Below are 288,358 nucleotides of genomic sequence, written 5' to 3'. Positions count from 1 at the left end.
TCCCTCAACAGAGTTCCAGGGGGGCTAGTGGTGAAGTCCGTTTGTTCCTGGGACTTCTTAACAGGGAGCCAGCTCTTCTCAGGCCCTTGGAGATCAGAATCAAAAGAAGGGGACACAGCAAAGTCCTTCCCCTCTCCTTGGCAGCAAAGCAAAACAGCAAGCAGGCAGTCTTCTCCTCTTCAGTTCTTTTCAGCTTTCTCCTTGGCAGAGGTTCCTTCTTAGTTCCAAAGTGATCTAAAGTTTAGGTGTCTGGGGTCCTCTTCTTATACCCCTCCAAGTCTTTGTCTCTCTTTGGTTCAGTGGGGGGATTCCCCTGCTCAAACCGGTTCCTGGGTGTGCTCTGCCCTGGAGCACCTGGTTCCTTTCAGAGTGAGGGGCAGGGTCGTTAGACGCTCAGCAGGAGGTGGAGCCTTATTTGTGCTGGCAGAGGCAGAGTCCTCAGCCTGGCCAGCAGGGGGTGGAACCAGCATTGTGCTGGCAGAGGCAGCCCTACTCAAACCCAGGGGCTACTCCTCCCACCCATCTAAAGCAGATCTCCCTATTCACCCTGCTGCTGACTCATCCAGACTCCTGGAGCCACCTAGCCCATCACATGACACCAGTCAGCCAATCTGCACACAGGCACACAGGAAGGTTAAACAGGAGAATAGCTACTTTCTAAAAAGTGCTATTCTCACACAGTGAATTTAAAAACCATCTTGCTAAAAAGATGTATAATTAAATTCTGAACACAAAGATACAAAACTTGGATTTTCTATCTTACCTTCGGGGGAAGATAGGCATGTAAACAGCCTCCCCCATTCTGTCCTATAGGCAAGATAGCCTATCAGCAGTGAAAAACTAAAATGGCTGTAATTCACTACCAGGGCATGTTACACACCTCAGTACATGCCCTACCTTTCAGATACACTACACCCAGCTCAGGGGGGTACCTAGGGCCACCATAGTGATGCCTGACATGTACAGAAAGGGAAGGATAAGGCCTAGTCAGTGGTTGCACTGGCCAGGTCGACATGGCAGTCCTGGACTGCACATAGGCACTGCAAGCAGGCCTAAGACATCATTTTAGGGCTACTCCTGTGGGTGGCACAATCAGTGCTGCAGCCCCCTAGTAGCATTTGAATCACCAGCCCTGGCACACTCAGTGCACTTTACTAGGGGCTGACAGGTGAAACAAATATACCAATCATGGATAACCAATCAATATAACAATTTACCTAGGGAGCACTTGCACTTTGACACTGATCAGCAGTGGCAAAGTGCCCAAAGCATCTAAACCAGCAAAAACGAAATCCAGCATAGCATCAAAAATACAGGCAGTAGAGGCAAAAAAGTCAGGGGTAGCCACGCCAAAGATGCCAGGTCTAACACGTGTCCCCTCCAGCTGAAAGTGGGGAGAACTACCCACCCTCTTGGGAGTTCTCATCGCTAAGGCAGAAAAACCTGGACAGACCATAAGCGTTGGCGTGTTCTGCACCGGGACGGTGTTCCACCGTAAAGTCCATTCCCAGTAGGGAGATGGACCACCTGCACAGTTTTGGGTTTTCACCCCTCATTTGCATTAACCATCTGAGGGGCCTGTGGTCCGTCTGAACCCGGAAGTGAGTCCCAAACAAGTAGGGTCTCAGCTTCTTCAGAGCCCAGACCACAGCAAAAGCTTCCCTCTCAATCGCACTCCACCTCTCTTCCCTGGGAAGTAGCCTCCTACCAATGAAAGCTACAGGTTGGTCCAAGTCCTCATCATTTAGTTGTGAGAGCACTGCTCCCACTCCATGCTCAGAAGCGTCTGTCTGCACTATGAATTCCTTGGAGAAGTCAGGCGCCTTGAGTACAGGTGCTGTACACATGGCCTCCTTCAGGGCATCAAAAGCTTCTTGGCAGGCACTGGTCCAAATCACTCTCTTCGGTAACTTCTTGGAAGTTAGTTCTGTCAAGGGAACAACAATGGTGCCACACCCCTTGACAAAACGGCGATAGTACCCGGTGAGTCCTAAGAAGGCTCTCACCTCTGTCTGGGTCTTGGGGGGTTCCCAAGCCTGGATGGTATCTATCTTGGCTTGTAGGGGCACCACCTGGCCGCTTCCTACCTGGTGTCCCAAGTACACCACCAAACCCTGCCCTATCTGGCACTTACTGGCCTTGATAGTGAGGCCTGCACTGTGCAGAGCCTTCAACACTGTGCAGAGGTGTTGCAAGTGTTCTTCCCAAGTGGAGCTGAACACAGCAATGTCATCCAGATATGCGGCGCTGAATTGCTCCAGCCCGGACAGCACCTGGTTGACCAGTCTCTGGAATGTGGCAGGGGCGTTCTTCAACCCAAAGGGCATGACACGGAACTGGAAGTGCCCCTCTGGCGTTGAAAACGCAGACCTCTCCTTGGCCCCATCGGTTAAGGCAATCTGCCAGTACCCAGAAGTTAAATCAAACGTACTGAGGTAGTTGGCAGCTCCCAACCGATCCACAAGCACATCAGCTCTGGGGATGGGGTGTGCATCAGTCTTCGTGACCGCATTGAGCCCACGGTAGTCCACACAAAACCTAAGTTCTGGAGTGGCACCTGGTGCAGCAGCTTTTGGTACAAGTACCACTGGGCTAGCCCAGGGGCTGCTGGAGGGATCAATCACCCCTTGTTCCAACATCTTAGATACCTCCTTCTTGATGCTGGCCCTGACCTTGTCAGCCACCCGGTAAAACTTTTGTTTCACAGGCATGCTGTCTCCCGTGTCCACATCATGGATGCACCAGTTGGTGATACCGGGGGTCAGGGAGAACAGAGATGCAAACTGACCCAACACATGGCGACAGTCCCTCTGCTGTTCTGGGGTCAGGGTGGGCGAGAGGACCACTCCATCCACTGACCCATCTTGCTCCTTAGCTTCCAGGAGGTCAGGAAGAGGATCGCTATCCTCCTCCATCCCTGCATCTGTAGCAAGTAGCATTGTTATTTCAGACCTCTCAAAATGGGGTTTGAGGCGGTTCACATGTAGGAACCTCATGGGGTTCCTGGGAGACCGCAAGTTGACCAGGTAGGTCACTTCACTCTTGCGCTCCACCACCTCATATGGCCCAGTCCACTTGTCTTGGAGCGCGCAAGGCTCCACTGGCACCATCACCCACACCATCTGCCCAGGTTGAAATTCCACCAGAGTGGTATGCTGGTCATACCATCTCTTCATCTCCTCCTGGCTGGCTTCCAGGTTCGCCTGAGCGAGGGCCCTGAAGCGCTGTGTCTGGTTGCGGATGGACAGCACATAGCTGAACACATCCTGGGGGGTTTTCCCAGGGGATTTCTCCCAACCCTCTTTCACCAGACTGAGAGGTCCTCTAACAGGGTGCCCGTACAAAAGCTCAAAGGGACTGAACCCTAGAGACGTTTGTGGTACCTCCCTGTAGGCAAATAGTAGGCATGGCAAAAAGACATCCCACTTCTGTCTCATGGGCTCTGTCAGCCCCATGATCATGCCCTTCAGGGTCCGGTTGAACCTTTCAACCAACCCATTTCCTTGAGGGTGGTAAGGAGTGGTGAACTTATAAGTTAACCCACACTCCTCCCACAGAGACTTCATATACCTGGAGATGAAGTTGGTACCCCGGTCAGATACCACCTCTCTGGGGAAACCCACACGGGAAAAGATCCCCATCAACGCACGGCCCACCACCGGGGCTGTGGTTGTCCTGAGAGGGATAGCCTCCGGGTACCGGGTGGCATGATCCACCAGGACCAGGATGAACCTGTTGCCCAAGGCTGTCCTGGGATCCAGTGGCCCCACAATATCTATCCCCACCCGCTCGAAAGGGGTGCTCACTACAGGAAAAGGCTGGAGAGGGCCTTTGCACTTCCCTCCTGCCTTGCCACTTGCCTGGCAAGTCTGGCATGATCTACAAAAGGAAGCGACGTCCGTCTTCATACCGGGCCAGTTAAAGTGGGTGGCAAGCCTTTGTCGGGTCTTGTCCTGCCCGAGATGTCCTGCAGGAGGCACGTCATGAGCCAGACCCAGTAGGAAGTTTCTGAACCCTGCGGGCTCCACCAGGGTACATGATCCACTGGGCTCAGCAAACCTAGGCTCACTGTACAACAAGTCATTCTCCCAGTAGAGAAAGAAGTTCTTTGGATCAGCACCTGCTGCCTGGTCTGCAGCCTGGTGCCGCAGACCTTCAAGAGTAGGGCATGCCTTCTGCACTCGGCAGAACTCCTCTCTGGAGGGACCACCCTCTTGCTGCCAATGGGTCAGCTCTGGTATGTCTCCCAGCTCAGCTACCTGTTCCCATGTAGGCTCCAGGGCATCCCCCGCAGGGTCTGCTCCTTCCTGGACCGTGGGAACAGCAGGGGTGGACGCACCACGCCCCTTGCCCTTCCCCTTTCTGGCAGGGACCTGGGCCATTGTTTCAGGCTCCAGGTCTGTTTCACAACCCTGTCTGGCTGCCATGGACCGAGTGGTCACACAGACCCACTCAGGCAAACCCAACATCTCCAAATGAGCCTGGTGTTCCACCTCCTTCCATGGGGAACTCTCCAGGTCATTACCTAGCAGACAGTCTACTGGCATGGATTGACTCACAACGACTCTGTGAGGACCTGAGACCCCCCCACTCAAAGGGAACATGTGCTACCTTGCAAAGGCGCACGGAGTTGTCAGCTGACACTACAGGGTGAAATACATCTGGAATGATCAGCTCCTCAGGGATCCACTGACACCTGACCGTAGTCACACTGGCTCCAGTGTCCCGGAGAGCCTCCACCCTCTTCCCATTGATGGTCACCCACTGCCTGTATTTCTTAGTGTTATCAGGGACAGGGGTTTCCTGGACCATCTCTGTGTCTCCTAAAGAGACAAGGGCCATAACTGCTAATCCCTCCAAATCAGTAGAAATTAAATCCCCCCCAAAAGCTACACTAGCTATACCCAGTGTTGGAGCACCAGAGGGTGCCTGGGATTTCTTGGGACACACAGGGGATTTGTGACCCAACTCCTGACAGTTATAACACTTAATGGGACCCCTGTTATCCGACCTGCCCTTAGGGGGCCAGGTTGGTTTGGGTTTTGACTTGGGGGGCTGGGACTGGTTACCCTGGGAACTGTTTTGGGGCCCTTGTGAGAACTCCTTTTGGTTACCCTTGTCCCCCCCACTCTTCTGCTGGGGACCCTGCCCACCTTTGGCCATGGTACCCACAATTCCTCTGTGGACCCTGGTACTGGTCCAGTGGTCCGCCTCCTTAGCAAGCTCAATGGGGTCCTTCAGCTTGCTGTCTAAAAGATGCTGGCGCAGCTATGGAACACATAAACTACTCAAGTGCTCCCAACTAATTAAATGTAACAACCCCTTATAATCAGTTACTTTGCTGCCCTTCATCCAACCTTCCAGTGCCCGCGAGTACAGATTCACACACTCCATCCAAGTCTCAGACTCTTTCTTCTTGGAGTTCATAAACTGCAGTCTATACAGTTCTGGAGTAAGTCCATACCTGAGACATACGGCCTCCTTCATATTGGGATAGGTCATGGTACCTGCTAATTCCAAGGGCTCTAGAGCACTCCTCCCAGAAGCCTCAAAATGTTTCCACAGGCCCGCCCCCCAATGCTGTTAAGGCACACCATTCATCCTCAACGTAATTTCATACGAGGTAAACCGGGCATAGATATCCTCACTCCTATTATAATTCTGTACCAAATCCTTGGGGATATATACTTTACCCCCCTGCACTGGCTGTGCGCTGCCACCATTGGAACTGGACTCCGCCTGCTTGGCCTTGATGTCCAGTTCTCTCATGCTCACTTCATGAGCCAGAAGAAATTTCTTCTCCTCCACCGCCTTTTCTACTTCCAATTGCTTCATTTTCATTTTCATTATTTCTAATTCATGATTTCTCACCCTTTGATTCTCCTCCAACTCCTCTGGGGTGAGACCCCTACTGGAATGGGAGCTGCCAGCCCTTGAGACTGGTCTGCCCACGGGCAGATCTTGGAGAACAAAACCATTCTCTTCATCTGCATCATCTTCCTCTTGGGCCTCCCACCAGGCCTTCAAGACTCTTTGTAGCACATCCTTTCTAGATCCGCTTTTCACAGGGCAATCAAGGTCTTTGCAGAATTGCTTGAGCTCCTCAACTTTGCACGAATACAGATCCTCAATGGAAAACACCATTTCTGCCCTCTCACTTGTTGCCACATGAGACATGATGCTCTTGAAGAGTTACTCAAAAATAGAATCAAAAATACAGTATGTGGTTGTGTATTGGTCTGCACTCAAACTAGTGATGTACACCAATTACTGTGGGTCAAGTACAAATACAAGTTCAATCCTCACCGCTGATCACCAATGTTAGATCTGGGGGTCTCTAGTTGGCAGGGTAGGTACCACTGTCCAAGTAGGGACCCTTGCTTCTAGTTAGGGAAAGGGGGATACGCTGTTAAGATAACCCTGCTCACCCTCTAGGTAGCTTGGCCTGAGCAGTCTAGGCTATCAAAGGCAATGTGTAAAGTATTTGTACCAACACTCACAGTAACACAGTGAAAACACCACAGATTTACTCCACACCAGTTTTAGAAAAATAAGGTATCTTTACTAAAAACTTCACAAGACCAAATACTACAGAAAAACCAACATACAATTAAAAAGGTTACTTTAAAGATAGTTCAAGAGTTTGCAGAAAGTACTCCAAGTCAGTGTCCTGCACAATGCGACTCTCAATGCACAAAATGTGACACTTTCGTGCCCAACAGTACCTGTAGTTGCGATAAAGTTCCCAAAAGCTATAACAAGGAAGATGGCAAAGGCGATGCGATACTCCTGAGATCTTGGGGAGGCTTTGCAGCAGCTCTGCTTCACGCAGCAGAGGTGGACGCACCGGCTCCGATCTGTAGTGGGAGGATACGAAGACTTTGGCTTTCGTCGCGTAGGTTTCTTAGGGGGAAGCTTCACGCACAGGTACGATGCGACGATCTTCGATGCGGCGCGATGCGCGTCGCAGCGCTGACTTTTGGCGCTGCAACCCTCGATGCGTTGCTGTGCGCGGCGCGGCGTTGACTTCTGGCGCCGCAACCCTCGATGCGTCACGGGACGGGACTCTGCGTCGACACACGCAGCAACTGGATACTTTCACGCACCGGCAGTGGTGCGGCCTGCAAACTGGTTCTGCGACGACCCTCGCAGCGTCGGGAATCTTCACGCACCGGGACGATGCTCGATGCACTCGGCGATGCGGGGACTCCGGGTGCTGCGATGACGCCGCGATGAAATTCTCCTCGCACTCTTGTTCTTGCGACTCACAATCGGATGATGCGTTGGGTACCAGTTACTCTTTTTCACGCTTCTGCTTCCCAGCTCCCAAACACAGCAAAACGACCTCCTGAGGCCCCAAGACTAGGCAAGCACTCCAAGGCAGGTCAAAACTCCCTCAGCAGAGTTCCAGGGGAGCTGGTGGTGAAGTCCTTTTGTTCCTGGGACTTCTTAACTGGGAGCCAGCTCTTCTCAGGCCCTTGGAGATCAGAATCAAAAGAAGGGGACACAGCAAAGTCCTTCCCCTCTCCTTGGCAGCAAAGCAAAACAGCAAGCAGGCAGTCTTCTCCTCTTCAGTTCTTTTCAGCTTTCTCCTTGGCAGAGGTTCCTTCTTAGTTCCAAAGTGATCTAACGTTTAGGTGTCTGGGGTCCTCTTCTTATACCCCTCCAAGTCTTTGTCTCTCTTTGTTTCAGTGGGGGGATTCCCCTGCTCAAACCGGTTCCTTGGTGTGCTCTGCCCTGGAGCACCTGGTTCCTTTCAGAGTGAGGGGCAGGGTCGTTAGAAGCTCAGCAGGGGATGGAGCCTTATTTGTGCTGGCAGAGGCAGAGTCCTCAGCCTGGCCAGCAGGGGGTGGAGCCAGCATTGTGCTGGCAGAGGCAGCCCTACTCAAACCCAGGGGCTACTCCTCCCACCCATCTAAAGCAGATCTCCCTATTCACCCTGCTGCTGACTCATCCAGACTCCTGGAGCCGCCTAGCCCATCACATGACACCAGTCAGCCAATCTGCACACAGGAAGGTTAAACGGGAGAATAGCTACTTTCTAAAAAGTGCTATTCTCACACAGTGAATTTAAAAACCATCTTGCTAAAAAGATGTATAATTAAATTATGAACACAAAGATACCAAACTTGGATTTTCTATCTTGCCTTCAGGGGAAGATAGGCATGTAAACAGCCTCCCCCATTCTGTCCTATGGGCAAGATTGCCTCTCAGCAGTGAAAAACGAAAATGGCTGTAATTCACTACCGGGGCATGTTACACACCTCAGTACATGCCCTACCTTTCAGATACACTGCACCCAGCCCAGGGGGGTACCTAGGGCCACCATAGGGATGCCTGACATGTACAGAAAGGGAAGGATAAGGCCTGGTCAGTGGTTGCACTGGCCAGGTCGACATGGCAGTCCTGGACTGCACATAGGCACTGCAAGCAGGCCTAAGACATCATTTTAGGGCTGCTCCTGTGGGTGGCACAATCAGTGCTGCAGCCCACTAGTAGCATTTGAATCACCAGCCCTGGCACACTCAGTGCCCTTTACTAGGGGCTGACAGGTGAAACAAATATACCAATCATGGATAACCAATCAATATAACAATTTACCTAGGGAGCACTTGCACTTTGACACTGATCAGCAGTGGCAAAGTGCCCAAAGCATCTAAACCAGCAAAAACGAAATCCAGCATAGCATCAAAAATACAGGAGGTAGAGGCAAAAAAGTCAGGGGTAGCCACGCCAAAGATGCCAGGTCTAACAGTTCTCAAAAGCCCATCTCCATCCTATGGTGAGGGGCACAACAGGATCAGGTTAACTCCAGGCTCTCCACGGATGGAGCATTTCTTTGGAAGGCTGTAGACCTGCATGGTACCCAAAGGAGGTACCATGGCAGAAAGGCATATCAACAGGACTTTGACTTAGTCTCAGCCACCAGGAAGTGTTAGCATGTCCACACCACATTTTAGATAGGGTTCAGTAACAAACAGTCTGTGCATGGCCAACTCCCGGAAGATTTTAGTGAGTTGCAACCTATAGAGAAGTGCCTGCCTATAATATTGAACAGCTGAGTAGTTCACAGAGTACCAATGCCCAAAGACAGTTATTGTGGGATGGCATTGCACTCTGTGAACATCACTTAATCTCTGTTACACAAACACCATTTTAACATTAAAATGAAAATGTTCAGAAACAGTTATGAGTAAGTCTAAAAGCAGGTGAACCAGCAAGGCTTATGAAACATTTGGTGAGATTTCATACACGTTAATTATTGTGAAGGGTTCCGCCAGAGATGATCATGCACAACGTTCTTCAAACTTTATGTCATAAAATAACATATACTGTAAGAGACACCCATCAGCTCGAGTCTCAGGACTTCATTCTACACATAGAGGTCATAACACAACTCCACTGGGTGCACCTAGGCTCTTTGGAAACTGCCTGCCAGTTGCCACAAGTCAGAGCTTGGAAGATGGAGACTAAGAGGGGTGACTCCTTAAGACTAGGGGTAGGGAGACCAATGGGGATCTCCAGATTCTGGGCTCACCCTATGAGTATCCCAAAAAAGTCACTTCTTGCAGTTTGGTAAGTCCTAATTGATTAGGAGTCTCACAAACTATTGCATAAAAAGAGGGTGAACTCGAGCAGACAAAGTAAAAACTGATGGGATGCAAATTGTGTAGGTTAGTAGGAACTCTTGTTCCTACAGGCACTTCGTATATGTAAATTAACACCCTGAAGCTTGTAGGTTTGTGGTTACTTAGATGTATTTTGCTGGGATCCATGCATGTAAATTCACGTCTGTCAATTCCATGAGCAAGTGAGTTTCCAGTTGGAAATGTGAAATGAGCACCCACTTTTTTAATACAAGTCTAGACAAAGAGGTTTCTACAGAAGGCTTTTGCATGGGTAAAACATGTTTCCTCATCTAAAAAACATGTTACATATAAAAATGTAAATCTGCTTCACATTTATACCTGGAGAATTTTCCACCTTTTTGTAACTAGTATTCATTTTCACGAGCACTCCTGGGATTGTTTATAACTCCGATTAAAGTTTTAAATTTGTTCCAAACACAGGAAAAATACAGTGGGAGAAATTGGCTCACTTACTGCACAAGCGCTTTGTTACTGGAGATTTCCTTGTGGAGAAAGTCTTTTTTTTTTTCATTTTGCAATCTGTCAAGCCGGACAGGATTTACTTTTCCGCTGACTGCTATCTGCCACTATGTGAAATGAAAGATTGATTTTAGCATTAGGTATCCTTCACATAGAAAAAAACAAATTATGATAAAAATGACCTAGCTTGTTGTTGCCCTGAACCTTCACTCACTCCTTCTCGTCCTCTAGCTCACTTCACCTCTTTCTTTTAAGTTCTCTCTTTTTTATTTACTCTATCTCAATTACTCCCTTTCCGTAATTGTGTCAATCTCTCTTTCCAAGTCCCATTTTGAGAAACATTTCATAAGAATATTGCGTCATATTGTCAAGGACAGCGTTAAAATTATCACCGGTTCACACCAGAACATGTACTTCTATTGGAATTCTCCAGGGCATATTATCAAGCCCATTATCGCCGCATTAGCGGCAGTTTTCTGCCGCCAAAGCAGCGATAATTTTTAACGCAATCCTTGATAATATGCCCCGGGGTTACGTTTATGTACGTTAATTCATATTTATATTAATATTGCTGTAAAATCAAACTACCAAAGCATTTGTAAGAAATTATATTGGTACTGCTGGCTTTTCTGCTTTCATGAGAAAACTCAAATCTAACAGTATGACAAATTGCAGTATGTCATTCCTAATTTCAGTCACTCATGTAATCTACACTGACCCGGTAATTTACAACTGCTATAAAAATATCTGTTCACCTAGATCAAGTAATTACAAGCAGGACGAAGATTACCGCTATCAATAATTACCGGGTGTAAGAAAGGACACACCCCTTGGATGAATTTTATCAGGACAAACCTGCCTAAGTTTAACAAGGGAACATGTCCGATAAATACTGGGAGATTTGTATTTGCGAAAAGCATCAGAATCCACACATTATTCTTGATTTGATTGGGGTGAACTTTTAATAGGCAATATTTACTGTAGTCATTATATTCCGAACAGCGTTGGATTGGATTTCATTGGGGTCTCATAAAGATCACGGGGCAGATTTACAAGCCCCTTGCGTCACTTTTGCACCGTTGTTGCGTCACTTTTTTTGACGCAGCGTAAAAGTTGCAGACCATTTACAACGTGACGCATCTAGGGAGATGCGTCACGTTGTAACGCCCTGCACCACATTAAACCTGCATCAGGTTTAATGTATGCATGGTGGGCGTTCCGTCGCAGGAAGCCCCGTAAAAGTGACGCAGTGAAATCTACAAGATTTCACTGAGTCACTTTTACGTCCATGTTGCTTCAAAACCCTGCGCCTGCTTGAAGCAGGCATAAGGAGTGACGCAGCATGTTAGGCATAGGGCGCCCATGAGCATTGCTGGAGTTGCATCGTGCTTGCGACACGACTCCAGCAATGCGTGACTTTTCCGTCAAAATATGCGTCAGAATTTCTGACGCATCTGTCAATCATTGCACCATGGTGCGCCGTATTGTAAATACGGCGCATCCACAGTGACGCAAGGATTTGGCATGTTGGCGCAGGGAAAGTGACGCATATCTACAGATGCGTCACTTTCTTGTAAATCTGCCCCCACATTTCCAAACCGTAAATTCATATGGAGCATCATGTAGCAGTAGTGCACAAGTGTGTCATGGTCTCTAGTGAAAGAGAGGAACTGGGCCTTACCTGACTGATCTTTGAACTATAAAATACGGAAACAATTGGGGTTCAGTGGGCCCCTCAGAACTCTGGGACCTGGTACCATAGCACCCGATGCACCAATAGAAACTACAACTCTGTTATGTGGACAAGTAGAGAGGGCATCCTCATACCAACAACCGGTCTTCTGCTTCAAAAGACGGATCTTTCTTTAAAAGGCTTTCTTGATTCACTTTTCAATCCAAATAACAGACTAAAATGTCCACTGCTCCAAATTAATTTCATAGTTCCCCAGACTAATTCACCACTATTTCTAAATTTGGCTCCAGAGGAGCGTGCTACTCGCCTGAAAGCGCTTCAACACCTTATCAGAGGTAGCAAGCGCTATATAGATGCAACGTTGTCTCTGTTCTATCCCTCCACTATCCTTCTCAATGCAAATAACAGACTAACATATTCACCACTCAAATTAATTTCATATTTCACCATACTAATTCACCACTAAGCCTTTATGGGTTCTGGAGTAGCGTGCTACTTGCTGAAAAAGTGCTCCGACACCTCATCAGGGATAGTAAGCGCTATATAACTGCAATTACAATCAGGCGCGCAACACCCCCCCATGTGTGTCAGCCCAGCTGAGACGGTTTCCCAGGCACTTGCACAGCCCCACCCGAGTACTTCACAGGTCTTTAAAAGACCAATTACTTGCTAACGAGGCTTTGTTGTGTTTTCACCCCTTCTTAGAGCCCCTGCATCTCCACTCTGCATACAGCTGGAAGAATCCGCCCCCCCTCCCCCGAAATTTTTAGTAGCTCCCTCCCCCCCGAAATTTGGCTCTAGTTGCACCGCGGATTACAATACAATATTTGACTCTGCAACCAAGCCATCAATATGCTCAAATTCTGTTTGTTCAGTTAAATGCGAGTAAAATTTTACTCTCTATATTTTTGGAAATTCAGAATCAAGGTACATTCAGAAGCAGCGGCATAACATAAAATGAAGGTGCGTTCTGATCTAAAGTCGCACAAAAAACATTTTTGTGTGAACTGAATGATTCTGCTGAAAAGGCGCATCCTTCAATGCTGCCTTGTTGGACAGAGCTTCGAGTTGAGACAGGTGAGCCGCCCATTGATGTGCTAATCAGCTGTGACCTACTTGTTATTGCCACATAGATTTTGTGAAAGCAAGCAGAAATAATGATCCACTGAACTTTGCCTCAGTGAGCCGGAGATCGCGAAGAGCGATTTGGAAATACAATGACCAGATCCTGTCTCCTCGGCCGGGCTGATTGCCAGCCCGCCTCGGACACTCAGCTTCTATCTCGCCCCAACAGACCGAGCAGGCCGCTGGCACCCGGGCTGTGCCCATATTCTGTTTTACGACTGATAAGTTAAGCTAATGACAAATTGTCTGACATGCTAAAAGAAGTTCCGAAATTGCGATGAAGGTTGTAGATTAGCAACATACAAAATTCATTAAAGCAATTTATTTTCTGTTATCACCCTTGCACACAAACAGGAGCAGAGGCTCCATGCAACGCATGACAAAATAAGCCGGAGTGAAAGTGCTGCTGAAAACGGTTGTGTCAGTTTCGCTCAACAGGATGTTTAAGTTTCTTAAGTTTTAGAAGCATCATAAAGAAGAATGAGCAAATTTGACGATAAATCGTACAGCGTATGCCAATTTCTGCTTGTAAAGTTCCCCTTATCTTTTAGGAAACACTCGAAATACAAAATTAAACTGGAAAACTACTGAGGGGAAAAATGAAAATCGAAGCCCTTTAGGAGCTAAGCCACAAATCTGTGGTATCGATTACAACTTGCGTCCGTCCCCCCCCCCCCCCCCCCCCCCCGTGGCGTAGGGATCGTAAGTTGTGGGGAGTTTACTTCATCGGGATAATTGGCGGATGTTGTGAAAACTGCACCCCCGCCTTCCGGATTTATTATAATGGCAGGTCAAACCTGTCGGAATTTAAAGAGAGGCGAGGCCTGATAAAAAACTGGAAATGCAGATTTTGGTGCAGAAAGCCCAAAATATGCAGGTTATGCCCCAGTTTTAGGAAAAACCTGTGACAGGTGCTATTTAGCACACCTGGTAAATCCCAAACCCCAGGAATCTGATTTTGACGGATGTGATAAATATTATATCATCCTATGGGCACTGGTAATAGAGGCGTTTCCTTCCATACCCACCAATTTAGCAGCTGATTACTAATTCTAAAATGCTGACAAACGTCTGCTAACTAAAAATGTATGGTGTCAGGGTATTCTAGAGCTAGAAAACGAATCTGGCTAGCTCAAACTGAAGCCCAGCAATTTTTCTGCTCTTTGACCCAAGATAGTGATGCACCAAAGTTTCTGCCCAGCATCAAGAGAGAGACACAAAATGTACCATATCTGCTAAGATATGGTGCATTTTTCTCTCCCTCGGCATTGCCACACTTTTGGCAGCCATGTTCCAATGTACAAAGACTTGCACCACAGTGCACTACACTTGCAAAAATGGAAAAATGGGGGAAATGAAAACATGTCCCTCATTACACCTGCCTTGAGGATGCACAGGATTATGGCACTAATCCCTTCCTACTAATGTTTGTAAATAGGGATTGTTCTAAAGATCATGGGTGGTTGTTTGGGAGCACCCATGCACCACCTGTGGAACGGCCCCTTGATTCAAAGCAATGCGAAGCAGCACACAACGCAACTCTGCATTACTTTGGGATACTATCCAACTCAAATCTTAATTGGCGTTGGGTAGTAAATCTCATGGCAACACTTTGTATTGGGTTTCTGTCACAAAAATGACACAAACCCATGAAAGGCGTTAGTAAATCTAAGCCTAAATGATTAAAGCTCACATTGTAAGTTTGCTTTTATTGGGTCCTCATGCAGTGCTCCCAAATTGCAGACATATCCCAGCCCACCTTAGTTCTTGAATCAATTTTAGGATGTAACAGTAGTGCTCCACGAATCCTATACATAATTATGTAGCCCCTATAAGCATAACTTCAGATTCCCATTACCAACTGTTCTTTTAAGGTATCCACCGCTGCAGTACCAACATAGGCAATTTCTTTCCCCAGTGGAAAGAGAAAAAAGACTGCCTCTGACATCTACATGTTCTATTTGAAATCTGAAATATTTATGTCACCTTTTGTATTACCCCACCAAATGTTAATGATGCCATGTATACGTGTCCATATGCCCATATTCCATGCTGCTTTTAACAGAGAAAATATTGATACCAAGCTTCCAAGGCTTTTATGTGACCCTCCTTGCTGTTTCACAGTATCATTTTGTTGACAGCATTGGTCGACTAGTTCTATTTGCCCAATAGATCAGTAAATAGAGCTCTTAGGGATAGATGCACTAAAGCATTTTGTGGCTGCAAACACTATCATATGGAAACCATGGGGTTTGGGACCATAACATGGTTCTGGGTCATGCCCTAAACCCCTTTGGTGTAGCATAAATGTCTTTCCAAATCGAAAATGGGGTTTTGTGAATCATTACGAATCAAATTCAGAAGTGGAATGAAAGAGGATTTCCCTCCAAATTAAAACCTTTAATGGCATGTATCTATCATAGGTTTGTGATCAAAAAGGCATTTTTCAAACTATTGAAAATTTACCAAAAGCTCAAATGGAGTGGTAACTGATTTGCAAAGAGGAATCTGTCCCTGGTGGACAACTTCTCCTCAGGTAATCATGTCAGGCAACCTTGGTGAGAAAGTTCAATAATTTAGGCCACTACTACATGCTCCCCAGTTGTGTTCCTAAGTGGCAATCTTTTTTAAAGCTGCACCTATCCTTTTAATGGACACAGGCTGTTTAAAAAAAAAAAATCTTCCCTCTTCGGGTAAGCAAATGCAAGAATGGTGGTCTGCTGTCTCTTGCAGACCACCAGTGCTGAATTTGCATTCACTTGCCAGGAGTTGCAAATTGCGAGCTGCCAAATTACTATTTATAGGCAAAAATTTTATGAAGCAATCTCCCTCCTCCCACCCCAAATCTGCAAATTGCAAATCGACTTACTTTTACAAAGGGCTGGTTACAGATGGCATACTCATTCACTAACCAGTTGGTGTGCAAATTGAAAAATCTGGCATGCGATCAAGACATAGTACATTATGCCCTGAGGGACAAATCTACAAATATATACTTACACTTCAAAGTAAGTTTATGGCTGTTTTTGTATTTACAAACTATGAGTGTAATTGTACTGCAATTAATTTTATGGCTACAGAGAATGCACTTGTGGCAGAGACTTTGCAGCCGTAAAACCACTAGAAGTAAAATTACACTTGTTGATTATGAATACTAAAACAGTAGTAGACTTACTACAAAGCGAAAGTTTAATTTTGTGAATCAGGCACTTAATTTTTTGTTGTGAAATCGCTATGTTTGATGCATTGTTACAACAAGTGTGTTGGTCTAATAATTTGTTAGGCAAGATGGCTTAGCTAGTTAAATGGTAGTTGCCACCATCAGGTCAAGAGATTAGACTCATGCTAGCTCAGACTTCCATCCTGATAGCAAGATAGGTACGCTGAGGTCCGCCACATCAGATAAAAGTGACATCTCCTATTTACAGGCTTTAGAGATGGCGAGTCCTACAGTATGAGGTGCTATATGAAAAGAAATGTATTATTATTATCATCACTTAAAAAAAGCCTGGCTGAAATTTTATATGGAAAAATGCACAAATGCCCACTGTATGAGCATAACAAGTAAAAGGGCCAGGCCCATAAGTTCTAGAACTATTCTAGAGTCACAATCCGATGGTTCTTTTTCACAGCATGAAAGTGTAAAGGTGAGAAAAGTCAGTAGGAGGCCAATCAATTTGTCAATAATTCTCTTAGACACATAATAACCACAGACCACTACTTAGGGTTAGTTGGCTTATTACAAATATATAGGCAAAAAGATTCCCTTTGACCTTTATTGATAAACTTCACTTAGATCGCCAACTCTACACCATTCAGTCAAATGTATCATTCAGTCAGATATATCACACACTAGGAACAACTCCAAATGATATATGAGTTAGCTTACTCTAAATTAGATTGAGTTTATTGACACATTAATAATTTGATTCACAGCAATAAGTAATTGTATAAAAAGACATAATATGACAAATAAGTTTAAAAAAAAAAACCAACATATAAATGTTTATTCAAAGAGTACATAATTAAAACAATTCAATTAATACAATATCTCATAGGAAGACAACAACCAAGCATCATATGGAAGGAGAATATAGTTGATTTTGGTGCTCTGTCCCTTTGGACCTATATGAGCCCCTCTCCTTGTTTTCAAGGTATACAGTACAACCAACAGGTTGGAGAGTTCTTATTTGTGACCGTTTATTAACGGCATATTGTATTGAATTTTTATAAGTGTATTATGGATCCATTTAAAACATTTGGCTTTTCGGAAGACCAATATAATAAGATCATTGGCACCGCTTTAAAAACAGGTAATAAATTTACTGTCGTGACGGGCAATAATGACAAATGGGGGAAAGCACTTAATTTAAAAAAAGAAATTAATACGTACTGAACTACAAGCCGTATTCCTCATTGAATATTTGAAAGCCTGGATAATCCCTATTGGACTACAAGTTAGAAATGAACCCGGTTTGTTGATAGAGAATAAAAGATTCTTAGAGATCTGGACGCATATTGCGAACAGATGCAGTCGCGATTGGATCATCCTTATTATCGAGACTGCACAAGAGATGATTATCATCGAGAAAAAAGAGTTTGAGGAATTAGAAAAAACTCTTTCGAAAGTACAGCGCTAGAAGATGCCAAAAAAAGATTGGATGAACTCAATTTAGAGGTTAATTGCTATAGGGATTACCTGATTAATAAAAAGACCATAAAATTAAAAAAAGATATTAACAAATTCAGTTTGGAATTAGTTTACCCGTATACAGCAAAAGATTATTTTTCACAAAGTAGGGAACAAAGAGGAGCTAGACAATATGAACCAAGACCAATTTATTCTAGAGGGGGCAGAAAGGGAGTTACCTTTTCAGACAACTCGGGCTCAAGTAGTGAAGAGGAAGGACCCTCCAATGCAGACCAAGGTGGTCATGCTCCATATAATAATGATGGCGATTTTTTAGAGCATCGCCCAAGGAGAGGAACAAGGACCAATCCGGGACAGGGGAGGGGCCAGTACCAGCGGAATCCCTCCCAGGAATATCTCACAACTCGCAACCAAAGATATTGGCGTTAGATAATGAGGCAAAAAATCAAATTCCCATTATCAACCTATCAGACAGGGTATTAACTAGTGAGAAAATTGAAGTTTTAGGTAGAGGGTTTACCTTTGCCCCCACGTCCAATGTTAATAAATTCATTCTGGAAAAAGACTTGAGGGCATTCTTCAGAAAAATCAGGTTGACCAGATTTTTTGAAAATAGGGACTATGTGGTCCCAGAAAATATTTCTGGTCTAAAAGGTAAATCCACCTTTACGCCACCACTTAATTCAGTATGTAAGAATGTAGAAATATTCGAACATACTGTGGATGTAAAAATTAAAGGCATACTTAAGGATGCCTTCCCTGAAAATAACAATATGGCTAAGGCTTTGAGAACAGCCCTAAAAGGTCTGAAAGAAGATTTAAATCTTACAATCAAACCAGCAGATAAGGGTGGGGGGTGGTGGGCTTTAATACGAATGATTATGACCACAGAATGCTAACCCTATCAGAAGTAGCGGATCATTACACAAAAGTCCTCCACTCTAAACTGGAGGCCTTGAACAAATATGTAAATGACACACTTCAGGAAGCAGAGCTCAATAATTGGGTGTGTGATGCAGAGTTAAAATTTCTTAAAAATGATAATGCCTTAACTCCTGCGATTTACGGAATACCAAAGATCCATAAAAGCGAAATAGATCCTCCCATGCGACCTATAGTCAGTGGTATTGGTTCTCTTTTACAACCTTTTAGTCAATATGCAGACTCATTTTTAAAACCCTTAGTGACTAAACAAAAATCATATGTTAGAGATTCAGCCCACATAATTTCTATGCTCGAGGGCACCAGCTTTGATGAAAATAAACAATGGCTAGTGACCTTCGACATAGAAGCTCTATACACTAACATTCCTCAAGAAGATACTATTGGAGTTATTAGTAAACTCTTAACACCTGAGGCAGTCAGAGGTGCCAATAAGGATTTTGTAATTAAGTGTATCACCTTAGTGCTTAAGAACAATATGTTTCTATTCAAGGATGATTTATTTCTCCAGCATGGGGGCTACCTGTGCGCCGAGCCTGGCTTGCCTCTATGTAGGCAGCTTTGAGGACAGACATATTCACAATAAGGCGGCGCCCTTTTATGAAAATATCTCTATGTGGTGCCGCTTCATTGATGATATCTTTTTCATCTGGGAAGGGGAAGAGACATCTTTGGTGGAATTCCTAGAATGGCTCAACTTGGGTGATACTAATCTCTAGTTCACAGCCCAATATCATAATGCTTCAGTCAACTTTTTAGATATCACTATTAAAAACACTTTAGGCACTCTTACAGTTGAATTGTTCACAAAATCCACAGACAAAAACACATTGCTACATTATAAAAGTTATCATCTCCGTGCCCAGAGAGACAATATACCATTTGGTCAGTTTCTCCGTTTGCGGAGAAATTATACCTCTCTGGATGATTTCTATAAACACTCTGAAATTCTTAAAAGTAAACTTTTAGATCGTGGATACCCTAAGAAACTCATTAAACAAGCATTTAAACGTGGCAGGTTTTATAACCGTGAGAGCATGTTTGAACAGAATCATTTGGGAAAAAAGAAAATTGTTGAGGCGCCAGATAAACGTTTGGTCTTTGTTACACAATTTTCTAACATTAGTAATAGATTGAAAAATGTGGTGAACTCCAATTGGAAGATCTTAAACGAAGGAATGGAAATTAAACTTCCTAAACCGCTTTTTGCGTTTAAGCGCAATGATAAATATCCGGAAAAATTTGGTCACCACTTATAGAGCTAGCAAACCCCAAATACAAGCCTCACTACATATGCATAAAGTTCTAGGAAACTTTCCATGCGGTACGTGTAGCATTTGTGAACATTGTCTGGTCACGACATCTGTCACCCATAATGGATTCACAATGTCATCCAAGAGTATGAGCAATTGTAGAAGTTGTAATGTCGTCTACTTTTTGCGCTGCCCCTGTGGACTAGCATATGTGGGCGAAACAGGCAGGGAACTTAGATTACGTCTAGTGGAACATTGGTCAGCGCTGAAAACCAATAAACATAATGCCCCCCTTGTAGAACATTATAATTTAGTGAAACACAAACACACAGATTTCAAGTGGTTTGTGATAGAAAAAAAATCACAGGCAACATCAGAGGTGGTAATATGGAAATTAAAAGAAAAAACAGGGAACAATGGTACATTCCCATCCTTAATACTATAAAAAGAGGTCTTAATACCAAAGAGGACTGGATGAAACTTGTTGTATAGAAGTCCTCGTCTGGCCTTATTCGGAATATCTGTGGAAAAGTGATATTATTGCTTTATCACCTTTTAAGACTATATAGGGAATGTTAGGATAGATTTTCTTCCCTCTTTATTAGATTAATATTTGTGAGTAGAGGATGTTCGTTCGCAATATACCTCCGGAGTAGGACCTTTATGTAGATAAATATTAGCGTTTTTTATGACCAGAGAGCCATCTACCTTACTGGCAATTATATCTGTTTTTGACTCTTTTTGCTATTATTTATATATATGCACTCTCTATCTATAATGTATTAAACATTTGGACTTTTTGCTCTAACCAGATGAAATGGTGCTCTGTGTCTATCACTATCTAAACACTTTGAACTCCTGGCTGTAGCAGATAATCAAGAACATGGTACTTTAATTTTAACATTAGTTCTTGTATTTATATTGAGAGCTGCATATTAATGACACAAGCCCTGAAGAACGTGTGTGAAGATATGACAGTTTAAACATGGCGGCATTTTTAAGAGAACTACGCAGTCCCATTTATTAGTTTTTTGTTTATGACTTTATGTTATCCATATTATTTATAAACATACCTTTCATTCACAATGTATAATACCATAATGGACTTAATAGGTTGCCTTACTGACTTAACCAGACGAGATGCTATGTTGTGTTTTTAAACTTCAATACCGTCTTTAGGCAGTTGGTAATTAGGAACACCCTATTTTTATTTTGAGATTAGTTCTGTTATTTCTGACCTTATCTTGCTTTCATTCCAAGGGATGTCAATCAATCAATCAATCAATCAATAATGACATTTGTAAAGCGCGCTACTCACCCGGAAGGGTCTCAAGGCGCTGGGGGGGTGGGGTACGTTACTGCTCAAACAGCCAGGTCTTGAGCTGCTTCCAGAAGGAGAGATGGTCTTGGGTTCGCCGAAGGTGGATGGGGAGGGAGTTCCAAGTCTTGGCTGCCAGGTAGGAGAAGGATCTACCTCCGGCGGTGGCTCTGCGGATGCGTAGTACGGTGGTGAGGGCGTGGCTGGTAGATCGTAGCTGGCGGGTGGGCGTGTAGAAGGTCATGCGGTCGTTGAGGTACTTGGGGCCCAGGTCGTGGAGAGCCTTGTGTGCGTGGGTGAGGAGTCTGAACGTGATTCTCTTGCTGACGGGGAGCCAGTGCAGGTCTCTCAGGTGTCCGGTGATGTGGTTTTGTCGGGGGATGTCCAGGATGAGTCGTGCGGAGGCGTTCTGGATGCGTTGGAGTCTTTTTTGAAGTTTGGCTGTGGTTCCGGCGTAGAGGGTGTTCCCGTAGTCCAGTCGGCTGGTGACGAGTGCCTGGGTAACGGTCTTCCTGGTTTCTGTGGGATCAATCTGAAGATCTTGCGGAGCATGCGCAGGGTGTTGAAGCATGATGAGGAGACGGCGTTGACTTGTCTGGTCATCGAGAGGGAGGAGTCCAGGATGAAGCCCAGGTTGCGCGCGTGGTCCGTTGGTTTGGGAGTGGTGCCCAGGGCAGGGGGCCACCAGGAATCGTCCCAGGTGGAGGGGGATGATCCCAGGATGAGGACTTCCGTCTTGTCTGAGTTCAGTTTCAGGCGGCTGTTCTTCATCCACTCGGCGACGTCTTTTATCCCTTCGTGTAGGCTGGCTCTGGCGGTAGCGGGGTTGTTGGTGAGGGAGAGGATCAGTTAGTTGTCATCGGCGTAGAAGATGATGTTGAGGTTGTGTTGGCGTGCGATGGCTGTGAGGGGGCTCATGTAGACGTTGAAGAGGGTTGGGCTGAGTGATGATCCTTGTGGTACGCCGCAGATGACTTCGGTGGCCTCGGATATGAACGGGGGGAGGCGGACTCTCTGGGTTCTTTCGGCGAGGAACGAGATGATCTATTCCAGTGCCTTCTCTTGGATTCCGATGTTGCTGAGGCGCTGCACTAGGGTGCGGTGGCAGAAAGTGTCGAACGCAGCAGAGAGGTCCAGGAGGATGAGGGCCGCTGTTTCCCCGTTGTCGATCAGGGATCTGATGTCATCGGTTGCTGCGATCAGGGCGGTCTCGGTGCTGTGGTTGGCCCGGAACCCGGACTGCGAGGGGTCGAGGGATCCGTTCGTCTCGAGGAAGGCGGCGAGCTGTCTGTTGACGGTCTTCTCGATGACTTTGGCAGGAAAAGGAAGGAGCGAGATGGGATGTAGTTCTTGAGGTCAGTGGGGTCCGCCGTTGGTTTCTTCAGGAGGGCGCTAAGCTCGGCGTGCTTCCAGCTTTCCGGGAAGGTGGCGGTGTGGAAGGAGGTGTTGATGTTGTCCCGGAGGTGGGGTGCGATGATGGCGTCGGCCTTGTTGAAGGCGTGGTGGGGGAAGGGGTCGTTGGGGGATCCGGAGTGGATGGTGTTCATCGTGTGGGTGGTGTCTTTGGTGCTGATCGGGGCCAGTTGCCGAGGATGGTGGCAGCGGGCGTTGGTTCGGTGATATGATGCGTGGTCTGTGCGTTGAAGCCGTTGTGTATGTCGGCGATCTTGCGGTAGAAGAACGAGGCGAGTGAGTTGCAGAGGTCTTGCGAGGGAGTGATGTTGTTGTTTCCGGCGCTGGGGTTGGAGATCTCTTTGATGATGCTGAAGAGTTCCTTGCTGTCGTGGGCGTTGTTGTCCAGTCGTTCTTTGAGTGCTGTTTTCTTGGTGGCACGGATCAGCTGATGGTGTTTGCGGGTGGTGTGCTTGAGGGCGGTCCTCTTGTCTGTGGTCTGGTCGAGCCGCCATGCTTTCTCGAGGGTGCGGCAGTTCTTCTTGGAGTCCTTGAGTTCGTCGGTGAACCAGGGGTTTTTCTTGCTGCCGTGTCTGCTGGGAGGGTTCTTTAGTGGTGCGAGAATGTCGGCGCAGGCGGTCAGCCACTTGGTGAGGTTGCTGGCGGCTTCGTTGGGGTCCATTGTTCTGGTGGGAGGGTTCTGTCTGAGGGAGGTGGTGAGATGCTCGGCGGTGATCTTGCTCCTGCTCCGGCGAGGAACCTGTTGCGGGTGGTGGTGGTTCGTGGTTCTTCTGAAGCTGAAGTGGACGCAGCTGTTGTCAGTCCAGTGGAGTCCGGTGGAGTGGCTGAAGGATATGTGCTTGCTGGATGAGAAGACGGGGTCAAGCGTGTGGCCGGCGTAGTGGGTGGGGGTGTTCACCAGTTGCTTGAGTCCGAGGTTGGCGAGGTTGTCCAGAAGGGTGGTGGTGTTTCTGTCATTGTTGTTTTCCAGGTGGAAGTTGAGGTCCCCTAGGAGGATGTAGTCAGCGGAGGGAAGGGCGTGCGGGCTGATGAAGTCTGCGAAGTCTTCGCTGAATTGTGTGCGTGGTCCAGGGGGTCTGTAGATGAGGGTGCCTCTGAGGGTGGTCTTGGGGTCGGTGTGTATCTGGAAGTGGAGGTGTTCGGCGGCGGTGAAGGTTTCGTCGGAGTTGGTCGAGATGTGGATGGTGTTCTTGTGTACGATGGCAATGCCTCCTCCCGTCTGGTTGATGCGGTCCCTCCGGGTGATCTTGTATCCGTCCGGGATGGCTATGGCGATGTCGGGCGCTGAGGAGGCGTTCATTCTGGTTTCAGTGAGGAAGGCGACGTCTGGTGCTGTTGCGTCGAGCAGGTTCCAGAGTTTGACGGCGTGCCTGTGGACGGAGCGGGTGTTGAGCAGGATGCACTTGAGGTGGTTGTTGCTGGTGCTCGGCTTGGCGGGTGTGGTGCAGGTCCGGAGGCAGGTTAATTTGCAGGCTTGGCAGGTGAAGGGTCCGTGGGTGCGTCTCGGGGTGGCTCGGTAGCAGGCAGGGTTCCGGCCGGTATTGAGTGCGTTGAGGGTGGTGGGGTCGTAAGTCCGTTGTGTTGGCTGGCGTTCTTGGGGGCCAGGGGTCCTGGCGCTGGGCGCGGTCCAGGCGTGGACGGGCACAGACGGGCTTGCCTTAGGCGCGCCTTCGCGCTGCGCACGTCTGCTGCGCGGCCGCTGCGCGGCCTCCATATGAGTGGGAGAGGGAGGGAGGAGCAGCTGGGAGGCGGGAGCGGGGCGGCCAATGGGATTCAAGGGGGTGGGGCCGCAGGGACGCAGCGGCGGGAAAGGAGTGGCGGGGGCAACGGTACAGAAGGAAAGGCTGCAAGTGAAATTAACGGGCGAGGGTACAGAAGGCAAAAGTTAGTGCAGGCAGTGGATATAGAATAAAAATAGGGGTACAATGCAGAGTGACGGGCAGGGGTACAGAAATCAAAACTTGTATGTGTAGGATATGAACTTGAAGGTATTCTTGTTACGTATGACCGTTTAGATATGGCGGCATTCTTTTCCAAGAATCGTGCAATCTAATTAACTAACTCTTTTGGTACGGCTTCATACTATTCACTCTACGCACCCTACGTACGCGGTGACGTGTATATAATGCGTCTCCTTGGTTGTGAAAGCGTTTGTTTGCTCTTTACAGAGATGCACTAAACGGTACTCGAGAACCCTGATGTGTAGAGCTATAGAGGTAAGAACCAGTTGCGATCTATCGGCACTCTCTGGCCTGCCGGAATAAATGGGTCTGATACCTTGGCATTTTCGGCAGCGGCGTATACATTTTTTAGATTTTGCATTTATACCATATTTAAAGCACAATCTGCCATCATTGTGAGATATGTGGAGACAGAATGGAGTCTCTTTTACTCTCGGTCTTTATAAGCTTTATGACAAGGAGTCATGAGAGGCCATTTAATGATCCTCATTTTTTAATAAATGGCAGGAGGAACGTCTAACCTGGTCTCCACTCATCCACTGCACTCGGGGTTAGTGTTCCCCCGTTGTGAATTACTAGAGGGTAGATTAGCATAGGCCATGTACTATGCCAATTTATTATAATATCGCTTAAATCATCACCCCCACGTTTTTACTGAGTAACCTAACATGAGGTGGCTTAGTGGACTTGTGATTAACATCACAGTACTCTCACTGGGTCAAATCCTTTTTCTTTATAGCCTACCCAGATCAAATTTGGAAACAGAGAACCTTCCCAATAAAATATCTCTACAAGACGACAAATGGTTGTACCTTTCTGTCTACATAAATTTGAGATAGTGTTTTTAAACTTTTGGTAAGTTGCAGTTATTTTAACATACATTAAAAGTAGTGGAGTAATAAATATTTACATTTTGATTATTAGATATAATGGATCTATTCTTATTTATAGATTGTGATAAAAACCAGGTCCATTATTATATAAAGGCAACTGTGTGAAACGAGGCTATTTCGAACATATTAAGGTGAGAACCCAATAGTAGCTCAGTTTCTAAAATGGATTTATCGTGTTAAATTATACATGGTTTCTCAACGAAATAACAAACAGCTATATTTTTTTATTTATTGATAGACATATATCATTATAGTGATACCTGTCGCTAGAAGCCCAGATGTTCACTGCCAGTTATGAAATCACGACATGGTCTTCATATATAATCTACCCTTTGGGGGATACATGTCTGAAGTCTGATTGCGGAATGAGGTAGTAAGACATAGTGCTATACTGGTCTCCTCTTATCAATGGGAGCTTGACAATTTCTTATTAAGATTGCACAGTATAAGTCATCTAGTATTTCTAGATCAGTACATGAATGTCAAGATGTGTGAGTTGTAGATTTGCAAGAAATTAGTTGTATGACATGGAACACTCCTAGGGGGATGTGTAGAAACTTATAATTTCCCATGTTGGGTAATAGGGATCAAATCCATATATTATTTACACTGTTTAAGTGTGTGGTCCTTCACATTGATTCTGTTATAGCAATGATTTTTAATCTTGGAGTACCTAGAAAATATTTTTAATCATTATAAGAAAGATTCTTAATGTTTCTGAAGAATATGAATGTTTTCAATGTTTTTAATTTATTTTGTATTATGCTTTGTGTTAGGTATGCTCATTTACATTTACTAAAGGAAGGAATATTATTGCCAGTCCTGAAGAAGGTGGTTTTATCTCTCTACTCCACTGAAACGCATTGACGCAGAGTGCTTGGTTTAATTTAACTTGGGACAAGAATTATAGAAATTAGGGTGAATTGCTCCCGGTTATTTCTGGTCCACATAGGTTGCAAATTAACACTGTCAAGGCACAATTTTAGTGCCTATGTATATTTTCCTTCCATATGATGCTTGGTTGTTGTCTTCCTATGAGATATTGTATTAATTGAATTGTTTTAATTATGTACTCTTTGAATTAACATTTATATGTGTTTTAAAAAAAAGAACTTATTAGTGATATTATGTCTTTTTATATGATTACTTATTGCTGTGAATCAGATTATTAATGTGTCAATAAACTCAATCTAATTTAGCGTGTGCTCTCTCACATCTCATTTGGAGTTGTTCCTAGTGTGTGATATATCTGACTGAATGATACATTTGACTGAATGGTGTAGAGTTGGCAATCTAAGTGAAGTTTGTCAATAAAGTTCAAAGGGAATCTTTTTAATTATATAGTTGATTTTGGTGCTTTGTCCCTTGGACCTATAAGAGCCCCTCTCCTTATTTTCAAGGCTTATTACAAAGCCAAAAATAACTGAATGTAAAGACACCTCAAGACCAGAGAGTAAAAATACATCGGAATTACCATGAAGCCAAATCTGCATTACCAATTTAGACGATGCAACATAAGCAATATAATTAGTTCAAGGACTAAAATGCTAAAGATCAGAAAGCATGAGTCCAAGTTTCCCTGCATCGAGGGTTGATGAGTAAAAAGCATTGAATCTATCCCTACTCTAACACTAAGGTGACATCCCTACTTAAGCATTTTTCAGATGAAAGAATCAAAGGTGTCAGCATGTGGAGTCTTCCTAAGAAGTCTCTCCACGAACAATGGGTCATGTCGCATGAAGCCGCCAAGACAGAGCTCGTTTAAAATGCTCCCTTTCTGAACGCAAGAAAGGAGTGGGCACTTTCCCTACTACCAACAATACATTATTCATAAGTAACATTCCCAGAATCCAGTGCGAGTCACGCCATCTGCTCTGGGTACAGTTGTGAAGGTGATTTTCCACAGGACAATGGTGTTCTTTCCTTGATACAATTTGTCCTTGGTTCCCAGGCCTCATCCTGTGTGAAGCGCAACAACATTCCTTTATCGCCTCAAGCCACACGATTATAACGTCTTTTCTCCATGCCTGACAAGTAAAACAAAGACATTATTCTATCTAACGAGAGTGCTTCTTCACCTGCAACACAAAAACATGAGAAAAAACAGATTACACAGCATACATGAAATTCAAATGGTTAATTCTAAATTGAGAGTTTTCAGGAAACTGCATTTGAGTAGTATAAGATTCAGCTAACATAAGAAAGCATCATATGGGTTTCACGAGTTTGCAAAACATTAAGGCACTTACAACTAATATATTTACCTACATATAAAATGACACTATTAATATGCGCATTGTATACATAAACAGTAGTCAGTTGCACAACACTAGTCCTTCATGTTGAGCTTTTCTGCTAGTTGCATTCACTTTCTACATTAATTCTCCATGCTATTTTTCAATGGCCTAAAATACATCATGTTTTCATGTTAATACATTTCACAATTCTAACACTTTACGTTAATACAACAAAGTATTATATGCGGGTGTGATCTACGTGTGATTATAATGCATCCCTATGTCTCCACTGTATCACTAAACACATGTTAATATCTCACACATTGCTAAGAGGTAAAACCACTGAAAAACGATATTTCCATTGTGAGGTTTAATATTTCCAAATGCGTTATCTTACTCAGGTTAATAATAAATAACTGATTCATATAGAATAAGGGGATGTTGGGGTATTTTGCTTTTTCTATTATACATTAAAATAGTACTTCGACAGTGAAAACTCGTAAAAGAAATGAAAGACCTGACTATAGCGTTTCCTTCGCGCCTTTAGATACAGAATTAAACCCAACAAACAAATGGACACAGCTGCGCATTTGACTCACACAAATCATGAAGTAATTAGTGTCTCTCCTTATTACAACAGTTAAGTGCAGCACACGTGGTTCTAATGCTCGTTCAGGCAGACTCTTATCGGTGTTATAATGATCTGTTGTTTCCTTAGAAGAAAAAAAGATGGCGGCGAAAAGCAAAAACACAAGACAGGCTTTTCAAAGAGAGGAGAACAGTTGAGCAGGCGTTTGCTTCAGTGCTAATAGCCATATTCCAGCACAACCCATTTTGCAGCGTACACTATGATCCCCTGAAATAGCCTACTCAGTCAGAAAGCGGTGCCTTTGCTTTGTGAGTTTCAATCCTCTACACCTATCCATCAGCAAGTGTTTTCTTTGAGCACATCAAGTGCTGCTCCAGATATAGCAGCTCTATTGCTAGGTGAATAATCCCACTGAAAGGAATTGCAGGAGCCACTCAGTGCCTCACTTTTCTCAAAATGAACCCGTGACATGATTCTGATTATATGTTTTCTGTCTAATTTTGTAGCTGCCAATGGTGCTGAAAGTGGAAGTACATCACCTGGGCACTGCAGACCTTGATTAAATGGACGTTGCTCGAACCATCAGGAAAAGCAGTAATCAGTGTTCCCACTGCTTGCTTTGACGGTGCATTTCTGAGAAGCAAAGGGGCTTTTTAATTTGTTTATTGATCATTTTTCCAGTTTCAGAGCACCGCATTTGCTCTAAGTATATACTCCTTTTTGTTAGAAGCATATTTGCAACCGTAATTCGTTTGCAAAACATTATTATTTTGCCACCAACTTGAAAGAGGTGGATAAGCCATATACCATGGGGACCCCTTCCCCTTTGAGAATGTTGACTTAGGGGCAGATTTACAAGAAAGTGACGTGTCTATAGAGATGCGTCACTTTCCTTGCGCCACACTAAAAAATACTTGCGCCACCATGGATGCGCTGTATTTACAATACGGCGCACCATGGCGGAAGGATTGACAGATGCGTCAGAAATTCTGACGCAGCTGTTGGGGCAAAAGTCACGCATTGCTGGAGTCATGTCGCAAACAGGGCACAACTCCAGCAATGCATTTTGTGGCCTATTCCCACTACACTGCGTCACTCCTTTGCTTTGCTTCAAGCAGGCGTAAGGTTTTGACGCAGTGGCGTCCTAAAAGGGACGCACTGAATTCTTGTAGATTTCACTGCGTCACTTTTACGAGGCTTTCCTGCGTAGGAACGCCCCCCTGCATACATTATGCCTGACGCAGGTATAATGTGACGCAGGGCTTTACAACGTGACGCATCTCCCTAGATGCGTCACGTTGTAAATAGGGCGCATTGTTTGCGCTGCCGTTGCGTCAAAAAAGTGACGCAATGGCAGTGCAAAGAGGCGCAAGGGGCTTGTAAATTTGTCCCAAAATGTTTTAGATGAGTAGGCAGTGTTCCATGGGGCCACTCCCTATCCTAGAAAATATTTGTGTAGCGTTTCATTAGTTTTCAACCCAGCCAATTTTTATTTAAGGAAACCAGGATGCACTTTAAAGATGTTTTTTTTTTTTTTTTAAGATTGTTTTAATTAAAAGCAATTACGGACATGGAATCTTTATTCATGTGACCCCCATTTATTTGCTGGTGATTCATAAGAACTATAGGCCTCCAAGAGGCTGCGTCATGCGGTAAAATTGAGCAGGAAGAAGTGGGTGAGGGAGAAAGAGAAGAAGGACTGAGACGTTTGCACCATCCAGGGAAAGCATTCCTGTTCCAGTGAAGGTTGATTCTCTTCAAATATTATACATTTATTTCATTTCGGATTGCCAATACAGGCAAAGAACAACGACTCTGCTCATAATTACTAGACAACTATGGAGGCACGGGACTTCGTTTCTTATAGCCAAATTGCCAAGTGATTCAGATGCGAGCTGTCAGAACAGAATGGCCCTCACTTTATTAAGAATTTCAGATGGTCGTTTAGTCTAAATGCAGGTGTCAGGTCAGTCCAAACATTTTGTCCGCACATGCTTAGAGTTCTTCCCCTGACGCACTGTTTGCTAAAGTGAGCCTGGCTGATTAGCTTGTCAAATGCCGATCACAGGAGGTGAATGAGTTTATATTTATCGATTTGTTTACATAGCTGAAACATTTTAGAAAGGTGTGGCAAAATGTGCGTCCTTAAATAGCTTTAACTAGAGTCTAGCTGGATTTCCAGCCCTGCCTCTTTGTGAGAGAATTATATAATGCATTGCATTTTCACATAATCTTTCGGGATTCATTTTATTTGATAACACTAACTTACAAAGATCAGTGGCTTGCTAGGCGCAGATATGGTTGGTTACTTAGGAAAGGCACGGTGCACCGCCTGATGCATTGCTCTACTCTGTGGCTGCTGCTCTGTGCTGTACGACTCCATCAGAAGAGATGAGACAATTTGCTGAGGTCACACTAAAGGTGACTTCATCAAACTACAACTACCTTGGCTGGAGGACTTTGGGGATCTGCTGGACGGTGTAGAATGACTATGTTTGTCGTAACTGTTTTCTTTTGACATCCCTCTACATGGTAGTACATGCTTTGTAATTGTGTTGCTGACCCCGGATGCGCTAACACTTGTAGTTAGTGGATGGGGTTAGCTGGAGCTGGCTCATGTGCCACCTGTGCTAAGCAAGTTAGTTAATTCGATTTAGAGGATTGGTGGGTACTTCAATGATGGCTGGGGTAGTCAGTGGGGGAGGGAAGGGATAATTATGTTTCTGCTTTTTTCTGGCATCTGTCTGTTTCGATCCTACATTTCGGTAGCGCACAGGGCTCGAACTATCAACATATGCATTTAGTAACACGGGTATTTCCACAATTAAGGGGCATATTCACAAGGAGCTATCGCTGAATTAATGGCACTTTATCGCAGCAAAAGTCGTGATGAATTTACCTCCCCATTCACAAGCTGATGCTAACAGCCCACAGCACCAGTTTACCCGCAATAGCAGATGCAAAAAACATCACCACAGAGGCCCCCCCGCAACTATCGCTAATGAGATGCACAGTGGGCGTTCCAGTGCCAAAAGCCGTGACAACATCACACCTCAACATTCTCAACGACCAGCCAGATCGGCGATAAAAAACACAAAACAGTCGATAAAGCGCGTAAGCACCAGCAAATTTACACCTGCCCTGACCTGGTGTAAAGTCAGACGGCAGCCTGCACCATAAAACAAAGCACAGCCCAGGGCCACATAGGAAGGGCAACAGATGCCATGGAGCAACCCATCATGCAGTCCAGACACCCAAGAGGGCCGAAACACCCACCGCCACCTACCCCAGGACCACCCCTCCCTGGCACCCCCCGACCAAAGACATGCCACATCAGCTACACCTAAACATGTACAAAATAATCCGCCTGACGTCGCACAATCACAACTGGTGACATTAATGTGTCTCAAAAACAAAGAGAGGGTGAGGGACTATCACTCTTGTTCCCCCTGATTAAATCAATTAAACAACAAAAGAGTGACAAGGGGATAGGGAGCAAAAAAGAGGCACGGGCAAGAACCAAAAATATTTGTTAAAAGAACCCTCACTCACCAACCTGGTTGGTGACATGCTTCATCATCGGGTTCCCACCAGAGAGGCCGAATGCCTCTCTGGTGTGCTGCGACGCCTGTGTTACAGCGGAGTGGGTTTCTGATTGTGAAGGGAAGTGAGATTAAAAGGTAATTGATTTTAACCAATGACAAGTTTATTCTTGGCAAATCAAAAACCAATAAAAACGTGAATTGGGCAAGGTCTGGCCAGTGATGTTGACCAGGGCTTGACCAATTTTTAGGTCGACATGTTTCTGCTTATGGTGCCTAATCGGCTAAGCTTTCATCAGGACCAAGGGTGTCTCCACGGCGGTATGCACACTCTAAGGCGCACCCTAACCTGTGGAGATCAAGTGGTAAAACTCACGGTTTTACCCAGGAGCCTCCTAATTATCCGGGGCTCAGAATGTCTGAAATAGAAATAAGACAGACAAACCACATATAAAGAAACATACAAAGACAAAACATTGTTTGATTGCAGTTTAGTTAAAAAGTGCTTGAGTGAACAAACATTTTATGGAACCGTGCTGTAAAGCGAGAGTGGGTGTCTTGGTAGCAATATTAGCTAACAAGATCGCAGTACGAGTGATTATTCGTTGTCTCAAACTTGTGAAAATGTGGACTGATATTCACAAGACAAAAAACACTATTTGTGTCTTATTACGATTACTTCAAGTGATGTCAGCACTATTGACAAGGTGCAATCGTAGTGGCTGATTGGCCGGAGTGAATGTCAAACATATAGCGAACTCGTGAAGTGGCAGGCATGCTAAAAACAAGCGTCTGTGGTGTTTGCCAGGCGCCGTTGCTCCAAAGCATGTCTAACATTAAAAATAGCTGCATGAAAAAACCAAATAGCCCTCTTACTTATGCTGTTGTTGTTACTAACATCATGGGTCCGGGAGGGGGGTAGTGAGCTATAGTATCTGGCGAGATAAAAAAGCAGATCGTAACTGTTATCATCTGCTTTTGGAATGGAATTTGGAAGGAACCTGATGCGGTGTCTTAGCGGTTCGTCAACTTACTTCCATGCTCGCACACTCCCGCGATCAACCTCGATCTGTCCTCCTCGGCCCGGATCTTGGTAAGTGTGCGGGGAACACGGAAGTAAATACTTCCTGGTTCTGATCACGTGATGGGTTCTACGTACGTGTAACCCAATTGGGCGGATGAATCCGAATGTGGAAAATGCCTTCCCATTGGTTGTGTCCTCGTGATTAGTACAGATGGAGGGGCGGGTATGCATTGGAATCCTATTGGCTCTCCCCAAGAATAGGAGGTTTTTTAGGGGTGGTGCGTTTTGTCTGTCACATGCTACCATTGGAAGCATATAATTTTGATGTCTGATCCCCGGTTGTGAATTCTAATGTGTATATGCGTACGATGCAGTTAAACACTTTATTTGATTTTAATATACCCGGGTTGGTATATATCGCATCGTGAGGAAAAACTATCGCATCGTGAGCAAAAACTATGGGCAGCATAAACGGAGGAGTTGGTGTCAATATAGTATTTCATGCTGGCACAACACACAGGATGCATTGTGTGGTTAAAAGAAGAACTACACGGAGGCTACTAAGGAGTTGATGTCATGTATGATGGAATCAGTTTTTCAAAATGGAACCCCATGGAATATTATCATTCAGTCCTTGGATATGAGTAGATAAACGGTGAACCCAACGTTGTTCTTTTTCAAATAGCAGTTGTTGGTTATTTGCTCCAGGCCTGAGTTTTTCGATGATCGTCCATCTCATGTCATTTGTGGTATGGTTCAACTGTAGATAATGTTCAGCCAATTTAGTGCTCAGTTTGCGACATCGGATGGTGCTGCGATGTTCGCAAATTCGCTGTTTTATCTTTCTACTCGTCATTCCGACGTATCTCAGTCCACATGGGCAAGTGATCATGTAAACCACATCGGTGGAATTGCAATTGGTGTGCATTCTCTGTATCCATTGTTTGCCTTGTTCCAGTAGTAGGTACTTAGAAGGGGAAGTCAAATGGCAAACACTGCATGACCCGCAGGGGTAGTGGCCCACAATGGGCGAAAGGCCCCACGTACTGGTAATGGACTGATCTTGGTTTCTTTCTTGAACTTTCGGACGGGTATGTACAAGGGAGTCCTTAATACTTCTTGCTCTCTTATAAGAGAATAATGGTTTCTCCCAATCATGTTTATTGCTTGTCAGTATATGCCAATTTTTCTTTATGGACATGCTCACTGCGTTGGAGGCTGCGTTATAAGTTGTGACGCAGGTGAGAGGTGTGGTGTCCTGATCACCTTTCTCATACACTTCCAGAAGAGCTTCTCTGTTCTGGTTGCGAGCTCGTTTGTTACTTTTTGCCAGTATTTTGGTAGGGTATCCCCGATCTTTCAATTTGGCAGTAAGATCATTGGCTTGTTTTTTGTACATTGAGACCTCGCTACAGTTACGACGGAGCCGTAGGTATTGTCCAAACGGCAGGTTTTCCCTCAATGGACGAGGGTGGTAGCTGGTAAAATGCAGTAAATTGTTTTTTGCCGTTGGTTTGTGGTGGGTTTTAGTTTGAAGGATATCGCCTACCCTGGTAATTACCACATCCAAGAAGATCATTTCGTCTTTATTGTGAGAATGTGTAAAATTGAGGTGAGGATCGCATTCATTCGCCCAGTTGTAGAAATCCAGGAGGGAATCCTCAGCTCCCTGCCAGATGATCAAGACGTCATCAATATATCTTTTCCAAAAGAAAATATTGGGCGAAAAAGGGTTTTGTGGCGTAAGGATGAATTTACTCTCAAAATCAAATACATACAGCCCTGCTACCGAAGGCGCAAAAGTGCTGCCCATCGATGTGCCGGATGATTGTAAAAACAGATTGCCCTTGTATTCGAAGAAATTTCTTTTTAATGCAAGTGTGGCACATGCGATCACAAAATCGCGCGGAGTTGTATGGTTCCAAGGGCTGGAATCAAGGGTGCTCTTGATTACATTGATGGTGTCATCCTGGGGAATACAGGTGTATAGGCTTTCAATGTCCATGGTCACCAGAAAAATTACTCCATCCGGAAGAGTGATCTCTTGGAGGAGAGCCAGTAGACTTTTTGTGTCTTTCAGGTAGGTGCTAGTAGTCTGTATCAATGGTTTCAGGAAGAAATCACAATAACGTGACAAGGGTTCCAAAAGAGAGCCAATCCCAGATACTATGGGACGTCCAGGAGGAGGTATCCTGTTCTTGTGAGTTTTAGGGAGAGTGTAAAAGTAAGGGATGATTCCCTCACTGGTAGTGAGGTAAGTTGCTTCTTGTTTGGTGATAAAACCCTGGGTTTCCGCGTTTTCTACCAGTTGGTGAATTGTACCGCGGAGTTCATCGGTTGGATCAGTAGCAAGAGGAGTATAGCTGATAGGGTCATTAAGGAGGCGTCTGCACTCCGAGTCATAGGCAGTAGTGTCTTGTATTACTACTCCGCCACCTTTATCAGCCGATTTTATCACGATGTTTGGGTTGGCTTGTAAAGAATGTAAAGCTTGGAATTCGCCAGTTTTCATGTTCCTGAAGCGATTCGGTTCTACAAAGGCATCAATATCGTTGGATACCGCCTGTTCAAACGCTGTAATCTCCGGTGGAGTAGCATAAGGAGGCGGGGTGAAGGTGGATTTTACCTTGAACCCTGTATCACTTTGTAGCGGCTGGGTGTTATCCAGAGGCTGTTTTTCAAAGAAACTCTTCAGTTTCAGTTTCCTGAAGAAACTTGAAAGTTCGCATTTGAGTTTAAATTTGTCGAAGCGGGCCGTAGGTACAAAGCCTAGTCCCTTTTCCAAGACTGATGTCTCATCAGGTGTCAGTACCACTGAGGAGAGATTCGTAATCAAACTCTTTGGTTGCTGGGGCCTGCTCGTGGTGCCTTGCTCCGCGTGTTGTCCCCCACTGTTTCGTCCTGTTGCCATTGGACTTGGGTTTGTCCTCTTCTCCGTCCGCGGCCTCTTCTGCCCCTCTCTAAAAAAGGGGGGCGGTACTGGTTCTGTTGGTATTGGGGATGCGGTAAAAAACCAGGGTTCCAACCCATCATAGGGTGGAATGGTGGGGGTTGGAAAGGTGATTGCTGGAAGGGATGCCAGGTCTGGTTGTTATATTGTCGCCTATTCCTTCCTCTTCCCCGTTGGCGTGCTTTGTAGCTATCACCACTGGAATCACTAGCTGTCGAACCATCAAAAGAACTATCCGTATTGTAGTCATTTCTTGAAGGTGGGGTGTAGTCTGGGCTGGTGTATGGATATGCCTTTGTATAGGACCATCTTGTTAAATCCTTCTGGAATTTTTGTGCTTTAGATTGCGTGAGGGAATCCTTGTACTCATTAATCTCTTTGTTCAGTTCGTCCAGTCGTTTTTTGTAGCCAGTTAAGGTAGTTCTGAAGTGGGTTTCCGTAAGTTGGATCTCTACCATAATAGCCTCCGAAAGCCTTAGTGCTGTTTTTATTATAAGCACTAACCAATCCCTGGTACAGTGCCAGGCGATCTGTGCCCATTCTTTTCTGAATTGTGCATCATCCAAAAAAATGCGAGGGGCGTTGGTAACTAGCAGACCTTTGGGTGCTATGTTGTTTCTTAAGTACTCAGTGAGAATTGTGCCATGGAGAATGGTACGTATTCACCCTCTTTTTTGTTCGCTCAATTTATCCCACTCTGTGGTTTGTGAGATTGTTTGGGCGATCGAGGGGTCAGAAAAAAGTGAGGGGTCTGCCAAAAGAGCATCCACCTCTTCATTCGAGTAAGAGAGGCCAAGGTTATCCATGCTGCTATAAGTAGAGTCGCTAAAGTAAGGCAAAAGGAAAGGGAGTTAACCCTCGCAGCTGTGCGCTGCAAAATATCTCAAAAACAAAGAGAGGGTGAGGGACTATCACTCTTGTTGCCCCTGATTAAATCAATTAAACAACAAAAGAGTGACAAGGGGATAGGGAGCAAAAAAGAGGCACGGGCAAGAACCAAAAATATTTGTTAAAAGAACCCTCACTCACCAACCTGGTTGGTGACATGCTTCATCATTGGGTTCCCACCAGAGAGGCCGAATGCCTCTCTGGTGTGCTGCGACGCCTGTGTTACAGCGGAGCGGGTTTCTGATTGTGAAGGGAAGTGAGATTAAAAGGTAATTGATTTTAACCAATGACAAGTTTATTCTTGGCAAATCAAAAACCAATAAAAACGTGAATTGGGCAAGGTCTGGCCAGTGATGTTGACCAGGGCTTGACCAATTTTTAGGTCGACATGTTTCTGCTTATGGTGCCTAATCGGCTAAGCTTTCATCAGGACCAAGGGTGTCTCCACGGCGGTATGCACACTCTAAGGCGCACCCTAACCTGTGGAGATCAAGTGGTAAAACTCACGGTTTTACCCAGGAGCCTCCTAATTATCCGGGGCTCAGAATGTCTGAAATAGAAATAAGACAGACAAACCACATATAAAGAAACATACAAAGACAAAACATTGTTTGATTGCAGTTTAGTTAAAAAGTGCTTCAGTGAACAAACATTTTATGGAACCGTGCTGTAAAGCGAGAGTGGGTGTCTTGGTAGCAATATTAGCTAACAAGACCGCAGTACGAGTGATTATTCGTTGTCTCAAACTTGTGAAAATGTGGACTGATATTCACAAGACAAAAAACACTATTTGTGTCTTATTACGATTACTTCAAGTGATGTCAGCACTATTGACAAGGTGCAATCGTAGTGGCTGATTGGCCGGAGTGAATGTCAAACATATAGCGAACTCGTGAAGTGGCAGGCATGCTAAAAACAAGCGTCTGTGGTGTTTGCCAGGCGCCGTTGCTCCAAAGCATGTCTAACATTAAAAATAGCTGCATGAAAAAACCAAATAGCCCTCTTACTTATGCTGTTGTTGTTACTAACATCATGGGTCCGGGAGGGGGGTAGTGAGCTATAGTATCTGGCGAGATAAAAAAGCAGATCGTAACTGTTATCATCTGCTTTTGGAATGGAATTTGGAAGGAACCTGATGCGGTGTCTTAGCGGTTCGTCAACTTACTTCCATGCTCGCACACTCCCGCGATCAACCTCGATCTGTCCTCCTCGGCCCGGATCTTGGTAAGTGTGCGGGGAACACGGAAGTAAATACTTCCTGGTTCTGATCACGTGATGGGTTCTACGTACGTGTAACCCAATTGGGCGGATGAATCCGAATGTGGAAAATGCCTTCCCATTGGTTGTGTCCTCGTGATTAGTACAGATGGAGGGGCGGGTATGCATTGGAATCCTATTGGCTCTCCCCAAGAATAGGAGGTTTTTTAGGGGTGGTGCGTTTTGTCTGTCACATGCTACCATTGGAAGCATATAATTTCGATGTCTGATCCCCGGTTGTGAATTCTAATGTGTATATGCGTATGATGCAGTTAAACACTTTATTTGATTTTAATATACCCGGGTTCTTGCCCGTGCCTCTTTTTTGCTCCCTATCCCCTTGTCACTCTTTTGTTGTTTAATTGACATTAATGTGTCGACACAGAAATGAGCAGCACTCATTCACTTTCAAAGCAACAAATGAAACTTTATTAAAAGTAACACTGAAATGAAATGAAGACACATGGCCGCTCCCCTTGGGACAATCCGTAGGTCCAAGCCTGCAAGACAAAAAACATGATGAGAAGGTGTGTGCTGTGCACATCAAAGGACAGAGAGTTGGAAGGAGAGACAGAGAAGAATAGAGGGAGAGAGAGAGCGAGAAGAAGAGAGGGAGAGAGAGAGAAAAGAAGAGAGAGAGAGAGAGAAGAAGAAGTGAGGGAGAGAGCGAGAGAGAGAGAAGAAGAGAGGGAGAGAGAGAGAGAGAGAGAAGAAGAGAGGGCGAGAGAAAGAGAGAGAAGAAGAGAGGGAGAGAGAGAGAGAGAGAAGAAGAGAGGGAGAGAGAGAGAAGAAGAGATGGAGAGAGAGAGAGAGAGAAGAAGAGAGGGAGAGAGAGAGAGAGTGAGAAGAAGAGAGGGAGAGACCGAGTACCGCCCCTCTGCACCCAGGCCACACTGCTCACCTGTTGCCACCGATGTGTCTCCAACCACGTGCCGGTATGTATAGCAGGACACCAGGTCACACATCTGAGTCAGAGCCATCAGCTGAAACAGAGTCCAGATACATGACTGGCACAGTACACACACTTGCACAAGACAACGTCGCATGCCCGCCCATGCACACACAGGCAGAGGCACCCCCAACCCCTCCAACCCCTCCCGCCGCCCATCGGAGCATGCCTGCCCATGCACACCCAGGCCGCAATGCTCACCTTCCGAATGACCAAATGAAAGGACAACCACACCAGGTATATAAAATATATGTATTTAAGATAAAACACGCCCCTCTAGTCTCTTTATGAGGGTGGAGTTCGAAGTACTTAAGATACAAGTCAGTATTCAACAGTAAAAGCACAAATACACGTTTTGGGCCTAGGGGCGTACCAAACCAGATACCAATAAAGTGGTATAAGAACCACGACTGAGCTAGACACAAGGCCTAGAGCCTGTAGAAGTGCTTGGACCACAAGGAACCACCCAAGATAGGGACACAGGGGACCCACCGGGGGACGCGTGCAGTGTGAGAACACAGCCGCGAATCGCCGTTAACTTCTATTGGGAATGTCGCGCTTGGAAATTAAGAGTTTAAGGACACTTAGAGGACAGGTCTCTTTTTAGCAACTAAGCTTCTTCCTGAAACTATTGTGGGAAATACTGGGGGATTTGCTTTTTATTGAAACTTGTGGGAAGAACTGGGGTAGTCGTTCTCACGTTTTTAATCTCTTTGCTGCTAACGTTTTTAGTATTACCTGCTCTGCGCCAGGCGGCCATTTTGCCTGGGCCACGCACTGGTTGCAGTCAGCGCTCTTGTCCCTGCACGCCATCCGCCCGCTACACTACTTAATGGGCTGAGATCGGACGCGCAGCGCTGGACAGGTCTCTTTTTAGCAGCTAAGCTTCTTCCTGAAACTATTGTGGGAAATACTGGGGGATTTGCTTTTTATTGAAACTTGTGGGAAACACTGGGGGAATCGTTCTTACGATTTTAATCTCTTTGCTGCTAACGTTTTTAGTATTATCTGCTCAGCGCCAGGTGGCCATTTTGCCTGGGCCACGCGCTGGTTGCAGTCAGCGCTCTAGTCCCCGCACGCCGTCCGCCTGCTACACTACTTATTGGGCTGAGATCGGACGTGCAGCGCTGGACAGGTCTCTTTTTAGCAACTAAGCTTCTTCCTGAAAGTATTGTGGGAAATACTGGGGGATTTGCTTTTTATTGAAACTTGTGGGAAACACTGGGGGAATCGTTCTCACGTTTTTAATCTCTTTGTTGCTAACGATTTTAGTATTACCTGCTCGGCGCCAGGCGCCCATTTTGGCTAGGCCACACGCTGCTTGCAGTCAGCGCTCTAGTCCCTGCACGCTGTCCACCTGCTACACTACTTAATGGCTTCAGATCGGACGTGCAGCAGATGCACGCAGCGGGCGCACCTAAGGCAAGCCCGTCTGCGCCCGTCCGCACCTGTTCGGGTCTAGGGGCGAAGAGTTCTGCCCAAACGAGTAAATCTATTATCAAATACTCACGTGATCAATTGCTAGTTTTACGCCCTTTTCAACCGACCGAATGTATGCTATTTTATCCCGAACTTATAGGTTTTAGTTGCACTTATTGTGAGTATACTTTAAACATGCGAATAGAAAGCACTAAGGTTGTCTCATCTACTTTACCCGTTTCTAAGACACAAACCACGCCTTCCGGTATAGTCAACAAAGTAGGTGTTCATACGTTTACTTTTTTAAACATTAATTGCCGCTTGCTTCCTAAGCTCAAAAAGGATATTTTTGATTTATTGTTTAATGAGCGGCCGGATGTCATGTTCCTTACAGAAACCTGGCTACATGATAGCTCCAGCCCTGATGTAGCTACTGCTTTGCCTGCCAATTATATAATAATGAGGAAGGATAGGAAAGAGAAATTAGGTGGTGGCATTGCGATTATTTATAAAAAAAATTATACTTGTAAATTTGAAGATTTAATCTTCACAGGTTGCGAAGCTGCTTTATTTAGATTGACCCTAAATCCCCAGTTTACTTTTTTCAGAGCTCTTGATTTATTGTCCCCCTGGGCCTGCTGGCCCGTGGGCTGCTGCCCTCCCCGACCTAATTGCTCCTTACCTTTTACATACTGCCAATCTTACCATCTTGGGCAATTTAAATTTTCATTTGGATGACCCTACCTGTGGGATTTGTACTACTCTGATTTCAGATTTAGCGGCTATGAATATTTTACTTCACATGTCTGGTGCCACCCACTTGGCTGGGCATCTACTTGATCCTATTTTTTCCAATCTTTTAAAGAGTGATTGTTCCCCAGCTCTTCCTGTGACGTGGTCAGACCACTATCTAACTAGCTTTAGCATTAAGCAAGCTTTGTCTAATCCACCCACGTCTACTGTGGGTGGTAAAATTAAATGTAGAAATTGGGGGAAGTTGAATTTTGAAGTTTTTAACCAGACTTTAGCTACACATGCTCCTGATACTAACTAGGTCTCTTTAGCTGACCTAGAAAACATTCACAGTTGGTTTGAAAAATCTATTGATATATGTCTCCCTCTTTCTACGAAGAAATTAAATAATCATCGCCCCCCTGCCCCCTGGTACTCGGAGAAGCTAAAGCAAGAAAAAAGTAAATGTAAAGCGCTCGAAAGACGCTGGAGTAAGGATTATTCAATTAAATCTAAACTTGCCTATAAAACGGCAATAAGAGCCTATCGCTCTTCGTGCACCACTGCAAAAAGCTGAATACGTGAATATCACCATAAATAATGCACAGAATAGTCCTAAGACTCATTTCGAAGTAGTGAAAAATTTGCCTGGTACAGATAATTATCCCAGCCCTCCTACTCTTACCGAAATACAATGTGAGGATTTGGCTGAATTCTTCCTCGATAAAATAGAAAAAATTTACGCTGCTTTGAATGTTAAACAGGTCAATAATCCACAGACTATCAACCAAACTTTTATAACATCTAATATAGCTGAACAGCTGGACGGTAAACATGTGGAATCTGGTTCTTTACTTGAAAACTGGGAACTTTTAGATGCTACCTGTTAGAAATCGGGGTCTCTAGTTGGCAATGGCTGGCCACTGTCCAAGTAGGGACCCTTCTTCCTAAGTCAGAGTAATCAGCCTACACCCTTTGACAACCCCTGCTCAACCCTGTGGTAACGTAGCACGAGCAGCTAGGCTTATCTCAGAGGCAGTGTGTGAAGCATTTATGACCATACACAGTAATATAATGAGGAACACTACAAATGGACACCACTCAAGTAGTTATCAAAAATAGGTGTATTTATATAGACTTAATCACAAGACCAATAACAGTGAAAATCCACAATATTGAAAAATAGGGTTACTTTAAAAATGCTGCAAAAATAGTTCAAGGTGCACAAAATGATGTTCAGTTCAATGCAGTGGTCTCTGCGACCCTTTTACTCACAAAGTATCTGGTTCCTGTAGCAAAGCAACAAAAATGTCGCTAAGGAGTTGTAGCGATAAATTTCCTCACGCTAACCAGCGATGCGTTGAATCCTTACCGCAAGGGAGGATGATGCGCTGGGTTGCTGGCAGGAGACAGTGACAAACTTCTTCACATTAAGCCGGTGATACGATAAAATCCTTGCAGCTAAGGGAGGATGATGCACCGAGCCTGTTGCGTGTGCGATCTTGCTGCGATGAAAGAAAATGGCGCTCCGCGAGGGAGCGACGATCCTGATGCGATGCGGGAAAAATGGCAAACGCTCGGCGTCCGCGCTGCGATGAGCTTGATGCGATGATTTGGGGTTAGCGAGCGCTTTGGGGCCCGCTAACAAGCAATGCGACGATCTTCGGGATAGCGGCCGTTTTCAGGCCCGCAAACAGGTGCTGCGACGAACTTCGGGATAGCGGGCGTTTTCAGGCCCGCTGACGGGTGATGCGACGATCTTCGGGATGGCGGGCGTTTTCAGGCCCGCTGACGGGTGATGCGATAATCTTTGGGGTTAGCGAGCGCTCGGCGACAGCAGAGCGACGATTTTCCTCACACTCACCAACTGCAGCGGCCCGCTAACGGGGGTTAGCGACGATTTTCAGCACTCTTTTCTCAGCAGTAGAACTAGAGGCCCTGGAACTCACAGGAGCCTCACCTGCAGATAGGAATCCTCGCTGGGAAGACACAGGAGGCTGATGGCGGATCTGATGTGCCTTAGACTCCTTGCAGGAGGCTAGCTCTCTTCTAGCCCTTGGGTGATTGCTGTAGCCACAAAATAAAAGTTCCTTCAAAGTCCTTTTCCTCTTCTTCCAAGTCCAGTAGTAACCACTGCAGGCCAGTCCCAGAAACAGCACACAAGCACAAGGATAGTCCTTCTCCTGCAGATTCCTGTAGTCACACGGACAGAGGTTCTTCTTGTTGTCCAGGAGCAATACAAATTGTAGGGGCTTGGGCACAAATATTTATACCCCCAAAGTCTTTGTTCTTAGGGGTCACAAGTCTCTGAACCCAGCCAGAACCAGTTCTGCCCAGCCCTGGAGCACTTTTTTTTACCAGGCTGCATCCTTCCTTTCAGAAAGAAGGTGTCTGCCTTCAGACGCACAGTGGGAGGTGGAGCCAGCATTCACCTTGCCAGGCACAGCCCTATTCAAGTGCAAGAGCTACCCCTCCCCTCACTCCCAGGTCTGACTCAGCCTGCCCTGTCCCTCCAAAACCAGTCAGCCAATACACATAATAGCAGAGCAAACTGGAAGGCTTAGGCAAGAAAGTACCTATACTCTAAAAGTGGTAGTTTCAAACACAGAATATAAAAATAACCTTGACTAAAAGATGTATTTTAATATTCTGAGCTCAGGCATACTAAATTCGTTTTTCTACCATGTTCTGTGGGTCAGTTAGGACTATAGAATGTAATAGCCCAGACCTCCCATTCTGGCCTATGGAGAACAGGTAGCCTTACAGTAGTGAAAAACGATATTGGGTGTAATTTACTACTAGGACATGCTACACACATCAGGGCATGTCCTACCTTACACATACAATGCACCCTATCATAAGGGGGGCTTACAGGATGCCAAGGGAAGGTTTAGGGGCTGGGAAGTGGGTGCACTTCACAGCCAAGATGGCAGTTCTGGACTGCACGCAGACACTGCAATGGCAGGTCTGAGACACACTTTACAAGCTGCTTCTGTGGGTGGCACAAACTAGTGCTGCAGGCCCACCAGCAGCATTCGGTTTACCAGCCCTGGGCACACACGGGCCACGCTACTAGGGACTAACAGGTAAACCAAATAAGCCAATCATGGATGTACCAATTCACATGTCATCTTTACAAAGGGAGCATTCGCGCTGTGGCACTGAATGGCAGTGGCACAGCGCCCAGAGCATATATAACCAGCAAAAACAGAGGAGACACAGCGAAAAATGGAAGGGAGACTCACGCCAATGGTGCCAGGTCTAACACTACCACTTTCAAGCAAATCTTAGGTAGCCTTAAATCAGGTTCACCAGGAGATCAACTTCCTGTTATGGTAATGCAGAAACTGGATTCAGCAGCCTTGAAAGTGATTATAGAGTTACTTAATGCTACCATTCGTGAATCCACTATACCTGCGGAGTGGAAGCATGCTATGGTCCTCCCGCTCTTAAAAAAAGTAAATGCTGATCCGGGGCAATTGTCCAACTTCCGTCCAATTTCCTTGCTCCCAGTGTATTCCAAAATTTTGGGAAAAACATATTAATATTCAACTAACTAAATTTGTTGCCACCCATATTTTTTTACATCCATCGCAGTCAGGCTTCCAGGAAGGCTTCTCGACTGAAATTGTGCTCTTGGGGGTCACAGAGAAGTTACGCGGTCATCTGGATGCCAGGGATACGTCGGCGCTTATATTGCTTGATTTAAGCGCCACCTTTAACACGGTGTCTCATTTAATGTTACTGACAGCTCTGCGTTCGCTAGGCGTTGTTGGCCCAGCCCTTAATTGGCTTAGCGATTTTCTGACCAATCGCACATTTTTTCTTCTGAGGCAGCATCTAAAACTCATTTGTCTCCTTATGGTGTTTCTCAAGGCTCCATTTGAGCCCTTTATTATTTAACATGTATGCTAAGCCACTGGCAAGTATTGCAGAAGAAGCTGGATTGTCTATCTTTTCCTACGCCGATGATACTCAAATAATGTTTTCCTTGTCGGAGAATAGGACTTCTAAGACATCTTCTCTTCAGACAGGACTAAGGAAAATTGCTGGATGGATGGAAGCCAATTCACTGAAACTCAATGGCGATAAAACGGAGGTCCTTATTCTGGAAAAGAATCGAGACCTCTGAGGCCCTCAGCACTGGCCGCCCGAAATGGGAACTCTCCCTCAACCCACCGCTCAAGTTCGCAATCTGGGTATTATCATTGACAACCAAATTTCAATGAAGCAGCAAGCAGTAAAGGTGGCTTCTACCTGCTTCACAATCCTAAAATGGCTCAGAAAGATCATTTGGATGTTGCCTAGTTCCACTCAAATAAGGGTAGTCCAAGCTCTTAATACATCTAGACTGGACTACAGCAACATCCTATACTTGGGAGCCAATAAGGATGTGATACGCAGATTGTAAGTGGTGCAGAACGTGGCGGCCAGGCTGCTTTGTCAGATCCCGAGAATGGCCTCTGTTTCAAGCTCCTTTCATGAACTTCATTGGCTCAGTGTTGAGAATCGTGTAAAGTTTAAGACCCTGAGCTATATGTTTAAAGTGAAGTCTGGTAGTGCCCCTCAATATAGGGCCCTCGTCCATCCTTATATACCTTTGCGTTCTCTCTGTTCTTCTACCCAGGCAAAGTTTTTAGTTCCTAAGATTAAATGGTCTCGCATGGGAGGTCGGCCGTTTGCTTACCTAGGCCCTCATTTGTGGAATTCCCTTCCCCTATTTCTTAGGAAGGAAACTGTTTTCAGCAATTTTAGTAAACACTTAAAAGCGTGGTTATTTAATCAATAAATTGCTGATAATTTAGGTTGCTTTTCTCCTTTTTCCTGTTTAGCGGCGCAGCGAAACCTTTTATGGTAGCTGTGCACCTTATAAGATTAATAAATAAATAAAATACCTACAAGCGAACCCTTTTGGACTTAGAGATGTCTAGGGCAAACACCCACGGGAGCACCGGAGTACTCGAGTTAACTTACCCAGGGAAGCCGGGTGCATAGGTGTCTTTTGGTGTTGGGTCGCGTCGCTGTTTTCAATGGAAGCTGGCAAAGAAGTGCTGCTGCCGGGAAGAGGAGAAGTGTCCGAAGAGATCCAAGCCTGGATCAAGGATGGAAGGAACCTGAAAGCAGAGGGGACAGAGTCTGGGTCACTTACCAGTGACCAGGGGCACGATCGTCCAGTGCCCACAGATGTCGGGTGCTTCAGGTGAGTTGACGGATGTCTTGACTCTTCAGCCACGAGGTCCAGGAGGTGTCAAAGACAACCAGGAGCTGGATTTGAGCTGTCCCATGAAGTCTGTCGAGTGCTGCGGTGTCGGCGACCAGAATCGACCCAACAAGCCTTGGCAACGGCAAGTCAAGTGGAAATAGAAGAAGGACGTTGGTGCATACCAGCAAGGTATGGGGGACTCATCCAGCAAGGGTAAGTCAGGGCACATCTGGAGCAACCAAGAAAGCTCAATCAGAAGAGGAGTTGCCTTCATGGGGACCCACTAGCCAACGGGCTAGCGATCGCGAAGGATCCTTGAGCAGTCGCACTGAAAACTGGCCCACGGGTCACTCGTGGAGTGGAGGCCAGAGATCTTTGGTGCAGGAGGTGCTCAAGGTTGGAGCTACTCGAAGACCAAAGCACATCTTTGAGGAAGACCAGGAAGATGATGGACCGGCAAAAGATCACGGTGTCCAGGGGTCACGGTTTCACGTTACCCACGATAGCCACAGGCCTCAGCTTTGCTGTGGACTCAGGGTAGCCTCGGGGAAGTCTGGAAATCTACCTCTGGTGATGCAAAGACTTCGGCATCCGGCAGGAGCTTCAGAGTTACAGACCGGACAGTTGCTTCTTTGGTGCCTGCCAAGCAGGGGAGTCACTCCTTGACCCCAAGGGAGATTTCTTCAGTCTTCAGTTGAAATAGAACATCGAGGGTCCAGGATATATGTTGCAGAGTTTCGTCCAGGGTAATCCAAAGTCTCAACGGCTGGGTTCCCATACTTATACTAAGTTTGGGGGTTGTACATACTCTAGGGACCCACCTATGAGAGGGTTTGGAAAGAGGGGTGGTTACACCCATTTCCTTTGTCCAGTTTTGCGCCAGAGCAGGGGCAGGTAGCTCCTGCAACCGGTTTGAACTGGGCTATGCACAGGGACACCAAGTGTGTCCCCAGTGCAGGAACTCAAAGCACCAGAGAGTGCTCCCACCCAGCCCCAATACACATCTGCCTGTCTGGGGAGGTGGCTACCCCGCCCTGGGAAAGGAAACCTATTGTCCAGGCCTCCCCTGCTGGAGTTTCGGTCAGCAGCAGGAGGCCAGACCCGTGTCTGTGGCAGTGGCATCCATTTTGTGATGCCAGGGCTGTAGAAAGTCTTTACCGGGTAGACCAGTGTGAACATGTCTCTCCCTCTAGAAGGGTGGAAGGCTACCCCTGCCTCCAGAACTGGCGGGGGGGGGGGTAGTATTCCAAAGTGTTTGACACCAAACACGACATGTTTCCGTGCAGCCAGTCCAAAGTTAGCATTTACCGCGAGGTTATAATGCACTTAAGAGTATATGGTCATGCTGCACCACAACCAGCATCAGAGGAGGTACTCCGAATGCTGCAGAGGTGCTCTGCTCATGCAGGGGCACCCTCTCACATAAAAACCAAGCACTCTGCCTTCAGGATTATTAAGGCATGTCATAGGAGTGACTTATAGGTTTTATATGTGTGTGCAATGGCAGTGATATAAGTAGCCTATACCACAGTAAAGGGTGTATGCACCACCTTACCCAGGCTGCAGTAGCAGACCTGTGGTGTCATTTTGGAGTGCTTCCCAGGGGTGGCATAATACATGCTTCAGCCCCCGGTAGGCCTCTGAGGTACTTATGCCCTAGGTACATAGTATACCATATACTAGGGACTGATAAGGCACTCCAGAATCCAATTAGAGATGTACCTAAAGTACATGGAAACAGCTAGGCTGTGGTCCTGATTAGCAGGGCCACAGCCAGACTGAGGTAAAAAAACAGTGAAACACCAGCAAAAAGTGGGGGTACCCATGTGAAGCAGATCCTACTCTCCTACACACCCGCTCAGCCCAATGGGTGCCACTAACTCTGGGATCCCAGAAGCGACGCCAAGGGGCGGTAGACCCGCGCTGCCCGCTGGCTCTGGCCTACACTGCGGTCCAGCAGGGCACACAAAACCTGAGCTGACCGGACCGGCGGGACGGGGCATCATTGTAGGCTGCCCATCCGCTTAGCAGCTTAAGGTGCCACTGACTCAGTGCACCCAAAGTCACCGTCCCATGGGGGGATGCCTTGGATGCCACTAACCCTGTGCAACCCCAGTCTGCGCCACGTGGCAGTAGGCCCATGCTATCCGCCCGGCCTCGGATGCCACCAACCCTGTGCGCAACAACTCATTGGCCCTTTATGAATGAGAAGCTTGTAGCGGCGGTCATCCAGTCACCACCGGAAAAGGGGAATGTGAAGTCGTCGGCCCCTTAGGTTGGAGGAGTCACATGGCCTGTGACGCCTGTGCCGGATGGGTGTGGTGTGTGTGCAAACCTGCCCTCAGTGAGTGGCTGTGACATGCTGACAACAAGACCAGTGACCTGCACACCACCAGCGAGTACGCCGGCGATGGGTAGCAATGAGGCTCCCCCTTGGAGCATTAGCGGAGTGGTTTGGCCTGCTGTGCGCCGGACCAGCACAGGGCCTGCAACAATGACTCGTGAGCTCTGGCCGTGCTCCAGTCAATGTCCGGACAAGGAGTTGACTGATGCGTGTGTCCCTGTTGTAGTGTCCACGGGACCCGGTACACAAAATGCAATGTCACACCCTCTGACTGGCATCCCACAGGATGAATGTCATTGAGGCAAGGGAAGGCACTGTCCCCACATTCAACCACACATCCTTATCTGAATGATGTCAGAGATGACACAGCAGCGTGTCACTGGATGTTTATTTGCACATCCAGTGCAGTTATGCAGCTGGAGCGGTACAGGACAATGCCGAGCACACTACACAATATGGGCCCATGGAGGGCCAGCCAGAGTCCATCCGGGGATAACATGTACTGCGGATGAGGAAGGGTACAGTCCGCAGTCTGTCCGCCGTTTCATTGGTCATAAAACAGGATGTGGCAGTCCATGTTGCTGTCCAAGGTGAGTGCATCGGAGTGTATCTGGGGTCAGTGGAAGCTCATGAGGCCATGTGCGGGAACAAGCACAAACAGGCCAGGTGGCAGAAATGAATGCTATTGCCTCCTTTGGATCACAAACCCATCCAAGTCCTCGTCCCCGGATGTGTGCCCTGCCCCACCTGTGGGTGTTGCAGTATTGGCTGCGGCACTGTGTGCCACTGACACATCAGGTGCCTGAGTGGATATGTCTGCCGCACTGGGAGGCACTGACACACCAGGGGGCGGAGATGTGGATGGTGCGGGGGCAGCAGCATTTATCAGCGCCACGCCTTGTGGCAGCAATGCCATGATGGAGATCTGCAGGGCATGATAGATCCTAGCTACATTTCGATGATGTTGAGCGGTGGCACATGATTTTGCAATGTGGCATGTACCAGGAGGGCGGGCCTGCAGGTACGGGGACATGTAGGACACTTGCGGTCTTGACACATGCATGCCAGGTGTGATGTGTATCAGTCTTGCGGATGCATGAGTCGGCTGCCTGGCCTCATTTGCTGCGCAATCCTAGCCAGCCATGGGCTGGACACCTGTGTCCGCCCTGTCCGGACCAGTGGCCTATACCCAGGTGGGCGCACACCTTCGCAGGCCAGAGTCACGGTGTTGTTGGCATGGAGCTGGACATGTGCAGACAGGCATTAGAATGGTGTCCCGTAAGAGTGTACATGAAGCAACTGTGCAGCGCACGCAAGTGCGGGTGTCCGTGCCAAGGAGGCGTAGCTGTGTGTAGACGTGACACACAGTGAGTCTGCCCATGTGCATCGTGCTGGGCATGTCATCCATGATTCCCTGGGTCACAGACGTACCACCACATCCACGACCTTTATGCATGCAGCTGGTGAAGTTACTGTAGGGATGAAAGGTCCTTTAACTGTACTACCAGGCGGTAGCACATCTGCAGCTCCGAGCAGGAACTTGCATGTGCCCAGCACCCCCTGACAGGTACGATAGCAAATGCTTGCCACTCCATCACTACGCACTGCCCGGCGTGAGACCAATGTGTACACATCCCACACCCAGTAGTCCATGGTCGTAGTTTGCGTGCGTGATATGGCCTTCACACATACTCCCAGCCCACACAGGCCTGCACCCGTTGCACACAGACACTGCTCATTGCAGCAAGCTGTGCCATTTCAGGGCAGGCCAGTGCTGCTTCAAGCTGAGCCACTGACGCAATGGCAGACCTTCCCGGACACATGGTCTACTCCAGTCACGTGGAGCTGTACCGTGCACGTCTGCTGCATGTACTGGGGGGACTGCCGTTGGCAGTGCTGCGGATCAGTTACCGGCTGAGCTTCCGCCTTGCGCACGTCACCTGCGTGCAGCCTGTGTTGCGTTGTCGCTCGTGCAAATACGAGTGTTTCAATGATGTATGCCTCTCCAATGTAGCGGTAGGTGACCTGGATTTTGATGTGTGTGTGCACCCCCTATTGTCACCAGGATGCCCGCTTATGGCATGCATGGATGTTTGGAATGCAGGCTGGAAACTGGACCTGGGAGATTGCACAAGTCTTCGTGTGCAGTGAGCACATTGAGCCACTACCAGATTGGGCTTTGCTGCACATTGGGTCCAGTGGTACATCTGTCCGGGTCAGCTTTACGTCAACAACATGTCAGATGTGGTGGACGACGATCGCTCATTGGAGATGTTGGCCTACGCAGCTGCACTAGTGTTCATGGACGAGTGACAAGGTACCTGCAGCCACGACTGGATGTGACCCATTGCACATGTCCCAACGCCTGTTTGCATGTTGGGAATCTGGTCACATGTCCCAAAACACCAGCGGAAATGGCTGCATTGGCCTGGACTCATGATCCAGAGGCTGACAACCAATGCTGGTTGGCACTGACTTGTGTTGGTGATGGACTCCCCCAAGGTGGACATGGGCGCTTTCCTACGTTCCTCCTTCAGACATTCTGCTGCATTGATCTGCATATCGTGGCACTTCTCTTGGCCGTACTGACTCGCACTTGTTGATAAAATTTCCTCACTTTCACTTGCCTCCAACTGTGTTGTGTCTTGATTTGTTTACCAATCTGTGTGTCACAGACTCTCTGGCTCCCTGCCATCTGTGCATTGCTACCCCGTCAGGACTGTGTGCTTGTACTTGTGCATTATCATGTCCCTGTTTCGTGCTTTGCCAGATGCGTATGGCCGTTTACTGGCCACAGGCGGGTGCACTTGTGTCCTGTGTTTGGTTGTGCACAGGTTGGTGTTTGTACCACATTGTTTTGAATTTTGGTGTGCTCTGCTTCCTATGTGTGTGTGCTGCATTGTGTATGAGATGTCCCTTCAGCTCTTATTTGGCTAATCCTTCTCAATATCAGTCGGTGTTGTGTTTACTTCTGGGCTTGTTCTGTGGTGTGACATTGCTGGGTTGTGTGACTTGTGCTCCTGGTTGGTGTTGTTACTCTTGGGCTTGGTTTGTCTGTATTTGTGCTTTGCTTAGTTGTGCATATGTGCCATTGTGCCCATATCCCCCCGTCCCTGCTGGTTCCTCTCCCTGTTGCTGTTGTGTCTGTTGTTTGGTGCAGTTTCCGGTCCCCGAGTCCTGCTACCGTCTCTAGACTGATGTGGCGGAGACCATATCCTCCATGTCATCCAGCTCCTCGTGTGGTGCTGGACTCCCACCTCCGATGTGCATTGCTGCCTTCTTGTTGTTGACATATTTATGCTTGTTTGTGCCTTTCGCATCATTGCTGGTGTTCTGGTTTTCTGCCATTGTCCTCCTCCACTCTCAGGCTGCATTTATCTTGTCCAAGTTGGCCTACCATGTACAACATATTGTTGCCAATGGGTTTGGTGGGGTAGTCTGCTGGCTTGCCTCCATTGTGGTTGGCTGTTGTTTTCTGTCTGGTCTGTCTTACTTTTTCCGGCTTTTGTTGTGCTTATTCCTGCCTGCGTGTGTTTCGCAGTACTGGCGGGGCTTATCCCTGCTTTCCTCATCACGGATGGCCTCATCACAGGTTTTCTGGTGTTGTGGTTTGTGTTTTTATCTCCGTTAGGGTGGTTGTATCACAGACATTCTCCGCGGTGTCGGCAGACTATCGCATGGTACCGCCTTGTTGTGAATTCCACGTTGACATAGAGTTATTTTCCCGCAATGGGCTGCGATATTAAAAGTTGCGTTACGCTACTCTTGCGGTAGTTATCACACGTTCTTGTGAATATACTCCTCAGTGCATTATTTAGAATGTCAGAGGACTCCACTGTCTTAAAAAATTGAGACTGATATTTGCTCATTTACAGAGACATGGGAGACGTGGCATTACTTCAGGAAACTCATATGGTGCCAGGGATAAGACCAGCTTTGCAAATCGATAAAGGACTACAAACTATTTTGCATCCTATAGTTCGTATGCGGCTGGAGTCACTATCTTAATTCAATAGGTATTATTCTTTAGCACCAACTATTCGTACTTGATCCCCCCGGCAGATGCATACATTTCTGGCCTATTGCAGAACTCACCCATAACATTCAATAACTCCTATGCTCCCAATTATGACTCACTGTAGTTTTTTGACAAATGTGCACAACATTACTACAGGCACATTGACACCAACATTATTTGTGGAGAGATTTTAGCTTAGTACTTGAATCAAGGCTTGCTATTACAACTCAGCGTAGGGCCGGCCACCCCAGTGCTGTACATGTCTTTTCGCTGATACTTCAGTCTGCCTGGTAGATATGAAGCACGTCCTGAAAAACAACACCCCTGCCCACTCCTTGTATCACTCAGTTCATGACACACATTTGAGAATAGATTTCTGGCTTCAGTCATCAGAGGCGGACCCTTGAAACTAATCACTTGAAACATGCATGGGCTCACACGTGCTGGGAGGAAGAGCACGGCACCCGAATTGTGGCCTGGCTACTGAGATGAGCACTAATTAGGACAGTGGTGCAATCCCTGAGACCAGCAGATAGGAAGCCTGTTCTGGGGCACAGGTTCATCCTGATGAGTATTCAGAGCTACTATCAGTTGTTGTATGCCTCTAGGTTGCCCCTTCCTCCAGAAGAACTTGAGGATTTTCTAGAAGAAAGTGGCTTTGGCATGAGTGGAGTGGGGTAGATGCAAATTCCTACTGACCCTAGTCACCCTGCAAGAAATACTTGGGGCCATAGATAGCTTTGCACGTGTCAAAGCCCCCAGTTACAACTGGTTAACAATGGAGTTTAAGGATATTCTTGCACCTAGATTACTGGTGCTTTACCAGGACACCTATGAGACGGGATCCATACCCTCCACAATGATGGAAGCTCTTATCTCAGTTTTCCTCAACAAGGGAAGAACTTAAAAGACATGGGGGCATATTATCAAGAAACAGAGTTAAAATTATTGCTGCTTTAGCGGCAGAAAACTGCCGCTAAAGCGGCGATAATGGGTTTGATAATATGCCCTTGAGAATTCCAATAGAAGCCCATGTTTTGGTGACAATATGGGCTTCTATTGGAATTCTCAAGTGCATATTATCAAGCCTATTATCGCCGCTTTAGCGGCAGTTTTCTGCCGCTAAAGCGGCGATAATTTTAACTCCATGCTTGATAATCTGCCCCATGGAGTCCTATAGACTCTTATCACCATTACATGGGGTTAATAATATCCTAAAGAGAGTGCTGCCAAGCAGACAGAACCCCACTGATGCCGGAGAAGGTTTTGCTGGATCAGTCAAGCTTCATCTCTGGTAAAGATCCTTTAGAGAACATGCAAACATGGATGGCCAGGTTCCAATCAGATTAGACTTGCCTAGGGACTTCCCTTGTGATCCCAATAAGTATCCACCTCTGACACAGTGAAGAACCAGAACCTTTTGGGCCTGGCGGCGCAGGGTACGCTTTTATCTCCTGGGTTTCTCCTGCTCAGCTACACAGAGACACGGGACACTCTGTCGGTGTTAGAAGATCAGATTTATTTAGCTGCAGCTAGTACAGTTATCCTAGAAGTACACAAAGTAGGTTCTCAGGAGACTGCCACTTCACTCTGTGGCGCACAGGGTTTTATACTACATAAGGTTCATATACATTAACAAAAAGCCCTCCCAGAACACACAAGAAAGAGCCAATAAGGAAAGTTGGAAAACAGGATAGAACCAATAGGAGAGATTGGAAAACAAAAGTGTCAGATGACTCAAAGAAACCTCTCCTCCAACTATGTTTGTCACCCCTCCCCCAAGCTAATTCATTAACAGACTTATAACTAACTTGCAGGTGGCGAGATACGTTTGTGTGTGTTGGAGGACAGTTGTGAAACGAGAGAATGCTAGCAGAAGGCAGTGAAGGCCAGAGGATAAGATAAAGTCAGGAAAGAATGGTGTGAATCAACAGATAGTTGAGACGGGGATTAGGAAAGCCAGACAGGGATTAGTGTACTCGGTCAGTCCTAACACCAGCTTTGTAAATAGAGGCAGAAAGCGTATTTCGACACCAGGTTGCCCAAAAAGCAGAATAGACTTTGCTCGCCATACTGCCTGAGTGATGGCAACACAAAATGGCGGCGGAGTACAAAATGGCGAGTCGATTCGATCGCGATCAGAAATCAAAGTTCCTCAGACCCTCCTTTTGCCAGAACTCAGGCAAGATAGACTCATGCTAATCTGAGTCAATGTCGATAGTCATGAGGTCATCGAGTTGTTGCTGTAACATCATTGTTATGTTTTCTGTTACTTGTGGTTTGGGTTTTGGGATGCACATAGTAGCACAAAGGTCACAGATAGCGGGACCACAGTGCATACAAAGGCAACAGGAGAAAATAATGGTCAGAATTATACCAAGAAATGTCAATGCTTTCCAACCCCATTTGGACAGTAGTCCCCAAAACCACTCCGTAAAAGACAAATCTCCTTCGTTCTGGTGAATAGACTCAGAGATTATGTGCAACTTGGAGATAGCTTGGTATACTGTCGGAGCGTCATTAGGTATGAAAATACAGCAACTTGACCCGATCAATTTGCAAACTCCACCACGATCTGCGAGAACAAAATCTAAGGCAACTCGATTTTGTAATGTCATAAGACGGTCCGCCTGTAGTTCTGCCGTGATGTTACTTAAGGCACCTACAGTGATGTCTATTGTGGTCTCTACGACACAAACTAGTTGCCTTATATTTCTGCTGTTGGCCATTGGACCCCAAAAAGGGAGAAATCCTTTGAGGAAATCTCCTCCCTCTTGTCCTGCTGTGTCCTTCGAATCAATAATCTCTCTGCCGTATCTGTTTCGATGATAGTTTGCGGAAGCAGTGTATGTAGGGGGAAGAAGAAAGGCTATATAACAAGTACCAGAAAAACCCGTGGGTATCGATGTGTAAGCTCTATTATAGCAAATGAAATAGGGGCCTGGAGATGGCACTAGAGGAGGCGAGTTCTGAGAGGATAAATGTACGTGTAGGAGCAGTTATTCCTTTGTATTGTATCAGAAGAGCAATCGTTTATCTGAAAGCAGAAGTTGCCCTGATGTGGTATAGTCCAAATCGGTGAATACTTTTCTTTCTTAACTTTATCACTAAGACTAGACATATATTGGGTGACATTCCAGTTAGTGTACGCCTTTCTTTCGTCAATGGAGATTTTACTATTTTCCATGATTTTAGCCATAGCTACCATTCCCTTAATCAAAGAACTATGACTAAAATCCGGATCGCTAACATGTGAACTAACAGATCGTCTGAATTTGCTTTGATAAGCATTGGAGAAGATGACAAAATAAGCCCAAGCAGAACCCTCATAAGAAAACGGGAGAACTAAATATGGCATTCCTTTCTCTGTGGTGTGTGGCATAAGTCCACACACCCAACAGTTAGTTGTATTGACCACTAACTGATGCTGATGTAAGAACTGGACAAAGGAATTGTTATAATATTCAGTTCTTCTAATGAGTTCATGTTGAGGAAGAGTATGAAAGAGATGTGGAGAGACAGTTGAAGAAGGCGAAAAAGAAGAAGGAGAGACAACTTTTGGCTGCAGAGCATAAATAATCCAACCTATAAATGCCAAAACAATACACAATAATATAATAACACATAGAGTTATACTGAAACAACTGTACATTATTTTACAGGATTCTTTCTTTATTTCTTCCTTTCTCTCTCTTTTGCTTAGTGTAGTTTCCATCTTGCTAATGGATGCTCACGGCAATCTTCCTCGATCGCTCAATCACGATTGTCTACCGTCCTATGATACTGTAAGTCCTGCAGGCCTATTGCCACTACTCAGGTCGTGATTCAGACTCCTACCGTGACCCTGCAACCGGGACAGAATACTACACAAGAGAGAAAATTCTTAAGTGTTCTTTGGTCTAGGTCTTAAATTGTATCGTTCCCTCCCAGGAACCTTTTGATCTTGGAACAATGTTTGTGGATTGGTTGTATCCAAGCGACGATGCGGTGGTATTGCTTCCTGCAAAACGTCGTCGTCCTCTTTCTCAGACAGAGTCCCATTCAGGTGTGCATCACTAAAAGGCACGAATCGTGGAATCTTTTCACTTTCACAGTCACCAACACCCTTGCGTACCCATTGATCATAGGGCAAAGGCAAAGGCACTTTCTTACAATGCACACCGTGAATCCAATTCTTCTTTCCTTCGACTTTAACTGCGGTTCTCATAGTGAGCAAGACCATTCAGGGCTCCCTCCATCTGGGCTCCAAATTCCTTTTCCTCTGGAAGTTTTTAATACAGACCCAGTCACCTGGTCGGATGGAATGACCTGGGTCTGTGGAAGCCTTCGGCAGAGCACTCTGAACCTGTTGATGGAGAACACACAATTTAGTTGTGAGATCATGCAAGTAATCAATCAACATTGGATATGGCAAGTCTGAGTATTTCTTAGGGCGAGGGGCTCCCCATATATTAGCCGGGCGTCCAAAAACCACTTCGTAAGGGCTAAGTCCCAAACGAGAGTGTACTGCAGTTCTGGTGGATAGCAAGGCTAATGGCAAAGCATGGGGCCAATTGAGTCCTGTACTCGCTTGAACCTTTGCTAGTTTCAACTTCAAGGTTCCGTTGTAACATTCTACTAAACCCGCTGACTGGGGATGATTTGCCGCATGGAACTTTTGCTTGATACCAAGACCTGCACAAACTTTCTGCATAACTTGGCCAACAAATTCGCTCCCGTTGTCACTCCAGACAATGCGTGGCAAACCAAACCTGGGGAAAAATTCTTTCAATAGATTTTTGGCTGTGGATAAGGCTGTGTTGTCTTTTAGAGGGTATGCTTCTATCCATCTGGAAAAGGCGCATACTACCACCAGAACATATTTGAGGTTGTTGCATCGCTCCATATGAATATAGTCGATCTGCAATACCTCAAATGGATATGTCGGAGGAGCAAAGTGACCTGCTGGAGTTGGGGTTCCCTTTCCCGGATTGTACATTAAACAAACAATACAATGTTTCACTACATTGTCTGCACATTTTGGGATTCTGTCATTTTGCCATACTGGAGCCAGACGCTTGCATATACCTTTCACACTTAAGTGGGCTGGACCATGCGCCATAGTGACCACTGGAAGCACGTAGGCATCTGGTAACAGCCAACGTTGGTGTTCAGATAATTCCACCCAACAACCTATCTCATCTAACATTCCTGTACTTTCTTTCCACTTGCTCAACTCTTTCTCTGAAGCCTCCTTCTGAATCGTTTTTACACTTTCTACTGTATCCTCATACATTCCTCTCTCTCTAACCCAATTCGCAGGACCTGCGACATACATTCGACTTGTTGCATCTCTTGATGTCTTTTTCGCTACCTCGTCTGCAAATGCATTTCCTCGACCAACATCATCTGTAATCTTTTTGTGTTCACTACACTTCACGATTGCTATTTGGGTGGGTAAGGCAAGTGATTTGAGGAGATCAGTCACTAACTGATCATGTTGTATTTTGGTGCCATGTGAGGTGAGAAAACCCCTTTCCTTCCAGAGACGCCCAAAGTTGAACACTACACCAAAAGCATATTGGCTGTCAGTGTACACGTTCACTCTTTTCCCTTTTGACAATACACATGCTCTTGTTTAAAGCTATCAATTCAGCTGCTTGCGCTGAATTATGCCTAATTCGTGCAGTTTCCACAACTATATGTAAAGTAGTTACAGCATAGGCTGAAACTGTATCTCCGTTAGGCATTTTAAAACAAGAACCGTCTACCCATAGAGTTCCATCCGGATTCTCTAGTGGTGTGTCTTTCAAGTCAATTCTTCCTTTTGTCTCTTCCTCAGTACGGAAGAAACAATCATGTTGCTCCTCAACACTTTCCTCATCTGGAAGAGGCAACAGAGTGGCTGGATTTAGGGTATTACATCGTTTGATGTGTACGTGGCTAGCCAACAGCGTCAGCTCGTATCCAGTTAGACGAGCGCTCGTAAGATGCTGTGTTTTCGTTCTATTTAGTAAGGTATCCACTGCATGTGGTACCATGACAATGAGAGTGTTATCCAATACTACTCCAGCAGACTGTCGAATAGAAATTGCTGCTGCTGCTGTCGCTTTGAGACAACTGGGCAATGCTTTAGCTACAGGATCTAACGTAGCTGAAAAATAGGCACATGGCCGCCGTTTGTCTTCAAATCTCTGTGTTAAAACTGACAACGCACAACCTTCTCTCTCGTGAACATAGAGCGTAAAAGGCTTACTGTAATCAGGGGTACCCAATACAGGAGCGGAACACAGAGCGGTGCGTAAATCAGCAAAACTCTTTTGGCACTCATCAGTCCAAGGAAGGGGCTGAGGCGTAACTTTTAAAGTGAGTGCCAACAAAGGTTTGGCTATTAGAGAGAAGTTAGGGATCCACTGTCTACAATAAGAAGTAATACCTAGAAAGGCACGTACCTCCCTTTGTGTGGATGGTACAGACATTCGTGCAATCGCCTGTATACGTTCTGGTGTTAGTCGCCGTCCCTCCTTTGATAGGAGATGACCCAAGTAGGTAACCTCTCTACGAACGTATTGTAGTTTGGAGGGTGAAACCTTATGATCCAGATTAAACAAATGGCGTAACAATGCAACAGTGACATCTTTGCAGATATCTTCTGAATCAGCAGCTATTAACAAGTCATCCATATACTGGATAAGAGCAGCACCAGACGGCAAATGAAAAGTATCAAGATGACTTTTTAAAGCTTGACTGTAAATAGAGGGACTTTCACAATAGCCTTGAGGTGCGCGCTTAAACCGGAAGCTTCGGCCTCCAAGAGAGAAACCAAAAATGTCCCTACTCTCTTCTGCAATGGGAATACTAAAGAAGGCGTTCTTCAGATCAATAACAGAAAACCAGGTCGCTGTAGAAGGTATCATTGTCAACAAAGTAGTAATATCTGATACTACGGTAAACTGTGGTACAACAATTTTGTTTACCTCCCGGAGATCAATCACAAAACGATATACAGGTGGTTGAGAAGGATCAGTGCGTTTGAGAACAGGAAGAATAGGACTATTGCATGTGTTACCTCTCGTTTCTTCAACCACACCCTTCTGGATCAAATCATGAATAATTTCCAAAAGCACTTTTTCACCTTCAGTGGAAATTCTGTACTGCGGAATGCGTGGTAATTCAACATTAGGCTTAAGAGTGACAACATAAGGTGGAATCTCAAGACAACCCACATCGTTCGGACCCGTGGCCCAAAGCGTTGCTGGAAGAGAAAGCAATTCAGGTGGAAACTGATCTTTAGACAAATACATTGGGGAGATCAATTTCTGTCCTAAAGTAAGATGTACACCAGAAGGAGAACAATATATCGTAGCATGCATTCTTTTCAATAGATCTAAGCCCAACAGATTCTCCGCAACCATTCGTCAACAGAAGTGGAGCTTCCAAGTCATAAGGGCCAACTGGAATAGGCAAAGGGCAAGAAACTGGGTTGCGAACAGGGGCGCCAGAGAATCCTACAGAAACATTTGTTAAGCCGGACAAAGGTGACCCAGGGAGTTTGGAATGAATGATAGAACTTCTCATTGCCCCAGTATCTAGAAGAAATGGCTCTGAAACACCCATTGTAGTGACGTTAACATAAGGTCCATTCTGATCTACTGGAATCGGCACAACTCCCTTACTTTGTCTATGGCTGTCCTAGTTGGCATGAAAACCCTCATTCTCATCTTCAATGTAATGGTCTTCATTGTAATACTGAGCAGACCTGACATTTTGCTGATCAAAGTAGTTCATGGAATTAGGAGAAGGAAGTGCACGCTGTTCTTGAGTCAACACACCCCGACCTCTGCCTCTGTTTGCTGACTGGAGGCCAGCACGACCTCGTGGAGCAGATAACGCTCCATTGCGCTGTAATAAAACTGGACAACTATTCTTAAAATGACCTTCCTCTCTACAATAGGCACATTGATTAGGTCCCAACAAAGGTCGCGGAATGAATGGCTCAGGTTTTTGATACAACCTCTGAAACTGTGGAGGCTGTTGAAATTGAGGCTGAACATAACGTGGAGGATAGGCTTGTTGCAAGAGAACCTTTGTTTTTAATTCTTTCGTCTTTTTCTCTTGCTTTTCTTTTTCCTCCTTATCTCTGTTTTCATAATATTGCGCAGTAGCCAATATCTGGGCAGAAGAAGAAACAGCCCATGAACTTTCAGAATCTTTCAATTTGTGTGACAGCTCGGGAAGCAAATTGAATACGAATTTGTCCACAAATAATCGCTGTCCACCCTCTGTAGCCATATCTTGACCACTGTGATCAATAAAGGTCTCTTTGAAACGAGTGAAGAAATCAGAGACACTTTCATCTTTCTTTTGTTTGCATGCTGCTAGTTTATCCCAGTTAACTCTCAATGCAGGCATCATAGTTTTCATTAATGTAATAATCCTACCAGGGAGTTCCGAAATCAAAGCTTCAGGTTTTGCACCACCCACTTGATCTCTATCTGTAGTAGTTATAACATCCCAAGTAGCAACTAGTTCCTGCGCGTGATCCTCTCTACGAATCTTAGCCCATATTGTCTGTGGGACTACATTTCCCATTAGCATATCAATATCTGTTAAGTTCATGATGCAAGCATCAACTGTCTGTGATAATTCCTTATAATAACCTGCAGGGTTTTTACGAGGATCTGGTAAAGTCTGCTTAAGGGCCAAGACTTCAGATCTCTTCCAAGGGACATGCACCCATATACGTTGGAAATGAGCAGGAATAGCTGGATTAGCACCTACTCCCGCAACCTCTTCCTTCCATACTGGAGGAACCTCTCTCATAGGATAATTTTTTGACGTCAGTTTAACCGACGGATCAGAATCAGGGGAAGCCTGAGAGGACAATAAGGATCTATAAGAAATAAGTGTCCTGACAGCTTTCTCAACCTTAGGGCCCACAACAAGTCCTTTATCAAAATCGGCCTGAACATCTAACAGGTCTTGTGAGATTGGACTCGAACTCACATCTTCCCATTCTTTAATGAGAGTGTCGCACATTACATTAAAAACATATCTTTGCGTAGGCGCATTCCATTGCGAGAAGGTAGGCATAATATCAAGCACACTGTATTGTGGACCCCTCTTGATCCATTTTCGTGCAAGAGAGTCCAACTTCTCTCGTTCTTCAAAATCTGGGAACTGACTACGAGACTGTCTTCGAGCAAAAGCCGGAGACACATTTAAAGCTTCAAAGAAAGGAGATAGAATACCAGTAACAGTGTCTGTGAGACGCTTACGCACAGACGGAGAATTAGACATGAGAATTGGAGACAAAGTATTAGGAGAACTGACAGAAGAAGAACTAATAATTGCAGGAGGAGCAGAAGGCAAAGGAGATCTAAGATCAGGAGATGAGGGCAGAGAAGTCAAAGTTAATGGTAAAACCGGCAAGGGCGGTAATACTGGAGGAGTCAAATGCGGAAGAGACGGAACTGGCGGAGGTACCGCTGGCGGCTGGACAGGCTGTAAAGGCTGAGGTGCATTGGCACCTTGTGCATAGGGCGGAGACAACCTTAATAAGTGGGACATTAGGGGATCTTCTTCTATATCTTTCTTATTATCAGAAGGAGAAACAGGCAACACGGGGTAGCATTTATCTATCGCGATGCTGTCTTTCTGAAATTTCAGTCGCATTGTCAATTTCATCGTCTTTAAACTGTTGGGCAGCCTGTATAATTGTCATACCCTGTGCATTCCTATCTCGTTTTGCTTGCTTAATTTCTTTCTATTTGGCTTCTTTTCGCCAAAGGCGGAGAGAGTCAAACATTGCCGGCCGTGCTTTTCTTTTGAATAAAACTGCTTCCAAATTATCTAACACATCAGGATCAAAGCTACCATTTTCTGGCCATTTTAGAACACCATCTTTCTTTGTGTATCGGGTCCATGTCTCGTTAAAGGCAATGGGGCCAATACCATGTTTTGAATAGAGCTCATATGTGGGAGTTTCAACCGAAGGAATCGGACAAGAGTCCTCAAGTCGGGAATCCCTATTACAACCAAGACAACAAATTCTTCCAGACTTAGTCAGACCAGGCATCTCGCGATTTTTCCTGTCTGTTCACAAACTTCAAGGGAGTAAAACTCAGTTTACGCAGCACAAATGCACTTACCCTCGGCTTTGTTTATTGCAATAGACAAATCTAAGAACCAAAGAAAAACAAAGAACCAAAATTGTGGGCGCGACCCACAAAGATACTTAACTAAGGACATCTTCTCCCACCAACAGAGGCCCGTCTATCGTCTCGCCCTACCATACATCATCAAAGGAAGGGCCAAAGCAGGGCGGCAGTCAGGGCAGCGGTCGGCAGTAGCCGTCAGGAAGGAGTAACCGCGCTGCAAAAGACCTTCGGACCACTTTCGACATACAGGGGTCGCCTAATGTAGCTCGCGAACCCTCCGGAATTTTCTTGTGGGGTTCCTCACGACCTTCAGGCAGAACCGGTACCACTGAAGCCGCCCCACGTTGGGCGCCAGTTGAAGAACCAGAACTTTTTGGGCCTGGCGGCGCAGGGTACGCCTTAATCTCCTGGGTTTCTCCTGCTCAGCTACACAGAGACACGGGACACTCTGTCGGTGTTAGAAGATCAGATTTATTTAGCTGCAGCTAGTACAGTTATCCTAGAAGTACACAAAGTAGGTTCTCAGGAGACTGCCACTTCACTCTGTGGTGCACAGGGTTTTATACTATATAAGGTTCATATACATTAACAAAATACCCTCCCAGAACACAGAAGAAAGAGCCAATAAGGAAAGTTGGAAAACAGGATAGAACCAATAGGAGAGATTGGAAAACAAAAGTGCCAGATGACTCGAAGAAACCTCTCCTCCAACTATGTTTGTCACCCCTCCCCCAAGCTAATTCATTAACAGACTTATAACTAACTTGCAGGTGGCGAGATACGTTTGTGTGTGTTGGAGGACAGTTGTGAAACGAGAGAATGCTAGCAGAAGGCAGTGAAGGCCAGAGGATAAGATAAAGTCAGGAAAGAATGGTGTGAATCAACAGATAGTTGAGACGGGGATTAGGAAAGCCAGACAGGGATTAGTGTACTCGGTCAGTCCTAACACCAGCTTTGTAAATAGGGGCAGAAAGCGTATTTCGACACCATTTTGCAGAAAAAGCAGAATAGACTTTTCTCGCCGTGCTGCCTGAGTGATGGCAACACAAAATGGCGGCGGAGCACAAAATGGCAGGTCGATTCGATCGCGATCGGAAATCGAAGTTCCTCAACAGATGGACCTTACTGCTGCCACAAAATGGGTGGTGGCCCGACAATACCACCTACCAGATGAAGCAATACCAGTGACTGATAACGAGCTCAAAGAAAGATGGAAAGGGATTTGGGGATGACACTCCGTCTAAAAACCTGATGATATTACTGTGAGCAAACTGGATTGGTCTCTACTAATTAGAGACGTAAGTTTATACACTAGAAATTCCTCAGGCCTATTACACCCTCGGGCGGTTACTACTGATTGGATAGCACCTGCTTCTCAGAGTGTCTCCACTGACCCCTCAGAGTTTATGCATATTTTGCTTGCCATCCCCCTTCCTTTTGGGCCTTTTGGTCTGAATTGGTCTCTTTAATCAATAAGATAGCTGGTACCTTTTTGTTCTGCACACCGCCCTCTTTAATATTGGGCTTTGTGGAGGACCTCCCCCAAGGTAGATGAAGGCTGGTTTTCCTACTGTGGGTGCTTGCCAGGTGCCATATAGCTAGGGCCTGAATCAGTGGCCCTAAATCGAAAACCTGTGACAGGCTGCAGGACTTTATGTTCTGCAAAGAAAATGCAGAAACGTATACAACACTGCAGGCCTGGAGAGCACAGCAGAAGGCTATATGAGGCCCTTTCAGAGATTATATGGCAGGAAAGAAGAGACCAATGCTAAACCTACGTCACGGTACGGGCTCAATTTGCTAATTATAATATCTGAATGAACTACATAGAAACTCAACTGTTAGTTCCAGTTGGCAAGTTTTGGGATGAGCGTGATAAACTAGCTTTGCTCCCTCAAGATGACTGCATAACCTTTGCTTAACCCTCTGGTTACTTGGCACAAAAGCACTCAGATTTAGCTAAGAGGCAACGTGTAAAGTATTTATGCAGCACACAAACAGCAATGAAGTGAAAACACCACACAAGAAAAAACACACACCAATTTAGTAAAGCTTAACAAATTATTTGAAACCAGAATGACAAAAATCTAATCAGTAGAACCAAAAATATGCAACTTCAAAGATTTAAGGTAGGTACAGTGCCTAAAAATACAAAGTGCCACCTACCGTTATCAGGTTGTGCAAGACCGGTTGAAAGTCAGAAGCTCAGGCTGACTGCAATGGAGCACATGCTAGATACAGGAACAACATTAATCCCACTGAAGAAGATCCCTTCTAAAGTCCAGTGCGAAGAGTTTAGTTTGCAGTGGCGGTGGCGGCAAGGTGCAGGGAGAGAGTTGCGGATGGTCGTTGCTGTAATGCGAAGAGCAGGCTGAACGTCAAGGACGGTCAATGTTGTAGCGCAAAGGTCCTGTAGGGTGTCGCTTTTGGTCCTCCCTGGAGCTTTACGTTGGCAGTCACTGTGAGCTGTCAAAGCTGTAACATTAAGTGCCGATCTTGCATTGCCAGCCATTGCTGGCAATGGCCGTAGCGCGAAGATTCATGTTCACCAGAGCTTCACGTTGGCGGTGGTGCAGGTGGCAAGATCTTGGATCAAACTGGTCCATTCACAGCTATAAGGAGCCTAAGTCTTAAGGTTTTCTCCTTTTTGAGTCAGAGTAGTGCATTGTAATGCCAGCCAAGGGATCAGGACCTGGGGAGGCACATCTTAGGGATCAGGAATTCACTCTTGCAGAAGTCAGCAGGGTTCAGGCTGTATCAGTTGCAGGTCCAGACAGCAGATCAGCTGGGCAGATGCAGGAAAGCCTCTGGAGCTTGTTATGCCCCTGTAGCTCAGAACATGAGGTCAGTAAGTTACCGTAGAAGTCCCTTCATACTCGGATGAAGTCCAGTCTTTCTTATCAGCAGGCAGGACAGGCCTCAAGCAGCAGGGTATCAGGGAGTCCTTTTACTGTAGTATCTACAGGTCAAGGGGTAAACTGAAGAGTAGGTCGAAGGGTCCCGTGTTCAAACCTGGTGCTCCCTTTGAAGTGGGAGAAACATCAGGAGTTTTCCTCCTACAGAGGTGTCTGGAATTTCCTGCCTCCATACTCTGATCCAGTCTGTCTGGGGCGCAATAGGCTAGTGTGATGTCATTTGTGAGTGTGCTGAGGTAGCCCAGTTGAAGTGTGGTAGGTGACAGCTCTGCCTCCTTATTTTGCCAGAGATGGCCCACCCTGCCTGTACATAGTCCCCTCTTGTGATATTGTTCGGGAGGAAAATGCAAGGACCAACCACCAACAACACCAAGTTATGTGACACAGGAACAGGCCACAGGCACCAAAGAGCAGTTACAGGGATCCAATTCAATTTGACCTGGTGGAAGTGATGACTCTCACCCTCAGGGATTACCAGCTCAACCTCTGAGTCTATCTCCCAACTAAGGAAGACTACAACCTGCCCCTCAGGATGACTTCCCCATACGGCCACACTTGCCACTCCTATAGAGCTGCCATCAGTGGGTGGTTTCCTGGTACAGACCAGGTCTCCTTGCTTGTGCCCCAAGTTGGAGCAATCAAAGCACTGAGGATGGGATTAGGGTACCCTGGGCTCCCGCCACCATAACCTCTCCTCCCATTCTGGTAAGGGGTATGGAAACCTGTTCCTCTCCTACTATTACTAGGCCTGTTTAGGTCCTCCTCCTAACTCTGCTGGATGGAAGCTGAAGCATCCCCCACAGGATCACTCCCAGGCATCTTCTCAGATACTCTGGTACCAATACAGAGGCCTGCCTCCTTTGCAAGCTCCCTGGGGGTCCCTGAGTTTGCAGTCAATCAGGTGTTAACTCTGGTAAACAAAGACTGCACATGCACTCTCTTGCAACTAAACTTTACAGCCACTCATAATTGTTTACCTCACAATCAAGGCACCAAACATGATATTTCCTCCATCTCTCTCACAAAAGTTGTCACTAATTAACTGTAATAAGGTAACCCAATGGTATACTATGGGAGAGGTAGGTCATGCAGTAGTGAAGAATGAATTTAGGACTTTTTCGCTACCAGGACATGTAAAACATAGAAGTATGTGTCCAACATTTTAAATTCAATGCACACTGCCCTATGGGCTGTTTAAGGTGTACTCTAGGGGTGACTTATATGTATTAAAAAGGAAAGTGTAGATCTGGCAAAAGGATTATTTTGCCAGATTAAAATGGCAGTTTAAAGTTGCACACAAAGGCTGCAGTGACAAGCCTGGGAAATATTTAAAAAGGCTACTTAAGTACGTGGCATGATCAGTGCTGCAGACCCACTGGTAGCATTTTATTTACAGGCCTAGGGTACATTTAGTACCACTTTACTAGGGACTTATAAGTATGTAGAATTGGGTGTAAGCCAATTTCACCATCTTTAGAGGAGAGAGCACACACACCTTAGCACTGGTTATCAGTGGTAAAGAGCATTGAATGCTAAAAGCCAATTGAAACAGGTTCAGAAAACAGGAGGGGAGAATGTACAATGTTTGTGGGGGACCCTGTAGAGAGGGCCAAGTTCAACAACCTGCTGCAGTTGTATTCCTTTCTCTTTACGGTATTGATATTGTGTGTACTACATTTGATTTTATTCTTTCATTGCTAGCCCAGAACTTTTCCTTTATGTGATCCATCAATATTTACCATCTGCTAAGTATGTTTGTTTTTCCTTTTTATTCTTTTCTTGCTTTGTTTTACAATCAATACATAGTTTTTTTAAAGACAGTAATGGGCCAAGGGGGGAAGGGAATTCATCTTAATATTATCTACAAGAACCACTTCTTCAAATTGTGCGTCCAGGTATGGCAATGTTTCTATGTGAGCTATTTTTAATAGTGGATCTCTGCCGTTCACCAGTTCTGCTTTGGCAAGCTTTTAATTTTGTTAATTTCATGGTGTATTACTGACTCCAGGCAAGAGCCAGCAGTACATACCACGGCACTGCAAGGGGTGAAGGGGTGCTTCCCTTACAAAATCTGAACAGGACACTAAGAGGTGAAGGTGGGATCGTGTCATAGGTCTTGGATTTTAGGCCTTATGTTCTGTTAAATCCACCACAGCAACCTGATAGTAGCTGCTGTGCCGGCTCAAGTTGACCATTTTGAAGTTCAGCAGTCAATTGGATTAGCTAAAAAATGGCAAGATGCACTTAAATTGCTATGATTAATGTTATCAAGGGGTTTAGGCAAGTAAGTATTTTTATTGTTTGATTATTTAAAATCTTAGGATATTATAAAAATACAAGAATTAATATTATAGTATACATTTTGTGATACAAATCTAACTTTAGGATAAAAAGACACATTATTTAATTAATCAAAATCATCCATATTATGAAATATAACGACAATTATAATGAAAACTTTGTAATACAGATTAATAATTAATTAGCAACCCATGTTATATTTTCCGATCAGTCTAATGGGTCTAATTTCTTTGTTATCGTTAATATAAACTTTGCAAAAGCAAAATTTAAAGCCATACTTTAAAATTTTGATCATATGACCATATCGTCTGGATGCTTATTTAAGTGTCTCTGTAGCCTTTTGTGAGTTTTTTTAGGATATGAGTTGCGTATGATAACTTGATTTTGTTCCTCGCTTCGGGGCATATTATCAAGGGGCCGCAATAAAATTATCGCCACTTTAGCGTCCGTTTTCGGGCAAAAAGCGGTGACAATTTTATCGCATTATCATCAAGGACATGCTAGCGCGTGATTCCTTGACTTAGCACCCTTTTTTCACACGCCTCACCTCGCATCGATAATGAGATGCAAAGGAGGCGTGGCTGTGAAAACAACATGGGACAATATCGCAAAGGCAGCTTCGCGATATTATCAGCGAGGGGTAGCGATATTTGAAAACGTGTTAAGTATGCCTTAACGCAGGAATTTAACGTCTGTTAAATTCCTGACTAAGGCATACCTAACATGGGGGTGGATTGTGTGGCTAAGACCACAGGGCCTATCATCAAGGATATCGCTGTTTTCCATGGAACATCGCTGGAAAACCAGCGATGTTCCATGGAAAACACCTCTATTGCTGGAATAATTATCGCCACTGCGCTATGCGTTGTTAATACAGCGCTAGCATGGCGATAATTTCCAGCGATAGCCGGCAATATAAATCCTCACGCTAAGAGCAGCCAGCGATAATTATCAATGCTGCTTAATAATATGCCCCTTCATCTTGATTCCTTAATTGTTGTTTATGGTAAGGTTTTGAGGCATATAAGGCGGCAATTTTTTTTATAAAGTAATCCCAATTTTGAATTGCAGTCAAAGATTCCTCTTCAAAGATTTCCTTAACCAATTTTAGAGCTAGTGAGTTGGTAGATACCTTGGAATCTTCTTTTCAGTACAGTCTCCTATAATTAACTGTTTTCATCATTCCGGGTACTGTTGGAAGTTTTTTATGGTGTGTACATTGCAGTTTCATGACCAATATTTTCTGGCAATGGTCAATACCATTTGTTTTGTCAATTGATAGAGTGATATCTTGTTGAATAAATTCAAAGATGCAATTGTGTAATCAATTCTTGATTTGTTGCTGTGTGATTGATATGTCCATGCTGGTGGTGTATCTTGTGGAAACCTCCCATTTAAAATTCTCAATCCCAGCGATTCTATATCCTTTAAAAAATGTATTCTCAGTTTGCCTCCTTGAATACTTCTTACCCTAGGAGATGACTGTTGAGGTATTGCCCATGGATGATTCTGTTGTTCAATTGAGTCATCTCTTGGATAGGACAATAGCAGATTTAGATTAAAATCCCCGAGGTAATATATTCAGTATATGGGTCGTTAATCATTTGCTGTAGTGCAAAGTTAGTGAGATTGGTAGCCATGATTGTCCTCGATCTTAAATTTGGATGGATATATAAATTTACAAGTAATAATGTTTTTACTCTGGCATTTTCCATGTACCATAACTTTACTATTAAAATGTTATTGTCATTGAAGACTACTTGTTTGTGCTTCAGTTTCAAATCTATGGCTATAAATGTTGCTAAGCCCTCCAATAGGGCACCCATATTTGCTATGTTTAATTGCTGACTCAAAATACCCTTTAAAACCTTCCAGCATTACTGATTTGGTCGGCCAGGTTTCTTGGAGAAGGATAATCTCAAAGTTGTTAGGCATGGAAGCTAGGTATTCCTTTCGTATTTTAGAGAGTACCCCATTTATATTCCAAAAGCATAATCTTATAGTTTCTCTGCGATTATGTATTTCTTCCTTGTATCTCTTTAACTTATTCTGTCACGGTTGAGTTACCCCATTAAGGGCTGCTGTAATCAGTCCTTCATTCAATATTATCGGCGTTTCTTCTTCAATTTGATTCATTGTTGTTGATGGGTTTTCCATTTTTCCAATGGGGTTCTTCCAAGTTGAGAGTACCTTCTGCTTTATATTTTGCTGATAATCTGCTCTCTCATGTAATATAAATGGGCTTGGGTATACTGATTGGGGTGGCCTTCTAATTTTTATTCCCAATTTAAAAAAAGTTTTGTTTTCATTGATGATTAATTCGTATAAGTATACAGATTTCCGAGTTACTAATGTTATTTCATGAGTATCTTCTTTATTTGGGAGAAATTCAATGGCTTCTATATTTTCACATGTGATTTGTTTCTAAAGAGGGAATTGCTTTAAAGAGTCGTAAAATATTTCCTCGATTTAGCATATCTTGTCTACCCCTGGACTTGAATTCTGGTTTAAAGATTAGTTGGATGTTACCATCCTTTGTTGTTTTCTTGCTTCTGTCGACTACAATGGTTATATGTTCTTTCTTTGATGAACTCATTTGTCTGTTTGTGTTGTCAATCAAGCCCTTTGGAGCCTGCTGTGCATTCTTTTTCAATCTATTATGAAGCTGCTTTAAACTTTGTTGGATCTTGATTGTTCTTTGTATTGCAAGTGTAGAATATCCGTCTCTTTCATAATTTTTTTCCAGATCATATGATCTTTTTTGTTTGTCTATTTTTTTCAGTGATACATGGGTCTAGGAACAGTCATCTCCGGTATTGGTTTACAAACTTAATGCAACAGAATTTCTCTCTTCATTTAATTCATATTTATCCCTTCTATGTCTGTGTCATAGGAATGTGTTCAACTTTTTTCCCTTTCCAGAAATAGATAATTTTGTTGTTCGCATATCACACTATTTACTTTGCGTTGATCTTTAGAATTGTTTCTCTCTGGTCTTTATAGCTTAGAGGGAAATATATTTTTTTCTTTAGTTTTACTGTTCTGTTTACCAGAAAATTCCAAAGCTTGTTTCCCAAGCATCTTATTATGCTTTTTAAAACTGTCTACACTATTATCCTTTTGTCCTATTGTTTGGTTTTGTGTATTAACTATACTTTTGGTCCTGATTCTTGCTTTTTGTAGTTTTTTCCTCTGTTTTCTTGTCATACTGAAGGACGGAGAGGTTGTTTGCTTCACTCCTTAGTCTACTGTTTTTTCTTCTATTAGTGAAGTCATACTTTTTTGGTTAGTGTTTGAAATGTCCTTTTCTTGCTGCACATCCAGACATATTTCCATTATTTCCTTTTGTATGATTGACATTCCACACTTTAAGATTAATGGGTGTGGTTGATCCATATTAGTTTGTGATTTTATAACGTTGGTTGGTTCAATATCCCCTATATTTCCCTTTTCCAGTTGTTTATTAGACCTTACATTTTGTAGATTCAATTTTAGGTCCTCGAGGATAGTGCTAATTACATTCGGTAATGTGGCCAGTTCATTGATTAATGTTGCACATGTACAATCTAAACGCGAGGCTGTAGCTTTTGTTTGTGCTCACAATATCAAGCTATTTAGTGTTGCCAATTTCTGATCTATACCGGCCACTGAATTTACCATGACATTAAGGAGATCAATTTTTACTCCCATTTTATTCGATTGACACTTGAGATGTGAAGTTCTATGGAATATATCCAATATGGCTCCTAGGTCTTGCTTTCTAGAAGTTGGTAGGTTTTGGTTTTACAAATGTTGTGAATTACATTGTGATGCGTCTATAAAACCAGTTGGAGAGTTTAATTGTTCTTCATCTTTCTTTTTTCCACGTTTGAATAGTTGATGTTGTGATTGTTACATGGGGTACTCCAATGCTGTAAGTTATCCATGTTTATTTTAGGTTTGCTTTCTCATTCCTGATGTTCCTTGAGTTCCTCGAAGATCTCTAAAGAGTGTAAGCTGTTCTCCATATCCAAACTTTTCCCTGATTTTGAACCACTCATTGCCTTGTAGTTTGATTCCTTAACACCTGATGGTGATGGATTGTGATTGATCTGATTTACTTCAGAGGAGGAGGGCATTAAGTCTGTCTCAATTTTGTACTTTTTAATTTCTACAATAACTTCAAAAGTGAGTGGTAGCCCCAATAACAGGACTTTCTGAGGATTATTTACAGGTATTTCGGGTAGGTCTGAATATTTTTGTACCATTTGTATTGTTGATGCTATTGTTAGCATTTCCATATCGGTAATGTGCCCCCCTTGATCAACTTCATTTTCCTCTGTCACCTGTTGAAATTGGGTAGTCATGATTTGTAGATCTTGTCTCTGACATGCCGTATGCATCTTAAATTCTGGTTTAATGGGAGATTGAAGATTAGTTGTCATTCCTCGTGATTCTATTGTTAACACAGCTCCAATAGTATCTTTCATAAAATTGAATTTGTGATGAATTTTCATTGATTTTTCAAACATGCAAGTTATCGGCAAAATTAAAATTGATTTTCCCCTGTGACTTTTGCTCTAACTTTTTTGACATTGTTCAAACTTGGAGATTCCTTTTTCTTCTTGTGGGGGAAAAAGTGGTCTTTCTTTGCCGGAGCCCATGATTCTTTATAGCAAATTAGTTGATCTACTATTCCTAGGATTATCCCCTACCAGTGATCGTAATAATAGTAATATCGCAGAAGTCATCAACATCAGTCAAAATCCAGCAGTTGCTAAAAGTTTTTATGCCTGTTGAGGTTTAATAGGAAGCCAGAAAGGGACTGCTGGGACTGCCCGGACTGTGGACTGTGGACTTACCCAGGTGTTAGTGCTTCGCGGGCCCACCAGCTAACGTTGGCTGTAATTGAACCTTGTTAGATCTCTGGGGCATACACTTCGCAGTCACCAAACATTGGCAATTGCACCCACAACACCCGTCTAGACTCTGCTGCAATGCAACACCGTGACACTCCGTGAGGTGAAGGTCAAAAGCTACTAAGCAGACCTAACTGGCATACGGGAGAATAGTGCACCTGGAGCCTAAATGATGCAATGCTAAAGGAGCGCTGATACAGATTTCTTGAGGAGATCAAAGGTGCCCCAGGTAGATGTCTTTGGCTATCTCCACTTTTAATATTTTGTTATTAATGCCCTGTAGTGTTATGAGGTTCACAACTCACTGCGCTCAACTTCCGTCACTCTTCCACGTTGCATCCAGCGTGTTTACATTTGCCCAGGCCACACTCAAATATGCGGCAAAAGGAGTAATATTGGAGCTGCTAATGCCCAACAATTGTAATTCGGCTATCTGTCTATGGATCGTAGCCTATTATAAACATATACAAGGTGTGGGGCCGAATGGTGAAGAAAGAGGAGGGTAAGGTAGGCAGAAGGTCAGTTCCTCTCAGTGCTTCTCAGTACTTTTCAGTGCTTCTCAGCATTTCTTGTGGCCCCCACTGTTCAAGCCTGCCTCTTTACCTCAGTGCCTCCCCCAATCTAGTGCAGCACAGAGAAACAGGCAGAGAGCACCGGTGGAAGACGGCTGGGGCCAACTGCGCCCAACGGACACTCTCCACTAAGAGAGGCAAGTCGGGCGGGCTGGGCCAGAAGGGGTTTAGGTAGAAAACCACAAAGTGCCTCAAAAACATCAGTCACAGCGGTTACAAGAAATGAAGCAGCATATAGAAGTACAGCGCACAGTCATATTATTTCCTTTGCTTCCTAGTGGAGTAGTAAGATTACCTTTATTTTCATGCCCCCACTTGGTTTTCATTGGCTCAAATCAAAGTCTTCCTCTGCATCGTTAGTCAAGCGCATCTCTCATCCTGTGCACGCAGCCATTGTTCTTGAACAGTGGTATTCTCCTAGATTCCAGCCTGTTGTCTGCACTGCTTGGCCCTCATCCGTGGGACCTCAAGACGGACCGGAGGTTGTGGGATTGCTCTGGGCTCGCATACTCACTATATTTCTCATACCAGTGCTCAGGTTTGCTATCAAGTAGCATCCACAAATCAGCTTTGCACTGGGCAGGTGTATGCTAGTCAAGAGGCAGCTAAACAGGGCTTGCTGGAGGACTCAATGAGGCAGGAGTTTGCCCAACTGTTTCCACAGTCGACTCACAAACTGAGGTCAAATGCTCCTAATTGTGACTCTGCGCAATTATTCAAATACTGTTGTGCTCCTGCAGAGGGGATTTGGTCACATTTTGTAACCTCGGATCTCAGATCCTGATCTTTCCAGGGATCTTAACCCCTTCTGTGCCACGCCCTTTCCCCCTCCTGTGCCGGGCGTTTTATTAGTGGGTGGGGTTCATGACGAGATAGTCTCGTCATGGGCACAGCGCGACCGTGCTCCAAGACGAGACTATCTCGTCCTGGGCACTGAAGAGGTTAAAAAAAGGAGTTAGATTTCATTTTGAATTCTCAAACATAGTGCAACCCATTTGGATACACAGTTAAGCTCTGAGTCGGGAAGTTAGGTTAAACATAGATTTATTACAAATTCAAAGCCAGCAAAATATAAATCTGTCTGAGAAACATTGCATAGACATACAGAATTATTAAAGGACGTCCAGCTTTGTGAACAATTCTAAATAGTAAATAACCAATAAGAACCTCAGTAGCGATGGTACAAAATAACAGAAGCACAGCAGAAAGAGAAGGTTGAAATGTCTGTTCGTCCTATCTATTTCCCAATTAAGCTAGCCTAAGAATGCTAAAATAAGCTTTAATTAGATCCATTAAATAAAAAAAAGGTTTCAGCGTGAAAATTCAGTAGAAGTTTCCAAATTGATTGTCTGCTTACCATGAAGCCATACAATGAGAATAAAGGACAAATTGTAAGGCACAGAGGTCTAAACATTTCCTATCCTAAATAAGTCTCAATGTAGTGTATGTTCAAAGACACAGAACATTGCTTTGTTATACTGTCAAAGATCCTCCTAAATTATTCTCATGAGCCAAATTAAGGACCACCTTAAAAAAATACTCGATTTGGCAAAAACACTCATAACTCCTTCTTCTTTGATGTAAGTTTCAACAATATGTCAATAACTCTTTATCCTTTGATCCACATATCTCAAGATGACCTTGAATTTATGCCTTCATTCCACAAAGACAGTAACCTCCTCTGTGGCCATGACAGGCAAGGGTCCAAAACGTAGTGCGCCTCAACAGGCAAGGGTCCTAAACAGTGTGCCTCACTACGTTTTGGGCCCTTGCCCGTGGCTGGTCCTTAGGCCTCCCACACGAGTGAGGCACCGTTTTTATCAGGAGACCCAGGGGGACGCTGGGTGGTAGGAAATTTGTGTCAGCCCGGTGATGCCACAACTTTCCCACACAAAAATGTGTGAAAAAGGTGATTTTTTCAGCTAAATTTGAGGTTTGCAGGGCATTCTGGGTAAGGAAACGTTGGGGGATCTATGCAAGCCATACCTCCCTGGAATCCCCCGGGTGTCTAGTTTTCAGAAATGTGTGGGTTTGGTAGGTTCCCCTAGGTGGCTATCGAGCACCAGGCCAAAAACCCAGGTGACCCCCCTTGCAAAACCAGGTCGTTTTGAGGTAGGCAATTTTCATGTCGCCTCAATAAGTTTTGGACCCTTGCCTGTCGCGGGTACTTGGGCCTTCCACACGAGTGAGGCACTGTTTTTATCGGGAGACCCGGGGGAACGCTGGGTGGTAGGAAATTTGTATCTGCCCGGTGATGCCACAACTTTCACACACAAAAATGTGTGAAAAATGTGATTTTTTTCAGCTAAATTTGAGGTTTGCAGGGCATTCTGGTTAAGGAAACGTTGGGGGATCCACGCAAACCATACCTCCCTGGAATCCCCCGGGTGTCTAGTTTTCAGAAATGTGTGGGTTTGGTAGGTTACCCTAGGTGCCGGCAGAGCTAGGGTTAAAAAACTACAGCTAGGCACTTTGCCAAAAAAGGTTCATTTTTCACTGCGAAATTGAGGTGTGTCCACGATGCGTTTTGCGCCGTTTCCTGTCGCGGGCACTAGGCCGACCCACACAAGTGAGCGCCATTTTTATCGGAAGACTTTGGGGAACACGGGGTGGGTGGAAATTTGTGGATCCACGCAGATTCCAGAACTTTCCACCACAGAAATGTGGGGAAAATGTGGTTTTTTGGGCAATTTTTTAGGTTTGCAAGGGATTCTGGGTAGCAGAACCTGGGGGGAGGCAGTCATGTCACCCCATCCTGGATTCCCCTGGGTGTCTAGTTTTCAAAAATGTATAGGTTTGCTAGGTTTCCCTAGGTGACGGCAGAGCTATGGTTCAAAAACTACAGCTAGGCACTTTGCCAAAAAAGGGTCATTTTTCGCTGTGAAATTGAGGTGTGTCCACGTTACGTTTTGCGCCGTATCCTGTCACGGGCACTAGGCCGACCCACACAAGTGAGGTACCATTTTTCTCGGAAGACTTTGGGGAATGCGGGGTGGGTGAAAATTTGTGGATCCACGCATATTCCAGAACTTTCCACCAGAGAAATGTGGGGAAAATGTTTTTTTTTGGCAATGTTTTAGGTTTGCAAGGGATTCTGGGTAACAGAACCTGGTGGGAGGCAGTCAAGTCACCCCATCCTGGATTCCCCTGGGTATCTAGTTTTCAAAAATGTATAGGTTTGCTAGGTTTCCCTAGGTGCCGGCAGGGCTAGCGTTCAAAAACTACAGCTAGTCACTTTGCCAAAAAAGGGTCATTTTTCACTGCAAAATTGAGTGTGACCACGTTGCGTTTTGCGTCATTTCCTGTCGCGGGCACTAGGCCGACCCGCACAAGTGAGGTACCATTTTTCTCGTAGGAATCCCAGAAATGTGGGGAACATGTGTTTTTTTTGTCATTTTTTTACGTTTGCAAGGGATTCTGGGTAACAGACCATGGTGGGAGGCAGTCATGTCACCCCATCCTGGATTCCCCTGGGTGTCTAGTTTTCAAAAATGTATAGGTTTGCTAGGTTTCCCTAGGTGCCGGCAGAGCTATGGTTCAAAAACTACAGCTAGGCACTCTGCTAAAAAAGGGTCATTTTTCGCTACGAAATTGAGGTGTGTCCACCTTACGTTTTGCGCCGTTTCCTGTCGCGGGCACTAGGCCGACCCACACAAGTGAGGTACCATTTTTCTTGGAAGACTTTGGGGAACGCGGGGTGGGTGGAAATTTGTGGATCCACGCAGATTCTAGAACTTTCCACCAGAGAAATGTGGAGAAAATTTGTTTTTTTGGCAATGTTTTAGGTTTACAAGGGATTCTGGGTAACAGAACCTGGTGGGAGGCAGTCAAGTCACCCCATCCTGGATTCCCCTGGGAATCTAGTTTTCAAAAATGTATAGGTTTGCTAGGTTTCCCTAGGTGACGGCAGAGCTATGGTTCAAAAACTACAGCTAGGCACTTTGCCAAACAAGGGTCATTTTTCGCTACAAAATTGAGGTGTGTTCACGTTACGTTTTGCACCGTTTCCTGTCGCGGGCACTAGGCCGATGCACACAAGTGAGGTACCATTTTTCTCGGAAGACTTTGGGGAACACGGTGTGCGTAGAAATTTGTGGATCCACGCAGGTTCCAGAACTTCCCACCAGAGAAATGTGGGGAAAATGTGTTTTTTTTGGCAATGTTTTAGGTTTGCAAGGGATTCTGGGTAACAGAACCTGCTGGGAGGCAGTCAATTCACCCCATCCTGGATTCCCCTGGGTATCTAGTTTTCAAAAATGTATATGTTTTCTAGGCTTCCCTAGGAGCCGGCAGAGCTATGGTTCAAAAACGACAGCTAGGCACTTTGCCTAAAAAGGGTAATTTTTCGCTACAAAATTGAGGTGTGTTCACGTTACGTTTTGTGCCGTTTCCTGTTGCGGGCACTAGGCTGACCCACACAAGTGAGGTATCATTTTTCTCGGAAGACTTTGGGGAACGCGGGGTGGGTGGAAATTTGTGGATCCACGCAGATTCCAGAACTTTCCACCAGAGAAATGTGGAGAAAAGATGTTTTTTTTGGCAATTTGTTAGGTTTGCAAGGGATTCTGGGTAACAGAACCTGGTGGGAGGCAGTCAAGTCACCCCATCCTGGATTCCCCTGGGTGTCTAGTTTTCACAAATGTATAGGTTTGCTAGGTTTCCCTAGGTGCCGGCAGAGCTAGGCACTTTGCTAAAAAAGGGTAATTTTGCAATGTGAAAATGTGGTGTGTTCACTATTCACGTTGGGTTTTGAGCCATTTCCTGTCATAGGCACTATGCCTACCCCTACAAGTGAGGTGCCATTTTTATCGGGAGACTTAGGGTAATTCATATTTGTAAAGGAACTGTTATTACCTATTGACTTTCGATGCATTTCTGCCTTCCAAATGAAAGACATTGTGTAAAAAATAAGTAATTCTAAAAAATGACTGATAATTCTCATGCTAGTATGAGTATCCCAATTTCGGAAATATCTACTGTTTCTAAACTCTATATTTTGTTCCCATTTCAGAAACACATAGGTGTCTTTCATACCGATTTTTCCATGTACACATTTTTACAGAATAATTACTATATACCCGGTACATAATAAAAAACCATTGCAAGTTGCTGCTCAGTTTGGTTGTTGGGTTCTCGGTGAACCTACAAGTCCTATATATCCCCACAACCAGTAATGTCCAGCGGATGTAACGGTATATTGCTTTCAAAGAGCTGGCAAAATTAGAAGAAGTTACAGGTGAAAACGTTGACACATAAGGCGCTTTTTTCAACAAATTTTCAATTTATCCTATATTTAACTGTTAGTTTCTATAAAGAAATTTTGATGGATCTACACAAATGACCCCTTGCTGAATTTAGAATTTTGTCTACTTCTCTAAAATGTATAGCTTTCCAGGATCCATTATTGCTTTTGTACCCATTTCTACCATTAACTGGAAGGAGTTTGAAAGCACAAAAAATAGCAAAAATAGGCTATGTCCCAGAAAAATGCCAAAATTGTGTAAAACATTTTGGTTTTCTGACAAAAGTCTGGTATCCCCTAAAAGCTGGGAAAATGGTGATTTCAGCCCCACAAACCCTTTTTTGATAACATTTGCAGGGAAAAACCCAGATGCTTTCATTTGCAGCCCGTTTTTCCCATTTTCCCCCCAAAAAACTAAATTTTGCTGCATTTTGGCTCATTTCTGTGGCCCCTCCAGGGGAATCCACAAACCCTGAGTACCTTCAGAATCCCCATGATGTTGGAAGAAAAGGACGCAAATTTGGCGTGGATACCTTATGTGGTCAAAAAGTTACAGGGGCCTCAGCGCGCACTAGCCCAAATAGCCAAAAAAGGGTGTGGCACAGGAGGGGAAAAGGCCTGGCAGCGAAGGGGTTAAGAGCGCTGAAGGCCGAGCTGGTGATGCATCGTACGCATGGTAAATTATTTAACTTAATTAATTACTTTACTCCTGTCCGTCATATGCCAGACTCTACTACCCCCCTCCCTTCCCCTCCTGTACCTTAAACACAACACCATGTAACCTTTGAAACATCACACACTATACTCGTATACCACTCAAACCAATTGCAACATTCTCTGCTCTGCACAGATGCCACCAACAAGCCAATCAACATCTAGGCAAACCGTTAAAGAGCGGGAGCAAAGATGGGAGGGGAGGGGGTCAACAGATGTATCATTACCAAACTCTTGATCTACCGGACCTCTAATATAAACAGATTCAGCACAGGGGGAGACCCTGACAATTCCCTCCATTTATATTTACTTGTACTTCACCAGTGTGAACAAATTTATACATAGAATATGCTAGGAACATTTCCATTTCTTTTATATCTCTCACACATTCATAAAACATATCTCTAGTAAAGAAACGCCCCCCTTCCTCCCACCACCTGTATTTTCCGACATGCACAATGTACAAACATTCCTATTTCTCTTACATTCACCGGGCCCATTTTCAATATTAATTCAACCCTGTACCTAACTCGCAACTCCATGCAGACCTTTCAACATAAGAAACTGCATTCCACATTTCCTGAAAATACTTAAATATATACGGCGCACTTCAACAATACCTTTCCAAACACTCATATGAAGTACCATAATCACTAATCCCTTTACCACCATGTATTTCACGGGGAACAACCTTTACAACGCAACTTTTTCAACGCACTACACTTACAACGCATTTTTTAAAACGCAACATCCACTACAACGCATTCCATTACAACGCAGGACACTACAACGCATTTTTAAAAACTACCTTTACAACGCATTCCATTACAACGCATACTACCTTTACAACGCATACTATTACAACGCATAATATTACATTAAAACCCCTACACTATCCAACACTTGCCCTACTGTTGCACCCCCTGGAGTTAGAATAGTAATTTTTACCCCTATACTATCCAACACTTACCCTACTGTTGCACCCCCTGGAGTTAGAATAGTAATTTTTACCCCTATACTATCCAACACTTGCCCTACTGTTGCATCCCCTGGAGTTAGAATAGTAATTTTTACCCCTATACTATCCAACACTTACCCTACTGTTGCACCCCCTGGAGTTAGAATAGTAATTTTTACCCCTATACTATCCAACACTTGCCCTACTGTTGCACCCCCTGGAGTTAGAATAGTAATTTTTACCCCTATACTATCCAACACTTGCCCTACTGTTGCACCCCCTGGAGTTAGAATAGTAATTTTTACCCCTATACTATCCAACACTTGCCCTACTGTTGCACCCCCTGGAGTTAGAATAGTAATTGTTACCCCTATACTATCCAACACTTGCCCTACTGTTGCACCCCCTGGTGTTAGAATAGTAATTGTTACCCCTATACTATCCAACACTTACCCTACTGTTGCACCCCCTGGAGTTAGAATAGTAATTTTTACCCCTATACTATCCAACACTTACCCTACTGTTGCACCCCCTGGAGTTAGAATAGTAATTTTTACCCCTATACTATCCAACACTTGCCCTACTGTTGCACCCCCTGGAGTTAGAAATAGTAATTTTTACCCCTATACTATCCAACACTTGCCCTACTGTTGCACCCCCTGGAGTTAGAATAGTAATTTTTACCCCTATACTATCCAACACTTGCCCTACTGTTGCACCCCCTGGAGTTAGAATAGTAATTTTTACCCCTATACTATCCACCACTTACCCTACTGTTGCACCCATTGGAGTAAGAATAGTAATTTTTACCCCTATACTATCCAATACTTACCTTAAATCCAATGTAATATTATGCGTTGTAATGGTATGCGTTGTAAAGGTAGTATGCGCTGTAATGGAATGCGTTGTAAAGGTAGTTTAAAAAAATGCATTGTAGTGTCCTGCGTTGTAATGGAATGCGTTGTAGTGGATGTTGCGTTGTAAAAAATGTGTTGTAAGTGCATGCGTTGTAAAAGTGTGCGTTGTAACGACATACATCCGTATTTCACCTCATCTGTCTTTACATTCTTCACTACTCACCAACTACTAACAGTCTTCACTCTATCCAAATGCAAAGAACAAACACTTTTCATATCACAGTTGACAGTGTTACCATATCAATGAAAGTATGCGTATATGGAGCTGTATCTTTTCCTAGCAGCACATACTTAAAAAAAAACTACAAATAGATGTATACTACTGTTATATAGTTACATAATCTTCCGATGCATAACACTGTAAAAATACATATAGAAAGGAATGTATCATTCGTAATCTCGCGATCTACTGGCCTTCTAATATCTGCATAATCTGCACGGCCAGGGACTCTCACAGTTGCCTACACTTATATACAACTATAGCTCACCCGTGTGAAAAGTCCGAGACCAACCTCTGCATGCAACATTTCTTTTTTTTTAATTTCCCTCAAGTGAATAAAACATGCCTTTTCTAACCCATCCCTCCCCACTTTTTTGTCACAAGTAACAATGTGCAAACGTACTACAATTTCTTTATATTGCCCAAATTCATTTTCGAACGCAAATTAAACCTGTACCTCACTTTCAAAACCATATACTCCTTTAAACATTACAAAGTACACTTCTTTGTGTAAAACTCCTAAATACATATGGGTACTTGCTCAGCAACTACTCACACTCTCTGCACATTATGGAAAAAATGTAAACACCACACTTCACTAATACTATGTTACTTACCCCTATTTTTTTTTCAAACTTATAAATATCGTCTCTAACACACAACCACCACTACACAATATATTACACACCTTATTAATTTGTAACTCACCTCTGTAGTTGGTATGCAGTTTTTGAAATTCACAAACACATGCAATATTTTCTGTCTCAGATAATAAATGTAATTCTAGACTCCCGTCAAGAATAGAACCAATAATGGCAAAAATTCCCTCTCTTTTCACACATAAATACCTGTACGTAACAAATCACATTCCTTCCTTCATTATTTCAAATTGCAAAACACATTCCTATTGGTTATTCATATTAACACTGTATAACTTTGTTCAAAAATGCCCCCAACACGTTCTCTTATTTTGTGTATTGGACTCTCCCCCACACTGCTGCATCGCCATGCAGCCCGAAACACTACAAATTAGAAGCATATTTCTAATAATACTACTGCAAATTTAAAAGAACAGACTTCTTTTAGATATACTACTTATTTTCAAAAATGAACTTTAATAGCTTACCAGCTATACATAATTTTCCATTTAATATTTTAATACCTCACTTAGTTCTACTCCTCCCCCAATCACCTTTTCACCAATTTCCATACCAACGTTTCTGCAACATCGATCGGAAGACTACAGGTCAGAAGTTCACCAAATTTCATCCCAACAGTTTCTGCGACATTCAACGCCACGTGCAGGTCATAAGTTCACCATACTTCATCCTAACAGTTTCTGGAACATTCAACACCAAGTGCAGGTCATAAGTTCAACATACTTCATCCTAACAGTTTCTGGAACGTTCAACAGCACGTGCAGGTCAGAAGTTCACCATTTTTTAAAGTTCAGAACAGTACCTTCCAAATGCAAGTAGCAGGTGTGGTTGCACTCTGCACCTCTCATCGTATGCCATAAAGTGTACGTTTCAAACATTTTTTAGTAACAATCAGAAACATACTTTCTCATGAAACTAACATGCACCCTCGTTTTCACCACAAAATGTTCTTCACCACCCAATAAGTTGCAGTTTTCTCCATAAAAAAGCTTCTTCTCCACCTTTTAACATATCTCTCATTCTACCAACAGACTACAAGAGCTACAGACATCTTTTGATTCCTTCCAGCCATACCTTCAAAATGCTAGTATGGATCGTAGGACACAACTATGTTTTCAGGAGCAAAAGGTATGCTGAACACAGACGTATTGACAAAGACCTAGGTTTACAAAATGCGAACATTAAATGGTTTGCCCAGAGAGGATTAAAGTGGCACCAATTGTTACCTCTGGTTAAAACCTCTTTGCATCTCCAACCCCCTGCCCTTAAATAAATAAAACGAATTTCGTAGCGCGCGCTGCATCGCAAAATGCAATGCAAAATGCGATGCAGCGCGCGCTACGAAATTCGTTTTATTTATTTAATTGTTTACTTACCTGTAATTATCCATATTCCGGTTTTTAGAAACCCCCACCCTGCCCCTCCCCCGCCCCGCCTTACCACCCCACGGAACTCCCTCCACGGGCCGCGGCTGGCATATCCAGAAGTGATGGAGTACACTTCACAGACCATGGAAAAAGTGTTTTTTCAACAACCTGAAGCTGTGCATCCGCACTTACATGTAGCTCCAACAAACTCACAATTAACACAATGGCTCTTTTTAGAGCCACCTTATAAATCTGTAACACAGGCCCCTGCGGTGCGGGGTGGCCTAGTTTCCAGGGGCCCCCTCAGCACAGTGCTCCGGCCAGAGAGCTCCTGATTTAATCAGGAGACGCCCCTCCACATACCTTACAGGAGGGCCACCTCAAGTTTCATTACACCACCTCACCTGGACCATTTTAGGCCAAAAGAACCGCAACCCCCGGAACCTTGCCAAAATGTTTCAGAAACGGTCAAAGAGCCCCAATTCCCCAAACTCCCTGCCACCACCCCGCCTCCTGCAGCAACCGGCACCCCTTTTCAACAAAGCCAGCTGCTCCATGCAAGCTCCCTTTCACCAAAAGCAAATCTCCTTCGCTTCATAAAACCGAGACCAAATTTTCTCCTCTCGCTTCCATCAACTGAAGCAAAAGTTTTCTATCACAGAGCGGGAACTCTGCATACATACCGCCTTGCCATAGCAAGCCACAATGTCCATTCGTTACGTTCCACGGGTCATTATTGAAATCGGACCTCCGACATGGTGATACCCACAGCCACAGAAAGCTCCTCAAGGGAAATTGGGCAATGCTCCTCCATCCAATTTAAAGCCTGCAACATCCTACTCCCCAGGGCAGCGAGTCTGCAACAGACCCCGCATTTTAATTTATAAATGCCCGAAGAAGTAGTGCCTCCAAAGACAGTGTAGGGACAGTGTGGAGAAGCTTCACCACTCCACACTTACACCCCCACATCATTATATTTGCTCAAAACAAGTGGTGCTACCCATGACAGAAGTAAACCCACATCATAACTAGACATTGCTCCTGGGAATTAGCCCACCCGGTGGCTTAATTAAACGAAGCACTACACACCGCGCTTCGTTTTGCTTTTTTCCACCATCATTTCCAGTCCCTACCCAAATCCCGCAGACAGCATACAAAAATGTTTATTTACGTTCCGACTCCCTGTGACACCCCCTCAGCACCCTAGAAAGGTCACAGTGTTCCTACCCTACACTCTTCTACTTTTTTTCTTCATTTTCCCCCTACTCATTTAAACGGAGTCACAAAATGGCCGCCAAGACTTCCTGGTCTGAAGTATTGCCAGCCAATCAGAGGCAACCTCGTGCTTGGGAGGGCTCAGCCAATCAGATCTCACAATTTTTAAATATCGATATCTGTAAATCTTTATATATCTCAAAAACTACTGAATGCATTTACACCTTTCGAAAAAAAAGCGTGCTTTCTGAACCAACAGCTACCTTTTTGCCAAATTTGGTGTAATTCCATTAAGCAGTTCAGGCTGTAGCCGCGTCTAAAGTTTCCAATGGAAATTAACATAGAGAAAACGCGTTTTGGGGCTCCCCTTTTTTCTCGACCTCTTCCTTCACCAATCACCCCCAAACGTTCATGACAGGAGCTGACCTCAATGACTCACTGACAAAATGTTTTGGGGACATTATAGCTAGGATTAACTCAAAGAAACCAGTGAAATTCAGCAGTTATAGTTATCTGAGCTAACTACAACTTATGCCCCCGCAATGCACTGCTTATGACCTCACATATTACTTCACTCATGACATGGTCAGTGACATCACTCATGGCATCTCAATTGACATCACTGATTCAGTCATCCAGTGATTGTGAATGTTTTCTAAATATGTTTGGGTGTTAAATGTATATTTTAAAGCACCACAAAAGTAAAATTTGTATATTGTGTGCACCACTAATGAGTGATTCCTTTTATTAACATAGCTTATGTAAGTCTCTGTATGACTGTGTGTATCTATGTGTGAGTGGGTTACTGAGTGGCTGTACAGGTGTTTGACTGGATGTGTGAGTAGCTGCATGGGTATATAAGTGTGTGTCTGATAACTGTGCAGGTGACTTAGTGGCTGTGTGAGTGGATTTATTAGTGAGTGAGCGGGTATCTCAGTGGCTGTATGGGTAAGTGAGTGGCTGTACGGGTGCCTGAGTGGGTGAGTTAATGCCTGTATGGAGGAGTGAGTGGGTGTCTAAATGAGTGTGTAACTGGCTGTATGGGTTACTGAGTGGCTGTTTGAGTGAGTGAGTGTTTGCTTAAATGAATTGGTGTGTGAGTGCCTGTACGAAAGAGAGAGTGTCTGTGGGATTGACTGTATAGGTGAGTGAGTGGCTATTTGAGTGGTTGTATAGATGTGTGAATGCATATGTAAGTGATTGTGTGGATTTGTGAGTGTGTGAGTGGTTGTGCAGCTGAGTGAGTGGCTCTGTTGAGAGGCTGTATGAGTGACTGAGTGGGGATGTGATTGGCTGTATACCCTAATAACTGAATGTTTCAGTAGCCGTATGGGTGAATGTGTTGCTGTGTGAGTGGTTGTATGGGTGAATGACTGTCTGTATGATCAGGCTTTATGAGTGAGTGAGTGGGTGTGAGTGGCTTTATGGATCAGTGAGTGGTTGTATAAGTAATTGTATGGGTCTGTGAATGGGTATGTGAGTGTTTGTGTGGCTGTGTGAGTGGGTGTATGAGAGGTTATATGGGATGTGAATGGGTGTGTGAGTGGGTCTATGGATGATATAATCACTGATGTCATCAGAGATATCATTTGAAATGTCATTAGTGATATCATCAGTGATGTCACTTCCAATGTCATGAGTGATGTAATATGTGAGGTCATAAGCAGTTCATCGCGGGGGCATAAATCATAGTTAGCTCAGGTAAATATAATTGCTGAACTTCACTGGTTTTGTAGAGTGAAATCTCAGCCTAACTATAATATACCTGTAACCTTTGTTTTTTTGTGAATTCCTAAGGATTTAAAAAATATATATTTCTTAAATATAAAGTCCCTGTAACCTTTGTTTTTTTCCAGTGAATGTCTAAGTTTTTAAAATTCAATATCCTAACTATAACATCCCTGTAACCTTTGGTTCTTTCAGTGAATTTCCATGTTTTTTAAATTTTATTTTCTAACTATAACGCCCCCGTAACCTTTGCTTTTTAAGAGAATTTGTAAGTTGTATTTACATTTTATTTCCTATCCGGAACCACCAACCTTTGACACTAAGGGTGTGCCTGAGTGCATGAGTGTCTCAGTGGGTGCATGAGTGTCTGTGAGTATGAGTGGGCTGTAAATGGGTATTTGAGTGTCTGAGTGAGTGGGTGTGTGAGTCTCTGATAGGGGTGGGTAATAAACGTTGCTCCACCTTGTGGTGTTTGCAGAGATTTGCGACTCTGTGCTCTGCTTGGAAAGAAGAGTTCAGCAAAATATCTGCCAATCAGTGGTGGAGTAGAGTTTACCGGTGCACTCACCCTTAGATTTCATCCCCCAATCTGTAGTGCACCAGGAGGTGCTTTTACAGAGTGGTTAAGAAAGGGGGCAGTCCTCCAATGAGGTCTCAACAATCACGCTGTGGGGGACTTGCTTGTGGCAACAATAGGGGTTCTTGGCCCAAACAACCCTCAGCAGCCAAGGGGACTTCATCCCCCAATCAGTAGTGTACCAGGAGCCCCTTTGTAAAGTGATTGAGAAAAGGGGCAAGCCTCAGAAGACATCTCAGCAATCGTGCTGTGGGGGACTTACTTTTGGCAACAATAGGGCTTCTTGGCCCCCAGCGACCCTCAGCAGCCAAGGGGACTTCATCCCGCAAACAGTAGAGTACCAGGGGGCCCCGTAGTAGAGTGGTTGAGAAAGGGGGCAGGGCCTCCAACAATGTCTCTGCAATCCCGCTGCGGGGGGCATAATTGTGGCAACAATAGGGGTTCTTGGCTCCCAATGACCCTCAGCAGTCAAGGGGATTTCATTCTCCAACCAGTATCATGTCAGGAGGCTCCTTTGCAAAGTTGTTGAGAAAGGGGGCAGGCCTCCGAGGTCTTAGCCATCCCACTGTGGGGGACTTACTTGTGGATTTTATTTAGCCATGGAGAGGTGGTGGTTCCCAGGACTCAATAAACCTTAAGAGGAGGAGCCCTGGCGCTCCCTCCTTTTTAAAGAAATGCCTCCAGAACCTAGCTCAACCTGGGGCTGTATTCAAAACAAGCGCAGAAGCCTGTGCTTGTTTTATTTTTACCACAGGTTTGCGCCTCCATCGCATTTTCTCTGCAAACATATTTTTTGAACGTGCTTCTTGGCCCTGTCAGGATTCTCTCGGACCCCATGAGCAGAACTAAGGGGTCATGGTATTCCAAACCTGCCCCCCTTTCTTTTCTTTAAATGTTTTTTTAGGCCTGGGCTAAAAATCCGTTCCGCTCGCGGAAATTGCGATAATTTTACATTTTCGCGATCCGCGGAGAGCGCGAAAATGTAAAAATTTCCGCAATCCGCATTTTACCGGAAATTTTTTGCCTGCTCGCGCTGTAAAATAATACATTCTTGCGTGCGCGCGATCGCCTTACCTGAATCCCCGCGTTCGCCGACAAGTTTTCCCGATCCGGTCGCGTTCTCCACGAGATGTTGGGATTGTTGGTAGCCATTTGCGCTGTCTCGCGACAGTTCGCGCCCGCAGTAACATCATTCGTCGCGCGATCACGTCTTTCTTCTCGCGATCATGCACCGCGAGACAAGCGAAAACAAGATGGCCGCGCCCGCGAGCAACCGCATGGGTAAGTTGGCGAGCCGCGACCATGCAGAACATACGGCGAACGGGCGGGAAAAAAACTTCTGCATCTTCGTGATATTTCCGCATGTTGGCGGAGATTTTTAACATTTTCGCGATAATTTGCGCAAATTCCGCCCACCCCTATGTTTTTTATGGGACTCACTGAAGCTGAGTCCCAAGATGGCTGTCAACTCTTCGTGGTTGAAGTGTTGGCAGCCAATCAGATCTCAGCACGAGATCAGGCAGGTTCAAGGAGCCCTCGCATCCCAATATACACCTGATGCACTATTTACAGCATGTCCTGAAAAAATGTTCAGTGAGCCCCACAGGACATAAACGCCACTGGTGCTCAGTTTAATTAAAGAAATGGGTTAGTTTAATGTGCAAAGGTGTTTTCCCTTAAACCTGGGATAGATATCGCTTGCTTTTTTAACTTGTGCTCAGCAGAAAACTTTGACAAATTTTCTGCATTAAACCAACACATCACATTTTAAGTATGCCTGAATCTCACATCCTGGGTCAGAAAGAAGAGTTAGACCAATATTTATCTGTCCCAAAAGTTAAATAAATTATTTGGGGTCTGCACTCTATTTTAAATATATTTAAGGGACTATAAAACTTTATGAGTTGGCTGAAAACAGTCCTATAACCTCTTTCTGGTGTTACCATTATTATTATAGGCACTCGTAATCCAAGGAAAAATAATTACTCCTTTTTCTGCCTTTGGTTCCAATTATGTAGGAATCGGTATTTTGTCCCAGATTGCTGTACATTATTTGCCAGTTTCAGTGTAGGCTTAACCGGACATTATGCCTGCTTTCAGAAAGCGAAGTGTCTGTGTGAAAAATACCAAAATTGTGATGTTTCCGCATTATTTAAAATCCTGATGGGACTGGTAACTGCCATTACTAAACCATTAGGATTACCAGGGCACTTGTAGAATGCCTCCAAAGGGTTCTCACACAAGAATAATCTATTTACTCCAGCTGTAACTGAATACACACAATTTCTCTAATGCAAATACCAAAACATTACTACAGTTATTTGTTTGAATGGCTGTCTTCCCTTCTTAATTTGCCCTGTATGTGTAACACCATTACAGCTCTTTTTTTGTTTCTGGGTTTTTAATATTGAACTGCAATATGTAATTCTGTAATTCTCAAGACTATGCCAAGGCAACAGTGGACAGAGTAAAGACATTTTTGGATATGAGGCAAGCACCACGAGACATCTATGCCAGATTCGGTCATATCCATCCCTGTCTGTTTAAAGTAATCTATCAGAACAAGACCACGACCTATGAAGGCCCCTGTCTTCTTCACCAATTTTTGGATAATTATGGGCTGGAAGATAAGGAAATTACTAGGCCTACTGCTTAACATATTTCAATATTTTGTGTTAATATCTAATACAGTCCTGGTTGCATGTTTTATGTATTGTTTTTGGTTAATATTTTGTTTAACTTGTTTCTCCTTTTATTCTCAGAGACTGCCCTTGTCATAATTCACGTTTTTTGATGATTCACCTCCTTCCTCCCGTGCCCGTTCCTGAGAGCTCCACCCGTTGTACCATTTCCCCTATGTGGCTCCACCACCCTCAAATTGTGTGTATTGTTTCTGGTATGTCATTTTTAAAAATAATTTGATATGGGTTTTGTGTCTCTCTCCCTTTTTGCTTTTTCACATTTCTGTCTTCTTTTTCTGTTTTCTCTCTTCGGAAGATTTTTAACAAGTTCTTGTTTATCTCTAGTTATCCTCTTTAATTTTTCTCTGTATAGTTGCTCTTCTTTTTCTATTTTTCTATCTTCTATTCTCCTTTTCTTTCTTACTTATTCTCTGATTTTAGTTGTTGCCTCATATACAATCTACTTTGATACATTGTTACACTTTCAGGATTATGCTATAATGTCCTTTGTGTCCCTTTTGCATTGTTTTCATAGAATGTTAATATTGACTGCCTGTTTGTATTTTCTGAATATATTATGGTATTATAGATGGCTTTACGATTTATCTCATGAAATGTTAAAGGTTTAAGCTCTCACATAAAACGTCAAAGGGTTTTGTCTCACATTGCCAATTTAAAAGGTGGTATTGTTCTCTTGGAAGAAATACATATTTCAGAAAAAGAAGTGACTAACCTTAAAAGACAGTGGGTTGGTAATGTCTTTGCTTCTCCGGGCTCAGGGAAATGTAATGGAGTAGCTATTTTATGTCACAACTGTCTTACTATAGGAACTCTCTCCCAAGATGTTGACTGTGAAGGTAGATGGATTTCAATTTCCTTACTCATTGATAAAATTCCTTTCACTATTGTTAATCTTTACACACCTACTAATATGGAATGCTCATTTTGGCCAGGAGTGTTGTCTAATCTGATGGCTTATACTGATGATTATTTGATTGTTGGTGGGGATTGTAATATGGTCTTTGATCCCATTATAGATAGACACTCCAAATCTGGATTTGTACCCTCTCAAATAGATGCTCAATTCAACTCAACAGTATCTCAACTATCTCTTATTGACGTATGGAGATTGTGCAATCCCACATGTCAGGAGTAAACTTTCATTTCTCTGGTTCACTTTTCACAATCACGGATAGAATATATGTTTTTTTCTAATGCTCTTCCTCAACACGTTATTAATTCTGATATAGGATCCATATTTCATTCAAATGTGGGTCTCCTACCAGTACCTCAGGGAACTAAATAATGGAGATTTAAAATTCTCTAATATTAGAATTTCAATTTACATGTTCCTTTGTGCAATTTGCGGATATATATTTCAAAGATAATGAATCCCGCTGACCTGACTCCTCAAATTATTTGGGATACTTTTAAATCTGCTTCTAGAGATTTTATTATTAACTTTGTTTTCCAGAAACAGAAATCTGCTGCCAACAATTTTCAATTACTCAACTCACGCATTAAGTAATTGGAATATTGTTTTTATATTATCCTCATTCTAAACATATCTTAAAGGATCTAGTGAGTTAAACATACTTTCTATAGAAAGTGCTAATTCCTACATACTCAAATCCAGCGCAAAGTATTATGGGGGTCAAAATAGTGCGGGAAAACTTCTTTCCAATTATCATAAAATCAAAAAAGAATGTACAAAAATTGATTCTATTTTATCCTCCACTAATAAAAATATACATAAAAATGAAGATATCCTTTTGGAATTTACAACATTTTATCAGGCTCTCTATACTCCGGAGTCTCAGTCTAATTCCCAAGATATTCTTCATTATTTATCATCCATTCCTTTGCCTCCATGCCATGATATTGACTTTTCTATATTAAATGTGCCAAAGCTCCCGGACCTAATGGTTTCACCCTTGAATTCTATTCACACTTTTCCTCACTGCTGTTACATTTTCCTTTATTTTATATCCTGTCACACATTGGGTGGCTCTTTTAAAGAGGCTTTGATATGTATCATTCCCAAGGATGATAAAGGCCACAGATTGTATCAAAATGATCATCTTGTTTCCCTAATTAACCTAGATTATAAAATGTTTGCAAAAATATTAGCTCTTCGCTTGGATATTTTATTACCCCAATTGATTGGAAGAGAACAATGTGGTTTTATCAAAGGTAGACATCTTTCAGATAATACTCGACTATTTTTTAATTTGCTTAGTAAATCCAAATCTTATAATTCTTCTTTGGCAGCTATTTCTTTGGATGCGGAAAAAGCGTTTGATAGAGTTAGTTGGTCTTTTATTTTTTCTACGCTTTACTTGTTTGGTTATGGTCCCAACTTTATTTATTATGCTTACTTGTTATATTCTTCCCCTAAGTCATTTATTGTAGTTAAAGGCCTTATGTCTAATTTTTTCCCTCTTTATAGAGGTGTTCGGCAAGGTCGTCTGCTCTCCCATTTATTATTTATTCTTGCTTTTGAACCATTTTTTTATAAAAATTCATTCTAATTAACCAATTACGGGCTTCACCTATGGAGACACTCAGCTTAAACATTATGTGTATGCCGATGATATTTTGCTTTTCATATCTCACCCCAATCATCCCTACCAGTCTTTTTATTAGAAGTAGATCATTTTGCATCTGTTTTGTGATATAAAAATTAAATGTAGATAAATGTGAAATCCTCCCTCTAAATAAGTTGTGTTTTCATGCTGATTTTACTTCATCTTCTTTTCATTGGAATCCAGATAGGATCAAATATCTAGGTTTGTTGTTCTCTGATACCGTTTCAGATACTTTAATTTTTCATTTTAAAACGTTACACATAGTTCTTCTTGCACTTACATCCTGTTAAAACCCTTTGTTTCTATCCTGTTGGGGGCACCTACACACTAAAAAAATGATGCTCAAACCTATTATATTGTTCTATATTTCAAATATGACAGTTAATATTTCACAGTCTCAATTAAAAAAAGATATCTTCTGTTTTATCTAATTTTTTATGCAATAATAAAAAAAACAGGATGCCGCTTTTTAAATGTTAAAAAAAAAACATATGGGAGGAGTTACTTTTCCAGATTTTCATAAATATCACTTAGACTTTTGTCTTAAACAAACAGCGTTTTTATTTCAAGAAAACTATTCTATGATCTCTCCTTTGTGGACAGACCTTGAGAAATCATTTTGGCACCGTTTTTTTGGAACCCTTTTTCCCTTCTAGACCCTTATCCTTATCTCTTTTGATTTTTAAGAATACATGCAAAATGTTATTTCCTATTTTTATAAAACTCCTAAAGTTCAATTTTTACACTCATCAATTTGGTACAATACTTCTATTAAAGTAAATAATAGAATGATTTTCTGGAAGGATTGGTACTCCAAAGGTTTTAAATGGATACATCAATTTTTTTAAGATGGTACCTGCTTGCCATTTCGAATAGTACAGTGGCTTTTTTCTTTTCCCGGTTTGTTTGCTTAGTTTGGCTACCAAATCCTCTTATAATAAACTTTCTCTTGATCAGCCAACCTCCTCTTCACCTACTCTTATTCATACTTATTGGATGTATTACCTTCCGTATCTCAACTATATAAACTTCTAACACTGGTGACAAAGACAAGAGATAAAACAGAAGTAGAGCATCTTTGGGAAAACGATTTGCAAACTACTTTTCCTATTCCAATTTCTCATAAAATCTGGGTTAAAATAAGAAAATCTTCTAGAGCGTCTAATGCAATTCAAACTTTATTTTTCATTTATAACCACCTTTTGATCACCCCTGTTACATTGCACAAAATAGACTCTGCTGTCCCTTTTAACTGTTGGTCTTGTTCTCAATCCTGGACAGACCTTAAACACATGCTCTTTGAATGCCCTCTTAATTATGAGTTTTGGTTAAGGGTCTGGCAACAGATAACTATTTTTTCAATACACAAGCCCCATTTAATTTCAATAATATTTTACTGGGTAATATTTCCGATTATTGGACTTCCTAACTCAAGGATTCTTATATAATAGATTTATTTCTGGCTGTTGCTGTTCAAAAAATTGCGAAATATTGGAAATATACTTCTCAGGTATCCTTTCAGGCATGGTGGTATGGAGTTTGTTTCAACCACAGGCTTGATAGAGCATATGTTTACCCAGTTGCTCTTGCTGTTAAAAGGGATTTCTTATGGTTACCCATAACTACTTCTCTAAATACTTCTGCCCTTAAATCACAGTTGCATATTCCTAGAATTGAAGAAGTACCTAAACCTCCATGAATTGTTCTTTAGTAATAACATTTAATATATTGGTTTTATATAATTTAGATCTTATGGTAGATTGTTTTCATGTTGACATAGAACTGATACATCTCTTCCTGATAGTGTTATGTATTTCATATTTGTGATGACATGCTTAATGAATTTTTTATTTCTTCGTATCCTAATTGCATAATTATTAAAAAAATTATCTATTTTCAAACTTAAAGAATTGTTGTAGCATTTATTCTAAATCAACATATTTCTTTAGACCACTACTAACATGCAGGCTGCACTAGCTGTTGGCTTGCACATCAGATAGGTCATGCTACATGGTTGGACCTGGTCCTCCCTGCAGAGTCACCCTCAAACATTTTGCCTTTTACCCTCCACTTTTTTGCTAAATGTTTTCTTGTAGGCTTTAGGGCTCCGTGCACTTTACCACTGCTGACCTATGCTAAAGAATTTGACTTGTGCTTTCTCCCCAAAACATGGTTATTATTCCAAATGGGAATATTTAATTTACTTATAAGTCCCTTATAAAGTGTTAGACCATATACCCAGGGCCTGTAAATTAAATGCTATCAGTGAATATGCAGCACCTATTGTGCCAGCCACTTAAATAGTCCTCCAAAACATGTTCCAGGCCTGCCATTGCAGCCTAAATGCAGTGTTACACTGCCTTGGCCTTTAGACCCTCTTCCCAACCTTTAAACTCTTCTTTTATTATATATAAGTGGCCCCTGGGGTAGGCCTTAGGTATTTCATAGGGCAGGGTGCTTTGTAGTTAAAAGGTTGGACATGTGCCTTTTTATGTCCTGGTGGTGAAAAAGGAAATCCAAATTAGTTTTTCACTACTGTGAGGCCCAACCCTCTCTAAGGATAACATTGGGGATTCCTTATTACATTTATTAATAGTTGGAAGCAGGAACAATTGTCATTCATGTTTGGTACCTACGAAATTGCAGCGATAAACCCTCTTTTATGGTAAACTTGGATTTTTCATTACAACTTAGAAAATGACTCGTGGTTCCCGACCCTCCAAGAGGTGTCCCACTTGTCCTGAACCCTTGGTTTTGGTGCTAAAGGTGCCCTGATGGCAAATTTTCACAACAGAGGACTTGGACATAATTTGGCCAAAAAGTGCTCTGAGAACCAGGAGAAGACTAGGACCAACCTGCTCACTTATGCGCCAAAGGCACATCGTTGGTTGGATTGACTTAGTGGCTTCTCCCATTATTTTCTTCTACGCAGTAGAAAATCCATTTCAGCGGTCCTTCACCAAAGGTGTATCTGACCCTGAGGAACTGTTTTCGGCTACAGCCCCCTGCCTCGTCCAGCTATAGATTTTCAACTTCAATTTTGACGACTAAGTCCAAAGGTGAAAATCTTCATTACGGCTGCGTTCCAAGGGCATCCGATGACAAAGCTACCTCTTTGGACACTTCTGCAGCCTTTTCCCTCTGAACTTCTACATTCTCAGACATTTTTCTTCAAGAATATTTCTAACTCCAAAGATAAGCACTGACTGGGCCCAATCCACTTCTTGTATACGAATGTTACTGCATTGCGGTTGGACTGAATTTTATACTTTTTCTCAGTCTCTCGCGACTAGATCTCCACTGTTGGCGCTCTGAACTCTTTGCCGCTAGTTTTTACTAAAAACTTGTAAAAATCATAACTCATTTGGTATCACATAATTTACTAAAACTGACTCATTTTATGTAAATTGGTTTGGGATTTTTTTTCTGTTATGGTTACACTTTATCACAGTTTGGATGCTGCATGAATAGTGCCTCTAAAGTAAGCCTGACTGCTTTTTGTACTATACTACCCAGGGGTAAGCACAGGTCAATTTGGTGACTTTTGTGGTTGACCCTGCAAGGGACTGTAGCTCTGTTTTGACCAGGGCTCCCACCCGGTCAATCAACAGCCCAATTTATCACATACATTCTTACAGACTTTACAATATGCCTAATACCAGGAATTGTATGCTAGAATGCTAGTGTATGTTTTATTATAAGCCCCCACACAAACTCCTGCTACTAATGACCCTGTAGTGTTCACTGGCATAATTTCTGCACAACGTAATCTCAACTACGAAATGCAATACTCCAATTGTATCCACCAGCAAGTTAATCCAATAGCATTCCATGGCAATATAAAACCTGAAATGAATAAGCCCCAGGCTTGACCTTTGGCATACCCTGGTCTGCCCTACCCTCTTGTCTACCCACACCATGTCTGAATTATCATGAAGGGTAAAAACTGGACATAAATAAACTAACTTACTGTTATCTCCACTGCTCGCCATTCCTCCTCCTCCTGCTCCTCATAAATAGGAGGGTGGTGAGAGTTTAAAAGTGAAGTATCTCTATGACGATAGGATGAAGAATGAGTGATGTTATTATAGCAACCTGTGGTGTTTTTGCAAATGTACATCTTAAGAACTTATATGATGCACTGTAACGTCAACTTTTGTACCCATTGCCCATATTCCGGAAAAATAATATATTCAGGTCATGGCGTGTGCTTCCATAAAGTGAAGTGAGGAAACAGCCTCAGAGTGCCACCTAATAGTGGTGACACATTACTGGCTAACGTCCAGAAAAAGCCTTTTTCACAGTAAAGGCAGATTGGGCCCATGGACAAAATTAGATTTTGCTTGGTCTGCTCAAAATCCCTGCATCATTTCCGACTAATGTAATGTCAATAAAGTATGCATTCATTATTTTCTCACTGATATTTTGCTCTTTTGCACTAAAATAAGTAAATCATGATCTCAAGGATCTACAGGCTCATTTACATACTGGCAGATGACTCACCAGCCTGTCAGGTCAGCGGAGGTCACAGACTCAACTCTCCTAACAGATGACCGACCAACATGTTAGCGGTCTTTGGCTAACTAGCTGGGATCTCTATGCCTTCAGAGCAACCACTGGTTGTAGGAATGCTCTGAAAGCCGTAGACTAAGATGATTGGTTGATAACAATACTGATGATGCGTACAGTTTCTCCTTTTCCTGTCAGAGTCATCATTTGATTCCTTGTCCGAGATTGCCATGCCTTGCAAGGTGGCTTGGGCAAGGACATCTGGGGCTGGATACCTGCATTAAATGTGATGGGGCATCAGTCACTATGAGCTGGTAGCACGGTGATGAATGAGCCCATCACCATAAACCTGACTTTTTCTTTGGTTTAAAATTTATAGCAGTTCACCCACTCCGCCAAACTCAAAATTATTACTTTAGGGGTATGTTTACTAAGTTTTAGCACTGTTTGCATCACAAAAGTGACACAAATCGGGGCAGTTCTTTTCTTACTGATTTACTTTCCAGCGCTAAACCTTTTTAGTGCTGGAAAGCGCTCGAAAATAGTCCAAAGTGGTGCATAGAACTGTTTTGTATTACTTAGTGCCAAGGGGCATACCATGGGTGGTGCATGGGTGTTCCCATGCAACCACCCAAGGTTCCGGACGCTAAGCACTATTTCCTTAAAAATGTGGACAGTGTTTAGTGTGATAAAATGGTGTCCATTTCAAATTGGCGCTATGAAGGAGAAATGCTTTAATTTTTCCTTTCTTTTCTGACTTTGTATGTGTGCTGCACTGTACAGCACACCTATAAAGTGGGAAAAGGTTTCCCGTTAAACTAGGCATGGTATTTTCTTCAGGAAGGGTTCCCTTCCAGTCCAAAACCTATGCTAGACTCACGGAGACACCCTTGCAATAAGATGCAAAGGTGTGTCCATTGCGCTTGGTAGCATATTTCTGCGCCAGAGTTAGGGAGATGGGAAGAGAGTGCCATATTTCAGTAAATATGGCGCTTTCCTGCACTCTCCTTTTCATGCAGCGACAAGGCCGGACTGGCTGTACCGTGCATCGGGCATTTCCCTGGGAGGCTGGAAGGGTCAGGCCGGATTTGCATCGATGGGGCAGTTTTTTTTACAGGGAGCTGGTTTTGCAGCTGTGCTAGCAATTTTGGCCCCCAGTTACAACAGCAGCAAGCGAGCAGTTTCAGCCTCCCAGGGTCAGGCAGGGCCTGGTCCGAGAAAATTGCCAGGGCTGCTTAGGGTTCCCAGTCCGGCCCGGCGAAGCGTAGCACAGCATTTGCAGCTACTGCACTGTGCTGCGTGATAACCTAGTAAATCTGCCCCTTAGTCTTGTCCAAGTTTTACAAGGTGTAGCAATAAATATACACATCCATTGTTATAACATCATTCTTTTAGGTTGCAGATCTCCAGACCATCCTTTAAATGCATCCCAGGCCATGAATAACGCTTTGGTAGAGAGGGAAGAGCTTCTACTTCAATATATTCAGGCTCAAAAGGAACACAACAATTCTTGTTATTTCAGAAGTATTTGAAACCCGTCCTTAAAACTCCTTTTATTAATGAAAGACAATCTTGCAATCAAGCTTAAAATGAAGTGCCATCATAAATGCCTAACCCTGCTTGAAAGAGGAAGCAATGCTCCTGAGATTAACCAAGGAGAAACTTATTTAAATTTTCATAAACTCATATATGACAGTAATTTTCTTTTGCAACCTCAAATAGGCCATGGGTATTTTTTTGTAATCCTAGGCTTTATGAATTATAAATTGAAAATGAATTAAAGACCTAAGGGTGACAGTGCAGCTGTGAGGTTGGCATGATTTTATCTTTCCATGATCAAAACAATTTAGAAAGATATCAGTTACTCTCCTGGACGGCAATGCATAACTCTGTTGGAAATATATACTTTCACTGCTCACAATTAATGTCAAAACAAATGAGGTCTCCTCCTGTGCAAAGTGTCGAGAAAATTGTGGTGTAGAAAGTAATTATTTACTATTTGAAAACGTGGTGTGGGCAAACTGTTAATAAAAGTATATTTACATAATGTAGAACCAAGTTAATAAATTGGTTTAAGCATAGTTTCAAAATATATGAATCGCATTTACAAATATTATTACAGTTCCTGGAGAAAAAGCACAGGATTTTACCTGATCAAGCTCGCCCGATGTAACCTATTTATAAATCGATAAGCAGGAAATGTTCACTTAGAGAAGAGAAACAATTAAGAGTTAGTTCCTGCAGCTGCATGCAATGATGACTGTTAAATACCCGTTATTTCCGTTTATGGGTCCAAGCCACAGGCAGCACTGATAGACACAAAAACGTTTCCTTTAACATTAAGCACTTGTGGCATGCCTTTCTTAGCCGTGTGAGCGGGAAGTGAGCTGAAATTAAAAGGGCATAGTGGGCTCACTGCAGTAATTGCCCATAACGGAAGCATTCTGATTTACCGACCAGCAGCCTATGTTACACAATGGGCGCTAATGTAAATTCTTATCACCCTCTTTAGATTACTGACATTGGCTCAGCCAATAAGCTAATAGGATGTCTTGAAGTGCTGGAATTGAATACAGTTGATTGAAAACATTTTACGTCAAGTTAAAGTCAGAAGCAGGGTCGCAACCCAATTGTCTCGTGTGCGAGATTTTAAAAGTGAAATTAGTGGGATTAATGACAAATGCCCGTATGCTGCTAGATGTTTACCATTTTTCATTGCCTCTTACCCTCTTTATGCAGCATTGTCTTCTACCTCTCATTAGAAGGCATGCATCTCGCGGTGGCTGCGGCCCTAACATTAGTTTGCTAAATTCTCCTAACATGTTAGTATAGCACAATATTGGATAGGAGATTTCTATCCTACGCAATGATGTTGATCACTTCCATATTTGAGTGAGAGGAGACCTGCACTGTTTTAGTAGTTTTGGACATTAGATGGCATAATTCTTCCTGAAAGAAGAGCATCTTTAACCCCTCCCCTGCTCATGACGGAGCCATTCCGTCATGAGACACGGTTGCCGTGTGCTCATGACGGAGTGGTTCCGTCATGCCGCGGCCGTTGGCAGCCGCGGCGCTAATTCCCCGCCTGTGTGGGCGATTAGCGCCGTGGGCGGAGTCATGACGGAACCACTCCGTCATGAGCACAGCTCAACCGTGGCTCATGACGGAGTGGCTCCGTCATGAGCACAGCGCCACCGCGCTGCCCCCCAACCCCCCCCAGCGCTGCGGCGGAATTCCCGCCGCAGCGAAGGGGTTAATGGTTACTTTCAGACCTTGTATTGCGGTAACACAACTGCCTGGATATAGCCATAGGATGTGTGCAATCCGGTTGGCCAGCGCTCCCCTCCCTTCGGCCTCTTGGTCATTTAGCTGCCCTTTGACCTCCCAATACTTTTGTTTTGATTTACTCATGTGTTGCTTGAACATGAAATACCTTGAATAGACAAGAGACAAGGGGCATTTGACAAAACAGGAACAGTTTCTTTAATTAAACAGAGTGACCAGGAGAAGAGTTACGGTGCAGGGTCGGAGTACTGTCTCAATTTAAAATCGGTCTGTGGCCTCCTTTTATACAGTTGAACATAGGTAATAAAGAATTTCTGGTGAACCATGTATGGTAAGGAATGTAATTTGCTGCCTTTGGAGTCATAAATTAATTGTCCAATGGAAAGCACAGGTGGGCTTCAACCTTGATTGGACACAATGTGGCCAGTAGGTAACATGTCCAGATGTCCAGTATGGGGAGCACGAGATCACTGCATGTGCTGTGTTCTGATTGGCTATATGTTCCTAATGCAAGTGGCATCTGACTTTTTGGTGTTTTGGGATCGTGCATACCCCTTCGACCATGTGTGCTTCATTGGGGCCAATCTCTCTGGACCATTGTAATGTCACTACACCTATCTGTGGGATTGATCTAAGGTTTGCTGTTCATGCCTTTGTGTGCCAGCTACATGCCACCCCACCAGTGACCTATAAATCAGTTACCTCAGGTCTAGGTCTCAGACCCTGCCTGACTACATATTTGATAGTCGGGGTTGATGTGGAGTTCACAACGGTTGAATTCATAATAGACCACTCACGGAGAGCAGCTGCATCCACACTTTCATTCAGTTTTTCAGTAATTAGTCTACAGTGAACCATTGTTGTTTGTTATGCACTATTGTCCCAGATTGTTGGTCTAGCATATTGGGCATACCTTTGTTTTCTTTATGGGGTAACACATTTGTTATTGGACGCGGAAGACCCTGGTATCATCCAACTAGCGAATGCAAGTCTCACACAGACAAAGATTGAATAAAAAATGTCAGCAGTTCAAGCCAAAACACGGTTACAAAATTCTCTTTTCATGTGACATCTCTGTATGTATGTCAAGTAGCCTGCAAGAGGTCACATTTTGCCTGACGTCTGTTAAAGTAAATTAATAACCAAAATAAACTTAACTTTTACAATGACTACTGTAAGAGTACAAATAAACTCTAATTCAGGTGATACATCTGAATCAGAAATTATGAAAAAGTTGATGTAGGAGTCATGAATTATAAAACACTAAAGACTGTCTCTCAAGGAAAACAGAGGTACTCAAAATCAATGTATATTAGAGGGATATGGCTGCCCAAGCCCTAGGCACTCTGAGGCAAATCTGCTAAGGGACACAGATAGATACTTGTTATTGATTTCTCCACAGTGAAATGTTATGGTGAAATTGAACGTAACAGCCTTTGGTGCAGAACACTGAAGAAGTGAGACCTGTGATAGGTTGGTGCTCAAGACTTGGATTTCTTTTTAGGTCAAGAATGTTAGATGGGAAAATGCTGAAAACTGTCACCGAATAGCAGACTGCTAGGTGGCATAAACATTTTGCCAAACTCTCTGAGTGAGGCATAGCTCCAAAATGTAGCCAGCAAGGACCCATTTTTTTGGCCATCGTAGTACCTTCTCGTTCTAGATAAATGCAGCTTCATCTATCTCCAAAGATGTTTGCACTCTCCAGCTTTAGTGGAGGTGTTGCAACAGGCAGGCAAACTTCCCTGGGGACCTGCTCCTACTTGTCAAGGTGTGTCAGCTAACAGCAAGAGGTTATCTTCTTTAGCCTTTGGAGAACCCTCATATTTGATTACAGCTCAGTGATCATGTTGACATCTTTTCCGGAGCTCATTCTACCAATTTTTTTTTTTACATTTCTGTATATTTAGTGGTGAGCATTAAGATCTGCTTAGTAACAGAACTGATTAATATTTAGGTAAAACGAGTTGAATAATATTGTGCATCATGCTTACCACTGGATCACAAAGCAATTTTCACTGCAGCTGTTTCTCACCCTTGGTGGTTAGTTAAGGCAGTGCTTGCTCTAAATACCATTTACCATCATAGTACAATTAAGGATTCTGGAGCTGGGAATGTGTGACAAGAATGTTTGTACATATGTGTTGTATGACAGTTTGTTTTGATGGTGATGTGTTTTTTTTTTGTGCTGCTGTGTATTTGTGCTTTATTATTGTAGTGTGAAATTAATATGTTGTACTGCAGTTTTTGTGTTGAAATCTTTTGCATTATGATGTGACTTATAAAAGTATAATTGTGTTGTTATATTGTGTATGCTGTTGTGCTCTGCTGTGTTGGTTAATTTAAAAAAATTCAACACAAGCTACATTTCCAGCCAGAAGCTGCACAAGCCTTAAAAGTTCCTGTGACAAGCAACTATTTTCCAGTATCTAAGGTGGTAAAATAGTATTGATCCAGCTCCTTAACTGTGTAAAAGACCATTCAGCCCAAATTTGTGGCGTAGATTATGGTACCTATTTACAATTTACATTTTGCAGTATTTAGCAGTGCTACAATAATACTACTCATATGCTCGAAAAAACTATTCACATACCTATGGGGAGAAGTCTCAATCTTCACCTCTTTAATTTTTCTTGCGCTGAGATCTATGACCCAACTGTGGTGATCTCACCACACATAAGTATATGTTTTATGGTTTCAATCTTTTTATTAGATTTTAAAAGGTCAAGCAATACAATAGCGCCACCTACATCCACCGGCCGGTGGGGATCGTTCAATTTAACTAAAGATAAGAGGATAGAAAGAAGAAATTGGGATAGAAGAGGAGGGGTATGTAGATCTATTTCCATATGTGTGTGAGGCGGGCCAGGTATGCTTCCTATATGTAAACTAGGCAGGAGGAGTGGGGTGATGTCCTAGTCCCATGGGTGGGGGGCACTAGTGAGTCATAGCACTCTGAGGTACTTTGGGCAAGTGAGTTCCTTGAATTCGTCAGACAAAAATTCTATGATGGACCCCCATGTTTTGTCAAATTTAGGGAGGGAGTGTGTAAGGCCTGATGTAATATTTTCCATATCCAGTAGTTCCCATAGCCTATATATCCAATCCAGGTGGGAAGGTATCCCTGCCGTGCTCCATCTAGCCAGTAGTACCTACTTAGCTGCACCCAGCGGTAGCGCTATCTCTCTGCTGCGACCGGATTTGAGGGGGTACATCAAGGCATTGAACAGACCTAGAAGTATGAATTAGGGGAGTTTTGATAAGGTTGTGTGGTAAATTGTGTCTATGTCTCGAAGAGTTACTTCCCAAAATTCCTGTATTTTCGGACATGACCAAAGAATATGGATGAGAGTGCCCAGCTGACGACAGTTACGCCAACATTGTCCATCCTCCCAGGTTTCCATTTAAGTAGCCTTGCCGGCGTGTAGTACCAATAGTGTGCATTCTTTAAAAACATCTCTTTGCCCACTGTACTACATGAAGATGCTCTGGCCCTGTGCACTATATCACTTTATTCCTTGGGTGAAAACTCATACGCCAATTCCTATTCCCATAGACCCTGCGCGAGGGATTTACCATACTGTCTGGGAGAGTTTAAAAAGGTGTAGATGTCCGACAACACCCTTTTGTCTGATGTTTTAGTGACATACCATTTCTCAAATTTTGTTAGTGTACTGTGGCTGGGTAACCCAATGATGAAGGGCCAGATACTGCCAGTGCGCCTTCCGGGGTACCCCGTAACATTCAGTGAATCTAGCGAATGCCATAACCCCATGTTGTTCAAACAGATCACCAATACGTTTACAGTTGGCCTCTTGCCAATGGAGGAAGCCATTCCCCGTGTGAGCTGGTGGGAAGTCGGGATTGCCTATAAAAGGGGTCAGAGGAGACATCGGGTATGACAGGCCGCATGGCACCTGTATTCTGTCCCACACTGCCATGGTGGCCCTCAGAACCGGCGACACATATACTCCGCAGGGGTGGAGCCTTCGGGGGAGCCACGGGACCTTCCAGATGTGCATGCCTGCTATCGAGTGGTCTATGAAACACCACTGTCTCTCCGATTCGAGTTTATACCATTCAAGCATGTATCTAAGTTGTGCCTCCTGAAAGTACCGTTCCAAACATGGAACCCCCAACTCCCCCATCCTCTTTTTTGAGGTACGACAAGTGTCGGGCCATTCTCGGTTTCTTACCCCCCAGACAAAGGTACAAATGAGGTGTTGCATCTGTGCTAGCATGTTAGAAAGGGGACTAGGTGGTAGCTTCTGCATCACCTACAATATCCATGGGAGAGTGGTCATTTTGATGGCAGCTAATCGGCCTAGCCAGGACAGGGTATGTTTCTTCCAACTCGTGAGCTCGCACCTAATCCCAGCCAGTAGGCTGGAATAGTTCACTAGTGCTGTTTTGGCCATGGTGGGGAACATCTGCAAGCCCAAGTACTGGAGGCCCTCCATAGCCCACTTGAATGGGAACCCTGATGTGAGACTGTTCTGATTAACTTTAAACCCTGATGTGAGACTGAATAACTCCAGTTCCTCCATCAGGGGGGCCAACAAGAGTTCTGGCTGGGTTTAAAAAGGACAACATGGGGGGTGGTATGCACTCCGTGTTTCTCGCATTTTTAACAAAATGCGAGAAACACGGAGTGCATACCACCCCCCATGTTGTTTAAATTTAATTGCCCTTTGTTGGTTTGCACCCGAAGATTAAGCAAGTTAAAAGACGCAGGATGGCTCTTGACCAAAGACCACATATATGATGTAACAACAAGTTCATAGCAGCATTGGAAGATCGAGCCAACGAGAAAGGAAACACTGATTTTAATTGTACCAAAAGCAGAAATTCGTAACATTTTGCGTAAATGTACATGAGTTTAGATTTGAACTTGATTACAGCACTGTTTTTATTTCCAGGGGATGAAATGCAATATGGGAATTGTAGTTTGAGAGTAATGTTCTGGGCGTCGGGTAACTAATTAGTAACACATGAAGGGGGTGGAGTACGCTTGTTCTAAAAGCGAGTCGTGACTACGTGACTGTTATGCGAGGGAAACTAATCAGCCGGTGGTGAACGCCGAGTAGAGAGAACGAAATGGTGTAAGCAGGTACGCACTGAATGTGATTCTAGGATTTAAATTTAAGTAGAATGTGCAACGCGTAATAGCTTTGTTCACTTCAACATTCTTGTTTATTTAATAGATGAGGGTTTATTGAAACAGCATGCACCCGGTGGGAGAAAGGGAGGAAAGTAGCAATCTCGGGAGATAAAATGAAGTTGTGAAAGCATAAACATCGGAGTAGAGTTAAGAATCAGTTTGTGTACTTTTAATTGATGGACACAAACTCTGAAGGGAAAACCGATGATGACACGTGGTTTAGTCCCATACTCTATTGTGTTTATATAAGAGAGGAACTTGAGGTGGTAGAACATGGGGTTCAAACATTAGATAAATTCACGTAATCCAATGAATTTGATTTAATGGGAAGTGCTGGTTTGAGCATAAAATGTTACATGCGCAAGACTTAATGACGATTTATGTGATTTTGATTTACAAAAAGTATAAAATATCAATGTTAATCCTTGTAATTGTTGATTCTTAGATACCCCCGACGAAGGGCTGAACATTAGCCCGAAATGCATTGGGTTTTGAATAAAGAAATGCTGCACTGAACTACTTTTGTATTTGGATCATATTTCCGAAGAGACCTGGATGGGCACACGTTAATATGAGAAGCATTCCAAACACATGATGAGACATATGTGGATAAATGAGAGAAGAAAAACGCATGATAAACTTTATGGATAAACTGGATGAATGTTGCGCAAGATGAAATGGAGTAAAACAGGTTGGATCTGGTATCCTTCACATGCAGTGCGTCTGGGAGTGGAGCACGGGCTACGCGCTCCCCACATAATTTGGGTTTAAAAAGGACCACATGGTCTGCATATAACGAGATCTTGTGCACCCTGTCCCCCATTTTAATCCCTGAAATCCCGGGGTGCTGGTGAACCCTCTCCGCAAATGGCTCCATATATAACACGAAGAGCAGAGGCGACTGCGAGCACCCCTGCCGCGTGCCTCTCCGAATTTGGAATGGTCGGGTGTGACACCGTTCACCCGGATACGCACCTGCGGATCCGCATAAATGCAGTCTACCCACTTCAAAAAGCGTTCAACCGCCTCAAATTTGCATAATGTCAGTTTCAAGTACGGCAAATGGACCCGGTCGAAAGCCCTTTCGGCATCGATAGAGGGAAGTACTGTGGGTGTCTGAGTACTTTGGGTCTTGTCCAGTAGATGGCACATCCGATGGGACCCATCACTGCAGTTGCGCTCCAGGATAAACCCCGATTGGTCGGGTTCAATCAACCCCTGCATGTGGGGTGCCAGCCTAGCTGCCAGGATGCTCGTGAAAATCTTAAGGTCGACATTTAGCAATGAAATGGGATGATATGAGGCGCAATCTATGGGGTCTTTACCCCGGTTCCGAGATCACGATGACTTCAACCATGTTCATAGTTGGGGTCACTCTGCCTATGTCACTAAAGGAATTAAATAGGCGGACCAATACTGGGCCAGATCCTGGGCAAAGAATTTATAAAAATCGGCCAGGAACCCAACCTCCCCCAGTGCCTTCCCTGAAGTGAGGCCTGCTATAGCCTTCAGAACTTAATCTATGCGAATGTCCGCATCCAGGTTGGTCGCCTACGGGAATGGGAGGGATGCCGCCGGGACATCCATCATGTATTGTCTGGCTGCCTCTGGATCCAAGTCATCTGCACTGTAGAGCTCGGATTAAAGGGACTCAAATCTGCCCGCTATGTCTTCATCAGAACCTAAATCTTCCCCCTGGGGGCCTCTAATTTGACCGATTCTATGAGCAGTCATCTGTGCTCACATCAGGGTCGCCAGGGGTTTCCTGGCTTTATTACCACCTGCATAGTAACGCAGTTTGGTCCTTAGGAGCGAGTACTCCGCCTGGTTGTAATCAAGGGCTTTCAGCTGCTTTCTAGCGGCATTAAGCTGTGTCCTGACCTGGACGGCTCCGGTCCTATGATAAACCCCCACCAACCCCTTGACTTGGGATTCCAGGTGCTCCCTTTTCTCTTTTCTGTCTTTGTTGACTCCCACTGCTATCGCTATGCATCTCCCTCAGATGACGGCTTTTAGCGTGTCCCATAGAATGGCGAGGGAGGATACCCCTTCCTTGTTAAGCTCGAGATATGTCTTGATTATTTCCCGTATGTCCGTGATGTTGGACTCATATCCGAGCAATTTATGATTAAGTCTCCACTGTTTTTAGCCCTGGGAATCCCCCGGGATGCACAGCTCCAGCCTGATTGGGGAATGGTGTGACAAGGCTGCAATCCCTATCGATGCAGCAGTAGTGGCCCTAGTTGCACTGGGGGATGTCAAAAACCAGTTGATTCAGGCATACGTTTGGTGTGTCGCTGAAAAGCATGTGTATTCCCTAGCTGTTGGGTTCAACCTTCTCCACACATCCGTCAATCCTAGATCATTCAATCACATGGAATCGGAGAGAATCCAGAATAGCATTCAAGGTGGAAACTGAGAAACAGCTCCTGTCGCTCATTTGGGCTCTATATGGATGCAATGGTGTATGTGTGGGAACCTATGGCTACTCTAACCGCAAGCGCTCTGCCCCACACCTCGACCTTCGTGCCCACTACCTTGCCCTGAAAATGTGTAGCAAGTAGGACCGCCACTTCCGCCTTCTTATCCCCAGAGGAGGAGAAGTATTGCCTGTCAAACCACCTGGAACAGAGACACTTCCAGTCTGCCCGCAGTAGGTGGGTCTCCTGAAGCAGGCAGATGTCACTACCCGTTTCCCTCAGAAGTGCCAGCAGCGCCCGTCTCTTCACCCTTCACCGGGCAGTTGAAGCCTCTGACAATGAGGCTCAGGATGCTAACTTTAATTGCCGACATAGGGTGGTGGGGTATCATCAAGCAATTGCTGGGCCCAAACTGCACCTGTGTCTGCTCCCGTTTCTGCGGTCTACCCCCCTCCCTCCCCAATTGCTCCCGGTGTCCCACCTCAGTCCGGACCCACCCCCACACACCCTGCATTGATGGCGTAAGCGTACCCCTTGCCTGGTAGAGTAATAAAGAATAGATAGGGAAGAGGGGAAGTCAGAAAGATTAAACAGGAACAAAAAGAACGCCAAACAATCAGCTGTGATTGCACTATCGTGCTCGGGTCCATGTGTCCGATGGTTTGACATCTCGACATTTGGGTTGAGCCCGGCTCGCCGGGTCCAGTTTTCATCTTCTCTGGACCAGTCTCATGTGTTCTATTACGGGAGAAGAGTGTGGCTGTATAATCTACTCTTCGGCAACTGGGGTGTCACCGGACCCTTCTCAATTCTGGAGCTGTCGTAGCATGCCTCTCGCTCTTTCTGGCTTTCAGTGGAAGTGGGCTTTTAAGGATTCCCCTGTCCGTTCCCTTTCCGCCTGCATGATTTCATTTAGCCAAGCATAGTAGAGCCCCCCCCGGTGGCTCCCGGAGTGTCGTCTTCTGCTATCTCCAGGCCCAGCACTCCCTGGGCCTCTTTGAGGGAATGCATGGAGCGTGTCTCTTTGTCCCAGACGAAGGACAATTGGAAGGGGTGCCCCGTCTATATCGAATTCCCTTGTCACGTAGAAAGGCAGTGGCCGGTTTCAGGGCTTTGCGTCTTTGGAGAGTGAGTGGGGACTGGTCCTGATAAATTCCGATCAGGAGACCCTCGTAGCCTATGGTCGGTTTGTCTTTGGTGGCAGCCTTAATTATTTCCTTCTGTTGAAATGAGTGGAGGCATGTGAGGATATCCTGTTGTTGCCCTGGATCTCTTTCTGGGCACCCGGCGCGGTGTGTGCGGTCCAGCACAATTTCTTTATCCCCCAGTTGTTGCACCACGTGCTTAAAGAACGTGATCACACAGTCCTCAAGCTTACCACCATCTGCGAGGAGAGATACGCCCTTAATGCGTATGTTGAATCTCCGGGAGCAGTTTTCAAGGTCTTCAAGCCAAAGATACAACTCCCTGTTTCGGTCTTTCAGCTCCAACAGCTCCCGATTTGCTTGGTGATCTCCTCCTCCCGTCGGTCTTCATTTTCTTCCAGGGAGTCCACTTGATCCCCAAGTTCCTGCTTCTCAGCCCTAATCTGCTTAATATCTAAAGCAACATACTGTCTCAGGCCTGAAAAGTCTTCTCTGAGGGTCCCGAAAAGCTGCTCCAGAAAGCCTCAGGTGATGTGCTCATCCACCTGTCCTGCCGTGGGGTCCATGTCCTTCTCCTGCCCTTGAGGTCCCTGCTGCTCCGCCTTTTTGGTGCCTGGCTTCTGTAGGAGGTCTTTGATGGTCGGGTCTTTTTTCCTTCAGAGGGCAGTCATCCTCGGGGGCCCTGCTTCTCCTCTAGTTGCAATAACTGCCTCAGGGACGCCTCCCTTGGCTCTGCCGTAATCTGGGGGGTCTGCAGCCTGGCCCGGTGGGGCCTTCACACTACTAAGCGGGAACGCTTCCCCACCGCTCCTCCTGCTGAATGGTGCCCGGTGACTTGATGGCACTGTGGGTCAGCAACGGCAGTACCGCAGCTGACCCCCGGGCTGGGCCTCCAACTTGCTGGGGCCATCTAGTCACTCTGCACCCCCGCTGCTTGCTCGAGGCTGCAGCGCTTATGACCAGTGTGGGCCCACTTGCTCTGCAGTGACGCAGCTTCTACACATGTAGCAGCTCAGCCACAGGTTGAACGCCGCCCCCCACATCTCTGTCCACCACGGGCCACACACTCATGTTGCACAACTGCTCAGGTCGAGTCCTGGCCTTGCCTAACTAGTGCTTCTCCACTTCTGCAGGCGCTGCTCCCTCCACTCACCTCACCTCTGCTTGTATGGGCGCGGGCTGTCCTCGATGCCGACCGGGTGCCTCCTCTCTGCTGATCCAAAGCACACCGGGTTGCTGCAGAAAGGACCTCCACTGAGTCACAGTGGCTGGTGTTCCGATGCCACTCCTGAGCACCCCGGTCTTTGCTCGTGGGTGTCGCCGTCCTTGAGGCGTAGACTCCTTCTCCCTCTGGCTGCCCTGCTCCGCTTCTGCACACTGGCGGCATATTGCTCTGTCCCTCGCTCGACGTCTCTGTTAAGCAGAGGTAGTTCACAGCCAGTGGCTAGCATGGCCTACTCTGACCGCCTCACCTCTGCTCGTTTGGGGAGCAGGTTACCCCGATGCAGACTAGCTGTGTCCGGAGTCTTCCCCACTGCCTCCAATTACTCCGGGTCTCCCTTGAGGGGGTCTCATCTGTGGCACCGAGGTAGGCAACCCAGCGCTCCTGTCCAGCCCCGGACTAGGCCGCATCACGCTCTCTGGCCGTGGCCTGCAGCTCGGTGGCCCAGATGACTCTCGAGGTACGCGGTGAGCACCTCGGTGAGCAGGCACCTCTCCTCGTTAAATGAACTGCTTACAGCGGTAAATGATGACCAGGATTACTTGTGGATGCTGTTTTGCCAGCCGCCGTGAGCAGAGCCGCGCGGTGCCTGCCACGTTGTACATTGAAATGAAGGGGGTACCCCCCCATGTGCACCTCCACCCCTCAGAATCCCTGGGGGTCCGCTACGGGCCCCCAATGTCAAACACCACCTGCCTTCATAGTAATATAAATGGCGGTGTCTACCAGACTCCACCACCATATAAACTGCTTTTCCGCCGGTAGGCAATTGGGCGGATTGCCTACCAGCGGAAAACCGTCGGACGGTCTTCCCGTCCGCCGGGCTGCCCCCCGCCATGGTAATGTGGCGGGGGGAAATTGAAAGCGGGCGGAGGTTTTTAGCAGGCGGATCGCCACCGCCATACAGGCGGTGGCGATCCGCCCGCTATACTAATGGGCCTCTAGGTCTCAACCTTCCTTTGGCTGCCCTCTTAAAATCCACAATTCCATTCTTCCAGCAACCAACCCTCACTTCTTTTAAATTCTAATCAAAACTCAGTTGCTTACCAGCTTTCATAATTTCCCGGCATCATAATTATTATTCGTATTACTCTCACACTGCCCAAAGATGAAAATTGTCATTTGCATCACTGCGTCCTGTAAATTATGTAAAGATCCTCTCCCAGTCCCATGAAAATTATCTTTACTTATATACATTTCACTGTGAGATTTTCACATCTATATCGTCTTCCTTAGCCTCTGCTCTTAACTTAATTTCTCCACTTTTTGCACTACCTTACTGCATTTACCCTAGGTTAATGCTCATGAAAATTCTGTTGTTAACATGATTTTCTTCACCAAATATGTCTCGATTTCCTTATTTGGCGTCATGTTGTTTCAGCACCTATTACCTGCAGTACAATATTGGTATGTAAAGTATGCTGTCCTCCTTGGCCCATGCACAAGCTGCAGAAAATTTGGGGCTTATTTATGAGCTCTTGCGTCACGCTTGCGCTGCCGGTGTGGCACTTTTTGTGACGCACCACCAGGGTAAAAAATGCGCCATGTTGAGTCTAGGTAGATGCGTCACTTTGTAAACCTCTGCTCCACATTATTCCTGCGCCAGGATTAATGTATGCAGGGTGGGCCTTCTGATGCAAGCAAGCCTCGTAGAAGTGAGGCAGTGAAATCTGGGAGATTTCACTGCATCACTTCTAGGAGGAAAATGCGTCAATATCTTACACCTGCCTCACAGCAGGCGTAAGACTGACGCAGGCACATTTGAAATGGGACTCGCCCATTTGAAATGATGCATTGTTGGAGTTGCGTTACTTTCTTGACACACTCCAGCAATGCGTCATTTTGTACGCCTACAGATACGTCAGAAATACAGACGTATCTGTAACTCCTTGCGACCTGATGCGTCATACTGGAAATATGACGCATCATTGGTGTCGCAGGTAGGGCGCAATGAAAAGTGACGCATTGCTGTTTTCACGCAGCGATGCGTCACTTTTCATAAATGAGGTCCTTCATGAATAAAATGTAATAAAAAAAATGAATGCCAATAGCAGATTTGGTAGCCAGTGTCGATAACAGAGGAGGATTAAGATTTTCAAGTCTTTAAGATTGCCTGGTGACCTCGCCTGCCAGGATTTTACCAGACTGTGGGTGATTAGATTTGGAGTGCTAATTGTAATTAATTTTGTTTAAATGGGAGGGTTCAGTTGCTCTATGATATTCAGTGCTAGATTGCCAATGATTGTCTTCATTAAAGCTGTTGAGCATGGGAGACTAAGCTCTTTGATCCTTTAATATTGTCTTCAGAGATTTAATTGGATCTAGTTTATTGGAACAAATAAGTGTACAGAGATCAGACTCTGGAGCAGGATTTCTGGGAAGAAGGGGGTAGACTAGAACTATACCAGATTTGCCCAGTATTGTATATTGTTGTAAGGATTACAGAGGAGACACTACTGTTGGAATTCGATACAGCTACCATTAGACAAGTCGAAATCAAGCCTATTCAAGCATTTGGCCATACTTAAGCAGTATGTACAATAACCTATCTGATACCTTTAATGTGAATATATAGCTTTGTACAGCAGAATGTTTCCAAATTATGTTCTATAAGTAAAGCAACATTTAAATATGTATGATGATAATTGTATAGGAGCAATCAGTCTTTTTTTGTGTACTGGTTGAGATTTCACTCAACTTGAATAATTTGCATAATGTTGCATGAATGAATTAAGAACTGGGAATATCTTAATATGAAGAAACGTTTTTTAAAAACGCTTCCAAACACACCCCGTGATAAACAAGCCCAAATCAGATACATCTCTCATTATGCAATTTGTCAGAGTATGAGTCACTGTCACTCTTTTTGACATGCCCAATTTGCTGCACTGCAAAACACATTACGTTTCAAAATATCCTATCATTGTAAACACCTTTTTTTATGTATTTTAAACGTATTGCTTTTTAAAAATATATTTCATCCTATAATATCTTTGTATTTTACTATGTCCTTCTATAATATATAACATGACAATGTGTAATAGAAGAATCTGGTGAAATGTTTGCAATGTTTTCTTTTTTTAAATTGTTGGCTTTTTGCAGTAGTTTCGTTGTCAAAGCTCAAAAATATTGGTGCAGACTGGAAGCATTTTTTCTCTTTAAAATCCCTTGAGGGTCTCATTTATGAGAAGTGACGCATCGCTGCATGAAAGCAGTGATGCGTCACTTCTCATTGCGCCCTCCTTGCGACATGATAGATGCATCATATTTACTGTATGACGCATCATGTCGTAAGGAGTTACAGATACATCAGTATTTCTGGGGTAACTGTAGGCGCAAAAGTGACGCATTGCTGGAGTGTGCCACAAAAGTAACGCAACTCCAGCAATATGTCCTTTCACATGCAACCGAGAAGTGGCGCAGTGAAATATCTTAGATTTCACTGCGTCACTTTTATGAGGCTTACTTACATGGGAATGCCCACCCTGCATACATTATACCTGACGTAGGTATATTGTAGCTCAGGGGTTTACAATGTGATGCATCTGCTTAGATGCGTCATTTTGTAAATAGGGCTGCAACAGGATGCATGTTTTACGCCACCAATGCGTCACAAAAAGTGACTCAACGGAAGCGCAAAACTGTCGCAAGTCCTCATAAATAAGGCCCTCTAGGCCTCATTTATGACAAGTGATGCATCGCTGCGTGAAAACAGCGATGCTTCACTTTTCATTGCGCCCTCCTTGCGACATGCTGGATGAGTCATATTTACAATATGACGCATCATGACGCAAGGAGTTACAGATACGTCAGTATTTCTGACGTGTCTGTAGGCGCAAAAATGACGCATTGCTGGAGTGTGTCACAAAATTAACGCAACTTCAGCAATGGGTAATTTAACATGCGCAAGTTCCATTTTAATGTGCCTGTGTCTGTCTTACGCCTGCTGTGAGGCAGGCGTTAGATATTGCCGCATTTGCGTCCTAGAAGTGGTGCAGTGAAATCTCATAGATTTCACTGTGTCACTTCTACGAGGCTTACTTGATTCAGAACGCCCACCTTGCATACATTATACCTGCATATCTGGCACAGGTATAATGTGGCGCAGGGTTTTACAAAGTGACGCATCTACCTAGCTGCATCACTTTGTAAATATGACTCAACATGGTTCATCTTTTACGCCGCTGGTGCGTCACAAAAAGTGATGCCCCAGTAGCGCAAAAGTGACGCAAGAGCTCATAAATAAGCCCCTCTGGGCCTCATTTATGAAAAGTGAACCATCGCTGCGTGAAAACAGCGATGCTTCACTTTTCATTGCGCTCTCCTTGCGACACCAATGATGCGTCTTATTTACAGTATGACGCATCATGCCGCAAGGAGTTACGGATACATCAGTATTTCTGACGTATCTGTAGGCGCAAAAACGACGCATTGCTGGAGTGTGTCACAAAAGTGACGCAACTTCAGCAATGGGTCATTTAACATGGGCAAGTTCCATTTCAATGTGCCTGCGTCAGTCTTACGCCTGCTGTGAGGCAGGAGTAACATTTTGACGCATTTGCGTCCTAGAAGTGGTGCAGTGAAATATCTTTGATTTCACTGCGTCCCTTCTATGAGGCTTACTTGCGTCAGAACGCCCACCCTGCATACATTATACCTGGCGCAGGTATAATGTGGCGCAAGGGTTTACAAAGTGGCGCATCTACCTAGATACGTCACTTTGTAAATATGATGCAAAATGGTGCATCTTTTATGTATCTTTTACACCGCTGGTGCGTCACAAAAAGTGACGCACCGGCAGCGCAAAAGTGACGCAAGGGCTCATAAATAAGCCCCTCTGGATTTAAATTGTCCACCGCCAAAAGGAAAGCATTTTCGCATGATGTAATACCATTTTCTCATTTATTGTAATTTATTGTGGGATCATATTTACCGTTTAGTTGACTTGGAAGTAGGTTGTTAAGCTTTTTGCTTATGTATATTTTCTTACAGGAAACGTATATTTTTTTCATTTAGGTTTGCGCCAAGATCTTTCAAATGTTATTTTTCTTTCATTTTTTTGTTAATAATGATATAATATTAACAGTGGGTGCCCTCCTGTATTAAAGAACAAAGTGCAACAATCATAGTATTATCTATGTTTAACTGCAATTACTTAAAATCCCTTCTTTTCCAGTAGATAAAGTTTAAAATGTTATTTGAAGAAACGTATTACTAGCAGAAAGGAAGTCCCATCGACAGTGCAGGGGAAGTGGAGAGGGCGGGTTGCCAAGTCTGAGCCAGATAATGAGATGAAGCCCCTGATGGCAGGGCCCGTGCAGAACCACTCACAATGCTTTTTGGGCCTCACCAATTCCACAGTGAGCGAGGGTCACAGATCACCAGTCATAACCAGAGCCTGGTTCACAACATTACTGTGGTGTCTTGGTCACCTGATCCAGTTATTAATGCCTGATATTCACTGTGTCTGGCAATGCAATGTAATTGTTTGTATGTAACTCAGACCCTGGAGCGTATTTATGAGCCCTTGCATCACTTTTGCGCCACCGGTGCGTCACTTTTGTGACGCACTAGTGGTGTAAAAAGTGAGCCTTGTTGCACCATATTTACAAAGTGACGCATCTACCTAGATGCGTCACTTTGTAAGCACCTGCGCCACATTATACCTGCGCCAGGTATAATGTTTTCAGGGGGGGCGTTCCCACGTAAGTAAGCCTTGTAGAAGTGACGCAGTGAAATCTACGAGATTTCACTGCGCCACTTCTAGGATGCAAATGCGTCATTATCTTACGCCTGCCTCATGGCAGGTGTTAGACTGATGCAGGCCCTTTCACATGGGGCTTGCCCCATGTGAAAGGACACATTGCTGGAGTTGCGTCACTTTTCTGACACACTCCAGCAATGCGTCACTTTTGCGCCTACAGATACGTCAGAAATACTGACGTATCTGTAACTCCTTGCGACATGATGCGTCATACTGTAAATATGACGCATCCATCATGTCGCAAGGAGGGCGCACTGAGAAGTGACGCATCGCTGCTTTCACGCAGCAATGCGTCACTTCTCATAAATGAGGCCCCCTGAATTGTGTCCCGTGCCCCATTTTTGTTCATCCATTCGCCATTGGCCTAAACTCTAATAAACCCAGAACTATCCCTATTATAATGTTGTCACCAAAGAGAGAGTGAGGGCTCTAGAGACAATTGCCTATAGCATCTTGCTGAAGAGAGCTTGAGAAAAGAAGATATCTCTACATGGGAAGAATGATCGCTCACTGAGAGTCTGCTTTCACAAGCCTTGCAGAATGGAACACTTTATGTATCCAACTTTAACAGCAGCTCACAGCCCAATTGCCCAAAAGCCCTCGATGCTGCCTCTCTCCCCTATAAAACACAGTTTCTGCTGACTTGTTTTTCTCCAAGCTAAGATCCGTTTCCAAACACTATCTTTGCCCTAAAGCCTGGTTGTTTTCTTCCCCACTGCTCTCCCCCACCACTGGATTGGCTACTGCACAACTACGTATTTCTCGTTCTGCCAACTGCACTCTTCCCCATGCTGAAATTCCTTTTAATGTTGCAGGGCAGGACAATATAGACATGCTCACTTGCCTTTCCACTCCCCAGTTGGTGTTCCTTGCCACTTTATCAACATGTCAGCATCTCCATTGTTGTCCATAACAGCGGAAGCCTGCTTTGCCTGAATGATGCACTTCTAGATCAATGCTTACCCACATCGAGACACATTGCCTTCATATTTTTGGGCCCTTGCATTTGGATTCTCTTTGGGAAAAGTCCTAGATAGCCCACCGGGGCCTGCACAAAAGCTGCAGGATATCTTTGACCTGATGCCGATGCTAAATCATTTGCTTACCCAGACATACTGGGGCCCAGATTTACTACTTTATCATGCTGCCCAGTGTAGCAGCACTGCGTGAGAAGGGGAGAGCAGAAGAGCGTGATATAACTGCAGAAATATGGTACTCCCCTCTCTGTAGCTCTGCACAGAAATGTGCTGCCATGTGCCACATACACCTTTGCACCCCTTTGCACCATAGTGCAAGGGTGTTAATGTGAGTTAAGCATAGGTATGGTACTGGAAGGATACCCTTCCATGTGTGCTGTACAGTACAGCACATGCAGAGTCGGAAAGGAAAAGAGAAATTAAAGCATTTCTCCATCAGAGCTGAAGTGGGCGCTATTTTCTGATGCTAAATCTTGTCAACTTTTTAAAGTAAATAGGGCTTAGCGTCAATTGGAAACACCCATGCACCACCCATGATATGACCACTTGGCGCTACTTTCATGTGATTATCCAGAGCTAAAGAAGAATAGTGCTGGAAAGAAATTAGTGAAAATGATTTAACATAGATTTGCGTTACTTTTGTGATGCAAACACAGTGCTAAAACTTAGTATATATAACCCTGGATATCATAACCAAACAAGGGAATCAACAGAGGATGACAATTTGCAATCAAACGTACAAATCTAATAGTATGGGGGAAAAAAAAAGTAAATGTTCTGGTGTGAACCTGGGCTTCTATGGGAATTCACAAGGGCATATTATCAAGCCCATTATCGCCGCTTTAGCGGCAGTTTCCTGCCACTAAAGCGGTGATAATGTTATCGCCGATCCTTGATATTATGGCCCATAGTCTTTCCTCAAGCATAGTGTTCCTCAGAAATGTCTTAATCCTCTTTAAGGTTGAAAAACATTGCTCTGCTATTGTCATAGGAGTGGTAATGACAATTTTTCGTAAAGCCACTGTCTCTGTAAGTGACTTTTCCATATTAAGTTTATGAATTAAAGCCAGCAAAGACATGACACCTTTGGCCCGGTACAGTACAATCAACTCAGTTTTCAGGTCCTCTTTGTTGAGCATAGGATAAGCTTCCACAGCCTCATTCAGAGCATGCTCAGGGAAGGATTCATCATATTTTGCAAAGTAGTCACTTTTCAATAATGCAGCACTCACCAAATATTTTGTGAAAGAAAAACGTTCTTGTGCATGCACAATTAAACTGTCCCATATCTCCTTTGCATTTCGGACCAGACTGGTGATGTTTTTCCTGTGGTTTGAAAAAGTTGAATCCTCTGGCAGTTTGCTGTCTAAATTGTCAACCTCATCTCTCACTTTGCTTATGCTTTTGACAAACATAGGGGTATATCTTTTCACAGAGACAGTATCTACCTCTCGTGCTTGTAACTGCTTGTATACTATGTCGACAGATAACATTATCTCATGAAATAAAAACAGAAAGAACTGAAACTCTGTGGGCAAACTTAAGACAAACTTAAGACAGACTTAAGACAGACATTAGACAAAATCCTAACTTTACTACTACTAAATGCCTTCTGTGAATACCAAAAGTAGTAAGTTTAGGATTTTGTCTTAAGTTAGTTCTGTGAATCGGGACCTCTGTCTTTTAGTGTTCTAGCAAAGCCATGGGCTTCACTGTGAGTTTTGAAATCAAAGTCAGCATTGGCTTCTATGGCATCAAAACATTTCACAAGGTCCTCCCTATATTGATATATTAGTTTGACTGTATGTATATTAAAGTTCCAACGTGTTGAGGATCCCCTTCGAACCCTTTTGTCCACAATCTCCTGAAGTGCTTCCGTTCTTTTGGGGGAACGTGAGAAGAATGCTGCCACGCCTCCTACATCCTGAAAGAAAATTCGTGTCTCGGAGATCTTTGATACTGCCTGTTGCATAATAAGATTAAGTTGGTGGCCATAACAGTGCACATAATGAGCATCAGGGTACACATCTCTAATTTTTTTCTGTACTCCACCAAGGCTTCCACTCATTACAGATGCACCATCATAGCTTTGTGCGGTAAGTTTTTTTTTGAGGCACCTCTGGAAAAATTAAGCTCAGTTGACGCAGTATAACTGCAGTAATGGTTTCTGCACTAGAGTTTTTAAATGTGTGAACCCATAGAACCTCTCCACAACATTATTGTCATTGTCCAGGTACCGAAAGACTAATACAGACTGTGTTTTTGTGGCCACATCAGTGGTATCATCAGCCTGAATAGCCACAAAGTCTGTGTTTTGCAACTCTTGGACAATATGGCTTCTCATGATTTCTAGCATACACTCAAGGAGTTCATTTTGTATCGTTTTAGAGGTGCCCTTAAAGACTGTAACACTTGCTAAATGTGCTTCAATTTCCTTGTCTATACTTGCTATTAAATCCACAAGGCCAGGTTTTGGGGAACCTTCTGATTCATCATGGCCTCGTAATGGCAGTTCGAAAGCACCACAGTAACAAATGCAATCAATTATTTTTGATAGTATGTGTCTATTCCTATCAACTGCTTCATTGTGTTTCTGTATTGTTTTGCGGTATGCATCGTTTATGTGCTGCTCAATCGGTGTGTCTCCCAACATTTCCAGTCTCGTCAGGATTTCCATATGCTTTTCATCGTGTGTGCATGCTTCTTTATTTTTTCTGACAAATGCTTCAAGTCTTTTACTCCTTCTCTTGTCAAAGAAAAGTCACCATTAAACAGCAAGCAGGGGAAGCAGAACAGTGTTTGTCTTGACGGGCACCCTGTAAGCCAATCAGCTTTTGTGTACCAGGTGTTTGAGAATGTACGTTTGTAAGATTTTCCTCTGTCCTGGGTAACTTGTTATAGTTGTAGGTCAGGCCGATCAGGTCCTAATCGCTTTATATGTAGTTTCTCTTCTAGTGGCCGTGCATGGAATGACATTGTAATTAGCTGTTCTACTGTATTTATCTTGCCGATGCTGTCCTTACCAATATTAAAGAAACCTGTCAATAGTCAAAGTACAACGCATAAGGTTTGGTGCAATAATATAAAATTTCAGTATAAATACATATATCTTGTGCATTATCACAATATATCTCCAACAGCTCCCCTTTGGACAACATGACTGCTAAAAATTCAGCCTTACTGCCTGCTGCATCTGTGTGCCATAGTGGTTGCTGAAGGCACTGAAACAGACACTGCTTGAGGGCCTTGAACAAGGCAAGGAATAGATAGTATCTTTAACAACTGTTATTGCCCAAAGCACAGGACTAAGGCTATTAGTAAATTCCATCCACTGAGGGTACAATGCTTAGAATGTGCACCCACCCCAACCACCATGTAGAGTGACCACATACATAGCCCTAACTCCAATCTAAAAACAAATAGCATCAGTTTCCTTACCTTTAACACTGGTGTTTGCCGGGTTATAGCTGGGGTGAAAGAGCAGCAAAGGAGGTTGGGGCCTCTTGTTCTTCGTCCAAAAATTGCCCAAAAATTAGGTAATGGTTCAGATTGTCAGGCTTTACCAGGTGCTGAAAATAAAAATATAACAATTTATTTTTGAAACATTAGCGTAATCAAAGACTGGGGGGAAAAAACATAACGCTCCAATTTTTACCTTGCAGTTTGCATGCAGCTCTTAGATGACAGTTAATAGCTCACTGTTGTATGTTAGAATTTTAACTTACAAACTGCAATTAACAAAAGGATCTCTCTGACAAAAGCAGTGACTCGCTGACCTATTTACATCATATGCATTTTGTGATCTGCATCAGGTACATGTTCTTTGCAGCAGGCACATTAACCTTCTGCGCTACCTTTCCATGAGTCAAAACTTCCACTAGACAAAACTCTGATCTCTCTCTAGGAAAAACATTAACCATCACCATTATCGTGACATTTTTATTGTCTCTCGTCAGGCCGCTTGCTAAAGTGCTTTGAGAAAAAAAGGTGTAGCAGCAATGATGTGAGAATTAGGATAACCGCATAGGGGTGACAGTTTATTCCGTCAGAGAGGACTCCACTGATAGTAGGATGGAAGTGTCAGCGGGGCTGGGCCAGCCTAAGACGATCTGTAGTTCCTTGTGGTGGATGTTTGAAGACGTCATACACGTCTACTTGCACCTGTATAATTCTAAAGAGAAACAGTACTGGATACCCTACCATCTGTCAATTAGATATAAACTGGGAATGGAAGTTATATGATATGAATAATTGATAAATAAATGAAACATGATCGCTTTCTATTGCGGTTGAGTTACGTGCATGCACACGCATACATAACGATGATTCGGCAGCAATGTTCACATAATATAGAAAAGCGATATAGCTAAAAGGGTTAACGCTCACCGCTGACATCGGCAGTGATTTAAAGGTCACGATCTGAATCCGGCAAGGCGGGCATCACTTTATATCTTTTCGGGGTTGGAAAATGGAGTGCTATTAAACGAGATAAGAACTTCTGTTATGCACAGCCAGTAGGATCAGCAAAGGTGTGGTATGAAGCGCTGTACAAAAAACAGTCATTGTGGTATGGGTAGATTACTTTTCATTTGATAGCAGCTCATTTACAACGAATCGAAAGACACCTGATATCTCAACTTTACAAGACTTTTAATAGCCTTGTTGCACATACTAGGACACGAGCGGAATATATAGATGTGCAGCGTTTTCCTGTGAGATTCCTTGCATTGCACTTTAATCCCAGTTCCTTACACAAGAAGGCAGATCCCCGTTTTTTTAAGTGGACACCACGGCCTTGCCGTTGGACACGTTTACAATTTGCAGTCAAATGAAGCCTGCCTATAGTAGCTGGGATCGGCAAGGGTCAAATCGCAGGCCAATAAGAAATGTGCCCACATCACACTTATGAGGCTATCCCGCCCTTGACTTCCTGGGGAGGGGAGAGAACACCTTTAAAACTGTCTGCACCAAACACAAGGCCCGCATCCCTCTGCACTCATCCACCCAACTAAAAGAATGACGAACTGGGGACACAAAGGTGGACCTCCCACCTTCAAAGGAGAACTCAGATCAGCTGATCATTCTTAGAAGCAATACAAGAATTTGGAACCCTCTTCCTGCGATTTCCGTAAGACCCCAGGCATGCCACCTTTAAAGGGAAACTCAACCTTTTCTTGGAAAGAGGTTTGGGCTGTATATGTGATCCCCACACTTATTCCTGTCTCTCGCTTTTAGTGTCTGTGTCTCAAATATTCTCGCGTTAATTGTCGGTGATTGCACTCTTGTAGAGCGCTCTGATGGCCCTCGGCAAATGTCCGCGCTGTATACAATTCCACAAATAAACAATACATGTATAAAATAGCACCTACTGTTGGTACTTCTAGCTCTTGAAGCACTGCACACAATACAGGCTCATCGTCAACAGGCCCAGAGTAAAGGACGCACCTCGCTGCCCCTCCCACTAGGATAACTAACTATCCTTAAATGACTGCTCGAGCCTCTGCGGTGGGGGAGATTAGAGCCCTGCAGCCATCAGTAAACTCATCCCAGCGGGCGGGCTTGCGAGCGCTGCGTCAGGCGGGTGGTGGATAAGTGGGGAGCGATGGTTGGGCTCATCCCGGGAAAGGCCGCGCGGGGCAGGGCGCATCCTGCAAAGCTCTGCGGTCACCCGCAGGACCTCAAGTATAAAGCTACCCCGCTTACCTCATACACCAGATTAACCCACCCAAATTTACCAGAGTATACACCACGCATTCCGCAGATGGACCTACATCTCACGCCACTGCTTGCTTTACACCCTGCATATGTCCCACATTTCACCTGACATATCTCTCATACTACCTCACCCCGCTGCTCGCCCCAGTGATTGTGGGATCTTACACCAGCACATGAATCCAGTCTCGCTTCACAGATCCAATACCCAATCACACCACACAGCTCACCCGTCAAACCTACAGCTCACCTGTCAAACCTATAGCTCACCTTACACACTAGACATCGGCACGAGGTCTGTGTGGTGTGTCGTGTGGCACGGTGACGTGACTGCTGCGCTGCAACGTAGGAACGAAATGGGCAATCACTACTGCATGGCTTCACATAATAAGCCACCGTGATTGGCCATACAAGTGCGGCTGCAGCAATGCCACCACCCACGCGCGGCACCCAATACTGTTATGCCTGCCCTCAGGCTCAGGCTGCGCGGTGTCTCAGCCAAACCTGGCACTGCTTGCAGCGCCAATATTGGCTAAGAGCAGGGTTACTCACCGCCCATTATGAGTCCCGCGGGCTGCTGTATGAAGCACCCTTGGTTCCCTCCCTCACCAGTCGCTCTGCGGGAAGGTAGAGTGTGCGCATGTTCGGGCTGTTCATTAAAATGACCAGCCCAAAAAATGGACATGCGCACTACTGCTGCAGCTGCGGTAATAGTGCCGCGCTGAGTCTGTCACTCAAGCTGCCGCAGCCCCACCCCCTTCAGTGCCGTCCGCTTGACTCGAGTCAGGCTTGTCCCGGTAGCGGGTAGCGTATTCAGCAGACTTTGTTTTTCACTTTTAATGAAGTTGGTGGCAATTAATTTTTATTTTAGAGTGACGGTCGGTGAATGGGTTTAAAGGACCGAAGGTTTGTGCCGCAAGGATCGCGGGCTGCCTGGAGGAAGCTCAGGTGCATTTTGGCTGATTTCATCAATTTTCCGTCTTCCGTGCCTCGACTGATGCAGTTGCGCGACTTCTTATGCAACCTTCATCTGCCTCGTCATCGGTTGCCTGGTAATGTTCCTCTGTCCATTGCTGCATGCTGGACCTGACTCTACTGCGTGGGACATCACAAGCAGCAGCATTCTTAGATCAGTCATCAGTGCAGCAATTCAGCAGTGTATATGGCAGTGCTCTCAACACGTAGGACCTCTTCCTATGGCCAAGCTAAATTAAACATAATCAACTAAGTTTCACTCGCTGGAGGCAGCGCACAAATTCATACTGCTATTATAAGGTAATTCTTGCTATTTAAATAATTTTCAAACTTTTTGGTTTTCTTATGAGTTATGGCAACTCCTCAACAAATGACTCAATCACCTTCATTCTTGACTCTGCCCGGTAACCCACTATCAAATGGGCAGAGCGGTTTCGCCTCTTTGAAAATCATTTAACCATAGATGCCAGGGATTATACCCCCCAATTAAAGGTTTCATTGTTGTTTGGCATCCTGCGGCATTCAGCAAAACAGATTTGTTTTTACAATTTTGCAACCATTCCCCCACCTATATCTTCAGCTAGTAATAATTGGAACATTTATTTGGAGGCCATAGAAAGCTTGAAAAAACAATTTGCAGAAGAGCCTATTGTAATGCTTGAAAGACAATATTTTGCCAAGTGTCAACTAATACTTGATGAAGGAGTTGAAGAGTACGTATCTGCGTTCAGGATTTTAGCCATGACCTATGAGTTTGGATCTAATTTGGATACTTGTATTTGTGACCAGTTTGATTGTAATTGTGCTTTAAAAAAACATACAGGAGCGTCTATTAAGTTGCCGTAATCCCACGCTTAGAGAGGTGTTTGATTTTGTTAAAAGCATTGAACCTTCCTTAGTCTCATCTAAAGTGTTGAATCCTGAAGCAACAGTTACTTTTATTGCTGACTCCACTTCCACCCATGATGTGGACTCTAAGGTGGATATTCACAAGGACTTATCTCCGATTTATCACCACCTTAATGCATCAAAAGTGGAGATAGATTTAACACCCCATTCACAAGCTGGTGCAGATAACTGCCCCAAAATGTATCTCCACAGTGGACACCACCAACTAACACTAATGAGATGCAGAGTAAGCGTTCCCGTGCAAAAACACACGAGGAAACCACAACACCACATTCACAACGAATTGCCAGATCTGCAAAGCGAAGCAAAAACAGGGGATAACCTGTGTTAGCACCAGGGATTCTACACCTGCCTTTTGCTGGTGCTAAGCAGGAAGACTACCCACAGCATGAAAGGGAGCCCAGCCAAGAGCCACACCTGAAGACCCACAGATGCCATGGAGGCAATGATCATGCAGCTCCGATACCCATGAGGGTCACAACACCCACCGCCACCATACCCAGGCCTCCCCCGCCATATTTTTGTAATAACCTGCTAACCCCTCAGCATACACCCGTGAATGCATTTCCATCTATCACTTGTAGGTGCTGGCTGGCAGGGTCTTTCTGTAGAGCAGGGGTACAGAGGTCGGGGAAAGGGCCTCTGTTGACACAGCAATCTTTCAGGCTGCCTGCCAAATGTTAAATGAACCAGATGTCTCCTGCATTTGTTATTCACTTGATATCCTAACCCTCACATCCTAATATGTGTAGGGCCATGTTCGCAATGCGATATCGCCTGGGTTGAGAAAGGTGAGTTTTCTGGCGCTGATGTGCCGATCCACAGCTACCGCATGCTAATGCAGGAATAACTATTGCCATTGCGATGTTGTTGTCGCCTGTTTTCCCCGCCGTTCACTGTTATTATTGCCATGTAGCATGGGCTTGTGACTACCCCGATATCACGACGATAATATTCAGGGTTAGGCAGTGCTAACTTTTCTGCCGATAAATTACTTTGGTGATAGTTATCTCACGTTCTTCTGACTATGCCCCTAAGTGCGCTGTGCAAAACAAGCCCAAAATTCTTACATAACCAGGAAACAGCAGGAGGAATTCAACAATGTGTTACAAATGGGGATTGAGAAATCATGTGAGCAACTTTTCAGGATGCCCAGCTACATGAAAAAAACGTCTTGGTTGCAAGAAGCTAGGGCATTTTCATGCAGTCTTCTGGACTAGCAAAAACACTGTTTGAGTTAACAATATGGATCTGCAGTTGGAGACTTGCACAGAGTCTATTAACAATGTGGTGTTAACTATTGAATGCAACACTGTGTGCACGCAAGTTAAGGGTCCCACATACGATTCTATAATTGATAATGTGCCATTGCAGGTTAATGCGGACTCTGGTTCGCCAATTAGCATCTTAGGTGATTCCACATTTCACAACAGATGGGGTTCAAACACATCACTTTTATCTCCAGACATCTGTCCCAAAGCATTTGGCGAAAAACCCATTGACTTATTAGGTTATTTCAAGGGGAAAGTGCAGTGCATGGACAGAGAGACTGTTACAAATATATATATTGCCATCAAGGGTAAAGACATCATTGGATGGCAAAACCTTGTCAGGATGGGTTTGTATTGTGTTCCCTGCTTCAGCACTCCTGTAGTTGTTGGTGAGCTACCTACCAGTTCAGCATGCAGTGTTGATGAGCCAACTGACATGATTTTGAATAAGCACGAAGGACTGTTTTCCAGAGGGATTGTTACTGTAAAAGGCTTGGTACACAACATTAGGCAAAAACCCCATACCAAACCAAGCGTACATAGGGCAAGACAAGTTCCCTTGTCAGTTAGAGAGGAACTCAAACAGATGTTAAAATAATTATGTATTCAAGGGGTCATTGAACCTATTGAATCATCAGAAAGAGTTGCTCCAATTGTCGTTGCATGCAAAAAATCAGGCGACATCAGGTTGTGTGCGGACTTGCACACATTAAACTCCAAAATTTTGATTGATTGTCACCCACTACCCAGAATACATGAGAATCTGGCCAATTTGGGTAATCCCATATAGATCTCGGTTATTGATTTGAGGTTGGCACATCTTCAAATTCCCTTACACAAAGATTCTCAGGAATTGATGGGTTTTGTCACATCATTCAATGCTTTCAAATACTTGATATTGCCATTAGGGATGGCATAAGCCGCCAGTGTTTTAAAAAAAAACTCATGGATGTTCTTTTTGCTTACCTTAATGGGGTACAAGCATACCAGATTGAGATCTTGTTTTTTGCAGAATCATTGGATCAACATAACAACATCCTTGATAACTTCTTGTCCATCCTTGAACACAGAGGCATGAAGGTCAGGAAGGATAAATGCAAATTTGCTACCAAGTCTTTAGAATACCTAGGTCACACCATTTCTGACTCTGGAAAAAAACTCAACATTGATCAAAGAGATTAAAGATGCCTGTACACCCACTGATCGTGATGCCTTATGTTCCTTTTTAGGGCTCGCAGATTATTACACTCGTTTTATTTCAGGTTATGCTATTACCGTGAAACCTCTCCGATCACATTTTACGGAAGGGGCAGAAGTTTATTTGAGGTCAGGAAATGCAGTCCTCTTTTGACAAATTGAAAGACTTTAATGCAAATGCTCCTGCTCTATCAGTCTTCAGGGATGATTGCATGCCTCTTATCACAGTGGATGTCAGACTTTATAGTTTAGGAGCAGTTTTGAGCCAAAGGGTGGGTTACAAATAGGGGTGGGCGGAACTTGCGAAATTCACTTTTGCAAACTACCGCGAAAATGTTTAAAATCTCTGCAAACACGTGGAAATATCGCGAAGAAGCGGAAGTTTTTTTCCCGCCCTTTCGCGGTATTTTCTGCATGATCGCGGCTCGCCAACTTACCCATGCGGTTGGTCACTGGCGCGAGATCTCAATCATCTCATACTCTCGCGGTGCATGATCGCGAGAAGAAAGACGTGATCGTGCAACGAATGACGTGATCGCGCGACAAATGACGTTAATGCGGGCGCGAACTGTTGCGAGACAGCACAAATGGCTACCAACAATCCAACATCTCGTGGAGAACGTGACCGGAGCGGGAAAACTTGTCGGCGAACGCTGGGATTCAGGTTAAGCGATCGCACGAACGCGAGAATGTATTTAGTTACAGCGCGAGCAAGAAAAAATTTCCGGTAAAATGCGGATTGCGGAAATTTTGACATTTTCGCGATCTCCGCGGAATGCCAAAATGTCAAATTATCACAATTTCCGCGAGCGGAACGGAATTTTAGCCCAGGCCTAGTTACAAAGAACAAACTGTGGCATTTGACTTCCCAGTCTCTCAGGAAACATGAACATCAACACAGCACCATTGAACACGAAGCTTTGGCATGTGTCTCAGCAGTTCAAAAATGTTAAATGTATGTTTGTGGGTCTCTGTTTGATTTACACACAGACCACAAACCCCTAGATTACATGTTTACCAAGGGTATTCACAATAATGTGTCTGCAAGACTTACATGTTTGGCCTCCAAAATGCATGATTATACATTCAATTTTAGTCATGTGGCAGGAGGAAAGCATTTTAGAGCTGATTGCCTGTCTCCCATGTCACTTCCTGATTTTGATGAAGAGGTTGTGATGGAGGAGGATGTGTGTGTGTGGCACTTGTGGATGCGGTACATACCAACCCAGGTATAACGTCCACATTTTCAGAAGACTAGAAGAGTGCTTTCCTTGCGGATGAAACTCTTGAACAGGTTAGTACTTACATAATTCAGGGTTGGTCTTAACTACGGTGCTTGCAAGGGGATTTAAAGACTTATGCTCAAGTAGCTGGGTACCATTCTTTAGACAATGGTTTGGTTTTAAGGGAAGATTTATTTGTTCCTCCTTCTAATTTACAAGAGTCCATCATTTCCAGCGCATATCAAGGACACTTAGGCACCACCAAAAACTGTATGCATATCAAATAACACTATTGGTGGCCTGCTCTGGATGGTCCGGTGAGACACATGGTTGACAAGTGTACAGAGTCTCTTCTGTCAGACAAACATTGAAAGGTTAGTAAGACACCCCATCACTCTATGCCCTTTAAGAAAGGCTGGTGGTGCAAATTAGGTATGGATTTTACCGAGCCATTCCCTTCATTTCCTGAGGATATGAGGTATGCTGTTTTATTATTTGACTACTATTCCAAGTGGTTGAACTATTTTGTTAATTCTAGTTCTTCAGAAACGGCAAGCACATTTTTGGTGTAAGTGTTTGCTATTGAGGGTCCCCCTACGTCTCTAGTGACCGACAATGAATCACATTTTGTATTTGGTCAAATGTTTAGTTTTATGAACAAACATAATGTAAAGCATTTAAATGTGGCTTTGTATTCTCCTACATCTAATGGACTGGTAGAAAGTGGGAACAACGTCATAAAAGAGGGTGTACAAACAGGCTACGTTGCTGGCATTTGAGTTAAACAATTTCTCAAACAGAAAGTATGGGCATACAATACGTTACCTCACTGTACCACTGGTTTTGCACCCTTCATTTGACCATGTTTCCTACTTGACTAACACAGAAAGTGATCACTCCATTGTTAGTGAACAAGTTGAAGCAAGAGTGTTGAGAAAGCAATCAACCATGAAACAAAACTTTGATAAGAGTGGTAATGTTGAACCTGATCTTGCTGTTGGGGGTCAGGCCCTAATAAATAAAAAAACAGCTATAGTCAAGAAGGGAGAGTCTGTTTTTTTCTTCCCCAGCAAGAATTTCTAGAATTGATAAAGGATCAGTTTTGATTCAAGACAAGGTTTGGTGGAACAAACAGAGTTTAATTAAACTAACTCGGCAGCAAGCAGATATCATAAAATGCAGGAAGAGTCTTAGGCATGTTTCAGATTGGAAATAATGAGTACTTCCTGACAAGGAAAACAATGAGAGCAGACTTGGTTCTGACATTAATGTTAGCAGTCCCACTGGCATTTCACAAGATACTGCTGTACAGTCCAGTACTATTGGCTCTAGGTCACAAGGTGGTAAAAGACCTAAGCAAGGAAGGTGGTGTAGTAGGTACATAAGTGATTTTTAGAGCGTGGGGCAGCTACTGTGACTTGATGCATTCTCTAACTACACCTCCGCTGTATGTTGCCATAAAAAGCATGTTTACTTTCGTATGTACGCCCATGCAGGCAAAAGGATCGGCCAGTGAGGATTCCAGTTGCCAAGCTCAGCTTCTTTTGGGATCCGGGCTGGCCTGCCACTGCCTGTTGTAGGGTCTTATTGGAATAAACCATACTTCAGTATGTGCAGTCTCTGGACTTTCCTTCTTCTACAACCAGACAACATTGTATGTCACTTAACTATGAACTGGTACACCTTTGTGTCACAGGACAGATGCGTATTTTCAACTTATTAAGTCTGTGATGAATATTCAGTATTGGGCTCTGGGCAGAAGCATGGAATAATTCCTATTTGAGGGAGGACGATGCTGCAAAGTCAACATTCTCTCTCCCACACAGATTTTACTGTGTAAATTATTGCCAGAAAAAAGTTACATTCCTCTTGAGAAAGAAGTTGAATCTGACACACCTGAAAAGAGAAATGTAATTGAAATGATTGGTGGTTCAAATTGAGGGTCATGTGACTGTCCATCCACGCATTGGTGGGAGAGAAAAGCATATACATTTCACTGTTGATTGCCTTGTTACTAAGCTGCTATGACTTTCAGATTCACGCTACATCAAAACATTCTGTATCCATTCTGATGTCAGAGGATGAAAACTGGTCAAGCGGTGAACTATCAATTGTAGGTGAGGTATTGCAGAACTATATCAAGGAAGCGCAACAAGTCTGATGGGGATGATCGAGGTGCATGCAAAATTGATGGACTAGCACAATGGCCGCCATTTTGCTGGAAGTCAGTAGACTGAAGGAGACAGGCCTCAGTTTGCTCAAGCACAAACCTTTTAATTCAAAAACAATTCTACAGATATTTATTTTCAGTTGAGGATATGGAATCTGATATAAAAAATGTCAACTACATTAAGAAACCAGATCCCACACTATACATCTTAGAAACGAGGAGTTTCTAAGGCATGCTCTGATGTACCTGATGTATCAACAAAGGAGTGGCCTGGTGAGACCTTCTCAAATGTAACATTACCTGGTTTTGGGATGACAAACAGAACCAGGCATTTCAGAACTCTAAAAATGCATTCTCAGGCTGTACAACAATAAAATATATTTAGTCTAAAACAGCAAAGGGAGCTTGCAGTGGATGATGCCCATGCAAAGCCATTGGACTACAAACACAATCAAATTGATAATATCGACCAGTCACCTATGGAATCAGGCCCCTCAGTGGCAACAGAGTATCCTTCATCAAAAGGAGAGCCTTGGAAAGCAAACTATTTTGAAGTGGAGGCAACTGGTTTCAAACTGAAGGGGAGGAACAATGCTCTTAACGCTCATTGCACCACTCTGCCCTCCAAAAGGCCAAGTGTTCCCTGCTTCCTGACTATGATCACTGCAACTAGACTGCTCACATAGCACTGGTCGTGGTATCACTACGCCTCCTCTCTATACTGCTTCACACTCTATGTTAATCAAGTCAACTACTAAACTTATATCCAGCAGCCTGCTGCATCATCAGTGCCTCACTATGTCTCACAAAATTCTTCACTTTTTCTAAGCTGGGCTGGAATTGAAATATATTTCCTCAAGATGCTAATCCATTTCCTTCAAACCAATATTACATAACAGTTTACCTGTCTATAATCCCAGCTAATAAAAATGACCTGTTTCCTTCATTACTTTCCTCCAATCTTGAGTATATTCCTTGGATTAAGACCTGATCAGCTGTCCTCTTATTCCCCAAGATCTACTTCATATGATTTGCTGGTGCCCCCTTAGCTGACAGTCTGTTTTAGCTGAGACTCAGAATGGTTTTATTATTCCTTTCTACTTACTATACTTTCCACTTTTCCTCTCATTCTAATTACTGTGACTGAATGGTCTTGATTCTCACTCTTTCAAGACAGTTTTTCCCTCCTAATCCACTCTCTTACCAACCTACTGGCCTATCAATCTTTTATGTCTAAGCAGCCTGTATGCCAATTGACAGTGTTGCCTCCTGAATGATTCTTCCAAGACAAATTCCTCTACAAGCATGTCAAAAGATGTAATGGCTCCCACATAAACAATTAGTGAATGAAAAAAATCCCAGTGGAGACCCAATGATTCCCAAAATGTTGATCTGCTGCCATACTTAAACAAAAAGTTGTGCCTGAAGGAAGTCGCATTATGAACCCCCCCATTTTCATAAATACCCACTTCCAGTTAGTTAGAGTAGCTTGGATAATACGGTTGGTGGTTGGAAGTGGGGCATATCTACTGCCAAACTGTACTCCTCATTTAGCACTAACCCTTAGGGGGTGATATCAAGGCTGGTGGGGCAAATTTGCATGTTCATACAAGTTATGGACAAGAAAATAGGAATACATGACTGACTTCAACTGGCCCCCTGAGACCATGTATGCAAGGAGTTTTTAGGCTTTAACCATCCCCCACATAAGGTTTAATTGTTGTGTTGATCAACTGCAGCATAGATTTGCAAATCAACAAGAGCAGCATGCTAATCTTATACATTATTCTAGATGCAATGTTTCTTTAAGTTAAGAAGCTTCCACTCTGTGATGTAAATCTATATTTTGTATAAGATGGGATAGATGTTTTCATCCATAACATTGTTTAGACTCAGATTGAAAAGTATGCTCAAGTAGTAGTATTAGTAATATATTTATTCTATTTTTTTAAACATAAAAGCACAATCAAATTTGCATACACATGAATGATAATTTATAACAGTTCAAAGTAATGCACCTATGTGACCTATGAGTTAGATAATAATGACAGTACTCATATGACATAACATTATTCCATGCACAGATAGCCAAAGATAACGGTTTAAGAGGTGGGCTATTACTGGTGAACTCTTCTAGTTCACCTCCACGGTAATTAGCAAAATGTAATATAATGTACACTAACCCTTAAAAAAACAAGTTCAGTAAAGTGTCATGTGCAGTAGAATTCCTATAAACCTAAGTTCTAGGAATTACTAAAACATATTCATGTCCTGATGGCCTTATTAATTTCAATTAATGTAGCCATTATATTAAAAAAGGCTTAATGCCATTTAAAATCTATTAAAATGTACTACTTTACAGATAAAATAAAATATAAAAATCCATATACAACTCATTATGACAAATATCAATTTCATTGCAATAAATCTCAGTGCTTCCGTTCATTACCCTGAGAGGCAAAGCAGTGTAAACCATGTATAATAAGCAGACACTGTGTACTCCTGCACATGTTTTATGGTGTATGGGTCATTATGGGGGACTTTACTACCTGCAGGAAAATTGTGTTGTAAATCAACTAGTATGTCTCTCTCAATGACAAACTATGCCTGATATATTTGCTGCATTTCCAACGTTTTACTGTGTGGTAAGACAGGATCATTTAGACAGGATAACCAGTGGGGTTGCCATTGGTTTTAAGGCGCACTATCATTATCAAATGGATAGGCTCCCTTTCTTTTTCACTTTGTACTCTTATTACTTGTCCTCCTAGACCAGTAGGTGTTTGGTGTTCTATGGTGCCTGAACCCCTTTCTCCACTCATTCTCACATGTTCAAATTTTACTGTTTTAGGTGATATTAATATTCATTTTGATGATCCAGACTGTATCTTGCCTCGTCTTTAGTGGGTAATTTGGGTAATTTTAAGGCTTTGTATGTTAATCTACTAAATAATTCCCCCACTCATGCAGCAGGACTTCTGCTTGACCCTTTTTTTCTCTAATTTGAGGGGTTAGTTGATAGATCACCTGATACCACTGGTGTGGTATGATCAATTTCTTCTACCCTATAGCTCAGTCTTGTGGCTTTGCTACTTGGTTGAGCCCCTGGTCCACACTCAATTCTATTACTCTTAGCTCCTCCTACTGGCAACTGTACCTTAATTGAGCCAATCGGTTGACACCGACTCACATTCCATGGAGAACTGGGTTCAGTTGTTTCTTGATTCCATGCACCCCCTTAGATTAAATACCTACTCTAGGTCTTTTCCTCCTGATCCTTGACTTAACAACACTCTACATGGTTTCAACAAAGAATTGTAAGTGTCTAGAGAGAACCTGGGGAAAACCTACTGTGAGGAGGATGAATTGAAATATAAGCTGGCTCTGAGATTTTTCGACAAGGATTGTCGCTCCACCAGGGCCATTTTCTACTCTGATAAAATCACTCTGACCCAGAAGTGCCCCAAGTAAATAAATCTCTAAAATATCCTGAGACTATTTCTCCTTCTATTATACGTTTGCAGATACACTGCGATGAGCTGGCTGGATTCTTTTGTAAAAAAAAAAGCTGCTGACATACAGGCTTCCCTTTCTCTGAGTTTTCTGACCTCCCATTCCCAATTGCAAGCTGAAAAAGAAATGACTTATACCACATCTCCATCTTGTCTTATGAGCACCTTCACTCCTATTGATCTACCTGTATTCGCTACTTTATTGAATTCAATTAAATCTCGCTCTCCTCTGCATTCTCATTATCCCACTCACTTTAGTAAATTGTGTCCTAAGCTCTCCTATATGGTGATTAATCTCTTGAATTACTCTCTCTCAGAAGCTCTAGTTCCTAAAACATATAAACATGCAGTGATAATCCCTCTACTGAAGAATCCTAATCTCGATCCGCTGTTTGCTATTTACAAAAATGCTGGAAACTAATGGTCTTCTTCACCCCTCACAATCTGGATTCAGAGCTGGCTACAGCACTGGGTCCACCCTGGTTTGAGTCACTGATCAAGTTAATCTCCAATTAGACAGAGGTGGCACTGCAGCTTTGATCCTACTAAATCTCAGCGCACTGTTTGATGCTGTTTTGCATCAACTGCTACTTTGAAGAATGGAAGATATGGGTACTCAAGATCCAACCCTGACTTCTCTGGGATCATTTTTACAAGATCGCTCCTTGCAGGTTTTTACCAAAGTTCATACCTTTGACTCCTAACCTCTATTCTCAGGTGCACCACAGGATTCGGCTTTGAGTCCAACCCTGTATAATAATTATGTGCGGCCTTTGGAGGATGTGCTGAAAAGCCTTAGACTCTATTTTTCACAATGAAGATCACAGTTCTGATACTCTTAGTTCCTGTTAGACTTGGCATCTTTGGTGTTGTTTCTCCTGACTTTTTGCCTCTACCTCCTGTATTTTTAATGCTGTGCTGGATTTAGTTTTTGCTGGCTTGGATGCTTTGGGCACTTTGACACTGCTGATCAGTGTTAAGGTGCAAGTGCTCCCTGTGTAAATTCGTATTGCAATTTGTTCTCCCTGATTGTCATATTTGATTTACTGGTAAGTCACTAGTTAAGAGCTCTGAGTGTGCCAGGGCCTGTTAATCAAATGCAACTAGTGGGCCTGCAGCACTGATTGTGCCACCCACATAAGTAGCTCTGATAATGTATCTCAGATTTGCCACCTCAGTGTCTGTGTGCAATTTTAAACTGCCATGTTGACCTGGCAAGGGCACCCACTTGCCGGGCCCTAACCTTTCCATTACTTGCATGTAAGACACTCCTCAGGTAGGCCCAAAGTAACCCCATGGGCAGGGTGCAGTGTATGCGATAGGTGGGACATGTACTGGTGTGTGTGACATGTCCTGACAGTAAAATATTGCCAATATCATTTTTCACTATTGAAAGGCTATCTGTCCAATAGTGAAAAACGAAATGGGAGTATGGGAGATACTTTGTAACATTTTACAAGTATTATTTCCCATTGGGACAAGATTGAGTAATAACATTTAGGCTCTCTGAACTCAGAATTTAATAACACATCTTTTAGTAAAGATAGCTTTTACATTGTGTGTTTAAAAATGCCACTTTTAGAAAGCAGGCATTTTACTGTTTAATCATTCTGTGTATTTGTGGATTGACTGTATGGTTTTGGAGTGACCGGGGCTAGGGGTGTGCATTTACTGTAGATAGCCACTGGGGGTGGGTTACAGTGTGCCTGCCCCTTCCTGGATGACTCAGAGCTGAGCAGAATAGACATTGGCTGCATTTAGACTAGTGGGAGGAGATTCCCTTACACCTGAAAAGGGCCTTTCTCCCATGCACAATGAAGTCTCCACTCTCTTTGGTCATACTGCACCAGTGAGGACAGAACTGGTTTGGACTGGGCTCAGTGACCCTTGCAAAAGAAGAACAAAGAGACAAAGGGGTATAAGTAGTGGACCTTAAACCCCAGAACTTTAGATCACTTCTGGACTCAAGAGGAACCTTCGCCAAGGAGATGTGCTAGAGAGCTGTGAGGAGGACTACTTCCCCTTTGCTGTGTGGGGCTGGTGTGCAGTTGCTGCCTCTACCAAGGAAAGGACAAAGACTGGCATTTTGCTAAGAAACCTGGTTGAAGAAGAATTCCCAAGGGCTTGTGTGTCCTGGCCTACTGTTCTGAAGTCTCACAAACACAAAGACATCACAACCAGCTTCCCTGAACTCTACTGCTGAGAGTCTGACTCGCCAGGAGGTGCCTGTTCCAGTTTGGGCCTCTGAAAGTTGTTCCTGCTGTTGGCAGCTAGACGAAACCTAAGAGAAGCAAGAAAAACAGTCTCTTATTCCATCTGCGATGCAGCAGTGTTACTGCCACCTGCACCAAGGCCAGGGGCACCACTAAAGATGTGCACAACACACCACAGCTCTGACACACTTCAATGCCTGCCAATGCCTGCAGTTATCAGTATTCCTGGCAACCAGGGAGCCAGCCTACACCTCAGCACCAACACCTCACCTCCATGACGCCGTACATCATCATAGACTTAATTTTCTAAGGTGCTGTATGTTTGGGGTCCATGTGACTCCATGCTCAATGCCACGCACCTCACAGTCAGCGCCGTATTTTGGATGTATTGCTGTCACAACGTCATAATAGCCCCAGGTGGAGCTATTTGTTTTCTACAAACTTTATTTTGAAAATATAGGTTTTCAGTGATATTTGACTACATGTATGATGGATTTTTGTTGTTTTGGTCTTTTTGATTAAAGATAAAGATATTTTATTTTTATAATCTGGCATGATGTCCATTTGTGGTGTTTTCACTATATTACTGTGTGTTTTGAGTACAAATATTTTACACATTGCCTTTGGGATAAGCCTGTCTGCTCATGCCAAAGTACCAAGGAGGTGAGCAGGGGTTATCTAGAGTGTGTATGCCCCTTATCCCTCCTAGAAGCAAGGGTCTCTGCTTGGAGAAATGTGCATACCTCAGTTCTAACAGTTCCTGCCTCATGAAGGCTGCAAATTAGATGAACTGTAATTCTCTTAGACTAAATGGGAATATATCCCAAATTTTGCTCTTGTGTAATCAACCTCGTCTTTGGGGTCACCACTATTGCCCTGAAGTTTTGCAGTCACATTTCAGTAGTTACCAAATTGAGGTTTTGGTTGGATGATAAACTTTAGATGAATTCTCAAATCACCAGGGTAGCCTCCATGGGCTTTGTCATCCTAAGGTTGTTAAGAAAAATACTTTGGCTGCTCCCTGTTTCTGCCCAAAGAATGGTAATACAGGCTTTAATCATCTCTAGGTTGGACTAGGGTAATATTCTCTATCTGAGGGCTCCTAAGGCTTCTCTTAGGTGGCTTCAAGTAGCCCAGAATGTGTCTGCCGGGCTAGTGTTTCCTCTTTCTTCTGCCTTGGATCATTTGCAAGACCTTAGCAGGCTCTCGATTGAGAAGAAAGTTCACTATAAAGCTATGTGATATATTCTTAGTTCTTTGTCGAACTAGGGGGGAACTTTACCTCAGATCTCTGGTGGCACTTTCCCTTTATTAACCTTTTTTCCACTTGGCACACACTTTTTTACCCTCATTGGACCCACACCCAACACACCTGCATGCAACATCCGGCAGTCCTTAAAAAGATCTCCGATAAAGAGACCCTTCGGGGGACCCGTAGGGAACTGCAGCGCCGGCCCTACGAGGAGCAAATGCCCGATGATGAAGCCTGACACCTCTTGGGGTGTGTGAGGGCATTAGAGGACACAAAAGTGGTCTTCCATTGCATGTGTGGGTCCTCTTCACCTAGGAATCCTTTTCTTTTCTTTTTCTCTATTTTCTTTCACTTTCTTTTTATTAAGCACGGGTGACTTTTTGCATCCTTACGCATGGGTGACTTTTTGCATCCTGCTCTAGGAACAGTGTCCCCTTGTTGGTTTAGACCTTTATATTCATGCCAATCCCTTAGTTCAAGCAATTGTAATTTCTATATTGTTCCCAGATTCAGGAGGGCCTGAGAGGGTGGTCAGTCTTTCTCCTATCTGGGTCCCAGATTCTGGCCTCAATGTGATCTAGTAAATCCGATTGTGTTGTCCCACACACTTGAAGACTCAGCTTTTTAATTCTCTGTGTTCTGCCATTAGTTTACTCGGCACTAGAAAGCGAAGCACTTTACAAAACTATACATTAATAATAATAATGTGCAAGAAGAAACTGTCACAAGAAAATTTGGAGCCTTACTTGACCGCCTGCGGCAACTGATGGAGCCAACAGCAAACTTCAATGCACCAAACAAAATGCTCAGCTTTACCCTCCAAACTAAACCATTTATTAGTTACAGAACAATATAAGTCACCATATTATATTTTTTTGCTATAAGATTGATACTCAATTTAGTAAAAATTGTGCAGCACGATTTGCTTCAAACACCTGTCCAAGCAGTATTTCATAGTTCTTTTTATGAATAATAATTTTTCTTATTTTGTTTTACACTTTCCAATAACTTTTTGTTTGCGTTATATGTACCTTCTCATACACAGAAAATCAAGCACGTATAATATTGATCCTTCTGAAATGTTTCAGGGACTGGATCATGCATTTCAATCAAATTAACTGTGAATATGGTAAAAGTTATTTTAAGGATTCATTGTGAGTATTTAGCTATGATAAACATTCTTACAATTAATACCATTACAGTCACTATACTTGATCTATATATAAAATTGTGGTTGAACTTTCTGTGATTTTGTATGAAAATCTGATCTAATTCTGTGTTAACATTCAGTTCTTCTATAATGTCAATTATTGCTCTAAAGAAAACACCAATAGCAAAAGATATGGAATAAAATTACTTTGCAAGGCCTTTTTTCAATTCATTTTAAGCTAAGTAACATATGTTTTCTTGTTTAAATTCTGTCAATGTACGTATATTCGAGTGCTCCTAGCTAAAGGTATCACATTAGCAAAGTAGAGGCAGGAACAGTCTGAGGAGTATATTCACAAGAACGTGTGATAACTACCGCAAGAGTAGCGTAATGCAACTTTCAATATCACAGTCCATCGTGGAAAAATAACCCCTGACAACATGGGATTCACAACAAGACGGTAGCATGCGATAGTCTCCCGAAACCGCGGACAATGTCTGCGATAAAACCAGCTCGATGGAGATTAAAAAACAAACCACAACACCAAAAAACCTGCGATGGGCCAAAGCACGATGAGGAAATCTGCGATAAGCAGCGCCAGACCTGCAACACACACCTGGGGGTGGGAAAAATCCCCATTAAAGCAGAAAAAACACCCATACACAAACTGACCTACACTCAAGCACCATGGAGGCAGCTGGAACAGGAGCAGAGGACAAGCGCAACCCCACAAGCACCCCGGATGATCAACCTGGGACCTCGGGGACAGGGAAGGACAAGAAGACGAGGAAGATGAAGTTCAGTCTGGAGGCGAACAGGATCAGAGTCACGGAGGTGATGGAACACCATCAACAACTCTTCGTCACCTCCACCATGTCACTGGGCACCAAAACTGCAATATGGCGGGACATCGTCGACAAGGTGAATGCCGTCGGAAAGCACAAGCGGACAATGGACGATGACAAGAGGCGATGGAATGAAACCAAGCGGAAGACCAAGGAGAAACTCTCCGCCAACCAGAAGGCAGCAACGCTGACCGGAGGTGGGGGCCCAGCGCCACAGCTGGAGCTAGATGACAGGGAGGAGCTGGTGTCGACAGTCATCAGTGTGGAGACTGTGGTCAGAGTCGGGGGACCGGACACTGCTCGACAGGACACAACACAACCGCAACAGGGTGAGTGACCACCAGGTACTGGGGGGATGGGTGGAGATGGGCACAATGGCACACATGCACAATCAAGCAGGGCACTGTACGCACCCACAATGACACTGGGTCATCGCCCAGTTCCACAGACTGTTACAATGTACAGTGCCATGCTGTCTGAATGTCAACCTGTACCATGCATCTACACACATCGTAACACACCAGCTCCCCTTCACATCGCAGGGGCACCATCAACACCTCCTGCAGAGCAGTCCCAGCCACTCTTCATGGATGACGAGGAGGACAACGCCAGCATCGACAATCAAACCATCCAAGACATCATTGACCTCATCCGCCACTCACCTCCAGGCTCAGGGTAGACCAGCTACATCGATGAGACCCCACCCACCACCCAAACCACCCAGCAGGAGGCACCCACAGCCCTGGCACCCTCCCAAGACCTCCAGGAACAACACATGACCTTCCAACGCCGTGTGCTAGAGTGCCAGATGGAGACGGCTGAGCAGGTGAGGGTGGGCTTCAGCACCTTGGCTGCCAAACTGGACGCCATCCTTGGGTGTGTATGTCGGCCCCATGGTCTCCAACGAGCCCTGACTAACATCGCTGGAGTAATGATGCGGAGAGAAGAACACCTGTCTGCTCAGGGTGGCTCCAGCGATGCCAGCCGTGAGCTGTCATACATACGGCGGCTCATAGAGGACATGGTGCAGATGGAGGCGGAAAGAATGGCAGCCACCGCTGCACATCATCGAAATGTAGCTGGGATCTATCATGCCCTACTGACCTTCACCATAGCAATGCCACCACAAGGTGTGGTGCAGATGAATGCTGCTGCCCCCACACCATCCACATCCCCACCCCCTGTTGTGTCAGTGCCACTCAGTGTGGCAGCTGGATCCACTCAGGCCCCTGATGTGTCAGTGGCACACAGTGCAGTAGCTGGTTCTGCAACACCCAAGATAAGGCAGGGCACACACCCGGGGAAGAGGGCGTGGATGGGACTGTGGCCAGAAGGACCAGGCACTAGCATTCATTACTGCCACCTGGCCTGTTTCTGCTTGGTCCAGCGCATGGCCTCATGACCTTACACTGACCCATGACACACTCCAATGCACTCACCTTGGACAGCGACATGGACTGTCACTTCCGGATTGGTGACCAATGACACGGCGACCACGCTGCGGACTGTACCTTTCACTTCAGCAGGACTTGTCATCCCTGGATGGACTCTGGCTGGCTCTCCACGGGCCCACATTGTGTAGTGTGCTGGGCATTGCCCTGAACCGCTCGAGCTGCATAACTGCACTGGATGTGCAATAAACATCCATTGACGCACTGCTGTGTCACGTCTTTCATCAGTCATGTATGCATGTGTGTATAAATGTAGGGGCAGTGATTACTCTTGCGTCAATGATGCCCATCCTGTGGGATGCCAGTCAGATGGTGCTACAATGCATTTTGTGTAGCGCGTACCATGTTCACTACAACAGGGACACACGCCTCACTCACTTCCATGTCCGGACATGGACTGAACCACTCCTGGAGCCCACGTGTCATTGTGGCAAGCCATGCGCTGGTCTGGCGTACGGCAGTCCAGATCACTCTGCTTATGCTCAGATGGGGGGGGTCATCATTGCTACCTGTCGCAGGCGTACTCGTTGGTGGTGTGCCGGTCACTGGTCTAGTTGTCAGCATGTCACAGACACTCCCCGAGGGCAGGTTGGCACACACACCACACCCATCTGGCACAGGCGTCTGAGGCCATGTGACTCCACCAAAATAAGGGGCCGACAACGTCACATTCTCCTCAGACCATGGCGACTGGATGAGTGACGCCACGGTTCCCAATCATGAAGGGCCCAAGAGTTTGTTTGTGCACAGGGTTAGTGGGAACCCAGGCCTGCCTACGGCATGGGACAACCACCACTTGGCGCTGACTGGGGTTGCACAGGGTTAGTTGCACCCGGCGCATTGCGGCAGGCACAGGCACCCCACCATGGGATGGTGACTTTGTATGCACTGAGACAGTGGCACCTTAAGCTGCTGAGCGGGTGGGCACCCTGCGATGATGCCCCGTCCCGGCGGTCCGGGCAACTCAGGTTCCGTGTGCCCTGCTGGACCACAGTGTAGGCCAGAGCCAGTGGGCGGCACGTGCCTAGCGCCTCGTGGCCTTTATTCCGGGTCACAGACTTTGTGGCACCCATTGGGCTGATCGTGTGTGCAGAAGACACACAATTGATGTACGTAATGCTGAACAATCAAAACTGAGCGGGTGTGCAGCCTGCGATGTTGCCGGGTGCACTGGTATGTCATCTGCCATGGAGTATTCATGACCCAGCACCAAACGTGAGACCTGTTGGCGGAGCGTGGCTGCATGGTGTGGAGGGTGCCATGTCTGTGGGCCCGGGGCTTGTGGCTTGCTGCAGCACATGGTGGGACATCCAGTCTGCACGCTGGTGGCGGAAGGTGAGCAGTGAGGCCTGGGTGTGCATGGGCGGGCATGCTCTGTGGGCGGCGGGTGCCTTTTTAATGCCTCTGCCTGGGTGTGCATGGGCGGGCAGGTGCTGTTATCTTGTGCAAGTGTGTGTACTGTGCCAGTCATGTGTCTGGACTCTGTTTCAGATGACGGCTCTGACTCAGATGTGTGTCCTGGTGTACTGCTCTACATACCGGCACGTGGTTGGAGACACACCGGTGGCAGCAGGTGAACAGTACGGCCTGGGTGCGCAGGGGCATCTCTCTCTCTCTCGGTCTCTCTCTCTCTGCCTCTCTCTCTCTCCCTCTCTCTCTCCCTTCTTCTCTCTCTCTCTCTCTCTCTCTCTCTCTCTCTCTATCCCTATCCCTTCTTCTATCTCTCCCTCTCCCTTCTTCTCTCTCTCTCCCTCTCCCTTCTTCTCTCTTTCTCTCTCCCTCTCCCTTCTTCTCTCTCTCTCTCCCTCTCCCTTCTTCTCTCTCTCTCTCTCCCTCTTCCCCTCTCTCTCCCTTCTTCTTTCTCTCTCTCTCTCTCTCCCTTCTTCTCTCTCTCGCTCTCCCTTCTTCTCTCTCTCTCTCTCTCTCTCTCCCTCTCTCTCCCTTCTTCTCTCTCTCTCACTTCTCTCCCTCTCTCTCTCTCTCTCTCTCCCTCTCCCTTCTTCTCTCTCTCTCTCTCTCTCTCTCTCTCTCTCTGTCTCTCCTTCTCTTTCTCTCTCTCTCTCTCCTTCGCTCTCTCTCTGTTCTTTAATGTGCGCAGGACACACCTTCATCATGTTTTTTGTCTTAAAGACTGTGACCTACCGACTGTCCCGCGGGGAGCCGACATGTGTCTTCATTTAATTTTGGTGTTCATGTTAAATAAAGTTGTATTTGTTTCTTTGAAAGTGGATGTGTGTTGCTCATTTCTGTGACAAAACATGCATTTCAACTGCTGTGATTGTGCGACATCATGCAGAATATATTGTACATGTTTTTGTGTAGCTGATGTGGGATGTCTTTGTTGGGGTGGTCCCTGGGAGGGGTGGCCCAGGGGGTGGTGTCGGTGGATGTTGTGGCCCTCTTGGGTGTCCGGGCCGCATGATGGGTGGCTCCTTGGCATCTGTTGCCCTTTCGATGTTGGCCTGGGCTGGCCTCCCTTTTGTGGCGCTGGCTGTTGTCCGACTGAACACCAGGTCAGAGCAGGTGTAGATTTCCTGGTGCTAACGCGCCTTATTGCCTGTTTTGTGTTTTTATCGCCGATCTGTCTGGTCGTTGAAAATGTTGAGGTGTGGTGTTGTCGCGGCTTTTGGCACAGGGACGCCCACTCTGCATCTCATTAGCGATAGTTGCGGTGATCCTCTGTGGCGATGTTTTTTGCGGCTACTATGGCGGGTAAACTGGTGTTGTGGGCTGTTAGCACCAGCTTGTGAATGGGGAGGTAAATTTATCGCCACTTTGGCTGCGATAAGGTGCCGATGATTTGGCCATAAATCCTTGTCAATATGCCCCTCAATGTATTCTAGTCCTCATAGCACATTGATAAATCTTATAGAATAAACACTGCTTATATTATTCTGTAGTTTCACCCTCCACAGCTTTATTAATGTCATTATTGAGCCAGATTCGGTCCTATGAAAATGTGATTGCAGATTTAGGAAGTTACCATAAAGAGTAGTTATACAGATTTTCATGAAGAGTTCAGAGATGGTGCATTATATAATAGGTTAAGAAGGGATTTAGAATAGCAAGGGTGATAACTTGTAGGAAAGAGAAAGGACACGAAAACACAGAACATCAGGATGAGAATGAGAGCATAAATGGGAGATGCCAAAGATTTAGATATAAATTGGGGATAGGGTGCTTAATAAACATAATATGTTTTGGCAAATCACAATTCTTAGAGAATCCCTGATCAACCCTTGGTGCCTATGGCAGAAGGAGCAGGAAATCCCCAGAAAAGCATGTTACATTTAAACTATGCCAACAAGATGAAGATGTATTGAGCAAAAATATATTACAATTATTAAAACTGGATAAGGGGATGAGGGAGATATGACAGTTTTAAGGGCATCCAGAAAAATTGGAATGGCAAGTAAAAACAAAAGTCCATAGATGACTGTGATCATGTGGAATTTCAGGTCAGTCACAATGGAACAGATGTCGTCCCACCAACTGAGTCATCCCAGTCAAAGTTTTTACTTTAGTACTTCTGGCATATTCATCATTATGTGTCACAGAGCATCTCAGCAATCCATATTTTTGCACTGAACTGCATGATAGGGCAAGGGCAGGAATGTGCTTTAGATAACATAACACAGCTTATTTCCCAGTGCTGGTGCACCATGTGCTGCCAAACACCATTGAAGGCACTCTTGCACCAAGGGTGCCTTTGCTGTAAGGAGGATTATTTTGGTGCAGGAAGGAGAACCTTCCTGCACATAAACAATCCCCTATGGCATTTTGTGACTTCTATGTGCGCTGCAGAGTGCATCACACATAGAATGAGGGAAAAAAGAGGAGAAATTAAGATATTTCCCCGCGTTATGCCTAACCTGGGGAGGCTTAGAAGTTTTGACACATTCACAGGTCTACCACTAAATCTGAAAGTACATCAAAATCCATGAGTGTTGCATGGGAACACCCATGCACCACCCATGGAATGCCTCTCTGGGGTAAAATAACTCAATGCAGTGATTTGGTGGCCTTGCATGGCTTAATAAATCACACTTTGGGGTTGCGTCCCGCGTGTACCCCAGTGCATGGTGCAAAGGCTACTAAACCTTATGATCAATATCGCCCTTAGTCTCTGAAATAAATGTCAAAATTCTCCAACAAGGCAAAGTCCAAGGCTGAGGCCAGTTTCCCTCAAAGTCAAATACAACATTGTGCATCTCAAACTGAAGCAATTGGTTTTGAGGACAAAGGTAATCGTCAGACAATGGTGGATTTCATAGCAACTTAAGGTCACTTCGTTGCATGGATGGAATTCCCACATCACCCAAGACCAAGGTTTCTCCTTTGGATTTAGTCATTTTTGTGGCACTTTTTGCGGATAAAGCGGCGATAATTTTTCCGCCCTATTAGCAAGCTGTCGCTAACAACTGTTAGCGACAGCTTAATGGCAATAGCGGCCGTTTTTTTACCGCTTTGCATGTCAGCGATATTTATCGCTAATGACATGCAAAGTGGGTGTTCCTCACTAAAAGTAATAGGAAGAAGTCACTAACACAACTTCTCCCTATTAGCAATGCCCGCGAAGCGATAAAAAAACTCACGCTAACCGCGATTATCGCTGGATTTTAACACCTGCTAAAATCCTGACTTAGCCATTGTTTTCTATGGGAGGTGGATTCTACGGCTGAATCCTCACCTGCCTATTAGCGACCTTTTCCTTAGCGATGGGAATTCATCGCTGGTATTCCCGCGTTATTGATGAAGAATCGTCGCAATCACTGGTTTATTATCACCTTGGAGATAAACGTTGATAATAACACGTTATCTCCGCGATCCAAACCAGCGATAGGCGGCAATACAAAATACAGCGCTAAGCACGCTTTGCGATGATTATCGCAAGTCCTTGCTAATATGGCCCCAGGTTTTCATGCTCACCTTCAGTGTAATCTCCCTGTGCAAGCCTCAGCATGTCGCCCTGTCAATCAGGGAGTGGAAAAAAGGACTAAGTCACACCTTTTTTCAGCTGGTGGAAAAGTACTTTTTGGTCACCCATTTAGCTGCCAAATTTTCAGGGCAGACTACTAGGCACAAGTCTCCATTTACAGCTGCTGTCAGGTCCAGACCTCTTTGGTCAGCTTGGCCTTGATGGAGTCCTGAGATCTTTCACTTTTTGTGAGATAGCCAACCAAATGACCCTTGGAACGTTTTTCCAGTCACAGGGTGGCAGCAGGAGTGGTAAAAAAAAACATTTTACCATGCAATCTAAATAGGGCAGGCAATGTAATGTCCTTCCTCCAACAAACCTAACTGCATTGGAATGTCTGAGAAAGATTTGTGTCAATGGAGCCAACAAAGGCTTTGTCAAAAGAAAACCTAAGGTGCACCCATTTCTAATAAGACGGGCAGACCTAGGGTTTGGTGCACAGGATACTGCATTACATTTGCCTTGGAGTAACCTGTCCATCAAACTAGAAATTAGACCCTTTTGGACAACTTTATAAAAAAGTGGCACGGCACACCGCAACAAGTCCGCCTGCTGCACACGTCACTGGGAAAGGGCAGGAATGTGCTATATTTAACGCAAATCAGTGCATTCCTGTCCTTTCCCCTGCACTGGTGCACAATGGGCTGCCTTGCGCAAAAGCAGGCACACTTGCACCATGTGTTGCATACAGGCTTGTTTTTGTGCAGGAAGTGGACCCCTGTCGTCACCATTTCATTTAATTCCATCCTTTTCAGCTCTTGCTTAGCAGATTTCTTCAATATCCCCCTTCATGCTACAGGCTGTCCAGTTGCGTGAAAATAGGTAAATGCACTTCCTCTATGCAAAAAGCGATTGGGTAATTGATTGGACATAACAAATTATCACCCTTATCTCACTCCCTTGTCTGGCCAAAATTTCTCAATGGGTTTATATTTGGAAGATAATTTACTGGACCACTTCCAATCAGTACTTAGGTCAGCTTATAGTACTGAAATCACCCTACTGGCTCCTACTAACAAAATCAGTTTAACTATGGAAGCCTTTGTGACCATGATTAAACAGCTGCATGAATAAGGCCGATTTTCGAAAGCCCTAAAGTTGTTTCAGCATTTCTTATGAAGAAGATCCTGGTCCTGCTGTTTTCCAAGGTTCAAATCTGAAGATATGTCATCTCCTTGTGGTGTCCCCACAGGGCTCGTCCCTAAGCACATGTTTTTTAATATTCACAACCCCTTTGGCGGTCATTGTGAGGGACAGTGGCTTTAACATAGTATCGTATACAAATGATATGCAATGAATTATATTGATCGCTGTCAATGCTGAAGCAACAAGATGCAATTTTGGGGAATATTTGACCAATGTGGTCACTTGGATACAGGACAACTATCTTAAATTGAACCATGAGAAGCCAGAGGGCGATGGCTTCAGGAAAGATAATCTGGTCTGATATGTGGTGGCCTTTTATACTTGGCTCTACCCACACTCCAAAGAAAGTGGCAAAAAAGTATTAATTATTATGGACAATACACTTTCTGTGAAAGAACAGGGCACAGCCATTTGTGAGGCTTGCCACAGTATTTTGCACTTGGTTTGTAGAATCTTCAACTTGTTCCATGTGCAATGTCAGAAATTGTGCATCCACACATCTCCAAACCATTCAGGACACTGCTGCCATATGATGTGGAATCTTCCACCCAGATCCCCATTCACTCCAATCCTCAGGTCACTTCACTGGTTGCCAATTTGTAACTGTGGCATTTATGAACTTTTCTGCTACTTCCATAGGGCTCTTTACTCTTCAGCTCCCTCATACCTTCCCAGCTAAGAATCGTTCACAGGCCAGCTAGGATACTTAGATCAAGAAATCAGGCTTGTGCACAACCTCAGCACATTCTTCTAGCCAGGATGTGGGGCAGCGGGGTGCTCCTTCTCGTCTCTGGTAGGGCTCATCATTGGAATGCGCTCCTGTTGAATCTTTACTTTACTTCAAGTCTGCGATTCTTAAGGAAATGACTCTAAACTTGGCTGTTTTAACTCTGCTTTGTTACTCTTAGCCCTCTTCACTCAGTACTATTTTGCTATTGGTCTCTTGCGCCAGGACATTCCTTCAGGGATGAGTAGGTGCTCTATATATCAGATAAGATAAGATAACATAACATAACATAATATAAAATAAAATAACATAATATATACCAACATAACATAGCATAGACTGGCTGATGTACTAATTGCAAGATATTCCACAGTTTTCCTGATTTCTGAATTAGTATTTAGGCCATGTATCATACTATTATTCTGATATATATTCGATTCCGATTGGATGGCAGCCAATTGCCTACAGCTTAATTCCGGTAAATCGGAAATCCAGCTATTTGGGAGGGACAGGGAGCTGTGGACCGATCTTTACTGGCTGGACCGCTTAAAACCTGCCCCATTCCCCAAGGATACCGTAAAAAACCTTGGGGTATGGTTTGACCGAGGACTGACCTTTGAGAAACAAACAAAAGCTGTCGCAGGGGTCTGTTTTGGACTCCTGCGGGGTCTAAAGCCATTGATCAGGTTTTTCCCCCCTTCGGCGCGCCAGACTATCATCCAGTCATCTGTTTTGTCTAGACTGGACTACGGTAACTGCCTATATTTAGGAGCAAAAAGGGCCAGTGTAAAGCGCCTCCAGAGGGTCCAGAACGCAGCAGCACGGATTCTGGTCTCACTACCCAAGCACTGCTCAGTCAATAGCCCAGGTGCTTCCCAAACTCCATTGGCTGCCAGTGGATAAGCGAATACAATTTAAAGCATTGTGCATTTCACATAAGATCCTAGCCAGACAGGCTCCGCCGGGCCTTCTCCACTTGTTGGAGGCCTATGTACCCAAGCGCCCGTTGCGATCTGCTGACCAAGCTATGGTCTGCACTCCTCGAGTGTGTAGGGGTAGGGCACGGGGACCTTCGTTCCGCTGCCTGGCGGCAACATTGTGGAACTCACTTTCGACCCCTATTAGAACTATTTCTAATCACCTGGCTTTTCGTAAGGCCTTGAAGACATGGCTTTTTCCCATCTCCACCATTTAATTGCCTCAACTTTTTTAAAGCCCCCGCTTCTGGTCCCCTGTGCTGCGCTGGGACGCCTCGTTGCTGTGGCAGCCATGCGCATTATAAATCCGAAATAAATAAATATATAGACAACTTTAGTGGTGTACTGCTGTAAGACCAATATATATATATAGGATCAACATGTATTTCTTTAGCATCTCAATATGTATTAACATAATATATATTATTAAATGATCAGATTTCTTTAGAGTGTTATACCACGCTTGCTCTCACGAAAACCTATTAAGAATTTCTATGTTTTTATATCCCATTTTCTTTCCCCTTTTTTTATTCATTATATATTTTTTTTTATATTTTTCCCTGTTTTTGTTGGATATACAACTCAGGGATACACACATTTTTTTCACTTCATTTATTTGACATAGACTCATTGATTTGTCTGTTTAGACTTTAAATCTGAACCAATAGTCAATTCACTTAATAGTGTTTTGTTTATAGAGTTTTTAATTTTACCATTAAAGCGTTAACTACAAAATTGTGTGTAAATATTATAGCTGCACTTTATGCAGCTAAGCAAGCTTTATTATAATATTAATGTTAGGTTTCCATATCTAGAAAATTGCAGAATTTGCACATTTTTTTCTCTGTGTGTTTACATCTTTGCGCTATTTGCACATTTGAATTTTTTGTATTCTATTTTTACATATATACAAATGAAATGACTTAATGAATTTTAATCTATAATATTTGCACTTTATTGCGTTATTTGCACAGTCAACCTGATATGGACACCAATACAACAATAAGTTTGGATAAATTGCATTATATGCAAAAAAACTATGTTAAAATATATACATGTTTTATGAATTTAGTTTACAGAAATTTACAACTCAATATTTTGCTTACGCTTTGTGGCTTTTGGATTTTAACCAATATATATAGGAAACAATCATAATGGTTTTTTATAGAAATGTTTGGAAAACAGACTATACGTTTTTCTGAGTAGTATGTCTTCACTGTTTAGAAATCACATGGTGTTGAGAAAAGGAAGAAAAAAATGTAACCAATTGTAAACCTTAAGGTATTTAATGGGCTTATTTTTACTAGCTGACTGTCTGTGAGCACTTATACACACTTATACACCCACTCATTCTTCCATAGGCCTTTCACTATAAATATATAAAACATATTTAAACTTTACAGAAACAAGCAGTCACTGGATGACGTCATCAGTGATGTCATCAGTGATGTCATTTGAGATGTCATCACTGATGTCATCAGTGATGTCATTGACCATGTTATGAGGGATGTAATATGTGACGTCATCAGCAGTGCATTGTGGGGGCGCGAGTTATAGTTAGCTCAACTAACTATAACAGGGAAATTTCTAGGGTTTTGTACGAGGGAAATGTCCAGCTAACTATAACGCCCCTGAAACCTATGTTTTTTTTTGTGAATTTCTAAGGCTTTTTAAATGCCACTTCCTAACTATAACGCCCCTGAAACCTTTGGTTTTTTTCAGTGAATTTCAAAGGTTTTTTAAATGCCAATTCCTAACTATAACGTGCATGAAACCTATGGTTTTTTCAGTGAATTTTAAAGGTTTTTTAAGTGCTAATTCCTATCTATAACTTATCTCTAAAGATATCATGTTTAATGATTTTCATTGGATTTCTATATTTGTCAAATTCAGTGTGTCAATTACATTAATTATGTTTTTTTGAAATTCTTTTTTATCACCATTTTTTACATTTATTTTTTTAATTAATTCTTTTAAAAACTTAAAAAAATATTATTTGTTTTTATTGGGTTTTTCAAACATATTTTTTTATATTTTTATATATATATTTTTTAACTATATGTTCAAAACTGTATTTTATATATTTTTTTCCATGTTTTTGGATCCGCGCACCCTATGCGCACTGTTCTCGATCCCTACGCGTTAGCATCCACGCATGGTATGCATTGGGTACGTGTTTAGTGCGTGATTGCAATGCGACTGGTACGCGACTCCCAGCCTATACACGACACGTTCGATGTACTTAACGCGACGTTTACGCGCTTCCGCGATGCGTCATCCACGTCTATGTCGTGGTAGGTGCACGGATCCCGCAAAATATTTAACATTTAAAAAAACATATATATATATATGTATTTCATGTGAATATTAATTGAAGACAAACTCTAAACTAGTCTTAAAACTAATATATTTTTACATCTAATCCTATTTTTTTTTTATTCAATTTCGAGGGTGCGCGGATCCCATGTGACCTGCAAAAAAAGAAATTTGATTGGTTCATTACACTTCCTGTTCTAACTATTGAAAGACCCCACCCAATTTAATCATTCTTCTTTGACCTTCTTTGGAGGAGCATCTCTTTGCAGAGAAGAAGATTTTTTAGACTAAGTTTACACTTAGCTCTAACTTTTTTCAACTAAAAATGGCTTCAGGGCAGCAGGCATCACCTGCATCTCCTCATACATCTGAGGATGAATTTTTGGAGGAGGCACCACGCAAAGAACATTTTTCTTCAGTGGTGTGGAAATGTTTTACTTTTCCCGAGGGGCAGAATAAGACCAATGCCACCTTGGTCACATGCAGGATTTACAAAAGAGTGCTGTTGCAAGGGGATCCTAACAAGAAATACTCGTGTGGCACGGCTAGTATGATGAAGCCCCTAAGGACCCTTCACCCAAACAATCTTGCACAAGAAGAGTGTAAACGGATGAGAAACACTCCTGCTCCTGCGCCTTCCACCTCATCGCAGCAGAGCACTTCATCAGCCCAAAACTTGGACATCCGTCCTGAATTTGAATTTTTAAAAGTGCTCTGCACTAAGTGCAATGCAACTTTGTGCTACGGTGAGCAGTCGATCAATCTGATCTGCGGCAGGCAAGAAAGTCACATTTGCTATTTCTTTTTTGTTTTTTTTTATTGTTCCCTGAAGTTCATTGTTTGGTTCCTCCTGTTTTGTTTTTTGTTTTTTTTTCCCAAAAAATCCAAAAAAATCACAAAATTGTTGGAAAAACCCCCCAAAAAAAAGAAGAAAAAAAAAGTTCTTGTAAGAACTAACTTTCCTGGTTTAAAAAAAGAGCTAAATTTCTTTGTTAGTGTGTGAAAGTTTAGATGAATGTATGTGTAGTACGTAATTGACTGAATGAATGCATTAGTAGCATATGGTGAATGTATAAGTGCAGAACTATGAGGAAGTGCTGCAGCATCACACAGTAACCTCTTTAACTGCAGTGTGCTGTAGTACTTCCAAAGCACAGGGATGCAACATATGTACATAAATATGTTGCAAATCTATGCTTCTCTCTGCACGGCTGCTTAAACTGCAGCCATGTGGTGACACAGGCACCCTTGCACCATAGTCCAAGGATATCTGTGTCATGTGCTGTTTGTTTTTGTGCAGGAAGACACACCTTCCTGCACAAAAACAATCAGTAAAGGCATTTTTCTCTTTCAATGTATGCTGAGCATTGTAGCATGCATTGAAGATATACAAATGTGGAGAAATGAAAACAATTCTCCTTGTTGTGCTTTCCTACACCAATTTTAGAATGGTGCAGCATTCACACACATATCGAGATTCATGATTTCTGATAAATCTAGACATGTGCCTTGTTCTATGAGTATTCAGTGCAATCATGCACAACAACACTTATAGAACACCCTTTCAACGCAAAGTGGTGTGCATAATGAGGTTGTATTTACATGGAGTATAAAAAGTGCACAGAGTGCCTTTTCCTCTCTTTGTAAATATGAAAGAGTGTCTTGCACAATAACTATGTTACAAAAAGTTACATATTTCCGGTTTTAAAATTCCTTGCGAATGATAGAAGGTAAGCACAGAGTTTTGTCTGCAAAGATGTTCAAAGAAGAATGATTGAAATTATTGTGGTCCTTCAATAGGTACAATGGGAAATATTATGAACCCCTCAAATCTCTTTTTTTGCAGGTCACATGATATCTGATTATGGTCAGATTTCAAAACTACATAGGTATAAACAGAGTGTTTTTAGAAACGTGTTTCAACTTTGTACAAAAACTGTAAATGTTGGCGCTGTAAAATATTCACCGAACCTGAGGATACATTTTTGGAGAAGACACCACACCCACAACATTTTTCTTCAGTGGTGTGGAAATGTTTTACTTTTCTCGAGGAGCAAAGAAAGACCAATGCCACCTTGGTCACGTGCAAGATTTGCAAAAGAGTTCAGTCGCGAGGGGAGCCTAACAAGAAATACTCGTACGGCAAGTATGATGAAACACCTAAGGACCCTTCATCCGAACAATCTTGCACGAGAAGAGTGCAAACGGATGAGAAACACTCCTGCTCCTGCGCCTTTCTGAATTTCTTTTCTTTTTCTTTTTTTTTCTGGCATGATTTCTCTATTTTTACGTTGAAAAACAGTATCTGTAAAAAAGAATCACAAATAAATGTATATTAATAATTTTCAAATGTATACTATTCCATTACTGTACAAACACATTTTATGTAAAAAATTGACTAAGAAACTATGGCCCTGAACCACAAGTGTGACCATGGTTAAAACACTACATGCATAGTGCATACTACTTTGAAGCAGTTCATGCCCTAAAGCCTACCTCACTAAGGGCCTCATGTAGGTAGCGAAATACCGGTCGGTAACGGCCGATTTTCGGTAAATATGCCGTTACCGACCGGTATTCAGACAAGTGAGATGTAGGAGTCCAAAAACCACTGTTCGGTAAATATGAGGCGGTAAATACCGATTCATAGTTACCGAATGCTAAAATACCGATTCATATTTACCGAATACATAATTAACGAATCGGTAAATATGAAGTGGTAAATATGAAGTGGTAAAAAGTTAAAATGACATGTAGGAGCACTCGGTAATTAAGAAATCCAAGAAAATCGGTAAATAAGAGTCGGTAATTAACACGGATTGAAAGCAGGTGGTAACCAACAACAGTGCAGCTAAGCAATCCCAAAATGCAACAGCGTGGACACCCTGGCAGCTATGTACGTCATTGCAAGGCGCCTACGTCTACAGGCAGCAGGACTGAGGGTTTGGCGACGGAAGGAACGCATCCACAGACAGCGCATCACACTATTCCAGCTGACTGATGCAGAGATACATGAGAGGTACAGGCTACACCCCGAAACCATCATGGACTCAATCAGGGACCCGCACCCACTCCTGGACCAGCCAATAAGAAGGGCGCACGCCATACCCCCACATGTGCAGGTGCTCTGCAGCCCACATCTGCTGGCATCCGGCATTTCTCAGGTGGTGACAGCTGCGGTGGGTGGTGTATCCCAGAGTTGCCTGTCCCGTTCCTTCAGGAATTTCTTCCACCATTATATTGGCTGCATTGATGGGACACACATCCCACTCTGTCCACCAGCTGACACAGAGCACATCTACAGGATCAGGAAGTCCACCCACTCCATCAATGTGCATACCGAATGGAATGATGTTGTGAATGGTCCCGTGGGTGGCAGAACCAAAAGGTGCGCGTATGCTATTTACAACGAGGTCTGCAAGTTGTCGCACAGTGAGGCGGCTTCCAGACTGAGAGCTATTGACCAAGCAAACATGGAGAAGGCCTAAGCCGTTATAGATATTAGCTCTAGCACTCTCACTTCTAGGATTCATACATGAGACAATAGGCACATGCAAGTACACGGCGCATGCAATGTACAAGCCCCGATTTTGGCGTGCGTCCTACGAGGTATCCCAGTGCCTGTGATTACACCTTCTTTCACTGTGCTTGCAAACGGTATTCATTTAATTATGATTAATGAAGTTTGCTGCGGGATGTGAGTGGTAATCCCGTACATAACTGTCTCGCATGAAGTTGTCTGCTGCAATACTGTTCTTTTTCCACCCCCGCATGGGCGGCGGGATGTTTCCATCTGGCCTTCGATTCCAACCTTGAAAGCAGAGTCCAACAAGTTGAGCAGAATAGAGCGCCATTGTCCCACAAAGAGGTGCCTTTGACTTCCTCTCGTGAAATATTTGTCCTTCACGTTGCTACTACGCGCACTGAGGAACAGGCGCCTCTGAATACTGACCTCCCCCTGCATTTCGGCTCTTTGATCCAAAGTATTATCAATGCCTCGTCCACGACCGGCCTGGCTCAATTTTTTTTAACATGTGGGGCTCGGGTCTCGTGACCTCTTTCCAAACTATTTTTGGTGTAATTCCGGCATTTGTTCATTCACTGTTCTCGAGCATCTTTGGAGGTGTTCCGCTGCTTCTGGCGCTGGTGGCAGGTGTGCTGCTTTTACTTTTCATACTACGGAATGGCTGCTCCTACTGTGCCACACGAGCACCTGTCCCGTCTGCATCTTCTTCGTGATAGGATGCTTGACTTCTATGGTACTTTGCCATTGGCGACTTTGAGCCTGGCCTATGGATTATCCTTCAGGTATTCCTACTTCACCTGCGTACAACCTGTATTACACTGCCTGGATTGTCCCTTTGAATGGCCTCTGGATTTGTGCTTGACCAACATGGTGTCTCCGATGCCGGATTTCGATCGACTGATGCGGCCCTTAGTGTCTCACGAGTTGTCCTGTTCTGGTGTCCGGATCATGGCGTGTGGAGCGGCGCATGGTATCCTGGGTAATTGGGACATCTCAGCGGCAGCCTACGACTTCTTGTCCATGAGCTATTTGGAGGAACATTCCGGGTGCCCTCTGATTGTGCTAGAGGCTCCGTTGGTAGGAGAACACGTATGTTCCTTTTCTTTACTCAATTGGATGGCTGAGACTTTTAGTGGCCCTGAAAACGATTGCTTGTTGGAAGCCGTGGCCACATATGCTGCCTATACATTCATGGATTAACTGGATTGTCGTCCATTGCGCCTGTGCTACTGGACAGCACCCTGGCGCAACATTTATTTCTTTTATTTCTCGTTATTCTCTTCCTGATGGTCTGCTTGAGTTTTTTACTATACTTGCATTGTGTTTTTTGGAATTGTATGCTGCAATTAATTGGACTGTAGGACTTTGGCGCTGCATTGGTTACGCCCTGTTCTGCTCTGACGAAACTGAACTCTGCGTTCTCTCTTTTCTTGCCTATTACATATTGCTTCGCTCAAGGGGGCGTGTAGTGAGTTCTCCCTGAATACGTACATGCATTGTTCAGTTGGCATAACCACGTTGAATGTTATGTAGCCATATTTGTGTCTTTGCACACGACACTGCGTTTACATGTTCTTTCTTGAATAAACTGCTGACTCGAGACTTCCTTCCGACGAGTGCATTCTGTTGTTCCCATCCCAAGCTCTGCGCAGCGACCTTGGTCTGTACATGCTGTGACACACAGTCTGGAATTTTACACAATGCATGTTTTCCACTCTAGGTTGTTCGACCCACGATTTAGCCATGGCACACGCGCAGCTGCACATACCTGACAGTTGGTGCTTTTCATATCTCAGACATCATGTTTATTATTCAGACCGAAGACGAGCCTTCCTGCGAGGAGACTCCTGATGCTCCTGTGATGTGATTTCACTAAGCTGATCTTTGAGGTATGGGGTCCCCTATTCAAGCCTGAGAGACCTTCTGTAATGACATGATTATGATATTGGCTACTTAGTTAAGGGAAGGTGGTAGTATCCTCGGTATTTTCCGATTCGCTAAATACCACCTCGGTATTTACCGATTCGGTGGATACCACCTCGGTATTTACCGATTCGGTGAATTCCGATTCGTATTTACCGAATGTTACCGAATCGGTAACTGTTACCGAATTTTTACCTACATATAACTTACCGGTTCTAATTTACCGATTCGGTACGGCTCGGTATTTATGAACCGGTAAAATTTATTTACCTACATGAGGCCCTAAAAGTCTACATGATAACTGACTGAATGATTACAGTACTATAAGGAGACACACTGGGTGAGTGACAGGGGGTTTGCTAGAAATGTATGAATACTGATTGGGGAATTGAAGGTGTTAAAGACAACTGTGTAGGTGATTAGAGGACTGCATCCATAGTGAATAGGCATTTGAAACAGTCTATGTGCTAAGGCCTGGCTCACTGCATGAGTACTTGGGTACTGACGGAATGATTCGAGTACAGCAAGGAGAGTGCCTGGGTGAATTTATAAGTGGTTGGCTTTTGACACAGTGAATGGATTAGTACTTGGTACTGAATGGGTCACTAGAGGAGTGCAAAGGAAGTGATAGGATGTTTGCTGGACTGTATGGATGCTGACTAGGGAATTGAAGGTGTGAAAGACAAGTGTATAGTATGTTAGAAGACTGCATGCATACTGCATAGACATTTGAAGCAGTCTATGTGGTAATGTATGGTTCACAACATGAGTACTTGGAAACTGACTAAATCATCAGACTACTGCTAGGACAGTGCCTGGGTAAAACTTTTAAATTTTCAGTTCTGGCACAGTGAAGAGAATAGTACATGGCACTGCACTTTAGTGTCAAACCCTGACTCATTTTATCAATGCATTAGCAAAGAATAGCTTCTAAAGCTACTAAAACTTGACAACATGACCGGTTTTAAAACAGTTATCTGTCAGCAAATACACGATGTTACCAAATGCTTCTATCACAATTCTTACCCAAATGCACACAGACTCACAGTGTGATTTTAGACAAGCAACACTATCCTAGGAGTTTACCAAAACTCATTCACTAGTCTACAAGAGGTAAGGGTACTGCACACAATCTACATATTTAAGTACAGCACATTAGTATCAATGCATGACTCATTTAATCAACGCATAAGCAAAGACTGGCTTCTAATGCTACTAAAACTTGACAACATGACAGGTTTTAGAAGAGTTATCTGCCAAAAAATACACGATGTTACCAAATGCTTCTCTCACAGTGGTTCACAAATGGACACAGACTCACATTGTGATTCTAGACAACAACCACTATACCTAGGAGTTTACCAAAAATCATTCACTACTGTGGAAGTGGTAAGGGATCTGCACACAATCTACATATTTCAGGACTGCACTTTTGTGTCAAAGCCTAACTCATTTAATCAACGCATAAGCAAAGACTGGCTTCTAATGCTACTAAGGGCCATATGTAGGTAACATACTATTTACCGATTCATAAATATCGAATTTTACCGATTCGGTATTTAAGAATCGGTAAATAGTATGTAGGTAAAAAATCGGTAAATTTTACCGATTCGGAAAGATTCGGTATTACTGATTCGGTATTTACCGAATCGGTAATGAGGCATACCTTCCCATTGAATCCTATGGGCCTGGAGGCCCATAGGAATCAATGGGAAGCCATTCACCATTACCGATTCGGTAAATACCGAATCGGTAATCGGGGGAGCATATTCAAGGGTGGCAGGGTGTCACATTGACACCCTGTTGCACCCCTGAATCATGCATGTGTGCACATGTGGCGCACATAAATGCCCTAAGGGCATGTATGTCTGCCACATGGCACTGTCAAAACAGCAAAAAATAGATTTTTGAAAGGTATTCAATATTTATCACCAACCTGTATTTGGTGGTAAATACCGAATCCTGAGTACAATAAAACACTCACTTGAGTGCTCCCTACATATGATTTAAGGATTCGGTAATTTACCGAATCTGTATTTTACCGATTCGGTATTTTACCGATCCATTACTGATTCGGTAAATTACCGAATCCTTAAATCATGCCTCCTACATCTCAAATGCCTAAATACCGGTCGGTATCGGGATAATTACCGAATTTCGGCCGTTACCGACCGGTATTTAGCTACCTACATATGGCCCTAAAACTTGACAACATGACAGGTTTAAAAAAAGTTATCTGTCAGAAAATACACGATGTTACCTAATGCTTCTCTCACAGTGGTTCCCAAATGCACACAGACTCACAGTGTGATTCTAGACAAGCACCACTATCCCTAGGAGTTTACCAAAACTCATTCATTGCAGTGGAAGTGATAAGGGAACTGCACACAATCTACATATTTCAGGACTGCACTTTTTTGTCAAAGCCTGACTCATTTCATCAAAGCATAAGCAAAAACTGCCTTCTAATGCTACTAAAACTTGACAACAAGACAGGTTTTAACACAGTTATCTGTCAGCAAATACACAATGTTACCAAATACTTCTCTCACAGTGGTTCCCAAATGCACACAGACTCACAGTGTGATTCTAGACAAGCGACACTATCCCTAGCAGCTTACAAAAACTCATTCACTACTGTGCAAGGGGTAAGGAGACTACACACAATCTACATATTAAAGTACAGCACATTAGTGTCAAAGCATGACTTATTTTATCAATGCATAAGCAAAGACTGGCTTCTAATGCTACTAAAACTTGACAACATGACAGGTTTTAAAACAGTTATCTGTCAGCAAATACACGATGTTACCAAATGCTTCTCTCACAGTGGTTCCCAAATGCATACATACTCACTGTGTGATTCTAGACAAACAACACTATCCCTTGCACTATACCAAAACACATTTCTTCATCTAGAAGGAGTACTACATTTTAGTATAGAAACATAACTCATTTCACAAATTCATAAACAATGACTGGTTTCTAATTCTGCCAAAATATAAAAACAGCACAGTTATCTGTCTGCAAACACCTGAAAAACACAAAGGCTTATCACAGAATGGTTTCTACATGCACACACACTGTCAATAAGATTGTAGAGAAAAAAGGTACTCCCTACACTTTAGCAGGAGAAATACATTAGTCTGATTAAAATCAAAATAGACCACATACATCCCCTCACAATTAAATAACTCACCTTTCAAGTTGTTTTGTAGATTAAGAAGTATATCAGTCACACACCAGATATCAGTCACACACATAGGATTTTCTTATACAGAATCTCTGCACTGTGCACCTCTCAGCAAAAACAAAGAATGGCAAAGTTTCCCTTTCATTTTCCACACATATACATGTAAACATCAAATCACAATCCTTCACACATAAATTCAAAAGCAAACACACATGCCTATTTGTTAAACATTTCAATCCTTTCCAAATGAAATACATTTCAACCCTTCCCCCAATCTGCCTTCTGCCTGTTACCATTCAAACAGGTCATGGAACACTGTACTGAGCACACAGGTCACAAGTTCAGCACACAATGTTGCTAATCAAAACAGCAAGTGTGCTTGACTTTTCACCATATCAGCTTATCATATATAATGTTCCTTTCAATCAGTTTTTGTTAACCAATAAGAATCATGCGTTTAAAAAACAGAAACATGCACCCTACCTTTCAGTGTAGAAAGTTGTCATACAACCAATGATTTCTTGTCTTTTTTCAATTTTTTTTTCCTTGGATCCGCACACCCAACGCGAGAGGATCCGTGCACCAAACGCGATAGGATGCGCGCACCCTGCGCGCATTTCGCCGTTTAAAAAGAAATAAAAAAGGGGGCCCCAGGGGGTCCTTCTGGGACCCCCTAAGCACCTCTAGAGGGTCAGAGTATTTCCACTCTGCCCCCTTTATATGTTTTACACACTTATTCCCCTTGCTTCTTCAGCCTCGCTTCTACCGAGGCAGAAAATGGCCGCCAACAGTTCCTGGTTTCGAATGTAGACAGACACTCGACAGCCAATTAGCATTCAGCGCGCGATCGGGAGGGTGCGCGCTCGATTCTGGGCGGGTGCGCTTACGGTGCGGGTAGGGTCCACGGATCCTCCCCGGCCATAGATATCACTAAATTTTTTTACCCTAATTTTCTTAGGAACTATTGAACAGATTGACACCATTTATGCAAAAGGCACGAGTCTGAACTGAGGACTACCTCTTTGCCAAATTTGGTGTCATTCAGCGGTCCTAACTATAACTATCTACTGGCGACAGACAGTAGATAATGTATATCTATATATATATATATATCACAACGCCAACTCTCCGTTTATAAGGAAAGAAATCCAGGACTCCCAGGAGTGCTTTTAAAAAGTTTATTGAGGCAAGGTCTTACAGCAGTACACCCCTAAAGTTGTCTAGTAAGTTATAAGGCTTTATCTATACAATAGTAGGATTAGATAAAACTATTAGGTCATTAATATATTTGACCTTAAGACATATGTGCAATTTGACACCAGTTGGAAAACTTTGTCAAACTTTGATAGGTTCTTCTCAAGATCAATGCAGCCCTGCTGATGTACTGATGCATAGTGCAGCTTTTCTATTGCAATGCAAACATTTTACTGACATCATACAAACAATAAAAACAAATACTCCTTACTGGATCAGAGGTACTGTTAATGTTGTTGATTCAATGTTTTTATGTGTGCATCGACACTGCAAGAATGGTGTTTATCAAAGCAGTCTGAATATTGGGCCTGATGTACAAAACATACATTTTGCAATTCTTAAATAACATATGGAACTGATTCACTTTTAAGGTATCACAAAATGTTATGTTCTAATTAACAGTCCAATGTCTTAGAAGGGATTCCTTATGAGTCACTATTTACAAATACTGGTTCTTAATTATTTAACAGATATAAATTGCAAATTTCAAATGTTACTCTGTATCACGTCTATAACATCAGTAATTCTAGAAATGTGCTGTTGAATAGGCTACAGGAGAGAAGTACTTTGAACGCTCAGCAGGATAATTAATTCACTGACATTCACCCTATCCTGCCCTATGGTTAGCTATAATCACCAGGAGATGAAAGTAGGAAGCGCAAATAGAAGTTTAGTGCTCAGGAGCTGACATTTCGACAGAGGAGTGTTTAGCAAAAATATGATAAACCGTTTGACAAGCCTTCATTCACTACCTGTATCTGATGTTACCAAAAGAAAAAATAATTCTAAAATGGGTGTTAAAGAAATATACAAAATATATTTCGACCTCCGTTCCTTTCGCTGAAGAAAGAGTTGTGGCAAGAATGCAAGAGTCTGCAGGTACAGGAGGAGACCCAATGACCAACCCAGTACTAACACCACAGGAGGAACTAATTCAGATGAAAACAAACATTTTTGAATTATTAAAAATGCCCCCATGGAGGTTGACCCATATACAGTTGGAGGTAGGGGGGCAGACAATCCCCCAAAAATAATTCCTAGTGCTTAGTGGATTGCTGTGCATCCACAATCCATGAGCAGGAACTATTTTGACAAATCATTGCTGGAAAAGGGAGACTCTCCCCTTTCCAGCGATGCCTCCCTCAAAAACCAGTGACGCCACCTAAGTTCAAAAATCCTCACCAGATGCAAGGAGACCACTGACCTGTTTTTACTGGTTGCTCTTTTTGGGATCTGAGACCAAAGCATGCCTCTTGGCGTGTTGACATCATAAATGGGCGGGCAGAAGTGGAAGCGATTCTGCTTCGCTCTCAGCCAATTTTCAAAAAAGAATTCTGAAAGCGCCAGAGGTTTCATTTTAACAATCCCCAGCATCAGCAGATGCACTGGGGAGAGAGGCAAATGTCCACACAAGCAGGTGAAGAACAACGTTTGTAATGTAAACATTAATTCATAAGAATTTTTAAAATTGTGAAATAAAATATTTTTGCAGCAAAGTAGGACTCATCTTTAAATTATATTTTTCTATTTAAGGATTTCTAACAGACTTTAATTGTTTCGACGCAACAACAGTCAGCTTAAAAGTAACATTAATGTTTTGAAAATGTCAGATTTGGAAACAAAATTTGTCAAACCTAGAAAACAATTCTTCTTTTTTTAAGACAATCAAAGTCTGCTGAAGATTATGTGGCATGTTCTTGTTTAGGTGGTAAAAAGCCACAGTGCAATCACAATTTTCCAGTGGCTCTAATGTCGATATATTTTATATTTTTGTATACTTGACCACTGCTCCTGTTGTAAGTACAAAATCAGATTATTTTAATTATTAGCGAAGCATGGGACACTGGTAGCATGTGTCTGTGGGAGGGGAAGCCCCCGGAGGATTACAAATGTAAGTTTCCCTCTGCTGAGTTGGAGACTTTACATTTTTTTGTCTGTCTATAAACAGCTTTAGCTGTCTATTGACTTCATTACGTAAATGTATTTTTAAAAAAAAACTAAAGTGATGTATCAAGAGGAAAAGATGTTTGAGTCATCCTCTTTCACTTTTGGCTTGCATTTGTGCATTATTTGCTCTGCAGGTGCTTTGATGGGGTGTCCTTCTAACAGTTTTGAAAAAATTGTGACATAGTCACTTTTTTTTGGTTTAGAATGCTTTATTGAGATTATATGGATAAACAATATAAAATAAAAACAATATTCTCAAATAAGTCAATCCAAGCAAGGTGAATGAAAGAATGAAATTTGAACACAGCAGTTCTATAAGCAAGAAAAGCAAAATGTTGGAGAAAAAGACAAGCCAGAGTTAATAGTGCGTAAACTGGTGGATTAGAAAAGCCAAGGAGCTTGAATTGAAAAATATAAACACTTTACAAAACCATATGCATTTTAAGAATTTTTAAGAAAAGATGAAGAGATGACAGGAAGAAGAAGAGAAGTAAGCAGAAGGAAAAGAAAGAGAGGAAAAGCAAAGATTAGGCATTAACAGAATTCCAGTAAAAACAGTATAAACCTAATAAACTTTTCCAACATTATGGAGGTTCATAACTGGTAACATTGGATGTGGATTGAGCAGATTGCATGGACAAGAATGACATGAGTGGTGACCATAATACATCTTTTTTAATCATTAAACTAATTAAGGTAGAATGTGCACGGTCCAATCTGTGATGATGACAGAAACGATTCCACCAACCAGTAAAGGTAATTTAGTGGTGTCTTTCCAATTCATAGTGATTATTTGCAGGGCAATAGCAATTATCAAATCAATAAACTTTACTACCATACACTGAGAGCACCATATGTAGGAGGAGCCTCCCTAAACAATTTGCAAAATATCAAAGGGAAAAGGTGTGGACAAAATTTCGTTCAGTTTATCCCTTATGAGCAACCAAAGCTTTTTAGCCAAACGGCAAAGAAAAAACATGTGTAGAAAGTCACTTTTATTATGAGAACAAGATCAGCTTAAATTTATGAAGGCCCTCACAGGTCTGGAATAGCCTATTATACAAATAATATGATGTTTAGGTTGTGCTTGCTAAGCAAGATGAAGTATGAATCTTAGCCCATATGGAACCCCAGGTCCGGAATGAGAACTCTGGGTGTAGATCCGTCTCCCACAAGAGCTCCACCTTGAATTTTGTTCTCAAATCTGATGGACAAGACAAAATCCTATTAATACCAGATGCTTTCAAATGAGAGGAGAGATCCAATGTGAGAGAGGGAGGCTGATTATGTGGGACAGAAGAGGAGTGCTGACAGAGAAGAAGAAGAGGAGTAGGTAGAGTGGCATGATAAGAAGATATGACATATGTTTCCTGAATCTCAGAAGATCCATAAGAGAGCCATTGGTAAGTATATGGCCAATGGTTATAATTTCTTTGCTAATCTATTCTTTCCAAGTGAGAACTCTATTATTTAATTTTAAGTGCCTATTGTACCAAATAGGAGTTTGAAAAATAATATCTATGCAGGAATTAGAGGAGGTAATTAAAGGTTAAGCAACAGCTAAGGAATGGGTAAGTATAGGAGAGAAAAAGGCCCTGGGGGGCTGAGAAATATGAACTACCTCGTTTAAAGAAAAGTGTGTATATTGGGCCTGTTCCAATTGACCCCAAATTATTAATGCTGCATGAGGATTTGCTGACAGGGACGTCCACATTTTTTTCAGTCTAAAGGCAGAATTGCATTGCCTAAGATTAGGAAAAATAACCCCTCCACTGTCTTTGGATTATTGAAGACGGTCTAGTGAGATAAGAGGCTTGCCTTTGTTCCACAAGAATTTGATCAAGGAACGTTTTTTGGTTTTAAAGAAAGAGAGTGGAAGTGTAACTGGTAGCATGGACAAGTAGAAATTCACAATTGGTAACAACATCATTTTAATCGTTGCTAATCTACCCCACCAGGACAGAAATAATTGGGGACCAACCCTTCTTCAACTACTTGATTTTTGTGATGATCTCATTAAGGTTAATTTTAATGGTTTCTTTGATGCTATTTTAATATAGGAAACCTAAGCACTTAGAGGCATATCAGCAACACCCGGCGATAATTATCGCTCAGCGCTCTTAGCGTGAGGATAATTTTCGCCGGATAACGTGGATTTTTATCGCTTAGCTAGCGTGCTATTAGCAACGCTTATCTCCTCAGCGATAAAAATCCTCACGCTAACTGCCTAACGTGAGTTTATCGCTGGAAACCCAGTGATAATCTCATGTAGTGTGGCGTTAGCTTGCTGATAGGGACTCACAAACTTAGCCATGATATCCACCTTCCATAGGATATCATGGCTAAGTCAGTCCTGAAGCAGGCGTAAGGAAAGTAGTGATAACAGGGGCTATCGCTACTTTTCCTGCCGCTTTGCTTCATAGCGTGGGGCTTGATGATAGGAGAAATGTCCCTTAGCGACATTTCTCCTGTCATGTTAGGTCAGAAACGCCCACTTTGCATCTCATTAGAGATGCAAAGCTGGGTGTTAGGAATCCCCACGCTAAAGCAAGGTTTCACACATTAGCGTGGCCTTGCTAATAAATAGGCGATAACATTATCACCGCTTTTCGTCCGAAAGCGGACAAAAAAGCGGCAATAATTTTTTATCGCCAGCTTGTAAATATGCCCCTTAATACTTTTTTAATTCCATGTAAACCCTGTATCCTTAAACATATCTGGGAAGCAGTATTTTTTTAGTGGAAGGATCTCTGATTTATCTATATTAAGCTTATACCCAGAAACTATAGAGTAGTAATTTAATAATGAAAGAAACAGAGGTACAGATGTGTTTGATTTAGAAAAATAATGTCCATGTTCTTAAATTGGAAGCCTTTGAACTTTGAAAAATGGCAAATTTTTCCAAGCCGGGTTCTAGAGATAAAATAAATAAAAGTGGAGATAAAGGGCAACCTTGTCTAGTCCGCCTGTAGAGGAAAACATAACTGAATTGATGAACGTTGGCCCAAATAGAGGTGGAGGGTTCAGAATATAGTAACTGAATATATTGAAGGAAATGAGGACTGAAATTGTGCCATTTCAGTGTTCCAAAAATGAACTCCCAGGGGCAGATTTACAAGCCCCTTGCGCCACCGATGCGTCACTTTACGTGACGCATCGATATTCTTTTTTTACGCAAAATCTACAAGGTGACGCATCCATGGAGATGCGTCACGTAATTGGAGATGCGACGAAATGGAGCTGCGTGAGAATCGGTTGCGTCGCGTAAGTCTTAAGATATGCAAGGTAGGCGTTCCCATCCAAAAAGCAACGCATTTCCGACGCAGGCATATTTATGTCATTTCCCCGTGTCGACGCATCTACAAAATGCATCACACAAATAGGAAAATGTGTCAGCAAGCCTACGCCTCAGAAACCCACGCACAGGAAATGACGCGAGTACCCCAGAACATGAAATAAAGTGCAGCAGAGCAGTTTTGAAGCAGAGCAGTTTTGAAGCAGAGCAAGCAGCATGGACCTACTAATCCTGCAGCTGAGAGTTGCACAAAGAAGACGACAACCACCCAACAACAAATCCCACAACCTCACCCTCCACCATTACCACAAAGGCAGCGCAGGAGAAGGGAGCGCATTTACCGTCCAAGGACTACCCTCATCGGACTCCGGGACGAACAAGTCATCAAAATATATCGCCTTAGGAAAGCGTCCATTGTGACCCTGCTGCGGCAGATCACACCACAGATACAGACTCCAACCGAAAGGGGCACCAACATCCCACCGCTGACCAAGCTACTAACGGTTTTACACATGTTGACCTCTGGATCATTTCAAATAACAGCCGCACAAGTGGCAGGGGTCTCACAGGCATCTTTCTCCGCCTTCCCCCCTTCGGTCTTGGATGCCATCATTCAGCTCACACCCCAGCACATCCATTTCCCAAACATACACCAGCAGCAGATGGACATTAAACAAGGCTTCTATGCCATTGCTGGATTCCCCCATGTTCTTGGAGCAATGGACTGCACGCATGTTCAGCTTGTACCACCTGTAGTAACTTCACACTTATTCCTCAACCGAGAGCACACACACTCCATCAATGTCCAGGCCATTGTGGACCATCGGGGACTATTCATCGATGTACTTGCCAAATACCCTGGGAGTGTGCATTATTCATATATATTTAGAAACAGCATCATCAATGAATGTTTTGAAAATGGACAATATGGCAATGGGCTCCTTGTAGGTAAGCACAAATTAATGTACATACATGTATACTAAGCAACAATAGCTTCCACTATGCCACATTAAATGCCCTTAGGTCCAAATGATGCAATGAGTCAATGTGAAAATGCAGAGCCACATCTACACTACAACCACATAACATACAGTACAAAGCTGCATACACAAATAGCAGCATAACCTAAAGTTCCAAGGGACACCAGCTAGGAATGCATGTAAATATCACACATAAAACTTTGTTGATCACTAAGTCACACTGACAACATATGCACACATGGCATCTAATACAAATTAACTATTTAAAGGTGCAGTAAGAAATGCATGTAAATAGCAAAATAATCCTATTACAATGGGCATCCATGTGTATATAAGTGCACATATCAATTACAAACCGTAAGCATGTATTGGTGCACCATCTGACAAACGTACCTGTTCAGGGGCATGTCAAGCATAATGAGTGACAATGCAGGCCCAAAGACATCAAAACTGTGTATCAAAAAAATGTGTCGGACTTCAATGCCAGGCTACTGACTCTCCATTGCACAGACTAAACGTCATCCGTACCCACACATTGAAATGTGCCCAGATGTGCAATGCACAATGTTTGAAAGTGTGCAATAAAGCAAAACATAATGGGGAAGAGTCACAAGGACGTGCTGCAGCGCAGCAATGGAAGCCCTTAGGCAGTGGCACATTCTGGCACTACCAAAGCGCAGGAATGCCACATATTTACAATGACATGTAGCATGCCTGTGCTCTCCCCTGTGCATGTGCAAAAACAGATGCCTGTCTCATGGTGAGATTGTCAATGTGTACAAAGTGGCACATTGCTGCCCCAAATTGATCATCACAGGTATTATCTTCTTCAAATGTGTGCTGTAGAATGCAGCATGCATTGAAAGATAAACAACAAGGAGAACAGAAAAATTTCACCTTGTTGCTCCACGCTACACCAGCCCTATGGTGGTGTAGCATTCAGACGCATCTCCATATTTACGAATCCCACCAAATTAGAAATTGTGTCTTGTGCAATGTGTGTCGTGTGAGAACACCCACAGCAACACCCATCATTTTACTCATTATTATTTCTAGACAAAATCTAGTACATAGTACTGTAGGAACAGTGGAAACACATTAATACCATTGGGTGATAAGCCTCCTGCTCTTTCAAAATCCATTCCTCCCGCAATCCAAAATGAGTAGCACAGATAAAGGAAAGTCCGATAGTGTGTTGCAATACACAAGCATCTGTTCCAACTATACTTTGCGATCAATTCTAATCTAATCCCCTACAACTACTCCCCTCCCATCCCTCCACCCAGACATGTCACTCTCAGCTCTTCTAAAGTGTCACAGTGTGAGTTTGTAGTGCTGAAACTTTTCTAGTAGGGTATTGAGAACAATGCAATGGGAACTTCACCATGGCTTGGAGGTTACGCTGCTCATAGGCCCTGTTCACTTTGCACTGGTGCAGTTCCCGGGAGAGTGTGCCTAGTCCTCCACACTTGGAGCATTACCTATGGGATACTCATCGCAATCACTGTCCGGAATCTTCAAGAGCACTACTAATGTGTCCCATGCTTTAGACACATCTAGTGCCTTCTCAGTTCCCACTCTCCTCGCCTATTGCAAAGTAACCACCCACTCAAATTCAGCAGATTTGATGAATACTGTGTTACATCTACTTGTGGTGGGGCACCTTTGTGAGTTTCAATGTAAAGTGATTTTGTGCTCAGCCTACAGAAGTTCCATATCAATAAATGTACTAGTGATCTCATTCGGAGCCTTGTGGGGGAACCAATGTAGTATACAAGGTCCCATAGCCAACGCCAAATCTCTGTCATTAAATACGTCCAATAAGGTCAATACTGCAATCCAATATGCAGTCAATTGTGGGCAGCCCCAGGACATGAGGCGGAATTCCGCTCCCTCCCCCCAGCAACGTGGACACATATCCGAGCTAGCATGAAAAATATTATTTATGAAGTTTTGCCGGTGTGAGGTAAGCTCGATGCAAGATGTGAAAGTGCACCAACTGAAAGTGTGCGTCCCGAGTGCCCTTCCATGCCCACCATACAATATCGTCACATGTCCCATACGTTATCTCCTTCCCCCTGGCTAGTTCCCATTCATGCCGCAGTTCTATCAGGGGCGACAGCATCTCTTGCGCCATGCGGCGGTATAGGCATGTAACCGCATTCAAGGTTCCCGCCACTGTTACTATGTATTGACATCCTAGGCCTGTTTTGGTTGCTATGAGGCCCTCCTTCCAGTGTCTAAGAAGAGCCATAGCAAGTGCTGTGTGCAACTAAAAGTTACCCCCTGATCGTCCAGATCGCTCCTGTAGGTCAGCAAAGGGAAGGAGCACGCCATCCTCATACTCATTCACGATAGCAGTTAGACCCTTTGCCTGCCAAACAGACAGTCCCCCCTGGTCCCGCAGAGAACTAATACCTCACACATGGATAATGGGATGTCACGTGCATATGGGACATCAGTCTTTGCCCCCGTCAAGCTCCTCATCCAACCCCTCCATGCTGTCTTGAGTTCCACTGGGAGGCTGCCTGTCGGAATATGGAGGTTCAGTACAATTTGAGAGAGTGTTTGAAGGCCAGGGCCCTCTCCCCCTCTCTCCCTGTTCCACAGTGCCCGGCAAACGATCACCCATGTTCTGCGCGAACCATTTAAATTGGGCTGCTAGATGATATGTGTTGAAAAATGCAACCGCCCATCCCCTCGCTGAGCGTGCATACATCAGAGCAGTCAAGGCCACACGCTGTCTACCTATCCCACACATGAATCCTATAAACATGGACTTGAGTAGTTTCAAACATTGCGCTGGTAGCCATAGTGGTAGGGTCACGAAATAAATCCAAATTCCTGGCAGGGCCAACATTTAAAGTAAGGCCACTCGCCCAGCAGCTGACAATGGAACGTCCCCTCAAAATCTAAAATACACTTCAGTCCTGTAATCGCTATGCAAATGTTCCCCCCAGCAAGTCACTCTGTGCGTGAGAAATCTCTGTTCATAAATACATCAGGTATATATATATATATTACACTGGCACCCCAGCTGTGGTCTGCGGACCTACCCAGGCCTCTACAGTTGGAAATAAGCAGGATTCAAAAAAATCTACACAAAGGACACCCACCATGCCAAGGTTATGGAGCAGTGCTTTCGCCCCTTGTAACGCTTCCCCTGTATTAGTCAAAAACATCAGTGATCATCTGCATACAGGCCAATACGATGATTTTCCCCTTGCATGCTTAAGCACTGGTAATGCAGACCTGTGGCAATGTGTCCTACCACTAAGGCAAACTAAAGGGGGGACAGCAGGCATCCCTGTCTTCTGCCTCTGGTGATATCACAAGTATCAGATATCAAGCCACATGTTTCAAATCGTACAGTGGCGTGTATATATAACAAGCACATACATTTCACAGAGTTTGCTCCCAGGCTGAACTCATTCATCACATGGTACTACTAGGGCAATTCAAGGCTACCAAATACATCTTCAATGTCCAATGAAAAAATAGCGGCCTCGGACTCTCGGTAAGAATCCGCTTAGAGTCTCTGCAATAGCTGCCGAACATTCATAGCTGGATTCATGGTCGGGATGAACCCAGACTGACCCTCATTGACTAAAGTAGACATATAGGGGAGCAGGCGGGTTGACAATATATGGCTCATGGTCTGTTAATCAGTGTTCAGCATGGACAATGAGCGGTATGCAGATTTAACCCAAAGTGGTTTCCCAGCTTCAAGGAGTGTGACGATTACTGCGTCTTGGGTCGGGACCGGGAGCTGGCCCCGTCGATTAGAGTCATTATAAAGCGCTACAAAATTAGGCGACAATTGGTCAGTGTAGGTGAGTTAGAACTGCATTGGGAGGCTGTCGGTCGCTGGCGTCTTATTCCTCGCCAAATTCTTAATTACCCCCCCGCACCCCTTGCAGCTCAATGTCCCACCCCAGTATGTCTGCCTGATCCCTGCAAAAAAGTGACAGCAGAGCTGCTACCGTAACACCCAGCCAATATGTTCTCTGACAGGGCCAATTTTGTGTTTGGTATAAGGCTGAATAACAATCACGGAAAGAATCATTCATACCCAAGCTGCCCCTCGCTGATCCCTGGGCTGCAGAATCATTTAATCTCGCTTATTTGGGCTTGCCAAACATGGCAAAGGTTCACGAGATTCTTCTCTTTTGGCATCGGTGCGTGTGATGTACGTTTCATTTTCAAAGCTGTGCAATCGTTCAACTTGTTCCGCCACCGCTTCCATTGCCTCCATGACCGCACCCTGTCCATCTGGTCCGTACAGATGGTGTCTCATACTTCCCGCAGGTGTTGATCAGCTTCCTGCACTACCTTCAAAAGCAATTCGGGTCCCACCCTCCACTACATGCAGCAACCTCTACTAACTGTTTGAAGGCATCCCACTCCACTAAAGCAGATTTCACTGTGCCCTCATCATCTAGTAAGTTTTGATTTATGTCCGCATGCACTATATTGCGATACACTGGATCCCCTAAAGGTTCAGGGTGCATGCGCCAAGTGGGTATCCCAGCTTGCGTGCTAGTCCACTGTACATAGATCAATAGGGGGTCATGATCGTACAGTGTCCTTATGAGGTATCTGCTACTCTTTACCCTGGCATGCACACCAGGACAGGACAACAATGCTTCGAGCTGGACGTGGAGTTCATGCTAAGCAAGGAAAAAGGACTAGTACCAGTCCTCGGGTGCTGGACCCTCCAGGTATCCAATAACCCACCATCTGACATGCCAATTGCGTCTGGATTTCGCTGTTTGGTGAGTGGGTGTGTTCAGGAAGCGGGGGATGTGAACGATCTGAGACCACATTTAGAACACAATTAAAATCACCCCCAATCAACACTGATCCTGTAAGAAAGTGCGCCAAACACCCAGACAGATGTGAAAAGAAGGCAGGCAGCTCAATATTAGGTGCATAAATGCTTCCACGGACTACATTTCGCCCATCCAGTTACACCATCACTACAACATATCTGCCTTCAGTGTCTATGAGTTGGTTTGTGCAATGAAAGGGAACTCAGGCCCGCACAAAAATGTGTACCCCCGGGCAAATGCTAAATAAGTAGTATGAAAAGGTTGGGCACGCCCTCGCAGCTGTAATGCCCTACCCTCATGGGCATGCAAGTGGGTCTCCTTAAGTAGTGCAAGCTGGACCCCTCAATGGGTAAATATGCATGTACATGATGACGCCTCCACATGCATTGCATTTCCCTCACGTCACATGAAAGACAGTTATAAATCTTCAGCAGTACCCATAGCAAGCAGACCTCTGAGCCAGTCTGAGGTATACTCTCTCCCCTCTACCCAGCAGCTCCACGATGTCCTGCTCTGACGCAGATACCACCGGCCCAACCCAGGAAGAGTTCAAGCCCGCTCTGTGACACCTAGTAGTGTCTTTGTCTTCTGACTCTTGCCATCTCTGACTTTCCCTGACGCTTGCCATCACAGTTTTTTCCTTAGTATCCTGTGCCTAATTACTGTTTTGGTGCGGTGGGCTTTGTCATTGTTACTATTGTTTTGCCTGTACATATAATATGTTGCCTGTATTCCGTGTATTATCCTCAAGTCACCCTGTCCTCCCACTTCTTACACGCTGATTTCCCGCCATTACCGCCCCCACTCCGTGTCCCAGCTGCACGTTCACGCCCCCCTCTCCTACATAATTGCAGCTGCTGCGCGGTCGGGCAGCGGACGTGCACAGTGTGTGAGCCTAAGGCAAGCCCATCTGCGCCCGTCCACACCTGGACCACGCACAGCGCCAGAACCACTGGCCCACGCAAGAGCCACGCCACCCGACGACGCTATGATGCCAACTTTCTCCACGAACTCAAGCCAGGCGTTCACCCATCTGCTTTCAGGCCACACCGAAGCTCAATCATTTACCCTTCTCCTGCCGTGGCTGCAGCTCCACCAGCCACTGAAAAACTGCACGTCCTGCCCCTCCCGCCAGGCCATGATGCAAACACCTCAGATGCATACCGCTCTACACCCTCCCTGTCCACAAGCACGTCATCGAACTCTGGGACCTACTCGACTCAACCGCCGTGGATGTCTCATTCCTAACGGAAACCTGGATGAATCCCTCTTCAGCCACCAACATTGCCATAGAGATCCCGGGCAGCTACAAGATCACCCGCAGGGACCGCTTCAACAGACCAGGAGGAGGAATTACCATCGTACACAGGAATACACTCAGATTCTCGACCAGCTCCGAACACAACCCCAGCGCTGAAAAAAACCTACACTTTCAGATCCACCTTGACTCAAGCACCACCGACAGACCCCCCGGACCCCCACCACAGTACAGCGACTCAATCTCCGACATCTCCAGCACGCATGCCCATGTTTCCACTGAATACATCCTCCTAGGAGACCTCAACTTCCACCTTGAGAACACCGACGACAGCAACTCCAGCACCCTGCACGAAAAACTCCCTAACCTCAGACTCAAACAGCTTGTCACGACTCCCACACACTCCACTGAAAACACACTCAACCCCATCTTTTCTGCCAGCAACCACATCACCTTCAGCCACACCACCAAACTCCACTGGACCGACCACCACTGCGTCCACTTCACCTTCCAGAAACCCACCACACACCACCTCCCGCAACAGATCCCCTAACGCAGCTGGAACTAGGTCACCGAAGACCAGCTCATCACCACCCTCGCCCGAGACCCACCAACTGACACCACCTACACCAACACAGCCGCACGCAAGCTCAGACAGTGGATCGACATCTGCGCCCACACCCTCGCCCCAATCAAAAAACCCTCCAACAGACGCACCGACAGAAAGGCAAGCTGGTTCACCACCGACCTCCAGGAATCCAAGCAGACTTGCAGTAGACTCGAAAGTGGTGCCACTAACAGACACCGTAAAAACCACTCAGCACGCAAGAATGCCAGCCGCAAGCACCACCAACTCATGTGGTCCACTTAAAGGACCTCCATCAAGGAACGCATAGACAACAACGCACACAAAAGCAAAGAGCTCATCACCATCATGAAGGAACTCTCCATATCCAGCTCCAACGACATCCCACCCTCGCAAAACCTGTGCAACTCCCTAGCCACCTAACTTCACCGCAAGATCGCAGACATCCATAATAGCTTCAACACCCAGACCCCCCCTGCCACCGACACAGCAGACTCACCCCCCCAGCCTCACCAACATCCTGCTTACCTGGACCCACATCAACAACAACGACAACATCTAAACCATGAACATCATCCACTCCGACTCAGCCTCCGACCTCTGCCTCATCACATCTTCAACAAAGCAAACCGCATCATCGCACACCATCTCCCGAAGATCATCAACAGCTCCTTCAAGACCGCCACCTTCCCGGAAAGCTGGAAGCACACCAAGATCAATACCTTACTCAAGAAACCCACAGCGGACCCAAATGACCTCATGAATTTAAAGCCCATCTCCCTGCTGTCGCTCCCGGCGAAAGTCATCGAGAAGACAACTGACCCACTGACCCACTTCCTCGAGGAGAACAACATCCTGGAGCCGTCCCAATCCGGATTCCGCAGTAATCACAGCACCAAAACCACCCTCATCGCTGCCACCAACAACATCAGGACCCTGCTGGACAATGGCAAAACCGTGGGCCTCATCCCCCTGGACCTCATCCCCCTGGACCTCTCCTCCGCCTTCGACACCGTCTGTCACCACACCCTACGTACACGCCTCCATAATGCAGGGATCCACGACAAAGCCCTAAACTGGACCACCTCCTTCCTCACTGACAGAACCCAGAGGGTCCGCCTTCCCCACTACTGATCAGAAGCCACCAAGATCACCTGCGGCGTACCCCAAGGATCATCCCTTAACCCGACCATCTTCAACGTCTACATGGCATAGCTCGCCAACATCATCTGACCACACAACCTCAACATTGTCTCCTACGCCAACAACACCCAGCTGATCATCTAACTCACCAAGGACCCCGCCACTACCAAAAACAACATACATGAAGGAATTAAGGCTGTCACCGACTGGATGAGGAACAGTTTATTGAAGCTAAACTCGGACAAGATGAAGGTCCTCATCCTCGGCCCCAACCCCACTGCCTGGGACGACTCTTCATGGCCGGCCGCTCTGGGAGCCGCAACGACACCCGCCAATCATGCACACAACCTGGGGTTCATGCAGGACTCATCGCTCTGAATGACCCAGGAAGTCAATGCTGTCTCCTCTTCCTGCTTCAATATCCTCCGCAAGCTTCACAAGATCTACAGATGGATCCCCAACGGAACCAGAAGGACGGTCACCCAGGCCCTCGTCAGCAGCAAAATGGACTACAGCATCGCCCTTTACGCAGGAACCACAGACAAGCTCCAGAAAAGACTACTATGCATACCGAATGCCTCCGCACGCCTCATCCTTGACATCCCCAGCCACACCCACATCACAGGCCAGCTAAGAGACCTGCACTGGCTCCCAGTCAACAAGAGGATCATCTACAAGCTCACCACCCACGCTCACAAAGCACTCCACAATGCCGGTCCAGCATACCTCATCAAACAACTCACCTTTTACACTCCAAACCGCCAGCAACGCTCCGCTGAGCTCGCCCTAGCCACCTGTCCACACATCCACAGGACGACCACCTGCCGCAGATCATTTTCCTACCTCGCAGCCAAAACATGGTACGTCCTCCTCACCCATCGACGACAGACCCAGGAACTGCTGACCTTCAGGAGACGTCTCAAGACCTGGCTGTTCGAGCAGTAGCTGCAACCCCCCCCCCCCCTCAGCGCCTTGAGACCCTCATGGTTGATTACTGCACTTTACAAATGATTGATTGATAAACAACGCTTCCTTATGAAATTCTCCAGTGACATATCTGGCCCAAAATATACACTTAACTAACAAAACCCGCCAACTGCCCCTCCCCAGGACTGTTACTATCAAAAAAGCTTCCATCCAAACGAAAACAATATACCCAAAATCCACTGTGAGTCCCAGAGGCATAAGGAGCACGGCTAACCTAAGACACGTACGCCAAGCAAAGTGCATCAGCCATGTAAACCAGATAATTAGTCCAGAAACAATGACTGGCATTCTGAGTCCAGCACACCTCCGGGGACCCAAAGCATTCTAGCTTAACATACTCATTTGAATTATATCACCTGCTGTAATATGCGGTACAACTGGCATCTTCACGCTATCGCTATGGGACATGTCTGTTTCGTTGCCGGCTGATCACCTAGAATATTCCTCTTCCACTGTTGGGGTGGGGCTCGATGCCTGTGCCAATGATGCCTCTGCTTGTAGAGCCTCGGCTTGTAGTGCCTCGGCTCGCTCCTTCTCAGTTTTATATGATGATGGCTTCCTCTGGGGTCTGCTTCTGGATTGACAATTCAATTGGTGTGTGGGGCTGCGAGGACCCGGTCAGGGGCCAGCAAGTGCACACTCATGCGGCTTTCCACCCTTGCATACCTCTAAACAGTTCCAGGCATCTCCAGGAGAGTCAAAGTAGTGAGTGTACCCCTCCAGGACGATACTTACCCTGGCCGGTCACATCAGAGTACTGGAGGCCTTCGTCCCGTAATGCTCTATTAGACCTCAGCATATGAGGCCCGCCTCATTTGTACTACAAAAGTGTAGGCCAGAAAAAGGGTGACCCTAACATTGTTCACAGTGAACGGGCCCCCAGATCACACCCGTTGCAGGAGCTGGTCCCTGACAAGGAGAAGTAGCAAACGGGCAACCACTGGGCACTGAGGCCTCCCCGGAGCCTATGCCCTAGCTGGCATCTGATGTGCACGCTCCAGAGTGTAGAAATCCGGAGACACCACACTACGAAAGCAAGTTCCTAGGATGACACCATGTCATCTCCTTCCGACCCTTCTGGAAGACATACAACACTGATGTTATCAATGCCGGTGCGTCCCTCCGTGTCCTCAGCCCTATACTTCAATTGATTTACTCTGTCTGTGAGGGCTCACATTTGTTGTTCTATGGCTTTCCGCACTGGAGTCAGTTCTGCAATGCTGTTTCCAGTAGCCTTTACCATTTCTGAGAGTATCCTGTGCTCTTCCCTCAATAGTCCAAGCACAACCGCTACCGTGCTAATGTCCTGGTGGAGAGTTGCCTTTGTGTCAGCTATGGCCTCCAATATTCTGTGAAGCTCCTGCTGTACAGGTCCATCTGAAGTGGACTGCGGCTGCTCAGGGGTGCCATCCTCTGGGTCCTGGGACGCGCCAGCCATGCGTCCACGTTGCTTTACCATGATGGTATGGTAGCAATAAACCCCAGCGAATGCAGTACGACCTCTTTGACTTCTTTCACAATGCGTCACGCAGTGGTCGCAAAGTGGCTGTTCACCATTTGCAGTCGCACTTCTTTGGTTGCATATTGGCACCCCTGCGCACATTGCCTCCCACAACAGTCGGGCTCCTCCAGATTGCCATGGGTGAGTGCTGATATCTAGCGTCCCAAACCAGGCCAAGGGGAATAGGTATAACTTCCCCTCCAATGGGTTAACAGTCAGGACACGATGTGGCCGGCAGGTAGTTATCTGGGCTTCAAAAAGGCATATGATCTCTGGGCCCATTCACTGCAATGCACAAGTATACAAACACGTCAGCAGCGCTCATTGTGCAAGGGTAAGGTCCAGACCCTAGCCATTATGAAGCCCTGCCAATCGCTACAGGAGCCAGTAATGGCCACCGCTACATGCAGGTACAGAGGTGCGTAATGGCGTCAGGGCCCACCGGCATACAGATGCCCCTGAGGGGCCATCGCACCTATTGTTAGCAAGGTCCGCCACTCTTAACAAGGACCAGTGGGTCAGAGTCACTCCCCAGGCACCAAGTCACTCTGCATGGCATTCTACCCAGTGCAAGTCTCTCGCACGTTCCCTGCGCCTCCGCTGTCGAAAACTTCATGTGTGCAGGGAAATTGACAAGCCACAAAAGCAACAGCAGCAACCACCCACTGCAACACCCATGTAAGCACCAGCAACGGAAAGTGCTGCGTGTGAATGAGCCAAATGATAAGGACAGGAAAAGCCACGCAGGCTGGCCTTTCCCGTCCCTACAAATATGGTGCAGTGCACTGCGCCGCCAGTGTGTCACAAAAAGTGACTCAATGTCAGTGTCAGGGCCATAGACAGCTGAGCAGCAACCTCAAACACAACATGCAATTGACACCAATGTAATTCACCATTTCAAACTCCACAAACTAGACGTACAACACATGCCATGTATACTGATGTCAGCCTAAAGTAACGCATTTCTTATTCTTACCTTCCAATTACAGCTGATCAAGGATATGGTCTACAGACGTGGGTGATGACACCATTTGGAAATCCACAGACTGAACCACAAAAGGCATACAATCATGCCCATTGCCGGACTCGAAACATCATTGAAAGAAGCTTTGGAATGCTCAAGTCCAGGTTCCGTTGCCTAGATTTATCAGGCGGAAGGCTCTATTCCTCTGAAACTGTGTGCAAGATGATAATGACATGTGCAATCCTCCACAACATATGTGTAAAAACAAATGTGCCCTGGGAGGAAGAGGAACAGCAGCCTGGACAAATGGATGATGGTGATAAAGATCAAGCCGAAGGAAAAGACATCCGCCACACTGCAGCAGGGATAAGAAGCCGCACACACATTGCACACAATTCTACACATGATGTAGCATATTTAAGTTTGTAACAATGTGCAATAAATTACCAACTAAAATGTAAAGTCGGAGCGTCAACTTTGTGTCCATTAACTTTCCAGGTCATATGATAGACATAAATATGTGCCGATATACATGAAACTGCCGCTGCATGCCAGTGCAAGCACCTTGGTTGTAACAAGCTGTTGCAATGGCGTAGCAGAGGAATGCAACATCATCTCAATGATATGTTTCATTGTTGTGTGCAACCCTATTTTGCACAAATAGCTGACATGCAGTGATTCATGCACACTTGCACCATGAGTTAAGGATGTCTGTGTGGTGTGCCTGACATGCATCGCTGCCGAAAGTGGCACCGGACATCACTCATTAAAACACAGGTGCTAAAGTAAAAGCTCTTTGTGCCGCTGATGTGTCACGTATGGACATGTGAAAAGTGGTGCAGCAGTACCGCCATGGGCCTGAAAATAAGCCACATGGTTGCACGCAGTCACATGGTAAGTAATGACATGCAGGCAGTGCCAACAATGCGTGATGTAATGTTAGGCACCTGCTGTGCAAGTGCAAGTTAAAAGTACCACTAACAGACCAATCATAATTCAATATGATTATGTACACATATACCATTACATATGGAAATGTTGGTGACGGAGGAGGCCTTGGTGTTTATCTCCGTTGCAGTACTTAGGTTATTAATTTCTGCAGGCTGGAAAGATATAGCTGCTCCTTCATTTCAAATGTGGCTTACTAGACTACTTGGCTTACATAATATAGAGATAGCGTTGTACGCCCAGAAGGGGGGAAAAACAGGTGATTTCGGGAAAGGTATTTGGGCTCCCATTACAAGGTGGAGGGAGGCAAGATCAAGAGAATGAGTGGGGAGGAGAGCAGGGTATAGTGAATAGAAAGAAGGAATTTTATTTGTTACCTGTTGCTCTGAGGTGGCAAAAGGCTTTTGAAGAAGATGCTTCAACTGTAAGTTTAAAATTTATGTACTGGTTTGTTTCTTGATGTATTATGATGTCATTATGTACCTACTGCAAACAAAATAAAATAAAAAAAAAAAAAAAATGGAAATGTTGGTGACAAAAATCAACACAAGTCAACATTCAATCAGGCAACATGTTGATAAGGAATACACACATGTACCATAAGTTACACATCCCTTGCACAACAACTCTGGGCAGAATGACAAGCCCCCTGGGCCACCAGAACATCACTTTGTCTGACGTACTGATGGTGCATGGGGACCATTCATATGTACAGGGAGAGGAAAAGCCACCCTGCGTGACTTAACATCTCCTTCTAAATACATCTCCTTCACACGCAGCACTTAGCGTAGAAGGTGTGTTCCATGGTCGTTGCTGTGGTAGTTCCCACGCAACACCCATGGAACAAGATACATATCCAGATTGACCAAACTATTGAAATTCTGGCGATTCGTCTGAATACTAAGCCCCCCTAGAGGTGGCATCACAAGTTGCAACAAGGAGATATTTTTTTCTTTTCTGCTTGTCTTTTCCCTCTTTCTATCCGTGCTGGATTCTACAGCACACATTTCAAGTGGATAATGCCTGTATTGATTGTTTATGGGCAGGAAGGTGCCCCTTCATGCACACAGACAATATCTCACGACGAACGCATCCATGCACCAGGGTCCAAGGGTCCAGGGCCAGCGCATGGCTGCAGATAGTGCGCCAGCGCAGGGGGAAGCACAGAGATGCAACATATTCCTGTGAATAGGTGGCATCCCTGTGCAGTCAGGAGTTCCGCAGCGTTGCGCAGGCAAAAGGCGCACGGTGCAACGCTGCGACACCTCCTGGTAGTTCTTCCCCCACATATACACATCTATACAGTGACAAATCAGGGTTGAGTCACTCAGACCACAGATGAGTGTTGCATCTCAATATATAGTGTCGCAATTAGCCAAGCGTTGATCATTTTACAATCTGCCTCCAATAAGCCCCATGAAATGTGTCGCATCCCCTGTAAAGTGTTGCAATTCCCCAAGCGTAAAGCATCTACTAATCTGACTCTACTCACTCAGCCCCCCTGAAACGTATCGCATCTACCCATAAAGTCTTGCAAAGTCACAATAACGGGTAGCATCTCAACAAAGCGCGATGCACAGTAAAAAACGCTACGCTTTTAATGACTAATGCGTGTTAATGCATGATGCAACATGAAAAACAGAGAAGCGTCACGCATGCATATGTGAGATGAACTTCAAGAGTTGGAAAACAACGCATCATTGGAAACGTGACGCAAAACGTGCGCATCTAAGCAGGAAATTATGCAATGATTCCAGAACCTCCCAAACCAGATACTGCACAGTTACTTTCACTTCCACTTATTAGCTCTAGGTGTGTGCTTGGTGGAGGAGGTTGTTTGAGTTTGTGGAGCTTGCTAGTTGTCTTTTCAAGTGTCATTTGTCAGTCCTCTGTGTCTTTTGAAGTTTGTTGGTCTGTCTTTAGTCATTTGTCAGTATTGTGTGTGTCAGTAATATTTGTATTTTAGGGTGTTTGTTTATAGGGGTAGTTAGTTTTAGTGATAATATACGGGTGTGGTAATTTCTTATCTTTCTAAGTAACTTTTTGTATAAGTTTCCTTTATTACTTTTTGTAAGTTTCCTTTTAAAAACAAAATCAGACCAAAATATGTCTGGAAGGTCAAGAAATCAGACCAACAGGGAGTTTTACGGCCTCATATGGCTGATCTTCCACTACCTGCCCAGGATGATCAGCACGGGGGGCCGGGTTAGCCAGGGATACAACACAGCGGAGCGCAAGAGGCAGTGGACCCAGGTTCAGCAACATCTTGGGCGGTTCTTTGACGTCCATCGCACACCCCACCAGATCAAGCACCACTGACAGGATGTCATTAACCAGGAGGCTGACTTGCTTGACCATCTTGGCCTGGATGTTGGTGGTCCAGTTTGTAAGTAAATGTGTGTTGGTACGCATATTGTTTTATTCAGAGGTGCCAAGCTATGCCTTATCTCCCTCTGTCCAAAAATTATGATAGATTAATTGGCATTGCAATGGTCTGGGTGGAATTACATATGACCTCAGTGAAAAAATTTATTGTTGTGTGGTCACAGACACATATGTTGTAACCAATATATGTGATGTTGATATAGAAATTGTATATATTCACACACACACAGGCACCAGTGCCAAAAGTGGAAATATTATTGTGATGCTTAAAACTGTGGGGCGGATCTTTAAGATACAAACGCTGTGCCGTGCTGCAAGTCATTTAAATATGCAAAGCAGAATTAGCTTCAAGTTGCAGGCATCAAGCATCTTTTACACATCATGTCGCATCTCTGTGCCAACCCCTGTGCTGGCACACAACCTGCTACTATGTGCAGGTGCAGGCAACCTTGCACAAAGGTACATGACTGCCTGCGTCATGGGGAGAGAGTTTGTTCAGGAAGGGGCACCTTCCTGCACCCTAATGTTACAATTGAGCAGATTAACTCCTCCAATGTGTGCAGTCAAATGCAGCATGCATAGAGCGATGGAAAAGGAAATTAATAAATATTCTCATTTTTGCAATACGCTATGCCAGCCCTAGGGTGGAGTGCCAACCTGATGCTTTCACAGTTTATCACTTCATTTTAAGTCTGACAATGCATCTTTGGATATGGGTGTTGTGTGTGAACATCCACAGCAACCAACATGGAACATACCTTCCTTGTAAACAACTGCGTGGAAAGGTTGCATGATCACAAGGGCATGGTAAGTCACGCTGCCTGGATTTGCAAGTCATTGTCAATGTTGAGCATGACCCAGCACCACCAGTACGTGGAAAATAGTGAAGTACTGGTGGCACAGGGAATCTGGAAAATGTCCATGTTGTATTCAAGTGCTCGGGAATTTACACAGTGCAGACAAAGGTCTTGTGTTGCATAACTGCTGAACACTCTTGTATTTCAGTCCATATCCTGTGTATATTTCAAGATATACATGACTCTGGTTGTGTATGTAAGCATGAGGCATCAATCGATAAATCAACCAGGCATCGGAATCATAAGTGGGCTACTCACATGTGAGGGTCGGAATCCTGGTGCAGTTGCAGAGTCTGTTCTATACAGTCCCAAAGAAGATGTACATGGTGTGGTCTGCGCAGGATGATTGTTGTCAGCTCATTGAATGTGGGTCGTAAGTAGGCGCAGTTCCACTTAAGGTGCATAATCTCACTATTACTATCTCACTTCATCGTAAATGCTTAATGCTGAAGTGATGGCTGCGGCAGCTTGGTAGGAGAAGTTTGGGACAGGGGTTCACTTGTGATCATCAGTGGATGACTCTCATGGTAGATGTGTTGTCTGGGGTGCTTATTGTTGTCCAGGAAGAGATGGAGGGCTAGCTGGGTTTGCATGAAGATTGAGTGGTTTCATAGACCTGTGTCTCATATTGGAACTTATCCTGGAGGCACATGACATCCGTGTGGAAGAATGAGCAGAGCTTGTTGTAGTGTTCCTGTGAGGGGGAGATGTCAGTATTCCCAATGCAAGTTCAGCAAATGTAACTAGTGAAGTGGATTCTTACCTTTGCATTTCTGGAGTTAGTGAGTGTTGATTAGGGGATTCACTTGCTCATTTTAAAATATGATGTGCTGGCAGGCGCGTAGCTAGGGGGGGGCGGTGGGGGCGGACCGCCCCAGGCGGCACTATTTTATTGGCGGCCGCTCGGCACTGGTGGCCTGTTGCGGCTGCGGCGGCCTTTATAATTTATTTAGGGACACAGTGTCACTAAATAAATTATAAAGTCTGCCGCGGCCGCAACGGCGTGCGCGGCCCAGTTTAAAAGTCCAAGCAGCGCGCTGCGCACTGCGCACACCTGACCTACTTGTTTGAAGTGCTGAGTGCGCCAGTGCGTCAGCGCCTGCTGCAGTGCTGCAAAATTGCCACCATGACGTTCTGCAACTTCTGCCCGCGAATACGTTGTTGCTTGAAGCCTTGACTGTTGTTGGTCCCAGACTCCAGGGCCGTCAATCTTGTAGAGCGCGCGCCAGCGCTACCAATGACGGCCCTGAGCTACATTTTTGCCCGGCCCTCGGGATGAGAACGTAGCGGTGTCGCGTCACACGCTTCACCACTACGCGCTCTCGTGAGGACCCAATTGTGGCCTGGGGCAGTCAGTGGCAGTGCTGCTCTGGGCTATTTGCTAATTGCTGGCTGTGGCGTTTGGGTGTTGCAAACGAGGTTCTGTTTATTTCTTCACCCCTTCTTCTCCACATGGCGAAAGGTGACAAATCCTTTCTTTGACAAGGGTAACCTTTGCCTACTGTTCTGCTGCGTCGATAATTCTTTTTCTATGCAGCACAGGAGAAAAGAAATTTGTTTATTCCTATTCACCTTTCCTAACCCCTGCAGCTGCTTATCACATCAGGCTGTGACACAAAGTTTGACTAATGGAGTAGTAGGTAAGAGAATGTGTGACTATTTATTTTTCTTTTAAAAATCTGCACAGGCCCAGCAGGACACGTACTTCATGTGCGCTTCATTTAAACAGTTTTTATCATTATCATGGCTGATGCAGAACAACAATAAGACAATAACAAATGTCCCAATAACGCTGGTGATTAATGATCCGCTGGAGAGCAATCATTTGTCTGTTAGTAGTTTTTAAATGCAGATTAACTGTATTTTATGTGGAAGCCCCGTGGGTTACTGCCTTTGTCACAGAGATCCTTGTGTTACTTGCAGTTCAGAAGTTACAATCCTAACATAGGACAGTGACCAATGAACTGTCACCAAAGAGCTGCATACAAATATGAATGGTATAGTTTTTTTGTTTTGTGATATAGTTAGAACTTCCTCAGTCTTTCATCATTCTAATGTTGCTAAAATGAGTATGTTTGGGCAGAGATACATTTTTATCAGTAAAGCTGACCCCCATGGAATTCTCTTTTAAATCTTAAGGTTGTGTTTCCCCAGACCAAACCCTCTTAAAATATACTGCCCACCAGTATGGATGACATGTGATTCCTACACCTTGTAATCCTCATTGGCTTATGTGACATTCCCTGTAGACTGATTTACATACTTGTATGATTCATTGTCTCTGTATAATGTGCTTGTGGTGTAAAGTACTGACACACTACACTGATATGAGTAGCGCTAAACAACAAATGCATATGAGAGAGGGGTTACGGAGCGATGAGGGGCACTGGTGGAGGGTGGCAGTGAGGGAATCTGAGGAGGAGGTAGTTGGAGGGGCTGTGGAGCGATGAGGGGCACTGGTGGAGGGTGACTGCAGGGCTCGAGTCGGGGTACCACACGGGTGGATGGCGTCCCCCAACTTATTTTAACGGGAGCTCGATTACTGGAGCAAATGGAGCCACACATTTATTCTTTGGCCTCTCTGGAGCGAGATCGGAGCTCATTCAGGTCGCTGCTCACGCGCTGGCTTCTCTGATGCAATGGCATCTAAGGGGTGAGCGAGGGGAGGCAATGAGTCTGATGGTGCAAGCCACCTTTCGTGACATCACTTCCTGTCGTGACGTCAGCATCCCCGCACTTCTTTTTTTAGGACTTGTGCCCTGGGTGACAGTGAGGGAATCCGAGGAAGAAGTCATGGTGTGGAGGGAGAGCTAGGGTGAGATGAGGAGCACTGGTGGAGGGTGGTAGTGAGGGAGTCTGAGGAGGAGGTCATGAGTGGGAGAGGCTACAGAGAGATAAGGGGCACTGGTTGATTGTGGCAGTGAGGGAGTCCAAGGAGGAGGTCATGAGGGGTAGGAGCTATGGGGAGATGAGGGGCACTTGTGGCATGAGGCAGTGAGGGAATCTGAGGAGGAGGTCACTAGGGGGGCCATGGAGGGATGAGGGGCACTGTTGGAAGGTGGTAGTAAAGGTATTTACGGAGAAAGAGGTTATTAGTGTGGCGCCAAAAAGACTTTATTTTGAAAAGACAAGACACACCAGGCTACGTGTACATATAAAATAACACAAAGATAAGTAACTCTAGAGATACAACAATAAATAGATACAAATGTATAAAGAGATTTTTGATGAATTAATATTTTTATTAATATTTTTTTTGTTTTTTGGTTTATATTATTTTTTTGTGTGAACGATGAATTACTTATATATATATGACTATTGATATTCAGTCAAAAAAATGGATTTGTTATAAAGAACACATACATAAAATGATCCATAATCATACAATTAGAAACCATCACATGAATTAATGACTAAAACAGATGGTAAAAACCAATTCAATGACAAATAACACTAGACAAGTGCACGAAATATCAACGCGTTTCGGCAGAGCCTTCTTCAAGATATTCTTGTCAGTGATTACTATAGCATGGTGAATCGCAATTCCAGTTTGCAAGAGATTCCTTGATCATGGAACCAATGGAATGATAGTAATCATAACTAATATGTGTTGTAGCGTGACTGGATGGATTGTCTAGATGGATATACTTTAAAATATGCTTCTGATTCAATGGATATAAGGTTCCAATATGAACAACTGTAACTGAATTCGCAATGGATTCTCAGCTGTAGTCTATTGAATATCCACCACGATCTCAAGTATTACTGGCATGGCTCATCTAACATCCCAAATCTACTGGTACGCTTAGAGTGATGTCTCACGCTGTGATTCAATAGGCAAGCGCCTTGTGCCTCAAACGATGTAATGCGGATCGTATGGCGCTCACAATATCTTTGTTTCCAACAAACAACTAACTCAAAAAAAAACTTTCGCATCAGCGCTAAAGCCGGCCCTGTCATGGCCTTTCTGTTTTTGTTTATTTAATTAGCAGTCGGGTCATAAGTGCTACTGTGGCACATACTTTAAAGTGCATGCTAATTATATTTTCTGCTATATGCAATGTTTTAAGTTTGAAGATGATTTTACTAATGTTTTTACCGGGAAAAAGCAAAGTGGAGCCCGATGGTGCCTGATATGGGGCTGGGGCCCAAGGTCAGCTGTGAGATAAGCTGCACTGGAGAGAGGAGTAGTGGATAATCAAGCCTGTAAGGGAGAGCGTTGCCGACTCCGGGGTCAGGTGGAGGTAGTAATGAAGAGGGATCCTCCATGAAGGCTTGAACAGATGGAGCCTGAGTAGTATCACATGCCTGATACTCCCATCTCAGAAACACTTTTTAAGAGTGATAATATTTAGAAAGAGATTTGGAAAAGAGTGAGTTTTACTGGGCCTTATAAGAATAAGAAGAGATAATGGAGGGCCCTGAAGCAGGCCTGCCTAGACATATATGCGACAAATCGAGCCCGCAGTGACCCACCCAAATGCACCCTTTGCCCACCCAAATAAAAATTCCTGGAGCCGGGCCTGATGTGTGGCAAGAATATTTGTGCATGTTTGTTGTGTGGCATTGTTCTGTGGTGGTGACTGTTTTTAATCTGCCTGATCTGGAGGCATCAGACTGGGACTCAGTGGGTTTATCCTGCTGGCTACGATGCATGCTAGTATTTTACAATGAACATTTATGTGCGATGGGGATAGTGATATGTATGGTAAGGGTTGAATGGTCACACAGTGTTAAAGGACCTCAACCCTTTACGTTCAAAGAATGGGTGAGCACAGCTCTAAACGGTTTGAAGCTGAAAGCCTGGCTCTCCACAGAGAAGAGGCATGGGGCTTCAGAAAGCATTCCATAAGCGATCAATGACTGGGTGTATAATAATGTTAACAGACAAATCTTGTAGTTCCAGCATCTGAGCAGTACTTCCAAAATAAAGACCCATTACACACATTAAAATCCCACTCCACATTGAGGAAGAATGTAACAGCTTGGACCCAGGGGCTTAGTTGATCCTCGACCATTTACATTCAAACAATGGATGTCTGAAGCCGACAGCATGGCACTCCACAGAGCAGCCCTGCCCTGGCATTTCAACGATTATGAGCATAGCTGCCAAGGTTTCAAATTGCTATGTGTGACATTTTCATAATTAAATTGTAATTATGAGTGACATTTCAACGACTATGAGTGATACTTTTTTGCGAGCAAAACTCAAGCAATGAAGACGAGGGAAACATCGATATATATATATATATATATATCAGTAATTACACTCATTTGAGCAATGAGAAACTCTAAGAAGACTAAAACTGGTGCAAATGTCTGCGGCGGCGGACTCATAATTGCAATAAAATTATGAAAATATCACACCTAGCAATCTGAAAGCTTGGCAGCTATGCACTTTGAGGCTGCTCTTTACCAACTGACGTTGGATCTACTCAAAACAACAATGTACAGTAGAACTTTTCTTACTGTGTATCATCTGTGACTTGTCCGTGCACATCAAGGCTTGAATCTCTTTGGCAGTACCCCCATATAAGTCATGTAGATTGCAAGATTTTCTTCTCTAATGTATAATTCAGATGTAGCTTACTCAAATTATTTTAACTTATGTTGGTAATAGATTTTAATGGGCACATCTAACAGGTGGTCACAGTAGTATAGCACAATACAGCCCATCCCATAATCTCCATGATTATCTCATGTACATCCAGGGATCGATTCCCTGGCTTTACATCCCTTAATTTTCAGTTTGATTGTTATTGTCTTCTTTAATTTAGCCATAATGTGTGGTATTAGTTTGGCAATATATTTAAATAGACACACCTAACAGCATCTCATGTAAGTTTAGCATAATGCAGCCTACCTGGTATGCTCAAGACTCACCTATGTACATCTACTTCCTTTAATCTAGACGTATTTCACTTAAATTTTAGCAGCTGACAATCACACTTAACGTGCTTGATGTCGTCTTTGTCTTGTATCTATTTATTTGCCCTGCACATTTCTTTATTTCGAAACATTGACCATTCTTGGCCCACATCACTGTGGTAGAACATGCTTCACCGCCTACGAACCAATAATGCCCAGGGCTTGATTCTCAGGTAGCATCTTTCAACATTCCATTGCATTGTTTGCTTTCTTTTATTGTAATTAATTTTCGAATTACATTTGTGACGGTTAACACTTAACGTTGCACCGAATCTCTGTATTTCCACCAGATGACTTTACATTACATACACATTATGCAGCAACAGTGTTTTGTGCAAGTATGTTAATGCGTCTCACATGAGTGTTGCAAACAATCATCTAACTGGCCTCCTCCAGGCGACAAACTATCTTATCTTATGCTGCGTGTAGTCTATTTTATACTGTGTGTAATACAATATTTAAATTAATTGCATACATACTCTGCTTTCTGTCACAGGCCGTGCCCTCATAGCAGCATAAATACAAGTCACTATTCTGTGCGCCAACAAGGATTCAAATCAGTGACCCTCCGGCTACAGACTTAGACATCTGAAGTGATCAAATCAACCAACTGAGTTTTCTGTCAGCGCAAAACATTCCCCGTTGAGCTAAGGTTAGGGAGCCTTTTAGCCATTTGAAGGTCCTTATTTTCATTTCTTTACAGTCTCCTGCTGAACTTCCATCTATCGTACCCTAACCCAACCCTCTTTCACTTCTATACAGTTTCTCCTCTCAACAATTCATTGTCTTTCTTTGACCTGCACCTCTTACCTACTGTTCCATTTTCCTTTTCACATAATCCCAAGCCTCTTTTGACTATACCTCACTCTTTCATTCTCTCAGAGAATTTCACTCCGTTACAGCTCAGATGCTCGCCTACCTATCTTCTACCGTCACCTTCATGCTTCACAGTGCTCTACTCCATTCAACATTAAGTCAAACTCTTAATCTCTTCTTGCCTATATCTCAAATGCATCTTTATGAGTCTAATTTTCTCACTTCCATCTCCTTTGGTTTTACCTCTTGAATGAAACTAGGACTTGCATTCTATCACATTCCTGTTTTCCTCTCGCTTCCACCTTTTTATTTTCTCACATTCGTTGTTTTCTAGACACCCTCTCGTCCATAGTACCCCTTCACTCCTCTAATTGATTTCTCTTTGTTCTCTTGTCGTCTCCAGTTGTGTCTCGTATCGTATTATAGGACAATGTGTTTCTTGTGCGAAAAAGAATACGCACAATACCAGGCAGAGCTGTTCTGGACCAGCAGATTTAGGTAGTGCGAGTATCACTGTGAAAGACCTATTTATTAATCAACTGACATCTTCTCGATTTGTTGCCTTTCTGTAGCAGGCTCTCGTGGCCTCTTGTGTGCTTGTTTGGTAATTTAATGCATGCCAATCAGCTATTATGATCACACAAATTTGTTTTTATTAGGTATATCATGAGTGCATTTAAGCCCATTATGGGATTTAACAAATTTGATTTTGCTTTGGGGTTGTGCTAAAAAAGTGGCGCAATCCCAATGCAAAATCTGGGCCTCAATTAATTTTAATTTTTTTTTAAAACCCTGCTACAAAGAAATTGGCAACAAGGAGAAGCATGTTAGTAGATCTTTTATGCTTAATTGGTTACAAAGTCTGCATTTTCTAATATTTTTATAGGGTTATGGCATCTGCTGCAGAGGTGCCCAGTAACTTTCAGGGAATAATAATTGGTGAGAACCCTGGAGGTTAAAGTATTTCTTGGAGAAATTTCTGTTATGTGTAGTCCCAGATGTGACTCAAAGTAGCATAGAAGGTTAATGTGCCTGCAAAGCACATCATGTAATATGCAGATGACAGATTTGTTTTAATGTAGCTAGGTAAGGTTACTGCTTTGAACACAGATCCTTTTGGTACTTGCAGTTCATAAATAGTAAGCCTTTTAATATAGCACAGTTAGCTTTGTAGGATATATGACTGCTACAACTTTTAACCCTCACTGAGTCATGCAACACATCTTGTACACTGATTTACACGCTTGCATGATTTATTTTCAATCTGTATGTTATGTAAATCGCTCTGAAACCCTGCATTGGGATGTGTAGCGTTATAAAAGAAAGTAAAATAGTGCTATTTAAATTGTGTTTAAATACTGGGACAGACCAACACATCTGAGATACTTACAGTTCATGCACTTACATAAAGGGACCAAACAAAGTCAAAAGCATGCCTCTCTTAAGTACCGGTGAAGAGATAACCAGCTGTGTGCTTTTGTTTCCCTCCGTTGTATTTACTCTGGGGCCCAGCAGGAGCTAAATTATATCTATGCCCGCAAGCAATGCACTGCTCACAAAATGTACCTCGCCGGCGAGTTGCCACGCTATGACAGCTGGGACGTGATGTGACGCCCCCCTCCTTATGGTAATCAATGTACAGAATGGTCAGATAACAAGACAGTGAGGGTTACAAGGTGTAGGAGTCGCATACCCTTCTTAGCTCACTGTATTTTATTGCAATTTAAACAGAGCAGACTACAAGCTAACATTTTAAAATGGATGTATTTATCTGTTATTCTTTTTATTATGAATATCTTTATTTTTCTTATTCTTTCAAGCTTAGTTAAGATGAAGCGAATAAAACAAAGTGGTGCAGCCTTTAGAAAAAAGAAAAAGGCTAGAGAGGAAGAACTAAAAAAGTATGAAGGTGGACTACTTAAATACCTCAGTCGCGAAACAGAAACTACTAGTACTACTACTACTGTTACTGAAGCAATTTCCGATTCTGAATTCAAACCATCATCAAAGTCAAGTGATCCTTCAACTTCAACAAGTGATAAGGGGTGTAACCAACAAGAAATTCCAGCTGTTGACTTAAAAGATGTTGGTCTTTGGCCAAGTAGGATTAAAGATGACACGCGTATCTTACTGGTAGGACAAGGGACGTCTGCGGTTCAACATCTAGATTCTGATTTTGGTGAAGTCATTCGTGAGGGTGCTTTAATCAAAGGACGAACCAGAAAACTTACACACGAGTGTTTTTTTCAAACTCTGCCAAATAATGAAAAAAAATTGAGATCGTGGTTGGTGTACTCTCCTTCCAAGAAAGCTCTTTACTGCTTTTGTTGCAGACTATTTTCAGACAAAAGTCATTCAAGTTTTGATTCTACAGATGGATTCAACATGTGGTGGAAATTCAATCCTAAAATTTTTGATCATGAATCTAGTGTGGCCCATGTTCGATGTTTCACACAATGGAAGGAGTTGGAAATTAGAATCCGATGTGTAGCAACAATTGATAAAAAGGCACAAGAACAAGTTGAAAACGAAGTAAAGAAGTGAAGGGAGATACTTTCAAGATTGTTGGATATCATTAGGTTCCTAGCTAAACAAAATTTGGCTTTACGGCGTCACCGAGAAGGAATTCATTGCAAGAATGATGATGAGCCTGAATCAACAGGAAATAGAGGACATTTTCTAGAATTAGTTCATTTGTTGGTGAAATACGATCCAGTGCTATGTGAGCATACTGTAAGAATTAAGCTGGGAAAAAAGTATGCTAAATCCTTTATGTCGCCCACTATCCAGAATGAGTTTATAGAACTTTTGGGAGAAAAAGTAAGAAGCAAAGTTATCGAGCAAGTGAAAGAAGCAAAGTATTTTTATATGATATTCGACAGCACCCCTGATATTTCTCATAAGGATCAGACGAGCCAAGTTTTACGCTACGTTATGATCAATGGAAATAAAGTGATGGTTGTGGAATCATTTGTCGATTTCATTGAAACAAAAGGTAAAACCGCTGAGAATATTTCAACTATGATTTTGCAGAATTTAGAAAGCAACGGAATTGATATTCAAAATTGTAGAGGACAAGCATATGATAATGCTGCTGTGATGGCTGGTCAACATACTGGAGTTCAAAGACGCATCAGGGAAATTAATGGAAAAGCAGAATTTGTCGCTTGTACAAATCACTCGCTGAATTTGGCTGGGTTACATGCAGCTTCTGTTGCTGTGAATTCTGTTACCTTTTTTGGAACTGTGGAGCGTTTGTTCGTGTTTTTTTCTTCCTCAACCCATCACTGGGATATTCTGACTTCAGTCACTGGCCAAAGTGTCAAGCGTGTAATAGAAACTCGGTGGAATGCACGGGGAGATGCTGTGAGTGTTGTAAAAAAAAAATACTCAAAAATCTTAAGTGCTGTAGAACGTTTAACTGGTGAAGAAGAAAATAGAGTTACCAGGTCAGATGCTGGTGTGCTGCTTGTTGCTTTACAATCTTTTTCCTTCCTGTGCTTTCTTGGCCTGTGGGAATCCGTCCTTGTAGAAATTAACGACACTCAGGTCTACCTCCAAACCAAAGGATTGAATATACAACAATGTGACATAAAACTCAATGCTTTAAAAGCATTTCTAACTGAAAATAGGTGTGAATTAGTTAACTATTCAGTAGCTTACGCAAAAAGAAATTTATGATGATCTTGGGATAGTCATTGATCGTCGGTGTAGAAAGAAGAAACTAATGGCAGGTGAAGAATCACGAGATGCAGAATTGTCATACGAAACTGAGTTGAGGAGAGATGTTTTCTTCACTGGACAGAGTGATCCAAGAAATCACCACAAGATTTCAACAACTTCATGTTCTTGCTGAAAAATGTGCTTTCCTTACTCCATCGAATCTTTTGAATGATAAATATGAATGTCAACTAAATCATTATCATGATGACATTAATGAGGAAGAGTTCCTCGTTGAGCGAAAAAGACTTTAGAGTTTTATTTCTGTTGCTGCTACGCAACACGAAACAGAGACCTGGAAGGACAGTCCCTTTGAACTTTTGCAGTTTATTCTAAAATACAGTTTTGAGAACTCCGTTCCAAATATTGTAATACTACTGCGAATTTTCCTCACAATTGCTGTAAGTGTTGCTGGTTGTGAGAGGAGTTTTTCTAAATTGAAATTGATTAAGAATTACCTAAGATCTACATTGAGTGCCTTACGTTTAAGAAATCTTGCCATACTGTCTATAGAACAGCAACTGAGTGATGAAGTAGACTTCGACGATGTCATCGATGATTTTGCCAATAGAAAAGCAAGAAAAATAACATTTTAGAATGTTGGATTTAAGTTTTACTTGAAAAATAAAGAGAGTGTTTTCATTTACTTTCCTATACATCATTTTGAATTGTTGTTGTATTTTTGGTGTGTATTAAGAGGGGCTGCTAACTAAAACAATATTTTTTTATATTATTACAAGACCTAATAATAAAGTCATATTAACCTTAGTGTTGTTTTCAGTGAATTTACTATAATGAATTCATGTCTGTCTCCCTCCCCCCCCACCCTTCTTGTGCAGAGGGCCCTCCCACCATGTTTGGGGTACAGATTCTGAGGTGGGCATGCGGGACCCCAGGCCTCTCATCTGGGAAGAGGCCAGAGCGGTCTTTGGCACCGAACGACAGGTTATTGATAAAGATCTGATTGACTGTCCTAATCCTCCGCAGTTAACCGGTCGATGGCCCCTCCACTCCCCTCCCTTCACACACCAGGGGCTGAAGGTAAACCCCACCCGGCAGTGTGCAAGCCTTGCCATTCCGTACTTGACACATTATTATGATTTTACTGTTCTTGTAGACTTTTAACACTGTTGGTTACCATGAAAGTAACGTGAAAACAAAATCGCAGAAAAATGTAATGTTTTTTGTTTTTTCTGAATATTCAAGGAGTGCCGCAGCACTGAAACAGTTTGTCCCGGGTCTTGGATAGAGTTGAACAAGTTCCCATGGCCCCCACAACTGTGTTTAAGGAGTGTGATCATAATGTGTCGCCCCTCCCTGTATTTTAGCTTTGGGCCCCCATGCAGGCTGTGCACCATGTGTGTGCTGAGGCTGCTGTGAAAGAGAGATGCACTATTACAAGCTGGTTTTGGGTACCAAGAGCACACGTCTTTTCATTCCCAGAGTTGGTTGCTGCTGCTTGGAATTAATGACAGGGAGCGACCCCTGATTGTTGCCTTTGGGCCATCATAGTGGGCTTTGTATCCGGTCTGTGTTGGCAAGGTGGAGCTGACTGACCCCTCTGTGCTGCGTTTAGTTTTAATGGCACACAGTGAGTCATTCCCTGTGAATAATTAATTTGCTGTTTTTGAAAGATAAAGAATCACAGACTTCGACACTGTTAAGTTGGTTTTGGGTCCCCAGAGCACATTACGTTCGTGCAGGTCCCCACTGCTTTAATGGGGGGACCATGATGTATGGTCATTTAATGTCAGCTGTAGATGAAGGTTACCTGAACAGTGTCATGTATGTGCATGTTTGCATTGTGTTGAGGGGATTACCAGGTAATTGTTCACGCAGCTCTCTGATTGATGTCACATGCGGTTTTTCTGAGTCCCCAGATAGATCATGCAGTCTGTGTGTTCTCTTTTGTACTGCCAGTCACCGGTGTATTCAACTGTGTAGCCTTGGACCGTGTCATGGATGTGCATGTAACTTGCATGATCAAGGTAACTATTAGCGGCGATACTACGTGTCTCTCAGACCTCTTTGAAGTGAATGCCCTCCCGGGGGCGGCAATCTGAGGGATAGCCCCAGGCGCCACAAGCTCTAGCTACGCCACTGTGTGTGGGTGAATTGTTGATATGGTGTTCTTGCATTTGGATCCTTCTTCAGGGGATTTCCTGTGTTTTAGCCTCGCCGTTATTCATCATTGCCAAACGGTGTCTGCATGGAGGTGTACATCGGACAGGTCAGTCCATGGGGGTACCTGGTCTGGGTGTGGTGGATGTGTTGATGTTCGGACCGGCCTTGTTGTTGTGGGTCATGACAAGTTGTTACTGTCAGACGTTTACAAGGTTGTCCATGCAGTTTGCAAATCTGTCGGCACTGAGGTAGTCAAGATGTGAGTTGAGCTATGTCAGAAGTATGGTGTACATGTATGTGATGTAGGTTGTGTACACAGCTCAGGGACTGGAAGGTCTGTGGACAAGAGTCCTGCAGGGGTGTTGTCCTTGGGCTGACCCAGACCTGTGCTCGTAGGTGTTTGGTGTTGAGCGTGCTGTGGCTTGAGCTTGAGTTTGTGATTTGGACATAGCTATTGAGTGCAATGGCATGTCCTCATACCAGACAGTTGTTGCAGACTATCCATGAAATGTGTTTATTAATTGGTGATGCATTTGCCAATTTTGGTGGGAAAGGTAGCGTTTCCCATGATTCCTGTGAGTAACGCTCCATCTGGTGCAAGTTTGTTAAGGATGATACAGATCTCCATGGCTAGTTTTTAGAGGGTGGACACTTTGAGGGCGATGGATTTCATGATCCAGAGTTGGTGCAGTATGGTGTGTACGTAGTGTGCGTGTAGTTGGTGGTGAAGGCCTGGGGGCAGTATAGTCTGGATTACTGTCCATGGGTGTTGCTCGGTGTGTAAATCTTGTATCGTAGAGATTTGCCACTGGTACAGTCCATACAAATTGATCCAAGTCATAGCTGATGTGTTGTGTATATGCATGACCTTTAGAGATGATTGTGCTGGCTAAAGAGGGGTTTGGCTGATGAGCTAATACTGTGCATGTCTGCTGTGTGTACAAGCATAAAACTACATGTTCTTTTGAATGTTTCACAGATGTACACCTTGAACTCTGGATTTGTCAGGGTGGATGCACTTAGGGTGAATCAACATCCAGAACGGAGGGTGAAGCAGGCAGCCAAAAGTAGCACAAGTCATGTGTGAGCCACAATGCTAACATCATCAGCAAGGTCATATCAGTATGCAGACAGAGAACAAGATAGAGTTTATGCTGCATGAATGTTGAGAGTCAAAGAAGTATTGTGAGTTTACAAGGCAAATAAATGCTTACACATGTGCATGCGCAGACAAATATTGGAAACAGCCATCCTTACAGCATTCGGCAATAGTTTCTGCATAAGGGCATGTCTGATGAATCTGTTGATCCACGTGCAAAATCACAAGAATGCCACAGTGAACAGTGATGTGGAATTAATCACGTTTTTACAGTGTCCAGGTGTGGGTGACAAAACATTGCTGTACTCAATGTAAAAGGAGTGACACAGCCTGGTAATTGCATGCATGTGTCACGCTAAAGTCATTTTTTCAATAGAATGTACATATTTTGTAATTCCATACCTAATTGTACATCTGTTACTGTTCTTTTAGGTGGCCCACCGCGATATACACAGGGGGAGGTTGATAGCTTTGAAGACCCCAACGCCACCAATGAGTATCTAGGTTCATTGATTGTGATGTGTGTGATGTGTGAGGATGGAAGCTAGACTCTGTATGTGGGCAACTATGGTATGATCACAACTTCCTGCTGCAGTCTGAACTTTGCATGCACACTCAAAGTCCAAAGACCATGATGTAACACATTCTGAATGTTGTACTCCGTGGAGACATGCGTGGACAGATCAAAAGCCACGACAGTGTCAGACAGGCCTTCCCCCTATCCACAAGGCAACATGGAGTGCACATTGCCACTAGGACTGGAGTAGCAGAAGCCAAGTGAAGAAGACAGCATCAGAAGTCTAACGTATGGAGAGGAGGGCATGCTGGACACAGTGTTCACTACATGTGGGGAGTGGTGTTGTGACCAATCGTTGTATAGGGCGTGATTCCAGGGTTGCAGTGGGGGTGCAAGGTCAGAGTCAGCTGGTCTGGGGAAGTACATGGCTTGCTAGGCCTTTCAACATTGGTTCAATGTGATGACGCAGAGAACAACCAGGCACAAACTGGCCATGCTCCGTGTCCATGATTGTCATGTCTCTTCACGTCAGTAATCATTTGGTACGAGAACACGTATAGTTTAGTGACAGATTTATGTCATCCATGCCTCAATTTAGCGATGTATCAGACTAGGAATACATGATCAGTGATGCACTTACCAACAACATGCCTAGCCCTGACTCATTTGTATACAAATGAGCCATAGGAATGGCAGTCTGCCGTATTAATCAATCAATCAATCAATCAATCAATCAATCAATCAATCATAACAGGGTCTCAAGGCGCTGGGGGGGGAGGGGTGCTGCTATTGCTCGAACAGCCAGGTCTTGAGTAGCCTCCTGAAGGTAAGGAGGTCCTGGGTCTGCTGTAGGAGGATGGGGAGGGTGTTCCAGGTCTTGACGGCGAGGTGAGAGAACGATCTACCGCCGGTGGTCATTCTTCGGATGCGGGGGACGGTTGTGAGGGCGAGGTCGGCGGAGCAGAGCTGGTGGTTTGGGTTGTAGAAGGAGAGTCGTCTGTTGAGGCATGTCGGTCCGGTGTTGTGGAGTGCTTTGTGTGCGTGGGTGAGGAGCTTGAAGGTGATCCTCTTGTTGACGGGGAGCCAGCGCAAGTCTCTCAGATGGGGTGTGATGTGGCTGTGGTGAGGGATGTCGAGGACGAGGCGTGCAGAGGCGTTCTGTATGTGTTGCAGAAGTTTCAGGAGTTTGGCCGAGGCTCCCGCATAGAGGGCATTTCCGTAGTCCAGCCTACTGCTGATGAGGGCCTGGGTGACCGTTCTTCTTGTTTTGGTGGGGATCTACCTGTAGATCTTGCGGAGCATGCGGAGGGTGTTGAGTAGGAGGATGAGACGCCATTGACCTGCTTGGCCATGGAGAGTGTTGAGTCGAGGATGACTCCCAGGTTGCCTGCATGGTTGGTGGGTGCCGGTGCTGCTCTCAGTGTGGTAGGCCACCAGGAGTCGTCCCCGGCTGAGGAGGTCGTGCTGAAGATGAGGACCTCCGTCTTGTCCAAGCACAGCTTCAGTCAGCTGTTCTTCATCCACTCGGCGATGGCCTTCATTCCTTCGTGGAGGTTGGTTTTGGTTGTGAGGGGGTCCTTGGTGAGGGAGAGGATCAGCTGGGGGTTGTCAGTGTAGGTGATGATGTTGAGGTCATGCAGTCGGGCGACGTGGGTGAGCGGTGCCATGTAGATTTTGAACAATGTCGGGCTGAGGGATGATCCTTGGGGTACGCCGCAGATGATCTTGGAGGCTTCAAAGTAGAATGGGGGGAGGCGGACGCTCTGCGTTCTGCCGAAGAGGAAGGAGTTGGTTCATTCCAGAGCCTTGTCTAGGATCCCTGCATTGTGGAGGCGTGTGTGTAGGGAGCAGTGACAGACAGTGTCAAAGGCGGCTGAGAGGTCCAGGAGGATGAGGGCCGTGGTTTCACTGTTGTCCAGCAGGGTCCTGAAGTCATTGGTGGCGACGAGGAGGGCAGTTTCGGTACTGTGGTTGCTGCGGAACCTGGACTGGGACAGGTCTAGGATGTTGTTCTGCTCGAGGTAGTGGGTCAATTGTTTGTTGATGATCTTCTCAATGACCTTCGCCAGAAACGGGAGCAGGGAGATGGGCCGGAAGTTCTTGAGGTCTCTTGGATTCGCCTTGGGTTTCTTGAATAAGGCGTTGATCTCGGCGTGCTTCCAGCTCTCCGGGAAGGTCGCAGTCTCAAAGAAGATGTTGATGACCTTGCGGAGATGGGGTGCGATGGTGGCGCTAGCTTTGTTGAAGATTTGGGGTGCGGGCATGGATCAGACGGAGAGCCGGAGTGGATGGTGTTCATGATTTTGATGGTTTCTGCATCGTTCACGTTGGTCCAGGTGAGCAGGGGGTTGGTGTGGATGGTGGCCGGGGGGTCCGAGGTGTGGGTGGCTGTCAAGGCGGTCAGGTTGTTGAAGCTGTTGTGGATGTCTGCGATCTTGTGATGGAAGAAGGTGGCAAGGGAGTCGCACAGGTCTTGCGATGGTGGGATGTCATTGGTGTTGGAGCCGGGGTTGGAGAGTTCCTTCACGATGTTGAAGAGCTCTTTGCTGTTGTGTGTGTTGTTGTCGAGGCGGTCCTTGAAAGAGGCCCTTTTTGAAGTTGAGATGAGGTGATGGTGTCTGCGGATGGCGTGCTTGTGGGCTGGATACTGTCCGGTGTCTGTTTGCGGTGCCATTTCTTCTCTAGTTTCCGGCAGGTTTGTTTGGAGGCCTGGATGTTCGTGATTAACCAGCCAGCCTTCTTGTCAGTGTGTCTGTTGGAGGGTTTTTTGATCGGGCGAGAGTGTTGGCGCAGTCATTGATCCATAGCCTGAGGCTGCGTGCGGTGGTGTCAGTGTTGGTCAGGTCGGCGGGTGGGCTCCGGGCGAGGGTGGTGTTAAGTTGTTCATCAGAGACTTTGCTCCAGCTGCCGCATGGGATCAGTTGAGTGCAGTGGTGTGTGGTTGGTTTCTGAAAGGTGAAGTGGATGCAGCGATGGTCGGTCCAGTGGAGTTTGGTGGTGTGGCTGAAGGTGACGTGGGAGTTTGCAGAGAAGATGGGGTCGAGCCTGTGGCTGGTGGAGTGGGTGGGCATTGTGACAAGCTGTCTGAGTCCGAGGTTGGCGAGGTTGTCTATCATGGTGGCAGAGTTGCTGTTGTTGTTGTTCTCGAGGTGGAAGTTCAGGTCTCCGAGGAGGATGTAGTCTGTGGAGGCCATGGCGTGCGTGCTGACGAAGTCAGCGATGGTGTCACCGAACTGAGGCCGGGGTCCGGGGGGCCTGTAGACTAGATTTCCTCTGAGGATGGTGTTGGGGTCCGTGTGGATCTTGAAGTGCAGGTGTTCGGCGGTGCTGAGGGTGTCGTCGGTGCTGGTCGAGATCCGGAGGGTGTTCTTGTGGACGATGATGATGGCGATTCCACCTCCTACTCAGTTGGTGCGGTCCCTGCGGGTTATCTTGTAGCCGTCCGGGATGGCTATGGCGATGTCGGGCGCAGAGGAGGTGTTCATCCAGGTCTCCGTCAGAAAGGCGACGTCCGGGGAGGATGTGTCGAGCAGGTCCCAGAGTTCAATGGCGTGTGTGCATATTGTGTATTGCGTATTGTTAGACCTGGCACCTTGGCGTGAGTCTCCCTTCCACTTTTTGTCGCTGTGCCTCATGTGTTTTGCTGGTGTTAGCTGCTCAGAGCACTGTGCCACTGCCAACCAGTGGCACAGTGCAAGTGCTCCCTATTTGAAATGTATATGTTGGTTGGATTCCATGATTGGCTTATTTGGTTTACTGTCTGACCCCAGTAAAGTGCACCAAGAGTGCCCAGGGCTTGTAAATACAAATGCTGCTGGTGGGCTTGCAGCACTGGTTGTGCCACCCACAGAAGCGGCCTAGTAAAATGTGTCGAAGGTCTGCTATTGCAGAACCTGCGTGCAGTCTGGTACTGTCATGCTGACTGGGCAAGTGCACCCACTTCCCAGTCCCTAAACCTTCCCTTAACTTCATATTAGTCACCCCTATGGTAGGCCCAAGGCAGGGTGCATTGTAAGCATAAGGTAGGACAAGCCCTGATGTGTGTGGCATATCCTAATAGTGAATTACAGCCATTTTCGTTTTTCACTATTGCAAGGCTACCTGTTCCCATAGGCCAGAATGGGCTGTTAGAATTGTTACATCCTATGATCCTAACAGACCCAGGGAACATGGTAGAAATTCGAGTTTAGTATGCCTGAACTCATAATAATAAAATACATATTTTAGTAAAGTTTATTTTAATATTCTGTGTTTGCAAATACCACTTTTAGAAAGTTGGTATTTGCTTGCCTAACCATTTCAGCCCGCCTCTGCTATGATGTGTATCTGCCTGTCTGGTTTGTGTGAGTGACAGGGCTGGGGAAACCCAGAGGGGCAGGGCTAGGTAGCCTGGTGGTGAATAGAGAGATTGACATCCAGATGGGTGGGAGGAGTGAACCTGGACTCTGAATAGGGCTGTGCTCTGCCACCACAATGCTGGCTCTACCTCCTGTGGAGCGGCTGATGTCTCTGCCCTGCACCCTGAATAGAAAGTCAGAGTCATGTCAACAAAGTGCTCATGAACTGGTTTGGACTGGGCAAAGGCCCCTCTACCCCAGAGGAACAAAGGAATTAAGGGTATAAGTATTGGGACCCTGCTCCCAAGAAATTAGATCCTGCTTGACAAGAAGAACCTCTGCCTGAGGAGAAGGAACTGGGAAAACTGTAAGGAGGAATACTGTCCCTGACCTGGGGGATTGGCCTGCAGTGGTTGCCTTGCTGCTGAAGGAGAGGAGAAAGACTACAAAGACTTTATTTCAACTTGCGCTTAAAAAGATCTCCAAGGGCTTGGAATAGAGCTTGCCTCCTGCTGAAGTCTCAGGAACAACAGACTTCACCCCCCAGCTCCCCAGAGTTCTTTGGAAGTGCCTGCTGCTGTTGTTGGGCCTTTTGAGGGACTGCGTGTCGCAATGAGCTGGAAGCGCGACTCAAGAAGGAGAAGCGTGCCGCCGTCGGAACTGCTGTCGTCGCATCTCATAAAGGGTGTCGCTGCTGCAGCATCGCATCGAGCGGAAGCATCTCACATCATCCAAGAACTGTCTTGCAACGCCGAAGAAGCGTGTCGCCATCGCAGCCATCGTAGGTGACGCATCGCACCGCATCAAGAGAAGAGTCTCACATCGAGGAAGAAGTGTGTCGCCATCACAGCCATCGTAGCTGTCGCATTGCACCGCATCAAGAAAAGCACCTCACATCCACGGAGAAGCGTGCCGCCGTCGGAGCTGCTGTCGTCACATCACGTAAAGGGGTGTTGCCGCTGCAACATCGCATCGAACGGAAGCATCTCGCAAACGTTGGAGAAGAGTGCCGCTGCCAAGGCCGCTGTCGTCGCATCATGTAAAGGGTGACGCCGCTGCAGCTGACGCATCGAGTCGAGTCTTGGAGAAGCGTAACGCATCTGGAAGATCTTCACGTCTTTATTTCTTTGCACCAAAAACTTAATCGCATCAACAACATCGCAACACTTTCGTTGCCCTGCGTGTCGCATCTAAAATGTACATTGACTTAAAGTGTCGCATTTAAGAACTTAAGAGAACTAAGCAAAATTCTACCAGCTAAAATAACAGTATTGTGTATTTTTGTCGTTTAATGGTCTTGTGGTAACCCTATATAAAGAATCCTTATTTTTAATATAAAACCTGTGTGGTGTCCATTTGTAGTGTTGTCACTTGGTTACTGTATGTATTCACAAATGCTTAACCTATAACGCTCTGAGATAAGCCTTGTCTGCTTGCGCCAAGCTACCTAGAGGGTGAGCAGGGGTTATTTTAGGAGTGTAACCCCTTACCCTGACTAGAGGAAAGGTTCCCTGCTTGTCACAAGTACCTACCTGTGCCAACCAGAGAACCCAGATTCTAACACGTATTATGTATGGGATTGCAGTAATCCTTGTGCTGGGTCAATGACAATATCAAACTGTAATGTAGGGAAATGTCCCGTGGATATGCCTTGCGATCTGCACATCAATATGTCAGTGAGTCATGTAGTTAGCATTCAATCTGTAGCTCATCACATTTATCGTGTGCTCCCATTGTGCTAGAATACCCACCCACCTTGGATATGATTCCACTGTTCCTATGACGGAGTCTAGATGACACTATCTACCATATGCACCGAATAACAGCAAAGCAATGTGACTAGTATCTATAATTTTCCTTATGTTGAAAAAATGGTAGAAACAATCCACACAGTTTCAAGGATGATATTCAAATATGTGTTCCACAGCTGGTGGAGTGTCAATGCTTTAACTTTTCCTACATGTAACACAACAGATGGCAGCCCATGTGCGTTTTGTCCTCCTGGACTTCATCAATGCTTCTTTCAAGAGTATGCTGGCTTTTTGTTTTTCAATTTACAGAGCAATTCATTTGTGAGACAGGAATCAACCTCTAAGTTAATTATTTGGCTAACAGCCTCATTTTATATCTAGAAGATCACAGAGCCACGTTCAAATTTTCTGTCTGTACTTGACTTCCAATGGGGTTCCCACAGATGATTGGATATGTAGGGAACAATCATTCAGATGCCTTTGTGCCATGGTGACCCTGCGCAGCATTGTTGCGTTCCCAAATGAAGTATGGACTGCAGAGAAGCATTTCTGGGGTCCAAACACTTCAACAGCTGTGCATGAGTCCTTCGGATACCATTCTTGGAACTATACTGGTTGATTGTCCCTTTTTTCCCATAGGACAGATGAGGGATGATAGTGACATTGCTTTGATGTGCTTTGGTGCATATGGTAGGTGACAATATTAAACTGTGTCATCACACAAGTGTGGCACATCCTGTATTCCAAAATTGCATTCACATTCATGACAATGTAAGAGTTATGTCATGATGCTGTGACTCATTCTTGATCCTTTTTCATGACGACTAAGTAGCTGCAATCAAAGAGTAGATATGTTTTGTGTGTCGTAGATTAGACAATACACACTAAAACTATAGTCTACACTTTGGAGCTCGGTGCATGTATGCTGTAAAAACAAAGCAGACGTTCAGTTCACCCTGCTAGTCCTACGTGGCATGCTGCATGCCAGTCAACTTGAGTATTGTAATCAATTATGAGTCTCCTTGGTGTTGAGACAGCAACCACATCTCTGTGCAACTACAGTGCATTACTCTGTTGGAGTGTGAAGTGAACGTGCAAGTGGTAAATATGTCTAGGGAAGATGGTCTTCATCCATGACAAACTGTGACACTGTCAGAACTTAGCATCCATTGCAGATTAATGTTCACATGACTCCATGACTTGTGCAAGGCTAGACAGATGATGTTAGTTTTTGGAGGAAATGATCAAATGCCATGATGTCTTTTAACTGGTTTGTCATCCTATGGCTCCTCATTAATTTGTTAGTATGTCAAGTGTGGGAATGATTAACGTGCAGCCATGACATTCAGTTGACTGCACAGTATATGATGTACAAAATCAGTAGTTCTGTATTGGGATGTGTGGGCTCCACAGTTACCAGATGATAGCCCCGAATGTTGATTACATAACAAATGATAGCATGCATTTCCTATTAACTTCTGTCCGTCATGTACTGCTGGGCAAACACGTGTCCCTCTTTTCATACAGATAACATGAATGCGGAAGAGGAATGGGTTTTCCGCATCAGGAAGACCCGATATGCTCACATATTGTCGGTGGCGAAGGGCTTCAGGTGGACCTCCCGGCAGTATGAGAAACAGAGGGCTGCCAATACGTGGGTCACCAACCCCACAGCAAAGGATGGCAAGACAACACCCCAGCATCCTGTGTCCTCCGTGGCCCCAGGCACAGCCCCAGGAGCTGTCGGACCTCCCCCTCCACGTCTGGCCAGTCAAGAGGACAGGGTATGGCGCCAAACGATATTTGACACATTGATGGGGCGGATGGATGCAATGGACAAGAAAATAGACATTTTAACGCAAAAATTGGACATGATGCAGCAGAGCCTGGACCATTTAATCAGCCTGATCTGACGGCTGATTGTATATAGAGTTTAATATTTATTCTGTTAGCTTTTTTATATGTAAGATTCCTTTTATTCGTAATTTTATAGTCATTGATATAGGTTAGTTAGGTTTGTTAGTTAGGTGTGCCTTTTTGATAGCTTAATACATTTTTTTATCATAGGGGATTTTATTAAAAATTGGGAGGGTCATGTTATGTGTGTTGATAGGTTTATAAAAAAAAAAATACCAAAAAAAATATGTTTTTTTTTCAATCAATCAATCAATCAAAGTGGCTTTATTTCGATATGAAAATATCTTTAAAAGCATTACAGGAATAAAAAACACAACAAGTTAATTAAAACCTATAAAAGCATGAACAATAAGTGGATAAAAAAGGTCAAGTCACAAAGACCATAATTAAACAATTAGTAAAAGCCATTTTGTCCTAATAAGCCACGCCCAGCTTAAGTATTTGGCTAAGCCACAAACATACAGCGGCCGAGTATCTGAGCTCAAAATTCACAGGGCCACGCTGCATTGTCGAGTACCCAACTCCCTGCACAGTGGCTTTAGCCACCTGGAGCGGGGCGCTTTGTAGGCAGGGCATACAAACAGAAATGGGGGATTGATTCTATCTTCAGTGGGCAAAAAGGACAGTAGGGTATAGTTTGGGCCGGAGGTTTCCACCGGGCGGTCAATGATCTCACCGGCAACACACCAATTCTGAACCTAAAAAACAGAGCTCTGTCCCTGGGAATTGTAATGAGGTCCAAGTAAAGTTCCCGAACTGCCACATCCTTTACAAGCAAAAAATCCCTGGAGGCATGGCACAGGCTAAGATCGGTATTTCTTTTACTTGTTACCCAAGACCAGTATAAGTTCTTCAAGACTGATTTGGGAGGGGCAGACCGAGAATGCCAAGCCCCCTCAAGACCAAGATCAGTCAGCAAGCTTTTCACGTCCCTTAACCACCTTATTTTTGCCCAACCAGACAAGCCTAAAATCTCCTTTAGCCCCTCGGCATAACTGGCCAGTTCCGGGACCCTCCACAGGTGAGCCCACAGCAAAAAAGGACGCAGCCTAGCCTGGTCCTGGATGGGACGACACCCCATGTCCAACAAAAGGGGGAGAGTGGGAGTACTCTTAGGAAGGGACATCAAGTCCCTCAGAAAGTTATTCTCTGAGCGCACCAACTGGCTCATATTCTCAGCGCCCCATAGCTCTGCTCCATAGAGTTTTTTCATACATTACTAGTTAATTCATGTATAGAATAAGTATGTGTATGTCTATTGGGCACTGATGTGTTAAGGGAGGTGGGGGATGATATTTAGTTGCCCCGCGTAATCATAGTTTAGCTTAGGAACATCAAGTTAAGTTAGGTAGGTTAAGGTTAGTTAGTTTACATAGGTTTAGGGATTTAACACTAGTTCTTAAGGTATTTTAGAGTGTGTGTTATTAATGTAGATTTTACTTCAACCTTTTTTATATATATAAACACTTTATTTACCTACATTGCTGTATGTATGAGTAAGTAGGCACATGGACTGTGACTACCGGTACATGTTTGAGTGCATCATATTAGTACATTCTGGTAGGTTGGTGCTACATGTCTGACTAGATGTACATGTTCATGCAAAATCTGTGCTTAGATTTTTTGGGTAGCCAATCTTGGTCTAACACATACATATGTTTGGGATTCTAATGATGAGTCTTTGGACAAATTCTGCATGTGTATCTATCATTATTTAGTCTCTGCTATGTAAGATGTTGCTATATGTAAGTGAAATATGGCTTGTCTCATACACAGATGTACAGAATGTACTCACCACACATTAACTCCCTCAGGGTTGTAATAGCTACACCATGTTAATGTACAAGTAGTCATTGTGTTACGAGTGGCTAGTTCATATGACTGGCGAACCCAATGTCTGTATACAGGCGTAGTTAAGTTTTAAGGATGGTGTATGAAGTACCCAGGTAAAATCTTCAGCCCATCTTGTTGCCTGGTATGTTAAAAATCTGAAGGCATAACAATAATATATTTTTACACAACTTCATCAATGGTGTATGTGCAGATTGAAAATCCTCTTGCGCTGCCTGTACGTGACTTTTTGTGACACACTGGCAGCGCTTTTCTCAGCCCCATTTTTACAGAGACTCACCAAGCCACCCTGTGTAGACTTTGTTCTGTTCTGTTCTGTTTAGACGTCTTATATTGCACACAGCTTCCCCAGCAAAGGGCCATCCCAGTGCTGGTAGCAGACAGAACAGTTGGCAGGTGACAGAAGGAGGCCTAAATTTAAGTGAAGAGGTGGATCTTGATAACCTCAGAAAAGCCCAGAGAATAATCCATGCTGCGAATGTGTGTAGTAAATGAGTTCAAGAGTTGAGCTGCTATTGTGCAGAAGGAGCACCCACCAGCTCACACCCTCCTTACCCGTGCGAGAAACTGCCAGCTGTTGACCTATTGCTCCGAGTTGGCGAGTGGTGGTGTATTGTGACAGCATGTTGGCCAAGATGCCAGGAGAGGATGAATTAAAGACCTTAGACGCAATACAGAGAAACTTGTACTCCACTCCTCTGGCCACCGGCAGCCAGTGATGCCAACAACTGGTGCTGGTGTTGGAGCAGGTTCTATGGAGACCAAGTAGAGTCCTGGCAGCTGCATTTGGGACCCTCGCCAGTCTCACAATCTCAGACTTGTTTGCCCCCAGCTGGAGCAGGGTGCCATAATACAGTCTCGAAAAAACGGAGTCCTGGACAATAACCTGATTGATGGATGGCTTGACAAAAATAACTACCAACAGCAATGTGAACCCCCTTAGTATACCAAGACACGCTCCAGCCACTTTCTTAGTCTGGGCCTGGATGATGAGAGCCGAGTCAACACAGACACCCAGGTCTTTCACCACCTGTTTATGTGTGAGTGCCCAAACAAGGGATGAAGGCCACCAGCATTCACTCCACAGCTTATGATCTTTACCCACCAGCAACACCTCAGACTTGCTGGCATTGAGCTGGAGGCAGTTGGCAGTCATCAACCCAGCAACAGCAGCAAGATTGTTCCAGAAATTTTGGCCGTCTGGCACCCAGTTATTGGGAAGTGCAACTACCAACTGCGTATCATCTGCATGTGATACTACTGTGAGCCCTCAAAAAAATTACAGCACAGCTAATGGTTGGACATATGGATTAAGAAGTGTTGGGCTCAGAGCTGAGCCCTGTGGCACACCCTCTTTAACAGTGTGAACCATGGAGGTGAAAGGGGGGTCCATTCCATGGAATCTCCTCTCAGGAGGGCAAGAGATGAACCAGTCCAGTGCACTGGCCACTATGCCTGACTACTCCAACCTTTGCAGTGAGATCTGTTGGGAGACCCAGTCGAATGCAGCACAGATATCCAATGGGACCAGTGCCAAAATACGTACATCATCCAATGCTGCCCTTGTCACTCCAGCCATTTTTCTCTAAGCTGTATTTGTGAATGGTTTGTTCCATGTGGGTTGCTATGGGTGCTCACACCTCGAAACCCTGGAAGTAGAAGGCATTCCAGCTTTACAAGGAATCCTAATCCTGCAAATGTGTCAGCATGCTACGCCTCACTAGGTGTGGCAGAGAGATGCACATTAATGACCATGCTTTGCCTTTCTCCACGTTTCAGTAATTTTGAAGTTGAGACCATTTTTGTGTGTGGAGGTGCACCTTCATGCACAACTAATCACCCCACCATGACGCAGGCATCCTTGAGGCATGCTGCTAGGGTGCATACACAGGCGCATGGCAGATGTTTCAGCACCAGCACAGGGGAGAGCACAGGAATGCCAAATTTCATTGAATATGTGTGGCATTCCTGTGTTTAGGAAGGGCTTGTGGTGATGCGCGGCAGCACATTCATGAGTAACAGTCACTTATTTCTACATGTGACAGCATGTATTTTCACATTTAATTAGTCATACTTACAAACATTTATCTTGTATTTAGCCTCTTTTCCACATGTGTCTGGATTTCACATCAAACATTATACACAGTGATATTGTGGAATGGTACACACCGGACCGAAGGGCACATTGTTCTTGACACACAAGTGAGGAAACAGCACTCGTTGACATGTTTGAGAGTGTTGGGACAAAGATATTTTATTTGAAACGTGGGTTGGTGATTGATACATTGTTATTGTCACAATGTATTCGACTTCAGTGTTTCATAATGCAAATATGTAGTGTGGCACCGGTGTACAATTTTTCATGATGCTCTTGTCTACCGGACCTTGTACTCATTGAAGTAACTTTTTGTGGGTTGTCATACGACACCTGTGACATACTGTCATTTAGTGGCCAGTCTTCCTCTGGAAGTGGGTTGCAAAGTCATCGTCCGAGTCGTCAGAGTGTGGCTTGGTTTCTTTGTTTGCTGCAGGGCATGTTGTCCTACTGCTACCACCAGCAGTGGCAGAGGATGTGTGAGGGAACACATGTTCAGGGGAGATTAAGCTAGCCATTAGGGCATTCAGCATCAGTTGCTGATTTTTTATCACAGTCAGCAACTCACCATGAAAGACTGCAAGGGTTGACATGTAGAGGTCTTGCCGTTGTTGCATGTCTCTCATTCTGTTGTCAATGTTTTGTAGGTGCAGGACTACATCCCTGGTGGCACTTTGTGGTGGCATTTGAACATGCCTCTGACTCATGATATTAGAGATGTTTGCCAGTGATTGAGCTAGTCCCAGTGTTTGGGTGGAGCTGGCTTGCTCAGTGCTGATGTTAGCCAAATCCGGATTCATGCTTCATAGTATGGCTTGCATGATGCCGCCCATACACAGCACTGCAACATGTACCTCGTTGAGGAGCTACCACTGTAGAGATACAGCGGTTCTTTGGAACTCGCACTGTGTGTTCTCCCACTCGGTGCTCATGTTTGTGGTGGCAGAATCTGGTGGGGATGGGTGGTGGGTTCCGCTTGAGCAGCAATCACACCGTTGTCACGCTCTGGAGGTGGTGTAGGTGACCGGATTGTTGTTATTGGCTCCTCCAATGTGCCAGTGTCAATGGAGGGTGGGTTGTCATCCATATCATCCAACAGATTGGTGTCATCCACCTGTTGTGATGTAGAAGCAGCATTCTCTGAAATATAAGGAGAACATCTGTTAGTAGGGTTTTCATGTTCAATTGTATTGAGGTTTAGTGAGAGACATCACATGTGTCTTATCAAAGCTGATCTTTGTGGCACATTTAAGCGATCTATGTCCTTAGGCAGACTGATGCTTTAGACTCATAGCCACTTGAATGGACAAAGCACCACTTATTGTTACAGTAGTGGTGCTGGTAATTGGTATGCATTGATACTGACCTGTGTACATACAACACAATGGTAATGTTGCTCTTAGTGGTAGGTGCCATTTCTGGGCAACACTGGAAGTGTACATTTGTGTGTGATTCCAGGGTGTTGGCCTGCTTTAAAAACAAACTAATGAGATGTGTCCCTGCACATTTTTGCGACATTACGGACCATGGATACCAACTACAACAAACACTAGTTAGCGTAAGTTTGTATTGTGCCAGCCTATCGCCCACTACGGACACACTGTTCGTGAGGTTCTTACAATACGCTGTGACATGGCAAGATTTGCAGTTGTCTTCAATAAAGACTGCCAGGAACACTGCTATGAAAGCATTAGCAATTACACCATTGGCAAGCAATGAGAGATAAAAAAACACATTAGCCAAAAATGTAATCAATTTATTCTGGCTTTAACTGTGTGAAAATGATCCTATGAGTCAACCTACAATGATGACTATGTAACTAACATTGGTTATCATGCAGAATGGATTGGCCTGGACCCAGTACCTCACAGAGCATCAAATCCCCCAGGCCCCCCAAATGCCATGGCCATCCAGAAACCGAGGAAAATGCAAAAGTCTGGGTTACACTACTGAGTACATGCACATTGCTAAGCACAACCAATGTGCATCACATCTCATTGGGCAATCCTACTACACAATGGCATACAAACCCATGTAGGCACCAATGAGTTCACGGCTCATAGTGCCATCGCTGGCCTGCCATTAGTGAGTCAACCTGGGATGCGGAGGTGCAGTCTATTTGCTGGGCTCTGTTGTTTGGCATTGAGGCATTGGTGATCACCCTTACCTGGTGTTGGAGCCAGCATGGTTGCATGGAGGCGTGTTGCAGACTTGTTTGAGAATACACCCTGTACCCCCATGTATTTGTGAATGTAACTACCTAGGGAGGGACACATTGCATGCCATGCACCAACACTACACTGTGCTATACAAGGGATATTGCCAATGGTGTTCAACGCATATCTGCATCCTAGGTCACAGGATGGGTCAGTGGCCAGACGCTGTGGAGGGTTTTGACCCTGAGATGAATCTAACGTATGTAGCACTGGCACTCAAAATACACACATAAGGGATGCATGTTGCATTCCCTTCATCGTGTCATTGCCTAGCTGTCTGGCAGGTAATGCTATACCCAGGCGTGTGTAAGCCCACCTAGCAGAGGATCCTGCTGGCTGATCCACCAACTTTGTGAGGGTGCATCAGATATCACCACTGTGTGGATGTCCAAGTGAGCGCAAGGTGTGATGTGTAGTGTAGGATGCCCATGATATGGTAGTGCGCAGGGGTAGCACCTGTGGGTGCAGGACACCCATTGGGGATAATCCTTCAGGGAGCTTGAGCTTTGGGCCCATGAATTTGAGCATGATAGTCATTTATCCATGTACCGGTGCTACATTTCCTTTATAGGTGTGAGGGGGATTGGGGCTGCTCGACTCAGAATTAGGCCCATGACTCAGTAGCATGCCTACTGAAGTGCACAATGGCTGGTCATTTGTCCTCTCAGTCCGGTACAAACAGTCATGTGCACTTCCCTGTTCACAATGCGGACAGCATTACAGCGTGCATTCAGTACATGCCTACCCATCAAGCCTCTGTCAGAACGCACTGTCCCTGTGTGCATGAGCAATCACAAAACCACATTGCAGCCCTGTGATTGACTTAGGTGAGGGAGCCTGGCTGCTTCTTGTCCCTTGAGGCAGACTCATGGACGCAGGTGCACAGATTACACATGCCCAGGCCTTGTTGCACATTTTCATTTGTAATGTGATGTAAGGCCCCCACTTACACCCACCCCCACATCCATGCCCCCTCCAGTGTATTTTCTACATTATTTCTCCAGCCAGCTGCTGTGCAGCCATGTGCAGCAGGCAGACCAGTTGTGAACAAACATAAGATGTCTTTTGTTGCATGGCATACCGTTCCATTTCTTTCAAATATGATGCGTACCAATGGGTCTCATGTTACAACAGTGTGGTGAGAGCTGGATAGGATAGCCTTGTGAATTACAGTAACCACTACAGTGAGTGCAACCCTAAAAGGAACACTTGTTAAACATAACAACTCCAGATACCTGAGATTCATCTCAGACCCCCCCCCCCGCCAAACAACAGTAGATATCACATTTGGTGCAGACAACACCCTATTTTCATGCATTGCCCCAAAAGACACCATATTTTCATGCACTGCCCCCAAATGCCACCCATTTTTCATAGTTTGCCCCCAAATGACACCCTATTTTCATTTCTTGCCCCCCAAAAGGCACCCTATCCTCATTTATCGGCCCCCATAGACCCCCTATTTTCAAATTTAGCCCACAATCGACACCCAAATTGCAATGATTGACACCAGAAAACACACTAGTTTAATTTTTTAGCCACAAAGGGCATCCTGTTATGCTTTTGACCACACACAAAAAGAGACTATTGTCCCTTATTTCTTCACAAGACAGCCAATATCTCTGATTGCATCACAAAAAAAAAGGCTTACATTGCTATGTCACACCGGGACACATAACCTAGGCTAGGACAGATGGAACTCCATTAGTTGCATCACAATGCATTGATATAACATGCAATGTGAAGGCAACTGCGTGCCTGTGGTTACTTGGAATTGACATTCAAATGTGATAACTGTGATGTAATGTACATCTAGCATGACGGAGGGAAGCCATGGATGAGACCGTATGCAGGAATTTGCCCCAGGACCACACTCACCAGCTAGGACCATTCCTCTTCTACACTCCTCTGCTGTACACAAACGCCCTCCTCGACGTCTACCCTGTACGCAACCACACCTGTCATCTTGCAGTACAGTATGCTAATCTTGCCCTCTGCGCAAGTCTAATCTCAGAACAGACATTCTTACACATCAGGACACCAGTGCCTTGTGCCACCCAGCAAAACAACACTACACACAACCAGCTCAAATACATCCTCCACAACCTGCCAGCACTACACATGCCCACTACAGAGATGTCACACAACCTTGCTGTTGACTCTTCATATGTCACCTGCTTCACATACACATGCACAAACCTTTGTTTGGGACCTGTAATCACCATCACCATCAGTGCCAGCTACTTAATTCCCCCCAAGGACCACCGCGTTCATCAAGGATGAGGCATTGCCATATCCTACGAGAAAGGAGAACACTCAAAATGAACATACACTTAAATGACCCAGCAATTACCATGGTACAACTCAACTTAAACGGCCAGACCAGGCAAGGCCACATCCACATTGGCACCTTCATTTGCAGGCCACCTGGGCCATGTACACCCATTCTCCAATGCTATTGTAGACATCATTGCACACCAGGCTCGCCACCCCCTTCCTACTTCAGGAACTCTGGTTCCACCTGAACGACACCCGTGACCAGGACACCATTGCCTCCTTGGTGAAATTTCTGGCATCAAACTGAGGGAGTTATTTGCAACACCAAGCCACATTACAGGAGACATTGACAGGCACATCTCCTCCACAGTAGACAGATTCAACTCCAGCCATACCACCATATTCACATGGACCAACCATCATTGTGAACGTCACATATTCACCATGCCCACCAGACACCACCACCATCATTGATCCACATCCCAAAGGGCTCCTGGACATCTAATCTGTTATCATGGAGTCCCTTGGCCACAGCACTCCGCCTACGCTTACATTCTATGACCCCACTGCACACGTCCTCCACCCACTGTTCGAAACCTGCCCAAACCTACTGGCACATCTCAAGGACGTACAGGCAAGATGTCGCACCAGTTTGCACCTTCTTACCTACGTTACGCATGTATGCATATGCATGACCTTGTGCACATCTTTAATGTACTCCTTGCCCCGACAGATCTTCACTTTGGACATTCTGAAAAGTGAGGTACCAGTGGTGCAAGTCCCTACATTAATGATGTCCAGTATGTCTGCTCCATCAGGGATGGACATGGCGGTGCTTTTCTGACATTTTAAATGTGTGATTGACATATGTGTTTGACTTACATTGAGAATTTTTTTAATTGTGGACAAGTATGGGGACAACAATATGCACACATCAGACTGCGGCACAGTGAAATTTCTAGTTGCTATGCCCACCATGACCCCTTCCTGACATATGTACATTTATTGTTACTTACCCGTTGTCTGCTCTTCAGTTTCTCTGGCGGCACTGTCCTGTCCGGAGATTCCTGTCACTATTTTCTCTGGAATGACTCGTGCCACCCGCTCCTCTAGGTCGTCAAGGGCCTCCTGGTCTGCTGGGCTGCCTCCTCCAGTTTGTAAGGCAGCCTTGCGGTTTGCTGCAAGTTTTTCTTTTGTGTGACGCTTGCAGTCATGCCACCTGTAGGAGAGTAGGATCTGCTTCACATGGGTACCACCCCGTTTTGCTGGTGTTTTACTGTTTTTCGACCATAGTCTTGCTGTGGCCCTGCTAATCAGGACCCCAGCCTAGCTGCTTCCTCTCTAAAATAGTTTCCATGTACATTAGGTACATCTCTAATTGGATTCTGGAGTGCCTTATCAGTCCCTAGTATATGGTATACTATGTACAATGGGCATAGGTACCTCAGAGGCCTACCAGAGGCTAAAACATGTATTATGCTACCCCTTGGGAAGCACTCCAAAATGACACCACAGGTCTCCTTCTGCAGCCTGGGTAAGGTGGTGCCTGCACCCCTTACTGTGGTATAGGCTACCTACATCACTACCATTGCACACACATATAAAACCTATAAGTCACTCCTATGGCAGTCCTTAATGAAGGCACAGTGCTTGGTTTTTATGTGAGAGGGTGCCCCTGCATTAGCAGAGCCCCTCTGCAGCATTCGGAGTACCTCGGAGTGCTGTTTGTGGCGCAGCTTGACCATATACTCTTAAGTGCATTATAACCTTGCGGTAAATGCTAACTTTGGACTGGCTGCACGGAAACATGTTGTATTTGGTGTCAAACACTTTGGAATACTACCCCCTGCCAGTTCTGGTGGCAGGGGTAGTATTTCACCCTTCTGGAAGGAGAGACATGTTCACACTGGTCTACCCGGTAAAGATTATCTAAAGCCCTGGCATCACAAAATGGATGCCACTGCCACAGACACGGGTCTGGCCTCCTGCTTCTGACCGTAAGTCCGGCAGGGGAGCCCTGGACAATAGGTTTCCTCTCCCAGGGAGGTGTAACCACATCCCCAGACAGGCAGATGTGTATTGGGGCTGGGCGGGAGCAGTCTCTGGTGCTTTGAAGTCCTGCACTGGGGGCACACTTGGTGTTCCTGTGCATAGTCCAGTTCAAACCAGTTGCAGGGGCTACCTGCCCCTGCTCTGGCGTGAAACTGGACAAAGGAAATGGGTGTAACCACCCCTCTTTCCAAACCCTCTCCTAGGTGGGTCCATAGAGTATGTCCAACCCCCAAACTTAGTATAAGTATGGGAACCCAGTCCTTGAGACTTTAGATTACCCTGGACGAAACTCTGCAACATATATCCTGGACCTTTGACTTTTTATTTCCGCTAGAAGACTGAAGAAATCTCCCTTGGGGTCAAGGAGTGACTCCCCTGCTTGGCAGGCACCAAAGAAGCAACTGTCCGGTCTGCAACTCTGCAGCTCCCGCCAGACGCCAAAGTCTTTGCATCACCAGAGGTGGATTTCCAGACTTCTCCGAGGCTACCCTGAGTCCACAGCAAAGCTGAGGCCCGTGGCTATTGTGGGTGATGTGGAACCATGACCCCTGGACACCGTGATCTTTTGCCGGTCCATCATTTTCCTAGTCTTCCTCGAAGTTGTGCTTTTGGGCTCCACGTAGCCCCAGCCTTGGGCATCTACAGCACTGAAGATCTCTGGCCTCCACTCCACGATGACCCGTGGGCCAGTTTCCAGTGCGACTGCTTGAGGCTCCTTTGCGATCGCTAGCCTGTTGGCTAGTGGGTCCCCACAAAGGCAACGCCTCTTCTGATTGGGCTTTCCTGGTTGCTCCAGACATGCCCCAACTTACCGTCACTGGGTGAGTCCCCCAGACCTTGCTGGTCTGCACCAATGTCTTTCTTCTATTTACCCTTGACTTGCCACTGCCAAGGCTTGTTGGGTCCATCCTGGTCGCCGACACTGCAGCACTCGACAGACTACGTGGGACAGCTCGAATCCAGCTCCTGGTCATTGTCGATGCCTCTTGGACCTCGTGGCTGAAGAGTCAAGACACCCATCAACTCACCTGAAGCACCGGACATCTGTGGGCATTGGACTATCATGCCCTTGGTCACTGGCAAGAGACCCAGACTCTGTCCCCTCTGCTTTCAGGTTCCTTCCATCCTCGATCCAGGCTTAGATCTCTCTGGACACTTCTCCTCTTCACGGCAGCAGCACTTCTTTGCCAGCTTCCATTGAAAACGACGCCGCGACCCGACACCATTTGCCACCTATGCACCCGGCTTCCCTGGGTGAGGTAACTCGAGTACTCCAGTGTTCCCATGGGTGTTGGCCCTAGACACCTCTACGTCCAAAAGGGTTTGCTGGTAGTCGTCCTCTAAGTGTCCTTAAACTCTTAATTTCCAACCGCGACTTTCCCCATAGAAGTTAACGGCGATTCGCGGCTGTGTTCTCACACTGCACGCATCCCCCGTGGGTCCCCTGTGTCACTACCTTGGGTGGTTCCTTGTGGTCCAAGCACTTCTACAGGCTCTAGGCCTTGTGTCTAGTTCAGTCGTGGTTCTTATACCACTTTATTGGTATATGGTTTGGTACGCCCCTAGGGCCCAAACGTGCATTTGTGTTTTTACTGTTGAATACTGACTTGTAACTTAAGTACATCGAACTCCAGCCTCATAAAGAGACTAGAGGGGTGTGTTTTATCTTAAATACATACATTTTAAATATATACCTGGTGTGGTTGTCCTTTCATTTGGTCATTCAAGAGATTATAGACTGGTAAAACAAGCTGCTTTACATTCCTTCAAGACTTAGCCTGAAGGCTGCTCTCAATAGCTACCACTAGGATAGCTTTCAATAAAGGTTATCTTTAACCTATCACCATAAGGGGTTGTTTGGACTGATACAGGGTGCCCACTATAACTAGTGGACAGCATATATCAGGCCAACTTCTCACACCACCTTTTTTTGCAGTCAAGCACGGTCTGCTTGGCCTGGCCCACGCTGTTGATTTTCGTGACAATTCGCAGCCATATCGCCTCTTTTTTTTGTAATTGGCAGATTTGAATTCCCAAACAGCTGGTGCTGGCGGTTGGTGACCTTCGTCACCAGGATTTCGTTTTCCTCATGGCTGAAGTTGGACTTGCACTTTCGTTTGGCCACAGGTTCAGCCTATGCATCAGGGCTTCTGCTGGCCGTGTTTGCCTGTGGGTCCTGGGTGCTGGTGTGACCTTCAGGTTCTATATTTGGCTCCTCTGTTATCCAAAACATCTTGATTTGTATTTGAGTCGCTTACCCGGCTGACTGTTGACATTTCACGCAGTGTGCGCTATTGCAGATTAGTCGGAATGGCATTGCGTGTCGCAAGTCAGCCTTACGTGACGTTTCCTGCAGTTGCGTCAGGCTGACTTGCGGCACTTTTGCGGCACCTACGTCAGTTTCTCTGGCGCAGGTTGCAGCATTGCGCCACGCTCTGTCGCCTTGTTGATATGGCGCTTCCGGGTTGACTTGCGTTGTCGCAGCGGCGACGCAAGATTTCTGACGCATCGCTGTGTTGTGGCAGCGATGCGTCACTTTTCGTAAATCTCCCCCCTAGTTTACTTGATCGAAGGCCTTTTCAGCATAAACGTTATGGGAGCTACGGGGGACTTCACCTTAGAAGCTAAATAAATTATATCGAGGAAAGTTCTAGAATTATCTGCAATAGAAACCCCAACTGATGCAGGTTAACAAAATCAGGGACAACCTGATTAATACAGAGTGCCAATAATTTGGCAAAAAAACTTACAGTCCATGTTAATGAGTGAGATAGGTCTGTAGTTACTACACTGAGAGAGATGCTTGCCTTTCTTTGGGATTAGACAAAGCATGGCCTGAGTAAAAGAGCCCTGTGTCTTTCCCATATTAAAAATTTGAGTAATAAGAAGCAACAACTTAGGAACTAACAGGTGCTTGAAATGGAGAAAAGAATGCACAGAAAAGCAATCAGGCCCAGGGGTTTATCTTTTGGAAGGTGATTAATGGCATTTGAAATTTCTTAGTCCAAAATTGGAATATAAAGAGAGGACAAATCAACAGTATTATCTGGGGATTTAGGAATGGATTGAACATAAAGCTTCTATCTGTTCAGTTGAAGGAGAGGACTAAGCGGTATATAGATTAGTGTAGTATTCTGTGAAGCACTCTAATAATTTGGAGTCAATAACCTTCCTGACCCCAGCAGTATCTGTTATAGCAACAGTCTTAGACTTTTGCTTTTTAATTTTAAGATAGTTACCCAGAGATTTGCCAGCCTTGTTCAAAACACCATACATTTTAGCATTAAACGTAACCATTTAATTTGTTTTAAGAGTAGCGTTGAGGCTTAGAGTGCCATCTTCTTTTTTTTTTGCTTTTGCAACAAAATCTAATATGAATCTATTATGCATCCCAAATAAAATTTATCTGTGAGTCTGAGAAAAGATTATTCTCAAAACATTATTCTAATAATAATGTAGATTGCTCCGTAAATTGGTTGTCAAGCAGAAAGACATTATTAAATCTCCACCTGCGTGAAGTGGGTATAGGGGTAGGGTAATCCAAATCCACTATGACAGGAGTGTGATCTGAAATAAGTATTGAACCTATCTCAGCCTGTGTCAAGAATTGAAAAGTAGATTGTGTAAAAAAATATGTAATCTATTCTAGAATTGGATCTGTGAACAGGAGAGAAAAAAGTAAATTCTAAAATATCAGAGTGTGAATTTCTACAGACATCTATCAGCCCTCTAGAAGAGATGGCTTTATGAAAGGGCTTCTCCATTTTGTTCAGAATAAATTTAGTTTGAGATTTCTGATCTAAATTATGATCCATAAGTTGATTGCAATTGCCACTCACAATAGGATTTTCTGATGCATGGGAAGAAAGGAGAGTGGAAAATTCATTCCAAAATACTAAATCTACACCATTAGTGTCATAAACATTGCATATTGAAAACTGAGTAATGTTTATCTTAGTATTTGATAAAAATACATCTACCAGTGTCATCTTTAACCTTATTCAACAGTTTCCTGTAATAAAGCTATTTGGCATTTCAATTTAGATAAATGAGACAGCACTCTTTGCCTTTTGACTGGGTTACGAATACCTTTAATGTTCCAGGAGACAATACATAAGCCACTCTTTGAAGGGATAAATAAAGACCAATTTGAAAGCCCATAGGAAACCAGAAACAAATATATAAATTAACCAGCCACAACAAATTTGATATGACATAGTGGAAGTCAGAATACACAACTGACTACATAAAACAAATAAGCTTTATTGAAAAAGAGTATATGAAAAGATTTAAGGTAAGAAATAGAAGAAAGGTCGATAAAGGAGAGATACTTATCTAACCATACAGAACCGGGTAGAAAGTGATAGAGAACCAAAAGAACAAATTTACAATTAAGAAAGTTTGCCCCATAGCAAAGAAAAGAAGAATAGAAAGAGATTAAAAAGAACAGAGAGAAAAAAGGAGAAGAAGAGACCAGAGGAGCAAGGGAAGAACACAGGCTCCCCTGATGGATATATAGAAGAGAGATGACAAAAATCCAAAGGGCTTTAGCCATGAGAGTAAAGAACTAAAGAGACAGTAATATTGAAAGAGGGGAACTAGAAAAACAGATGCCGCTCAAAAGAAGAATAACAACAAGGAGTGGAAGGACAATGTAAAAGTGTTGAAAACATAACCAACATGGCACTACAAGAACTTGTCATACATTAAGGAGATAGCATAGCTGAGCAAAACGTGGACATTAGAATAAAGAGACAATATTAAATAGAGGCATCTTCATCAAAACAAGAGGGGGTTAGGGACCTGTAAAAGAAAAAAAAAATAAGAGAGAGACGACCTGTTATAAAATAAATGGCAAACATTTAAGATTTACTAAGTTCCATGTCTTCTCCTTTGTGCACATCTATATATTTCTTGAGCTCTGCTGGGTCTTTAAAAGTTATTGCCCTGTCTTGATATGTAACTTTGAAAAAACAAGGCTGAATAAGTCCATAAAGAGTGTTCATGGATCGAAGCGTAGGTCTAAGATCTAAAAACTCCTTCCGGCTATTAGCAGTAATCCTTGAAATATATTGACTACGGCAAAACTTTTGACCAGACCATAACCTTTGTTTACGTTGTTTAGCTGCTCTAAGAATCATCATTAGATCAGAGTACTGAAGAAAATAGGCAGACATCCCTCGTGGTCTGTTCGAGGTTGAAATGTTGATTGGATCAATCCTGTGCGCCCTCTGGATATTGAGATTCGGAGGTTTCAACATGCCAACCATTTTTGGTATAGGAATCTTCAGGAACTTGATCATGTCAGGTGCTCAGAACCCTTTGGTATGCCATATATATGTAAGTTATTGCATCTGTTATGGTTCTTCAGATCCTCTGTTGACTTCTTTAGCTGAGTCACTTCTTTAGATAAAATATCCACATTAGCGACAACTTCTTGAGCATCGCAAATACTTTGTTCAACCTATGTAAGTCTACAGTCCAAATGAGACAATTTTTGCTCAATTCTTTAGAGTGTCCCAGTAGTATCTGCCATAAAAGGTCTAATTTATCTCAACTCTTCCATAATGTCCTTTAGTGTCAAAGCCAAAGGTGATTTGTTCGGAGAAGAGAGGTCTTTTTGAACCCTTTTATTAGCATTTCCTTCAGATTCTTTGCGACCATTGGCATTAGAATTGATAGAAACCTGAGATTTAGTTGAGTGAGCAGACTCCATATTTGTATAAGTCAAGGAACACGCAGGATAGCTTAGATAGTCCATCAATAACCACCAAGGCGAAGTAGATACTGAATGCACCGCTGTTGATGAGGTTGTCCAGTAAAAACAGACTAATTCAATGACTAAATATTATGAGGAGCAACAATAAAATCAAACAAACTAGTAACAACCAATCCACTCTTGTGGAATCCACTTCCTGTCGTGCTGTCTTTGAAAAAATATTGACACCCTGGAGAGGGCAAGAAAAAAAAGGATTAAAGTGGTTTTCTCCAGTTTAGGTAATCTTCATATCGCCATTAAGCCCACATCACTGGAAGGAAAAGAGGGTAAAAAAACATAGTCGCGCTGACTCCTGAGGAGAGATGAGCTTCAAAGCTTGTGTAATGGCAGTCGAAATACGGAGCGCACTGGAAACGGCATGGAAAAAGCAATAAAGCAATTAATTAGACCGATTTAGAGGTTAATAACCTACCTCGCCGTTCTTGGGATCTCCCTAAGACTTTCTGCATGTTTATACGGGCCGCACTGTTCCAAATAGGCTCCCCTCCACATAAGACGGTTCCTCGATGTCTCGGAGGACGCTAGTGGGTGGCCATCTTGTTTGGCTGCTACCGCACTCTCCCCACAGTCACATTTTTGTTCCATTAGGTTTTAGTGATGAGGCTGAAGTAATCAATTTATTGGATTGCAGATAGGTCTGCAGCTTGTAAATGAGAGTCACTACACAGTACAAATCATTTAAGTCCCTTGGTCCTTGATTTGTTTTACTTTGCTGTCATATTGATGTCTTCTTAGAATTACAACTTAAAGAAGCAATGCTATCATCATAGCTCAACAAAGATCTTTGACAAACAGTGCTATTGATTCCTAGGCTTTGTTTCTGTCACATTCCTTACTCTTCTCGTACAGAAGGAGGTTAACATGTTTCACGCAGTAAAGCAACACGTTAGTCATAGCGTATTTCTCTTCCATTATTGCCCTGTTAATACTATTGAAGGTTAATTAAATGCATACTAATATCATCGAAGCCCAGATTTATAAATGTGTCACACAACTCAAGCTGCAACCAAAGTTAAGGCGCTGAGTTGTGTAAGAAGGAATGAGTAAGAAAGCACCATATCTATTAAGATATGGCATCATCCCGCTCTCTCCATAGCGCTTGTGCACAATCAGGCTGCCAAGTGCCAGACACACAACTTTGAACCATGGAAGGGTACCTTTCCAGTATATTGCACTATGCTTAGACGAACTTTGAAACTTTTCCCACTTCAAATCCGTGCTGTGCATGCAGCACACATGCAAAATGGGAAAGGATAGGAGAAATAAAACCATTTTTCCTTTTCAATGCCCATTTCAAAGCAATATTTGTTTTTGGTGTGAAAGAAGGTCTACTATTGTGAGTTGATGGCGTTTTGTTTCAAAAACCACGGAAGGTTTATTGAGAATCACTGTGTACCATCCATGAAATGCCCCCTTGCCACAGAGTCAAGTTTTGTACTGGAAAGCAAATCCCCCCAAAATTTGTGCTGCTTTCAATGACACAAGCCAAGCACACAATGTTTGCAAATTTCGGCCCAAGTATATTACAAGACTGTAAATTAAAATACTTAAAGTAAAGGCTTTTTAAAAATAATTTTTAAAAAGCAACCTATAGAATTGATTTGTATAACATATACATAGGGCTTTCTAGTAAATGTACAAGAAGCCACAATTTTGTCTCAGTTTCAAGGGGCGGTTCCTCCACTATGACAGAGGAGCGTCGCCCTCCTGCTGCTATCCAGCAGAGGCAACAGTGGAAAAGAAAATTATAATAAAACAATTTTATTATCATTTTCTTTTTCAGTGTTGCCTCTGGTGGGTAGCCGAGTTGGGGTTGGGACCAGGCCATTCTCCTGAGCTTCAGGAGGTGGAGTTATGGGCACTACTAAGGGCTTATGAAGGTTTGGCAGGCCATTTATTTAAGCCGCCATGCGCACTTAGCTTTTCTTCACCCGGCTGTGTTGTACAGTCGGGTGAAGAAAAGTCACAGGCTACCTGGCACTCTCTGAGTGGCAAACCAGACAACTCAGAACAATCACAGTGCTGCTCTTATGATGGGAATAGCCTTGCTCACATGAAAGAAGCACTGGGAATGGCATCTGAAAGCCTGCGCAGTGTGCATTAGCCGGGGGATCGAGAGAGGTGAAAGAAGCAGCATCAGGTAAGTCGCAATTTATTTATTTATTTTTTATATATTATTTTAATATATTTCTATTCCCCCCCTCCTTGCTGCCTTACCACTTCTCATCAGGGTCAGTCACCACTGTCAGTTTCACTGCCACTGCCACATTGAGTTTTTGTTACTAAAAACAAACCTAAAGACAGGATTTCAGAAAAATGCAATAAACTAGCATTCTCCGATATAGCACAACATTTTATATATTCAGCAATTATGCAGACATTGCTACTACAGTTAGAATTCCATGTTGTACATAAGTCAAACTTCATTCAAAGTTGAGATATAGGCCCTGACTTATATTCTGATAGACAGGGTACTTCACCACAAACATTGCCCAGTGCTCTGTCTGCCAAATGGATGGTCCATTTGCTGTGTTTAGATTCAGACAGCAGGTTATGTTTCTGCAGCCAGTGCCCCTGCCGGCTCTACTAGCAAAAACCTGACACTTAAGGTGTGACAGACTTGGCACCGTCATTGTAAGTGCATTTAGAGCTGATGGTTACACAGCTTTTTTTCTCTGTGGGACCAACAGGAGAAGACTTGGGGTCCCAAACAGAAAAAGTAAAATGGCCACCTCACACCATATGCTCAAGCGATGGAAGTTTATTTTTGCAAAACGAAAATAGCCTGCTGTATGAACCATGGCTGTGCTTATCAAACTATTAACCATTTAGAGGAGCAGTTGTGGTCTCTAAAAGGTGCAAGTGGTACCCGCCTGAGTAATGAAAGTCATTATGTCTGCTCACACGGTGGATGGTCAGTCTGCCCACCACTCTGTCCACTCAACTCCAGATAGGCCCTTACCTATGAATTAGTTATGTTTTTTTTTTTAATGTGGCAAAGTTTGTCCATTTCCATTTCCATCGTATTGCCCATATTGCTCTTCAGCAGTAACAATGCCAGCATGAACCTCTCCCTAGCCATACCTCTCCTTACCTGTATTTTCCCAGCACATTCTTCACTCTGCTCACCCCACTGTCAGCATACATATGTCCCATGTCTATCTCAGCATGCCTCCCAGTATGTACCTCTATTGGCCTATACCAACCCTGCACCTATCTCTTATCTGCCTCTTTTCTTGGCTTTTGCATTGTCAGCATGGCTATATGATATTTGGGCATTCAGTAAGCATGGTATTATAAAATATTCTGAACTTATGGACACTATGTTTTTTTGCCGTATTGTACTTTCTGTGTGTTCACTCTCTCTAACCTTTGATCCTTGGCGGTTGTTACCTATTGATTACATTTTTAACACATTTGTGTTTTTGTTTGCTATTACCACTTTCTGCAATGTTTGATATTCACCATTTAATGTTTAATTTATATTTATTACTTCTATCTTACATCACACTAATCAAAGGGAAAGACGACTGAGCAATTAGGAGCAGTCTGCTTCCACTTTAATTAGAGCATGGGGGACATAAATCTGCCCCAGAGCACATTTGTGCTGGACAGTTTTAGTTGGAAAAGTCTCAATGCTCCCATTCCAGTTCTACATCTCCTAAGTTGATCACTGCATGAGAATTGTCCCAGGATTGGTATCCTTAAGCACGGATCCATCTACCAGACACAAGGAATTCGTTGCAACCTCCTCAGCACTGGGAAGTGCTTCTTTTATCCTTTAGGACTGAACAGTCTTTTCTGCCACCTGTAGAGGGCAGAACTGCTTTTCTGCCCCTCACCTGGGTTGGGACAGATAGAGGGTGTTTACTCTGATTCACCCCCTTGGGGGCAGAAAGCCTAATAGATAGCAGGAAATATATTTTTTACAAAGGGATAGGAGCAACACACACTTGCATCAGATCATGCCCCTTAACCAAAACAACCCCTTCAGTGGGAGAGGTGTGAAATTGCTGGGTGGTACAAATTCTGTAGATTCACCATGGATTTTGAACTTTACCCTTTCAGAAATGTGAGGAAAATACATGAGTTTAGCCAAGGTTTGCTGAGAATTCTGGCTAATATAAATACAAGGGGTCCATACAAGTAACACCACCTGAACTCTCCTACATCTCAAGCTTTCAGAAATGTCTGGGTTTAATAGGTTTCCATGTGTGACAGCCGGGCCCAAATGGTGCAACTATCCACAGCACCAGATGGGTCATTTTTCAAGGCAAAAATATCATGTCTCCATGTTATGTTTTGAGGCTTTTCTTGTCGCCGGCAAAAAGCCCACCCACAAAAGTGCAGCACTGTTTTAAACCAGAGACATATGGAAATAAAGGATAGTATAACATTTTTTATAATCAATTGAATTTCTTTCTATACTTGGCTTTTAAATGTAAGTCATTTGGCAAGAAAGAACACACTTTGGAACATGCCCCCTGATTTGCATCATAGATTCATAAACCCAAATTATCTCTGTACAAATTAAAATTATTTGTTAGCTCAGTATATTGGGCACATTTAACAAATGCATGGGCTTCCTTCATATTCATTTTAATTAATTAGATTTTGCGATATACATTGAAGCATACTTCAGGTACAGAATGAACAATTATCATACAACTTGACTCAGATGTTGTCTCTGGATATACATAGTTTGTATGCAAGCTGTTGTTTCAAAACAATGAACAAACCCATATCCAGCTCAGTGCTTTAATTAGGGGCCAATTACGATGTTGGTCAGAAAGCGAACAACTGATAGTTGGAGGCTTTCTGACCGTGGTCGGAGACTTTCCGACAGACTTGTTGGTTTGCGGCCCTACCAACAGATTACGATGTCGGCGATCGGAACACAAACTGGCCAGTCATTCTGACTCGGTTCTGACCGGCGCTCGGAGTATTCCTGATGGTCGAAACCACACCTCAATCCTATATGTCTGTCGTTTCCACCATCGGGATTACGATGTCAGTTTCTGACATGGAAAGGCTGCCGGAAAGGGACTTTGGGGGACCCTAGAAGGGCCCTCTTGCCTCTGCCACCTACAGTTGGCAATTGAGGGGGTACCTAGGGTGCCCCTTTGTGAAACCCTGCGCTGTGTGGCAGGCACCGTGGAGTGCCTGCCACAGGGTGCTGGGCTTTATACACACCCACATTTCGCTCTAGGACCCTGTATTACAACTGGTTTATGGCAGTAACACAAGCTCCCATAGCAAACAGTGGGAATCCGACCAGACTGTATTTGATCTTATTGTAATCAGGTGGTCAGATGCACCAACCTCAAGTCAGTCGGTCCTGAGTCCGAAACAGTGTCGGTCAGAGGCAACTCTGAACAACATCTTAATAAGCCCCTTATGTCAAACATTTATCTGGATGTGTGCTTGAAACAGTTGTCTCATCTTTTTTCTGTGATATTTTATTTTTGTGGTTTTTTTAGGCTAGGGGTATTTAAATCTGACAAAATGGCTTTTACTTTGTGAAATCTCAGATAGTGTGTCACATGGGCTCCAACACAGTGTTCTCAGAAAATGGAGCAAACTGTGGCAGAGAACCCAAATTATGCTAGCAGTTTCCAGTTAATGTGATATCTTCCACGGTCTCTATTACAGTGCTTGGCTGTCCGTTGTTGTAATTAGTTGAAGATTTGAAGCCATGGCACTTTAGCATAATAGACTGTGATAAAATGGTTGTTTGACACTGACATTTTAAAGAAATATCCAGCTTTTCACTGGAAATGTATTAATATTAGTTGGCATCCTTAAGGTGATTTGGGATCGTAAAGATAATTACATAACTTAAAGCAAAGCTATATCAGGACACAATACAATTATTAAATTTTTTATTATTATGATTTTTTTCACTTACTGAACAAATGTATCGATCTATATCTATGTCTTTCTCACACGCCCTCTCTTTATCTCTCTTAATATAAAAAATTGAGTTTTTGGGGTAATCATTTTAAAATGTTCACATTTCATTTTTTTGCTTCAAATATTTGTTTGCATTTGTTTTTTTTAAAACCATTTTGAAATATGTTTCCTTTTATTATTTTCTAGCAAAATATGTTTTTTATGATATCATTTTCATGTTTTAAAAAGTGTGTTTTTTTTTAATCTTAATTAATTGTAAATTTCAATTTCAATTTTGAGAATGAAATTATTGTTCTTGGGTACATTTATGCCAGATATATTTTTTTTATTAATGTTTTTGTTACTTAATTTTGATTGTAACTAAAAAGCTGCTATCTTTTTTACTTTAAAAGGTAATAGAATACTTATATTTTCATTATGACTGAATTTAATTCATGTTGATTAGTTAGGAATGTGAATAGTACAATGTTTCCTATTTTATATTTGGAATATTAATTTGGCTCAGTCCCTTCCAGCAACCCAACACTTTATCCAATATTGCTTAGTTTGGAGTACGAATAGCAAATCTAACATCCCAAAGATGAATATTTTTCACAATGCTGTTTAATTTAAAGAGTGGTATTTCTATCCCCCCAAATATATGCATTGTCCTCAACGTTAGTTGAACTGGTGCTATAATGGTAAATCCGTCCCCTCACAAAATATGTGAATATTGGGCCTAAATAGGATGCCAGTTAGTCCAGCTTCCGCGGTCCTATATGCGGGAGTCAGACCATCAAAAGTCTCTTTAGAGGCAATCGGAACATCGAAGGAAGGTCTCTTCGATAGCGGTCGGTCCACCCACCGGATTACAATGCATGCATTGTGTACTTCAACTGACCGCTGAAAGTCGCCGACTCCACCAGCTTTTCTGAGACCATAGAGCTCTACAGGGATCTCTTGCCGCCGATTGGATTGCAATATGTGTTTCCGATGACCAGACCATGGGGGTCCGACCAGCTGCCTTGAGACGTCGGAAAGAAAGGATTTGGGGTGCATACTCATCCCAATCCACTTCTCTCCAGCAATCTCTGCTGTGGATCCTTTCCTCAAGGTCCCCCTACACCTCGGCAGCTGAACACCAATGACAGCTATCCTGTGGGTGCTGGATTCCAAGTAAGTCCATCTGCGGTATGTATATACATTGACTGGACTAATGGCGTCCGGTGTGCACAAGACACATCCCCACATATGTTATGCATATGTGTACATATCACATGTTTTTGTGAGTTTTGTACATATTTGCAGCGACATATTCAGGGATATGTTTGTAATATGCTGTGGGGAAGCTTACTGGCCTCTTTGTTCCGAAAGGGCTTGTGACGGCGGCGGTCAGACAGTCAGTCTGAATTGCATAGTATTGAAACCCTAGTTGGATTGGAGTTACAATAGTAACTTTAACCCAAACATATATTTTAATTTATTTTAAATTAAAATGTATTAAAATGTTCTACATTCATTTAAAAAAATATATTATTCTTTTATACTGTTAAAGTTTAAAAAATAAATGCATTTATTTGTGGAGATATTTTATTTAATTCCTATTTTTAGATATATACATTATTACAGAAATGATGTCAGGTATATCCATATTATGTAAATTAGCATATATGTTTTGAAATTATTGCAACATTTTACAATTTAAAAGTAAGCATTACTTTTAATGATTGTACATTTTATTATCAATATATTTGTACAGCCTATTTAGGTTTTCAATATTTCTGAAAATGTTAATGTTAATTTTAAAACTCAATATTATCTATGTATTTGTGCTCGATATTTTTTACCTAAGGCATTTTTATAGGACAATACTTTCAAACTTTTTTAACATTTTAATCCCAACCATAGGGTTTCCAAACTTGGATAGTGACTATTTTGACCAAAATATGTTGGTAGTTGGTATTGTTATTATTGATGTTTAGGACTGCAATCCATATGTGTATGGGCCTATATCTACATTGCATTGGCCACCGTCCTAACGGCCTCATTACGATGTCGGTGGGGAAGCAAACTGACCAACTCCTTGTCGGAATTGGTTCCAACCGACTCACTTTGGGCAAGTCTCACCGACCGATTACGATGCTTCTGAATGCTGTTCAGAAAGTCTCCTATTGACTTCAATGGGAGCCTGTGTTCCAACCAACACAGGCTCCCATTGAAAAAAAGGGGTGGTTGGGGACAACCCTGCACCCTGCAGCAGGCACTGGTGCCACACTGTGCATGGTTTTAAAGAGGGGTCCCATGGGTACCCCCAACCGGAGGCCTCAGGATGAAGGGGGCCTGCTACAGGCCCCCAAAGTCAGTTTCTGACAGCCTTTTCCTGTCGGACAGACTAGTTTGGAAAGGCTGTCCGAATCCGACATGGTGATGTGTCGGTTGGAAATGCTGTTCTTAAAGCTGTACGATTCGGCTTTGACCGACTCAGAGTTTCCGAATGCCGGTCGGAATCGATTTAGACTGACTGAACGGTTTGCTTTCCGACCACGAACATCATCTTATGTGGGTCCAAAATGTTTCTGGACACAACAGAAACATAGGTTCCCACACGGTTTAGGGGAATCTGACTGCCTTATGGAGCCTTTCCGACCAACATCGTAATCAGGTCCTAAATCTCGTGTGTGGAACCCTCTGAAATTTGTGCATGAAACTGTTTGCATTTAGTTTTACATTTTAAATGTGAATGTGGGAGTGGCAAAGGGAAGTGGCTGAAAATTTGAGAATATTTTCATTAAAAGGAGGAGGAGGAGGAGGAGGATTGGGAAAGGTGAGGAAACTGGAGTGACATGTGAATACAAAAACACACATAAAAAGAGTACTCCTGCTTAAAGATATCAAGGTTATACACACACCAACTCCTTTTGTCTGTAGCAAAAAAGACCAAACTTGATCAAATCTACTCCAGTCAAGCCTTGGAGTTGGTCACACACAGCAAATGCCCAATTATGGTTAGTGCAGAGGAATCACCCTTAAAACAGGTGCAGCAGGGATAACACTACCAACACAAACATTTTGACCTAAAAATTACAAATAACAAACATTGTAGTTTTATATGCAAAGCACATTGTAAAGTATTCATTATTTTAAAAAAAAAAAAATCTACTGATTTTCTTTTAAAATGTGCAACCAACACAGCATAATAAAACAATAAATCATTAAAAGGTGGACATGATTAGATAGACTTTTATTTCTACTTAAAACATACCAAAAAGTACGAATAGCAAATCTGATATTACACACAGCTAGACATACACAGGCAGGCATATCATGGCATGTTATATGTCATAAAAACTCATACATTGATACACAGCCCAACCACAAAACATGTCCATTAGGGGCATGTTACTCTTTCTTTAGCTACCGAGGGCCATTACTCCCCTCTCTGTAGCACAACCTTCGAGTTTTTTATTGATGGCAGAGAGATTTTTTCCTTAATAAACTGCATAGCTACCCTCCAGTCATCTTTTAGATATCACTTTAGGACTTAACTGCCACTCACCCCCCTGCACCCATACAGCTTTATCCTCAAAAGATCTCCGACAAAGGGACCCTTCGGGGGACCCATAGGGCATTGCAGCCCAACGAGGACCACTGCCCAATGATGAAGCAAGACATCCTTCGGGGTGTGTGAGAGACACATTGTCCCCAACAACCACAGTATTAGAACAACCATAGTCTCTCTCTCTATTCTTTTTCTCTTAGGACCAGTGACCTCAGTGGGGTTTAGTTGTTATATTCAGGAGCACGAGTCACCGGACCTTGATCTAGCTCCTTGTCCCCCCTCCCCCAAAATCAGTGCTATCTCTGCATGTCAACAGTTCATCCTAAACTGCCATGTGAGGTTAGCTGCAGAAAGGAACACAAGCAACCTCAGACTGGTTTGAGTTCCAGCTCAGGTAGAACATGGCTCGCAAGTTTGGGCAGAACTGTTCCTATCGGAGCAGGCCCAAGAATTATTTGCATAGAGGTTGGTTTATTTTGAGGTGTCAATGTTAGAAAAGAACATGATGGGTTTAAATGCTGCTCAGAGATGATAGTCAGTGGTTAGACTATATGCAAGCATTCCTCCCATTACTTTTTGCGTATCTGATATTGTGGTTCCTTGGAACAAGCAGGCCATTCACCAGGCTAGAGGGCATATTACAGAGGATACACTGATCTAGTGGAGAGAGACTGAGGCAGTATAAGGGTACCCCTCTAAGAAATGCAATGCAGCTTAAGAATGTATCTGTCGCACACCTTTTCACATCTTGTCATTTCTTTTTAATGTCACTCTAGTTGCACATCCCCAGCCCCAAAGGATTCACCCTGTTTGTGACCTTCTTCTACATAGATGCCATCCTCATACAGTGAGATTGTGTATAGGCAGACTGTGTAGCTGTCAATCACAGATACAATTGACCATTATATCTGTCTACAGCTCACTGAAGTTCCTCTTCCTTTTGGGTGGAAGAATCTGCAATATGGTGGCAGTAGCAGTTTTCTGGCTGAAGGACTTCGTGCACCACAGATTATGGGCTATTTTTAGATGCTTCCACTAGTGAAGACTATCAGTTGTATGTGATTGTCAGATGTGTGTATCAGAGGAAGCTGTTCACCTGTTCAGTAGAACTGCCACCTTATGATAGTTGGTCAAAATATTCAGGGCCCGATTCACAGAACTAACTTAAGACAAAATCCTAAACTTACTACCGTTTTGGTATTCACAGAAGGCACTTACTCATTTTGGTATTCACAGAAGGCACTTACTCATTTCAGTATTCACAGAAGTTAGGAGTCCTAACTTCAGGACTCCTAAATGACTTCTGTGAATACCGAAAGTCTTAAATTTAGGATTTTTCTCAGTTTAGTAGTAGTATAGTTAGGACTCCTAACTTTAGGACTCCTAAATGCCTTCTGTGAATACCGAAAGTCTTAAAATTAGGATTTTTCTCTATTTAGTAGTAGTAAAGTTAGGACTCCTAACTTTAGGACTCCTAAATGCCTTCTGTGAATACCGAAAGCCTTAAAATTTGGATTTTTCTCAGTTTAGTAGTAGTATAGTTAGGACTCCTAACTTTAGGACCCCTAAATGCCTTCTGTGAATACCGAAAGTCTTAAAATTAGGATTTTTCTCAATTTAGTAGTAGTAAAGTTAGGACTCCTAACTTTAGGACTCCTAAATGCCTTCTGTGAATACCGAAAGCCTTAAAATTAGGATTTTTCTCAGTTTAGTAGTAGTAAAGTTAGGAGTCCTAACTTTAGGACTCCTAAACTGACAAAAATCCTAATTTTAAGACTTTCGGTATTCACAGAAGGCATTTAGGAGTCCTAAAGTTAGGACTCCTAACTTCTGTGAATACCGAAGTGAGCAAGTGTCTTCTGTGAATACCAAAATGAGTAAGTGCATTCTGTGAATACGAAAATGGTAGTAAGTTTAGGATTTTGTCTTAAGTTAGTTCTGTGAATCGGGCCCTCAGTATAAACATATTGTGCTGCAAAAATCTTGTTGTAAAGAATATAGCAGGTTATTATGATGGTGAAAGGCCTGCCACCACCAGCCGTGCAGTGGCGGGCCCTCCGCCATTGGACAGCAACTTTCGCCCTGCCACATTAAGATGGTGGGGGGAATCACTTTGCAACCACGGCGGTTGCAAAGACCGCCCACCATGCTCCCGCAGCAGGCAATCGTTATGATTGCCTGGCAGAGCAGTCAGCATGTGTATATGGTGGCGGTGCCATATTACGATGCTGGCCGCAGCCAGCCTTTCCGTGGTGGGTAAACCGCCATTGAAAGGCTGGAGGAGATTGGTTTTGGGGTCCATTGTGGGGCCCCCCTTGTGTTGGGGTAGGTGATTGTGCACTGGGATGTACCCATGGTACCCCCCTGCATTTCCCTGCACTGAGTGGCAGACACCGCATGGTGCTTGCCACGTAGTGCTGGGAAAGGCACTACAAGCATTTTTACTCTTGCGGCGGGTGCTGCAACCAGCAGTACCTGCCGCAATGGTAAACATGCAAGATGTGACCGCCACAGTGGCAGTTGCATTGTAATTTCACGCATGGGAGCACCGCGTTGTAGGCGGGTAGTCCCAGGCACTGCTACGGTCCAGTCTTAATGAGTCCCATCTTAATGAGCCCCATAGTTTTTTAGGTAAGCATTATCGTTGTTTTGAATATCGCTGATTCAATATCGTTTACAATAATATAGTTGTTAAAAATGTCCTAGCTTGATTATTTTGATATGTTTCAGTACATATAATAATTTTATGTTGCTATTATTTTGTTTAATATAATTAATAGTTTTGAGCGATTTAGATTTTTTATTTTAGTTGCTAGCAGTAATTTGTAGTGTTGTTACGGGTTGTTGGGTTTTTAGGGGGACATGGTCAGAAGGTAATTAAGCAACAATTAATTGATAATTTTTAGGTAAGCATGTTATGAATATTAATTTTGTAGTTTATGTCATATCAATTTATTTTAGTTTTAATTTCTGGGTTGGGTCTTAGGTTTGAAGGGGTATAGGGTGGGGAGTCAATTAAGTAATAATTAAATATAACTAGTTATTCCTTTTTATGAATATTGTAATTAATTAATAATTATGTATAGTGTGAAAAAGTTATATGTTTGTGTTATATATTAGGGATGGGGTGCTGGGTTTGTAGGGGTATAAGGAGGGAACCTTTTTAAGTAATAATTAATTAATAATGTATTATTCATGTTTTAATCAATTATTGGATTGATTACTAATTATGTAAATTGTGTTATACTGATTTTTTTAAAAAATATCTTAGGTGTGTGCTGCTCGGTTTGCTGTGGTATAGCGTTGGAAGGTAATTAAGTAACAAATAATTATAATTTTTGATTGAAAGTTAATTATTAAACTATTTAATAATTGTGCACATTATTTCATTATACTTTTAAAAAATGTTTTCTAAGTAAATTGATATATTTTTTATAAATTATTAGGGTTATTCAAATATGCAATGTGTTTCAAGTGAAGTACTTTCCCTGCTGTAGCATATACTGGAGTAGGAATAGTAAATTTAACCCATCCGAAGCCCACCACTTTCCCTATTGTAGCGCAGACTGGAGTGGGAATAGTAAAACGTACCCCTCCCAAGTGTATTCAGTGCTTAGTTTGAACCAGTGATTTCTGATCACAAAGTTTAGGTGCGTGATGGTTAATAGTTGGTAGGTACTCTCATTTGCCAAGCTGTCAGGGGGAATTGGGGGAGAAAGTTGCAGTGGCTTCCTGATGAGTGTACTGTTACTTAATTATTTACAAATTAAGCACTGAGTGCAATGTTTTCACTACAGTAGCACAGACTGCAGTGGGAATAGTAAATCTTACCCCTCTGAGGTCTCGTGCTTTCCATACTGTTGTACAGACTGTAGTGGGAATAGTAAATGTTACCCCTCCGAAGTTCAACACTATCCCCACTCTTTACTCTTTAAATTATTTTTAGTAAATGTGTTTTTGGATTTTAAATTTGTAATGCTTATTTTACTGTCTAAATGAAATAGTATATTTGTTGTTGTTGAATAGTTTATATTTGCTATGGTTTTATTGTTTATATAGTTTCACAGTAATACATGTTACATATTTATAAAATGAATATAATGTAAAATAAACAATTTTATGAATTAGGTTACACTGTATATGTATATATATATATATAGACATTAGTGTCAACAATATTTTGTTTCTAATATTTTCGTTCTTACTATTATGGGGACAGAATGTTTTTGTAAACTATATTTTTGACATGATATTTGTATTAAACAATATTGTTTACCTCAATTTTGTGTCAGTCATCCCCCTTATTCTTCCTAATGGCCATTGAGCTTCAAAGTGGACAAATCTGTTTTCTTCTTGAATGGAAATAAAGTGGATTTCTCACTGACTACACATCTTGAGCAGCAACTTAAAATCCCTCTTTCATGTTTTTCATTAGAAAGTGAAGGAGGCCAGAAGAAGAATCCCCAACATAAACTGAAAACTAAGTTTAGAAAAACATGGCTGTATTTGACACGTCTATGTTTCATTTCCTGTTTTTTCACTGTCTGCCATTCACTGAAGATGTAATCTGATCAGTATTTAAAAGCCCACCCCAGAGCTGAGATAGTGAGACAGCACATTTTTATTTTGATAACCATAACTGGCCCTATACATCACTTTGTATGAAGTATGAATGGTACAAATGCCTCATTATAAGTTGGATGGAATAAGGTGGGGTATTAACCAGAATCGTCAGTGAGATTCAGAGGGGGTGTGAATCACACATTTCTCAACTAAAAAAGCAGTGGACTTCAAGGAGGAGGAAGTAAAATGATGAAGGATGGGGAAGAACTGTATCAACAAGCAATAGAATCAGTACTATTTGCAAAAGATCGGCCTCTGTCTAGAGTGGCATAGTGGGTGAGAAACAGTGATTGCCGCTGAATATGACTGTTTACAAGCATTCATCCATCACCTTTTGGGTGTTTGATAGCCAGGAGTAAGTCTTGAAACTTGAGACTGACCCAGCTTTCCAAGCCTATTGTACCAAGCCTATTACTGCCAATGTTTGTGAATTCCAAAAAGAAAAATATTTACACCCATTCAAGGAGTATTTCTATAGGTGCAGAGGTGCTACCTTTTTGGTAAACCATTCACTATATATGTAATATCCTGATCCAAAATTGAACACGTTAAAACCTCTTAGTGAAATGAGACTGACAAGAAAAGCCAACCAGATGGAGCAGACCCAACTTAGGACCTCCAGACTAGGCCTGGGCGTAGTTCACGAAGCTATGCAAAGTGAAGTTCGCACTACGCGAGCTACGCGTAGCACTTCGCGAACTGCGTAGTACCTTGTTTGCACTGTGCCAGATGTCGTTTTCAATGATTGCACAGTGCGGACAAGCAACCGGCACTGTGCAATCATTGAAAATGGTATCTTGCACAGTGCGAGCTGTAGTTTTCTGCTGCTCGAGTAGATTTTTACTCGAGCTTCAGCTTTCTCAACGCGAACTGGTAGTTTCTCAACGCGAATGGTCGCGAGCATACGCGACCACTCGCAATGAGAAACCTGACCTCCTCGCGTTGGGAATCTCGCCGGGAGGTTTATTTTCCATGCTCGCGATCGCCAACTTGCAGTTGCTGATCGCGAACAAGGAAAAAGTCTCTCCGGGATGTCATTTTGCTTGCTTGACGTTGAGGACCGCGAGCAAGCAAAAATTGACCGCAGCACTACGCAAGACTACCCTACGCGTGTTCGCACTGTGCTACGTGCAGTTCGCGTAGTGCGAAGTAGCGCGAACTTTGCAAACTACGCGAGCGTAGCATAGTGCTTTGCCCAGGCTTACTCCAGACCTAACTCGCAAACGAAGACTGCATTTCAGGTGTGTCACTGCCCATACAACGCTGCTGCAGCTATGGCCCTGCCCATCCCCCTGGACCTGATAATCCTGGAACTCATAACTACGGTCATTTTCAAAACAACAGTCTGGAGTCCACCCCCTGGGATCACTTACTTTAAATGCGTTTTCAATGCATGCACTCTTCTTTACCTGTTTACAAAATACCTTTATTGCAGAGTTGTTAAATTGATGCATGATGGCAGAGCTCCATGTTTCCAGTCCTCACCTTTAAAAAATCAATTTATAGACTGACTGACGGCCCCTACTAATTAATCCCAAGCTGCAAATGGAGGAGGGCGTGTAGGCGAATTAATAGGGCTAGCCGAGCCAAAGCCGAACCATTGGACTCTTTGGGGCGCATTTGGATAGCGGGCGGATTGCCAGCGCCCAAACCACCGCCCGCTTCCAAATTCCCCCCGCCATGGTAAAGACCGTCCACCGGTTTTCCACTCGGTCGCAGAGTCGACCGGGCGGGAAAGCAGCTAACATGGTGGCGGTGTCAGGGAGACACCGCCATCCATATTAGCATGAATTTGGGGATGTGCCTTTCCGTGGAGGCAACGCCGCCACGGAAAGGTAGGCAATTTTTGCCATTGGGGGCTCGTAGCGGGCCCCCAGGGATTCTGTGGGGGTGGGGGGTGCACATGGGGGGTACCTATGGTACCCCCCTGCAGTTCCATGCATAACATGGCAGGCTCCGCACGGGGCCTGCCACGTTGTGCATGGAAGTCCACGACATGCCTTCCTTGTATTGCGGCGGGCTGTGCTGAGAGCACTGCCTGCCGTAATGTCAGGAATGCAGGATGCGCCCGCCAGTGTGGCAGGCGCATCCTAATGTCTGCAACGTGAACCCCGCACCGATGGCGGGCGGTCCCATTCTCCGACAGGATGGCGGGCGGGCAAAGTCCTCCCATCCATCCTAATGACCCTCTATGTCTCTAAGAATCTGTCCACAAGCAAAAAACATAATGTAAAAATATGATACAATCTCTTTAAAATTCAGAAAAGTGTATTTATTTAACATGGGGATGTGTTTCACCTTAGCACATCAGATTATATCACTGCATAGACAGACATTTATAAAGAGTGATAGTTTTTAGAAACAACGCCATTAGTCAAGTAAGAGGTAAGTTAGAACTCATATAAATCCTAAATGTGGCCTAGATTTGTATTATAGACTGAGTAATGTTAGAGTCTATTAAATGAAATAGAAGAAGTGCTTGTACAGCTCACATCCTGAACTCAGTATTTAACAAATGTGAGCTCATATGTGAAAATAAAGAAAAAGGAGATTCTGTGAAATACAATGTGGGCCTAGGATCACACCATTTTGGCCAGCAGGAAAGCTGGTATTGATTCCAAGTTATCTGGTTTCACATTTTTAAATTGAGCCACCACATAGGAATCTCTATCTCTCGCCCTCTCTGGTTTACATCAAAGGTCTGTGTTTTGACTTTCATTCTTGCCTCACAGCGAGAAAAATGACACAGAGACAATAGACCAAACTCGGGACCCCACTTCCTACTGCCAGGCCAAAGATGCATTTATTTAGGGTGTGGCAAAGCCCATCCCCCCCCCCCCCAAAGATACGCCCCTGCCAACTTCAAAATTCCTCCGATACCTTTTGTCACGTTTCACCTACTGGAATCAATCAGGGCGAAACTACGAGTTTGTGGCAATTATCATACAACTGGTAATTCTGATGCCTGCACAGACAGCAGCTTGCATAGTGATCGGATTTTAGGCCTAAATGTATTAAGAAGGGCATAACCACATAAAATATGAGCCCTCATTGTTTACAAAGTCTGCACAATTATGTGGCATTCCTATAACTATAGGCTACCAGAAAAACGTCTCTAAAACCAGTAAACAACAAAAATTGCATTAGGGTTGAAAATTGTACCCATCTGCTCGATAAATACTGTGCACTGTCATTCAAGAGAGTGCACGTTGTTAGCACATTTCCCAGTGCATCTTTCCGTCCTAAAGATGTGCTAATAACTCGTCTCAAATGTATGTGTTGGTGGCACATCTGCAGAAAGAGAAAACGTCCTACTGCATAATGGATGTAAGTGCAGACCATTTATTCTAAACTCGCTGAACTCAAAACGTCTGGAAAAACAGATGGCACTGCACTCGCGGAAAGGCAAACACGAGTAGCCTATAGTCCACCTCTGACAGGTTATCCATCTGATGTAAATTCATATCCCTAATGCACCGGCCTAATAGCAGCCAGTAACCAGGGCACAATCCAACTGCTGATTTGATTGTGTTTTTTGATGACATTTTCTCTCTGTTTTGAAAGATCGCAATCACATCTTATGCTCTTATTTTTGGGTAGGTGTGTGGTGAAATCATTAAGGGGCATATTAACAAGCCAGGCGATAAAATTATCGCCGCATTAGCGGCAGAAAACTGCCGCTAAAACGGCGATAATGGGCTTGATAATATGCTGTAGGGAATTCCAATTGAAGCCCATGTTAGACGTCCTTCACATTTAACATGGGCTTCAATTGGAATTCCATAGAGCATATTATCAAGCCCATTATTGCCGTTTTAGCGTCAGTTTTCTGCCGCTAAAGCGGCGATAATTTTATCGCCTGGCTTGTTAATATGCCCCTTAGCTCGTCTACGACTGGTGTTGATGAAATTTACAAGCAAGAAGGCTGTTACAGAGCAAAAAGGCATAAGATGCTAATATATAATGCAGATTTGAAACTGAAACTTGGGACCATTAGTTCCAACCAATGTGACACCTTTATCACTGTTTTCAAGCTATTCTATGTTCTTAGATGTTATTCAAGATCAGGGCTAAAATAACCCCTTTCCTATTACCTCAAGAGAAGTGCTACTGGAATTTGTTAGTGCCATCTGATACTTAACACTTCTTTATTACAATTGCAAGGCATATGCTTGAAATTTCATAATTTATTTATATTATTAAGTTAGTAAAGGGTCAAACAACATATTTGAGGCTACAGAGCGTTGTACGCGGGGTAAGGTAGACGGAGCAAGTGGCTTGGAATGATGCCCAGTTGCAAACTGGGAGGCAATTAATGATAGCAGAACAAAACGGATGGCGTTAAACCTCTTTCCAATCCTTCAATTTTAACGTGAGATTAATTTCCTGACTCCTCTAGCGCCATCTTGATTTCCCACAGTGGTACATTTTATAATTAATACAATGCAATCTAAAAAACTGTAAAGCCTGAAGTATATATAAAAAATATTAGTGCTACTCCTCCCAGATGGGTGACATAATGTTTCCCACCCTCACCTTCCTTGTCATAAATAAGAATCCAAACTGAAGGTCCAGCAGCACCCTGTGCAAAGACTGTGATGAAGAGCATTTAGGCTAGGAATGATAAACATTACAAGCAAGGAATCACACCTAGACTTTTTTTTAACAAATACCACACCTCATTTATCTGGACAACAAATCAAACCATGTGGAAGATGCTGGAATACACATTTAACAACAATATGTTTTCATGAAGAGCATCCTGTTGCAGCTTAAAAAAACCTCAACCTAACCAGAAAGCATCACCTTCCCCCTTTAGCTATTGTTCGGTAATTCTTGACAAATGAACAAAATACATTGATGTACTCTCCATGCCAGAATATTCTCTGGAGACTGTTATGTGATATATAATATGTGTCCCTTGCGTATTTTTGAATAATTTGGTTTTAAGCTCATTGTGATAGAAGACAAAACCCCTAGGCAATTGAAGGTCTATAACAATCAACAGACCATATTAACTAACAGCATGATATAGTGAACTCAGTGTAAACACAAGTGATTTTAAAAATTAATTTCTTTAATTCAAAATGGTTAAAAATGTGTCAATGCATAATTCATAAAGATAATTACATTTAAACATATTCTCATCATGATAGAAACAAACATCAATTACTGAAATACAATTGTACAAAATACAAGATGCACAAATTTTAAGCTCAATGTGATAGAAGACAAAACCCCATGGCAATTGAAGGTCTATAACAATCAACAGACCATATTAACTAACAGCATGATATAGTGAACTCAGTGTAAACACAAGTGATTTAAAAAATTAATTTCTTTAAATCAAAATGGTTAAAAATGTGTCAAGGCATAATTCATAAAGATAATTAAATTTAAACATATTCTCATCATGATAGAAACAAACATCAATTACTGAAATACAATTGTACAAAATACGAGATGCACAAATTTTCTACATACATATAAAATACAAACAACAAATATTTTCTGATAAGTACAAATCTAAAAGGACATACAGGACAGTGATAGACAAAAAGTGGCTGTTAGATGGATCTTCTATGCGCGTTAAAATACACTGAGATTCAGGATAAACATTGAAGATGATCAACTACATACCTTCACCAAAAGGAAAACATATTTTTAAATAATAAAGTACAAGAATAAGAATGAAAACTGTGAGTGAAAGAAAAAGATTTAGTGCTAAAACCGTGACCCCAAGATCAGAAACCATATGTAAGAAGTGGTAATAAGATAATGCACATGAATAGATAAGTTCCCTTATTGATGGAACAATGAGGGATATGGTCCAGGAGTGCACCTACTAGTACCATGCAAATGCTGGTGTGCGCTTTACTTTAAAAGGTGAATTGCTATAGGTAATATGTGTGCTTACTTAGCAATGGCCATGAGCCGGTTCCGTGTGGAAAACGATATAAAAGGCAACTAAAACAGAATGGATGCGTACCGGAGTCTATAGATAAAACACAGGTTGTTTAATAAATGGATAACATAAGACAGGGCATATTCCTTGTCGTGTTAATTGATAAAAATATTTACCCTCTACGAAGAATACGGATGTGTATACCTCAAAGGAAATCTTGTCAATGTGAGTAGGTTTATACATAAGTTATTCTGATCTAGAAAAACGATAACAGATACAAAAAATTTGAATAATGAAGATTTGCCTGAAATGAATATAATTACCTATAGAGAATAGGTAAAAATTAATACCTGATAGGAGAAAGGGATAGTCGTCAGGTTCAAATGAATCCTGACGGGAGATTATTCAACTTTCTACCATTCTATATTGCTGAGGCTGTGTAGTTTCGTAGTTTGTTTATTCACATGAAGAACCACCGACAAGGCAGCTTGCCAGTAGTGGAATGAATGATCTCCAACATTACCATGGAGACCACGCCATTTCAGACCCGAGCTCACAATCCTTAAAGGCATATTTTAGCAACACATTAGTAAGGTAGATTACAACTCAAGGCCTTTAGTCCAAAAACAAAATGAAACTGTGCCAGGCTTCCCTGCAAATATCACCTAAACACATCTTACCAGAAGGCTGCATTGACATGAATCAATCAACCTTGAAATCTGTCTGGAACTTGAATTTAATTCCATCTAGGGGCAACACAGTCATGAAACAAACATGCATATTCAAAGGCATTATCAGTATTGTTTTTCCAAATCCAGATTCACAATTCATAAAGAAAAAATTGTCAGATTTTTCAAGCACTCTTTCAAGGACTGGCCATAGAAGGCACTGGGTGTTTCCCAGTGGGCTACCAGGGTAGAGGACGGTTTTTGACCCTAGGGAGCCGTTTATGTTACCTGGGGCAGGTTTTGCAGAATATCGGCCCGCTGTAACAGAAACAGGAGTGGTGCTTCTAACTGACACCCCCCCACTTCTCCCCCCAGAGAGGGCAGTCGCGCTGTTTGCCAGGGCCAGTTTCGGTTCACAGAACGGCTGTAATCAGATTTTCACAACGTCCCACTGGGCATTAAAATAATGCAGCTAAGCCTTGCTCCATCAATTCCCAGATCATGCAGAAATACATCCTTGAAGAAATGATAAGACTTTAAGACTTTGGAGCATAAATAAGGGTCTGGATCGAGCTCCTATGTTTCAGCTTAAGAGATCCCCTCACTGGAAGATAGAAGTAATGGGCCATAAAAAAATTACCTCCATTGAAATATTTACTCGATGTCCACCTTTGGCATGGTTTTCATAGCATGTAATAGATAAGTCCATGGAACCAGCTGTACATTTTAGAATGGGAAAATGACACTGATCTATGGGCTTGCAAGGGAAATTCTTTTCAACCATGTATCAATCATATGCTCTGTCAAATGATTAAAAGGGATGTGAGAAAGTGGATTATTAGTGAGAGGGAATGGTAGTCAACCAAAAGTAATAATGTTGTGATTCTTGTTAGGTCTCGAAAAAGTTTCACTAATTTAAACCTGCACTCAACACCTGATAGCTATGACACAGAGCAGACAGGCTTAATTTAGGAAAATGTGTAATACATTTAAGAGTACCCAAAAAATTAAAAAGTCAAACAACAACACAAAAAATTTCTACTCCAATTTATAAAAATAGAGAATATTTAAATGAACAAAATGACACCAAAATGATAAATTTGAATAAGGGAAACCGGAAATATACACTTTTAGTTTCAATTACATTTTAGCACCAAAAGAGTTAAGTAGCAACACCAGCTATCTGTTTGTGCTTGACTGGTACCTAGGGGCAAGTTCAGGCCTAATTTAATGGAGTGCAGGTTGAATACAGAGTCCAAGGTTTATCCAAGTCAGATGTTTTGCCTCCTGACTTAGGCCCTGAAATGGAAGTCAAAAATCCTCAGCAGAGCAAGTCAGCAGACTGGGGCTGAGATTGGTTACACAAGACCAGATACCCGTCGGATGAAATCATTGTGAAGCCATTGACTTTTGGCAAAAAAGCCAGGAGTGGGAGTAACTCAATATTTGTGCCCTCACTGGTAGGATATTTTCGTCACCTTTGCCCAGTGAAGATTTTTACCTTCGGACTGAGTCCCTTTTTTAGAGCTTGGATAACTCCAACAGGGCATAGATAAAAGTTGTAGCAAAACCTGGGCTCTCGCGTCTGAATCCCATCTCTGTGATGGCCTACTGAAACAACTTAACTACTGTGGAGAATCTCTGCGAGGGTGCAACCTGAGTCTTTGACCTAACGCAACACACCTTTGTTGGATGAACTTGGCAGGTATTAGCCAGTCTTCTGTAGATTCTAAGTGCAAAAATCCCTCCGTAAAAATATTTTAAGTCCCAAGTTTTACAGATAGGAAGGAGTACACTTTCACAGTTATAAAAGTTAGAAAAGGGTCCTAGGACTTCAAGGACACCACATAGATTGTCAAGACTCACTCCAGTAGTAGCCAAAAGCAGGCTGTAGGGCAGGACCAGTTGGAACTGATCAACAGGGCGCAGCTCGGCTCTTCAGGAAAGTGGGAGTCCTGCAAATTTTGTATCCATGAAGCTTTGCAGGATGTCAATTAACTGACCCTTGGAGCCCACGTCTTGGTCCTGCATATAAATGGGAGCAAGTCCATCCCTTAGTGCTCTCCTTAGAGGTCACAACAGCAGGTGCAGTCCCTCTTTTATCTTCCTCGGGTCCAGCAGTGTTTTGACGAGGGTACTGGGGGTGCCACATTTATGCTTATTGACTGCCTGTAGGTGGGGACAACTCCTCCCCACTCCCTAACTAATAGGATAAAGGTTCCCTATCCACTTCTGTAGCAATTCCTGTTGGTTTTAATGTATCCTATCCCACAGTGTCCTGCTCTACCTACACCCAAACTGGCAGAACCTTTCATCCCCTGTGCAGAGCTTCCTGTGCCCACCCAGAGGTGTAGCTATGAAAATGGGCAAACCCCCCTTGTGGTCAGTCAAAACTGGTTCTGGAGGCAGCTCCTCTCCCTCTAGGACTGTAGCCTGGGTGATTAGCAGGACACTTGATGGGGCCGGCCCAGGTATGAGCTGCATCTGCCTGTGACAGAGTAGGCATCCTTGGAAGTTAATTAAGTTCCTAAGCACTGTACAAATTGTGATCCCGTCAGACGAAGGACAACTATTCCCCTTTGTCTAGCTCTTGGAGCCACTTCACACCTAATTAAGGAGCTATTTAGCTCCTGGGTAACAGTGAACACTGACAGAAAGGCACATTTTTGCAGGCAGGTAAGGGGCAACTTTCTAAAGTGCCATTTTCAGAATAGTAATATGAAGTCTGACTTGACCATAACATTGGATTTTAAATTACTATGACAATGAGACCTTGAATCATTGTCCTACCTACTTGTAAAATGCAGTTAAACATTATAAGGTGGTACAATGTAACCCAGATAGTTCTTCCTTATAGCATATGCAGACTATCCACAGTGAAAAAATACTTTGGCTGTTGTTCACTGCCTGGACCAGTAAAACGTAAAATACATATGTACTCTTTTTTTAAAAGCATGCACTCAGTCATAGGGGCATTTAGGACCAGTTTTAGGGGTGAGTTGTAGGTATTAAAAGGAAGAATTAGGACCAGCAAAAGGTAGAATTGGCAGTTTTAAAACTGCACATCAAGTCTGCATGGACAGGCCTGGAGACATGTTTGCATTGTCACTTTATGGCTGGCACAATATGTGCGGCAGACAACTAGCAACATTTAGCTCTCAGGGCCCAGGTACATTTTTGTGCCAGGAAACAACTTTACAATGCAGTCATTACATCGCACTACCTTTACATAGCAGTCATTACATTGCAACATCCTTTACATCGCATGCATTACAATGCAGCCATTACATCGCATGTCACTACAACGCAGGCATTGCATTGCAAGTCACTACAACGCAGGCATTACATCGCAAGTCATTACAATGCATACCATTACAACGCATAGTACCCTTACACTATCCAACACTTACCCTACTGTTGCACTCACTGGAGTTAGAATAGTAATTTTTACCCCTATACTATCCAACACTTACCCTACTGTTGCACTCACTGGACTTAGAATAGTAATTATTACCCCTATACTATCCAACACTTACCTTAAATGAGATGTTATGGTATGCATTGTAATGGTATGCGTTGTAAAGGTATGATACAATGTAATGGAATGCGTTTTAAAGGTAGTTTCTGAAAATGCAATCTAATGGCATGCGATGTAAAAGAATGGATTGTAAAGGATGTTGAGATGTAAAAACTGCGTGCGTTGTAACGTCATGCGCTATATACTAGGAACGTTTAATATGCAATTAGGTGTATACCTGTTCAACATGTTTTAGGGGCCAGGGCACATGCACAGGACACTTAACAGAAGTGTCCCATAGCTTAGAGTAAAAAAGCAGCAACATAATCTAGCAATAAACAGGTGTGAATATACCCAAATAGGCATTTTCCTACAAGGCGTATTTAAATACTCAAATGCCCCTCCCCCCCATACTGGGACTATAATGTATAACAGGTTAAGCTAAAGAAAATCAATCCAAACATTTCAGAATAGCATATGGGGTGCATTTTTCAGGAAGCACCACCTCTCAAAGAAGTAACAATGACACTGATTAGTAAAGTGAAGGCTCTCCGATAGTATTTGCAACAATATATGCGGGCGGGGTACTGATGCAGTCAGGGGACAGATCACTATCGGCAGAAAGTGAAGACAGAGTCCTCCTGGGCATAACCCAGCTGCTAAGACTGCCTAACAACTCTTGACCAGCTGCATTAGAGGAAAAGATAATGTTGACAACAAGTATAACAGAAGCTGGGTCCATGTTAGGAACATAGCATTAGTTACACCATCTCTAGGAGAACAGGTCTCTTACAAGTCAATGTTGATAGTTTGTCCCTTTAAAAAGTGTTTTCTCTTTGTTTACATATTTTTCTGGAGGTCAAAAGTCGTCAGTGAGCAAAGCCGGAAGCTGTAGTTCTTTTGTCCTTACAGAATCCTGCTGGGAAAAAAGCCTAGTGCCATTTACAAGCATCCTCTGTTGATCTTTAGTTTGCACATCAAAGATAAGGACAACTAAGCAGTACTCCCTCGCCAATTTATGTCCAAGCAGAGATACTCTAGGGTCTCACTCCAGCTATCCCGTTGGCCAGAACATATATAATCCACAGGTCAGTAGTCCTGTCAAGGTGTCTGAGATCAGTGAGCTCACACATAAACTGTTACACAAGATGTGCTCCCTCATAATAAAATATTGAAAAAAAGGTATAAGCAGCAAACTTGCTCACGTTGACTCAGTCCTCAAGAACTTTTGAAGAGGCATAGACTCAATCCCATCCAGTTGTGAGAGACTTCTTGGGGATACTGTAGGGTGTTTTTCGTTTAAATAGGCATAATTTCTGTTTAATTCGGAGGCAATCTACTGTTATGGGCCATGCGTAAGGTCAAATGTTTTGGGGCTGGGACATTTTTTGAGCAATTTATTTTTAGTGCATGACTCTTTTAAACTGATACATTTTTTTCTCCCTGCTTCCATTGTTTGGTGAATTTGCGTCTTTCAGATAGCCCTTTGAAAAGAGGCATGTTTACCATATAATTTTCCCCTTCCGACTTTTCAGAGAGATGCTTTTAAAATAATAGAGCAAACAAAAGCTACATTAGGCAATGTTTTCGGCTTGAAAATGATAAGATGGGTAAAAATGTGTACTCTTCTTATGTAGCACATTTCCTACTGAGAGCTGTGCTAATAACACGACCCAGTTGTATAGAATGGTGGCGCATCTGCAGAAAGAGGACGTATTGCTGCATAATGGATGTTTCTGTGGAAAATGTATTCCAAACTCATTGAACTGAAAACGTCTAAAAGAACTGATGGACCTGCACAAGAGGACGCATAAAGGCAAGGTGCCTTTAGTCCACATCTGACGAGTTATCCATCTGATGTTCAGTTATATTTCTTAGGCTGTGTATTAACCAACAATAAACCAGGACTAAAGCCAATCGTTGATTTGACAGTGTTTTGCTTTTCTTCAAGCGTTCTGTCTGTATGCCAAACCACAATCACACTGCATCTTATTCCTTGGCAAGTATAGGGGCATATCACCCAGGCAAGGCGATAGAATTTTATCGCCTAATTAGCAAGCTCACGCTAACGCGTGAAAACTTGCGTTAGCGTAGGAATTCCTAACGGCCAGCTTTGCATCTCTAATGAGATGCAAAGTGGGCGTTTCTGACCTGACATGACATCAGAAATTTCTTCTATCATCAAGCCCCACGCTATGAAGCGTAGCGGCAAGAAAAGTAGCGATTACCCCTGTTATCGCTACTTTCCTTACGCCTGCTTCAGGACTGACTTAGCCATGATATCCTATGGAAGGTGGATATCATGTCTAAGTTTGTGAGTCCCTATCATCAAACTAACGCCACATTGCGTGAGATTATCGCTGCGATAATCTCACGTTAGGCAGTTAGCGTGAGGATTTTTATCGCTTTTGAGATAAGCGTTGCTAATAGCACGCTCTCTCAGCGTTAAAAATCCACGCTAGCCGGCGATAATTACCCTAGCGCTAAGAACGCTGAGCGATAATGTTCGCCGGTTGTTGCTGATATTCCCCATAGTTCGGAAAAGCTTTAACCTTGCGTACAAACTGACATTTTTGCAGGTTACAGTCAAAAAGTGTGTTCGAGAGAAAATTGGCAAAATGCGGTCTAATAATGGACTTTGCATTAAAAAAAAAAGGTTAAGTAGACTGAAAGGTTTGTAGACAACAAAAATAGCATTCAAGGGCCCTATTTATCAAAGGCTTTTGCACAACACAACATAGTGCATGCACAACACATCCCTAAAATGCGATTTATCAAGCCATGCAAGGCCACTTTGCGTGGCCCTGAGTGGCTTGATAAATCAGGGGTAACACAATGCAGCACGAATCAATGTGTTGCATTACTCTGCCCCAGGAAGGTGTACAATGAGCTTTGCATGGGTTTTCCAATGCAACTCCCATGGATTTTGACGCATTCCCAGATTTACCATTGCTAATGACCTTGAAAGTGCCAAAATGCTAAGCCTTCCCAGGGGAGGCGTACTGAGGAGAAATATCTTCATTTCTCCTCTTTACATCCTCGTTCTATGTGTGCTATAATAAGAGGAAAATGCTTCAGTGTATTGTTTTTGTGCATGAAAGTGCCCCTTCCTGCACAAAAATAACCCTGCATGAAACTTAGACACACTTGCAACATGGTGCAAGGGTGCCTTTGTTAGTGCCAAACAGCCCATAGTGCCCAAGTGTTGGAAAAAGGTAGGAATGTGCTGTATTGTGATCAATACTGCAAATTCCTGCTCTTTTCCTGTAGCACAGCTCAGCTCAGCAAAGTGACTTGCTGTGCTGCATTACATCTAGATAAATATGGCTCCAAGTGTTAATCTTTTAAGTAAGAGTTATGGTACAAAAAACAACTGTAGCATCGAGTCCGACTGGAGAGGAAGAAAAGTAAAACACTGCAAAATAAGGCAACATTCATCCCTAGGAATTCTCTATGTATGCACCCATCAGGACTTCCCCAACATTCTTCTAGTTTACAAAAGACATAGAGACACACCTGTTACAAAAAGTACATCATGAGGTAGTAACTGACAACTTCCATTCAAGGGGATCTATTCACAAAGCTGCATTTAAGCGTGAGTAAATCTGCACAAGCAAATTTACACTTACACTTTGTAGACAATTTCCTACTTTTGAATATTCACAATTTCTGAGTGTAAAAATACTGTAAATTACTGTTCACACTAATCATGGGTCTCGCTACCAAAACAGAGATCTGGAGATCCCCTTATGGTAGAGTACAGGGATAAGTAAAAATTGTTTATTAAAAATACATTCCTTTGTTGTATTAAAAAGGCTATTAAAGTATTTTATAAGAAAATTAATTACATTTTGTATATAATGTGTTTAAATTAAATGATTTTTTAAAAAAGTTTGAATAAATTATTTTATTTGTTTCGTGCAGTGTCCTATTTTAAGTCCCTTCCTCCATTATTTTCAAAGGGAGAGTCTTGTAGTACCAGTGGTGTGCCACGTATGGTGCTGTACTACTCGAGGTCTGACCTGAAGTATTTTATAACTGTTTTTGATTTGTTTTTGGTTGTACCTGTAGAAGTGAAGTTTGAGAATAGCAATGAACTTCGGGACAGATTTAGCAATCTTTCATGCAGCTCAGCACAGCAACCCACTTTGCTGCTCTGCGTGAAAGGGCAGGAAAGCCATATTTAGCATTATACAGCTCATTCCTGTCCTTTCCTGGTGCTGGTGCCCTTTTGGCTGCCTAGCACCAATGCAGGTACACGTGCACCATGATGCAAGTGTGCCTGCATTGTAGGCAGGATTGTTTTTGTGCAGTTATGGCCTTCCTGCACAAAAACAATCCTCAGAGGCATTTTCCTCTTTGTAAATGTGTTGCGGAATGCAGTACACTTAGAATGAGGAAACATTGAGACGAAATTAAGATATTTTTCCTGGTTGCGCCTCTCCTGTGGAGGCATAGCATTGTGATCCATTCCCAGGTTTGCCAGTGTTGGTAAATCTGGGAATGCACCATAACCCATGTTTGGATGCAGGGGAACACCCATGCTCCACCCATGTAACAGCTCTCTGGGGCAGAATAATGCTATGCAGCGATTTGCACAAGGGTGCCTCAACACACTGATAAATATACCTTTGTGGGTGGGTGCATGTCCCTCCCTAAACCCCTCATTAACCATCCTTAAACACATCCTTACTCCCTCTTTAACCTCTCCCCTTTTCTAGTAAGTCCTCACAATTTTTCAGGCACTCTTCTCTGTCCCTCCCACATTTACTACTCACATTCAGGCATATGTGTGTGGGGATCTCTGCAGTTATGTGGGAGGTATCGACACAGAAAAGATAGTAGAGACGGACCCCAATACACATATGAAAGCGAAAAGTAATTTGTAATATGTTAGTATTATTGTAGTGATACTAATCATACTATAAGATGCAGTTTGTGAATAGGCCCCCAGAATCTACCTACAACTTCAATCACTGATTGACTGTATCTTTACCTTTGGTCTTGCACAGTTCACCTCTGCCTTTCCACCCTGGAGTGGATTCCAAGGAATATGTAGAGTTGATTTCCTCTTAAATAAAAATACATCAAGTAAATAAAAAAAAGAAAATTCAAGTTTAAATAACATTGTAAGAAACTGTATTATTATGTGGGTTGTGTGCCTATCCAACTCATGGATTAATCAAAAGCCATGTCAGGGTGTACCCTCAAAGTCACTAAATTGACCTGCGTTCATCCCCCTGGTAGCTATGGCACAGTACAAAACATTTTTAATTAGGGCATTGTGTAAACGACTTATGCAGTACCAAAACAATAGTAAAGTTTAAGAGCAAAACAATAAAAAATACAAACCAAATTTAGAAAAACAGAGTAAAATCTAAAAATAAAAAAAGCACAAACATGGCAAGAATCCAATAAGGAGAACTAGAGTTATGAATTTGCCAAGAAGCATAAAGTGCCAATGATAGTGAATGGTCGTGATAGACCAAGACCTAGGCACAATTTGGTGCTGACCACAATGGAGCGTGAGTCAGATACACCAACCTGGTTTACCTTCTGATTTTAGTCGTTTAAGTCCCAATACACTATAGGAGAACACTTCTAAAACCCCTCATGACCTCAGGAGAGGCACTTAGAGAGTCACAGGGCATCAAGATGAGGCTAAAGAGCAGGGTTCAGTTACTATTCTAATCCTAGTATCATCCCACATCTAGCCCTAAAAGCCAGTTTGAGGTTGTCACTGTACCCACAATAAACCCGGCAGCAGATGTCTGGCAGAACAAAATTAGGGTTTTCCAGCAATTAGTCAACAGACGCACAATAATTGTTTTGCTATTCTGTTTGCCCTCTTTTCCAGTGTATACCAAAGTGTTACATGTAGCCCAGCAGACCTATCACATAAAATGTGAAATTCAAGCATGATTTGACACTGTAATGTCAATAAGGATACTCACAGCCCCGCCCTGCATATTCTGCAGGTTCAGAGGAGTTATCGCTGCCTATTCAGGTAAGCCTATTGCTTGCTCCTGGGTGGCATTTTACATCTTTTTCACACCTATTTAAATGCTAATTACTGACTGACAGAAGTGAAAGAGAAAATGCGAATTAAGCCTCCACGAACTTCAGTCAGGGAAAAACTAACTTTCTAAATGATACATTTCTTTTAATGTTATTAAAAATCCAACTTCACCATTGAGTCAGATATTTAATAACTATTAAAAATAGTTGGTCAATTGCATTTTTAGTTAGTCCCATTTACAAAATACGGAATTAGGATTTTCAATCAGCACTCTTGGGGGCAGTATCGCCGCTTCAGCGGCACATGCATTAGCGCATGTTATCAGTTATCAGCTGAAATTCTAACGCAACGCATCTTAGCGATATACATCGCTAATGAGATGCAAAGTAGGCGTTCCATCCTGAAACAACATGAGAAAGGTCGGTAACACAACATCACAGTATTTACAACGCTACCCCGCAACCGCGGAGCGATGTAAGAAGTATCGCTAACCGCGGTTTTCGCCGGATTTTAACACCTCAAAAAAATCTTACTTAGCCATCTCGTCAATGGAAGGTGGATTGTCAGGCTAAGTCCACCATGGCATATTATCAAGGATTTCCCTATCGCTGAGGTTTTATCGCTAGATTTCCAGCGATATTCACGTATTTCGCCGCTATTGCTAGAATTTTTCTTGCCTTGGAGATAAGCGTTGATGATAACGCGCTAACTCGGCGATGGAATCCAGCGGTAAGTAAAACAGCGCTGAGCACGCTTTGCGATATTTATCAAAATTTCTTGATAATATGCCCCTTGTTTCCTACATTGGATGGCTATGCCTGCTACTGTGAACAATAGGTTTTTTGAGCTGGTCACTGTAAAAAAATGTTAACAATACATTTCTACATGTTTAACTTTTAAATACCCACCATACTTTGTGGGTGACAAGGCCTCAATCAGGGGTGACCTATTAATATATATATGGGATGTTTTGACCTGTCGAAAGGGTTTATTTTGACAGGCTGAATGGCACTTTTTGGTCTGCTACTGTCAGGCTACACTGGTAGGCCTGAAGTCATGTTTTACACAGTTGATGTAGTGGATGGCACATTAGCTGCTGTGGTCCACATTTAATTTGCAAGTCATTACCATATAATCAGGACGTAGGTGTAAATCAAATATACCAGTTAGGAATATACCAATTTGACAATGTTTAAAGGGGGAGCACAGGAATTTACTACTGGTTAACAGGGGTAAAGTGCACAAAGTTCTACAACCAGCTCATATATAGTAAAAGGTGAAAAATCTGGGGTAACCACACAGAAAAGGCAGATTTCCTACAAACACCAACAGCCTTATTGCAATCCATCTTGGATAAAAGATGCTAAATTACATTCAGTGACAAGTGTGGGGTGCTAAGTAGGGGTGGGCGGAATTTGCGTAATCGCGTTACGCAAATCTCCGCGAAACGGTAAAAAATCTCCGCGAACACGCAGAAATTCCGCGAACACGCGGAATTGCTTGTTCGCAATACTTTTTTCCTGTTCGCGATCGCTGTTTGCGTGCTCGGGGTGAAATATCTCGCGAACACGCATATTGAGAACGCGAACAAGCAAAAAATTTCGCGAAGTCGCGGAATGAAGATTTTTGGGCAATTTCGCGTTCTCCGCGGAACGCGAAATTACCCAAATTCCGCAAATTCCGCAAACGGAACGGAATTTACCGCCCAGGCCTAGTGCTAAGTGTCCACACAGATGGCATAACTTGCATGAAAGTATGACACACTAGATCTTGAAAGTAACATGGCAGCATTTTCCAGTATTTACTGCTGAAGACATACACTAGAGTCAAAATCCGAATCCATCACATGATTCCTGTCATTTTTCTGTTACTGCTTGATCTAGTTGTTCATTAGTTTCTCCTTCAATTTTCTCTGCTTACTTTAAAGCAAACACTACTGTACTTCACGTATTTCAGTATTTGATCAATACTTTTAGTCTGCCAAAACATCATACTTTGCTACATATCAGAACTAAGCTCGGCACGCAAACCCATTATAAAGACTGACACAAATAACAAAATAAACGCAAGGAGATCAGTCCTCTTCCACGGAACATGCACATAATCACCTCTATGCATTTCTAACTAACGAAATGCAGATATAACTGTTTCAATTTCAGGCTCAATGTTACTCACTTTCACTTTATTTTTCTTCTTTGCTTTGCCACCTCCTTTCTTACTTAACTTACCTATAGGGCATGTCATAGTTGACTAATTTCAATTGTGTTTATTAATTGTCTAATATGTGAATGTATCATTGTCAAACCCATATAGTTGCCCTGCTATTCGTTTCTGTAACACACATTAATGTCATACTCTTCTGCCAATTATTCAGACCTAGCATATGCATCACACATATGCCTAACTGCGTACTTGCTCAGAAATCTCAATTCATCCATATTACATCTAGTTAATTTTTCTAGGCCAATTGGAAGATTTCTGGAAATTAAGGGGCATATTATCAAGGGCCATTTCGCCGCTTTTTCGGCTTTAAAAGCCAAAAAAGCGGTGAAAATTACATTGCCCTATTTACTAGGCGGCGCTAACATGCATTAGTGCATGTTAGTAGCCGGATTCCTAACGCCTCGCCTCGCATCTCCAATGAAATGCAAAGTAGGCGTTCTCAGAGGCAAAGTAGGCGTTCCTATGAAAATAAAACATGAAAGAGGGCGCTACCACAACAGCGCTGTATTTACAAGGCCGCCCTGGACTTGAGGAGCGATATCAAAACTGCCACTAACAGCGGTATTCGCCGGATCCTAACGTCTGCTCAAAATTTGACTTAAGCATGTTTAATATGGGAGGTGGATTGACATGTTAAGTCCACACTCCCATATTAACAAGCTTTTCACTTGCACTCATGAATTATCGCTGTATTTCCCGTGATATTGGTGCTTATTGCCGCTATAGCTGGATTTCATATCGCCTTTGGGAAACGCGTTGGTAATACCGCGCTGACTCGGCGATGAAATCCAGCGATAGCCGCGATCGGAGAAACAGCGCTAAGCGCGCTTTGCGAGCATTATCGCAATTTCTTGTTAAAATGCCCCTAAGTCTTTAATTGAAAAACATTAATTGCTCCCCACGCAGTTTCACTTGGCTGTACTGTAGTCACAGTGGCAACTGTGCCAATAGTAGAAGCAGCTATCTCAGCAGGTGAACTAGCATGTGCAGTAATATTCCAATCAAACCTTCTTCATTCTCAGGCAATGCAATAGGCACTGCCGAAATATGTGTAGCTGTAATTGGCTCTTCTTCTCCCACATCTTGAGGCAAAACATATGGAGGAGGTCTTAAGTCCATTAGATTATGTAAAACGGTATCCTCCTCATTGGAATTATTCTCTGCATCTTTGGTTTCTTTCTTTTGTTATCATCAATTTTCCTTTCATCAGTCTCATTGACACACCTACTCCCAGCATCAGCTCCTCTCCTCATAATGTTCTTTGACTCCCCCCCATTTTGAGTCTAACTAATGGTTTGCAGCACTCCTAATTCGGCTCTTCATTTTCCTTTTAGCTTTTTTTCTCACTACCAACACAATCCCTTTCATTCAGTGCTTCGTACTGTACAGTTCTAGGTTGCAGTTTTCTCTCATACATCATACGCCTGGAATAATAAAGCTGTCTCACATTAAACGCACTGTCTAACGGAAATTGCATGTTCTTGGTATCCAGTGCGATCTTGTTCCTTTCTTTCAACCACACCATGTATAAAGGCCCGAATTCATCATCATCTCATATGCAGGAGAATTTTCGGTTGGAATCTTTTCTCCTTCCTTAACAAAGATATAAGGCTTTTTCAGTGCAGCCTCTATTTCCACTCAATCTGACCCAACACAAACCCATGTGATATGAACAAAGGTGATCAATCACTCACAGCACAGTTACAGCAAGAGCTCACATATCACAGTACAATATTATTAAACAGTGTCACTGTAGATCGCAACAGCCCTTATACTACAGTGCAACCAACAGCGACAACGAGCCAATCATAGAGCGGCCAACTGTGAAGTTCAACTAAATTCAGTATGGCTTGCTCTGATGATGTTCTGAAAACAGTGCAGAACCATAAGCAAAGTAACTAACAAAAAAATTATTGTCTGCTTACCAAAATATAGGTGAAGGCGTAAGATACATCAATCTCACTTAAGAAGTTAGTAGTATGTTTTGGCACTGACAATCACACAAAAGCAAGTTTCTAACCAGCTGCAACCCACCCTTTGATTGATCAACACCAAAGTAGATAAGTATTAATTCAACTAAACCCTTCAGTAATTCAGACAAGCCCAATTTTCATGTGAATGTGGAGCCTCACAATACTCATCTTTCTTTGCAGACAAATTCAACAAAGCAAATATATCTCAAGATCTTGGATTTTGACAAAGCCGTTTACCAACTCAAACAAAATTAAAAATAAAAGAAATTTCTTCCACACAAGCAATCACAAAAATGTCAATGCAATTGACAATAGCATACAAAATGAGCATTGCCAATTTAGCCCCAGAAAACCAGCAAAATCATCAAGATCACAAGAACTAAGACTCCTAAAAAATTACACAAATTAGAGTTGCATAGCCAGAAAGTTCGCACACTTTAAAACATGACACAACAAATAACAGCATGCATTCACACTAGAAGTACTACAATGCACTTGGAAAAACCACAATATATCACAATGCATCAGCCCTATTGAAATCCCTTTCCTTTGACCACAAACTACTCAGGGATTCCAGAACACTGCAAATAAACCATAGGAACCATAGTATACACAGAATCCAGGGAAAGTGGAAAGATTTAAATCTGATTTGTTATCTGGTCTATATTCTGTGTTGCGAACATTCTCCACCAAATATTGACGCTGTTTTATCATATATTCTAAGATAAAGCATCTACACAGGAACAGCAGTGGTAACCTCAAGATCATTTGAGGCAGATAACACATAAATCTGCATAGTCAAATAAGTCTTGAGTCTCATGAATCTTCAAGATCATATAAGTTAGAAAAGAATTAAGGGGCATATTATCAAGACAGGTGAAATGCTCTGTATTGACATGCTGTTCCCGAAGAATAGAAGTTTTCCTTTTTCTGCTCTTTTCCTCCTGAGCCACTGTAGGCCTGTTCATAATATGAGATTGTCATCGCTTTGTGTGTAACTAGATTTGTACTATTATTTACAATTACATTTGGTCAGATGGGTATTTATTAATATTCATTTAGGAAATGGTGTTAGGATGGTTTTAGATCATGCTGCATTACATTTCATAATCTGATTTGTAAATTTCAAACATCGTATGCTGATCATGGTATTTTCACTGTATAGTTTTCTATATAAGATGCTGAATTTGGAAATATGCAATATGCATGTGAAGGACATCTAACATGGACTTCAATTGGAATTCCATAGAGCATATTATCAAGCCCATTATCACCGTTTTAGCGGCAGTTTTCTGCCGCTAAAGCGGCGATAATTTTATCGCCTGTCTTGATAATATGCCTCTAAGTTCTTTTTTAAATATTTAAAGGGTAGATACAAAAGGCAAAAATAATAGCATGGTAAACCAATATAGGAAATTAGCAGAGTGATCCATCAAATGCAACAAAGAGTCTGTCATGAAGTCACATTTCAGAAGAAAATATTCTAAGTTGAAAACAGGAGTCAGACTAATAACGGTCTGCTCTCAAAGTGTCAGAGGCAAGCCAGACTTGCATATTTCCAAATTCAGCATCTTATATAGCAAATTATACAGTGAAAATACCATGATCAGCATACGATGTTTGAAATTTACAAATCAGATTATGAAATGTAATGCAGCATGATCTAACACCATCCTAACACCATTTCCTAAATGAATATTAATGAATACCCATCTGACCAAATGTATTTGTAAATAATAGTACAAATCTAGTTACACACAAAGCAATGACAATCTCATATTATGAACAGGCCTACAGCTGCTCAGGAGGAAAAGAGCAGAAAAAGGAAGACTTCTATTCTTCAGGAACAGCATGTCAATACAGAGCATTTCATAATTGTACATTTTCCTATATGTGGTGAGCAGAGAAATGAAAACACACACACATCATGGGGCTGCTTAAAGATTCAAACTGGAGGTTAGGCCTACTTTGGCTAAGCATAAGAAATATAATTTCCACAAAGTACAATGTCTTTATTTTAATGCAAAACGTTTTGTAATATTAGACACACATTTTTAAGAAATAAAAATCAGCTCCTACATGTGTTAGGGGCCATTGGTGTCTGTCCACAGACTGACCATGTGTGGTTCCAATTAAGTAAATTAATACAAAAAAATTGGTGACAGCTGCCTGATACTGGGGCGATGAGCGATTTATTGAAGCCCAGACAATGAAATACCGAGATCATATTATTGAGTGCTATACCTAGAGAATGGATTTACATGGATAGTTGGGGAGTTTCTCATTGCAGAGGCTACAAGATGATGACTTAATTGAAGAGGGTGGTATGGTGGTAGTGTCTTTTGGTCAGACAGTTGAAAACTGTCTTTCTAGTTATGGAGTTGTAGCAGCTGTAGCTAGGTCATCCGCCATTCAGTGAGCCAACCAATATTGTTTTCAGAATTGCTTCATTAATATGTAGCCAAAGTATTGACATAAAAGTATGTATGTCACCATATTAGCATGAATTAATTTTAAAACTTGTGCTGTCCTTTGTTTTTTTTATACCAGTGACTGCAGTTCTCTCCCCAAGAAATTCCCCAATATCAATTCCTGTTACTATTTACAGGTCCCATTAGGCAAATCGATTTATACATCCCCTCCTTAGATTATTCAGTCCTTTCCTTCAATATGTTATTCTTCTTTGACTATTTCTAGATGCTATAAAGAATTTTTTATACATCATTCACATCATGATTGCGTATTGCTTTTTGTCAAATAATCTGATATTGCAGGTTGCTCAAATTTCTAAAGGTATATGGCCTAATTCACCTACTAAAGTGTGAAAGTACAACCGGAGTGCTAAAACTCTGCTTGGACATACTTTTTTGATATACACAAAACAGGTGTTCGATTAAACCTCAAACACACAAAAAGTGATGGGAGGATGCTTGCAATAAAAGAAGTGCTCAGAGTAAAATTCCAACCCACCATTCTTTTGCCCAATATGCCACCTGAGATTAGAGCAAGCCATATGCAAATCAGTCTTGACCCTACTCTAACAGGAACAGTGCAGCCTAAACAGCCAAGCCAGGTCCTCTCAGAACTAAAATAAAAAGCAACCCAAGACCAGGTTCGCCATGATTGTGGACATTCAGTCAGGTGTAGCTTGGTTCCAGTGTCACAGTGAGCAGGAGATCCATGTCTGGGCATTTCCTTGGCCACGTGGTTTGTTTATTATGAACAGTGTACTTTGGAAGCAGCAAACCGACAACTTTGCTAATTTATATTGATCGTGTGTAGTTTATTTTCTATGTACATAGTAAATAGTTTTTCTGGGTGCCCAGAGAAGAAAAGCACAATAAGTATATACTGTCTTTTTATGTTTTTGTCAATTAAGACTAACATTTTATTAACAATAGAATGATTGCACTGGCCTTGCTGGAAAGCTGCCTAGTTGCTGCATTGTAAATAAACAAACACCCGCTATTCAATATATACAAGGAAACTGGAACTGCCTTTTCCTTCTTCTGAATTTTTCTTTCTTCAGAGATATTTTTCTGAAGTGAAAAGTGATCAGCCGAATCGAAATACACATGTATACGTTTGTTTTTTCCACCATATAAGTCATCACTGGAACGATAGTATCTCTGATTGTTTCAACACAATTAGCAACAGAATATATTCATCTGGCTTGCATTAATCTGATCCTAGTTTATTTATGCAAAAATACGAGCTACCTTTTGGTGTGTTTTATTTCACGTTACAGAGTCTGCTTATATTCTCTGTGTCTGCAGCGAACATGAAATAGTTGGACAGCATGAAGTTAAGTGGTTCGTGAAAATGGTGATGTATGATCATGTACTAAAAAGAAAAAATACCCATGTATACATTAAAGGATATTACAAGTCAATTTGTAGTTCCACAGTATTTATTCGGGATCTCAGCCTTGTTCTTCTATTATGGAACTCCTCTGTGACTTGCAATTTTCTTATAATGTATGGAGAGAGAACTTTATTCCATATATTATATTCATGGTAAATCAACTTCCCTTGGAACTAATGAACTTTAAATGCAAATATTTATTTAAGGCACATTTCTCCTTGTGTCCTCAGCCTTTCTCGCAGATCTTGAAAAGATAATTATATGCAAGTGGCCCTGGAGACCCCCCTCAGAATCCTTAAATGTGGTGAATTTGGCAAAGGTAGGTGTATCCCCTTTGACATTTATGGCAGAATTTGGAAGCTCTTATAGTCTCACAAATATTTGTGGGTTACCCAAAATACTTGCCTATATTTGGGTCAACCCTTGGTGAAAACATCCAGGAATATTCAAGAACGTAGAAGTAAAAAGTGAGATTTGACACACGCCTTCTAAAATTTAAGGAGCATATGGGTAGATTAAGGTTACTAGTTTGCTTCATTCTTGATAGACTGGTAATAAGAATGTCTGTTTTTAATAAGTAGTTTTTCTTAAACTCCGCTTACATTACATAATCAATCTGAGTGAATTGTATTTCAGATTTCTGCTCGTTCTTCACTTTGTTCACCTTGCTTTATTGCCTTCTGTCTTCCCCCTTTGTTCTTTCCCATTGTGCTTGGTTGAACATCTTGCACACGGGTCTAAGTAGGTTATTCAACATAACATACTGTGTGAGCCATTCCAGTACATATGTATATAATAAATAATTTAAGAAATCTATAAATTAGTATGTGCGTCGGATAAATCTCTACAGAGACCAGGCTACATACACAGTTTCCTCATTATTAATTCAATTTTACACCTATTTAAATAACTATTTGATTTTGCTCAGTTATCTCTGTATTCCATATAATTTGGAAACCATTTGAATTTATATCCTTAGCCCTGCTTTCCTGATGCTTCCCCTTAATCAAGCCATTACATTACAGAGTGCTTTACAACAGAGGATGTTTACTAGTGTCTTAAATATGTAGGATATTGGCATTTACATTTGACAATCGCATTTTAAAGACACTATGGGGCATATTTACAAGAATTCCTGCTAAGCAGTTTTGACGTTGCTTAGCAGCAATTTTTTTACCAATGTCTATCACCGAAATCCATTGCCATTCTAGCGACGTATTTACAATCCGTTGTTACATGGCTTTAGGATCAGCTAGTGGAGGTGAAAATTGTTGCTAACACTAGCGTCATGGTGATAAAAATCTTGACGCTAGCATAAAAAAACTGCTGGACAGCCAATTAGTGGCAAAAAAAAATCACATTAGTCAGCCCAACGTCACTTTTCAGCCTCTAGATGCAAAAAGATCTTACAAATGAACCTCTACTGAAATAAAATAAAATAAAAACACCGAAATGCAGAATGGAGCAGCCAGGACCAACTTCAGCACAGGTCAACAATCCCCCCAAACACCACAACTGCCAGTATGACGAGCCAGAATCCGATGAGATGAGGAAATGTAGAATCATGGCCTTCATTGATGAAAAGTGGTGCACCGCTGTAGAAAAATAGCGATTCAGCACTTCATTGCGCTGTCTTTGCAACACCATGGTGGCAGATGCCTGGAAGGGCCTACAGTCCCCAGGGCCTGGAGGCCTCGCGGGGCCTCCATCTGAGACCCAGAGTGCCGGTGCTGTTGAGTTACTGCGGCCTGATGGTGGAGGCGGACTGCTTCGAGCCCAAGCCTATGGTCTGTGACTGTAGACATTGAGGCAACGGCGATCATCCTTACCGGTTGGCAAAGGCTGGCAGGTCGCATGGAGACACATTGCTGACCTGTGTGAAAAGACCGCCTGGTGCCCCTTGGAGCTGTGATCAATAGAGGTGCTCCTGCTGACCGACATGGGGAAGTTTGCATTACATAACACGCACCACCATTACACCGGGGTGCACTGCGGAGATTGCCAATGGTGGGCCACGCCTCTCTGCATCACAGGCTGGAGGAGGTGGCGCTGGCTGGAAGCTGTGTGGGGTGAGGCCCCTAAGCTGCAGTGAACTTCTGTGTTGGGAGCGCCACAAATTCGTGCCTAAGAGGGCCCTGTTGCATCACCTGCATCAAGAGGTTCCCATGTGGACTCAGGGGCGACTGCTGTACCCAGGCTTGTGAAATCCAGCCTGGCTGACGATCCTACTGGCTTAGTCACAGATTCGGTGAGAGCACGGAGGATTGAGTCCTGGTGTCAATGTCCAGGTGAGGAGAATGCAGGTGGGGACTGGAGGAGGCCCAGGGGACATGTTGGACCCAGGCCTAGCGCCTGTGGGTGGTGCACATCATACCATGAGCAATCCCTATGCTGTGGTGGACCCACATTACTGAAGATACCACACAAGACTGATGGGGAACTTCTCTAACTGGCTCAAGTCATGATATCGGCTGTTGGTTGCAGCTGGTGGCTGGGGAACAGTGTTGGTTTGGGCCCAGGCCTTTGGTCATGCATCTTGATCCGCCATTACTTGCTGGGGCACCGGGGAACACGGAATCTGGTCACCACTATTAGATCAAAGGAGGTTCCCAGGTGGTGCTGCCTTTCCTCACACCCTGTTAGTGCGCTTTTGGGTGTACAGGGGACTATCCCTTCGTGGACTTGCTCCTTCATCAGCACAGTGCCATCTGGTCGCTGCTGTTGCTGTCCCCATCTGCTGCTGCTGGTTCCTCTGACCCGGAGGTCAGGACTTCGAGGCCCTCCTCCAAGCGCAGGCTCCTGTCTTTGCCTCATCCGTGGTGGTTCAGTGGTTCAGTATTACTGTTCTACTGCTTGACTGCCCTCCTGTCCCTCTTTTCTGATGTTTCTCTCCCTCTTTAAGTTCTTCTCTATTGCTTTTTTGCCTCTGCCTTTGGCTTTGTTTTTTTTTAATTTGCTTTGTTTGACTTTGTTTTTTCTGGGCTCTATTTCAGTTCCTTTTCCCTGCACTCTCCCTCGCTGCTGCAGTCCCATGTGGCCCGCCACCCTCCTGTGTTCTTTCCCGCTCCCACGTTTCCCACCTCCCAGCTGTCCAGCACCACCTGCAGCACTGCTTAATGGCAGTCGCTGTGCGGCCATACGCAGCGTGTGTGCCACTGGCGCCCCAAAGGGAAGCCCATCTGCACCTGTCCATGCCTGGACCATGCCCAGTACCAGGGACCCTGCCTCTCAGACACTCCACTCACGATGCCAGTACCCTCCTCTTAAACCTGGACACTATGTTGCCTGCCATCTAGCATCACCAAAGAATACCCTTGGACACTTCGCCTGCCGAAACCGCGACTGCATCTTCTGCCACGACAACACACCATCTCCTCTTGCCGCCCAGCTGACCAACAGTGCACCCGACTGGCTCAACTGCATCCTCCTCAACGTGTGGTCCCTCCACAAACACGCCACAAAAATCTTGGACCTCTTCGATGCCACCTCTCCCGTCATTGCCTTCTTCTTGGAAACCTGGACCAGCCTTTGCTCCAGACTGGACACTGTCATTCACAACGGCTATGAAATCATCTGCAAGGACCACCCCGACCTCCCAGTAGGAGGCATTGCCATTGTACACAAAAGCACACCCCGACTGACCACGCACTCTAATGGCCCAACGGCGACCATGGAAACCTCCACTTCCTGATCCAGACCAACCCCAACACCACTCTGCATGACACCATCATCTACAGGTCCCCTGACACCCCTTCACAGATGCCATCATAGACCTCTTCGCACCCCAGGAACTCGTTTCCACCGACTACATCCTACTCAGAGACTTCAACTTCCACCTGGACAACCCCAGTGACCAGAACACCACCTCCCTCCTGGAGAACCTTCTCCAAAATGGGATTCAAGTAGCTTGTCACCACACCAACCCAAATAGCTGGGCACACACTCGACCCCGTCTTCTCCATCAGCAGGAACTTCAACTACAGCCACACCACCAAACTCTCCTGGATCGATAATCATTGCGTAAATCTTGCCTTCACCATACCCACTGTACACCACGGCCATCATCGTCCCCTGTCGCAGCTGGATCAAGGCCGTCAAAGAACTTCTTGTCAACTCTCTCAGCACCACCACTCCCTCAAAGCCCACGGATGCCAACCTTCACCGATTGATCTCCAACTCTGCCAACACCCTGGCACCCCCCGTGAAAAGACCAGGCAGACAGCACTCCAAGAAGGCCAGCTGGTTCACTCCCGCCCTCCATGAGTCCAGGCGCAACCGAAGACATCTCAAGAAGAGCTGGAGGCACAACAAAACCCCAGAAACTCACACAACCTTCAAATCCACCAACAAAGCACACCACCGCTTCCTGAAATCCACTTAGAAAACGGCTCTGCCTCCTTCGAAAGACATTCAGATTGATCCTGACAGAATCCAGAAAGATATTCACCTATGCACTCATCACCAGCAGACTTGACTACGGTACTGCACTCTACACTGGAGTCACCCAGAAACAGCACAAGAAACTACGGAATGTCCAGAAACTCTGCAGTCAGACTGGTCCTCAACATTTCCCCACTGCAGCCACATCATGCAACACCTCCAAGGGCTCCACTGTCTCCCAGTCAACAAGAGAATCATTTTCAACCTTCTCACTCATGCCTACAAAGCTCTAAATAATGAAAGACCAGCATACCTGAACTACTGCCCCATATTCCACGTACCTACAAGACAACTCCAATCCCCCCAACTTATTCTCGTCCCCAGGATACACAAGAGCAGAACAGGAGGACGGTCATTCTCCTACCCCGCCACCAAGACCTGGAACACCCTACCCCTGGCTAGCATACACTTGACTGGAGAAGAGGGCTCGACTGGCCACACTGCAATGCTACGCATGTCATACCTAGTGCCTGGGCATCTGGTGCAACAATGGGCTGCCTGCACACGGAGGCAACATCGACACCTGGCCACTCCTCTGTGTTGGTGGACCGAGAGGCTGGGGGTTGCTGGTCACCAGGGCAGGTGACAGGGGACACCCTGGACTCCAAACTAGACCCTGTACTCGCAGCTGTGGATAAAATAGGTACCTACCTCAAACAAATGAGCGCTTCTTTTGAGGGCAACATCAACAAAATCACTGTTAACTGCACCCTGGAGCGCAAAAATCATTGCAAGCTGACTGACAAGGTACACGAGATTGAGCAAGAACAGGCCGAAGTTCAACCTATTACCATGATGCAGCGTTGGAGGTACAGCAGTAATGGCACGTGTAAAGTCAGTGGAAAAAAGCACATAGGATGTGGAGGGCCACTCCTGGCAGAACAACGTGCGGATGGTGGGTCTGCCCAAGAGAGCAGAAGGAGAGGATGCTGTGGCATATACTGGGACATGGTTGCGTGACCTACTGCCAGCAGGTGCACTCTCCCCATTCTTTGTTATGGAGGGGGCCCATCGAGTGCTGGTGAGCCGTCCACCACCGGGGTCAGGTCCTAGACTCTTTCTCTTGCACCTCCTAGAGGGATTGCTACACTGTCCTGAGGGAGGTACGCAAGCTGGCGTTGGTAAAAGTGGACAACGCCACTACATCACGGGGGTGCCTGACTACATCACGGGGGTGCAAAGGCAGTTGTTTCTAGTGGTTAAGCGACGCCTCCAAGAGTAGGGTATCAAATACTCCCTCCTCTTCCCAGCAAGGCTGTGAGTGGTCTCAGATGGTAACATGCAACTCTGTGATGCTGCTAAACATGTCTAGACCTTCCTGGAATCTACTGGTTGCCAGGTGCATTTTACAGAAAGTGAAAGGTCTGTGCAACAAGCTGACATTCGTGGAGCCAGTCGTGGAACCAGCCCGTAAAAGCATGGAGCACTCCATTGTCTTCAACGGAGCTCCCAACATTCCAATGTTCTAATTTCAGTTAAAAGTCCGATTGGCCGCACCCTGCTCGTCCTACCAGCGTGTTACCCCAAGGCATTGTGGTCCATGAAGTAGCGTTGGCGAATACGCCTGTGCCAAAGTTTTAAGCGAAAGTAAGTGTCGCGTTAGCCATCCCTGGACACGTGTTTCGAGGTAGTTGCCTCTCGTCAGCAGAGAGTAGGTATATGTGTGGGGTTTCCGCGTAGGCTGCAGAAAAAGTATTCTCAGGTAAAGTACCACTCTTGGCGCGCAGGTGCTGATCCATGGGCTCGTCAGCCCCACCAGCTGAAGGGAGCCTGAATACAAACAAAAGTCCGATTGGCCGCACCCTGCTCGTCCTACCAGCGTGTTACCCCAAGGCATTGTGGTCCATGAAGTAGCGTCGGCGAATACGCCTGTGCCAAAATTTTAAGTGAAAATAAGTGTCGCGTTAGCCATCCCTGGACACGTGTTTTGAGGAAGTTGCCTCTCGTCAGCAGGGAGTAGGTATATGTGTGGGGTTGCTGCGTAGGCTGCCGAAAAAGTATTCTCAGGTAAAGTACCACTCTTGGCGCTCAGGTGCTGATCCATGGGCTCGTCAGCCCCACCGGCTCAAGGGAGCCTGAATACAAACAAAAGTCCGATTGGCCGCACTTTAAGTTGAGCAGGGTGCGGCCAATCGGACTTTTGTTTGTATTCAGGCTCCCTTGAGCCGGTGGGGCTGACGAGCCCATGGATCAGCACCTGCGCGACAAGAGTGGTACTTTACCTGAGAATACATTTTCTGCAGCCTACGCGGCAACCCCACACATATACCTACTCCCTGCTGACAAGAGGCAACTACCTCGAAACACGTGTCCAGGGATGGCTAACACAACACTTACTTTCACTTAAAACTTTGGCACAGGCGTATTCGCCAATGCTACTTCATGGACCACAATGCCTTGGGGTAACACGCTGGTAGGACGAGCAGGGTGCGGCCAATCGGACTTTTAACTGAAATTAGAACATTGGAATGTTGGGAGCTCCGTTGAAGACAATGGAGTGCTCCATGCTTTTACGGGCTGGTAAAGGCCCGCAAACAACCTTCGAATATTGTTTTTAAAGGCCTCTTGGAGCCCGAGAAAATGTAAACCCCTCAAACTCCGAGAGGCCTTTGTTTTATTTGTGGGAATATTCTGCCCTCTAGTGGCAGAATGCTCTAATAGCCTATAGCCCTTCGTAGCTGGGCTATACCGACTATTAAAGTTCTACTCCCTTGTTAAAGTCCCTCGCCTTCAGCTCGGGCCTTTTACGCTGGAGCGGGCCTTTAATAGCCGGTATAGGCCGCTACAGCGGGCTATAAGGATATATTAGTAGCAGTTTTTTTTTCTTTAGCGACGTAGAAGGAAATCCTTGTAAATATCTTGTTCTGCGTCTTGCAAGAGTTTTTACGCAGGACCGCCTACCTTGCATCTCATTCAGCCGTGGCTCTTGCAGATAAGAGCGGTGGGGCCGGGTGGGGGAGAGATTTCAACAGACGATGGATGACTAGGGAAAATTAATCATTTATTTAATATTCCCTCATCATCGTCCGTCGAAATTCCACCCACCCTGCCCCACCGCTCTTATCTGCATGGGCCGCGGCTGTTCTCATTTATGGTAAGTCACGCTAACAGATGTGCCGCTAGGAAAAATTCACATTAACACCAGAAAAATGCTGCTAACTTGAGTCAGCGGCAACTTGTAAATATGGCGATAAAAACCAAGCAGCCGAAAGCCAAACAATTTACCCCTATATTTTTTTTTAATTCCTAGAGACAAACTATTGTTCATATTAATTAAACTGCATTATTTAAGGCCTTATTACGCGTTTGGAGGTGCAGGAGTGGGACTGCCCAGCTCCCGCACCACCAAACCCCTGTAGGAAACCACCCGCCAGATCAGGTGGTTTCTCCTGGTCTGGCGTACGGTTCTTTGGCATTCCCACGTCGGTGTCTATGCACCGGAGTGGGAACATCCAAGGCAGTACCTGCATGGCATGGACTATTACAGTCCATGCCGTGTAGGTACTGAGGTACAAGGACACAAGAAGGCGCATGTTGTGCCCCCTTCAGTGCATACAATGGCGTGAGGAACCAGGGGACCCTCTTGGGCCTCCTTTGTTGCCTCACTGACATACTTTCCATGGCAGTAAGCTTGGGGGGCCACAGCAGCCCAGCCAAGCATGCTGAGGCCTCAGGACTGCTGTTGCAATGGTTGCGGTGGTTCCAGGGCGACTCGACCTCCCTAGTCCTCATCGGGCAGCTGGGAGGCCGTCACCATTAATCTGGCCGTCCATGGACCATCAGACTCATAATAAGGGCCTTAGCCTCCTTCGTACAAGTCTCAGAATATTGCTGCTGACTGATAGTTTGAACCACTATGGTGTTTTACATGACATAATTGTCTAATGTGACTAAATTCTGAAACTGCCTATTATTTCAAATTTGGCTTTCAAAAAATGCATCAGCTTAAATTTTCAGTCAGTCATTGTTTTATGGAACACGAAGCCTAGATCCTGCACAACATAAGCCTAAAGCAACACAATATAAAATGAATTCACATGCACTGTGATTTTAATTCTGTCTATGTCCAGGCAAAAGGATTTGGTTCCAGGCACATATTTGCACTTTCAATACTGCTCATCAGCTCAGTTTTGGAGCAAAGATTTAGATTAGTTATCCCAAATCAGCTAAAGGAAATATTTAATATCTGATAGGAAAAACATGCTAAAGCGCCCCTGCGTGCAATTCAAAAGACTGTATATTTGCTGTTGCTCTTTTACTAAAAAAAACGTCATTAGGAAACCATTCTAAATAAATCCCTGATAGCACTTACCCTGCTGCCCAGCCCCTCCTCCATCTTCTTGCCGAAAGAAATGATGGAAATTACTATACCACTCATAAAGGTCAGCACTTTTAGTTTCCCACCTGAATATTGTCTTTCATCAAATGCAAAACTATTTATCCCAAGTTTTTCAGGCATGCTTTAGAATCAAAATAAGCACTCTCTGATTTTCAAGCTTAAGTTGCAAATGAAGTAACAGTCTCTCACAGTTGGACAACCAAATAAATCCGGTATAAAGGCTAACTCACAAATTAACAATTGTAAAGTGTGAGTTATTTAATGCATTTTCTATCTTCAGGGCCCTCTTCCCTAAATCACCAGTCCTTAAGCAGACCTAAAATGTTAAGTACAGTCAAGGAGGTTGTAACTCATCACTGCCATAACTGAGGAGCACATGAACGAAATATGGACTTTGGCACACATAAAAGTGTGCAATTGTAACCCTATAAGTTAAGAAGAGGGGCTTTTGGTTATTTTCCCTCTGTGAAACATTATTGACTACACTATTGAACAATAATAAATAGGAGAATATAAATATTTCATAACAGCTTTCAAAGGAACTAGTTTGTGTTTGTGTGAAACCATGCGCTCATTTTTCCTGTGAAATGTTTTGCTTTTATTACAATACTAATATACTTTTAAAAAAGAGACATGGGTGATGGTGAAGATTTATAATGAGTGCTAAAAGAAACTGAAAATAAAATGGAAATGTATTGTGATAAATAAGAAAAACGTTTTTAAAAAACAATGAAATGCATCAGAGGTTGTTGGTTATATAACTTTGTATTAATTGATAGCTGATTAAAGAGAGTTTAATCCATTGGTTTATTGAAGGTTCCACCGTCGGTTGAACTTAACAGGCCAGATTCTGTGAACTACCCCAGAAGACTGTTGCATTTGCACACAACTCTGCTCCAGTATCTATATATGTGTGCTATTCATTAGGAGATTATGGAAAAGGCATGTTTGTTCACTGTAATTTTTTTTCCCACAACGTTTGTTATGTCAAGCCTAGTAGAGCCACATGTGTGTTATGGTGGTGACACATCTGTTGCACCACCTGTGTGGTCCATGTTATAACATGGCACTCTTGAGTCTAGGAGTTATTTTATCAGTAATGTAAGGCTTGCCCTGCCATCACATCCCCTCTAATTCCACTTTCACTGTCTGATTTATCAGAGTGTGACTTGTGAAAAAAGCCATGATCGGAGAAAGTTGGCCATCTGTGACCCACGAGCTTCCCTTAGATAATACACTTTTCAATTTACAAACTAGTGTAACATCCTTTCAGTTTTACTGGAATTGAGGATTTGTTTTGCATCTGAATTACTATACAATATCCTCCAAAATAGGAGAATGTTATTAGGCAGACACATATCATCTCTTGTAGGGTTAAACGATGAACATAGAAACATGAATGCACATATAACACAGCTGTAGAGTCTATCATACTGCAGCAGAGTTAGATTATTTTGTGACTAAAAATGGTTCTAGGAAATTTCCTTGCCTGAGGAAGTGCACATTTTTAGTATGCCTCCCAATATTATCAATAGCAGTGTAGAATGAAGCTCGATGGCTTTTATGAAAAAGTGGCCCTCCACAAAAGTATCCCTTTCTAAACCCCGGAATGTACCTTTTGGAATAACCATCGCTGGGGCCCCAGTCATTTCAGAATAAGGAAGTCCTGTGGATTCTTGTGGTATTAAAACTTTCCACCTTGGGGCAGGTGAAATCACTGGGTAGAATATCATTCACCAGTGTTGTTACCCTAAACTCAATTCAATGGGTCTAGTAACTCCTATTACTGGGGCCATTGGAATAATGGGTTACTAGTAATAAGGGTTGCTACTAAGTGAAACATTTTTTGGTTTAATCTAAATGTTGTTTAACTTGAATAAAGATGGAACATAAGGTTTTGTGATAATCACTTGCATCAAAATGAAATAAATCCTAGTGACTACGCATTGTGTTATTGTAAGCAAATTCCTGTGAACAAAATGGGTCCACCCTGGTCATCTGCTGATGCAGTGAATGCAGGCTAGATATTTTTCAAATGAATAACAGATGTGTTCTGTCTGTGCATCTATTTAAAGGGGGTAGTTTAGGGTGCCTATAGTAAATGTATGTAGTGCCCAAGATTGTTCCTCGCTTTTGAGTACCTGGTATCTGAACTTTTACTGTGAGTGAGTCTCACTATCTAAGTCTCAGTGAAGGTAAATTCACAGTAATTTGACTGAGCGTGTTAACCACCAATGTCTGCCATTGAAGATAAAGCAGCTGCTGTGCAGCTGGAGTAAGAGGCTCTGGGCTGGTTACAATTGAACAACTAAGCACAAGCATATGCACACATGGCTGCACTGCGCACATGAGACTACTGTCTTGCGCAACCTGATATCTGCGCACAGGTAGCCTGTCACAGAAGGGACTCTACAGGGATTGGTGCTGACTCTGTGTGGCCCTTATAATCTGAGTGGGCAGTCATGTTGTAGGTCAGTAGTCCCTACCAGGGGTCTGTGGGGCCTACATCACGTAAACAGTGTAGAAAAAATCTGCCTTAAAGTAAGTGAGGTACCAATCTAAGGGTAAAATATGCCCCAGATTGTACATTTACAGTCTCCAACATCCCTCATATACATCTTATGTCACTTGGATTTGTCTTTTTTCCCTGGCCCTGGTTTGTTCGCCCTTCTGGTCCAAGTTAGTCGCTCTGCACCCCAACAGATGGTTTAAAAGGCCTCCTCACTTCATGGAGCAATTAACAGTGCTTAACCCCATTCCAGGGAAAGGAAGGGTTGAGAAGGAAATCTGCATTTAATAATTAGCTTGTTACACAGCACTTGAGCTGGGACAGTCTGGGCCCACTGAGACAAAGGAGGAGTGCTAAAACTCTGGAGTCAATACAGGAGGAACTTGCTTTTGAAGTTTTGGTGGTACGGTATCAGGCAGCTGTGACTTGAAGTTACCAACTCAGCTTCTTCCAGAATTCTGTGCTAGAGGATTGGGAGAATTTTGGAGGGATGATGTGCTATGCTAGAATTGGCCAGCATTGCATGACCTCTAGAACATGCCCACCCCACTTAAAAGCCCCTGTACAAGAGACTGAATGTTGACAAGACCCTGGACCTGGTAGCAACAACAGCAAAAGGATGCCCAACCAGAAGAAGAAGCCATTTGATGCACTGCAAGTGTGGACTGAAAGGATGGACGGAAAGACTTTGGTTCAATCAGATCTCCTGGACTAGCATGGGTTTCTCCATGGCCAGTAGTTTTGGCTCCTTTATTTCTGAAGAAACAGTTGGGGGAGTTTGTCTGCTTGGGGGACCTTTATGGTTCAAGTAACAGTTGTGTGAATTTACCTGCCTGGGAGGCCCTGGACGGTTGCTCTTGACACTTTGTGGACTGGCCATTGAATCTCTTTACACAGAGGTGCCCTCCACAAAGCCAGAAGGCTGTGGAATCTGTGGAGTGCCATCAGGCTGGAGTTTTGCTGACTGATTATGTATGAGTTGCGCAAGATGCCCCAGTGCAGGAGAAGTGTACCGGGAGCCAGGCAGAGGAAAAGTCTGACAGACGAAGCCAGAAAATACAGCTCTCCATGAAAAGCACATTTAGAGGCCAAGAGGCCTGCAGAATATGCCTTTCATGGCCAGGAGCAAAAGAAGCCTAAACTAGTCCAAATTGGCTCACCAGAGAAACAGGCCTGAGAAGTGTTGCTCATGAGAAGAAAATCAATTACAAGAAAAAGATTATCCCTGGTGTGGGTCAGGACCTGACGGTCAATCTCTAGTTACATGTTAATTTTATGTTGTGATGCAGCATCCATGGGGCCCCCTCACTACACACATTCCTGCCCTCGGGCCCCCATTTGCCCAGGGAATAATGGAATAGATGTTGTTCCCAGGGACCCCACCACCTGGACCACCATTAAAGACAGAAGGCCACAATACAAGGAGCAGGACCTGCGCGGTGCTCCCCTGCCCCCATGCCCTTGTCGGGGGTGGTCATTTCCCAATCTAGAACTTCCTGCTCATGCTCTGAGCTACGGAAGGAAACTCAAACTCTGCTCCCGCCAGCTGACAACAATGTGGGCGAGGGCAGAGTACAGAGCATGCCAGCTGTTGCCAAGTGCAGGAAGCTGCCTTGAGCCATGGAGACATTAGGACCTCCCTTGTTGCCGCAGCGACTCTACCTGCACTGCGTTGCGAGAGGCCTCAGGTTCAACAGAAAATCTGCTCTTTGATTATGCACTGCTCTGCGAAGGAATAACCCATAATGCCCTGCGAGGGGCTAATTGCTGTACTCCTTTGCTCATGTGGAGCCCCACAAAGGTCAGGGCATCACCAATTTACTTTCAAAGTGTTGTTGGGATTGCAGAGTTTGTAGCTGTCCTCCAGTACGCCTAAGTAAAACCTGACCCTACCTCTCACAAGAGATTGATTTCTGACCCAGAGGAAGGGTTTCATTTATTTCAAGCACTCCCAGAGCTTTTGGTCTTGGGCTCAGAAGTGCTGTGAATTTTTGTGGTTGATAGTATCAAAGAAGTGACAGTCTAATAATGGGAAAAAGAAAACTCTTCCTAATACAGTGACCGAAGGTGCTCTAAACCTAGGCTGTGAGTGTTGGCATCTCAGAAAAAGTGAAGGATTGTCCTCACACACCACCAAGTATCATGCTTCATCATCGGCAGTCCTCGCCCTCTAAAAACTTGGCTTGGTAGAGGGCGGGCCTTCAACTGAAGACAGGGAGGCACTTCTAAAGCTAAATTTGGGCCCGTGATAAGTGAGTGAAGTTTAAAAACCATTACAGTTACCAATTAATTTTTTTATAGGAAAGGTAGCTATATGGTATTAAAATAACATGGACAGTGGGTATGGCCAAATCATTGTCCCCTCTCCGTAGTGAATGTGGTGAACATGTTTCTGCTGTTTGGCCCAGAAGGGTCCATGGAATTCATCAGGCCCAATGGAAAGGGCTCCTTTCTTACCAACCTTAGTGGTGAGAAGGTACCACTTGGTGGGATGACCTTTGTCACACTCCACCGGGGAACAGGACTCTCATCAAGCCCTTGGTAAATACCCCATATGCCCCATGGGAGGTGAATGGAGGAGAGACCCCTGTTGTCAGACTTGCTTCAAGGTGCCAAGGTGTGTCTCTCTCAGGTGCACCTAGTTGTGTCCGTCTGTCCTCCCCGTCTGTCCTCCCCAAATTTATTTGTGTTTAACATTTCGTGTTGGAGGCTAGCTCGCTCCTAGTGCCTCGTGCCTCTAGTTCCCTCCCCCTGGATTTCCCTGGGGTTATTGTGGTTACAAAAAGAAAACTGTGACACACGTTTTTGAATTCAGCTTACTCTATTGACAACAATGTTTTTTTTTCTCCAATGGCCTTCTTGACTTAATTGGTGAAACATGACATGTGACTGTGTTCTTGTGTGCTGAAACTCTGACAAAGCCAGAGAGTGTGACTTATTTCAAATGATAGCCCCCTATATTGGGAATTTGCATCTGGTAAAGGTAGGGGTTATTGTGATTATGGAGTTCAGGAGAAACAAGGGATGTTACACAATAAGAGTGTGTTACCGCAGGTATTTCAATCTACCTGATGTACATATTTGTAATTTAATGCATAGTATTTAGTAGTGTGTGTAATATATAAGTACTTTTTCTTTTTAAAAGAAAATGGAATGACTGAACAATGATTTATTGTGTGTTGTTCTTACGTTGCAGCAACATTAGTGTTAAATGTTTACACTATCTCCCCTGAGAAGTCCTTGGACTGCTCTGTTTCACTACCTTAAGAGATTCAAGTCCTACAATGCGGTACTTGGTTCCCAATTATAAACTTCTGATCCTTCACAACTAATAACCCAATTTCTTACAGGGGCCCTTTAATTCAAATTAGGTGACTATTGTAGTCTGGGTGAATTCAAAAGATTCTTGAGAATCATTGCTGTTAATTCTTTAGTATCGATAGAATGAAGTCTTTCTTTTTGCTGAAATAAGTGATGAAATCTAGGATGGCGCTCTGTATTTTAAACAATGCAAAGTCAACTATAAGAAACCATGTTCCATGGTATTACAGAATTAATCACAGAGTAAAAAATAATATGTATTGTTCTTTTTTTCTTAACTTTGTTCTGACTAAAAATATTTTCCTTTACTATTACAGAGACTAAAGCACCATCTAATTTCCAATCCCAATTCAATGTTTTCTAAATAACATTCTGATCTGTTGAAGATAAATCACTTAGGACATTAAGGGTGCAGTACGAGTTCAGATAGATAATGGATTAATGTCAGAAAGGCAGGGCAAAGCATCCATCTTTCCACTTGCATCTTCACCTCCTTGGTGAAAGATGATCACACATTTTTATTAGCAAAAAGAGGTGCATTGCAGTTTTGGTACATTGAAGTAGTGCATGAACACCTGTAAATTGCAATTAAAACTGTTATGATATATGTTGAGGGGCATATTTATGAAATTGTAATGCAATGCAGCAAAATTCACCTTGTTGTGTGTTGCAGAGAAAGGCAGGCATGCACTGCATTTATTACAATATGGCGCATTCATGTCCTCTACCCAGGACTGGCATACAATATGCTGCCTAGTGCCAAAGCAGGCATTCTTGCACCATGGTGCAAGCATGCCTGTATTGCATGCAGGATTGTTTTTGTACATGAAGAGGCATTTTCCTGCCCAAAAACAAGTCTGAGAGGCACATTCCTCTTTCTACATGTGCTGAAGAATGCAGCACATATAGAAAGAGAATGCATCGAGGACAAATACAGATGTTTCTCTTCTTTATTAGTTCCCTGAGAAGGTATATATTTTTGGCACATTCCCAGGTCTACCAGTGTTGATAAATCTGGGAATGGGTCAAACCTTATGGTTGTTGAATGAGAACACCCACTTAACACCGATAGAACGCCTTCCCGGGGCATAGTAACATGATGCAGCGATTTAAGCTGTTTTGCTTTCGTCCAGATTTATGAAGCCTCTCGGGGTCACGTAAGGTGGCCTTGTGTGGCTTCATAAATTGCATTCTGTGCTTGCGTCGTGCTTGTACCGCATTGCATGGTGAAAAGTAATCCAACTCCCCTTGTAAATATGCCCCAGTGTTTTTCAGAGGTAGGCGCTCCCTTCTTCAAAGATTGCCTTAATTACCAGTAGTTCCTTGTCAAAAAATATGTAATTTCTTCACCCAGAGTCAACATGTCAGAATACATGGCTATTGGATGCAAGTCTCCAAACTACTGATGATAGTGTGATACAATTCCCTTACATTTATGAATGGAGGTATCCTCTTCCTCATAAATTATTAACATTACATTTGTATGCAATAAGACAGAAGCAGCCTCCAGCAGAACATCTTCTTAGGTTTCTAGTTGAAGGTGGGGCTAACATGTCCATCTGTCTGAAATCTATATTGAGCCAATAGCATATCCCAGAAATGAAGAATGTGATAGCCTCTATGCTGGAGAATCCTGACATTGATAAAGAAGCAAGTTAATGTACCTGTTCTCCACACAAAAATCCCAACAGCCCTGGCATGACTCTGCAAGGTTCATTTACCTTGGTCTCTTATTTTTGCATTAACCGTAGTGAGAGCAAAGTGTCATGAAAGTTATGCAAGAATTCACCATGTGCCAGATGTACATAGGTTTCCATTTGGGATTAAATAATGACAAATGGTTGTGATTCGCTATTAGGTAATCGCAATCACCTATGAACTAATGTTTCTTTGACACATTTAGCGATTCCTATTGGGGTCGGAACTTACCTACTGCATTAGCATTCATGAGATAGGTAGCAATTTGAGACCCATTAGGAATCACTAAAAACACAGGGGTGTTTTTTGCTGCGGACAGCAGACCACCATATCTGTGTTTGCTTTTAAATAAAGGAGAGATTTTGTTTTTAAATGCAGCCTTTAAGGAAAACAGAATGCCTTTCAAAAACAAAAATGGAAAGTTTTCTTTTAATTTTTTAAGAGTGGGTAGTGGTCTGTGGGACCACTGCCTGCTCTTGAATTTTTTTTTTACATACATTGACAAAAGGGATAAGTCTCCTGGGGATCCCTTCCCATTTGAGAATGGGTTACCACCAACATCAAGTTGGTGGTAAAATGCAAATGTTTTAAAACTTCATTTCGATCAGAAAACATTCTTTCATACCACTGCAAATCAATATTAAGAAGGGCGTCATTAACACGCCCCTTTTTAATACTGAATCGCTAGACCATTTTGTGATTCGGTATTAGGTTACTGACTAGGAAAATGGGCCTTTGCACACAGAAAAATGCTTTTTTTCTGGCCCCAAATGGTCCACTTCTGTAAATCGTCCGTTTGCGACATGAAAAAGCTACGTACCCCATGTCTCTCATCAAACTCTCTAAGACAATGCATACCACTGGGCATTTAGAAGTATTTGAAATGTAATTGCATTTCTTCTACTGGCCATTTTCTTCCTGAAAAAAACTCAGCAAATTGCCCTTAAGCCTCCCTTGTTGGCATCTGACAAAAATGATATGGCATGTGCATGGCTAAATAGGAGCTTTCATCCCAAGCTTCCATGTTAGAAGGTCACCACAATAGGTTCTTGTTTTAAATGTGAATACATGGAAATGAATGCCCAATAGGGGAAACATTCTTTGAGATGGTCCACTTTGAGTCTCTGAAATGTACAGTAATGGAGTGCTGAAAATATTGCATCAATGCCGTCTCACAACCCCAATCATGCAAAAATGATATCTGCAAAATTAAGTGAATCTCTTTTATGATAGTCCTGATCTTCAGATTAGGAAGTGACAGTGAGGGATCCACAGAGTCTATGAGAAATTTCAGCAACTAAATCTTCAGATCAGTGATACAATTAATCCCTCTTGATTTTTACATCCCATAATTGTTAAAAAAAAATAGACTCATGCACTTGCTAATACAACAGTGAGTACACTTTGGCAAAAGGAGTGTGGAACTAAATAGTCAACAACTCTGACTGTCTTTCCTGTTAAGACGCAGACGCGCGTTAAAAGGAGCAAACAGAGCTGATCCCTGGTGAGTTGATGGATCTATGCAATAAATATTTCAAAATATAGATCGCTGAAATACTGTACTATCAAATTATCGTGGTGATAAGGTTGAATAAACACACATTCTAAAATATTTGCATATAACACATCTGTTTGATAGTCTTAAATTGATCAGTGGGCAGAAAAAAATAACACCTCCTATTACTGAAATGAGGTTAGTGAGAAACTCTCGAGGTAATGGCGGGGCATATTTGCAAGCCCTATCGCCAGCACTCTGGGGCATATTATCAAGACAGGCGATAAAATTATTGCCGCTTTAGCGGCAGAAAACCGCCGCTAAAACGGCGATAATGGGCTTGATAATATGCTCTATGGAATTCCAATTGAAGCCCATGTTGGATGTCCTTCACATCTAACATGGGCTTCAATTGGAATTCCATAGAGCATATTATCAAGCCCATTATCGCCGTTTTAGCGGCAGTTTTCTGCCGCTAAAGCGGCAATAATTTTATCGCCTGTCTTGATAATATGCCCCCAAGTCACTTAATTTTTCTTGACATTGTGGTGGCGATAGGGGCTTCACCTTATTCACAAGGTGGCATTAAGCCACTTAAGTATAGTGTGAAAGGGGAAGGCAATGGGTTTTGTGGTGGGCGTTCCACAGCAATACCGATTTATTTTCACACTGCCCTATATTTACAAAGGTGTATAAATAATGGGCAGCGCCAAAATTAAAAACAGGGAAAACCTGATCTTTTCCTGGCGCAACACGAAGAAATGTTTAATTTCTTCTTGATTTTGCTGTTTCCATGTGTGATGCATTGCCCAGCAAACATAGAAAACGCAAAACGCCATTGATTGTTTATGTGCAGGAAGGGACACCTTCCTGCACATAAACAATCATTCCTCTCAACGCGGGGACCCTTTCACTATGGTGCAAGTGTGCCTGCGTTGGTGCTAGACAGCTAAATTAGCACCAGCACAGGGTGAAACGCAAGGCTGCGCCGTATTCTTGTATATAGGTGCAGGCCTGTGTTTTAGAAGTGGCGGGGCACAGCGTTAAACCAAGGAGGCTAATGTCGCGCTTCATCACTTCCTTGTAAATATGCCCTGACATTTCTTCTATTACTCCGTTCAACTGTTCCAGCAAAGACTCCGCCACTGAGAATTGGGCAAGTAGGAGCCCACTGAATTATCTGGGTGGGAAACTGTACCCTGTTCTCCTGTACCACCTGCAAAACATAAGCATCTGATTTATCATCATTCATTAATGCAGAAAATGTAAGTCTGCCAACCAGTTTTCTTGAGAAATAAAATCAAATTGAGAAATATTTACCATTATGTGGAACGTCTTTACCTATCTACACTGGCATATTCCTTCCCACCAACACCTTTACTGATGGCAGAAGGAACATTTCTGCTCATAATTACTGAAAATGGAGAGATGCAATCGCTTAATGTTTCTTGAGATGGTCTGCATGAGCTTTGGGAGAAAATGCAAGATGAGCAAGCACAACCTCTTCAAATGTTTATAAAAAGTTTGGGATCGAAAACTTGTTTGATTCTTCTATGCCTGTTTTCAAGGAAGTGAATGTGACAACCAACACATTTTTCTCCAAAGAAAGGTTCTTAGTCTCAGGTCTGTATTCTATTTTAGTCACATGCATAATTAGGGATTCATAATGTATTAATGACTTATAAGAAAAATACAGTGGCCTTCCAAAGAAGGGCTCATCTTGGCATTGCTACGCCTGTAGCCTCCTTTCTGAATCCTCCCCCTGAGGACTGGAAAATAAATTATATTGACCAAATCAAATGCCATATATGTTAACTTTAATATATGAGGCACATATCACTAAATAGTTTCTTCTGAAAAGTTTCAACAACTTGATCATCCACTTTTTGTTTGCACCTAGCATTGCAATGCTATCAAAACAGTTGTTTGTTTTCCCTGGACAACTCTAAAAACCTTGGTGGGTGTATCTGGTCGAGGTTATTCTTACTAGGGCGCAATTCCAATAGTTTAATCCATGGGATTATGGGTCAAGAAACATTAACATCCCCAACTGACAGTGAAGGAGACCACTTCATAGGTCTGTGATGCTGAATCATGTTATAATCAAAACAGAGTGAAATTAATCCAGCTAAGATCAACCGAGGACTGTAACAAGGAGGATAACTCCTCTCACCTTCACTATATCACCTATGGGGAATTGATTACTTTGGCCAACTCCACGAGACCCAGTTCAGCTAGATTTAGGACAATGGCTACTCCCTTCTGATCTTAGTCCCAGTAGTCCCTGGAGCAAAAGAATCATGTACATCTGAATTAGGTGTTTCCTGTCTTGCCCCTTCTCAGCTCAGCCTCTTTGGAAAGGATGCATCATGCTTACATTTTTGTATCTTTTTTATCATTCAGCATTAAAAAGCAAGGTCTGCTGAATCTCCTGCTGAATGAAACATCTACACAGTCCTAGATTTTCTAGAAGCTGGAAAGGAAGTTTGGTTATTACTTTAGCAAAGGACCTATTGATTGGCCACTAATAGTATCACTCATGGATCTATGGATCTATTTTTCCCTCTGAAGACCTTGTAATCCTTTTCACATAGTTTTCATGAGAATAGCCCCCTGACTCAACCTCCTGAGAAAAGGAGTCCCTAAACCTTCCTGCTCCAAGTCGAATGAAGGGCTTCTAGCTATTGGAGGGCAGCCTGATGAAAATCCCTAATTGAGGAAGAGCAGACCTCATGGGATGGGAAGGTAAAAGAGGCCAGTATCCCCTTAGATAGAGGAGATGATTCACTGTCCTACTCATCGTGTCCCTGTCTCAATTGAGACTGCAAGGTACAGTACCTCTTCTCGATTGTGGGCCGTGCTGAGAACTTTGTGTGTGCCACTTGCATGAGTTCCACTTCAGGTCCAATTCCCCTTTGTGCACTCTTGAACTTGGACCTGTATAGGGTTCTTGATAAGGGGCCTCATTACTTCCACTTCAGGTCCAATTCCACTGTCTGCACACTTGCATGTGAACTAATACAAAGTGCTACTGTTGTAGGGCAGGATGGCATCGATATTGCTTTCTAAATCTGTAGATTGGAGGAATTTTCACACTCACAAATAACAAATAAATAACAAGATAAAGGAATGCGTACCTTCTTTGGAGACTCTTCCCCTGCAGCTGGCTACTACCAAACCTGGCATGGATTTCCTCTAGCAAAATTCCAGGTACAACCACAAATCAAATTTACACAGAAGAATAAAACAAAAATATTTCAACAGAAGTGGAGCTTCATGAAAACATGACTTAATTTTGAGGAGAGCAGCAAATAACAGGAAGTGACTTTCTTCTAGACAATGTCCTTATTGGTAATAGTAGCTGTTACTGGGAATTCAACTATACTGTGCTTAATAGAGCCCCTGGTCGCCCAATGGACATGATCTTTTGTTGACAAGAACCGACATTTTCACAATTGTATTCTAAGCTTGCATTTATGCGCCCGCGTTATTGTACAACAAATCAATTTTGGTTCCATACAATCACGATTCAATGGCGGACAGAAGGCAGGCTTTATGCTAGCTGCACAAGCCTATTCCCATTAAAATCTATTGAACCATTATTCAAAAAGCGACTTAAAGGAAAATATTATCGGACGTGTTATTGATTAGGAGTCAAGAAGCTCTCATAAAAGTGGGTGAACTTTCTTTATAAACGTATGAATAATTGTGCAATTTATAAAAGGTTTTAAAACATATAGTGTTAATCTACATTTATAGCAAAAGATGGTCTACCATTTAATGCGGGCTTCTTTTTCCATGGAAACAGCCAACCTTTTCAATTCTTAAATATAGCTGAACAATTCTTTTTTCAAGCAGTCCCAAAGTCGTGTTTTGCAAACGTAAAAAAATCTGTACAATTTGTATCAAACATTCCATTATGTATTACATGTGAAACATAAGCTTCATGAAATGAGCCATTTATTCAAGCTGTAGCAAAAGTACTTGTTCAAAATGATCTACTCACATCAAAGCCAGGGGAAAAGTTCAGACATTAATGCAAATTCAATTCTTTAGCAAATGCTAAATTTCCAGTGAAAGACAAGAGGGCTGACCCAAATTAGAGACGTACTTCGCATACAGTACAAACGTACTCTGAGTCCTTTTATATGAACTTTCAGGTGATTTATGTTTGCTTTTCAAAAACTCTTTAATATCTTTGGTATAAACGACTTACTAAGAGGAAGAGGAATTCATTAATACAAGTTATTTCAGTGTGATGGTGCGAGGTGAAAGGAAGCCCTCAACCTCCATTGTACATTTTTGATTTCTTAAGCTCTGAAGAGACAGAGAAATAGGCAGAAAATGAAGTTTATTGTAGGTCCCACACTATCCGGAATTGTCATGTCATCTCATGAAATAATGACCCAGCCACATGATGACTCACATTTACAGAGGCACAGGTTTCGTCTACAGCGGAACGGAACATTTACCTAAGAGCACCCATTGCGAGCCTAGGAGCAACGGACTTGCGGGAGACCACTGGGCTGAGGCTGCGGCGAGGATGCGAAGAAGGTGAGAGCAGCGAGCAGTAAGTAGTGGGGGGGCGTGTGACACAGAGCTAGGTGTACTTGGCAGGTTTGACAGCTTTGACAGCGGGGGATCAAGGGGGCTTGCTGAGAATTATCAAATTAACACCAACATCAGGCACCAGATCAAGACCAAGGCCGAGCCCCTCCCCTGTGAACCCCTGGGAGTCCACCTGGCACGAGTTTTGATCAAGGAGATTTAAGTTGGGTTCCAGCTTTCTCCCTGCTCCATCCTTGCTGCCCATAGAAGGCTTGTGTCAAGTGTGTCATCAAAGTAATCAATCCAATCCAACATCAATGAGACAGAACCAAGTTACATCACAACAACAACTGAAAAGGGACGACGGGCGGTTACCAAGGTCATTGGGGGTTAACACCAGTAAACAACATCAGTAAATAACAAGCGTAATAACGGGGGAAACATGAGGTCTAGTAGAGTAAGAAAGACCCCAACTACACTTAAGTTAAAGCAAAAAGGAAAAAAGTGTTTGATAATGGAAGCAAGGACGACGACCTCCCGGCTCTGATTCAGACTCCCAAAAAGTCAAATGTGAGAAGCTTGAGGATAATAGCGATATATCATTGCTTGAAGAGATCTGTAGCCCCTCAATAACCCCCCCAACTGACAGTTTAGTACATTACAGTTCTTACAGAACCCCCTACAATGCCTCTTCAAACCAGACCAGGAAATCATCTAAAGAAACACCTAAAGATACTAAGTTAAACCCAGCGGCCAACCTAAAGCCGGGCCCGGGAACAAAAAATTTACTCACAATAGAGGGCTCTTTCCAACGGAAGACTCCACATTACTTCCAGCCCAAGATTTACACCAAATTTGCGTTTCTGAAAGATCCAGGCACCGTAATATTTTCAAAAACTAGCGGTATTAAAGGATTGCAAATTCCTCTGCAACCAAGCAACTTCAATTTACTCCTTCAGTCCGACGAGAAATTAAACTCAAAACAAACAGTAGTACAAACCCATACAACGGACCTACAACAACAACTGGAATCAAATGGAACAAGCAACAGTAACTTATTCAACAACAGGCTTACTCAAGACCAAGAACCAAATGACAAACTAGAAGGGACAAGAGGCCTAAAGAAAGTAGCGGAACTTGGCAGCACTAATCAAAAAGCAGAACTAGGGGACCCCGCCAAAAATACTGTACAAACACAAAATGTAATACATTTATACTCACAGGCAGGTACAGGGCCCATCGGGTCCCGCTCCAACAAATCTGCCCAACCCTCCCTGATTACGGCAAGATCACGCTAATATCATGTCAGCAAGAAGGGCCAGAAAAAGGCACAACTACTAAACTTAAACAGCGCCTCTTAAAGATGGAGGAATCCCACCCTCTGGTTAACACTCAAAACTCGTCGGATCAACTAAAACCAATCACCATGGTAGACTCAAGTGTCCACCAGGCAAATCTAAATAAAACAGCACAAAGAGCAGAACAAAAATCCAAGGCACCCAGCGTGCAAGTTACCAGCATCTCCCCTCAACATCGTCCAATGACTCAGGAGAATGAAGCAATAATAACTGAAAAAAACACCCCGCTGGGGCATAGTCAGGTGACCCCCCACAACACCCATCATAATTCCAACTGCAACATGTCCTTTCTAGCTTCTCAAGAATGTGAGGAACTAGTGGCTTCATACAGCAATGACCCAAAAAACGCAACAAACAGCGTAAAGACAGAATCTAGTGACAAAAGCAAATCGACCAAAGACCCATTTTGGGAAACAGTATTAAGCACGATGCAATACTCAACTGCAGCACTACAATATCAATCCCGTAAAATGGATTTACAAATGACAGTGCTTCAAACCTTAGCAGATTTCACTTCTGCGATTGATAGGAAGTTGACCGACGTAAACAGATTGATAAAGAGAGGGCAAGAAGCAGCCTTTAACAACAAATTACTTCAGCAAGAATGTACCTGTGCCCCAATTGTAGACAAACTATCCATGTTACCAACACTACTGGGCACCTTACTATCTATCGCAGCAACAACTGTAACTTAGACAGCGGCAAGCCCAGACTTACCTACAAAGGGGGAAACAAAAACGGAACCCCAATACACTGAGATGTTGACTTTAAACAGGACCGACAAAACAGGAGAGAGCGGGGCTTTGCAATATTCCAACACAGTCACTCTAGAAAAAGTAGTAATAGAATTATCCGAATCAACCAATAAAATTACGCTAACGAATACCCGTCGCAGGAACAAAAGGAAGGGGAGGAAAAAGAAAACTACTGCTCAGGCCCAACACCTGATCAATCGGTTACCGTGGCGACCATTAGTCACAAACATCAAAGCTACAAACAATCAATGTTCCCCAGTTCCATTACCCCCTTCGATGCTCATGACAGAGCGGTTCCGTCATGAGCATCGGTTGGGCTGTGCTTATGACGGAACCGCTCCGTCATGAGCACAGCCCCTGGGGGAAGCGCTGGCGCTCCCGCCCTGGGGCATTGATCTTTTCCCCACAGAGGGGGATGGCAGCGGAAGAGTTTCCGCTGCCACCTTGAGCCCTCCCACGCTTCCCCATGACATCAGCGCGCAGAGCGCGCGCCGATGTCATCAGGAAGCGTTGGACGCGCTGAAATTCATTTCTTCCAGCGTGTCCAACGAAGGAGGTACGTGTTTTGCCTCCGGTGGGGTGGGGGGGGGGCAAATTAGGATGCCTTGAGGCATCGGGGAAGAGGAAAGAGTATTTCCTCCACCCTGATGTCTCAATGCTGGGCATTCCTGCTTCACGATCGCGCACAGTGTCGCGATTGTGGAGCAGGGATGCCCCACTAGACACCAGGGATGTTTTTTTAGCGTAAAGGAAGCGACCCCTTGGGCAAGGGTCGCTTCCTGGTGGCCAAATTTTAAATTAAGACTTTTCTGCCCCCCATGGGGGCAGATCGGGCTTATGTTTAGCCATTTCTGGTCCTAGGGGGGGCAGAAAAGCCCACTAGACCCAGGGATTTATTTGTGCTTCGATTGGGATTGATACTCTGCCTTCCCTGGTGGCAGATCGCCTCGTTTTTTGGGATTTTCTGCCCCCAGGGGGGGCAGAAACCCCCACTAGACACCAGGGAAATTGTAAAAAATATGATGGAAGTGACCCCTTGGGCAAGGGTCACTTCCGGGGGCATTTTTTTAAAAATTGGGAATTCTGCCCCCCCCCCGGGGGCAGATTGGCCCCTTTTTTGCCCTTTCTGCCCCCAGGGGAGGCAGAAACCCCCACTAGACACCAGGGAACATTTAAAAAATATGATGGAAGTGACCCCTTGGGCAAGGGTCACTTACGGGGGCCATTTTTTTTTGTATTGGGAATTTTGCTCTTTCCAGTTTGCGGTTTCGTTACTGGTGGTTCTGCTGATTGTGTAGTTTGGTAAGAGACTTTTTTTTGTACAAAGTAAATGAGTTTGATTTCTCTGCATGAATTGTTTTTTGCAAATGGTGTAATAATAGCAGTATGTTTGGTTTTTGAGTGTCAAAAACTGTTTGCATTTGTGCTCGATGTGTATTTGTTGTCTTGTGAGTAATTTGTCTTTTTTTCTTCTTTATAGTTGGATATCGTTGGTTTTTACTGTGTCACTGCAGAGTAGGTTCTGGTGAGTGTATTTGTCTCTTGTAAGTGAATTCTGTAGTTTTTTAGTACATTGATCTTTGTGATAAAGGTACACATTTCTTTACTTACTTGGTTTGAACATTGTTGGTTGTTGTTGACTTGTTTGTGCAGTCTTCTATCTTAGTAAGTATAATGGCTCGCCGCAGGATTACTGCTCAGCAGGTTGTTGGTTTGCTTTTTGAGTCTTCCTCTGACCATGGTTCAGAGACTGACTCTACATCTGAGGCAGTGGAGGCAGGGGACGATTCTGGCAGTGAGTTTTCTCTCCATATGGAGTCATCGGATGATGAAGATTCTCTTAGTGCGGATGAAGTGCCTGTGTTAGAGGAGGAGACTGATGTGCCGATAGTTCGGCAAGAGGCATCTGGGCTGCAGCCTGGGGCTGCAAGGCTTCCCGTTGGTGTAGTGCGGCAAGAGGCTTCTGGGCTGCAGCCTGCTGCTGCAAGGCTTCCCGTTGGTGTAGTGCGGCAAGAGGCTTCTGGGCTGCAGGCTGGGGCTGCAAGGCTTCCCTTTGAAAGTGATGACCTCTGGGTTGCCCCTGGCATGGTGCAGCCGGCATTGCCAGACTTTACTGGTGTTCCAGGGTGTAGAGTGAATACTGAAAACTTTTTGCCGATACATTTTTTTCAGTTGTTTATGGACGATGTGTTTTTGGCAGAGATTGTTGAGCAGACTAATTTGTATGCCAAACAGTGCCAGTCTTAAGCCACACTCTAGAGCAACCCGGTGGACTCCCACAAATCTTGAAGAGATGAAGAAGTTCTTGAGTTTAACTTTTGTGATGGGCGTGCTAAGGAAGCCATTAATGTCTTCGTATTGGTCTACTAGTCCCTTGATGGCAACTGCTATTGTTTCGGCAGTCATGAGTCGTGACAGGTATTTGCTTCTGCTTCGGATGATGCATTTTGTTGATAATGGTTTAGTGTTGCCACAAGATCACCCTGAGTGTGACCGTCTTTTTAAGATTAGGCCTGTCCTTGATCACTTTGTTGATCGAGTTTTCTAAGATCTATGCTCCTGGGAAAGAAATTGCAGTGGATGAGTCTTTGGTGTTGTTCAAGGGCTGCTTGGTTTTTAGGCAATACATTCCTAGTAAGAGGGCACGCTATGGAATTAAGCTGTATATGCTGTGTGACAGTAGGACTGGATATGTCTCTAATTTCAGGGTGTACACCGGTAAGGAATCAAGGATTAACCCCCCTGGTTGTCTGTCCACTTTTGGAGTGACTGAAAAAATTGTTTGGGAACTTGGTAGAGGATTTTTTAACAAAGGCCACCATTTATATGTAGATAACTTCTACACTGGTGTGCGGTTGTTCAGGGAATTGGCCAAAGTGGACACTTTTGCTTGTGGCACAATCCGCTCTAACCGTAAAGGTTTCCCAAAAGAACTTGTTTGTCAAAAGCTTGTGCGGGGACAGTGCAGTGCGTTGCGAGGAGCTTCTTGCTGTGAAGTTTTCAGACAGGAGAGATGTCTACATGCTGACTACCATCCATGATGAAAGCACTGCACCTGTGACTGTTTGGGGTCAGGTCGCTGAAGTGCGCAAACCCGTATGCATTTTAGACTATAATAGGCACATGGGTGGTGTTGACAGAGTAGACCAGAGGTGGGAACCTTACGCTGCTCTTCATAAGGCTTACATTTGGTACAAGAAGTTGGCTATCCATCTTTTCCACCATTTTTACCGGGAGATCTGGGGAATGCAGGGTGTTGGTAAATTTGTGTGAGCCCGGTGATGCCACAACTTTCCCACACCAAAATGTGTGAAAAAAGTGATTTTTTCAGCTAAAATAGAGGTTTGCAGGGGATTCTGGGTAAGGAAACGTTGGGGGATCCATGCAAGCCATACCTCCCTGGAAGTCGCCGGGTGTCTTGTTTTCAGAAATGTATGGGTTTTGTAGGGTTCCCTTGATGGCCGCCGAGCACCGGGCCAAAAACTCAAGTGACCCCCCTTGCAAAACCAGGTGGTTTTGCGATAGGCCATTTTGATGTCGCCTCACTGCGTTTTGGGCCTTTGCCAGCCGCGGGTACTTGGGCCTCCGACACAAGTGAGGCACCATTTTTACCGGGAGACCTGGGGGAACGCTGGGTGGTGGTAAATTTGTGTGAGCCCGGTGATGCCACAACTTTCCCACACCAAAATGTGTGAAAAAAGTGATTTTTTCAGCTAAAATTGAGGGTTGTAGGGGATTCTGGGTAAGGAAACGTTGGGGGATACACGCAAGCCATACCTTCCTGGAAGCCGCCGGGTGTCTAGTTTTCAAAAATGTATGGGTTTGATAGGTTTCCCTATGTGCCGGCAGAGCTAGGGTTAAAAAACTACAGCTAGTCACTTTGCCAAAAAATGGTCATTTTTCACTGCAAAATTGAGGTGTGACCACGTTGCAGTTAGCGCCGTTTTCTGTCACGGGCACTAGGCCGACCCGCACAAGTGAGGTACCATTTGTCTCATAGGACTTTGGGGAACGCGGGGTGGGTGGAAATTTGTGGATCCATGCAGATTCCAGAACTTTCCATCACAGATTTGTGGGGAAAATGAGTTTTTTTTGTCAATTTTTTAGGTTTGCAAGGGATTCTGGGTAACAGACCCTGGTGGGAGTCACTCAAGTCACCTCATCCTGGATTCCCCTGGGTGTCTAGTTTTCAAAAATATGTAGGTTTGCTAGGTTTCCCTAGGTGCCGGCAGAGCTAGGGTTAAAAAACTACAGCTAGTCACTTTGGCAAAAAAGTGGTCATTTTTCACTGCAAAATTGAGGTGTGACCACGTTGCGTTTTGCGCCGTTTCCTGTCACGGGCACTAGGCCGACCCGCACAAGTGATGTACCATTTTTCTCGTAGGACTTTGGGGAAAGAGGGGTGGGTGGAAATTTGTGGATCCACGCAGATTCCAGAACTTTCCATCACAGAAATGTGGGGAAAATGTGTTTTTTTTGTCAATTTTTTAGGTTTGCAAGGGATTCTGGGTAAAAGACCCTGGTGGGAGGCACTCATGTCACCCCATCCTGGATTCCCCTGGGTGTCTAGTTTTCAAAAATATATAGGTTTTATAGGTTTCCCTAGGTGCCGGCAGAGCTAGGGTTAAAAAACTACAGCTAGTCACTTTGGCAAAAAAGGGTAATTTTTCACTGCAAAATTGAGGTGTGACCACGTTGCGTTTTGCACCGTTTCCTGTCGCGGGCACTATGCCGACCCGCACAAGTGAGGTACCATTTTTCTCGTAGGACTTTGGGGAACGCGGGGTGGGTGGAAATTTGTGGATCCACGCAGAATCCAGAACTTTCCATCACAGAAATGTGGGGAAAATGTTTTTTTTTTGTCAATTTTTTACGTTTGCAAAGGA

Source organism: Triturus cristatus, chromosome 5_2, assembly GCF_964204655.1.
Source record: "Triturus cristatus chromosome 5_2, aTriCri1.1, whole genome shotgun sequence".
Taxonomy (NCBI): Eukaryota; Metazoa; Chordata; class Amphibia; order Caudata; family Salamandridae; genus Triturus; species Triturus cristatus.
This window is presented reverse-complemented; position numbering follows the sequence as displayed.